Source organism: Homalodisca vitripennis, chromosome 1 (genome assembly GCF_021130785.1).
Source record: "Homalodisca vitripennis isolate AUS2020 chromosome 1, UT_GWSS_2.1, whole genome shotgun sequence".
NCBI classification, from domain to species: Eukaryota; Metazoa; Arthropoda; class Insecta; order Hemiptera; family Cicadellidae; genus Homalodisca; species Homalodisca vitripennis.
In genome coordinates, this window is record NC_060207.1 from 15,797,250 (window position 1) to 16,085,607 (window position 288,358).

The following is a 288,358-nucleotide window of genomic DNA, read 5'->3' on the forward strand; positions in this document are numbered from 1 at the left end:
TTCTTTGTTATACGATTTTTTAAAATTAATTGTTTGATTTTAAATGATTTCAAGTCAGCAGGCGCCATTCTGTAAATACTAAGGTGAATAACACAATAATTTCTTCTAGTTTTCCTCTCATCTTTTGAAATCTACGTGCCGAACTTAGTTTTTATAGCTTAACTAGTTTTAGAGATTTTTTAATGAGACACAAACATCCTCATGCACACACCATACACATTAAGTAAAATGTAAAATGATAACATCATGTTCATTTGGCCAAAAAGGGACCGTTTTTATTTGTCTAAGAAAATTGCTTACTCCTAAAGGATCAGAACAAATACCATATTATCTCCGATAAGTAACAGTTTGCATTCAATACACGAAAATATATTATAATATAATACAATACAATAATAGATTATCTGAATTCGAAATTTAAAGTATTTAATTTAAAGTCAAGACCTTTTTGAACTATTAACAGAACCAATAAGCGTTTCCAATGTTTCTACACACTTAATATACTAAGCGACAACAATGATTTAGAATATAACATTCTATTAATCTGTAACACTTTCATTTTCATTGGTTTATATTTCCATGAAAGGCAAATATATGAGATTTCCTATACGTTAACCTTTTGTGTTACATCAGTACGGCCTAATATTTCAGAACACAATAATTCCATGCAGTTTATTAAAAGTTACAATTTTAATTACCGAACTTTAACAATAAATAATATTTGTCTCCTTCACAGATTAAAATCAACAAAGGTCGCTTCTTATACCCCCACAAGAAGTAAGAACATTTTCACACTCAAATTCATTGTCAAATAACGTAAATTTTCGTTGTTTACAAGAAACCAAAGAACAGAAATTGCGTTTACCTTTACATTAAATTTATATTGCTAGGTTATGAACAGATTTTTTTTAATTCAACGTATTTTATAACAACAAGATAAACTAATGTTTATGTAGAATTTTATTATATACAGTAGAAGAAACAACAAACGTAAATTATTTAACAAACCACCTAAACGGGTATTATTCAAAACATTGATTCAGTCATCCTAAACACAACCAGCAGGTATTCTTACTTAATTAATTATCTAACAACACAACATTAGGATTACGGCCTACCAGGTACGTAACTCAACATCCTTAATTGAACAGTTATAAATTGCTTTGCTTTCTATGTTGCCATTTATGGGTACTCCTAAAACATATCCGTAGAAATAACCACGTTAAATTGTATGGTGTGGAAATAAATTTAAACGATATACAATAACAGCTTAATAAATTGCATGACAAATTATTATTTTATTTTAACAACAAAGATTAATAAAACATGTTTAATCTGCAACAACAAACAATCAGATAAATATAAAGGAATCAGCCAAATAATATCGATAGTAAAATATAAAAAAGAAAACGTAGGACAATATAACTAGATCTGATCTACCTATTTTGTAAATAAATATTGCAATAGAAATCAAGAGTTGCACAAAACAGTGTATCACACAAGTTCTGTTTTGTGCCTTTGGATATTTTAGGTTTTACTTTTTTTCTAAACTGGAAAAACGGAAATTAAAATAAGAAACGTAATCGCACGAGTACTTTTTGCTATTTCTCTATGTAATAGTTTTAGCTATCGTTGTACTCTCGGGCTGGTGAGAAGACAACGAGAGCTCTCATTTTTTCATAATAAATAAATAATACAAAGTTCGAGACATGTAATTTTTAATCTGACAACCGGCAAGACAACTTTTATCTACTACACATGCCATCGAACAGATTACCCAGATTACCCTCTCTAATTTCCCAGAAATGAACAGATTAAATATTTATAAAACTCTTGAATCCATTCACACAAATATAAAAATGACCAAGGTTGATAAAAATGATCACATGTACAGTGTGTACGGACAGAATAAAACGTGAAAAGACACACACGCTTCGCAAGTACCATTCACTTGTAAAAATATTTTATACAAATTTTCAACATATGAACTACATTTTTATGTGCACTGTGACAGAAATTATTCATATTTTGCTGTTGGGTAAATTTAATGTGATTTAATAATTTTTCCGTTGGTAAGTTTATAAATACTCGTATATAAGTAGAAAACTTTGATTTTGAAATGTAAAACGGTATTACAACCTAACCTCGGAATGACAGTGTTTATACAACTTGCATATAAGTAAGATCTTTTCTAATGACTTTAAAAGGAATGCAAAATGATTCCGATTCGATTTTATTCAGTTCTCCATATAGCCAAGGGTTGTTTGATTGAGTACGGCATTATGGAGATCAGTAAAAGCAATATTCTTATTTAAAGTTTAACATTTTGTATCTCTGTAAAAGTGTAGTGTTCTGTTTCCGATTACTTGTTAAAATTTGCCGAAAAAAAAAACGAGCAAATTGAATGATCTCTGTCCGACACATTTCCTTAGTTTGCTTTATTGAACCAACTCAAGTCCCTCGTCAGTTCGGCCACACTACTCACGCTAGCCAATTAAAAAGAAAGTCTCCATCGTACGCACTGGACACTGTTAAAGGTACTCTACGATATCACACTTGATCGCAATGTTAGGACAGGAGGCGATCGCCGCCCCGCGTCTCTCGGTGAGCAGTTTTTGAAAGATCGGCAAGATCGCTAGGTCTAACAGTTCGCCCTCGGACACGGCCCCCGCCAACACGTTAGGGGTGCTCTGCACGTGGGGAGGGGTGGGCTTCTTCAGGGGGCGGTGGCAGCATTTGTCTCGCTCCCTGTTCCGCTCGGACACTGAGCGCTGGATCACCGACACCTCCTCGTCCGATACTGGAATCAGAACATTGCTCTTCAGATTACTCTCTAGAACTTGTATTTACTCTCACCAATGACCGAAATATTAGCAGTAATTATTCCTCAAAGTAAAAGCAAAAAACACAAAGATATATAAACCTTATGAGCTTTAAATATAGACAAATAAAGACTTGTCTATGACTTCCAGTGAAATTCAGGGAAGTCAGTAGATACGTTCCTAATTCAAATTCATTGTTATTAAAACATGTATAAATGTATAACGTTAAATGTAATTCTGCTTAGGGTGAAATTCAGAGAGGTCAGTCGAGACATTCCTAATTCAAATTAATTGTTAGCAACACATGTATAAATGTATAACGTTAAATGTAATTCTGCTTAGGGTGAAATTCAGGGAGGTCAGTCGAGACATTCCTAATTCAAATTAATTGTTAGCAACACATGTATAAATGTATAACGTTAAATGTAATTCTGCTTAGGGTGAAATTCAGGGAGGTCAGTCGAGACATTCCTAATTCAAATTAATTGTTAGCAACACATGTATAAATGTATAACGTTAAATGTAATTCTGCTTAGGGTGAAATTCAGGGAGGTCAGTCGAGACATTCCTAATTCAAATTAATTGTTAGCAACACATGTAGAAATGTATAACGTTAAATGTAATTCTGCTTATGGTGAAATTCAGGGTGGTTAGTAGAATCATTACTAATTCAAATAATCGTTAGAAACATATGGAGAAATGTATAACATTTAATGGGATTTTGCTAACAGTATTATTACTACACGTAATAATATCGCTTGAATTAAGAGCAGAGTTGTAGCTAAATACAGTTTAAGGGGTCGTCAAGTTGCATAGTAAATTTTAGTAAACTAAATTTTTCAACTTTCTTCAGGTTTTTTCTTAGTCTCATTCCCTACTTTATAAAAAGTTCCAATTCGCTACTATTAAAACTACTTTACAGCACTTGCATTACACATAACATATGTATATAGTGGGAAGGGTTGGTTCAATGTGAATGATGAGTTGAGCTTCAGTTCACATTCCTCGTAGTGCAACGTTTGGAATGTGACGCTGCTACAGACTTCCCTCTGGAGTCATGTTCGTCTGGAGGGATAATACAAGTTGCTAAACGAAGCAACATTTTGCTTTGAAACTTTTTGTGAGTTTTTTTGCTTTTTTTCTGTTGACGAAGGTGCTCAAAATGAATTCGTCACTTCGTTTCGAGATTAGAGTCACATATACAAAAAATATAGCGTAATATAGGTGAAAAATTATTCTCATTGTCTCGCGTAATATAGGTGAAAAATTATTCTCATTGTCTCATCAGGTGTCACAATTGAGTGCACTACGATGTAATACACACGATCTCTAAGCATAGGAGCAACCGAGTTTTCTCCACACATCTGATGTCGAAATGATGTAACGAGTTCATTTTGAGATTCTTTGTCACCGATTTTTTCAGGAGACAAGTCTGTAACAGCCCACCTGTCTGTAAGATCCCAGACGGTGCACTAAGAGGAAAGTGACCTGAAGCTCCACTTAACATTCACATTTGCATTACGGACTTTACATATAAGAAAGTAAATCAGTACATATACGACCTTTGCGTCGATTACTTTTCAGTTTATGAACTTTAGTATCACTCAAGACAGTTTAAGACAAAACAATGTTACAGTAAAAATTATACGTTATAAGTTATAAAAAAATCAAATTTTTAATCAAAGTATAATTTCTGTAATGTTTCAATATCTAAGAACCATCTGTTTTTTAAGGTCTCGAAGATGAAGAAAAGAAAGAGAACATGTTTAATAATGGCTGTAAAAATGTAAGAAGAAGTATATATAGACTCTGCGACCGTGCCAGGAAGCGGGATTAACCTGGACAAAGAATCTTTGTTAATAAGGGGCTTTAGTTCAGAGTGCAGAGTTGCAAATTCTGCAGAAAACCTTATTTGAGAATTTTACAATAATGTTGATAATATTGCTATTTTTTAGTTTTCTATGTAAGCTTTAATTATTTATGAACCTGATGAATTTCAATTTTGTAATTCGAAATTGTTATCCATAGCTATTACACTTGTATCGTATGCCACTTCCGTACCATTCAATGTTTATGTAACCTTAAATTTTACGTATATTATACTAGTAGAAGAAATTTCGTAAAACGTATTTAGTTGATAATCTATAATTATTATTTTGTAAAAGTATGAGCAAAAAATAACATAGAGATACTTTTTTCTCAAGTGTGCACCATTTTCCCGGTCTTCTTGTATTTCAAGTGTTTTTAATTATCAAACCTTTGACACCCAATAAGGAAACTAATATAGGTATAAGCCATAAGGAAAATTGTGAAAATGAACCAGACGTCAATAGATACTGATATCAAGACACAAAGCCATCTCGACAATGGCCACACAATAGGTCTTTGTTCACCTCACGACTTACTACGTAACGTTTTATAACGTCCCACTTAACTTCCATCGCCTATTGACTGGCTCTTTCATTAAAAACCGTTTAGCAACTACGAGCCGGACTTGCTATTGTTCCGTGTTTGTTGAAGACATCACGTGTTTCCTCCATTATTGCCTTAGATGCGCTTCTTAATGAGCGCTTATGGATGGAGGAAGAGATTTTAAGAGCAGTGAATAAGGTGACAGAGTTAGGATCGAAGTATCTTGGATTTTTACTTCGAGTAGTGAAAAGGACATGGGACTAGTCAGTACGTATTTGGAATGGTCAAAAGTAGAACTGAAATTAATAAACTTATTACTTATAAAAATTATTTAGATAGAGTGTACTGCCTAGATAGCATTTTTATCTCAAGTATTGTAAGTTCATTGTTTGCAATTTAGTTGGTTTAAAATAGAAGTCCGAATAATTTGTATTGATTTGATTTAAGGAATGTTCAAGGAGCATTAAAGTTGCTGCCATGTATTAATTGTCATAATTTATACTAGGTGGTGGAATTGGAAAATATGTTTTACTTTCAATCCAGAGCTATTTTAATACCTTCCGTAGGTTCCGAAAAAGTAAAACAAATTTTTCTTTCCTCGTTATTGTTAAAGTATAGGCATGTACAGTACGAAGGTCACAGGCATTTATATGTTAATAAGGCTGAGGTAAAATCGTCTGGATGGTAAAATGTAGCATTTTGTGAGTACGCAAATGAGCTTCAGAGATTGACGTTTTTATTATTTTATGACCTAAAGAAATGATCTTTACTTGGACATAATTACAAAATAATGGCCTACAAGGTCTTCCTTAAATGTATATAATTTTATGAAATATTTTCTAGGTTTAAGTATTAGGAAAAAGGTATCTTAAGTAGGTTTGAATTAAATATGACAAAATATTTTCCGAACCAAAATTGATCGCACCACCTTAAGGACGATGTTGATGACGTTTGGTGGGAAAAGACTATATTGCGTGATCGAGAGTGCTTATTGATCTATTCTACGATTACGTCATCCATTACGTGCATCAATGTTTTAAGCTGAAATGTATCGTTTTTCTTCTCAGTACACACAGTGCAAAGTTAAAAAACAATGTGTGATGCGGATAACCGTTAAAGGTTCTCATGTCTGGAACAAGTCAATGGCTGGTACAATGGTTATCGCAAGATAACCGGATCAAGCAACGTCGAGCGTGGCTGCTGCTTGGATGTAGGACCGCTGAGCGATCCTGTCCTTGCAAGCAGCCCGCCTGCCCGGAAATTACTTCTGAGCCGTTGGTCCCCAGGTTAAGTGTTAGAGAAGCTTATTAGCCCTAACTTCGCCTAGTAAATTAAGACGTCTTTACTGTTTTTACCTTCTGGGGGTGAGGCGTTATTGAGCAAACAGCGGGGTCTACAGTGTCTCTGCGTGAGCCACAGCTCGTCCTGGTGCACGAAGGTCGGGTGAGAGCGGCGACCTGGCACACTGGTGCGGCGAGGGGCCGGAGGTGTGTGGGCCGCAGGAGGTCGACTGGCACTGGACCTTCGCCTGAGAGCTGCCTGGCACATCACCGGAGTGCGGGGTTCACCCTCCCAAGAGACAGCCTTAGCGTTGGGCGGCGGTGACGGCATCCGCTCCCTCATCGTGCCACCCCCACCCTCAGAGATCACTGCCAGGCCCGGCGACGGCGGCACCGAATCCTCCACGGCTATCGATGGTATCTTCCCTCCGAATGAGGTCTTCTTCCTGGAAAAAATTCAATATAGAGTTATTTTGACCTAATCTTGACACGCCTGATGGCAGTTTCCATCTTGTTGAATGCCGGGGGTTGATGCGGCAATCTGCTACTAGGAAATATTTGCTTTATTTAAACAATCAACAAAAAGGTAAACAATAATAGACAGTTAAATATAAAACGAGCAACAGTAATAAATAATAATTGCTTTGACAATTCTTGAAGTAAAAATCTATAAACCTTCAATTAAAACAGAGTGACATCTTTTATTATTGGTTCTCGATGATTTATGAGCGATTCATACTTAATTAAATTGCATATGCGAGTACTGATACTTATAAGGTTACTGAGTTTTTGTTTCCGTTACTTACCGAATACCATATATACTCCAATCCTAACCTTCCTTCATTCCATTAGGTTAGTCTTTTATTGAAAATATAAGATTAGGAACGTATAAATTTCTATTATTGCAAAAATATGAACAACACTACTTAATCTACAAATATTTAATTACTTGGATCGTAAATACTTATTTATACTCTGTAAAAAAATTTCACTAACTTTTGAACTGCAGGAGCGTCAATGAGGTTGACATACTCCCCGTCCTGGGAGGAGTTGAGGGAGCAGAGCGAGCTGACATCCGTAGTCTCTGTTGCTGAGGGAGCGGAGACGTTCAGCCTCGCGTTGCTCACTTGCGTTGTAAACTCTTCTGGAACACGCACAACTCGTGATTATGGGTACAGTTAATCATATGGGTACAGAGCAATCAATCGTTTTAATTTTATGTATGTACAGTATAACTTCGCACAGCAATACTCTAGCAAGTAGAATTACAAAATTACATATAAAAGATACATATAACGGTACTTCGAATTTATACTGACCACACCATGACAGTAAACGCCTTATGAGTTTGTTAGCTGCTTTTTTTCTCTTAGCACAAGAAGCTTATACATTGCACTTAGTCCTGTACGAACCTTAGCGATGCTTCCGGAGCGACAGGATATTCAGGATGGGTAAGGTTAGAGGGGTAGGGTCCGCCTCATATAAAGATCCTTGAGGAAGAATTAGGTCACTAATCTTAAAGTCATGTCCCTCCTGAAGAAGGGGAGGCGGGTCTTTTTCGTTTAAGGGTCAGCACAAAAGACCCTAGCTTGCCTATTAAAAACTCAGACCACGCGATGCTTACCCGCTGCGCAGCGCTTCGCGCTGCTTGCTCTTTTAGAAAAAAAAATTATCTCGAGCTTGCAAAGTCCAAGCCCAGATCAACTCACCACGCTTTATTTTTGTACCTGGCAAAATCGAGTCTCTAATACAAAACTCCAATGTTGCAGCTATTCTGTCAGGTATTGCGTACAAGAAGCAATCTTGAGTCTCGCGACAAATATCACCAAAACCCACAGTTGTGGGTATACTCTCCCACTTGATGTTTGCGCCTGGAGAAACAGATTTCATCAATTTTACAGTATAACCCGGACCTTTTCATTACAGGCTAAAGATAAGCGGCGCGCGTTTATCACTGATAAGATAAGACGAGTTTATACTAGAAGTAACTTAGTACCTGGACTACTGCCCTACGAACTAATAACACAAAAAAACGATAAAATGCACTGTCAGTTAGGTATAGTATGTTTGTAAGATGCTGGCCCTTAAACGAAAAAGACCCGGGGAGGCCAGCTCTGAACCCTTGTTGAGGCTAGCAAGAACCTCTGATAGTTAGGGAACGAACTCCACCAAACTCCAACAGTCATAACCCGCAATAGAGTAGACCTATCGAACTGCCCTTGTACCCCTTGCGGTTAGTGATGTGCCGCTCCATCCATAGGGTTGCCCATATTTAAGTAACACATCGGTGTTTGCTGTGCCCAGTTGTAGGTTCAAGTGGAAGTTATAAACCAGCCAGAAATAATCCCTGATAGGTTTCTTTTTTTTAGCTGCTCACTAGAATAGTGTAGATCAATATTTAATCGATAAATATCAGGAATGACCTTATCGCTACCCCGCTTCCCTTCTATCTTGGTCAAGGTCAAAAGGTTAATTATTGTACAGTGCTGTTGGTACAAGCGTGTACTGGCCGTGTGTCGTTGTTATAATAGTGTGCTTCCATTCGCTGCGTTCTGTGCTGTTGAGGTTTTTGTTAATGATGAGAGTGATCTGAGCTTGAGGAAGTATCAATCAGAAATACCCTTGGCCATTATTCCGGGATTCGGTGGCGTACTTCTGGCAGTAAAAGAAAAACATCCTTCAGGACAGTAACTATTTCAACCTCAGATCACGTAATACAAGCTTTTAAATTAAAGTTGATACAGTAAATGTAGAGATTACCATTAAAGATAATTTCTGTCCACCCAATAGAGATGTGATGGTACAACACCAAGGTACCCACAACACAAAAGTTCCAGAGAAAGGACAGTTACCTTCCCTCCTGAGTTGTCCAACCTCCGCCTGAGGGGGCGCCAGTCGGTTGTCGTCTGTCCCTAGTCGTCTCAGCAACACTTGTAACTCCGCTTCTCTTTCGAGCAAGATCGTTCTACATCTTTGATTTTGGTTCTTGGCGTCTCTCAGTCTTTCCTCTAGCTCCGAAGAGTCTCTTCTTTTCTGTCCCATCGGTCTCAGAGTTGCCCTAATTCTTTTGTCAATGGCACCCTGAGGGTTCCGCTTCAGTTCTACCAACTGGAACATGACAAAAGCTCAATAATGCACTGCTATAAGTAGATAACATTAGGAAGTGCAAGGCCATTTACCCTACATATAAAATTATAAGAATTACTAACGTGTATTGCTAGATAATGCTTACACTTTAAAGCAACGTCTTATATGCCATGTTTTTTGGTATATTCAGAATATCCCATCCTATTTGAGTACTCAGATGATTTAATTAGTTAAGTTTCACAGATGATGGATGCTTTAATTATACGTGTATGCTTTACTATGCTTAGTTTTGGAATCATTTGTTCTATAGGGAATTCAGGAATTTTGGAATATATATTGTTTCTTAATTATGTTTAATTGAATAAACATATAATTCGGGATGAATGAAATTATCTGGCTTTTAGACAGTTTTGGTCCAATAGTTTTGCGTTTTAGATCATTGTATTCAAGAGATACTTAACATTAAACTGCGAGACACGGCTAGGTTGATAAAACATTATGTAAATGTAGCAAAGTGATTAGGTTCTAAAATTAATGTACTCGTATTTAAATTTTTTTAGTGTTTGGAAGTCTTTGAGTTTCATAATAAAATATTCTATACTCTGGATATATAGTAATTACAGAATGAAAAACTCAAAACCGCTGTGATATGATAAAGGTCATCTCTGAAACATACCAAGTTAAATTATGTTTCCTAAGTAGCCTAAAAGTTCAGTTATGCTGTTAAACTACCCTACTGTTTCAAACAGGTACATTGTTAATAATGTTGTTCAAACTTTTGTTGATTTAATAGTAAAAATATTTACAAAAATTATAAACAGTTTCTGTTTAAACACTTTTTGATTATATAAACGTTGCTTATATCAATATAAAGTAGATCAAATATAATCATCAGTATATAAATGGATATTGTAATTAAACTGTACATATATATCAAAATAATTTCCTTATAAAACAACGAAGTATTTTTTATGAAGAATCATAACCATATTTGACATAGTTGAATGAAATTAAGTTGAACGATTATACGATACATATTTATAAATACTACAATACTATATGCAACCCACCTTTGGCACAAAAACAAGGCAAAGGGTGGTGGTAGTGCAGAAAATAATGAAGATAGAGACCATGACGAAGGAGGCATCCTGTTGGTCAGACAGGACGAAGGATATAGCAGCGCCCATGATACACATGAGCACCACGTTGTAGACGCTCATACCTACGTACTTGGAGTCATTCAGGGCGGGTATGCTCACGTGTCGAGTTTCCCAAGCCAAGAACGCCCCAAAAATCTGAAAAAAACATCATCCATTTAATTTCGATGTGATAAAATATTTCAGCTGCAAAACACAACATATAGATATACATATTATTGTATATCGTTTTTGTGTATAGCTGCAAAACGATTCTTGCAGAGTAACACAGAATACACCACTATAAAACATATTTAATCTCCAGGATAGGACAGTTTATCTCGTACTCATACATGAATATATCTCTATTATAATATATATATATATATATATATATATATATATATATCAGAATAATATTAAAAATTCTAACAAATTTTTAAAACTTTCGAGATTTACTCAAACGCTTTTTGGAAGAAATAAAATTCCTATATAACTGTTATAGGTATTTATTGAAAATAAGTAACTAACGTATACTAAGCGTTATTTATATACTAATTGTTTCATTCACATCGCTTTATATATCCATATACGCTTTAAAACCAATAAAATCAATAAATTCCAAAATCCATACAATATTCGTTTTTTTCGCGAATTTGCCCACATTCTGTCGCAGTTTGTCTTTAGTCCTGTTCCAAAAATACATTTAAAAATTCTTTACGCTAAATGCGGTTTACCTTAGGTAAAAATTGGGCGTTGGATCGTTTGAATGCGTAGTTTTTTTATGGAATAATTACCTGTCTTTTAAACAATAATTCATGAACTATAGTTCTGTGCCCAGTAGTTCAGAAATTTCCTATGGTGTCATACAAATGTATGGTCAAGCACTAGTCATAAAACATTTAGACATATAGATATAAAGTAGTTTCTAAAACTTAAAGACCCAACAAAGGCAACCCTAATGTTTTCAAGCTTTACGAGCATATGCCACACTTTTTGGAATTCAAACGAGCCATTATACGAGTCATTTACTTTTATAAGTTGAACACTGTCATTATCTAGCTGTATTTACAGGCTTTCCACAATATCATTCCGATTAAGGGTAGGGGGTGGGTGGTATATCATATATATAATATGCCATCAACAGAGCTAGGGTAGGCTGCATTTTACTTAGGACCTAATTACATAAACCCCTGGGGATAATTTCCGATAAATATGGTCATGAGGTCACTCCATCTCATCCCTCTATCAAGGCAAATCTCCAAGAATTGTGCTCTGTACGTCCAGTATGGTGTCTGCCAACATCATACACCGCGCTAGACATCATAGACCAGAAGCCAATCAAATGAAATCAAATTTAAAGTTCAAGTAATTTGATTTTAACTTGTTTGTTTTAGAAAAAGCATTTTGAAAACTTCACACAATTGCTGAATATAATTTCGTCAGCGTACAGCACTAATCACGCGAGAAATAGTGATGTCCCAATATTACAGACATATATTGAAAACAGAACTGGAGTGAGAAATATTCCTCGGTAACTTTTACTGCATTGGTTTGGAAAGATGATTAGAGACGTTGACTTCTGAAGCTTAAGAATGATCAATACCACGTATGGATGCCATGGGATTCCAGTTTTCAAACATTGTTTTGTGGTCAAAAAATTTCTCTTTTTAAAGTTGGTTGTATTTGTTTCAAAAAGTAGCATTTGTACTAGAAACGTGTTTTATAAGCTTTTCTCAAAACTTGAAAAACGAAACGAGCGGTTAGTTGTTTTTGAAAAAGACCTCGTCTTGTTTTTTTTTTTCAAAATTTTATTACTTTAGTGGTTACTACGAGTGAAGGAAAGACTCCTTGCTTGTTGAAAAGATAAGAAATTTGATTTTGGGTGAAAAGCATACGTTGTATGCATTCATCTGAAAATATGCTAAGAGCATTGTTTATGAGCGACATCGATTTTTAAATTTATATTTTACTTTCTGACTTGGAGCCGACTGATCAGTCGATGGAACTCTTCTTCAATAGGTTCCAGTACTTGGGAAGTAACTAAACTTTGCCTTCTGGTGGAATTTAATTTAGACTGTAATAGTCGGGATTCAACTCTTAGGCCACAGCTGCGGGAAATTTGTTGAAGTCATTTACAACTTCCTGACCATCACATAAAAGTTCGGCTACAATATTGACTTTGATTTTTTTGCATTTTATATTGTCTGGCATGGTTTAGCAAGATTTAGAAATTGTTTTCATACTAAAGATTGATTTTGGAGACACACGATGTTTTCGCTACCTTGTTAATATTTTAGTATTTTGTGTGTGTGTGTGTGTGTGTGTGTGTGTGTGTGTGTGTGTGTGTGTGTCTTAAAAACAAAAATCTCATTTTGAGAGGTGTTTACGTAAATGAATGAAAGAAAAGTTAACTTTTCTTTAAATACCAATTTTATCTCTGGTAGGCATTATACAAATTGTAGTTACTTATTGTGTCATGTTCGAGGGTTTTATATTTGTCACTATAATCTGATATCTCAGTAATTTCTTTAGATTTATAAACAAAAACTATGCGTTCAAAACGTGTGCAAGTGTGCAGAGCATTGATAATTAAATCCTCGTGTTAAGATTGGAGATAAAAAGTAATTTCAAATAACAGTGTACCTTAGCCTACTTAATCAAGCCTACTAGTCATAACATAACATGTAGTATTTATCTAGAAAGTAATTTTAAAATCGACTAACTTAGTTACAAGTTGCAAAATAATTCATATTTGAATATCCGCATACCAATTCTAAAAGTAAACCGTTTCTTTTGGTTCCAGTTGGACCTTTGTGAGAATGCCGTGCTATACGCCAATAACGACATAAACAGAGAAACAAACATTCAGCGAAAATCCTTTGTCCTTTTTCTTCCCTCTTGTTACATTTATTTAAAATATGAAAGGTCACAGGTTATGCACTTACCATGAGCAGTCCTTTGTAAGCGTAAATGGATCCGACAAAGATTGTCATACGATTGCTCTGGCAGTATTCGTTCTCTGGAATTATTATTATATCTTCGCTGTGGGGGTGGGACTGAAACAAACATATAACAAAGAATTAAGAATGAATAACATTTATTTTAAATTGTTCAGTTCGACTACAAAAGATTTATATTTAAAGAAAATCTTTCTCTTTTATAACGTAGAATGATATATTAAGGCACAAGTTGATATTTATTTTTTAAACATTTTCACTTTCATGACATAATTTTATTTTGAAAAAAAAATATTATAATAATTATGATTACAAAATAATGTATAATCCGCTCTAAACGTATTCACCTTTCATTTAAATTCTAATAAGTTAAGGAATTTAATGTATTTAATTATTGCAACAAAAACACAAATACGCTCACATATATAAATTATTTTAAACAATTTATATATTAATCTGTTAATAGATAACTTGAAACTAATATTTAGATTATAATACTACTGTATTTTAGTTACTGGAATACACACTGTATTTATTGTAACGGAAAATATGCTTGAGTAATAGGAGATAACGCTTAAATAATTAAATACCGAACAATAATACTGAAATAATACATATAAATATTTTCAACATAGCATAAATGTTGCTAAGTTTTTACTAATTTAAATAAACTGTTTCAATACATAGCATTTAATTATTTACAACGAAATGTAAAAAATTATAAATTCAATTTATTTAATTTTTTGAATTAAATTTTCAATATTACTAAATAAATTTGTACTACATATAAAAAAAATTGCAAAATGAGTAATCTTAGTTGAGTAAGTCGTATTTTAGTTTCAATATTTTAAAGTATCCACTAACTTTGAATGGTAACAAATAAATACTTTTGTAAAGGCCTTTGAATATTGTTTGTAAAGACGCTCTGTCACGTGATAGGTAACAAGGGAAAATCAAGATCTCAATCAGTCTCAGTTCCAACCTCCATCTACCATTCTTATGACAAAATAACTTCTTTTGTTGCATTTACATTATTAAATACGTTTAAATAATGATTTGAGATAATGGGGTACTTATTCGTTTTTTCGTCATACCACGAATAAATGTAAACTTATAGAAAAAGAACACTGCATTTGAGAACTAGAATCTATTCTCTTATTTTATTCAGGTGTAAAAGGCATTAAAGCATAAGGTTAAGCATACATTACACATTACAATAATATTAGTTTATGGCGATTAATTTACCTGACTCGTAAAAAAACTTAAGCATGTTTACAAGGGTCTAGTATGATCAAAATTTAACTGCACAAAACAGGAGCACTCAACAACACACACCGCACACACTAGACCAGGTGAGAGACTGAGGGACATGTTCTTGCTCAACGTTCTAATTTATGGTTTTTACGCCGTGTTCTATTTATGTAGCATATAACGATGGCCAATATCACATATTCCCTTATCTCTTAAAATCATCTATCTTCTATTATATAGATTTATAAATAGGTTATAAATAGGCTTTTAACAAGGAATAGGCTTATTGGAATCTACTCACATATGGCTCCATCTGCTTTGTATCCCTGTAGAACGGGTCAGTCACTTGCCACGTGGTCATGATCCCCATGTCGATTACGAGGAGTACCCCAACCACCATAAACAGCTGATAGTCTTTTATAACCTGCAACGAATATAAGTAGTTAAATATAATATTTTACTAATGCAATAATAACAATAATTAACAGTTTCTGAAGAAACACGCACGAACAAAATAATTCTTGGATCTGTTCTTGGGAAATATTTTGAATGCTAAGTTTACGTTCTCACCGTCATCTCATCATGTTTATTATCTTATCATCCATAATCATGTTAAATTGTTTTACAGTATAACTATAGTTACAACCGTATCATCATCGAGATATACTTATCTTTCGAAGTTATCTAGATATACTTACCTTATTTTCATCATCAAATAATACTTACTCTCTGATATCATCCAGTTGCACTTACGACGTTATCATCAACGAGACATACTTATCTCCTAAAGTTATCGAGTTTATACTTACCTTCTTATCATCACCAAATAATACTTACTTTCTGATATCATCCAATTGCACTTACGACGTTATCATCAACGAGACATACTTATCTCCTAAAGTTATCCAGTTTATACTTACCTTCTTATCATCACCAAATAATACTTACTTTCTTATGTCGTCCAATTATACTTACCACCTCATCGTCACCGAGATATAACTGCATTCTTACCATAATCATTCAATAATATTCACCTTTTTATTGAGCTTGACGTCGGTGAAGATGGAATGGACGCGCCAAGTCTTGGAGAACATCGCCCCGAAAGCCAGGGAGAAACCCGCCATCAGGAGCCATGCTCGAGCCGTGCATATGTAGGGGAACGCGTGTTCGCTCGTCAGCCGCGAATCCATTCCCAAGAATATCACGCTGCTGTACGTCAGCATGCATCCCACGATTATTAGATTGTTCAAGTGCGGACTGGACATCTTGATATACCTGAAAGCAAAAATGAACAATTGATTTCCGAAATTGCCAACAATGGTTTTGGAACCCTACATATCCTAGTGTCCAACTTATAATTGCTAAAAACCTCTTCAAGGAATTCTTCCCATAAACAATAAAATAAAAAAAAGTTTTATCACTCCAAGAGGAATTCATACATCTCAAGCAGAAACTTAGTATTAAAAAAAGCATTTTTGTAACTAGTACTGAAATAAAATAATTTTATTGATATATAACTTATTATCATTCAATTCTCTTAAAACATTTCTTACCCTCCAGTCATCTTAAAACAAAATCATATCCTGATCTTCAGCTATTTCATATTGGGCCATATTATAAAATACTTCAAATTCTTTGAATTCCTCATTGAAAGATTAACGTATGTTTTTAATGATGCAGATCCTAAAGAGATATGTAAACTTGCTGACCTCTGGTTACGGTACTTGATGTTTATGACTAGGAAGACGGCGGCCATGATAATCCCACACGAAGCAGTAGCGGCTAGACTCGCGTATATGGCGAGGTTTACGTGGGAGTGCTCGAACTGCTGCAGGGTGCGATCCTTGGGTGGCCCACGACCTTCTGGCCAACAGATACCCTGACCCTTGCTCAGGTCAAGCTGCTGTGTCACTCCGTTGAACTCTCCCACCTTCACCTCTTCACCATCTGCAAAGATAAACATTATTAAGTTGTCATTAACACAACTTTCCAATAATTTAAAATTTCAATGCACGAGGCGTTTCATCATAAAATATGCCATTGTCAGGTCTAAAATGCCTAGTGGTGGCATATTTGATGTTTAAGGACCTCGCGTAATAAATTTAAAAATTGTTGAACAATTTTGTATTTCTTTAGTTTCAGCATTTATTTAGTTATTTTACGTGAATCATTCTCAATAAAGGTTTGTTACTATATTCTTTTACTATAAATACTCCACAGATGTTATTATTGTATACCAAATTTGATTAGTATATGATTTTATTTAAATTCATTTATATTTTGCATTCACATTGATGGTATAATGTAGTACCTTTGTTTATTCATTGTAAGCTAGTATTATTTCAGCAAAAATATTTGCGTAAAGCTATTTTTTATATTTCTAAAACATCAATATCTGTATCATCCCTAAAAACCAGCAGTTATCTTAATACTAGTATTATAGTAGGGTGTTATGGTATTCTTCTTAATGTTCACGTACCATCTGTGGAAAAAAATATATCCCCTTTAAATTTAGATAAATAGTAGTAGTATGAATATTATCAAGTGAATCTTTAAACTGAACGAACGGAAAAACAAACCTTTGACTAATAATATATCAATTTTATTTAAGTTACACAGTATTCATAAACTTCATAAAGAAAAATTGCGTTTTATTTATCTGAATATACGTGTCATAATGTACGTTATTCCACAAGGTAAGATTATTAGCTCTATTACCTTTATTACAATACATTAATAAAGACAAGGAACAGTGCACTATTTCACCTTTTCAGCCGGAAATTGTTTTAAGAAAATCCATGTAGGCTATGTCTAAAATTAATAAATCAAAATACATAAAATAAGTATTGAATTTGCGTTATTACATAAAAATATAACTTGAAACCTATGGATAAAGTACCGTACTATATTATGCGTTTGAGGAGTTAACTGTGTATAAAGTTTAAACAACAAATACTTATTTTGAAGCAGCAAAAATTTATTATTGCATTTATATTTAAGATACAGTAATTTCTTATTTTACATAAAGTTCAAATAAAAGTACTCTAATATGTAGTTAATTAAATATATTTAAAAAGAAATTAGTTCATTTTAGTGAAATTTCTAAAATTGAAACATTTAGTGGTTTTTTATTTATATAAAACACCTGCAAATTTGTGTATTTATTTAGAAGACACTTTAATTTATTGTGTTGTATAAAATTACTGGCAGTTACCCGCAGCTCCGCAGCTTTGCACAATTACGAGAACTTCTGGTTCGAGTGAATTATACACAGGTTTAGTGATTTCCCGACACAAATGTTGAGTTTGCCTTCATGCCATGAGCAATGCCAAGAAGTATATTTATGATCATTGTAATGCTGTTCAATAAACGTAAAACACACGCACATCTATACCAGTACATTTTTATATAATATTTTATACATATAACATGTATAACATACCTATTCCAACTTGGAGAAGTACAATTGATCTGTCTAGAATTTAGTCAATTATACCATTATTTGACATATTTTACAGTACTATTACTTGCAAATTAATATTTATAAATATTCTCATAAACGACTTCTAATAATTATCTATTTAACAAAATGTAAAAATCCGTGATTGTCATAAAACTCGTTTTTTGTTACTATTCTAAGTTAGTGGATGCTTTAAAATATTCATATTAAAGTTTGACTATAAAGAGCACTCATTTTGCAATGTTCTGGCTTATATTTAATGCAAATTTCATTTTTAACATTGTAGAATTTAATTTTACAAATGAAAGATATTAGTCACAAATTACACAGCCAAAGAACCTAAAATAAGTAAAAACTACTTTGAGAAAACGTGCAAAACAGTGTAATGCAATAGATGTAACAGAAAGTTTTGTACTTTATCAAATTATGATTGAAATACTTAAAATAAAATAAGATAAAAAGCATGCAATCGCAATATATCATGTAATAGAAGACATAAATATCTGAAAATGTTTGAGTACAAATAGCAGGAGTGGAATCAACTTTCGGTTAACTTACTTTGGAACTGTTTGAGCATGATGTTAGCCTTCCGCTCGTTGTCATAGAAACGCACTGGACCCTGCAACGACAGTAACTAGGTTACCTTGCTTTAGAGAGCAAACATGTCACAAATTTGGAACAAAAAAATCTACTTCAACAAAGAACTCTATATTTTACTGGCATTCATGAACACTTCATAGAGAATGGTGATAGTATGTCCGTTTCATTTAAGCCGTGAAATTAACCTAAATAAAGTACTAACTTATAATTCAGTACATTGTAGCAAATATAACGATATAATATTACCTAAAATATCTTCTTTGATGGATTGTTTCACATTCACCAAGAGATTTGAAAGGCTTTTCCGACTGACTGTAATGTTTTCTGTACAGATTTCATCAAATTTGCAAACATATTCCAGCACGAGACATTATAAATACCAAACTTCCCTGGTTATTTAAGTAACTCGGAAATAATGGCAGATGTATACAGTCACGAAGTATGCTGATCCCAAGATCAAGAATGAGTCTAAGATCAAGAATGATCCCAAGATCCCAAGATCAAAATGATCCTAAGTTAAGAATGATCCCAAAACCATGAATGATCCTAAGATCAAGAGTTGATCACATAATCCAAAGAAGCCTAAGCAATGGGACGACGGCAGCAGTATATCTAGTGACTGGTCTGCAATTTTTTTATTGGAAAGATTATATTGGTTGCAATGAGCGAAATTCTAGGATTCCTGCAATGAACAATGAAATTGCTCTGGACCCTTTGTTATTGGAAATATAGGACAGACATTTTGGCGTAGGTAATATACGGCTTACTCTAGGTATATGTTGAACAAGATTATAAAAAAAGAAGGTGGAGACTATGAAGATAAAAGTGTTTAATAACATTTTCCCAGAACAATGTTTTGTGTTTTTGTTAGAACAAGAAGTTGAGAAATCCCTCATTGCTCTTTGTTCTAAAAAGACCTTTGCGCTGCTTCCGGAGTGACAGAATATCACATAACCTCGATATTTGCGGTTACACATGTGCCGATATATGTATTCAGGATGGGTAAAATTGGGAGTAGAGGACATCTCCTTACGATATCGATGAAAAAGGATAGAGAGCAGATATTATATCTGTCACGTTATCTAAGAAGAGGAGACCAGCTCTATAGCAACTTCTCCAGTCAAAGCGGGCAGGGGTAGCCGTCGTTATGTTTATGCTTTTAACACTTAGAGAGCCCCTCCAACTCAAACGGCCGTTATCCTTAATAGACTAGACCTATCTGCAACTATTTCATCCCGAAACTTCGATATTTGCGGTCACACATGTGCCGCTCCTGGATATCCATTGGGTTGCCCAGATTTAAATGACACATCGGTTTTGGGTGTACCTAGTATAGATCCAACTGGATAAACTAGGATTAAAACTTCCACAAATGAGGAATGGGAAAATTTTTAACGATAGTCTTTGATAAGATTTGACATAAGTATTTTACGGGATCATTAAAGTGGTGGTTTATGATTTTTAACTAATTCTTCGTTCTGCTTATTATGTGATTCATAGAACCTACACTTTTATATAGAGCTTGCTACATGAATACCATGTTCAGAATATATTTACGATTAAAATATTTACTTTGTCGTAATTTTTGCTTTAGGAACAAAGGCCTGAATCTCTCTACAAACGCTGATTGAGTGTTTTGTCATCAGTGCCCGTAAAAAACAACGGACCACAAGAACTAATTTACCAGTGATTTTATTGTGACAGTGAGAAAATTACTGGCGAGAAAAGCCAATTCCCTCTGTGATTGTGTTATTTACCTGCCGATTCCCATTGTTTTACCTAACCTCTGGGGGTGGTTTAGCTTCAATAGGAGATTTCGAATACAATCTTGCCATTGTTTCGAATGTTCATCCCTTTCAAATATCCCCAATTATCATGCTATCGAATTTTTCTTCAATATACCATCTCAAATTTTTGATTCCGCAATACAAAGTATTTGAAGAATACATTAAAGTATAATTAAATCCATACAACGTGATCAATTTATTTGAAGAAAGGTCAATTTTTATCAGCTTTATCCTGCCCATCCTCATGGGTCAGGGGTAGAGCGAGGATCTTATCAAACAGAATAAAGGGGAGATTTGATACAGTACAAGGTCGACATTACTGATAAAGAGTGTAACAGACATAATTTAAAACTTACATGGTAACTAAGATGTACGACCGTGAGGCTATCGCTTTAGCCGAATATTAATATGTAGATGGGAATGGAAGTAAAAGCTATTAATAAATTTTGTTCACTTTTCATGTTTACGTGCTAATACTACATAGGATATACGTATATCTTAATTGTTATTTGTAGCTCAGGGCATTAAAAAGACACCCCTGTGTGTATAAATCCAAACAATGCTAATAATATACACATTTTTATAAACAAAATGTATTAAGTGTAAATTTTTATAATAGTACACACATGAAATAGAGAGATATTACATGTTCAGAAAAGATTATGGATATATGAAGAATTAAAACTGATTTAGATTAAAATTGGATCTGAAACCAATTTGTGACTGGATACTACTGTATGACCTTCCTATGAAGAAACGATTGAGAAGATTTACTCCAATAATTCATGGGAAGGAAATCAGGAATTTAACTCTGATTTCTACCAGACACGATTGCTGTAGGCTATGTTATTGTTTTCGTCTGTTTTTCTCTAAGCCAGGGTTCTCGACCTGCGGGTCGCGAAAGGCCACATGGCCAGGGGCCAAGGAAGCGTCGCGAAGGAAAAAATGGTTCTGTTCAAGAAAGTTTAGTAAATCGGATCTTGTGTCCATGATGTTTGGTTTCCTGATGACGAAACATTTTCGATGGTGTCAGTCATTCAGCATACAGTGTTTCACCACACACGACACACTTCGCTTATTTCTCAGGAACGTGATCCTAAACTTCAAATTAGACTTGTTGTATTTCCTGTATTTTAGGTTTCAGTTTGGTCTACCTAGATATTCACGGAATCACTTATCCATTACAAAGTTTAACGAAAAACAGAAGAATAAACACATAAAGATTAGGAAATTACAAGCTAGATCAGCTAGACATAAGACTAAGTTATCGGCACACTGGTTTAGTTCATAAAATATCTCACGCACCGCAGCACATGCTGATCGCGCTCGTCCACAGGCTTTATAAAGCCATCAAACAATGTAATTTGATTTCTTTGTCACGTTACGAATTATCGATTTTAATGTCGTACTTTTATTAGTGGAAGAATAAATTTAGTTTTTTATCAAGTGTTTAATGAGGGAATACCTTAGAACCCCTTAAAACAGCATTATCAAAGATAGGCCATTTTATTCAATTGAACGCCTTGCCTCCTCTCGCCCTTTTATAATTTCAGACTTTTAAAAAGGTTGACATCTCCCCTAAGCTCTAAGGTAACCCACGCCCCTTTCCAAAAGCATAACCATTTGGCTGGCTCAATTTCTGGTACTAAATGTAACGCAATAAAATTTGAAATACTATACACTACGATCTATTAACAATTTTATTTATTTGTTTTTTTTCCACAATAGCGAAATTTATTCCACCGACAATGTAAAGTAGATGAGTCTGGCTGGCTTATTTGAAATATTAAACGAGCCATTCCATTCAGAATTTTCCAACCATATTAAGGTTGAAATCTGAATAACTGTGGCCTCTGATTTTGAACATACCGTACTAGGTGCGAACTGTGAGTTTGAAGCATGTTGGAATACGGAGTTTACGTTTAAAAGATTCTCAATATAATATGATAATATAAGTGTTGGAAACTGTCATTATATACTTATCAATTCTTATTTGTACTTTTCACATTTATGTATTCTCAATAACAGAAACCATTCTTGAAATAAATAAATATTTTTGACAAATTCATTTCTTCTTAAAGTATTACTTTGTTTGATGAAAGGCGGTTCGAACAATTAAAGAGTTAGAGGTGGAAATTAAGAGATTTTGATTTGATTGAGAAATGCCTTTTAAGAAACTCTTAAGAAGAGTAACCAAGAGACCAAAAAGAAACTGACAGGAATGACATGGAAAATAAGGCGTCACTTATTTAAATTCGGAACCTCTTGAGGGTAGAAAATTTTAAACTTTCATTGACTAACACCAAAATAAGGAAATTACTGTTTCTGTTTGCTGGGACACAACTTATTGACGAACACATTACACTCTGAGTAGATGGTGACTTACCGTCACGCCTTCAAAGCTAGTGTTCCTAAGAGCCTCGAGGAAGAGCTGCTCCCAGAGGGGGTCTCTGTACTGGAAGTCCACGACGGTTTGGTTTTTCCGGAAGTGCCGTATCCTGTGCGCTACGTGCTGTATGGCCAGTGCCGTCGCCCAGATGCCGTCGTACGTGTAGCCGTGGAACCGCGAGTACTCTTGTCCTCTTCTCGAGTCGTACTCTTGCCTGTACTCGTCCGCCGTCTGAGTTTACAACATAAAAGCAAACTTAGATAATCTATGTGAGTACTGAATAATTACTTCTAAAAATGTTAACAGATTAACTTGCTTACTTGTCTATATGTAAACTAGTTATTTTAAATTCTTACAATACACATTTACCATTACTCATTTCTAGTTACAAATTTAGTTTTATTCGTATATTCTTACTCAACTTATGTTAGTCCGTTCAATTTAATGTAATATTAGCTATAAATTGAGTAGAGAGCAAGAGTATCTCTAAAATTTTATTTCATTGTGTGAATCGTAAATTCATTTGTCGCTTTTTCAGTATGTATCTGAATATTTTTTAATTAATGAATATGTTCTAAATGTTTCCATCGAAATAATAATCAAGTATTTTGGAATCAAAACCGAACTTTAAAATAATCAGTAAAATACATATTTATTAGCATATGCAAACTAACGTATTATTTATGTACAACTAACTTCCCGTAAAAATATTTTCTATTCTTCATTACCAAAGTCACTACTTTCAATTCAACAGTAAAATTAAAAAAATAATAAAACACCAAGCGGAATCTGATTAACTCTGTCCGACACAGCAAATATTAGAAAAAATACCCTCAATTTAGAATTGGTATGGTACAAGACGTAAATTGACTGATAAATTGCATCTGAAACAATGAAATCTAACAAAATATTCATGTATCAATCACTTTATAACAAAATTGCAGAGGTAAAACATTACAGTTATTGATTACATTATACAACCTGCTGATTTCTTTTATACTGAAGAAATTATAATTTGTAATTTTGTTTTGCATTAAGTAATGCATGTTAGGTAATTATATTAAACAGAGTATTAAAAATTAATATTAATTTGTGTACCGCCTATTATTACATTTTTTACTATAACTATTTATCATTATTCACTTCTGGGTTTAAATTTTATAATGATATAATGATAAACAAAATGTAAGAAAAATTTACACTAAACTTCTTTTAACTTTTGAACGATTGAAAAGTTTTTCTAGATATCGGTTTTTAATGTTTTTTTTTTTATTATGAGTATTACCAATCCCGCAAATACTCCCTCATATTTTTTTGTTGAGTGCGTAATTGTGAGTGAAATCTATATTTAAGAGAATCGGAAATGTACTGAGCTGTACATAAATTTACATAGTTTACGTGATTCATTTTAAAGATTGAGTGCCAAAGATGGTAGGTAAAATACTAGATATGACCAAAATTACCTGGACTCTGCTCCGCCCCACTAATATCTAATGTTGAAGAAATCTCCATAAAAATGCATTGTGAATAAATAAGTCTAAATTCTGTTCAAAGTGTACTTTGTATCACTATCAGCTGTTTTAATATACCAGCTGTTTTAATATACCAGCTGATGTAAACAACAGCTGATGTGAACCTAACACGTAACATAATTTCCAAATTCTTTACGTGGAAAAGCTAAGGTATTTTTTAAATAATTATGGTCTGGTATAAAACTTCAAAAATGAATGAAAATCTAATGATTATATTAATGTTTACTTAAAAAAATGAGTTTAGTTCATGTTAAACAAACGTTACTCTATTAACAAACGTCATTTAGGAACGGGTTTGCGCTACTACCCGTATCACACACTATTAAGAGAACATTAAAAAAGCGGGAAGTTCACAAACGGGCGGCTTAGAGACGGTTCCCCGCCAAATGGCCGGTCTGTGTTCTGATAACATGCTAATGAATATTTACGCGGGCTACCGACCTATTAGCCAACTGTAAGCGGGTCGTAGGTAAACTTCCGTGCACGTCTACTCTCGAAACAAATGGTTGTTTTGATTGTTAGTTCGTTAGCATTGCAAAAATTTCGTGTTTAGGTTTGAGGCATGCAGATTTAAAGTTACATTTTGTTGTTGCGTTTATATTTCATTAACTAAAATGTTTGTTTAAAATGCAACTTATCAACGATATTCTATTTTTAAGATAATCAAAACACAATTACTTAAGTGTTTAAGAGGCATAAATTATTAAAAAGCAACCTTTTACAAATCAGCAAATATTGCTATTTGTAATAGCTATATGTAATAATAGGTTTTCAAAATTGTGAAATACAATTAATGTAAATCGTATTTTCGCGTATGGACACAACCATTTTTATGAATCAATCCAGGACGTAATAATGGTTTTAATTTTGTTTTCGTTTTTTTACCAAAGTATACAAAAATACAAAGGTTATTTGACCGTTTCATTACTATAACTATTAAAGTTATTACATGCAGAATTTGATTTTTTTTTTCATTTCAGTTACTAAACTTTGTAACTAAGCTCTATCTATTTCTGGACTCAATATTTTGTACAAATAATTTCTATCTAACTTTAATACAGACAGATTATTTATTGATCAAAGATAAGTTATTTAGCACCATACATTTATTTACAAAGTGTATAGTAAATAAACTTATTTCCATGGTAAATGAGTACCACACATTTTAATGAAACCCTACCCACCCTAGAGCCATCTTGTACCGGCAGATTACACTTGAAAAATTACCTATTTGTAGCACTACAAATACTCTGGTACTGAAAATATACTACAATTGTATGAACAGGATGCTATTTTTGATAAAATATTATTGTATGTTTTTATTATGCGCATGGTTTAATAATAAAAATGATGTAGTATGTTAGTCATTGTTATTTAAAAGACGTTTTTTATTTCCTAGTTTTCATTGGTTAAAATCCGATTTAAGATCTAAGCTTGGTTTTAATGTTATTTCTGTCAAAACCACAATGTCTTGAATAATATTATTATATCAATTATAAGCTAACGCAAACTTATTTGGGAAACAAGCTATTCCGTCAAATATGAAATCATACCAACATTACATATGTTTTAAGTTTTAAATGTTGCTAGTATAAATGTTGAAAATGTCGAATAGAAAGCTAGTTAATTTTGAACGATCCTGAATCTAGATTATTTTTAATACTCGCATTAAAGCGATTCCGTAAATAAAGCTCAATCAAAACAACATAAAAGTTAAATGAAGTGAGATAAGAAAAGAGGAAGTCGCGTTTATTCCAAACAAAATCGTGACTTGAAAACGAATGCAGATCTTACTGAATATTCGCGTGTATATTGTTTATTAAACTCGCAAACACCCAAAAACACTAAAATAAAATGCATATAAAATTTACATAACATCCCTTTTACGAAATACATAATTATATAGGCCTATATTAAGTTCTATGTCATTTCAACAATAACAATACCAATTCAATTTCAGATTTATATCCCACTAAGAGGGAAAGTCTTTCACGAAGTTAATTATTCCCCCCTAACAGACTTTAATATTAAAACATAATTTATTTCATACAGTTTCACACATAAAGTTTATCAAAAAGACAATTAAAAATGAATATTGGATAAATTAAGCTAAAAACTTGTTGCCACAAACAATGTATGTATACACGCTTTTAAAGCTGGAAATTATATTTATTACACAAGTTTTATTTTTTACACATTGTGTACCATGGATTGGAACGGACTACTCAATTGACTTTTAAAATATGTAGAGTATTTAAAAACGGGTAGTTATTATATTTCCATGGTTGTTCTATTGGCCTATTTTCCCCCAATACTTTTAAAATGACTCACATCTTGATCAATACTTACAACAAAGAGTTTCACTGACTCGTAAGAAGGTCGTTGGAAGATTACGTTGGAAGGTCGTAAGAAGGTCGTTAATGGTACATAACAATAGTTTGCTATGTTTTTTATATCTGTAGCAGCACAAACCTTCTGTCTTATTGTAAGTATACCAATTACATGGTATACTTTAGATAAAAATAAAAAATTAATAAATAAAATTTTATTTTAGAATTGTAAATGGATAGGGAATAAAAAATAGTAAATTTATATTGTAATCCAGCGGCAGGCACGACGCGCTTGGAATCTGGTCTAGACCTGACTTGATGGCAGTGAATGCTAAACAATAGTTTACAGTGGACTCTTTGGTTAGGCGGCGAACCTGCGTTGAGAGAGTTAAACAGGCCTGCAGGAACAGGAGCGTAGTCGGGCAGGCCGAGAAACCACGCTCTGCTTCCATTCCGATTTGAGAATCGATAGAGTAAAGTCTTTAATGCGAGTTTAAAAAGTAGTGTCGGGCGTAGGATCCGTCGGTATAAATTATTTTAATACCGAACTCCAAGACCTTCACGACTAAAGAGCTAAGTACTTTTGACTGAATTATTGAAATTTTCTAAATTTGAAATTTGCAAAATTAAGAAGTGAATTAAATTGAAATTGGAGTTGAAAATTTGAAATTAACGATCAAATTCTGTTGAGTGAGGACTATATTATATATAAAATGTAAAGGAGTAATTTATTTAAAGTCTAAACTAAAATTACATTGAAATTATAGGTATTGTAGTAAAAAATTAAGAGCTGCAGGTGCTGCACCATATCCTGTAGGAACTTGTGAAAAATTCCTGTTGAGAACTGTTTAGTTTTGTTTGAGAATTTTATTTGAAAGAAGTTTATAATTATTATTTTATTAGTTTTGAGAAGAAGCCTATTTAATTTATTTCATTCAAATCTATTCAAGATTATTATTTTATTTTTATATTTTATACACAAGTATTTAGAGGACAGTGTGCCATATTAAATCGAAAGTGCCTTGCCAAAGGAAGTAGTAATTTTTAACATATTGTTCAAAACATTGTTTTGGTGGAATACAAGGTTAATAATTGACATTTGAATTGATTTAATAAACCTGAATATTTCTAAAAAAGGCGCAGTTTTAATTTCCACCAGTATCTACTTAAATCTTATGAGTTCGAGACTATTTAGGGTCATCATAATAAAAACAAAAAATTTTGTATATTAACATTCAGTATAGTAAGCAAGTTAGAAAAAAATGAGCATTACAATTAGAAAAATGCATTGATAAGTTTTAGTCTTGTTGTCTGTTTAAGCAAACAAGCAAATAGTCAACAAGAATTCTGAATATATTTCCCGTTTATTTAGTGGGGGAAATTTCTATAGGTAAGTTTACAGATATATCTTGCTCCCGAGGTTTTCTTCTTGGCATCGCTCATCTTTGTTTATTTATTTACACAATTGTCACATACGCCTTACAAGCACAGTTCTTTGGTAAAGACTCATCAATTATTACAAATGGAATAATAAACTAATTAAAATAAATTTGTAATACACCAATACACCACAAATTGTACAATTATTGTTTTTCTTATAGCAAGTTGGATGCCTCAAAATCCTGACGGAGAAGCCAAGTTCTCAGCTGCTCTGTAGAAACAGTGAGGAAGTAGATAGTCTTTTGAAAGTATTTTGAATCTAGGAAGCAATTTTTCTTTCCTTATTGAAAGTGGCATATGATTGTGAATTCTTATACAAGTATAAAGCAGTGACCTTTCCAGAAAGCTTGTATTGTGAATAGGATACTGGAGCAATTGACTTTCTTGTGAAATGAGAGTGGTGATGATTGTTATTAAAAAAAACTTTCCTTGGTTCGCTTTGACGCAGAGAAGACTCTGAAGAATGAAAAGAGAAGGTAGAGGAAGTATTTGCAAATCTGTAAAGTGTTTCCTGCATGGGTCACAAAAAGGAGCCGAGTTGATCAGCCTTACAATTTCCTTTTGGATAAAAAACACTTTTTCAAAGATAGGGGAATTTCCTCAGAAGATAGTTCCATACCATAGATGAGAATGAGAATAGACCAAATAAAAGTGTTTGAGAGTGTGTTTGTCAACAACAGATGAAAGAGTGAGAAGGGCAAAAACCCTTGAATACGTTTTTTTTTTTTCAGTAACTCATTAATTAATGTGGTGGTGCCAAGTTAGACATGAGTCTATTTTGATTCCTAGAAAAGTTTGTTGCTGGTACTAATTTGAAATCTGGGAAAAAAGAGGAATCACTATGGGAAGAAATTCAGTAATTAATATGGAAATAGAGAAATGGGGTTTTTCTGGGTTAAGCTTTAACTCATTTGCTGAAAACCATTCATTCATTAAATTCAAGTTCTCCACCAATGTCTCAACTAATTGGTCTTTGTTTTACCTGTGGCAACTACTGATGTATCATCAGCGTATTGGACCGACATCAGACGTATGTTATTGACAACATCAGACAGATCATTTCAATAGACTAAAAAGAGGAGGGGACCAAGTATCGAGCCTTGTGGCACACCAACAGTCACTTTCCGGAACCCAATTCTCGTCTCAGAATTCGATACTACACACTGTATTGAATTTAATACTGCACAGAATCAATACTTTGACCTATATTGTTTAGGACTCACAATGCCCGAGACGGTGATCTCCCCACTGGTCGCCAAGGGCAGGAGGTCGGTGAGGATACAGCCCTCTAGGGCGGCCTGTAGCTGCTCCGTGGAGCAAGGCGCAGTCTCGTCCTGCCACCACTTCTCGCCGTAGGTACCCATGATCAGCCACTGGTACTTCCTCCCCACCATCCCGACCCTGCAATACCAAATTTACACTTAAAGAGAAATGCTTCATTGAGCAAATTAGAACCCTATAAACCCTATTACAACCACGTATTAATGAAGAAGCCGTGTTTATAAAAGGACTTTGAAGGGTTTAGGGTTTATTGCGTTAGCTCCTCTTCAGTTATCTCCGTAAACTTTTACGGCAAAATAAGTGGAAGCAGAGCCTTCGTTACGCTTCGTTACTTCGTACACGTAATGATCTCGACTTAGCTAAGTATCAAACTTTTAATGGTCAATCCATATGGTTCTCTTACAGCATTTAATCGAGCGTGGAGAATTTTATATTTTATTGAAATTTAAAAAAATATATCAACCTATTTCATAAACAGAGTTAATAAAGAGATTTATGTTAGTTTACTTTTATTTTTAAGTAGTAAGTATATTTATTACAATTACAAAAAAATATTTTCATCATGGATAATAATGCCTTCATATTTTACAAGCCAGTGCAGTATTTCTACATTGTGTTTGGTAGGGTTTCCGTTTGAATATGATATAGTTTATAGTTAATAAATCATATATTTTCACCGAATGACCATGTTTTGTTCGTTTGACCACACCAAAACATGCAATTTTATAACGAATCCAGGATTCCACAAATATACAGTATCAATACAGTTTATACTTATACTTATTTTAAACTTCAATGTGCTTAGAAACATTTCGGTCAAACCTTTTTGCACTTAATTTAGTAAACATTCACTAAAATAAGTAAAACTGAAAATTTTTGACCGCATATTAACCATATCTTTAAAATAAGACACAATCACATAAGTGCATGACCATAAATGTCAGCCTAAAAGTGTTTTAAAATTAATATTGTTCTAAAGGAATGAAATTCAGATAGTCTCACAATAGACGGCTCGTAAACTAGCATTCTACTTACATTATTCTTTGACCTAATACATACCGTATATGTTTATTGAAAATATGTTCAACAAAAACCTATGTACAGTTTTCCAAAACAGAGTCGAATGATTTTCATTTCTAAAAACACACCGCGAATTTCTGCATTTTACAACAAAACGGCCGCCATTTTGAAACAGATTGAGATAAGTGTATTCTGTTTTCGCTAATGAGTTCCTTCCTTTTAACAAGATCTTTATAATTATGTATGATTTGTCCTATACTTACAAGTTTTTGATTCGAACACACGACTTTTAATTTTTGGAACACCATGCATATAGATTTTGATGGACATATTTTCAACGGACTCTATGGGCGATTTACGGGGAAAGCACTTTTGTTTTATGTCAGTACACTAAACCGCTCTCCCGCTATATACACTGTACGGATGGGCCGCCTCTGTCGATATATTATACACACCAGTTTTACAATATACTGTATTTTTTTAACATATTATAAAAAAATACTTTAGTAACAAGTTACAGAATGAACCAAGGTATAGAACTTACCTGTAAGCCTCACAAAATATCGATCTAGCCCAACTCTCGTTGAAGTTTCCCAGGATGATACGGATATCCTTCTCTTGGAGTTTAAGGATCGCATTGGCCACCTCATTGGCGAAGCTCTGCGTCTCGGCCACCGTGAAGTTCATCTGGTCGAGTTCGGCGACCAAGCGGTTGTGAGCCTGTTGACAGAAAAAAACCGTACAATACGGCCTGGTAAATATACTTTACAGGTAAATATCTCCCATTGTATTGTATAGCTTATTCATTGACTATATGTTTCCCAAACTATTGCTTATCTGAGGAATTTGGTTTCTATAAAACATTTTTCGTACTGCCAGGAAATGTCTTCGAAAGCGCGGGTAACAGCTAGTACTCTAAATGCATGGGAATTATTTCCTGCAACGAAAGAGCTACTGAACTGTGAGTCTAGATATTTAAGAACAAATCATTATAATGCAGCCAAAGAAGTTGTAAGTTAAAATAAAATATTTTTCATATATCAGTAACATGTATAGTGTACTTGGGTATAAAATAGGCTTCATATTTAAAATTACTCCATTGGACTAAGATAGTTCTTAAAATAAATGGTTTATAGAATGTTCATAAAATATTTTAACTAAGAAAGTTATAAGAATTGCATGTGTTTAAGACAAATTTTGTACCCCTGAGGATTTTCCTTTAATTAAATTGTTTCATTAATCAAAACATTCCTGTTTAAATTAAGGTATTCCATTAAATATTCACACACGTTCAACTTCTCTAATCGATTTAATATACTTAGGACGTTCATATTAGTTGTGTTGAATACTGCCCTAGTGCTTAAAAAATATTCTATGACTGGTGGTTAAAACATGAATATATAAAAATTTGTCATTTGTCGAATAAGATTGTTCTACATTAGTGCTAGCAGTTATTCGTTTTTATAATAGCTTTATCATCCTGTAGAATGAAGACATTTCTGTTCTGATAATAATATTACGTTCATAGCGATTGCGTAAAAGTGTGCTATTGACGTAATATTACGTTCAAGCGATTGCGTAAACGTGTGCTACTGACGTAATATTACGTTCATAGCGATTGCGTAAAAGTGTGCTACTGACGTAATATTACGTTCATACCGATTGCGTAAACGTGTACTACTGACGTAATGTTACGTTCATAGCGATTGCGTAAAAGTGTGCTACTAACGTAATATTACGTTCATAGCGATTGCGTAAAAGTGTGCTACTAACGTAATATTACGCATCACTGAATTGTTCCTGTTTTATTCTGTCGTTTGCCGTAATATTGCGCAAAAATATTTCTATGATGAACGCACGTCACTCAAGTAGTTCTGGCGTTTTCTACTAGGTGTCAGCCCTTCCTTGATTCTATACTATGAGTGTTTGGACCTTGAAAGGTTCGCTGTAGTCACACACCGCAGACATCTACCTATGGTTTAATTTCTGGCGTTTATTTTACTATGGAATTATACGACGCACAGACGATTGGCTTTATTGTGGGATGCAATGAACACGAATAGTGAAAATGGCTTAATGAACAATACATCTTAGAAATAAAAAGTTGCAAAAAAAGTATTATACAAATGACCTTTTCGTTAAAAAAATATATCCAAACAGTACAATCCTGTATCTTTGAAAAAGCTAAGATATTCAGTAAAACATAGTTTAAGGTATAATAAAACCCGTCAAGGGGTTAAACTACTTACTACTTACCCCGTCAAGGGGTTAAACTACTTACCAGAGAGTACCTGGGCTCGTTCTGATATATAGTGCCGACTCTGTTCCAGTTGAAGTGTTGCATCATTTTTAACCTGGGCAAGTTGAAGGCGTTTTCGCTAGGCACCACACGGAAGAAATTAGGAAAATGAAGGCTAGTAAACATCGGGTGTGTGTCAGCATACGACAGCTGGAATAGAAAAAGTAGGTCATGTTAAAGCAGGAAATATATCTGGTTATTACATCACTATATTTTTATATCTTCATTCCATCACTAAAATAATTTCTTAGAGTCATTCATAACAAATCAGGATTTAAACTAATTGGACATACACACCATAATATATAAACTGTATAATAGTAGGCTTTTATGCTCTGAGTGAAAAAATAAAAATTTATACTTATGTCACATAGTTGCAGGACATGATCGTTTGGCATTATTTACAGCTATTATTTATTGAACTGCAACAAAGTTTGAGGTTAGCGCACTGTAACAATTGTAAAACAGTTGACTCCTGTTAAAATTTTACGTCATTACAAGGACCAAATTAATGATTGAAAAAAGTTTTTATTTTTGAAGTAAGTAACTCTTTTGGTAGATTGATTGTTTTCTTGATAACTACATAAAGATATTAAAATGAACAGATTACCTGTTTTTAAACAATAATAGCACAATTGTTTGTGTGACACAAGTCTTAATTAATCACTTTTCACAGATCAATTCTAGAAATGTTCACGGCCGAAACTAAAAACTTCAAATCATGGAATTTACTAGCAAATCCTATAGACCCAACTATTAACCTGTAAGAAACACCAGGGTTCTATTCTCTTTACTTAAAAAAAAACATTCATTCTTCTAGTCATGACATATAAGAGGAAATGCGTTACATACAAAGCTGAACAGTTATATTTTTCGCGTTACACACTGACTTTAAAATGTCTGAACTTGAACAATAGCCACACTATTATAATAGCGACAGTAATTTTAGAGAGGATGCAAGTATAAAAATTGTAGGGCAAAAATGTTTTTTTAACAAGTTTTCTATTTTAGTTTTTTATACATATTCGTTTTGTTGAAATGCTTGTAGGTACATATTTGTGAACAGTCTATTTTAAAAATGTATACTGATTTGTTAAGTAAACAATTTTTAGTCACGTATGATCAAGGGATTTATAGTTTTACCCGCAGTGTACGAAAAAGAGATAATATACGTAATGTATATAATGACTTTTGAAAACTAAAAATTACGAACACATTTGTATTTATCATGTTATTACATTTACATGATTCCTAAAAATTGTAATTTTCCTGTAATTTTCATTGCTCCGAACTCTATACAAAAATAATAAGTGTATATATGTAGTGTACATCCTTAATTTTCCAAAACTAATATTTAACAATAGTTCCTTTTTTAATCAAGTTAATTATTTACTTGTATCCGATATCCGACACAAAGTACGAAGCCACAAGTTGGTTGAAACTATACCGACCACGAATATGCACTGATTGCATGGACGTACACCACAGCGTTGATTGATCCAAGTTTGGCTCCGGACCGCTGTAGAAACATGGCCGAAGTTTAACCAAATACTACGAGGCCATTTGCTGTTTCTGTATTCCGAAAGGGTCGTAATGTGAATTCATCGAATCAAGCACAATATCCGAAGTTTTAACAAGCAGTTATGAACTTTTATAACCGTACTTGACTCTTGTAACACGTTAGGTAGTGTCGCCGGTAAATAAAATATTAGTTTTCCTTTCATTCCGTCGGACTGTAAGAACCTTTCTGACGTTGTAATTAATTCACGTTTTTAATTGTAATTAAAAGTCATTATTTATTTATCAAATAAATGTGTGAACACTTAAACATTTTCGTTTAACAATCTTCTCATTTTTGATGAAATACAATAAATAACTTGTAGTATAAAAGTGTACATAAAAATATAAGTAAGTAATTTAATAAAATACCATAAAAACTAAAATAAAGACTTTTCATAGTAAATATTATGATGTAAGAAACAATAAGAATTTAGTACTGATTGTTTACTATACAAAATCTGTATAACCCTCCGATCTGATATAGGCATTGCATGTTTGTCTGAATGAGGCACTTTTTCTATGTATGATTGTGTGTGAATCAGTAGATAGGCTAATGACTGATGCTATACAATATTGTATGTTGTTCAAAGGTAATAAAGACTGATTTGATTTGATTTGAGTAATATAAATTTTAGTAAACATTACATTGCATTTCGTAATTCTTCCTTCAAATATAATTCATTATTGGGCGTGTATATTGTGCTTAATAGATAATTTATATATTTTAATACGCTTTGCAATCATATATTTCATAGGAATTTTATACTTTGTGGCAGAAAATTCAGTGACATTTTTATTTATACTGATAAAAAAATTCTGTAAAGACGAAAGGTTTGATTTAATTGTACATCCTTAAAATTACAAATTGTTAGAACTTGCTCTTGTATTGCATTGTACCTATTGTAAGATGTTTAAGATCAAGAAAAATCAACTGTTTTTAAAAAGCCTTACATAATTTTTATATAATTTCAGTCGGAGACAAATCTGGAAACTCATGAAAAACTATATATATATATATGTATGTATTTTTATATTTTCAAATTTTAACTGTTTAGCAAAAAACGAGAAGCTCAAACACTAAATTTAATGTGATTTTAACGTTTAGGTGTACCTTACAAAAGTGAGTCTAAATTTGTTAACTATAATATGGGATATTTGAAGCGTTCAAGTACTCTTAAATCAAACTTTTCGGATATTGGGTGTATTTAACTGGTTAACACAGCTGTAGTGGATACGGGTACGATGTTGAGTGAAGAATCACCTGAGTGAGGTGCCAGTGCTTGGAGGCCTTGGCGATGGGGTCGGTGACTTGTGTGCAGGCAGCGCCGAAGAGCATGACTTTATGGGGACCGTCATGCATCATGTCGAAGAACGCCTTCACACCCACTGCGGCGTTGCACTGCAATTCAGAAATACTTACAGACCGTGAGTGCGGTAAATAAAACTGGAAATGAGCATACTTTGAGAGGAAGATCCTTATTGCACATTTCACCATAACCACTAGTAAATAATAGAATAGGCATTCAAGACCATTCCGTACTGTACGTGGATGTAAGGTTGCCGGTATATAAACTACGCGCAAATTCAAAATTTAGTGAAAAAATTACAAAATAAACAAAAACAATTTTTTACTACATATTTTTATTTGACATTTTAAAGAGAAAAAAAATTAAAATAATTATTTTCAAGCTAGATGTTTTTAAAACGCCGTTTTGTTTCTTTTTGAATTTAAAATCTTTTACATTAATAAACTTTTTTTGCACATTATATATAATACTTATACATATTTCCTCATACATGTTTGTTAATTCCGATTTTATTAGTTTTTTACGGAATGGGAAACCTTGAAGCAGCGAGCCGAGCAATAACCTACATTGCAATCACTGCACTGGTAACTTGATTCTCGGCGCAAGTTATGCATCGACACACTACACATCTCAATGTTAGCCAATCAGCATGCCCAACCGTCTAGCGCCAAAACAATGAACTAGGTACTGTTATTTATTTCGCAGTTTCCCCGCTAGTTGAATCGCCACCCGTCACATATTAAAATTATACGGACTACTGTTGCACGACGGTTTAACTCGCCAGCGCCCCTTTTTTACGTTATTGAATTTGTTATTGAATTGTGCTTCCACATTTTGTGTAAATATTTATTTCCGAGTAAACCATTTAATTGGGTCTGGTATTTGACTCTGTAGGTAAGGTAACAACTACAAGTAGTCCTAGTAAACAGGATTTTCCGACCATTTGCCATCGGTCAGTGATACAAAAAATCAGTAACACTACGTTTCGAGATCTGCAATCATCTCTTCTTCAGGTAAAAAACTAACCTAACACATAATTACAAACTAGGTTAAAATAAACAAATCATGACAAATCGTTGTGACACGTATAAACAGGAATCACAACCACCATGTTGTGTGTCAACTTCACTAACTCTAAAACATGCACTTAAGAAAAAGACAAAACACAACACTAATTATTTTAATAGATCGAAAATAGAGAACATCAAGCCCACGTTCATTTAACTAGGAAAACCCTCAAAACGTTAAAAATACTGCAATACTGTTTAGAAACAATAAAGTATAAGCAAAATAATTAATTTTGTTAAAATTAAAGCGTACAGATCGCCGTGTAAGAAAAATAGTTAGTCAGACCAAGATGGCATACTATCCAGGATCGATTGGCTCAATAGCATTAATAGTGATATGACCTCTTTTAATATTTACATCTCTTTTTTTCAAGAAACTCATTACTCATTATCCTCGGTTCGTGGCTTCGCTGAAGGAGCACTATCTGGGGCGGATGGTTGGGGCGGGGTCGGCATAGGTCTCTTCGCTGCGGTTGCACTGGCATGAATAGAGTGTATGAGAATCGTGTGTTTCTTATATTCCTTATATACAAGTACATGTTATTATTTTGCGTGTGAATATGTGTTTGTAAATATGTTTATATACCTTTTTATAGTTACACATTTTTTTATTTTATATTCTTAAATAAAGTTGTACTTTTTGTTGTTCATATTAAAAATGTTTAGAATAAAATATTTAGTTTTATTATTATTTTTTTAATACGAATATTTTGTTATAGTTTCTTTATGAGGCCAAATGTAAGAAAGGGCCATGAGGCCGTAATTTCGCCTCAAATAAATAAGTATTTCATTAAAGAATAATAAGGTAGCACTTAACTCCAGCTTAGCAAATGTAAGTAATAACTCGTAATGAGCCTTTCGTATATTGTAACAATACCAACATTGTTGTTTGTAATCCCTATATTGCACATTAAGAGACTAACCGGAAATGTTTTTGGAATGTCTTATACATATTTTATAGCATGCATATTAACTGCTTCATGCTTTGACTATGTATTGGCATTTTCTCATATACATATGTAGTGCGATAGCTTAACTACGATAAAATCGTACATGTTATGCACGTGTTATAATATAGCAATTTACGATGAAACTAAATAATACAAAACCTCATGCGGTTTTATTCAACAACTAAAAATATGATTATTCGTACCGGAGAGAGATACAAGGGTTATAATACTTTTTATTATTTTTATACACCACCGTCACTTACTTTTTCCACATTTTCAGATACCTCCTGATACAATAGCCCACATCATTGTCAAAATACCTCATTTTGATTAAGTTCACACTTATAATGTCTTCTTAAATAAAAAATAGGTAAAAATATTTTCGATGAAATAAAGTAACTCTTAAAGGTAGGTACCTTATTTATAGGTAGGAAGAAGTGTCTCAAAAGCTTGTAATGGTCACTGTGTACATGTCAGAACAGGTGTAAAACCGAGAAGCGAATTACATAAATATCTGCTGGGTCTGGAGTGGCAGCAATGTTGCATGATCAATGGATATTGGCAGGATAAGATATTCCTGGCTGGGCGGCCGGGGAGCCAGGCAGAGTCAGTCTGCAGACATGACAGTGGCTCCATGTCTCCGTACAATAACTTCGGGCCAGGAAACATCACTCACGGCCCAACGGCCCAACCTTCTACCATTCATCCCATATTGCACTTTTTGGATCATTATAGTTCGAAGAATACGAAAAATGCAACTGGAACGGTGCAAAAATTGGTCTTATTCACGGTTCTTTGAAAAATATTTTTGTCTTCCTCAATCTAAGTAAAAAGGACAGTTTTGTGGTAAAACACAACAATATAGTAATAAAACAATACAATGCTTTATTGTGGAATATTATTTCACCATAAACAAATAAATGTAGGCTACTTTCATATTTATACACTTTAATACAAACAACTACATAAAGTACAACATAACATAAGTACAATGTTAAACTTAAAACCCTTTTACCCCTTAATTTGTAACTGAAAAAATATGGAAGGTGTCTCATTTTCAAGATTTTTATTATTAATACGCATCCTATATTTATCAAATTATTGTTATTGTGGGTATACTCTTCATATTTGAGCGATGAAGTACAGAATACTTAAAAAATTCTAGTTCCTAAATAATTAATTTAAAAAAATCTAAAACACTAAAAATTGATGTACGTGATGTACAAAAAATATCTAATGACATTATTTACATTCGTTATGAATTATTTTGAAAAATGTATTTTATAACAAATGTTTATACAGACATTGTTTTTTATTAAAGTTAAAATTGAAATTTCTTGATACATCGTAAACAAACATACAAAATAAAAAACGTTTAGAAAATTTTAAATTACAAAAATTGCAATAATTATTATTTTTCTCATTCCACTACAATAAGACACTATATAGTCTACTAAACATTATCATATTTATTATAATATAACCTCCACTAAGTAGATACTAAAATATGGTAACTGACTAACATTTATAAAACATATCAAACTAACATTGAGATAATGATATAAAGAATAACAGAAAAATATATATTCACATTTGGATAAAAAAGACCATATAAGCAAGATATTTTTTCCTTTATGAAGGAAACGGGATTGTTTCGGACATTTGCCGTTTAGTGTAAAAAAACTACTACGTTTCGAGATCTGGAATCTGATCTCTTCTTCAGGTAAATAACTAACCTAAAACATAATTACAAAACAGGTTAAAATCCTAGTTAGTTTACTTAAAAAAATAAAATAAAATAATGTCCGGAAAAAACCTATTTCCTTTACAATCATTCCAACGTCAAATCTAAAATTTAAACAAAGAATCTTCATTTATATGTAGACATGTTTTGATCTTGACGTCTTGACGGTCTCTGAGTCTCTGGAAGTAGATAAAGTGAAGCACTACAAGACGGAAAGGAGTTGGACGGATTTCGTCACCTCACAATCCGCCGCAACTGCCTTCCCGACCCGAAGTGTCCAACATACCGTGAAGGCGAGCCTGACTGTGAAGGAGATTCTAGCCACGACTGGCTAAGCAACTTCCATTAAAAGCTTAGCATCAGTTGACGGGCTGTGAAGATTTTAAATACATCATACGTTCAAACAAACTTACATCATACAGTGAACTTATTTATAGTACATATTGTCATAAAAAAGGATTCAAATGTGGCTTGCCACGAACATTATATATACCAATTGACGTGTGGACTGTTTTGCTTGTTAACTCTGTTTTCCAAAAATAATCAACGTTATTTGTATTTTATGGTAATGTATATTCGATTACATAGCTTTAGTTGATTGCCACTAAAGCTATGTATTCAAAGCGTACTTTGGCATCGTTGGTCGTCATGACTATACCGCGTACTTAGAACCCTAACCAATAACTACGATGAATGTTATTATTAGAATTACGTTGTGACGTCCAGCGTACTTAATTGTGGTACCTGTTGTGCTGACCACAAGTTTGTATTTTAGAATTTCAACGAGCTCGCTCGATACGATGACGGCTACTAGCCTAGTTTAGTTTTTGAAATTGTAATAAAATAACTCTCTCTTTGGTTGACCGACATAGAATATTATATTTTAAAGTATGTAACAAGTTAAAATTACTTTACAAATAAATAATTCCAGAATATGTATATATTTCATTAATACACGCGGAAACTCAACGCGTTCAAAATCCCGACACGATTGCGCCAAATAATGGCCGTTGCCTCTCCTTCAAATAGCTTACTCCCCTCCGAATGGAACAGTCCAAGTGGACTCCCCTCAAAGTGGTATCGTCCCAGACACTAGCTAAGCAGATCTCGGCAAATTCCTGACTGTTTCTACGTCTTAACTGTGCACATGGAAAATTTCCAGGCTAGCTGGAGACGCAACTGGGCTTATAATTCCTATGCTATACTAAATTATACATCTTCTGCTACTGCATTAATAATCGAATATGACTGACTGGACTAATAGATTATTACAATTAAACCATTACAGAAATGTTACGTTTATTTAAAATTAAATATATCATTGATAATAATGTTCTAAAATTAGCTGATTGAGACTGTATACGATGTTAACGCTCGGCCTTGAAACTATATGTTCAGGGTCATCACACAACCATAGTTAATCTTAGTAAATGAATCGTTTTTTTTATTTGGTCCAGAATCCCAACTAAATAGATATGAAAATAGTTATGAAGATTCCCAATAAAATATACTATAGGGCTAAATATACTTTTTGCAGCAACCCTTGGAGAAACCTGGGGAATCTTTTAATGGCACGGTTGGTGGTGATGGCAGTAAAACCAGTCTTCATAGTAAACTTATTACAATTTTATTGCATGAATAAATTATTGCATAGCATGATGGAAAGGCCATGCAGGCGATACGTAAACGTGTAGTTGTTGTCTGTTATTAATAAACACGCAGTGTTAATGCACAAACAAAAATACGGAGTCTTTCCACGCTCTTATTCACATTTTCAGCGGAGATCTTCACTATTTTATATCGTAGGTATAGCACAATTTATTAAGGCAATGCAAGGGAAGTACAGTGTTCATAGATTTGGAATACCATTTAAAATAAAGATAAATTATAGTTTTATTTGATGTTAAAAATACTACTTCTAGTAACATCAACTAAAAGAATACGTGATAATATTTACCACTGAATAAGAAAAATGTCTAAACATTAAGAATTAAGTCTGTATTACCGATTTATTTGGAAATCTACAACTTTGTGAGTTGATACATATGTTGCAACCATGGCATGGTACCTTAAAACTGAAAAAAAGATTAAAGCCGAAAAGAAACAATAGAAAGGATTTCCAGTAAAGGTATTCAAAATCTAAAAAGACTTCTTTGTTGTGGAAGCCTCTGTACACAAGGGTCCTTGTCCTGCCAACACACCAGCGAACTCTGGTGAAGATCATTATCTGCTTGAGTGGCCTGTACACATCGACTTCACTAAGTGTCTTTCAAACACCCCCTTCAAGAGGGGAGATAACCGAATTACGGTGGTTCTTTATGAGTAAAGAGTTTTTAAAGTCCAGAATGTAGACTTACATTTTACAGGTCATAATATATAACAATGAGTTTGTAATAAGTTAATTAGATTAACCTATACACACCTGCTACCATTTATATCGGGGACTCAAGGCTGTGATACTATACTATTAGTATTGCAGTATGTCAATTGTTTCTGATGTTGATTTCTGGTACGTATATGTAAATACAAGAAATTTGTATATAAGACACGAAAAAGGTTGAAAGTATCAAGAGCAATGTTAAGAAACTATAAACGGCAAAAAAACGTCAGTATGAAAACCTGTCAAAATCTTCATATTTCTTCAATTACAGAATTGCAACTGTACTATGCATATTAGGAAAACTGTCATTTTTTAATCAATTAATTTCATTAAAATTGTAATAAATCTTTATTATATTTCACGAAATTTTGATATAGTTTGATTTTTGCATCCTTATATCAGTTAGTTTCCGAATAACTAATTAATAATATATCATAAAGGATTTAACTTATGCTAGTGTAGTAGTTCTAACTAAATATTAAGGAAAAGACAGACACATTATTTGGTTCGTAATTAAACATTCGCAATGATTGTTGTTCTCGGAAAGTCTTGTTTTTCAAACCATTTAAACAGAATGTAAATAAATATTGTTAAGCCATTCATATGAAAACAAAATGTATCTCCCGTGGGTGAAATATTTAGTTTCAATACAGATGTTTTTTAAATAGATTTAATTCCCTTAAATGGTAATCTTTTCAGAACGAATGCTTTTAACTTTTAACTTTCGTCGAATCTACAATAAAATTGTGTGTACTATATATATTATTAGGATCCCTCACAGTAATAAATGTTTATTTTTTAGTAATGATTGTATTAAAAAAGGAGTATGGATCTTCCAGATATGTACCTAAGGGATCTCTGAATAAGTGCTAACGTAACCTTAAGGTAGCTTAATATCAAAAGTGATGAGCATATTGTGGACAGCGAGTGTGGCAGGCAAGCACTTAATCTTACTGCCATTACCCAGCGGAGTGGCACGGACACCCATGAGGGATACAAACCAGCACAGACACGACAAGGTGATTTAGTATCCCTCAGGACTGCCCTGTCCCTACCCTCCCTGCAGTCTAGCTACTAACTACCTAATGTACACCTCCCACACTGTTGTCTGATACTGCTCTTACATCACAACGTTATATCAGGGTAGCTTAATAGTGGTGAACATATGTGGAGAGCGAGGGTGGCAGGCAAGCACTTAATCTTACTGCCATTACCCAGCGGAGTGGCACGGACACCCATGAGGGATACAAACCAGCACAGACACGACAAAGTGATTTAGTATCCCTCAGGACTGCCCTGTCCCTACCCTCCCTGCAGTCTAGCTACTAACTACCTAATGTACACCTCCCACACTGTTGTCTGATACTGCTCTTACATCACAACGTTATATCAGGGTAGCTTAATAGTGGTGAACATATGTGGAGAGCGAGGGTGGCAGGCAAGCACTTAATCTTACTGCCATTACCCAGCGGAGTGGCACGTACACCCATGAGGGATACAAACCAGCACAGACACGACAAGGTGATTTAGTATCCCTCAGGACTGCCCTGTCCCTACCCTCCCTGCAGTCTAGCTACTAACTACCTAATGTACACCTCCCACCCTGTTGTCAGATACTGCTCTTACATCACAACGTTATATCAGGGTAGCTTAATAGTGGTGAACATATGTGGAGAGCGAGTGTGGCAGGCAAGCACTTAATCTTACTGCCATTACCCAGCGGAGTGGCACGGACACCCATGAGGGATACAAACCAGCACAGACACGACAAAGTGATTTAGTATCCCTCAGGACTGCCCTGTCCCTACCCTCCCTGCAGTCTAGCTACTAACTACCTAATGTACACCTCCCACACTGTTGTCTGATACTGCTCTTACATCACAACGTTATATCAGGGTAGCTTAATAGTGGTGAACATATGTGGAGAGCGAGGGTGGCAGGCAAGCACTTAATCTTACTGCCATTACCCAGCGGAGTGGCACGTACACCCATGAGGGATACAAACCAGCACAGACACGACAAGGTGATTTAGTATCCCTCAGGACTGCCCTGTCCCTACCCTCCCTGCAGTCTAGCTACTAACTACCTAATGTACACCTCCCACCCTGTTGTCTGATACTGCTCTTACATCACAACGTTATATCAGGGTAGCTTAATAGTGGTGAACATATGTGGAGAGCGAGTGTGGCAGGCAAGCACTTAATCTTACTGCCATTACCCAGCGGAGTGGCACGGACACCCATGAGGGATACAAACCAGCACAGACACGACAAGGTGATTTAGTATCCCTTAGGACTGCCCTGTCCCTACCCTCCCTGCAGTCTAGCTACTAACTACCTAATGTACACCTCCCACACTGTTGTCTGATACTGCTCTTACATCACAACGTTATATCAGGGTAGCTTAATAGTGGTGAACATATGTGGAGAGCGAGTGTGGCAGGCAAGCACTTAATCTTACTGCCATTACCCAGCGGAGTGGCACGGACACCCATGAGGGATACAAACCAGCACAGACACGACAAGGTGATTTAGTATCCCTCAGGACTGCCCTGTCCCTACCCTCCCTGCAGTCTAGCTACTAACTACCTAATGTACACCTCTCACACTGTTGTCTGAAACTGCTCTTTACCACGTAACTGTAACATATCGTATATATCACGTGAAGATCTAGTAAAGATTTAATTTTTACGATATAAATATCGTTTTGAAAGAAGAATAAGGATATCACTTTTAAGGATAGGCTGATATTTCTTATTTTTATTCTCCCCATTTATGCTCTTAGGTCACTGGCCTGTGCGAGTATCTTATGAAATGGCATAAGAGAAGGAGTATGACAATATATGTGTGTCAGTTTCATGTAGAGAACAAACCGTCGCAGACAGGATTCGAACCTGTGTTGTCTCTACGTCTGACTCAAAGCCCAATAAATTAGTGTGGGAGTATTATAATTTATGATAGTGATTTAATGTTACATCTTGATTACGTCTGAATGAAAAAATAATGTGAAAATCTTTCATTTGTGTGTATTTTAGTATATGGTAATACAGGGTGACCGCCGGGAACCGGACGTTTTTGGAATTGCTAGTACACGCTCAGCCAAGATGGGAGAGGGGGGAGAGTGTGGTGAATGACCTCGCTATACAATGCCATTTCAGTAGCCATGGAGCAGTGGACAGTGGAGCATCGCATGTTTGCGTATGACGCAAAAAAAGTATGTGCAAAATGGCGAGTCTGTTACAACGGTACAACAGCTTTTTCGCACTCATTTCAATCTTGGACGCCATGGTACGGTTCCTACCCGCAATACGACAGGAGTTATTTTAAAGAAAAAATCTCCTGGCCCAAGGAAGACCGTAAGGACGCCGGAAAACGTCGAGAGGGTGAGAGTAGCCCTCATTCGGAGTCCAAGTCGTTCAGCAAGAAGACATGCAAGTGAACTAAGGTTAAAGCATGAATCAGTGCGGAAAAGTTTGCAGTGATTTAAAATTTCATCCCTATAAAATGGGTGTTGTTCAGAAGCTAAAGGATGCAATCAACACCGAAGTGGCAGTAATTGATCAAGAGCTTCTCGACGTGTACATGCGGATTTTCTTAAAAGGTTAGAAACCTGCATTCAAGAAAATGAACACCATCTATTTTACGTTATATTCCATAAGTAACATTGTTCTTAAATGGCATGTAAGCATAAACATTTCTATGTAATAAAATAAGTTTTATGTTAAAAAATAAGTGGTTTATGTTTATTTAAAAAACGTCCGGTTCCCGGTGGTCACCCTGTATATAAAGTCCCGATACACTGTGCAACTACGTGGTGGCAATATATTTTATCATTTATTTATTTTCCAGTATAAAGGTGAAATAAATAACTAGAAATATTCATACAAACCTGATTAAAGGAGCAATGAATAAAGGGCATTTTTCACGTAGAAAAAAGTATTTATAACTATAGGTTTTTTCATGATCTTTTCGATTAGGTATATTTAGTATTATTCAATAATTAGTAGATTTATTTCAGATTTTCTGACTCGAAATTAAAAGAAATTCTTGGAAGGTATCCATATTGATAGCTTTTGTATTTTATTAACGGTCAAGTTCGGATATATAATTTCTATTCCGAATTTCAAAGTTGTCTAAATTGTACATGTCGAACTTTTATAAATACTTACATTTACAAAAGAAAATACCTTTATAAATACTTACATGGTATAAGAGGTGTAGCATTAAATTGGTTCTCAAGTTTTCTCACGGATCGCACCCAACAAGTTCGAATAAGTAATCATTTAAGTTTACCCCAGGTTTTTAAGGCCGGAGTGCCCCAGGGCTCTGTTTTGGCTGCAAATCTATTCATTATTTTCATAAATGATCTACTGAATCAAGATTTTAAAGGCAACATATTTGCTTTTGCAGATGATATTGATTTTGTATACTCTGATAAAATTAAAGACAACCTCTACTCTCATATATCTCACGACCTTAATATTATTAAACAATGGTGTGAAGTAGATAAAATAATGTTGAGTACAAACAAAACAAAATATATAAATTTTGATCACAACACTTTTGATTTCCGTTTTCCAATAAGGTACCATAATGATAGCTGTAATAATATGTTGAAATGTAACTGTGCAATCATTGAAAAAGTAAACTCTTTTAAATAGGTACCTAGGTATAAATGATGATGAAAATCTAACATGGAAAGGACAAGGAAACCTTTTGCATAATCAGATAAAATATAACTTCCGTAATTTTAATTTTTTTAGAAACTTTTGTGACGTAGTCTCACTGCGTAGTTTGTATTTTGGACTAATACACTCTAGACTGCAGTATGGCATTGTCTGTTGGGCAGGTGGGTCAAAGACAGTAATTGACAAGTTGAGAAGAACAAGAATATATTTCTAAGCATTATTCTTAAAAAATTCACATTAGAATCTTCATTTCCTCTTTAACAAAACCTTAACATCCTCCCTATACAACATTTGTTCACTTTTAAAACATTACGACTTTTTTATTGCAGAAGTGGCAACAGAGGGTTCTCAAGGAGCCACTATAATATGCGTAGAAATAAACTGAGATTATTCATGTTACCAAAAGTAAACAAGTTTATAGTAAAATAATCATTCTTATATCTGGGACCGAAGTATTTTAACAAGTTGCCTACTGAAATTAAATAAATAGAAAATGTAAACTTTTTTTGTAAAAAACTGAAAATATGGCTTTTAGATAAAAAAGAACTTACTTGTTTACAAGAAAATATTTATTAAAATTATACGTATGATTAATTAAGTATCATTATATCTGGTTGCCTTTGTATTTGTATTAAATATTAGCCTAAACTGTGTACTTGTATATATGAAATCAAATAATTTTGTAACTGTGTACTTGTATATATGAAATCAAATAATTTTGTAATCGTAGTGTAGTTTTAAACGGTGTATCCATTGCAAACAAGCTAAGTCTAGGTTCATTGTAAAACATTTTAACTGTCTTATCTTATATTATCTACTGTTCGCCTCCCCCACATCAAGACACGCCACAAACACTGCAAAGCTGCACGTCAACCTTACTGAACTAAACTCAAATCTATTATATTTATAATGTATTGTAAATTTGTTAACTAGCCACAATTACTGGTAACAGTGGTTAGTAATATTCCATTATTGCCATCTCTTGTAAATTTGAATTACTGTGGAATAAACTTCATTATTCATTTAGTACTCTCCTCGAAACATTAAAACAAGGTGGCAGTAAACAAGTTATAATTGCTTTTTTAGATTCAATACTTGATAGCGTTCAATGCATCGAATTGAGGCTGTAATGTCTGTAGTTCACAGATCACATATTGTTTAGATAAAAGTACTCCTACATGTAGGCTACAGGAACGGTGGTGAAGTACGAGTGACTGACCTCAGTATCGTTCCACCACATGTGCAGGCGGTAGTTGCGGAGGACCTGGGGGCTCTCATTGATGTGGTCCACGGCTAGTTTGACGGCGGGCATGACTCCACGACCCACACTACTCTCGGGCACGTGACGGCCGAACGGGAAGAAGCCGGCGATGTAGACGTCGTGACGCTTGTTGATACCCGTGGGACGCTGGGAGCCGGCGCCTGACGCTAGACTGACCACCAGTAAGGCCACGACGCCGTTCCAGCATCCTGTCATGTCCGCCTCAACCGCACTGCAACAACCGACATTCGGAACTGGAAGTTGACCAGAAGAGTATTGAGAAACACATTATCGAATGATTACAAATACCACTATAACACATACAGTATGTCTCTAGAATAAAAAAGGTGGAAGAATTTAGAGACGAAATAAAATTTTTTGCTAAAACTACAACAAAAGGAAGTAAGGAACTTTTCACTAGCACCCCACATTCCGTTCAGTCAATACCGAAGTTAGCTGGAAATATTGTTAGGCACTATGATTAAGGGAAAGCAATCAAATAGATATTTCAGTATAAACAAACATATATTTTGATATGATAACAAACAAGATAACATATTTACTGCTTATGACAAAATAATTATTGTATTTTTAATATGGGAATTAGATAAATTATTTTCCCTATGTGATATAATAATGAGTCATAAACTGAAAAGTATTCTTTTAGCATATTTTGTTCAAAAAGATTGTCGATCCTATTAAGTACGGGAATCACCACCCTAAGATTAGATAATATTTAGTCTGAAAGCATTGGATTATTGCATAGCGATAAGATAAGGCAGTTGTTTACCCCCATCACTACTGAATAGATAAAAATACATAACACTGCGTTGCGGTACCGAATAAAAAAGAAAGGTCCAGGAAGGTTGCTTCTATTTGTACTTTTACCAGGAGAAACTTAATTTTGTCTTACCTTACTTCCACATATAAGAACTTTATTATTTAAATATTTTAAAGTAATGGTTTTAGAATCACGTTTCAAGATCTAAGGTAGCCTAGCCTAAAATAGAATGTTGGGGTGAAAAAAAACGCTGACTCAAGGAGACAAATCATTTTCATATAGTGTTACTTAGTAAGATTCGTGTGCCAGAACAATCTTGCTTTTATTTTTCCAAGCTTATTTGATGATGTAACAACATACTTAACCTCCTTTATTCTTAGATATTCTTAGAAAACTCATGGTTAATTTCAATTACTGAACAATATAACCATCCCATTAATATAAGAAAGGACCTAATGGTCCTAACTTCACACGTAATAATAAAGAGCTTAATCAATCAACCGGTAGTTTGCAAATTAAACTTGAATTTGGAGAGCTTTAGAAATAGCAATGCTTTTAGAGGTCATTGCGGATCAGCCAGACTAGATGATGCTTGACCTGAAATTCTCTTCGAATGACTGGGGGCAAAATAATGAGTACTGAACTGTAATAAACGAAGTAAATAATACGTCATTAATAATAGATTACACTATTTAGAATATTTAATTGTTTAAGGGTACAGTACTCGATTGGTTTAGTGTATCTAGCACTAGAGCAAGTTCTTTTTTAAAGAGTATTTTAATTGCAAAATAGATCTATTCGTGTAAGTTTTGAATTGAAAAAAAAAAACAAAAAATATGTAGAGGGATCTTTCATAACGACGGTATGTTGACATTACCATCTCTGTATATATTTTCGATTTGCACATTGTAGTTGTATATCTTGGTCCCAAAAATATTAGCCTACTGCCCTTCCAGAAAATATACAAAATTGTCATTCACACCAATATTTTAAAAGAAATCTTTTTGATTTCTTCATAGATAAAAGTTTATATTTCATTTACGAGTTTTTCAATGACGCGCCTTAAAATTAGCAGGAAATTAAGGTTTTTGAACTGTCTAGTTACATATACGATATTATCAATTTGGGGAGGTTTAAATGTTATTTCCATGCACATTATGTACTTTTAAATTGACTTTTACACTTACATTATACATTTTAATGACTATGTTGGAAGCACATATTATAAATGCATAATAAAGATTAGTATTCTTTTAACTATTAAGGATCAGCGATAGTGTTATATGAACTAGTAAGTCTGAATTCTTGTAATAAACATCTCTCACAGAAGGTTTTCAAGACATTGACCATTTCTAAAGTAACTGACACAAAAGCATTTGACGTTTAAATTGTTAGTCAGAGCTTTAAATTGTTGTATTATAAATGTTTATTCCTGATACTTAATGAATGCGACGTAAGTATGGTCTGGGTATCTTGCGGAAAGCTCAGATTCAAGGTAACAATATTCAATTAGTTGTTAAGTGAAACACAAGCGCTGCTGTCTCCCCCCCCCTCTTGAGGGTGCGACTCACCCTTAACTTGCTCTTGACACGCAAACTAAGGGAAATACAATGTTCGCGGCCAAACACTTGACCCAGTTCTTAACCCCCGAGCCTGAGGTCCCCCACCTGTACCTTACTTAATTGTTAAATTGGTCTCACTGTGTGAAAGAAAAAGTGAAAAGTTACTGCGTCTGCAATAAACTTGTTTGAGTGTTATATTGTGTGCTGTAAAAGTAAAGGTAGTGAAGATCGTAATGAATAATGGAATTAAGTCTCTGATTTTGTATTTGTTTGGTTATACTTTTTGTCATATCTCTCCATATGTGTTAGATAAGGTCCGATATAAAAAGCGATAAAATGTTCCTCTGAAAGGCATAAAAATACACGAGCCTACCCATTAATCACATTGAAAATATCTCGATCATTAGAATTGTTGTTTGTATGCAAATTAAATAAAAAGGTAAAAAGAATTCTTATTTCAACAACCGATGTCAGGGCCAAGAATCCCTATCCGACGCCTGGGAGGTAACATTAGAACCTCCAACGGCCGGGCAGGCGGACCGCTTGCAAGGACAGGATCGCTCAACGGGCACCCATCCAAGCAGCAGCCACGCTCGACGTCGCAATACGTATATAAGGTATACACCAATAACAGATTTATTGGCCTTTATTGTGTTTGTAGCTGTTAGTTGTTATCAAACGGACGAAGGTAGTCATCTAATTCCAACCTTATGAATGTGTTCAATGAATTCATAAATCATGAATACTAATAAATCGATTACAATATTGATGAACATCCTGAGATGACAACAAACGGTGAATGTGTTAAATTCCCATATTGACCATTTCTCATTACGTTCATATAAACATCTTTCTAGATCATCCAGTCCATAATGTATAATGTGTCGGCGAGTGTCGATAGCCCAGCGGTCAAGACGTTGGACCCCTTATTCTGTTCGATAAGATCTTCGCACAAGCCAATGGCCACAAGGACGGGCTTTTGCGTTCCCCACGAAGAATTTTTGGCAACCCTACGATACCATCTGGTCCTATAAAGTTGACTTGATTACTATTCATGATGATCAATTTATTCAATGCTTTCCAATTGGTGGTAACTTAACTCTTCTACTATCAAACTTTTAATACTCTCAGCGTTTTATTACCTATTTCATACAAATACTACGGGATTATTGTACGATAACGTTGTAAACTATTTGCAATAAACCAGTTTTGAAGTTTCTACAATAATCGCTGAAATCATTGTTGAAGTTCTCACCTCACCTTTAGTTAAACTGAGCAGCTGCAGGTTTCAGGTCTCAGCTGTTCAATAATGCAGCACCTCTCCACCTTCCTTTTGTCAAAGCTTTTACTACAGACTGCTGCTAACGACTTCTAAATGGTTTAGTTCATGTTTTCGTAAGCAAGCGCTTTTCACTGAATAGCAGTTTTATCCTGTTTATCTGCGAAAGTACGTAGATACAAACGGTGTTTTCAGTTTCAATAACGTAGGCAACAATAACCTAGGAAAATTATAAACTTCTGCTCCGTTGTGTAGGTAAATTATGGCCTGCTCAGAATTTAGTGTTTTCTTTCCACACGATTGCATTATTCTGGCTTGGGGTGGTGGATATTTATCTATACTTAATCTTGATTGAATTAAGATTATTACAAGACAAGTATTTGTTACTGCAACAAAACAATGCAGTTTTATCCCAAAATAACACTGCTATTTAAGACAATATTATTGATATAATTGCCAATTAAAAATGATCCAACTGAAGTGTTGTGTTACGAATAACAATTCGCTATTGCACGGATCTCATAAATCAGCCTGCACTTTACGATGAGCAACCTGAGTTTTAAGGGTTTCCTAGAATTCTGGTTCTCTGCTTAGAAATTCTCAGCAGTGCATATGACCACTAATGAACTAAGGACGGTAAATATCTTAAATTATCATAAGTTTTTTAATAGCCCCATTATTTCGATTGTTCACTTTGGGCTTCTGTCGTTCCTATACATTTTGAGTAAGTTTGGGCTTGACCAACAAATTTATTGCCATAGGTTTGGTCAACAACAACTATGCAACACACCTGGTCTAATATACGCAAGAAAGTTAGTTTTAATATTCAAATGTCAATTATGAATTTAGTGAACCGAAAGGTACTCTACTTCTTTTGCAGGCTACCTGATTCTCAGCGGTGTCCATCATCATTGTCGAGGAACTATTTTTGTACCAGCAAGGCATAAAACTGTCACAACTGTGTCACACAAAACGTAGTAAACGATCACAGATCGATTAGTATCAACGTAGTTTTACCACATGAGGAGGAGGAGTTTCAAACATATCGAACTGCACGCAACTAGCCGTTTATAGCCAGTGAATGTTCGGGAGCTGCCCATCATCAACCACAATTGTCGAGATATTTGGATAAAGAGATAATAGATCTACTTTACTACGGAGGATCATTGTTGGGTTGGGTAGAGATACCTTATTGATAAAAAGTGTATCAGGCCTAGACATAAGGGAAGCGCCTATTAGTTATTTCTTATTTCGAAAAACTTGCTTTCAAGGACTTCATAGTTTTAAATCCATTAGAATATATGGTAGTTTTTCTTTATAAAGTACATTCATTGTAACTAGTATACGTCTAAAATATACTTTATTGAATTCAGTGATTACTTTCAGATTTGGGCATCAAAACACTTGCTTCTTTCTGAACCAAGTCTTAAAACTTAAGAATGCTAATGGTGGTTTAGTCGGGAAACTCTAGTAACCATCAATATTTTAACAACCATATTTTAGGTTAAAGATTGCTGTCGTGAAAAATCTCATTCTCCGTATTATTCAATTATGACAAAAAGATATGTCCTTCAATAAAGGTATCATATGGAACTTGAACGCCTGTTTCGTCAGTTCAGTGATGGTAAAACTTTTCATCCCCAAACTTCTTCAAGTTGTGCTGCACCATAAGTAGTTTTGTAAAGCAGCCTACTGGGAATGATGGCCCAAGCTACGCCTGCCCAAGCGGCAGAGTATCAACAACCATCAATGCAGTTAGTGGTAGTTTTTAGACGATTGTTATCTCCGACCTTGTCCTCCTCTCGTTGGATTCGCTGCACGAGATTTCTGAAATATGCGCTATTCGGTTGTAGCGTCATTATTCATTACGGAAACATAGCCATGAGCTCAAAAAATCCTTAAATTACTAGAAAATTCCAATCAAAACATGTACAATCATGTTCACTACATCCTATATACTCTTTGTAAGCAGCACCATAAGTGTTTCTTAATTGGTGAATTATTGGTGGTCAACATTTTCACACCCGAACTTCAAGTTGAACTGCACCAAAACGACTTTGTAAAGTACTGGGAATGTATTTTTACTAGAGCACTCTACCTACTACCTATCAAATACCAGAAACCAACAATGCAATTAGTTAGCGGTGGTAATCAATTTTGTATAATTTTCTATATAATAATGTACGTACCACTATAAGTTTTTGTTTTATTTTCATAGTGGCCAATAAATTGAAAAGTATGAAATCTGAAACATAACTCTTAAACGAAATTTATTTGTATTTTATAGGAATTTCGTAAGATATATTATCTACATTATTTGCTTATCACATTACCAAAAGACATCGTTAAACTTTCCCTTTAATTGCTGTGTGTATAAAAAATATAATTTTTATACATTTTGCATTCATAAACTTTTCATTATAAATAACTAATCATATATTATGGGAATATTTAACTAATTTGCATAAAAAGATAAGGTTTTACTGGTTGAATTTAATTTAATTTTAATGGATTTGTGTATAAAAGAACTCAAAACAAAACTACATACTATTTACAGGGAACAAAAAAGATATGAGTCTTATACTCCTTTCACAGTCTACACAAACGCTCAATGCCTAGCTTCAAAGTTTTTTGATTATATTTCCACCTAACATTTTCCATAAATACAAAACTACTGAATTAACGGAAATAGACATTTATTAAGAATAATTATTCTTAGGTTTGTATAAATTGCCGTAAAGAATTAGTTTCTTATACAATGTAGGTGTTGTTAATAAATTATTAGTGTATATTATATGTGCAAACTATAAAATATGTGTATTATATAAGGTGAATAAAATGCAACTTACATTCAAGCATAAGTACAGACGTTATTGTTCGACATGTGATAACTCACTCAAGTCCAATCACGTAAGCAGTTTTATTGATTTTCGCCATACCTGTAACAGGATACATGTACGTAAATTCTTTGACATAATAAGTACTTGGTATTGACAATAAATCGATTCATAAGTTTTTAATCTCCAGCTACAAACAGCTACATATTTCCTTCTGTTAACCACAAAGTCTATCTTTTAAAATGTTTTAAAAATGAAGGAAACAGGATTTTTTTCCGGATACTTGCCATCGTTAAGTGATAAAATACAAACATTACGTTACACTACGTTTCGATATCTGCAATCTGATCCCTTCCTCCGGTGAATGACAAACCTAATTAGAATGAATAAACAATAATTGGTGTTTAGTTTTTATGTAGTGCATGTTTTAGTGTTAGTGCGCATGGAATAGACACAATATCATGGCTGTTGTTGGTTCCTGATTTTGCGTGTCACAGCGCTCTGGTTTGTTTTCTTTATTTTAACCCAGATTGTAATTATGTGTTAGGTTAGTCATTCACCTGAGGAAGTGATCAGATTGCAGATCTCGAAACGTTGTGTTAATGATTGTATTGTATCACTGAACGATGGCAAATGTCTGAAAATACCCTGTTTCCTTCACAATTTTTCCACCATCTAAAACACAATTAAAACTAAGAATATTATTAAATTGTCAAAATGACTTAAGAAAGTCTAGAAGGTCTTTATAATGGAAGTATTGCTTTATCATTAGTAAGCAATAATAATAAATTTAGATGAAAGTTCTGAAATTTTTGAATATTATATTTTTGGGAATATGTAAGGAAAGATTACTTTATAAACTGGCTATTTATAAATAACATAAATGAATATAAATATAAATAAATACTTATTTATTTATTGCTAATTCAAAAAGCCGTAGCCTTCCTAAGGAACCGAAAAATTAACAAATTCATATGTATCCAAATGTGTGTATCAAAATATGTATCACAGATTAATTTATTAATGTTCCGTTAGAAATTTACAATAGTTTCCTTACATCTGTTGTATAACAACGCCTGTATTTACGTATAATAACATCGATAATCACAAACCCATTTTAATACAATCAAACTGAAATATTATAAGTATCGGTGAAACGCGGGCGTATATTCAGACAAGGATGATTGCCTTGGTTGATTTGACACCTGTTGTGACCCAATAACTGAATAACAGATTTCAATTGAGGCCGACTTTTATCGATATGCGTGTCCAATATTCGTTTAACTCGAATGAAAGTATTTTTACAAATGCGTTACCAACTTAACAAGAAATAATTTTCGTGTTCAGTATTGTCATTTAGATTAGATCTTTTATAGGTCTAATACAGAAATACAGTAAGTGGAATATTCTCTACGGTGAAGCATAAAGTGAACCTGAATATAAATGGGACACCCTGAAAAAGATACGAGAATGAGGAAGGCTCGTGCGGCTAGACCTAATATTGGATGCAGGGGAAGCCTTGCTAAATTATTGAAGGGACATCCGAAAGGCGGCCTCCACTATAGATATCGAGCGTACCGATCGATGGCTTAAGTAATGCGTGCAAAGTCTGCACGTAGGCTCGATAAATAAATAAAAGGACAATCCGGTCCCTCATTCGTTCTATGTTTAATTGAGGTTGCTCGTTTGTACTTGATTGGACCTCGTTTTTTACCGAGTGTGCAATTCTTTTTTTATTCACTGCAAAATAGTTTTTACACTCGATGTATATTGATACATTAGTCATGCCATGTTATTTTTTTCATTACCACTTTCGTAGAGTATGTATCATTAATTTATCATATTCACTATAAATATAGTAATATAGTTTCTTTTAATGAAGTAATCTTTTGTTTATTTGATCCTTTCTTTATCATAAAATGGTTTTGTTCATAAATTTTAAACACAAGATCAATGTATAAAATTAAGGATATGCTATTGTTTACAGTTCAAAATAACATTTTATTTCTTAATATGGTACTCAATAATAACATTCTTGTTGGTTTACACATTTTGTTTTAACCTAATTTCCTATTTAAAATAATTTAAAATGTAAATTGCGATTTTTTCACTATTAAATCGAAAACAAAGCAAAATATAATATAAACAAGCTGTATGATTTATTTTTAATTTTTAAGTCATTATACGAAAGTTAAGAAGAGAGTTCAAAGTATTTTTGATATATATATATATATATAAGTTTTTTTGTAATTACACATGTTTTTTAAAAGCGGTCTGTTAAGACCCCTCCGTAGTAGTTATGGGAAAAAAACGTCCGTAGTAGTCAAGAGTTAAATGTGGTACTAAAAAAATTTGAAAGAATGTTTTTACGAACTGATTGTTTATGTTTCAAAACAACATTTAGATGAATTTAAATGAATGTTGAATATACGGGTAGATCCAGTTCACCTCTCCTCTTAGTGTAGCGTCTAGAATACGAAGCTGTCACAGACTTGACCTCTGGAATCTGGAGTCATGTTCGTCTGAAGTGATCCTGACTGAATAAAAGTCGGCGACGAAGAAGCTCAGAATGAACTTTTTACGTGGTTTTACAACAGATACGCCTAGACTATAAAATAATAATGTAATTTTGGTTAAGAGGTATTCTCATTGTCTCATCAGGTGCATAAGTAAGTGCACTAAGATGTTTCAGACATAGATATCTAAGCACGATTATATAAATATTTAGTAATTACTTGTTGTATTTCCATTACTCCGACACACTCTACAATATGTTGGACATTATTGCTGTAACTTTATGTTTCTGAGGAGATGAATCATAAACATCTCACTCAAGAAATAAGTGATATTGAAAACTAAAAGCAATTCTAGAATATTCTATGGCATTATAATATGACCGATATTGTAAACAACAAAAGAATATATTATATCAAAGTCAAAACCTGTTACTTCCCCTCTACTCTTAAACTATTTCTGTAACCCCAAATACTGGACAACGATGATTAATCAGGCATTTGTGATCAACCCTCTAGGATTGGATTCTGTTATAAGATAGATACTAGAAAAAGGTCTCTCAAGGAATGTTTTTTGTTCGTTCCCGTCAGTAGTCGGAGGCATCACTTTCAGAACTTTCGAAAACTAATGTGGTTTATAATCTTGTTCAAGCAATCATCAAGACTGAGTCATTGGTTTCATTACTATTTCAGTAGTTTTAGACCTGACACTAATTCTTTCGGTCACAAACTAAAAACATCTCTCGTGAACCAATGTTTGAAATTGTTTAATCGTTAAACAGCTGTATTGAAAAGTATTTAGAGTTGAGAGCATACAAAATATTTTTACCAACAATATCTTTCTTTGATTGTACTGTATTGCTAATACTGGAAAACCTTTAAATTAAGAAACCTTTTAAAGGGCTTTAACATATTTGTTTTCTTAACCTTGATTCCATCAACTTTTAAGAGTTACAATCGTATTTTCCGTATGCTGCATTAGCCACATACTTTTCTTGAGCTCAATGATTTGTCAGGCTGTAAATATCGAATAGAGAAAGATAACGTTTTTTCAAATTACACGGGTATTGTTCTTTATGACTACAAGAGACGGATATCAGCTTAAACTTACGTTTCCCTCGGGGAATGACCCTGTTTCGGTCTTGCAATTCCCTTCTGCGTTGCCTTCTTCGTGATTCCTCATGAATAACAAGTGAGCACTGAGCAACCAAAAATTACATTTGCATTTTAGAGGCTTTGTCCAATACTCTTACTTTCCCGCACAAACGGTGTCAATAGGCCGGTCCATATAACTAGTTCCTTTATATGGTATTAGAAGGGTTAATAATTGTAGTATTTCCACTTCTGTAGTTCAGCAAAGCATACAATGGTTGATTTGAAGGCTGCAGTATAATAAGCGGCCACCACAACAATCGAATAGTGATTATCGGATTATCGATGTTCATGAGTATAAAATCCTCGATATTCATGACTATCTAAAAATACTGAAACAAAAAGTCGAACTAAATTACGTAATAGATGTTTCAAATAACAATATAGGTGGTTTTAAATCTTAAACATTAGTATATAAACGATAAATGAAAAAACTACATATGTTTATAAAATATCACAAAGAACGCACTTACATCGTCATTGTACTTGCTGCCATTAGTTCAATACGTACAAACACATATTTACTTTGAACTAATTTTAAAACAATAATGTTGAACTGATTTACGCTTTAGGCTTTTAAAATTGTATTTGTTACTTATACTTTTATATGTAAATGTAAAAGAAATGTATTTGTTTCAGATTATATAAAATAACTACCTTTATTTAAACTATGTTTGAGCAGTGTAATACTTACGATTACTTTAGCCACTTTTTGTTCACCTTTGTGTACCTTTAACTGTAGTTTGGATCTTTTCAATACAAACTGAAGCAATTTAAAACATTGTTCAATATTTGAAAATACATTTTAAGACAATAATTACATGTTCATCGACATTGTTCTTGCCGATGTTACTAGCCAACTCAGTACGTAAACAAAATTAAAACTGCTTGCAATGATTAATTATGACTATCTATAGGTCAAATATTTTATTCGATAGTTTCGATAACTATGATTCGATTGTTGTGGTGGCCGCTTATTATACTGCAGCAAAGCAGTTGACCTAAATTTCCTTTACAAACATTAATACTGCTTTGAAACTTTCTTTCAAAGTAGCGGTATATATAAGTTGTAGCAAAAAGAATTCTTAATGAAACATGATGTGCGCCCAGGTCATCTCTGTTATAGTGGAGTTTACTAGGTGATATTATAGTGTACATATATCATGTACAACCGTACATTGATGTGATGCCTGACATGCCAATAGATTTTCTGTTTAAATTCCCGATGTAGATCCACATTTTCTTCGGACTCATACATCGTTCATAATGAGAACCATATTCTTTATTATTTACTACGGTATCAACTAAGTTCTCAGAAAAATAGAATTATATTTGTTCTTTTGGTATGGGTAATACTAGTGTCCCATTTAATCTTGAAGGAGTAGAACGATTACAGGGAGAAGGAGTGTTTAGAACACAACAAGCCGAAAGTACCTTTTTAGAAGGAAATACGTAATTGTTTTCCCTTGTCTCACGGTATTTCCATGTTAGACGAATTATCTCCATATTAAATTGTAAGCTGTTGCATAATAATCGTGATTTCCTGCAGTAAAACAGGTGAATTATGGTACTCTTTTGTAACGGCTTCGTAAGAATTTATGAGATTAATGGTAGTAGTTATTCGAATGTTTCCGCATCTCTGAAATTATTCTCGAAAAAGTAAATTTCTTTGCAAAATTGCATAACCTTCAATTGAATAGATCCTAAGACCACTGTAATAACCACTAAAACATTTAGGGCGGAGCCCGAAAGCTGGATACGGGAAGCGTTTCTTAATGAGAAACACTGTCATCATAAAAAAACATCTAATTATTGCGATTTCAGCAACGGCAACGTATTTTATAAACAAGTTTCGAGGGTGTCACATCATTTGTCGCGTAACAGACTTCTCTGAGTTGGTATGCACAATTTTGTCTATAAACACATATCGTACGTTACTATGATACATGTTAAAACCCATAATGGTACCCGTTAAACCAATGTAAGAATGTTAGTGAACGCTCAAATCCGATGAAGTGATATACATCGTTATTGAATTCTATTTTGTCTATAAACACATATCGTACGTTACTATGATACATGTTAAAAACCCATAATGGTACCCGTTAAACCAATGTAAGAATGTTAGTGAACGCTCAAATCCGATGAAGTGATATACATCGTTATTGAATTCTATTTTGTCTATAAACACATATCGTACGTTACTATGATACATGTTAAAACCCATAATGGTACCCATTAAACCAATGTAAGAATGTTAGTGAACGCTCAAATCCGATGAAGTGATATACATCGTTATTGAATTCTATTTTGTCTATAAACACATATCGTACGTTACTATGATACATGTTAAAACCCATAATGGTACCCGTTAAACCAATGTAAGAATGTTAGTGAACGCTCAAATCCGATGAAGTGATATACATCGTTATTGAATTCTATTTTGTCTATAAACACATATCGTACGTTACTATGATACATGTTAAAACCCATAATGGTACCCGTTAAACCAATGTAAGAATGTTAGTGAACGCTCAAATCCGATGAAGTGATATACATCGTTATTGAATTCTATTTTGTCTATAAACACATATCGTACGTTACTATGATACATGTTAAAACCCATAATGGTACCCATTAAACCAATGTAAGAATGTTAGTGAACGCTCAAATCCGATGAAGTGATATACATCGTTATTGAATTCTATTTTGTCTATAAACACATATCGTACGTTACTATGATACATGTTAAAACCCATAATGGTACCCGTTAAACCAATGTAAGAATGTTAGTGAACGCTCAAATCCGATGAAGTGATATACATCGTTATTGAATTCTATTTGGTCTATAAACACATATCGTACGTTACTATGATACATGTTAAAACCCATAATGGTACCCATTAAACCAATGTAAGAATGTTAGTGAACGCTCAAATCCGATGAAGTGATATACATCGTTATTGAATTCTATTTTGTCTATAAACACATATCGTACGTTACTATGATACATGTTAAAACCCATAATGGTACCCGTTAAACCAATGTAAGAATGTTAGTGAACGCTCAAATCCGATGAAGTGATATACATCGTTATTGAATTCTATTTTGTCTATAAACACATATCGTACGTTACTATGATACATGTTAAAACCCATAATGGTACCCATTAAACCAATGTAAGAATGTTAGTGAACGCTCAAATCCGATGAAGTGATATACATCGTTATTGAATTCTATTTTGTCTATAAACACATATCGTACGTTACTATGATACATGTTAAAACCCATAATGGTACCCGTTAAACCAATGTAAGAATGTTAGTGAACGCTCAAATCCGATGAAGTGATATACATCGTTATTGAATTCTATTTTGTCTATAAACACATATCGTACGTTACTATGATACATGTTAAAACCCATAATGGTACCCATTAAACCAATGTAAGAATGTTAGTGAACGCTCAAATCCGATGAAGTGATATACATCGTTATTGAATTCTATTTTGTCTATAAACACATATCGTACGTTACTATGATACATGTTAAAACCCATAATGGTACCCATTAAACCAATGTAAGAATGATAGTGAACGCTCAAATCCGATGAAGTGATATACATCGTTATTGAATTCTATTTTGTCTATAAACACATATCGTACGTTACTATGATACATGTTAAAACCCATAATGGTACCCGTTAAACCAATGTAAGAATGTTAGTGAACGCTCAAATCCGATGAAGTGATATACATCGTTGTTGAATTCTATTTTGTCTATATAGAATAGAAGTTTCAAGTAAAATTATGTAGATCAGTTTGTTTTCGAAGTAAAGTGCGGACAAGCAGATATATAGACAAAGTTTTTCCAGCCGGATAAGTGATAGGCATCGCTGACGCTCAACTAACAAATGTAAATGTAAATGTACTATTATTGATGTAGGTCTACCATCTTTATTCATGATAAAACAATTCTTCATTAAAAGGGCATATGTAGTTGTTCAGAGTTTACTGTCCATTTTAAAATTTTTTTATAGTTAGTTATGAAAATGCATTTATGTACACAGGTTGCCAGCCTGTATTGTAGGACTCTAAAAAAGACGTGAAATACCCACTAAAAACCTCATCTACACTTCAAGATCCTAACCCGGAAACCGTTTATCACATTACTTCAGGTTGCTTAGTTCTGATTGTAACCTGAGTCCTTAGGGCTCACGCCAATCTGACCTTCGAATAACTAATGTCTAGACCGCGTGACGATCCAGATCAGCCGTCTTTGTGCAGAGGATGTCCTGGTCAAAGTGCGTCAAAGAGGCTAAGAGTTCTTAACCCTCCATCCGTTTTTGCAAGTGCATCTGTTTGTGGAAGAACCTACTTACATACAGTATATCCGGTTACCGGTAAGGCGAAAACCAATAAAACTTTTTTCAGGCATGTATGCCTGAATGTAAATAGTATTTTATTAATTTTTGATACTGCACGTCTGCTATAACGTGCAAATATACAAGTACATTAGGATTATTATACACTAATAATTATTTGATTCATAATAGGATTGTATTTATTAAACTGCTAAAAATTGTACAGGAAACCAACCTGACCCTGAACTGTGTTATAGACCATAAAAAACGTTTTTTTAAGAATTAACTAAATTTTTGTCTTTCGAAAGTAATGCGCACACACACACACACATATTTATATATACTTTTGAGTTCTTGAATACACAAACCCTGAAAGGTTTTGCAAAAGAGTAAACATTTTCTAACGCTCAACCAATTAAAGGTGTTTTTATATGTCGTCATGCCATAATATCTCATGAGTAAAATCCAATACTTGTGTAAAAATAATGTTGTGTACACTCTAGGATACAGTAAATGTTCAGAAACAAAACTGTAGAGACCTAGCACCTACAGTTGGTTCTCTGCAACAGTCCAGATATTGCAAGGATTGTAAGGGATAAGTAAGGAAACACTAGAAGAGGTTTGCAATTTCCTGAGTTTGTAAAAAGTGTTAGGAGGCGATGGGCATGGCACGGAATAATCCCAGACACCTGTAGCCTTCAGGAAACATAACCTGCGCTCAATAAGCTTGCGTGTTGGAAGTCATTTAAAGAAAGTTTCTTGATAAGACCCGGTGTCGAGTCGTTCCTTTTCCCCTCTTGTGTCAATCATTCATATGAAAAACAAGCATTTTCTACTCATAAAGTATATACGGTAAGTTTATTTATTAATTTACAATATAAAGTTCAATCATAAATAAATGCATTTAAATGGAAAAATCTAAAACTAGTTTTAAAGAGGCTCGTACAAGTTAACTTTACTTTGACGCTAATTATTACACGTTTTACAACATGAACTTGTCTAAAAATTGCTTACTACGTTTTAATTTACTATAGTATTTACTATATTTTGGATCGAAAACTATATAGCCTTGGAGCCAAGAACTAACTTGCACTGTATAAGCAAGCATACAATCTCGTTCTCTTTATATTTACAGAGGAAATATTCCTAAGAAAGAAATCGATGGTCAGGTATTCTAACTTTGGGGCAGGTCAAAATGTGAGGGTGTCGAAAACGTAAAAATTACGAAATTTAAGTTTTTTCCAAATTATATTTTTCCTAGCTTGATACATTTAAAATCGACGATGAAGCACATAAATAATAGCTGTGCTTTTAAACTGTAAATTAGCTCTCGGCTCCTCGAATATTAAAGCCTATTTACTGGGGAAATTATACTATAGGAGCAGATTTTCATTCATGTGATGTAGCCACCATCATAAAAATGAAATTATTAATTTAAGTTTAATGTAATCCCATCAGATAATTTAAATCTTAGATCTTGAAACCTCGCCAGTGAAAGCAGACAGTAGATGGCACGCCCTTAAGTATAGACTAGCAACAGCCCATGCTTTCTTCTAATCAATAATTAAGTATTGCTTACTTGTGTGGGGCAACTCTTCAAGAATTATAGACATTTTAAAATTTCAAAAAAAGTCGTTACAATAATTGATGGTTCAACTCCATCTGATCATTGTAAGCCTATTTTTAAAATATTAGAAATAAATACAGTAATTAACCTTTACATATTTGAACTGGCTGTCTATTCCTTAAAAAGTCATAAATGAAAATATACACTCATACAATACCCGCAATAAAGATAAAATTAGTTTTCAGCACTGTCGTTTAAGTAAGTTTTTAAAAAGTCATATAATGTGTAAGAAAGTGCATAATAAATTAGTTTCCAATATAAATAAATACCCGCAACAAGTATTCCAAAAAAAAAATAATTATTGGATTTTAAAAATCCCTTCTATAGTTTTAATGAATTCCTAGAGCTTTCTGACACAACTTTTTAATGTAATTTTTTGTCCTGTTATTGTTACCCTTCGATTTTAACCATATGTTTATATTTTTGTTATTATATATGTTATTGTAAATAGTTTGTTGATAATTTAATAGTTTATTAACAATATTGATCCAACTGGAAGGCATCATTTGTAATTTGTAACTGGTTCAGTATATTTTAAGTTAACTCAAACAATGATTTGTTTCTAAATATTGTGACAAAGAGTAGTATTTCGGCTTATTGACAATGTCTATGCATGTACAATGTCTACGACAATAAAGAATTTGATTTGATTTGATTGAACACGTAGGGAGCCCCACTAGTTCAAACAGTAGACTAGACCCATCGGTCCACCACAATATTTCAAAATTTGCGGTTACTGCTTTGCCACTCCTGGACTCCTGTAGGTTTGCACAGATTTAAGTGACAAATACCGTTTTGCCGTACCCAGTTTAGGTTGAGCTGGAAGGTATAAACCAGCCAGAAGTGAACCCTCCAAGACTAGATGCTGGGTTAAAATAAGAAATTCTACTCGTACTTCAGTCATTTTAGCTGTAGTGTGGCTTATGTTTAGTTTTAATGTTTGTTTTTCAGTTTCTGGTTATAATTATTATACAGTACCTATTTTTGTTTATGGCTGTATATTCATACATAATTGTGAAAACCATTCTATCCTCAAAAACTTTAACTGTTGTTTACACACCACTAAGTTAAAGAGCGCAAGCTGAAACACCAGGACCAAAGAAAATAACAATTAAATAAACGGGTACGTTTTTAGCCTCCTCACCCACAAAATGGCATAAAACGTGGGTAAAATATGTAACTTCTTGGTCCTATCGACAAAGATCCCATGTATATTCTAAATAAAAATGTTTTAACTAAATATAAGGTCTGCATACTTTGTGCTAAAGGGTGAATAATGTAAAACTATTATATTTATGTCATAATACACCAGTATCTGTTTTAGTTCAAGTAATCGCTACATTTTATGTCATACTCGTACATAAGACACCACTAAGACTGGATGAGCTCTTGCCATATTAATGTAATGAAAACACAGATCAATCAATAATCCAAACTAATTAATTTGTCTAAAGGCAACTTGGCAACATCACTTTCTAGCGGACGAGGATTGGAAACTTTGCACCGACGCCGTCGCCATCTGACATACGTGAATTCCTGCTAATGTACAGTAAAATTATGACAAATATTTTATTTTAAATCATTAGTGGTAGATTTTACTTTCACCGTAAATTCAACTATCTATTGTTGGAGTTTAAAAAAAGATGTTAATATTTTTTTACTTTGTTATCTTTAATTTGACTTCAAGGTTCCTAACCTCATAACATCCATCTCGCTCCATCACATAATGGCTTTGCTGAGGTTGCATACAAACTCTTCACGTCTATAAGTCTTTTTACAAGTCTACATGGGTTCTTATGTACGTTAAAATGCCCATATGATTGTACTCATTTTTGTTACAAATTTATTTATCCTGCGATTCTCTTGTTGTCATGACGTTTGGCGGTAAGAAAAATTAAAAGTTTAAACACTCAACCAAATAATATGGTGATATGCGCCATTATCGAAATAAGTGGTAATTATACAGTAAAAAGGCTTCGTGAAAATTTTAAGGTTTACAAGTCTGTCCGTTCTTGAGATTTAGTGCTGACAGACAAACCAACAGAAGAACGGAACGAAAGAAAGACATTTGTTCTGCTCCTCGAGTGCACCCCTCCCTTGATTTAGCAATATAACAAATTGTAAAATAATGTTGCTAAAAAGTAGGTATTTTTCAAAATTAGTCTAAAGTAGTTTTAGTAAATCGTACCAAATATTCAACGTTTAATGTATAAAAAAACGATCACTTTTACAACCAAAAATAAAATTTCTACAAAATCTAGAATTTTTTACACCTAAAAATGAATTTTATATTTTGTTAAATAAAAGTACTTTTTACAAATATATAAAGTAAGTCTTTAGAGGCAACTGTTTGAAATGAACAGACACTGAATCACATAAGACAACTGAGTTATTTACACAGCTGATTAATATTATTTCTCTAAGGAGGAAGCGATTAAAGTTATTAATATAGTTTCATGGCATACTCTCATCTCATTCATCTCCGATTCATACTCATCTAACAATAGAAAGCAAGTGATGAATTACCAATGTTTGGAATATTATTATTACACAAAGATAAATGTTTCGTCGGTTTCTCAAACACTCACTTCCGCAATACTCGATTCATTCTATTATAAATAATGTCGATTTTGAAAATGGTGTCACGGTCTTTAAATCTTTGAATGTCTAAGTTAATGTGAACTTCAAATAACGAAAAAGCGTAGATTTTCTATAATAATGAAACTGAAACAATACCATTATGTTTATCAAAAATAATGTAGCTGTTTGTATACGGTTTCCGCTTCAATTTAGCAGGAGCAAGTATGGCTGAACAAAATGTGATGATCAGCAAGGGACCAATTACCTGCGAGCACACATGGACTCAGCAACAGCTGTGAATGCTGAGCGAACAGCCGGCGCAGCGTCAGCACAATCATCTCTGCTGAGCCATCCAACGCTCTGTCCAACCTTCGTTAAAAACTTTTAAACCGGGATTGTTTTCCGGTCATGCCTTGAAATTAGTTATGATCAATAGTAAATTAAGCTCATTTTAGTCTTTAATACGCTCTTTCGTATTATAATTTGCATAACCCTTCCAATGGTAAATAATAATTTCCATGTAAACTAAATTTCTAATAGAATCTGTCATACTACTAGGTCACCGATATATTTTTGATTTATATACTATTTTATATTTATATAAACACTTCACCCCTTTAGTGCCAAATCATGTCGTATTCATGAAGTATAACTAAACTCTCTGTAAGGAGTGTAATTCCCTTCTAGTTGCCATGGAAACGATTAGCCTTAGATACATAGTGTTATCTGTACTTGAACAACTTGTATGAATCATGTTTTTCAAAAATATAAGAAAAACCGAGAATTTGGTAAATATTTATGAAATAGTTAATACAGCTCTTAGGTAGTTCGTGATTTCTTAAGTATTGAAGTATGTGTTCAGTAGTGCAAAAATGTTGTGCATGCTTTTGCGTTTAAACATATTATTAAAGGTGTAATTCACATAGTAAAAGCACCTTCACTACTTCATTGTTGAACCGAAAACATTGTTTTGAGACTTTCTCTGTAACAATTCAAATTATAAAAATCCGTAATCTAACTAATGTTGGTTATAATTTCAAATTTTTGTTTTAGTTCTTTTACTTCTAAACTAGGCAGTTTATTTTACTAAAAACTTTGGGCGTTAACATTTTGGCAGCCTCAATTATAAAACTTATCACAACACTTAACAACAAAATTGTGGCATTTTTTAGGGATGCCAATATTTTTTACATTAAATGAAATTGTTTATCGTAATGTTGACACGAGTAACGTAATTATTTGCCTTGTAAGGACACAATGATAGTCTCGCTAGCTGAACACGCAGCTGCCCCACTGTCGCGCGGACTGTAACATCCGCAGTAAACTGTTATAGGTCGTAAACTGTCCGTTACGCGAGAGACTTTACACCGTCTGCTGTGATTTTGTACTGTAAGGACACAATGATAGTCTCGCTAGCTGAACACGCAGCTGCCCCACTGTCGCGCGGACTGTAACATCCGCAGTAAACTGTTATAGGTCGTAAACTGTCCGTTACGCGAGAGACTTTACACCGTCTGCTGTGATTTTGTACTGTAAGGACACAATGATAGTCTCGCTAGCTGAACACGCAGCTGCCCCACTGTCGCGCGGACTGTAACATCCGCAGTAAACTGTTATAGGTCGTAAACTGTCCGTTACGCGAGAGACTTTACACCGTCTGCTGTGATTTTGTACTGTAAGGACACAATGATAGTCTCGCTAGCTGAACACGCAGCTGCCCCACTGTCGCGCGGACTGTAACATCCGCAGTAAACTGTTATAGGTCGTAAACTGTCCGTTACGCGAGAGACTTTACACCGTCTGCTGTGATTTTGTACTGTAAGGACACAATGATAGTCTCGCTAGCTGAACACGCAGCTGCCCCACTGTCGCGCGGACTGTAACATCCGCAGTAAACTGTTATAGGTCGTAAACTGTCCGTTACGCGAGAGACTTTACACCGTCTGCTGTGATTTTGTACTGTAAGGACACAATGATAGTCTCGCTAACTGAACACGCAGCTGCCCCACTGTCGCGCGGACTGTAACATCCGCAGTAAACTGTTATAGGTCGTAAACTGTCCGTTACGCGAGAGACTTTACACCGTCTGCTGTGATTTTGTACTGTAAGGACACAATGATAGTCTCGCTAGCTGAACACGCAGCTGCCCCACTGTCGCGCGGACTGTAACATCCGCAGTAAACTGTTATAGGTCGTAAACTGTCCGTTACGCGAGAGACTTTACACCGTCTGCTGTGATTTGTACTGCTACACAAAACAGCTCCCACTTTATGTCACACTTTTTCACGGCTGTTTTCAAGCCCTCTAAAAATATTTCACCGTACGATTTCAACACTCGGTGGCCTAAATTACTTTTCATGGCTCTTTTCTGTTGAAAAATCGTGCATTATTTAAGCTGATTCTTGTTTACTTTATCTTTAGAGATTGTATTGTTTAACAATTACGGATCCAACATTGTTTTAACCACCATTATTTGCTTCATTTCCCGATAAGAATAATTTACACACTGAGCAAGGCATGCAGTTACGTTTAACATTACCTAAGGTGTCCAACCGCATTGAGTTCGAAACAGATATAATAAAATAAGAAACGTGACATATGGTTAAATTTACAGGCTTTTTTGGTGAAGCTGCGTGTAAAAATTCAATTATACAGCGCATATTATTCGCTACATGTATTACTATGTCACATCCATGTGATTATACTCGCTTTGTTTAGTAGTCATCATGGTTACGCATAAGACCAAAGAGTGTTCGCTAACGCTCTGCCAAATAAAATGGAGTAACATATACCATCCTCGAACTCAATGTTGCTTATATATAAATGAAGTTTTATGCAAAACGTTCTATACGTTAGTCTTTCTCGAGATATCATGCGGACAGATGATAGACAGACAAATATTATTTTTCCAGCCTTTCGTTAATGGAGTTCGCTGACGCTCAGAATATTAATTTAACCATAACTACCTAATTATAGGAATAATATTTAATTACTAATTTGTTGAAAATAGTACTTTACAGTTAATGTAAACATAAAGTTTTGTTTTAAAGTTAACGTAAGTGCAAATTCTTGCCAAAACTCAAATATTCATGGAAAGGGATTGATTTTCTTTTCAGGCTTTGATATCTATTAAAATAAATAATATTCTTTCTTAGTATTTCGTAAAGAGACTGATTTACTAATATATTAAGTTTTAACACAGTGAATTATGCAGAACAAATTAACATTGTGTATATTTAGCTTAATTTCTTTTACAAATGAATGATATATTAATAACAGTGATATTTCAAGCAGTTATTCGACGCGTAGACACATCAATGCTACAGTAAAGGGCAGGTTGAGCATCTCAGCTCTTACCGGGAATGAAGATTTAATGAGCCGCCGAGCAGTGAATCTCAATCAGCGAGCAGCGGGGTTTTTCAACAATCTCTTCGCAATGGATTGTTTCTTTCTCTTAGTTTATGAAGCTGTGAAATTGCACTTAGAACTAAGAGGATCTTTGCGCTGCTTCCGTAGTGACGGATATTCTGCATGTGTAAGTTGTGGGTAGGGGCCGCCTTCTTTCAAGATCCACGAGGAAGGACTTCGAGCATTAATCTCAGTTATGTATCCTTGGAAAAAGGATGAGCCAGCTCTGTACCAGCCTTTCCAGTTAAGGCAGGCGGGGACTAGCATGCCCTTAGGTCTAGGGTAGTAACAACCCTTCACACTTATGGAGCCCCACAAACTCCAACAGTCATCTCCCGCAGTAGACTAAACCTATTTAACAACCCTTGCACCCAAATTTCCTAACATTTGCAGTTAGTTATATGCCACTCCTGGACATCCATAAGGTTGCCCAAATTTAAGTGACACATCGGATTTTGCTGCACCCACTGTAGGTTTAACTGGAAGGTACAAACCAACAAGAAGTGAACTCTCCTGGAGAATCGCCATGTTGTTATTTTAAGAAGAAAATTATAGTCATTCTTAGAGACAAGTGTCTCAATATTATTCTCTCTAGATCTCTTACACTACTCTGCTCCTTCTTTCATGTATTCGATATGATTTTTAATAATTTTCTCTACAAGATTTAAGGAAAATGCCAATATATTTTTGGTTTAAACCCATTAATAACAAAAATACTTTAAACAGTGTTATTTTATCATGATTGTAGACGTCCTGTTTTTATTCGAATTATTTCTTAGCGTATTAAATCATATATCGATCATGAATCGTTTCGTCGTAGATTTAAACGATTCTCTTTAGACTGGGTAAAACAATTCAGTTTGTGAAACACACACCATACATACATTCGTAAAGTTTCCCATTTTCGAGTTGGGAACTAGGAATTAAAAGGTTAACTTATTTCTGGAATTATTGTACATTTTCCTACTTATAATGCAGTCGGTTAAAATATGTTGAGATGAACGAAGAGTTTGGCCAGCAATACAAAAAGTGTATAACGTTTTAAATGTTTTTGTATCATTATACTTTCATCTCTTATTTAGTTTGACTATACAATGATTTGAGTTGTTCTGTAAAAAAGTAAATATGCTTGAACACGTTTGAAAATAAAGGCATTTTATGTATTTATTGATGTACTTTTTATGAGAACTGTACTCCTTTGAAACAAAACAAGAATATAAGTATCAAATTTCAATGGTCATTAAAGTACTTATAAAATAACGCTAATAATATAGTTAGCTATATTTTCTTCATAACTGAGCAGTTGATTTGAACTTTGGATGTGGAGTTTGTAGAACAAAGAATTTGATACATCCGATTTCTTGTGGAGTTCGGTACTAGTTCCAGTAGTAAAACTTTTACAGCCAGTAGCAACAAAACGTTGTCTTTGTTTGTTGCGCCTCGCCAAGTCCAATTGTAAACTGGGTAAAGTTGTTGTAACAGTATATTTTCCAGTATTTGTTACACACTTGAGGCCAATAATTCTTCTATTCCCCTTGAGATGTGTCCTCCATTCGTTTTAAAGTGACATCCAAACGATTGGTTTAATAGCTGAATGCGCCATATTTAAGGAAAATTTACTTTAGTAGTACATTTTAGGTGGGAATTATACAATTTTACCTTTCTTCTACTGTGACATGCAGCTTATTTACTGTTCCAGTTTAACACCTTTGACTGACGATGGCTGTCAAAATCGAAACCAAAATATTTAAGGAATTGAATGGTGCAACCAGTGTTTGACAAGGTGTGAACCAAAAAACGTTAAGGTTACTTGTAAAAGTCGACATTCCCGGTCATCATCGCAGTAATTCACTCCAGGTCAGGGAGGTGGCGATCTCTGAGTTGGAAAAGTGAAATGCTGGAGTAATCTACAATATTGCAGATCCCTGAAATGCTGGAGTAATCTACAATATTGCAGATCTTATTTAACTAAGGAAGATTCCAAGGTCAACTGCGTGGGTGGACGCTTTTCTCCAAAATCATAAATCGTAGCAGAATGTTGGGATTATGTTGCTTAGTTCACATTTGAATCAACTAAAAGTTCTTCCGTATTCTGTTTGACAAGATCTTCGCAGTGGCCCACAAGGACGGTTTAAAAAAGGATCCAACTCTACTACCAAGTGTTGTAAGGTATCAAACTCTTGGGCTGAGTGAGGTATAGGTTCAAAGATCCAGATCAGGTGCAAATCATGTCGATGACCGTCAAATATTTATCTGTAATGTAGAACTTTTAACCTAAAGGCCCATTTCTTTATTCTGTTTGATAAGACCATTGCACAGGCCAATATCCCATCATGGTGGGCAGAATAAGATCAAAAAGAGGTTCAGCTTCTCCTATTTACTTAAAATAAAATAATAAGAACTGTCAGAAAACAAGATCGCACGTAAAAATGGAGTGGCGATAACGTGAGTTTGCTAAATATTGGTAATGTGGGATGTGAAGGAAACAGGATTCTTCTAGTATCCGGTTCCCTCCGGTCTGGTCCATCGTTCGGTCCGTTTTGTATAACTGAACGTAAAAATCCTGTTTCCATCACAATCCTTCCATGATCAAAAACAAACTTCTAACTAGTATGAGATTTTTCGATATGAGATGTGCACGGATACAGGATACATTGTGTAGTGGGTACAATTTTTCCAAAGATATTATCATTTGTTTTTGTAGTTTCATGTTAATAATTTGATTAGAAATTAATGATACTATATTTTAATTGTACATTAGTTTTCAGATTGGCTAAATAAAACATCTAGACTTGATGTTTAAAGATAATAGTCCCCAAACTCACCTATTACTATATTTGTTAGCACTTTTTCTACAGAAAGCACTGCGTGCTAAATAACCGAAATAGTTTCACTACAATTTAGCTCAACAACTATTTAAACAACGTGAAAATGGAGAACAACATTGTCTAAATACCTGTTTACTGAGGAGGCAAGGAGTTTAGTGACAAGAGGCTGAAGGTTTACCTCAGCAGTGGTGGCAAGGCTATCGTATTACCTCTGAACCGAGGTGGAAAAGCTTTTAGAGGTAACGTAGATTTAACGAGGGAGCCAAACAACGGAACTCACTTAGCGCCTCGGGTTACCGCAGTTCCTTGAACTAGGCGTCGGTGCATTGGTTGTAGGCGTGCAACACTACGATATTAGTGTAAACAGCAGAGGTTACCAACATCGTAGTTTTATATTTATAGACACTAATACTTCATACAATAATAACTAGATTATAGTACCGGTTTAAGGTACAATGTTTCCAACCAAAATATTTATCTCTTAAAACATTTTACGTAAACAATTTCAAACATAATTTATGAATTCTTGTATCATTGTACACCTGTAAATTATTTAATTTACCATGTGTTAAGTGATGGTTTTAAATGGGATACAACTCATGAAAATAATTGAAATATGCACACTAATATGGACTAAAAATAAATTATTCTCTGTTTTAGATTTTGAACCGCTCCATGATCATGATAAACAGGTTTTCAAAAATGGCAAGGTCGTTTATTTCAAAATTCATTTCAAAATAGTAACTGATTCCCAAAACTCACTCTGCTTGAGACCCCAACTTTACTACTGGTAATTATTTTCAGATAAAACATTACAACCATTTAGTAACACATTAAAAACTAACAATTTTGTATATTTCCTTGGCAATGACAAGCTAGCTTGTTCAAGCCCGACAATATTATTCAAGTTTTATTCTTATGAAGTCAGTTTTAAATTTAATTTTTCTGCCAAGTAAGAAAACGTTTATTAGTACGGTAGTACAAACGGTACAATTACCGTTTGACGATTACACATGGGGGTGGTGACTTCTGAGGTCATAGTAATAAATACTCGAATTGCAAAGTTTACTTATAAGTATATTTTAATTTGTAAAACTTATAAGGACCACTTTTGGATGGTAAATTAAATATATGCCTTGCCATTTTACGGTACAAGATATGCGATTATTAGGTCTCATTTAAATGTATTTCTTCTAGTTGATTTCAACCCAGCTAAAACAATCGCCAGACAACATCACGAATAGCTTATCTGGGTTGTGTCATCTATGGTAATTGTTTCCTTTCCATAATCTGCCACTTCTTTAGTTGTCAATACTTTGTTTCATATTTTAAATCGGAGAATATTTTTAAATTAGGGATTTACAACCAAACAGAAATACATATCGAAGCGTACATGGAGAGGTTAAATATTACCAAATATCTCAACGCCTATGTTGTTTGCGTGGCTGGTAAGGAAGAGTCCGTGAACACTCATGCACTCAAGTATCGTTTTTTTGTGAGCGGTAGCGAATATAATTGTTGTCAGTCTGTCTTTCCGCACAATATCTCGAGAACAAACTACCTGTAGACTTAAAATTTTGCAGCTTCGAGTCCGTAGATGGTGCATGTCACTCCATGGGATTTAGGTGAACAGTTCTACTTTGCTGTTATAGGTAACCATAATGCAAGTAAAAATTGAAGAGTAATTACATTTTCAAACAAATTTCATACAGTCTTATGACATTTTAACATGTGAATCAGTAACATGTATCAGGGTGTAAATGAACTTCAAATTTCCCTCAGTAAAACCTGTTATGCAACACATTTTGTAGTGTACCTTGCAATCTACTTGCACATTGATATTAATTCTTGACTCCTCCGAAATGATTGTTCTATCTCACTCACTTTGATGGAACAGATAAGCAAGTAACATAAAATCGATTAGTAAATTAAAATCAAATTATAATTATTTACCTTCCAAAGATCCAAATAATGAACTGTTATAAAAAATATAATTGTCAGTATGTGGTATTGTGACATGAGTTTACCATTGAACATAGTGAGGGTGGCTATTCTACACTGCTAAGGGACCACATAAATTCAACATTGTCAGCAACAATAGACTCGAGTGTTACTGACACCCTCGTATAGAGTCTGGGTTGAATGGTTTCCGCGTCATCAAAGTACAACTAATCATTTGATTATCTCTGTACCGGAAGTCCAGTCTCTAACAACATTATCATCCCATCATGTAGGATCACTTAGCGTGGATAATAAACCAATATTGCCTGCAAAAAAATTAGTAGAATGCTACCAACATCTCGTATCGAGTCTGGGTTGAATGGTTTCCGCGTCATCAAAGTACAACTAATCATTTGATTATCTCTTTGCCGGAAGTCCAGTCTCTAACAAAATTATCTTCCCATCATGTAGGATCACTTAGCGTGGATAATAAACCAATATTGCCTGCAAAAAATTAGTAGAATGCTACCAACATCTCGTATCGAGTCTGGGTTGAATGGTTTCCGCGTCATCAAAGTACAACTAATCATTTGATTATCTCTGTACCGGAAGTCCAGTATCTAACAATATTATCTTCCCATCATGTAGGATCACTTAGCGTGGATAATAAACCAATATTGCCTGCAAAAAATTAGTAGAATGCTACCAACATCTCGTATCGAGTCTGGGTTGAATGGTTTCCGCGTCACCAAAGTACAACTAATCATTTGATTATCTCTGTGCCGGAAGTGCATTCGCTAACAACATCGTCATTTGAACGCTCTCACAGACTTGATTCCTAGAATCTGGAGTCAGGTTCTTCTGAAGAGCTCCAAAAAAGTCGGTAACAAAGATACCCAAAATTAACTATGCATATCGTTTTGACATCAGACTCCTAGACTACAAAATATAGTGTAATGTAAGTGAAGATGTATTCTCATTGCCTCATCAGGTTCAGAATTTTATAGTATCGAAACATAATGGACGGATCTTTAACATATAATTCTCTTTATAACTGTTTATTTATATTATCAGAACAGCACTTCAATAACACTGCAACATTAATTTTTGCGTGATAATTGTCAGATACATTAAAACATGGTATTACTCTTGAACTAATGTCTGAAAAAGATAGAATAAAGTTGTGGACCAAATAGTCAGGGATACCAAGGATAGTAATCAATAGAACTAGAATATCACTAAAAAAACTGATAAACACTAAAAATAACATTAATTACAACCAATAGAACTAATGTAGTGGAAAACACTGTTTCTTTTGGATAAACGGAACCTGATTACTACACAATAATATCTAACCTGATATGTCTAAAAACGCACGATATTTATATCAGAGCAAAGTATGTATGTAAAATATGTTTTATTATAATTCTTTTATACTTTGAATTTGAGGTTTTGTTAACTTTCAGCCACTTATTTAAATTTTATTTTAAATTGCTGTATGTAATCACAGAAGTTTTAGCGGAAAAAATATAATATTTATAACATAAATTTATATAAATAAATAAATAATATCCAATCTTGTGATTGTGAGACCTGTGCTCTCGAATTTAGATTCTTTTTACAAAGAGGAAAAGTTGGGGTGAGGAAAATACCGATTACGATGGGGTACAATATGAGAACGGAACTGGCAGAATATAAAGCCGGTTCACATTTTTCTGTTTCCGTTTACATCGCTTCCAACACTGACTGCTTACACAGTTAAATTCTTCAAATATGTTAACCTCCATGTGGAAGGCCATTTACAGTCAACAGCTGTTCAAAAACCGGAAACCTTACATTATAATATTCAAAACTGAACAAATAAATACAGAAATTAAAGGGTGGTTGTAGAAGCATTGAAAAGAATTTTTATACTTTTTAAAAATGTTCAGTGAGGGTCCAACACACAGAGCTAATGGTAATTCAAGACTCTTCATATATTGGCAGAGCTGTTGGCTATGTTTGGCAGAACCCTACGTTGAACTGGCTATGTTTTAAAAGTGCCAGATTTTTATCTGGTTGGACAAGAAGAGAAGCTATTAGAACGAAACCCAACTATTCAAATCCAACTGAGGCGAAAAATACGGCTGCAAATATTGTAAAGTCAAGAGCAATAGAGAGAAGGTATTGTCTTATCAACGAGAGGGATGATTTTGCAGATTAACGTCATAATGTAGGATGAAGAAATGCCCAGAGAAAAGACTGTCAAAGAGACAAAATGATGGTGCAGACTATAAGATATAATAAAAAGGTTGAAATTCGGCGAAATAATTTAGAAAGAAACAAAGGGAAACATGAAGATTGAAGAACATTTAATCCTTATCACTGAGGACGTAGGGGTGAGGTGAAGAGATTGTTTAAGGAAAGATACAAATGTACGAGAGAAGATAATACTGGATGAAAAGAATAATGTATTAGAAAGAAGCCTGGCGAGAAATTCTATAACTTGTATAGGGGGTGGCGTTGGGATACTATGTTTTATTTTGTAGTATCTCTACATTGTACTACAAAAGATTGTAACACGATTTCTTATCCATATCCTGATAAAGATGTTATCATACTTTTTTTAGATCGCTTTATTCGTCTCTAACTCCTCCAACAGCATCGTAGACAATTTCTTCTTGGCAACAGTCCATAATTAATAAACTTTGATGATATGATTTTGTTTTCAAATTAGATTTTAATATATACTAACCAGCCGAATTCTACGTGGTACAGGGTGTGGTTAACTTTTACTCCGATCTAGTAAATAATACGAGAATCAGTAATAAATTAGACGCAGTCGATTAATCGACTGCAGGCATTGTCACTTACAATAGAGAATAACTCGTTTAATCCATAATTTTAAGAGCATCTCACACTCAACAATAACATAATAATATATTTGTCTTTGCGACCAGGACAATGGGTAACAGAGCTCTTAAATCGGCCATTACTTTGCAAAATACGTTTGACGAGGGCTCTTAAAGTGGGCAGTAAAAAGCAACTTGTCCAGTGCAGCTCCGCTATGACGTCACACAGACAGTAAACAGTTTATGACGCATCGTTTACGTGCAGAATATAAACGCAAAACTTTTTATCCAGGTCCCAACCGTTGCAGGCCCAAATTCCAAAAACATCTTGAGGTGTTCAAGGCTTAATTTTATACTTTGAACCCTACACATAGCTTAATCGTATATTCAGTGATTTCAAAGGTGAAAATTTAACGTTGTTATTGATCTTATAAAAGTAAGAGTAGACTAATCAAAATAACATATTTATCAATAGTAAATTATTAATTTTGTTTTGGACGTTAGATACGTTAAATGTTTAATTAATTATATATGCTTATATAAAATGTTGTCTTTAATACCAGGAAATTAAATTACTAAAATATTTTTAAAATAAATTTTATCCCTAGTGTGATTTAAAACCATTATAGAAAAAACCTTTAACAGCTTTCAATGATAAACCTACACTACAATAAGTGTTTTACATAAAGCCTTGACTATATTTTTAGTTGGCGGCAAAGGCACCAAAGAAAAAATGTAAATGAATATGTTGTGAAGTAGCTGAAGTACTTCTGACACGGTACCTTGAAATACAGATGTTTTACACCATAAAAAATTGAACTAAAATTCCTATTTTTATGTAAATTATTTCAATACTTAATTATCTTTTACACTCCATTACCTTTACTATCGCCAAAAAGAAAAACAAAGCTATCTTTATAATATCATTATTTCCCTCTGATTTGTATAGTTACGTAAATCATAAGTAAATTTATTTTAAGATATGATCACGATTATGATTTTATTAATTCCAAAGTATACTTATATTATTAATTATTTTTTAGCCAATAATATTTACTTTTTAAACATTACAACAACCAGTATTTAAAATCACAACCAAAACAAAAAGTAACTTGGAGAAAACTTAAAAGTCCAAAAATACTGAAGGGCTTATAAAATTTATTACTTATATCCTTGATTATCTTTCATTAACCATCAGGAAGCTGCATAATCACGAGTTATATATCAAATACAATAAACTACAATAAAAATTCTTTGGACAAACAAACAGAAAACTACACACAACATTTATAGAATATTGCTCCCACATAAATTTAACAAAGAAGACAAATTTGCAGCTGCACCATTGTACTAACATTGGACACACTATATGAAAAGTCAAATTAAAATTACTTATGTTACGCACCGAGATAGTTTTAGTGCATAGGAATCATATTATATCGATCAAGTAATTACAAAAGATTGATTAAATCAATAGTATGAACCAATATAAAAATCTACCTTCTTCCACGACAATTAATTACAAAAATATAATTTAAAATGTATTTAAATTGTACAATTCCAAATCATTATTTGCTTTTATTTTACCAAATAAACCACACACGACAAACTAATAATACAATTCTACCTAACTATTACTAAAAATTAACAGAAAGACTTTTACTATTGACTTATGTGAAGTGCCTGATGAAAAAATAATCTCTGTCTATAAACCTCACCATAAAAAGTTTTCAATATTTGTTGATGTGATTTTGAAATACAATGGTTACAGAAGAATACCAATATAATCTCCATCTCCTATATCATTATAGTCATCAGGTAAGACAGTGGTGACGTCAACGCTCGTAGCTATTACGCAAACAGCACTTTAATATAGTGACATATACACAAAATAAATACGTTTTTAATATAATATAAGTTTTAAGTGCAGAAAAATATTTGCTTGTTCAAGTAGATTCTAACGGTCAAGGCAAAAGTATTCAACAGAAAAAAATGATATTATTATCAATGTGGAATTTACAACTCTCAAGATATAAAAATCTAGAACCGATATTTTAAATATATTATGTTTAGCATTTTATTTTAGTAGTAATGCAACAGTTTTAAAATCAATAGCAAGCAATTTTATACCTAATTGACGCTCTGAACTGTTGTATTAGCAGTCAATATCGGAACCCAATCCATTTCAGCCAGTCCCATGTGTGCTCCCACAACAACAATCGGGACTTACTTGATTCGAGATCACTCAATTGATTTTTGTCATTCAACCAGTTGTGAGTGAAATTAACTCTTTCCCGACACAGAGTATCAGATATTCGAATTTTCAGATTTTTTATCGTTGATAAAAGTGTTAACTCACATTATTCTTCAAGATGTTTATTTGATGAAATCTAATACTGCTTTTTCAATGTGTATAAACGATTTGGCGTTAATTAAGTAATTTTATGATATACTTTAAACGGTAATTTCCCCGCCTACACGTCTTAATATGCATTAAGAGACTGATGTAATGCACGCCCTTTACTATAAATATTTTGCAATAAAATAATTATATATATATATATATATATATATATAGAGATAGAGAGAGAGAGAGAGGGAGAGAGAGAGGGAGAGAGAGAGTGAGTGAGTGAATGAGTAAGTGAGTGAGTGGTTGAGTGAGTGAGTGAGTGAGTGAGAGAGAGGGAGGGGGGAGGGAGAAGGAGAGAGGGAGGGAGGGAGGGAGGGAGGGAGAGAGAGAGTGAGTGAGTGAATGAGTAAGTGAGTGAGTGGTTGAGTGAGTGAGTGAGTGAGTGAGAGAGAGAGGGAGGGGGGAGGGAGAGAAGGAGAGAGGGAGGGAGGGAGGGAGGGAGAGAGAGAGTGAGTGAGTGAATGAGTAAGTGAGTGAGTGGTTGAGTGAGTGAGTGATTGAGTGAGAGAGAGAGGGAGGGAGAGAGAGAGAGAGAGAGATTGTTATAAAAAACAAAATATTAGACGCTCGGTCAGCGATTTGACCCACAAGACCCCACCTTTAGGGTCAAACGAGGTCAATAAACCTCCTTGCCTCAAATATGGTCTGCTAAGCATCTGTACTAATTCATATTCAGTTTCACAAGTTCATTAAATGTGTGTGGTTGTAAGGAAACCTATTTATCACCAGATTTTCTAAACGTATTCAACTAAATTGAAAATAAATAAAAACCTTGCAGCTACGTGTACAGAGGATTTTTGTACCAAAAGGTTTTTACTCCTGCGGTACGAGGGTAACAATTAAATCGCTTTGTCACCTACCAGTCGAACATTCATGCCAACTTTTATAAACATCCTGTCAAAAATGCGGAGGTAATTTTGATTAAATAAATTTGCAATATCTAGTTTAGGATTCCAACAAAGGAATTGGAAAAAAAAAACTCTTTAATAAAACTGAGTTCATTTCAGAGAAACAAGTTGTTCAAGTCACTTTTTCCCGTCATTCCAAGTGCGCAGTTTGTATAATTACATCTTAATTGTAACTGTCAAACGTTTTAATGGAGCAGCATGCCTCAATCACCTAAAGGATAAGTCATGTTATTGACAGAATGAGGTCAAGGTGGCGGGGAAATAAAGAGGTTATGATTGGCGGAGTAGGTCAGGCCAGTGGCCATGCCGCACGCAATCACCACATTTCAACATCTGTAATCACCATTGTATTGTAGGATTATAATGGGTAAGCATGCCAAGATATTGTTACAATCGTATTCTAGATTTTCACATCAGACTTATTCATTGTAAATATCAGCGTTTAAAAGCCATTTCATTAAGAAAGATCGAAAGGTCATTTGTAAGAGTGGAATATGAGGCCAAAGATTCTCCTGACGTCAGTAGTATTTGTGACGCGAAGAGAGGAAATATCGACTGACAGAGATATTGTGTTTCTAGAGCGTATCAAATGACTCCACTTTGATGTCAAGTATTGTTACGGATGAGATGGTACCATTTCCTTCATAAAGCTCCCTCACTACCTTTAGTGTGCGATGTTTAATTTAACCCTTTCTTAATGCACTGTCCCCATTTCAAAACAGTCTCTGATTTGTCTGAGCTTTATTTGCTCAAACTGGATTTATTTATTTACCAGCAGTTACCCGCGGCTTCGCTCGCAATTTTACAGGTTTAGCACCTGTTTGAGCACCTCTGGTTCGAGTAAAGTACAATTTCCAACGCTATTGTTCAGTTTACCTTCTTCCCTCGATGGTCATTTTAATTTATTCGGGTATTAGTATTTTTTAATCAAAGCTAATTATGCCTCTCTCCCGATAAAGAATATATATATATATATATATATATATATATATATATATATCTTATATATATAAAAATCTTGAGTCACGATGTATGTTGCCAATAAACTCCAAAACGACTGAACCAATTTCAATCAAATTTCACATGTATCCGTAATTTAGTCTAACTTAGAAGATAGGATAATTATTATCTGAATTATTCGCTTATGTCGTGAATATAAACGAATAAAATGAAGAAAAGTTTTCAAAGCGCCTGCACATTATAACCTGCAATTACGAGATAGATACGTATATTAAACAGTGAAACACAATTTGAAGGCGCTAAGTTATGATGTATAATTGTCTAAACTAAATTTTTGGTTGAACTTAAAGGTTGAGTGGTAGACCACTTTGTAATAAAATACATTATGCATGTACAATACATTTTTGACATATTTTCTTGATCGTGACATCAAGGTAAAATCTACATCGGGGTTGGAAATATAATTTACTTCAACCAGAAATGCTCATACGCGGGCAAAACTTACGAAAAGCGTGCGAAGCCGCGGGAAACAGCTAGTATATATATATATATATATATACTCAGATCTGAAAAACCTACTTTTATAAAAGATAACATATATAGGTTTCATAACAACCTTTAAATATATAGTAAAAGTTAGACTACATTGTCTCATATATCTGCACTGCTAGCAGTTACCCGCTTCTTAAAATGCAATTTAGTAAGCATTGCACGTCTATGACCACTGCTGGTTCGAGTGAAGTATATTTCCGTCGCCAATTTTGAGTTTGCCTTATTGTCGCAATCAATTAAAATACGTCAAAATGTTTATAATTATGGCCATTGCCATATTTTTACTTCGTTCTTAGTATGTTTAGTTCCATAGTTGATTCTGTTTCGTTTCTCGATAAAGAAAAGTTACGGGATATTTACAATTCAGTCAATGATTTTGAAATTTTTATTGCAGAAATTAGTAAACACTAATTTATTTATCGTCTGTTTATAATTTGCATAAGCCATCTTTCACATAACTTGAAATTAAGTTTCTTTTCTCATAGGATTTCATGAAATGCTACATAAAAGTTTTTAAATGCCACCTAATGAAATTTACGCTCCATAGCTTAAATTGTTTCTGAGTTATCATTTATGTTAATTGAAAATATGGACAGACGAATGCTAAACGAAACAAAATAGACTAGTGGTATAGGACCTATATTTTGTATTTCCGTCTATTTTACCATATCCCAAAATATCTCCTCATCTTTTGTGAACCCTGCATAAAACACAGTCGGAGAAATACTTTGTTCGTAGGTCTTTTCTAGTTTCAGATTCGTAGACTTTAGTGTGTTAAATGAATTAATAACATTGACTTTTTAAAGAATACCAAGAATAACCGTTAGGTGAAAGATTAAAATTTGGACCTATCTAACCTCTTTTGGAGGTTTCACATTCTATTTAACCATAAAATCCCATATACAAGTTGTTTTTATAAAGGGAAGTATTTTAAACTATAAAAATAACATCAACATTAAATAGAGAATCCTCCATTATTTTTGATACATTAAAGAGTTTATAATGGCAACCATTTTCAAATACGAACTTAAAATTTTCCATCAAGAAATTCTCACAATTTAATACCTTTTACATAAGACATACAGTTTAATATGGTTTTTAGTATTATTAACCATAATTAATTAAACTCGACATTATGGCTCTGGCTAATATCAATAAAATAATTAAACGTAACGAGTTATTTCGTTACGGTAATAATTGTGGAACATTTCATTTAGTAATTGTATTGATTACCATAGTACTGATACAAAATTATTCCGTTTTAATTGTGAACTTTTACAGTTTTAGATATTTAAGAAAATATTCATAAATAATTACGTCTCCTTATAGTGATTACTTATAATATTTTTGGAACAGATAAATTGATAATCAAAGTTTTCATGGGCGATTTTCTATGAATTTTCTGAACGGTCCGGGAATATAGGGATAACAGTACAAGTGGGTGATGAAAAATTCAACTTCTCATCCAAATATACGTCCAGGTGTCCATGTACTGGATGAAGTTGTATTTTAGTAGAATATCCTCGGGTTTTTTGCATTTTTAATACGAAATGTTATAATTTGGCGACTTTTGAGATTGAAAACCACTTTGACAGCCATTAATCAAGGGCTCAAAATTAGCTGTCTGAATTATCAAGTCTAAAGTTTTTAAAATGTTAGTAATAATATTGTGATAGCTGTTCTATATTATAAGTACGACTTCATGACTGGGCAATAGTTCAAGCGGGTGGTCAAAGCATTGAACATTTCCTCTAAGAATCAATTCATAAGGTTCCAATGGTTTTTTTTTCTAGAATTTCCCAGAGTCATCTATATTTTTTTATTAAATATTCTGTTTTTTTTTTAATATCAGAGAGAGCTTCTGTTTTCAACTACAATCAGATACTCCTTTTCTAATGTTCGAAGATTATATGAATCACAGTCAGGATATGAATCCGAAGTTTGTTAAGTGATAACAATACCGATAACATTGCTAAGTCTAGGCGTAATTCTAGTTCAAGGAGATTTTAGTAGATCGAAGGAGCGGATTTTTATTGCTCGGTGTAATTCTAAACATCTGTTAAAATCTGCAAGAATATAACAAATATTTTATTGGTGAATGAGTACTATAAAAAATCTAATTTTTAATGAGTTACATATGTACGTTAGGCCTATTTTTGCAGGTATTTTATTTACATTAGATATATTTGCGTACTGATAATAGAATTCAAGTTTATTAATAAGTTTATTAACAGATAAACCGTCATAGTTTCTAACAAAAAAAATAGATAAATTACCTGCCCGTCAAGGAAATAAATTATTATTTGGCACAATCAGTACTTTATACAAACTTTAAAAACCATCGATTTTTATTTTACTTCACCTGGTGAAATAGAAACTCTTGAAATATTTACGTACTAAAAACTAATTCCCAAACCTTTTATTTATGATTATAACTATCTAAAAGTTAACCTCTTATGCTAATTTTCATTCTTAAACTCTCCTCAGAAAGAAGATTTTAATCGTCGAATTGTACTTGACTAGTCGAAGAAAAAAGTTTTAAAATTGACTGATGTAAGTATATAATACATTTATTTATCGCTGTAAAACAACTAAAATGTTGCGTAACATGCACCATTTTAATTCTAGTTCTAAGTTAATTGTTAATGTTGTAACACAACATTAAGACATTTATGTATAACGTGACACATTAAGTTTAAACAAACAGTAAAAGTTACATCAATCAACAGCTTTCTATGAGTATAATTAAAACAATCGAAATCTTTAAAACTGTTATAATATTTCAAATATAAACTTAAAATTTAAAAACAAGTAAAGACTTTCAAATATCAGTCCCTTTAACACTCTAGCTCACGGTCCGTGAACTAAACATTTGGCTATGGGGTAAATCTTCATAACCTCGGAGCATATGGTGCGCTGTCCTTAAGACATACCTCCCCCTAGTGATATACCCAAGTACGTCCCTGCCACGTGTGGTTTTACATTTGTACGGACAGTACAAGACATTTAGAGGGATAGGATTGTCAGAAATTCGAACCTTCTAAAGGTACTCCCACATCACTCTTTGAAACCGAGTTTTGCGATTATTCTGATTGTAATCTTTTGCACCACAAAATGTCAGGACAAAGAATAATGCCATAATACATGTATGGGTATATATAAGGTTATAATATGCCAATTTAATGTACCCTCGTCACAAAATGCTGCTATGTTTTTTAAAACAAAAATGGCTGAGGATATGTCCCCACAGACAACATAGACACGAGTATCCCAAGTAAGCATTCTATCAATATACATTTCCAAGAATTTTGGTTCTTCAAACTCATTGATTATTATTTCATTTAATATATAACGGCTGGTACATATCAGTCAAGCGTCTCTGCGGCTTTTGAATGCCTCCATTCTAGAGACGTATTATCTATTATTCTGATTGTATGTGAAGATGATGTGCGTATTCAGTCAGACAATACCTTCTTGGCGCTTCTTCCTACTTAGAAGAAGCTGCACAAACACACCCACTCACACACTGCCATGTTTGAATGAAGCCTTTGTTTAGAAACGCCCTCTGTACTTCACCTGCCTCTCAATATGTTCATTTAGAAAAGGGGATGATATGAAATGATTCACATCGTTTTCTACCACGAAAACTAACACTAATTTTACATGTAAAATTGTAAAACTGTAAAAGTAATCACCTGCTAATTATATACAGTTTTTGTTTAGTATACGTAACTTGTGAAGACAAATCGAATCTGTCTTCTGTTACAGGTTTGCTATACTAAGAGGCACTCTATATATATAATCTAAAAAATACAATTTTTGACTATATTATCTTCAATTAAGCTTCATCTGTACGGCTTCTTGATATATTAAAAACGATGCTTTACATCATATTATGTACAGTGTAAAGTATGTTAATATTTGGAACAGGACATGTAAATTCTTGTTGTTATTTTACTTAACGGTAAAGAAAACACATTTAAAACTTATTCTGGACGATAATGTATGCGTGAATGCTTATAAATCAATTTCCTTAAGCAAGGGCTGGAAATTAGTCAAATTATTGGCATTTTAACAAGGAAATACCGTGGTTTACTGTGTTATTTTTATATTAAGAGTTACAGACCTTTAAAATTAATAAAAAGTGAGAAAAATAAGAAAAAATCTTTTTACTCAACCTCAAAGAACCGTAGCTATTTAAAGTTGCGACTTTTAAATCTGGTCCGAAGAAATCTCGCAAAAGTTATCAAGTTTTTCACAGTATGTACTGTATATGAATTACGTACAAGGGAGCGACATGAACTTCGTTAATTCATATATTACATCAGGCTTATAGGATTTAATGAAGTTATGTTATTAATATTTATTATGGCTTTAATAGTTTACTTTTGAGAAACTAAAATTACGACGGGTGATGATATAAATACAATTTTTGTTTTATTATTACCCTAAAAGGTAACTCATTGTAGTAAGTATTGTAGGTAAATACCAAGTTCTCATAAAAAATAAATTATGGTCATCATATATTAAATATTATAATGCTCTCATAAGTAGGATATGAATGTATCTTAAAATAAGAATAATCTTTACAAGTATTTATTAAAACAAATGCAAATATAAAACCTTCAGAATAAACGTTGAATAACATGACAGTTTAAACGTCTATCGAGGAATATTTCTCTAGGTGTAAGATGCGACAATATCACTTTACAGCAGGGAAGGAAGTGTTTAGCCCGATACGAGGGGAGGGGGAGGTATGTTTAAAAAAGCGGAGGGAGAAATGTGGGGTTGGTGTTTAAACGCTTTGACAACATACGCCCTTCTCGCCGCCAATGCAATTATTTGCAGAAGCACAAAAATTAGAGGTGAGAAAATTAGAGAACAAGGGTTATGAAAAAAGAATTTTTTATACCGTATGATATTTTTCTATAAAACATTGTATGGATAAATGTATTTTAATACTTTTATTTGCTAGTATTTTAATTTGATTGAGTTTAAATAGATACTAAAACAATGATTTAGGAATGTTTTTAACAAGTATACATATTTATAACATATGGTAATGGTGCATGGTAATTATGAGCAGTTTTTAACTGGAATAACTACTGTATATGGTGCAAGCCATGCGTTATTCTTATTAACCACTTTAGTGTAGACCATTCTGTATAGTATACGCACGATAATGAAATACATCCTACACTACAACACATATCTCTTAAGTCTGACCGTTTAGTGTTATTATTTGTTATAAATTTTAAGAGGTATAAGTTTTGAATTTTAATATTTGTGTTATTGTAAGAAACTGAGCTTCAATACTCACACACAGTTTTATACGATATATCTCAAGTCTAAAATACTTTAAACGACACTTTGTTGCTACAACTCAGTATTGCAATATGTCATTGCAAAGGTTATTTTACAGTATTTTAGAATCATGTAGCCTTAAAATACATATAAAAACACGCAGCCATTAAATTTACCACCCTGCTTATGTAATTACATTTTGAACTGTAACCACACTTAGCGTTATTAATCAAGAGATTCACAGTGAAGATAAGAAGTTGTAATTGTGGCTTTGACAATGTAAGAGAGAAGTTTAACCTCCACACAAGCCGTGTTGCAGTGTGACCTCATGTATGATCTAATTGTTACCTCAGAGCTCGCCTTAAAGCATTCCGGACTGATCCATATTCATGCTCCTGCGGCACTCCGGCACGGCTAATCGAATTAGAGCAGACTTGTGGAATTTTCATCGTTTGCATTTGTTTGGCTTAATTGTCAAAGTTGGGCTGATTATGCCGGATGAACCGTGTCCAATAAAGGAAATTTATGAAGGTAAAGTTAACTCATAACATCGTAAACCACCAATGCAAGAATATAAACCGTAGTTTAATGCTACTCTATAAACCCGTTTGCAGTTTGAGGTATTTATAGCCGTTGTAATTTATGCATTTAATCTATGATCAGTAGTGCAACGCAAAATAACAGTGCAGACTTAATGAAAAAGTTTACAACACTTTCGGATATTTAAATTAAAATTTTGTATTTGTAAAACGTTAAATTGCCGTCCTGAATTGATTTGTCCAACCGATTCATCAAATTCCAACTATTCAAGTAACTGTAACAGGATAACAGTCGAAGGTATTTTATGTTTCTTTCCTTTTCAAGAAATAATACATTAATATTCACAGGAAAATATTAAAAAAAATAGAATTCCTCCAGTTTCATAATATTTCACGTTGCTTTAAAAATTGTTAGGGTTCATGTTACCCAATTCACTTTGAATAAAAATCATACTATCCAACCTCCATATTCAAACAAATAACCAATAACAATAACAATTTTATATACCTATAACACGATGTATGGTGTTAAAATACAATTTTAGAATAGTGATATATAAAAATTTTCTTCAGCATATAGACAATTATTTTGTTCTTATAATATTGATTCAATACAAATACCGAGATTACCTCACTGTTGCCTTCCACTTAGTGCAGCATCTAAAATCTAGATTACACCGGATAGCTGCTGGGTAACCAGACTGATCTCCTTTGTAGCCTAGGTGTCTCTGATGTCGAAACAATGCAAAGAGTTCGTTTTGAACATCTAAGTCGCCAACATTTTATAGATCTCTTGAGACAGACATTGTACAGATTCCAGGAGGCAATCTGTACCATTTTCAGATTTTAAACTCTGCACTAAGTGGAAGGTGAAATGAGGTGACTTCAATATTCGAAAACTCTTGGCAATGTCTTTTAGTTATAGACATTTTCACATTCCTTGAGACTCGTAAGACATCGGTTGATGTCTGGAACTTAGATCGAGACTACAAGAATATGATTACAAAAGACTGTGCTGGACGATTTTGATACGTTCACCCAGGTCATTTAGAGAAGTAGGTAGTAAAAATTCCGCTAAACCTAGAACTTTAACATATCAAAACAATATTTCAAAACCACGATACAAGTTAAATTGTTTAATTCTGTCAGGATAGATTGTTGATTTCTGTGCAAATCATTTCGTTGGGTCATATCCATTGTAACAACATAATGCTATACGAGAAATCTTTGAAAATAGAAGCCACTCACTAGTAATGAGGCAACGGTGCATTCAGATATTTAAAAGAATAATAGACTCTCGAACATTTGCCATCGTATTATTTGTTACAAAAAGAATAACAATACGATTCGAGGATTTTTTATATCCTCTTCTACAGGTATCAGAATACACTTACATACATATACAACGGTTATTCAAAAAGATGTTTAAAAAATAAAGTATTATTTAGAGTTGAATAATGTGTTATACGACGAAAAACCCTTGAAACAAAGTTATCCTCAGAAATGACTTCTTGAAACTCAAAACTGAAAATTTTTTATAACTATCACTTTTGAAACGATAACTCAACATTTTTAAGTTACAGTTTTTATTTTACTTAGCAAAGCAGCACCACCAACAGATAATCTAAGATATAATACAAATTTAACAATACATTTAAATATTTTAGAATGTATCTTAGAGTGAGACACGGTTTGTTTGTTATGTACTGAGGCCCAACTCAGATAATGTTTTGCAACAAGTTTATTGCTACGCAACTGAGTAGTGGACGGTTCGCTTTTCCTACATGGCAGGTGCGATGAAGTTATATTTCATCCAAAATCGTTGTTCATCCATCAGCCTTGGGTATTGACGCGAGCATTCTGCAATAACTCATTTTTCATATTCAGTAACAAAGTGTAGGATAATCTAGTGACGTTTAAAAAAGTACTGAGTAATATGCAAAAATGTTTGTTAGATGTAAAACTGCATTTTAGAGTTCGAGTAATACTAGGAGTCGAAATTGTAAGCTATTTTATTTGTAATTGCATTATTGCCTCTGTTCCACAACATACAATAATAACAGTTGTGTAGCATCCAGTCGTTAGGGGATAAGCTGAGTTAATCACAAATAATTGTAATGTATTTTTGGACCACTGTTACATAATCTCATTAATGTCCGAGTTTTAAATTAGTCCGGATAATTTTTTTATCAAATGAGACTCAACCCAATTACATTAATTCTATAAATTCATAACGAGATAATCCGAGGGTTTACATCAATATTTAATATATAATTACGAACTAGAGTGTTTGTAATTGTTATCGTATCTCTTGCTTGATATAATAATACCCACAAATATATTAGAACTATAATTGTAAGTATAACTAAATAATATTAATAAAAGTAAAAACACTTGGTACGTCATTACTGGACCTATAAATCTACTTTTTGAAGTAACTACCGTTTTTGTCATGTCAAAGGGGATGGCCCGCAAGAAGTCAGAACGAAATCTTAAATGAGGTCCTAGGAACAGTGGTACACAAAAATTAAAGGTCCTTATTAGTAGAGTGCATTGTCACAAATTCGTCCTCGAAAAGTTCACTCTTTAAAATAATACGCTGGTTTTAAGTTTGAATAATTTACAACTCAGGTCTTGTTTTAGGTGGTTTAATATTTTTGTCTTGGCTCAATTGCGAAAGTTAAACTTAGTAAATTAATGCGGGACTCAAGAAATAGTTATTGACGTAGATAGTGACTCTTCACATCCATTGGAGGATGGTGTTGAGTTCGATAAAGAAATTTAATTTAAACATGGCTCATGATGTATATATTGATAAAGGGGTTGTTTAGCAGATATGAATGATAAGGGGAAAACCTGGTATCAGTTTGTATAACAAAAAGTGTAATTACATTAGATTTAAAACGGTGTAAATGTACTTGAGCTATACTTACTTTAAATTGCTATGTATATAAATTGACTCATAAAAATATTTGTTCTGCTTCGACTGTAACCAGGGCCTCTCTTACCAGGTAGGAAAAGTAAATTTATATTTCGGAAATTTTGTTCTTACTATTCTTAAATAACATAATATTTAGACCAAGAATACAATTCTTCATAAAAGGCACTATTAAAAACATTTTTCTTTTTATAATTCCAAATTTGTTATGGCAACAAATGCACTGAAAGTCTTTTTTATTTATAGAAACTTTTCAGTTATGAAAGAAATTATTATTTAAGAATGTTAAGGAAATGTTATATATAGGGACTTTTAATGTCGTAAGTTCGTGCTGAGCCCATAAAAATAGCTATAATCTCGCCAATTTTATTGCTATACTTATCCAAAACCATGCCTTTCTAATTCCATTTGAACATGATTTTTATTGGAATGTGAGGAAGAATTATTATAATTTGCGAAAAGAATTATATACCGGAAACTAAATAGTACACCATGACATTCTATTAAATTAAAAATTGAAATTTTCATTTATAAATTTATATTAAGTGTAATCACATAGTACTATTGTTGTATTTCATACTTTTAAAGGTCTGTCAAATTTTTAAAAATAATACAATTTAATGTTTGCTAATACATCAACAATATTATTTTTGGTGAATCTAATAATATAAATTAAGGAAACAAACCGAATGAAGCCTATTTAAATGTGACCGCCTAAAAGTGATTTATCATAATCATTTAGCGGGAGGCCTAAAGTGCTTGTCGCCTTTCGCATATCAGTTCCACCTTTCCCTCTCCAGTTAATCAGTTCTCTATTTTCCATGGTCTATTTATCCCTTTGCCAGAACGTGGAAAGTTGTCTCTCTTCAATTCTTTCTTTACAATTTCTCAGGCTCTTACTCAAGTTCTTAAGCCCTTAATTCTTTTCTAAAGTTTTATATCAGACATTATCGTCCTAGTTAACCCATCCAGTGCTTCAACTTAATTTAAATTGTTTTTACAACAGAATTTGATTTTTAAGGCTAGAGCGTATTATCAAGAGCATACTTTCCACTATCCCGAAAATTCCTTGGACATGTAATGCGGATGGGATAGATATTTTTATTCTTATAACGATATATATAATAATATACATATATGAATAGTAGTATTATAATTCTAGTAAAATTTATGAAAATATCGCTTTCGTATCAATATAACTTTTCAAACGCAATGAATAACTAACTTGTATTATTACTAAACGAGCAAAAAATCTATTATAACACAAATAATAATTTGAAGAGAATTAATCCAACGTTTCTTAAGATTTCAACAGTATATTGTATTTATACGTCAAACTCTACCTTGTTTGTCTGAAAAAGAAATCTAGATACCAAATCCATTTTATGTGAAAAAAATTTAGTAAATATTTGAAAAACTCGACGTTTCCTGTCGGATTATTTATTTATTCACGGTGAACAGCTGGAGTCCTAGATATTCCGTAAGAGATCTGAGTGTGTATTTCAATGTTTTAGATCGCAAACCATATCTCATGAACCGAGACGCTATCTTCAAATAACTTTTCGAGATGGCTCATATTAAGCTAGTAACATAGCTAACAACTTAGCTAGTAATAAAAGCTAATCAAATGTGAATGTATGGTGTTGTGAGACGCCTTCCATCGGTATACTTCACACTTTGTATACAACTTTATTTATACATAGACCAAAAATTAGTACTAAAATAGTGCATGTCCAACCACTTAAAGGCCTGGAAAATATAATTTCTGGCTGTTTTCACGATATCTTGAACAAACATAACTATAAACTAGAAATTTACATGAAGAAAAATTGTATATAAACAAAATTGAGTTCGATTTTAGTATTACAATTCCGTGCGATTCGGAGCTTAACTTTAAACAGGCGAACATTTTTACACTGGTCGTGTTGGTAACCATGATGGCAACGAGAAAATAGCTGAATAAATAAATTTGTAAAGAAACTGAGTAAAATCAAATGAGATTTTTACGTGCGATGCAGAAATACATGAAGCACTAACCATGAATTTGGTGCTTAGACTTTTTTTATTTAAACGCTGCTGTGAAAACCAACATAAAAGAGTTTTAATTTATCATGTTGCAAAACAGCTTTCATCTGTATAATTCATATTTTGCATAAAACTTCATTTATATATAGACATAGTTCTAAGTTGGTGCATGTAAAACCATGGAATTTTACTATATATGCCACTGAAGTCCATCACATAGTGGGTTGACTCAATTTTAGTTTTGTTCTCCGAGGGGATGTAAAACTTTCTTTATGATTTGTCTATCTGTTCGCAGGATATCTTAAGAAAAAATTAAGATATAGACTATTTTACATGCGACCTCTGTGATGCGACACCTGGTGTGGCGTACTCTTACTATGTATTTTTTGTCAGTATTATTTAACAAGTGGGCAACCCACGAAATCTACAAGGAACCTTAGCCAGTATACAATATTGCCTGAACAATTCATCTCGAAGCTAATTTAACAGTATAATGTAACAAAACGACTCCCTCTAAGTAGAAAATGGCTTTACAAAGGTCTTGATTACCTGAACAGTTACTTTGACATGGCATTCAATAATCATAAATTGACTAGATTGCTACAGTAATATATTCATTAGACCTATGGCACGCTAACCTTTTCTCACGCAAAAAGGTAATTATTAACTACATGTGACTAATGGTAATCAGGATTGAATTTTTTTCTCCTTCATAAATATGCTCGGTCAGATGTTTACAGCTCCGATGTCACTATTCAATCTGCTTATGAAAAATACAGTGCATTGCAATACTTTAATATAATGTATTGTGCAAGTGTCAATCTTTATACTAGATTTACAATAAAATACAATACTACTGAAATCTACCGCAACTACTACAGTCTGTATTCTACAGCTAAATACTGAATATTGCATTAGTATGAAACGGTAATTTTTAGAACTTAATGACAATATTATAATCTGTTCTAACTAGATAACCACTAAAGTGATTTGCCAGAACAGTTACAGACACCAAACTCTGTTAAGACAGTTACGCCTCAGGTGTTAATGGAATTACAACACCCGGACAGCTGATTAACGTTAGAGGCCAGAGGGTATTGGATACTCCTTAGAGGTTGTGCTTGTTAGCGTAACGGAATCCTGTTATATCCAGCTCATACTCAGTACATCACATAGTTTCCTCGTGCCTACAGAAGTGTCTTTCAGCTAGAACTCTACATGTTGGTTCTTGAAACAGTATGTGGTTGACACTTATCAGTATGGACAATGGCGTTGCCTCCTTTAAAGTGAGGAGAAAATATGTGTTTTATAACATTACAAGGGATTTATATACTGTAATCGCTACCCATACTATACTACATATATTGATTGTCAATATACCTTAATTTAATCAAACCTTAATTCAGTTATATCGTTTAATCTCTTAGAACAATTGAAACCTTATCATGTGTCTATTGAAATGCTTATAATTATTCCTCAAACTATCGCACAATTGACTTGAAAGTATGGAATGCACTAACGTCTAATGGTATCTTATGGGACCAGCAGTTGATTACAATCGTAGAACGACTATTGGTTAGATATATTGTAATCGCTACCCATAGTATATCACAGATATATTGATTATCAATATACCTTAATCAAACCTTAATTCTTCAATTATATTGTTAAATCTCATAGAAAACTTAAATCTATAATGTGTCTATTTAAATGTTTATACTTATTTCTCAAATTATCACATAACTGACTTGAAAGTATGAAATGCACTAACTTCAAATAGTATCTTATGTGGGACATAAAACGAAAGAAACTAATAACAATCGTAGAACCACTAGTGGTTAACTCCGTTGTTTAAAAACTTGAAAGCAAATTAAACAAAAAAAAGGTTAAGCGAATTAAAACTTTATGAATTAACATATCTACAATTTCTGATGAAACATTTGACAATTTATCAAAAATTTTGCATCAAACGGCAAGCCAAAATTTAGCAGTTATATTTTTACCTCATTCAAACATGAGAATTCAATATCTTGGCAGTTAATGTTGATTAAATTACATTAAAATACAAAACCAATATTTAATACATTTTATTGTGAGGCCTTTCGATATCCAAGATACCTTCATCAGACACATCACAAAATAAATACAAAAAATAAATACACTTTTTGTATTTATTTTGTGATGTGTCTGATGAAGGTATCTTGGATATCGAAAGGCCTCACAATAAAATGTATTAAATATTGGTTTTGTATTTTAATGTAATTTAACAGTGACCAATACAAGCTCCATCTACAGCAATGTTGATTAACTTAATCGTTTGAACATAGTTCATTGTTTGTTTCTTTAATACCTAGCTGAATAGAATAAATAGACGGAAGAATGTACCTGTACCGTTCTTTCTTTCCTTGATCTCCCATCTTGTACTTATTTTTAGTAAAAAATTAAAGAGAAAACCCTCTCAGACATTTCCTTGTGCAGCAGCAGTTTTCTTAACGCTACCCTACTAAACAGAGAAACGATGGTAAAACATGAAATTTCCTACATTTAATTTTAAAATTTTGGTTATAATTATTGAACGCAAAGGTTGTAACATCACTGGTAAATAAATAAAATATTCCAATATTTATTTATTTACTGCAAGGCGTTTCGGAATCAATTATCCATCATCAGATACTTCACAAAATATTGGAAAATTTGTATTTATTTACCAGTTATATTTTCCAGTTGAAATATTTTTCCAATGTTCCAAGATGCTCCAATTCACACAATGGTTGTAATAAATAGTGGGAATACTCCTAGTGAGTTCTATCAACAGCAAAAAAATGACTGAACCACCAAAAAGCGATAAAAATATTGCAATATTTCCAAACACATCCTTACTATCTGATCATACCACGAAATTCTTATCGAGGCAACTCCTTATTCAACTCCATTTTACGGAACGAACTGGGATACTATTCCTCAGAATAAAGGTAAAACGTATGGATTAGTAAATTTGAACTTTGATGACCGGTTTGTAGAACTTGGTCCAATTGGAAGTGAAAACCTATTCTAATAATAATAACTCAACCAAATTCTGAGTTGTGTAAAACCATATTTTGATTTTTACAGACTAGCATACCTCCTTCAGCCACCCACTCAATATGAAGGTTTATATTATAGGTTAGGGCTTCAAGAAACATGTATAAAAAGACAAAACAGATTCGGTGGCATAGAATTTTACTTGTGATATGCCATCAATATCTCACCTTTTATTAAGCACTTATATTACGGTATTACACCTACAAGGCTACATTTCCTATGAAATCCATAATGAAACTATGAACACAGCCATATCATTATAGGTATCTAAAATGTTTAAGAACATTACTAGAAAGTTTATTACTGCAACATATCTGGCATATTTAACAAGGTAATACTTGAAAATGTTGCAATTTTTAAATATTGTAAAAGAATAACTTAGATTTTGGAAGCAAAGCTAATTCAAATTGATTACTTTCACTATGTTAAAAAGGTGCAGGCCCAAGATGATATGGAGATGCTTGACTTAATGTTTAATATTTTATACCATCTTAAGAACAAATGTCATCATTTACCTCATCTGATAGTACCTTTCTAGTACACACATCCTGAGATAGGTGTACAAGTTCCTTGATGGTTCATTCCAAGAAGACTCATCAAAAACCGTTAATACCGAGGATATTAACAGGGTCAGTTCTAGAAAAGTGAAAAATGTTCCCAATGCACTAAAAAGTTCAAACTATGATTCGTTATATCTAAAAAAAATAAATAAAAAATGGGAGACAAGGGGGTTTATGAAAATGGGTTGGCGAAATCAAACTTTTACAACTCAGCAGTCTACATTGCATTCAGCACACAGAGTTAAACGAGTTCATCCGTTTAATTTCAGATCATCACCAACTAGACGGTGCACATCTAGATGTGCACACAGACTTAGTGCTAGATGCGGCAGGGCCACAAATGGGTGGTGGTAAGACTGGTTTAGTGCTGCTATTATCATCTTTAGAAAATATTTGTATGCTGAAATTAATAAAAAATTCAACACCGACGATATGCTGAACGGTGGGAATCGCATTTTATCCCATAGGCCTAAACCACTTCCTGGTATTTTCTAAACTTAAAACTCGGCCCAATTGCAGTTTAGGCCCTGTAATTTCTTCATAAAACATCTCAAAACTGTTATTTTTTAATTTTAATTGCTCTAAAAATATTCAGAATGGCTGACGAAGCTGGATAATGGTAAATCCAAATTTCATAACTCAAATCCACCTATAAAACTGTTTAAAAGAATTTAATTTTCTTAAATAAAAGATTACTTTTCTGTAAAGACATAAAGCGCCCTGAAAGTCAAAATATTTTTGTATCCATATAAATAAACTTAGAATACGGTGCAATTTTACTCCTTGATGAAACTAATCTCCAAATTCAACCAATGAAGAATTCGGTATTATTCAAGAATTTGGCTATCACTCCACTGGGCGTAGTCCCCCAAAATCCGAGGTAAGTCGATCTGTATACATTGACAAATTATTATTCTATTATAGTGAGTACTCGAGCAGTAAAAAACTATTTGTTTTGTCATATTGTTAACGAAAATTTATTTATTACATGAATTGTTTATTTATTTATAATGACTATTTATTTATTGAACATGAATATTTTTAATTTTTGTACGTGAGATATTAAAACAAATATATAATAGATTAAAGCATTACATTAAATATTTTCAATTCAGTGAAGTGCCACTTCATATACAATTTATAGTGTACTTTAAATGCTGCACGTTGACACTAGTATAAGTCACGTTGTCACGTTAATGAGGAGTATGTGTTTACGTGGTGTACCACATGTGCCAATTTACATACATCCATCAGCCCACCGCACCGCCTGCTGCTCCGTGCTGAATACCTAACCTGATTGAGTCCCACTTTGAACTGTGTACATCCTGTCGCTCGTGCAAGCCTCTGTGTTCGTATAGTGCACTCTGGGTAATCAGCGTGAACACCGCTGAGTGTGTGCTGCCGCTCTTGGCGTATTTGCACCTTTTGTCTTCCGGCGAGCTCTCTTAAGTGGTGTTTACCACAAAGATTCTTGATTTCCATAAGTGACTTACCACTATAGTTGTTTTACATATACATTTAGTAGGGTCTGCAAAATTTGATCTTTCTAAATTTCAACACCTTACTTTAATTTGTACGAAGTATATAACTTTGGGCCGTGTTTGGTTTTTACATAAATTGTGTTAACGTATATATTATTGTATATGTGTGATATAACACTACATAAAAAGTATAATTTTGTACAGTTTAATATTATTTGAACTTTCCTGAGTAATCAGGCTAAAGTGGTTTAACGTAAAACATTTAGGACATTCTTTGATGCAAGGTTGTTACTCTCGATGGATGATTTGAAAGGATATCAGGATTTCGTACATTTGCCATCGTTATTTTTTTACTAGAGGTATAACACTACGTGTTCGATGATTAAATTACCCTCTCGTTCAGGTGTTGAAAACCCTAATACGTAAACCTTATAAATTAAAATTTGCGGCAATATACTGTCACTCAAAGATATGATACCTCACTGGTACATGAAGTCCAGACTGGAGAGAATGAACCCAAGCGATGACACTGCACAGGATATAAGAGCACAAACAGGTTACATATGAACTAGCGAAGGAGGAAAACTGACGAGAAACTCAATTTCGGTATATCTGTCCATATAAAAGTTTAAATAAATTGAAAAAAGCATTTTGCCAGACAGTTTCTCAGTAGTGATAATGTTTACTGTTTTATGTTCATTGTAAAACCTTAGGAAATTGTGTCAATTAAACGTTTTCAGAGTTTACTTGTCAAACAATATCCTAAACAAACAAAGTTGTTTTAGTGATTGCAAGGGAATAATGGGTTTTTCAAAAGTTACACGCCCTTGTATAATAGCTAAATTGATAAAATATTGTATACTGTGTTTAAATGCATATTTGAGGTAGTCAAGGTTACATATTTTTGATGTTTTCAAACCTCTAAGGATTGGAATTTAAAAAAACTTCGTATCAAACTTTTTATTAATAATTTTTCATATCAGTTTATTTTTGAAATTGTATTAAATTTTGTTCAATATCATAGTGTTCATAATTCATACTTTTAAAACTGAAATTTGAGAGGACTTTAATGGAGCTATACGGCTAGTCTTTCTCGCTTTTAGCTCTTAAGCAGATTAGGGCGGTGGACTTATCTGAATGAAGAGATAACCCATTATTCATACAGTATTCACTAGAATATATCAATATGAATGTCTCTCTGGTATATCCTAACCTAATGGTCAATAAACACGATAAGGATATTTTTTTCGAATGGGTAAAATATTTTGATAATTATTATGGAACAATTGATAACATTTCCCTAATATTTTATTAAAGAAAATTAATTCTCTTTATGCTATTATTACTATAAAATAATGTTTTATAACAATTATGTGTGACATTTTGAGTGTGTAGTAGAACCCAATTCGTTTTCCTGCACTAAATTATTGAGATTCAATTTAATTGAACCCCATGGATGTTCATGAGACGCTCCATATGTGTGTACTTTCTCCCATGCTTATTACATTGCCAAAAACTGTTTCTGGGAGAAGTGGCAACGCTTTCCTACCACTGAAGCCTAGAGTTTATGAAAGGAAGGACCACTATTACAACAGCTTCGCCATTACACTAGCCGCAATACCTACCCTACAGCATCGGGGATTCATCGATTGGCCAACAAAGCTGTCTCAGACCAGTATTGACATTGGTGATAAACTGCTAAATGCTTTAACCCTCCCAGTTCCAACCCTATCTGTCACTGCACATTTGAAAATTTTTTACTGGTAATTCTCAAGTCCATTAAAGTCAGTCCATTTTGTAAGCTAAGGAATTATTACTAAAAATTTCTAATCCGGATATTATAATCTTAAGTATATATTTTTTAAAATTTAAAATAACAGAAATATCGTAATTTAATTGAAATAAATAAGCAAAAATGATTCTAAACAGTTTCTGCAGTCCCGCGCGGTGTAACTGCTAGATCTGCTGACTGACGTCAACTCGCCGTCAGTGTCTCCGTCTAAATGCACAAATGCACATCCTTGTTTCCTTACGCCATGTTTTTTCGATGTAAAATGGTAATACAAGTTACTGAAAATCCTATTTTTTCATATTTTAATTCGGCATTTAATGTATTCTAAATGTGGAACATTAAATATGTATAAAATTTATGGAAAGAAAAATGACTATTAAGACAATAAATAATATTTGTTTAGAGTAAACAAATAAATGCAAGCGTAATATAACATATACTCTACATAAATATGTTAATTGCTATTAATAAACGATATTTCGGCCATGAGTATGTTTTAAATGTGAAAAATCAAATAATAATCCTTTGTTAATCAGTAGAAAACATATAGTTTTTTACAATATAAATTATAATTATTTTGGTGTAAAATAAAAAGGTATTTAAAGGACTAAAGGATATTAAAAGTATTAACTCGTTCTTTAGAACGATTTATACTTAATTATTTAATATTTTTAAACAAATACTTATAGTGTAATAATATTTAGGTAATAAAGGTCTCAAACCCCTACGTAAACTGTTCAGCCGGTTGATAACCGATGACTTTGTACGATGAAGAATTATAATACTAGTAGAAATTTGTCTGCAAAAAACATATTCACAGAGTTCTATACGCATTTTTGTAAAGCAAAAACAACCGTCAAAATGGCTTATCATCAGATTTATTATAATTTTAATTAAATAATTATTTATTCAAAAGTGAGGGGAATGAAAGTGTTTGAAAGCTACATGTTACGTGTTTGAATGTTACATGCAATACCTTTTAAAGTGACGAATGAATGACGCTCTTAAGAACAAAATAGTGTAATTAATGCATCCCATTAGCAAGTTGTCAGTTCCATTCATGAAAATAACGCTTCTGTACATGTAAGCGTTACTACATTTAACTCGATGTATTATTCAACCCCGACACATTAAGTGTGTAACTCAAATTGTACGCAACTGCAAACAGAATAAACCCTTCTTAGACGGTTTTACCTTTTTATAACTTTGCTTTGAAAAGTAATACAAAATAATATTGCAATGCAGTTTTTCTATGCTGAGATTATTTGTGTTAAATATATATTTATTGGGCTTCAGGTACTGAAATTGAATTAGTTCATAGATTACGTAGTGTTATGCTTTATTCTATATTAAATAACATTTCAGAGAAACATTCTTTCTTATTAATGGTAGTGCAGTATAACAAGTAAGGATGACGTCACACTTCGTGTTGTGTAACAAGCTTCGCTGCGATGTCATGGCAAATTTAGGATAGAAAAGAGATTTTACCTCCCCAACGCAGACGATAAAATATGACAGCCTACTTAGTGATTTCATTTCCTAAAGATAGACATGCATCATAGTAGAACGGATGTTTGTCTATGTGGAAATGGAGATTCATGTATAATCTAAAGATTACCTGCAGATAGGTTTCACTACGTAAAGACTCAGCTATATCCCATGGATAGACATGCATCATAGTCGAACGGATGTTTGTCTATGTGGAAATGGAGATTCATGTATAATCTAAAGATTACCTGCAGATAGTTTCACTACGTAAAGACTCAGCTATATCCCATGGATAGACATGCATCATAGTCGAACGGATGTTTGTCTATGTGGAAATGGAGATTCATGTATAATCTAAAGATTACCTGCAGATAGTTTCACTATGTAATAATGCCGTGTAAAGGCTCATCTAAATCTCATGGAGCGACATGCATTATTATTTAACTCTACTTTACCTCTTAAAAAATAATACAGAGGAGATCCTATTGAATGTAATTCTTACAAAGCAGTCCACCAGATTATCATATCAGTGTAATCAGGGCTGTTAATCTTCTTCTTTAATTTTCTTGTTGTTACCTATAGGACCTATTTAAGGATTTTTGCTAACGCTCAGCTAAATCCCAAAAATTATAATCATCATGATCGAACACCATATGAAAATTAATTAAGCTTCATGTAACATTTAAAATCTATAGATTATTTCCTTCTCGAGTTTTCATGGAGACAGATAGCAATGATATTTTCAGCCCCTCGAGAGATAGGCTTCAATAATGCTCGGCCAACTAATGTGTATGTTAGACGAGTTGCTTATAGTAATGTAAAAAAAATATTCACTCTCAGTACGAATTTTATACAGGACTGATGAATGTATGTAAGGTTGTAGGATAAGTGCTTTTATAAATGCACGATACGTTTAGCTAAAATGACTATAAAACACAACCCATTAAACAGTTGGTGTGCTATTGCTTGTTTATTCGTTCAACCATTCACTAAAGCCATTCGTTTACTTACGTCGTCACGAACAGCACATTATTCCAACACGCGTTCAGACGAAGTGGGTTCGTGACACATGCATAGCCTCACAGTGACTAAAATAATATTGTCGATTAAGGTTCTAACAGTCCCAAGGGTGACATTACAAAATTTATTGACAGTTCACACTGCATTGTTACCATGTTTTTATGTCTTTAGGTTATATACAGAACCAGCGTCAGTTTCTGATGAGCTCGTCAATGTTTAAAAACGCCCATAAATTTAATGGCGTTACACACCAAAATAACAAATCGAACCTAATCTATTTGCAATACGTTTCCACAGTATATCTTATATGTATTACGGCTGAGCGTTAGCGAAGCTAATGACTCGAGGGACTGAAAATTGTATGGTTGCTATTTGCATTGTAAATCTTTATTAGATCACCCCATTGAGATCAGTTAGGAGTGTTTAATTATTGTTAGGGAAATTTGGTATTTTATTACATGAAAGTGGTACACATTATTGGCATTCCAAATTTGTGATTTTGCTATAAGAAAGAAAATAAGTGTATTTCATTATATACTTGTTTCTAGCTTATTGCAGTCATTGTAGATCGTTTGGAAATTTAAATACATTTGGAAATAAAATGTGATTTATAATGATTTTCAAAAATATTTTATCCTTGAAATAATAATTGCAAAATAATAGACACATTCAGAATTGTGGGAAAATATTATTCCAAAAAATTATTATGTTATTCTAAATTAACAAAACCGCAGATTAAACTTATCGATAAAACATTCCGATACTACAATTAGTTTTGAGTATTAAACTTAAACCTTAGAAAATGTACTATGCTTTAAGAAAATGGTTGCTCATTATTGTACATATAAATGCATTTTTGTTTCTTTATTGTATTTAAATAACTAAAGAAATACTATTTCGACTATACGACTATAAGTTAGTACGTAAAAGCCGGCTATGAAAAAGTGTTATCATGTTTAGTGTAAAATATTAACAATACCATATAAAAAGCGTTGAAAAATTATGTTGAAAGAGCCTCTTTTCTTTATCACTTTAGGTGTGACCATAAGATTAAACTTCTTAATCATTCATTCATGTAGAATGACTGTTGGGGTTTCTTAGCAACCGGTGTTGAACCCTTGTTGGCACTGAACTCTCTTTGTCTCAAAGACTCTTTTGAAATTTCCAGTGGATTGTTCGAAAAGAAAAACGCTGTTGAGCCTCAAGTTAAATTAAACACTCCGCCACAGCTTTCGAATTAAGACTCCTCAGAATTTATTCAATCTGCTTATTAAAATACTAACATGCTGAAGCTAAACGCACATCAGCATGTTGGATACCAATTGTACCCAAACAGCTTTGCTTAACTGTAATCAATTGTATAACCTATTGTCTCATGGGTAACTATAACGGCAAAAAGAACTTTAAAAAAATACTTACATTTTTTTATAACTTATACAATCATATAACATTTTAACATGTTACGTACTTGTATCCTAATAAATGAACTATCGGGTTGTAATTTGAGGTTGCATCACCAAAGCTTGTTATGACATTCTACGAACAACAGTGTATATTAAAGAAACTTTAAATAATTCAATTAACTATAAACCAATATCTTCGAATATGTTTACCATCTGTATTTATACATTGATTGTAAAATATAACTGTAATATAGCATTCAGTAGTAAAATTACTTCGATAGTCAGAGCCAGTGTCCACAAATATATACAGTGGTAATGACCCTATTTGACTGTATGGTATGCTAATTTACCAATAAGTACAGTATTTATGGACGGGATGATAATTATTGAACTTACATATTGTTATTACGATGACAAGAGGAAACAATGCCACTCCTAACTAATAAACTTCTCAACAAAGCGGAACAATAGGAGAGTTCAGTGTAGATGATAATTACTAGAGAACTATGCAACAGCAGTGGATTGTTATGGGATGATGAAAGCTGGTGGTGCAAATAATACAGTTACACATTTGATATGTTTAGTACTGTCAATATTAATTCAATTCCTCTTTCAATACTATATACACGTACATGTGTATGTGGTGTATTTAATTTTACTGTTTCCGTTTTATCCAAAATTTCGTTTATCCGGATCGTTTATGGTCTCAATTTAGCCGGATAAACGAGGTTGTACTGTACAGATTGTCATATTATACATAGTCACAAAGATTCATTGGAACTATTCGACTGGTTCTGCGATGAAAGATAAGTTTACCTCATGAATAATTTCATCTAATAATTTTACACCCCCTTATGGGAACGAAGAGTTATGACCAAACTGAATAAAAAACTCCACACGTTGTATTTTGGATCAGGATTCAGTTATGCGTTAGAAATTGACATTTGGAAAAGTAAAGTCGAGGATTGAACTTCTTGCGACGCAGGATCTGGCTAAGCCGGCTCTACTTGGCAAGCTAGAGCCTGGCAGATTTGCGGTCCTTGCAAGGTCAGTTGTAAGTCATCTGTTCAACATTTAGTTTGGATGAATATATTTCAATTATATGAGATAATTATTTTTCAATGAAATATTTTATACTTAAATGCACTTTATCCATGTGACACTAGGCAATGAGAATTTTGCAGACATACTTAGTTTATTGTAAAGCAATACTTTGTAATTAAATATCGGCTTCCCGAACATCTAAGGAACTAAATACACAACGATAATGTAATAATGTAATAATTAATGCAGTCCGCAAATGGATTTCATTAGTTAAATTAGAAAATTCTGTAGACACGTAAAAAATTTGTCTGATGTTAAAGAATAATTGCCATTTGTGGTAAGATGTAGGAAATTTTATATTTCTCATAAATACACACGTTATGTTAGATTTATTAAAAATTTTGTCTCTTACATTAAGATTTAGAACAACTTCATATATATAATGAAAGAAGCACTATAAAAAACTGAAATAAACTATATTACTATATATATATACAGGGTGATTCAAAACTAAACGGCAATCTCTCGAGAGCTTATTCTATAGCTAAAAACAAGTAAAAAAGTTCATATAACCATATGCCCGGAAACGCTTCGTTAGCGAGTTACGCCTAGCGAAAGATTTCGCCGGATTTCAGAACCCTTGGTGAAGTCAGGCCGTATAAAAATGGTTAAAGGTAGTTACAAAGATACAAATACGATTGTTTTTTATGTTTTTATATCTGAAAAATTTATTAAAATTCGTCCCAGAGCTGTAAATGCAATACTTTCAGAGATATCTTACGTAAAACACAAGAATTGGTGCAAAGAAATAACACATTTTTGTGTTTAACGTAAGATTACTTCCATAAATGTTAAATAAAGGTCATTGTTTTCTTAAACAAATTTGTAGAACATTTAATTCTGAAAAGATTCATGTGAATTACTTAGGAAAAAAATTAATAATAGGTATTGAAATTTAGCTTTATTTAAAAAATAAAACAGACGCACAAAAATGCATATTCTTATCTGCATAAAATATTAACTAATGTTTAGGTTGTGAGTAACAGCTGATCATTTATTCAACACTTTTTTTATCGTCATATTTTCTTTGCAAAGGTTGGCAATATCAGCTGATCAACAATTAAGTTCATGAAGTAATATTTGAATAACCTTTATGGAGGTTTTTGTATTGTGGCGTGTGAAGATTGTATTTTGTGAGATCCTGTCATTATTTGGAAATATTTTTATACAAGTGTATAAAAATATTTTATTAAATATTTATTTTTTAAAAATATTTTATTAAATATTTTTTATAAAAGTGTATGTAATTATCGTAGTAAATAATGGCAGATAATGTAAATGGTATGTAATCGTTTGAAGAGTATACGGACATGATACTGATTTACGGCAAAGTTAACAAGAATGGTTTAGCTGCCAGTTCAGGAATATCGTGATACTTTTCCACATCGAAGAACACCTGATCGCAAAACATTTGAAGCTGTGGAGAGACGACTTAGAGAAACTGGTAGCTTTAAACCGAAGCGAATAGATACTGGTCGTCAACGTAGCGCAAGGAAACTATAATAATGAACAAGCAATAATAAATGCTGTAGAGAATGATCACCAACCACAAGCACCAGACGATTATCACGTCAGTTAAATATTTGCCAGTCAAGCGTTATGGCGGACACTTCATGAAGCACAGTTGTACCCATTCTATATAACACGTGTTCAAGACTTATTACCGCAAGATCTTAATAAAAGGAAGATGTTCTGCCGCTGGTTAAGAAGAAATTGTTTACATCAGTATTTTCTTCGGGCGTATTCTCGTTACTGATGAATCCTGTTTTACTAGAAATAGAATTTTAAATTTTCGTAATACCCATACTTGGGCGTACGACAACCCACATGAAACGCGACGAGGCATTTTCAACATACATTTTCAGTCAATGTATGGCTTGGTGTTCTGGGTGATAATTTGATTGGTCCATTTTTCCTCCCTAATCGACTTAATGGAGTAGCGTACTTAAATTTTTTAAGAACAAAACCTGCCTACCCTCTTGGAAGATATTCCTGTTCAAAACAGAATAAATGCATGGTTTATGCACGACGGAGCACCTCCACATTTTTCTAATGATGTGAAAAACTATTTAAATGATACATTACGGTAGACAATGGATTGGTCGAAATGGACCAGTAAAATGGCCACCACGTTCTCCTGACCTCACGCCAGCAGACTTTTTTCTTATGGGGTTGGATGAAGTAAATTGTTTATTCAAAAACGGATTAACACCATAGAGGAGTTACGTAATCGCATTACAGAGGCGGCAGAAGAAACTATCAAGAATGCTCCAAACGTTATGAAACGCGCTAGAAAAAGAGTGGATTCGTCGTGCGAAAAACGTGCATTGCTAACAACGGAGGACACTTTGAGCAACTATTATAGGTGATTATTACAGCATTATAAAGGTAAATACATTTTATGTTAATGTTCAGTCTAGAATAAATGATCAGCTGTTACTCACAACCTAAACATTAGTTAATATTTTATGCAGATAAGAATATGCATTTTTGCGTCTGTTTTATTTTTAAATAAAGCTAAATTTCAATACCTATTATAAATTTTTTTCCTAAGTAATTCACATGAATCTTTTCAGAATTAAATGTTCTACAAATCTGTTTAAGAAAAAAATGACCTTTATTTAACATTTATGGAAGTAATCTTACGTTAAACACAAAAATGTGTTATTTCTTTGCACCAATTCTTGTGTTTGACGTAAGATATCTCTGAAAGTATTTTATTTACAGCTCTGGGACGAATTTTAATAAATTTTTCAGATATAAAAACATAAAAAACAATCGTTATTTGTATCTTTGTAACTACCTTTACCATTTTTATACGGCCTGACTTCACCAAAGGGTTCTGAAATCCGGGCGAAATCTTTCGCTAGGCGTAACTCGCTAACGAAGCGTTTCCCGGGGCATATGGTTATATGAACTTTTTTACTTGTTTTTAGCTATAGAATAAGCTCCCGAGAGATTGCCGTTTAGTTTTGAATCACCCTGTATATATAGTATATAACTATTTCGCTTCAAAATTTCATTATTAAAATTGTTCAAAAATGTATTATTTTTTGCAGCGTCTCGAAATTATTATTCTTAACAATAATGACAAGTTTAACAATATCTCAGTTGTTTAAATCTCTGAAAATCATAGAGTTTTAAGTTATTGGTTTAGCATTAAAGGCAGCTGTTTTCAAATAAAAATATCCATAGGACAAATATTTTTCACAATCACTTAAAATTTAAAAATTTTACATCTTTTTATTTGTTAAATTTGATTTAATGTCCCTTAAGTTTCAAATTATTTGCAGTTACCATTTTTACACTAACCGAAGTGATATAGACACTAAATGAGGGACACGATATTAAATGATCTTTTACGCTTGTTTTTGCGCCTACTATCAAAAACCGAAGTTATGACATCTAGCGAAATACCTTATATAGACGAAGTATAGCGGGTACAGTGGTTATCGCAAGATAACCAAAGAAGTAGCTTCGAGCGGGGCTTCTGCTTGGATGGATGACTGCTGAGAGATCCTGTCCTTGTAAGCAGCTCGCCTGCCCGACCTTTGGTCAGTAGTCCCCTTTAAGCCGATGGTTTCCGGGTTAGGTGTTAGAAATGGATTCTTAGCCCTAACTTCCCTGGTAATATAAGACACACTTTACCTATTTTTACTACTTTAAAGTAAACGTGTGAAATTTCTAAACGTTCTGCTATAGTTTTGAGCAGCGCTCTATACTATAAGCCCATGTTCAATTCACACAACACAACATTGTACTGTAATAGTACTGGACCGTTCGTTCAACCCAAATATTCAATGTGTTGTGTAATATTTTAGGATGGATATAAATATTTAATGTCAGTTACGTAATACGTTTTCACTACTAGTCTGAGAGACGAAAAATGATTTGCATTGTACGAAGTAAACAACCTTGTTTCTCTTGAAATCGGTACAGGAATTTCTCCTGTAAAGACATTGATCGTAGGTGGCTCTAGTCTGTGTTGAGGTACAAGTGATATTCTATGTAATGGGTTTAAAATACCAAGTAATTGGTCATTTATAGGTTAGATACGTAAATAAAAGTTACATCCATCAAATAAAGAAGTAAAGTCGTCATTTTCAGCACAATCATCTGCATCTATCTTAATAGCTGACAAAGATTTAACTTTCCAGTAAATTTTAAATTTCGTGTCTGGGGTACATCTTTGCTAGTCCAGCAAAACGAAATTCGTCGTTGGATATTTTAGATCCTGTTAATATATTCCTACTTCGGTACCTATCAAATATAGCACTGGTCGATTTATTCCTTAGAGAGGAATCCTATATAGATATTTTCAAAACAACTCTGTTCTGTATGTCGATATGTGCGATGACGTCTGGGCAAAATATTCGTATCAAACCAGAGGTAGAGGATACTACCGAGCTGGGAAACACAGAACGGTAGTTTAGGACATATGCCCTTACAGGCAGGTATGTGTTCACTTCAACAAGCTGCCCAAAGGGATAGAGAATACCGCAGCACGCAATGTGCTAGAAACCAGTTTGAAACACTTTTTAGCGACACAAGCACTTTTAATGTTTCCGAAATTTTGGCATTTGACTGGTAGATCACCCAATCAGGAGGTTTAATTCGGTGCAGACAGATGAAGAAGTATCCATGAATGTTAAATTGTATGTTTGTGAGTGTGATCTTGTGATGAGATTGTACAAAGTTTTAACTCTGAACTCCCAATTTTGACGTTTGCTACATATGTAAATCAAATATTCGCAATAATCAATGATTGATTCATTGACTGATTAAAATTTGAAAAGCTACTTGTGTGCTTAAACTATGCGCAATGTCTCCTGACTCAGAAACTATACATGCTTGAACATAGTTGCCTTTTTAGACAATGAGTTTATTTTTTTAAACATAGGAAAAGGCAAAGTTAAGCACGTTTTGGGTGTACGATGGATTAAATCTATTTTATTCTGGTGTTATAAGCATCTTCCACAAGGCAGGGTGATACAAGGAGAGGAAATAATAAGGTTAAAAAGAGACTTCAGCTTTCTTAATTAAGGATGAGGTATGGCTATTAAGAGAACACTCCTCTCCTATTATTTCAAAGAATACTTAATTATAATGTCAACATCTCATTAGTGCACTATGTTGTCCAAGTAAGTGCGGTTGCACCAAGGTCGACTACTACCGGATCCGTATTGAGGCGGTTAACAGAGAAGATAAACAATTTATAACAGCTCCTTTCAGGAACTGCAGATTAGACAGGAACCGAAGTAAGTGAGGTAAGGGTCAACCTCAAAAGGCACTCAATTACTGTATAGTTTATTCATGTAAACGTCTGCCTAATGTAGGACCAGGCAGATCCGCTCATTAAAATACTGTTCAAAGAGAGGCCCCGCTTTGTGGTCTGCTACGGGTAGAAGTTGGCACGAGTGTTTCACCACCTCTACTTCATTATAACTCCTTAATTAATTATGCACAGCCCAGTATCGTGTGAAGGTGAGAAGTTTCCAGTAATTAAATAGAATGTTTAAATTTTCTCTAATATTTAAAGTGAGTTAAGTGATGGTTTACCAAATAACAAAAGTTGCTCGTAAAATGAAATTATTGTACTCCGTTATATTGAAAATTGGAACAAATGAATTATAAACTATTAAAAGATATAAATGACATTAGAATGTACCAAAAATCAAGGTACTTAGGCCTAGATATATACCTTAAATCCCATCAACTTTGACTATAAGAAACAAAAATATATTAACTCCTATTAAATTGGAAGATATAAACTCTGTTTTAAAGTTCTTAGTCAGTCCCTCAAGGATTCGTCATCTAAAAATATTAATCAAGGACTTATATTCATCTCTTTTGTACGATAAGCAAAAATAAAATATTACATACAACATTGGAATTCAATTCGGTAATGGATTATCTAATATTGGGTTTTAAGATTTTTAGCCTCTTGAACACATTTATGCTACAATATATTGTTGGAAAATTGAATCATTGTTGCCAATTGTTACATTTCAGAGTATGAGCGCTTTATTGTTATGAATAAGCTATTTTACAACGATTTTCATCTTAATTTACGAGACTTTGACTTCATCTTGGAATGCTTCGATCGCTGAGTAAACACACCTTGTGTACCTGAGCTTAGAAACTTCTACATATCGAACTCATTGTGTTCGGTGCTTTAGTGCATAAATGATCAATGGAATTTTATGATTGTGTAGATCTGCCTCTTAGCTGCATTGTTGCTAAGAGTCTATTCCAAGGAGTCATTGTGAATATTTGCTTCACGTTCTGCCACATATCAAAGAATCTCCACATTAAAAGCCTACCTGGCCTTAGAAGGTAAAGGTTTCAACATCCTCTAGGCCATATTAGTCCTTATGAGCTTTTAGTCAACTCCATGTATTGTTTATTGCTGACCATAGGACCACTTCCTTATCAGGAAACTCTATCTAGGAGCTTATGGTATATATATACAGAGAAGCTCTATACATGCCTTCAGTTTTTTCAACCATCTAGTCATTAGTAATTTTCTGACTACAGACTTTTAAGCTTTGTAAGACCTCTCTGACTTGTGGTTTATGAGTGCCTAACAACTTGAGACGACCGATCTCTGAATAGTTCATCTGCCTCTTTGAACATCCGACTGGATTCATCTGACCACTTAAAGGTAAATAAAAACACTAAACCCTTCAGTTTCTGTTACTAAATTCTCTAGAGACATGAAGGACTAATGTTAAAGTCTTCAAGGTCTGCAACTTCCTGTCGTCTAGGAGCTGTACCGGTCTCTCTCTTGGACTATCCATCTTGTCCACGTATTCTCGTTATCAGACCATTTAATCTGTCATATTCTCGGCCTTTGAAGGATCTTGGTATCCGAGTGTGTCCAGGCTATCAGAGTCTTCAGTCTAAGGAAACAAAATGTCCATAATACCTCTCTAATTACTCACAGGGTTAAAGGTCTATGAGCCATCAAGAGTCTAGGAAGGAGTTAATAACATCTGACAATGTTTAGTTCACATATCACTGAATTCGCTTAATATTTACCAATTCAAGTATTCAAATCAAAACCAATGTAAATGCATTTGTTTTGTAGCGTTTTTCTGATAAATCAGTTTTTTTTTTTAGAACAAGTATTGTTATAAATTCTTCACACAACATTGTATTATCATAATTTGGAATTCAATGCATTAACATTTTTTAAACCTTAAATTTAAAGTTACAGTATGACAATGTTATGTTTGTTGATGGCAACAGGGAGCTCGTTGTAGAGTTTAGGGCCGAAGTATGGATAACTCTTCCTCCCCAGTTTTACGCTTACTGTAGGAAATTGAAGCCTCTCACCATGCGAGACCGGCGCTGACCATCTCGTACGGGAAGAGAGCCTCTTGTAAAGGTAGTCTGTCTCGCTATTACCATGCGCAAGGAAGCCGTAATAAAATATAAAGGATCAGTGAGTGCACTAAATGAAGTTTAGCGGTCTCTGGAAGCAAATTTCTAACCTATACAGACCTCTAAGACTCCCCAACGCACCCTGGGAGGCATGTGTGACATGTTCAGTGAAGGTGACTCCACGGTCGATCACGACACCGAGAGTAATCAGCCTTGTCACAGACAGCCAGACTTCTGCCTTCGACTGAGACACTAGACAATTCCATTATTAGACAATTATATTTCCATTATTAGAAAGTTACAGTTCAATTATTAGACAACGGATTCTGTAGTGTGCCAAGATTTTAGCGAAAGTATATATAAATATTACATTTTTCATGAATACTACAAACGAATTTGAAATATTTGTAAGAGTAAGCTTATCCCGATGGATTCTTCGATAACATTAAAGTCAAATTTATTCCAATTTCACACTTGTAAATGTATCATTTTAGCTAGCGGCTCTTATCAACTAAATCCTTTTAAAGAAGCATTAAATTAAGCAAATAGAACCCTGCATCAACAATATTGTATGATCCTACAGCGTACATTTAGTACTACATACATTCAACCCTTTAATATATTTTGAGTAACTCATTACTATGTTGCATTACTACTAGCTTCAATTCAGCAGAGATTTGGTCCAAATCTCCTTAGATTTAAACTAAACTAAGTTCGTCACTTTAACCGGCTTGTAAGTCCTCCTCGGCCCTTGATATCTCTGACTGACACCCTCCAACTACAATTTGCAATTTGCGCCTTGAAATTATTTCAAATCCTCACAAATGTGAACGTGATTTTAAACTTATGGAAATAAAACATATTGCTTATTTATAACATTACTTTAGACTGGATGTGTGTGTGTGTGTGTGTGTGTGTGTGTGTGTGTGTGTGTGTGTGTGTGTGTGTGTGTGTGTGTGTGTGTGTGTGTGTTGTGTGTGTGTGTGCGCGCGCGCGCGCGCGCGCGTGTGGTCACATGCCCGCCAATATATGTATATATTTAAATACATAAAAGGTTGTTACTCTTTCTTATTAGCTAGCAATCTCCCAATTAATCAAGTACTATTGAGATTATTGAGATTCCCACTATAGTAACCTGTTGCAATGAACTTCGGCCAGATTTAAATAGTAGAAAATATGGATTTTTATTTAGAATATTGTACTTTTATTTTATATCGAAATTTTCTTCAAATTGATTAAACAGATTCCTTACAGAATTCCATGGTTAAGTTGATCACTAGGCACAAGTACAGGTGAAATGATATTTGGAGGGATTTACTTAAAATGTAGTTTATTGGGTTATAGTTTGTTTCGTAAATAATCTTTTTTTACTTACGAATTGTAACAGAACGTATACAAAGCTTCGGAAATAAATTACTAGCTTTATAACTTATTAACATTTGTGAATGTTGAGTTTAACTCCAATTCACATTCCCCTTAGTGTAGTGCCTGGAATCTGCTGCTGTTGCATACTTGACTCCTGAAATCTGGAGTCGATACAATGAGATTACCTCTTCACCTAGATTACACTACATTTTGTAGTCTATGTGTCTCTGATTTCGAAACAACTTAAAGTGTTCATTTTGAGATTTTGTCGCCGACATCTTTCTATCTCTTCGGATGAACTTTGACCCAGATTGTAGTCAAGAGTCTGACAGTACTTGACGCTGAAATAAGAATAATGTGGACTTGAGCTAAATTCAGCATTCACATTGAATCAACCCTTCCCACCATAGCTACCTTACGTTATCAACATATAATTTAAATTCATTCATGTGTTTTATATTGGCCGCTCACGTAATTTACGCAATTGTGGCCGTAACGCATAGGTTACAGTGAATTACCATTATCTCTCGTTAATGCTTTGTAAGCCTCCAATAAACGGTGGTAAACTAACGTAATAGTTTGGATATTAAGAAGCATGCATGCATTACTACAAGTTGCAGGAACTTAAACAAGAGGAATGAGAAGAAACATTTTCTCGCTTACCTAATATAATTAGTCATACTAAAATAATGGAAAATAAACATATACTACGTTAAGGGTATTCTTAAATTTTTGTTTTCAATTTTATATTCTGGTTAAACTAACAAATTTTTATATTAACCAGACATTCAATAAATCAATACTAGTTCAATTAACAGTATTAAAATTAAAAAATTTGAGGTTGAAATATTTTGTAGTTATTATAAACTTTAAGACATTCAAAACAATTAGGAGAGCAACATAGCAAATATCACTGAAAAGCACTCAATTTGTTTTAAGACAATACATATTTAGAGTAATATGCTCTACAATTCCGTCAAGCATACATGCCATTTCATTTTAAAGTTCTCAGTACATCGAGTTGATCAAAAGTGAGTTAAATTTCAAAATCATATCTCTAATAATAAAGCATCCAGCTAAGCAATGCCAAAAATTATTGAAATTCCCTGAACCAATTTCAGTTGTTTAGGTAAAATTCATCTCACTTCCTTTCTGCATAAATTACTCATATATTTTTCAGTTATCTCGAAATGTTTAAAACGTATACAGTGGTAATTAGTATTAAGAACCTAACTCGTCCGCATAGTAAGATAAACAAACAAAACAGATCTCTTTCCTTAAATAAATACAATTAAGCTATGTGAATCACATAATAGGCTGTTCGAAGATCAAAGGCTACGTAACCTTTGGTCAAAGCTGTTTAAATCGACACATTGTCAAACGTGCCTTAGGATCTACAGACGTACAACATGTTTAGTCAAAACCCATTTGTTAGTAAGATATATTAAAATATTTTAAGGAATTTGTCACCATAAAAATTACCCCTTTTTATTAAAATGCTTTCAGTGTCAATAATGAGTTAATATATAAGCCGTTTAATGTCTGTTACAAGTTTGAACAAAACTGTATAACAAAAGGGACTAAGAACTATAGCATTGTTGTTTGATTATATTCTAGGGACACTTTTTCTTTGGTTACATTTTAAGATTTAATTTTCATTGGTTGAAGTTTGGTATTTTCGGTGGTTATATTGTAGGGATTTATTTTCTAGATTATAGGTTTTCTTTATTTTCGGTTAGATACTAGATACTAGGGCTTCTTTGATGCCACTATTTTAAAATCACTATGTTAAATCTAACAATAGCTCTCTAACATTGTTCTCATTACAATGCTGTCTAAAACTGTTTTCACTCTGAGGCCCTTTCCCCTAGTTTTCAAACGTTTAGTATTAATTTTGAGTAAAGCATTAATTATAGAATACCCGTACAAAAATTTGATAAGAGTCATCTGTCAAGATCATTTATTTGGTGTACAGGGTCATGTCTCTCTTGAACTGCAATAAGAAGTTTGTCCATTGAGCTAAGACCTTGTGTCTAGTGGTCTGAATCCGACTCCGTGGAAAATAATAAAATATGGGTTCAGGGGAAAATATAACACACACAATTATGCTGAAGATCAAATAAAAAAAATATTTGAAGTAAAATGGTGCTTTTCCTGTCTTTGTGTGATATAATTTTATTTCTACCTTACCACCACCTCTTTAAAATCATAGTTGTGAATAATGCAAGACGTGTGTTGATCATTATAGAGTCCGTGTGATTGCAATGGTAATTATTATATTTACCATTGCAAAGACAATCAATTCATTGAACCGTTTGCCAAATCAAAATCTTAAGGTGACTGATTTTTTAATATTGCAAAGCAAGAGAAAAGCTTGTCCTAGAAACATCTACAGTTTATTACCTCAGTGAGGTTATACTACACTGTGCTGACATAAGTATTCAATATTGTTGATCTGTTCTTTAATATTGATAAATATAAAATCATGAAACCTTTTTTATGTTTACTTTTAAAACACGCTTTTTATATTAACAAACAGTACAATTAGGAAATAAAATATGTCAGGAGGTAATTAATTCGAACATAGTTTACATGTAAAGTCGAGCCAGGATCGATGAATAGTTCCAGTTTAAATGCTGAAATTGAGTTGTTCGGTGAGCGCTGTAACTTTAGTTGCGGAGCGGAAGCAATAACAAACCCAGACCGAAACAGGTGGAACAAGGCAACTACGAGACCTGTGGGTGGCGCAGAGGGACAAGAACTGCAACTCCTACCTCACGAGTGGGAATTAGGTGTGATGTATAGAACATGCGGAGGATACCACATCCCTTTCTGTTACTCTGTCTCTGTTCTTTCGATTTATACCACGGTTTTAAACTTTCTTGTACGTTTTAATGTCTTTTTATTTACTGAGCAACTTTTTTTACATCTATTTCGTTTAATTTTGTTCTTAAAAAATTTAAAATATATTTAACGAGAGATTGTTTAGAGATTATATTAATCATTCACGTTCGGCACACCCTAAGCGTTTACGTTTTGCCGATTTTATTTATTTGTACTGTTATTTAGTTGTATTTTATATAATACATATTTTCGCAACCCTGTTACTCGTTACTGGTTAATATAAGCTACATCCGATATTCTTGGAATTAAATTCTGGTCGGATTAATAAACTAGTTGGCACGCGTATTAACTTTTTATCTCGTGAACTTTGTAGCTGACCATCTTCCTGCCAAGTAATATCTCGCGCGCCATGTCCGTAAGTAAAATTTATATTTTAGTATTATAGATTAGTCCTTCCATTTGATACATCTAGTTTTTATTGTAATACAAAGTAACGTTGTAAATAGTAAAGTAACTTACCTTGGTTGATGTTTTATTTGGCAGATTAATATTGATAATAGTGTGGTGATGTCCTTCTGACGAGACCACGTTATCATGAATCTTAAGTTGTCTCTATATGGCTAATAGCGTCGTGATTTTTTGTAGGCGAGTTCAACCGAGTCTCTGATTTAACTTCGAGTCTCTTATTTCCACGTCGCTTTTCAGACTTCTAATCTACTAATGTTCACTTTTTCCGACTACAGCTGCAATGTCGAGCCAAGATACTGACGCCCGCGCTTGTGCGTTGACATCTATGAGAAGGGAAGTAAAAAATTTTAAATAATTATTAAGTTCGTATTTAAAATTCCCATAGAACATTGGAACCAATAGGCCCACTTCCATGATATAATTTAGTTATTTATCACTCTATTGGGCAGCAACGTGACAGTACATTATTTTATTTTTAACATCTAAAAGTGGTGCTTTTATGTTTAGTTGCCACAATTAGACATATAAGTAAACTTTGCAAATAGAGTATTCATTATTTCGACCTCAGCGGTATCCAATCCCATGTGTTTCGTCCATTCGGTGCACATTTGTAATTATGAGTGTCTGACTCATTGACAAAACTGTTGGTTTTCACGTGTTGTGTGAAAGCAAACTTTAAACTGCTCAATTTGACGTGATGGCACAGCCGCAGTACCGGCAGGGGTTGCTTATTCATGCAGATAGCACCACCTGCCAGCAGTCTGCATAATCAGCGGGGTTCACCCCGCAAAGCTTACTGGATCAGCGCAGTAATTTAGATATGGATAATAAAATACATTACTCGGCAGATTATAGCTATAGTATTAAAAGTTTCTTACCATAACATTTCCTAAGGAATTAGTAAAAGAAATTTTCGGGAATATGAACAATTTGTACTGTGGCGATATTTGTTTTAAGAACATAAGAGCAAACAGGTTTATAATTTCAATATTTAAAATGTTCACACTAACAAGAAATGTAGGAAAGGTTTAAAATTAAACATTACAAAAGTATCAAAGATATTCATTGTACAAATTTACACAAGTGAAGCTATCAGAGCCTTTTAGTTGAAAGGACATAGTAGACAATTATAATATTTTTACGCAAGTATTCTACCATTATTTTTACAAATATTATACTAGTATATTCTAGACGTCCGGAATATACCTACCAGAATCGTTATAAATATTTTATGGAGCAATTGATAGCCGTGAACATGTACTAAACTCTTGATATATTCATGTTTTTATTCGCCAGTGTAATGGATCATCAAGAACATTATAAAAAAAAACATTATGTATTCCTTTGTGTAGATAGTTGAATATTAAAATATCACACACATATTTGATATATGATTGTACCAAGGATTATCTATTTTTAAATGCGTGGATTTAACCAAATGGCTTAAACTATTCTACGGAACAACATTGTAGACGTCTAGTGATGAATGTTGGTGTATAAACAATATTAAATAAAACACTAGGACATCTTACGGTTTTATCGTAGATGACCAAACTTTTTACATTTATAATTAATATTCTGAACTTGTATTCGGAAAGTTTTCATCGATCACAACCTTACAGAGTCAGTAAAAGCTGGAAACTCCCAGATGCCAGATGTGCCCACAGACCACAAGCTAAACCCTTAAGAATAAAGCTTCAAATGACAAAATACCTCCAAAGCTAAGAATTTCCAGAATCCCTCACAGTATAAATATCTCTAGACGTCGAGTCACCGTCTTGCAAAGACTAGGTTAGTGGGAATGAAAAATCTCAGAGTTGTTCTCTCTGAATATCAGCTACTCCAAAAGCAGAGTGTTCTTTTAACTCAGATAGCTTCTTAATTCTGACTTACCAGGAAGCCTAAAGACAATTTGAGATCGTCTAAACCACAACTATAGCTAACTCAAGACTCGAAGAGTTTTCAGTGTTAGAAAGTTCCAAGAGATTATGTACTATATGCTAAGAATTCTCTTAGATATCAAGGACTCTCAAGAGATTGGGAGCTTTTGGACCGCAATAACCACGAGAAGGGTGGGTCCTATAGCATACAGACTCTCGTGGACGAGGATGGTTAAGATGGAAGAAACTCTGGAGGGAAACTCTTTGGACGATCAGTGAACATAAAGAAGAGAGCTTCAAAACCCAGATTATGACCAAGGATGCCAATAACCGTACTAGTAAAAGTTGGAGTAATATCAAACATTAGGCGGTACTTAAGGATAGAATCTACTATGTATTTTTTACACAGAGGACGGTGATTGCGGAGAGCTAAGGCTTTCAGATATTCCGACGTTTCCATTAGTAGTTCTTGGAATTTTTCATGAAACAATATGCAGGTTTGCTACAGAGACAGAGGAAGTTATTGAGATATTATTAGCTCCATATACAGGGTGGAGCGCGGTAATTTGCTTTTTTGCACTGCAGGCTGTGGCGTCACTGTTGGTCGAAGAGAAGGGAGAGTGGGCGTGGCTTATAGTGGCTGACGGGAGATTTGTATTCCTTTGCGTTCCAATTGCCATCATGCAGTGGACACGAGAGGAGAGGTCGTTTGTGTGGAAGCGTATTTTTCAAATGCCTACTCGATCATTGCAGTGCAGCGTGCTTTTCGTTTACGATTCGCTGTTCCCCCACGCGGATGTATTCCTGGTCGGAAATCAATTGTAAATTGGGTAACTTCATTCATAACAGCAGGGAATGTGTCATGTGTACGAAGGGGACCTCAGAGAAGGATTACAACACCGCAAAACATCAATAGAGTTAGAGCAGCAGTACTGCAATCTCGAAAACGCTCTGCTCGGAAGCAATCACTTGCTCTTGGCATTTCAAGACGTTCTCTCTCCACCGGATTCTTCATTATGAACTGAGATTTCACCCGTATAAAATGTGCGTGGTCCATCAATTGTCAGCACGGGACTATTTGGCATGGCGTACTTATTGTGAAGACATGCTTGCAACTATACCGCGTGACGCAATTGTGTTCTTTTCTGATAAGGCACATTTTCACCTCAGTGGGCGTGTCAGCAAGCAAAACATGCGCTACTGGAGTGAAACAAACCCCAGAGAATTCCACCAGAGACCTCTTCATTCGGACCGCGTCACTGTGTGGTGCGCCATATCACGAGTAGGCATCATTGGCTCTTACTTTTTTCAGGTTAACTGTCGTGTCATAACTGTGAACTCCGAACGGTACTTGACTATGATACAGGATTTTTTCAGCCGGCTCTTGAGGCAATGCAATTAGAGAATAGATGGTTCCAACAGGATGGTGCTACTGCACACACAGCGAGGGTTACCATGAATTGTTTGAGGCAAATGTTTCCTGGACGGCTTATCTCTTTGAGGGGTGATGTGAACTGCCCGGCACGCTCACCAGACTTAGCCCCATGCGATTTTTTCCTTTGGGGTTACCTGAAGTCGAAGGTGTATATCAACCGTCCCAACACCTTGGAAGACCTAAGGAACAATATTGAGGCTTTTAGCAGAACCATTAGCTAACTGAACAATTAGCAGATTACCAGTCGACATGCTTGTTAGAGTTAATGACAATTTCAGAAAACGTATGCAGCAGTGTGTGGATGCCGAAGGTCGACATTTGCCAGATACATTATTTAAAACCATGTAATTTAAAAATTCCCTTACTGTTTAATATAATTAAAATAAAAAAATAATGTTTTCTAAGGTTCATAATTTTTTTATTTCATTTCCAAATCGGCAAATTACCGCGCTCCACCCTGTACAAAACACCAATCTAGATACCAGTAGAGCTAGATGCTGGAGGTTTTGGAAGGATAGGTATACATAGTCCTGTTACGGCTACTATAAAAGCAATTCATAGCTATCATCCTATCCTATCATAATATGTTAAATTTACTTTACTTCAGATATGGTGCAGACTAGTTGGTTTAAGTCTTAGGAAGAGAGCACAAGATTTAAAAAAATCCAACTAGCAAATGAACTGTAGTAAAAATAGACTTATAATCAGTGAACCAAATGTTCTTATTTCAATTTTTCATGCCTTTAACCACAACCAAAATAAGACTTAATGAGTCCTTAGAAACTATAAACAATTTATTATATTAAATATGAACATTTAAATTTGTAGAATTCAAAATAGTATCATCCAAAAACTTGTAATTTTTAAATCGTGCACTTCTGGGCGTAACTCTTTTAGACACGTCCTGTCGAATAACTTCGATTGGATACGACATATTATTGCACACCAGAGATCCATAAGGCCCAGAACGATCTCACCACGGGGACTGTTTCCAGTCGTATAGCTCCAACTTTTCCATCCCAATTTCTTTTAATAACACTCTATTTCCGCACATAACTCGATTCTCAATATTGGTGATCTAACACATCACAAAACTTTTTTATGTTAAATATCTTTTAGTTTTATATATTAATATATGAAAGATTGTGATTGTGAATTCTCAAAACCTGTGATTTCATGCCATATACTTACTACAATTTATAAGGCGTGTATTTGCACGCTTTTTCATGGTTTTGACAGGTTTCTGTATTTAATAGATTTTATATTAAAATCCTTTTTATCTTTTAAATCATCCAAGAGACAATAATTTTGATTTTTTTGTTTCTAGTCCTATCTGTTCATTTGATTTTCATTTGTATAAAATTTAAAAGTGGGAATTCAGTTCTTGGACTATTTTATTCCTATACTTTTTACCGTTTAAATTCTAGTTCTAATTTAACTTTGTGTCCTACATTTGTTTATTGTACACAGCCACATATAATATATTAAATGTACTACTTACTTTATGTAGATTTTTCATCTGTTCGTATTAATTTTATTTTCCGCTGTATCTACTATCTATGTTTGTATTTGTAAATTGGCTGCTGCCGTTGGAAAATAAATAATAAATAATAATAATAATAATAATAATAAATATTTATTTGAATCCATTGGTTTCAATATTATTGCGACTTATGGAAGACAAATATATGTTAATAATCACACAAAATGCGAAATACACTTACATGCTCGTCGGTTTGAGGCCGTACACTTCTAGGGTTATCAGTACCATCTAAAAATGTGTAACAGATGGTAACAATATAGTATATTGGTATGTAGTTTGATGTACCGAGGTGATGTACAGACATCTGAGTACGATTGTACAGCGAATCCCACTCCATCTCATTAACACCTGTGTGCTTGCTATTTATGATCGTAAACACTGTATCCACCTATTAGGTACGTATAATGGCAGCATGCAGACATGAATGCTCGAGTGTCCAGACACTCAATCATGGAGTCATTTGTAGCTGATGTAGCTCATTATTTTTATCTACTTTCTGATACCGTATTGCTCGTATATAAAATTCCCGAAATACGAAAATTCTCGTACATCTAAAATATTGGTTTGCACACGAACAGTTATTTTAATTTTACTGTACTAGATATTAAAAAATGTTAAATTAATTTTTGTTGCTTCATTAAAATGTACAGATTTTACAGTAACAAAATAGCCACACATAAATAATATTTTTAAGGCCTTCTAATAATTAGAGACACCATCGATCACCCTTAGTACATTAATTCATACATTTTCTTGCATAATATCTGTCTAGTAAGCAATTTTTTTCTACATCAAATACAAGAAGTAAAGAATGGACATAATTTCGTTTCTTGATGTGTGATTAAAACTTACTGAAATGTTAATGTGATCTATTTTATACTTATAGCATACCAACTTCAAATTGTTTTCAAAATATCTTTTAGTCCTTTTAAACTTTGGACGGCCGCCATATTGAAAAAATGGCATGCGACGCCGATCAAATATCTAGAATATAAAATAACTATATAACAGAAGTTTAAGTGAAATTAAGGTTTCGATTTGTTTCAACATGAGATGAAATTGTGTGCATTTTAAATCTCAAAGAAGTTTATATCCCACGATTACACTTCACTCAATCCAGGCACATTTGTTGCTCTTCTACAATTAAATCGAAATACCACGCTTAAAATATTGATTATGTTTAACGTATTCATTTAGTTTGACTAAATATAATCAGAACTCCTATTGTTTCTTATGCATTTGTAAAATATGTTAAAACTTTGGCGTGTTATTTTATGACTATTTTTTTAATCTACAGCAGGAACAAACCTCTTTAAACTTCTAAGTAGCTTAACGAGAGGTAAGGTACAGTGATGTTGATTGATAATAAAAAAAACACTTCCAATTCGTAACTCGACTAACTATTACTATAAAAACACAATAAACCAAGAATTAAGTCTGTTTTAGTATGCTAATAAGCGATACTTTTTAAAGCAAATCGATAATTTGATTGTCTGTGAATGTTTAGTTTAGCTCCAGTCACATTCCTTTTAGTGCAATGTCTGGACTCTTTAGCGCTATCACAGACTTGATTCCTTGAATTTGGAGTCGGCAACGAAGAAGCACCAAATGAATTCTTTACATCGTTTTGACACTAGAGACACCTATACTACAAAATATAGTGCAATGTATGTGAGAAGAGATATTCTCTTTGTTTCGTCAGGTGCACAATTGAGTGCACTACGATATTATAGACACGATGTCTAAGCACGGTGGAGCAACCGAGTTTTTTTATATATAATGTAACTGTGGTGGGAAGGGTTGATTCAATGTGAATGTCAATTAGTCTGTGACAGAGTCAGGTTTCAGATGCTGCACTTAGTGCAAGGTGAACTTGAGCTAAACTGAACATTAACCACCATTATCAAGCCAACCAAGACCCTTACAAAAAATGTTTAACTATTAACTACGGTGGGCCTATTGAAGAAAAAAAGGTTTGCTAGATCCCTAAAGAAACATAAAACATATTTTTGCAACAGTATCCATTTTTTCCAGTCGGTGTTTATTTACAGGGAATATTTCTGTAAAACCTTACAAACGACTAGTTCAGAAATAGATTCAGTATAGTTTATGTACATGGATTGTAATTATTTTACATAATTATGTACTTTTCTGTTTTTTTAGAAGTAACTAAAACAATTTGTACTGACCTTCGGTAGTGTTGATAGCTCAAAATTTAATAACAAATCAATTTTTTTTGCATTTTGAATAATAACAATCAATAGAACGAATTATAAGAATTCTTAAGTTTTAAACGGAAATTGAATTAAATTTTTAGGTAAGTAAAGCCGTATATAACCAAAATTCGTTATTTTTGTATATTATTAAGAACATTCTTGAAGAACTGCCTCATATTTACTGTAGATATTTGATTTTGATAGATATTTATAGACGGTTGGTCTACTTACATCTTAATCTCTCATCTTCTGGTTCATGATAACGTGGCCAATGGAACAAGGAGATTATAAAAATTAAAATGTACTTGTAGATAAAGAGGTTACTTCATATAAATCTCGTTCTTCTTCGTTTATACATAATAATCTAAATTAAATTAAATATATAACATTATTTAATAGCGTAAGTTATAGGCAAAGAGATGATTTTTGTGATATCGCAACTATAGTGACACATACGTGGTGTTATATATCTCTGTAGTATATTCTTGACGAAAAGTAAAGTTATATAACATTACGTACTACATGATACAATATCCCATTATGTGATATCATATTACAGTAATTACACTTCCGGTGAATAATTCTATATTCATGTTAATTGACGTCTAATCCCACAGATCAGCAACTGGATTATGGGATTGAAGTATTAACACTGTATACTCTAAGTGAACAAATGTTGTTATATATCAAATTGTATGATACAGGTAAATATGTGATATCACATAATCTAAAACTTGTAGCGTCCAAATAAATATGCCTCACTGTTAATCAGTAATCAGCAAGGTAGCACTGGAAAGATTAGTGTCTACTTGAAAACAATCTGAAGAGGTGATAGTATATAATATGCAATAACCATATTGGTCAACAACGTGTCCAAGATCGTATTTTTAGACGACTAGGACTGGAAAAAGGGTGGTGATTATTGGGGGGGGGGGGGAAGTATTGGGAGTCCTGCTTTGATTAGACTGAGTGCTGCAAAAATGCTATATGTAATAGCAAATTCTAATACTCCACCGCCCAAGGTGATCTGGGCTGTGTGGCAAGGTCACGTTAGGCGAGAGAAGTTTGTGTTGACATTAGATGATAAAGGAAACCCAATTCCCATACACCCTGACATAAAATCATGATCATGTTAGACCCCTAGTGGCTATTCAGTGGTAGTCGAACTGCTTAAGGGGGAGCTCTACAGTCGAGCCACTTTGCCATTCCGTGTTTATTTTCTTTCCCTTTAAACTCCCTAATTGATACTACCTCTAAATACTTACTTTAAACATCCTAATAACAGAACTAATGTAACGTGATACTATTCAATCGTGATTTATTATTTTATACTTAGCATATATCTATAATGATTTTGGAGGCCGGACAAAAATTAATAATATCAGTGACTAAGGCTTTCCTTAATATTTTCTTAAGACACCTTAGTGTATAATTCATAATATAAAAAAATATACTAGGAGTACATTTATTCTTCCTGAAACAGGCTGAGCGAATACATTACTGATAATACGGTATTAATATATCTACAACACCACATACTGTCCCAAAAGTTAGTGAGCAAAGTTAAAACATTTCATATCTTTACATTCTATCTTATCTTCCTGCTTCTGCATGGGATTCACTGCATATCCAATGGATATCCATCCACGTAGAAGAAAACTGAAGTACAAGTTTCGAGAATAATATAGCAGGAATTGTATTTGTGTCAATCAGAACAAAAGATATAATTTTTCTCAGTTTATGGAACGCTCTGTAATTTACTTACATTAAACTTTTCAAAATGATATTTTTAAAACGAAAAGGATTTTTAACAGAAATTAAAGCGGTTTTTTGGTTTTTATTCTTTTATACATATTACTCTACATATTACATATATACTCCATGTGAGTATATAGATCCTGAAGAAGATTTCTGAAGGTGGGTTTAATATTAAATTACGAATCATAGCTATAGCAGTGGGATATGTTTGTTCCTCTTTAACACACGCACACACACGCGCGTGCGCACGCACGAAAATTAAATAGCCCCCAGGGAGCTTAGGTGTGTCCACGGAACATTTTTGGTCCTCCAAACGTCAGTGTGTATCCTGGTCAATGTCTCTCAATGACTGTCGTTACAAACACACACCACGTTTGTACTCGTAAAAAGTTTTTTTGTAGACTTCGTTCCACTGAGTCAACCAAAGGGATAAGGTTTATTGGGGACACGCCATTCGAGTACCAGGGAAATATTAAAGTTCATTATACAATAAATTAAAAAATTATTAACAAAATTACTTATTAAAAAAAACGTCTTAGGTATACGGATGGCCATTGTTCCATAGTATAGCCCTTGAGAAATGTTATGCACCGAACATTAGTAAAACTTTTGATTTGAACTAATTATCATTTACACACATTAATAACCTACTAGAATGCCGTTGAGGTTTATATTCGTACATTATGGCCAGTATGTTACTGTACAGCAGTAAAAGTGATTTATAACCACAACCTAAAAAGTGATTGACTAGTATAAAACAAGTGAAGGCCACAAGTACATATTTTGACAGACGTGCCGATGATAAATAGAGTGTGATCGGAGAGTGTGATCTGTGAGCGAGATGAACAGCGACACAAGTTCGAGTTGACGAGAGGAAAGTGGCAGTGCCAGTGTACAGCAGCAGCAACATGTGAGGAAGGTAGGCTAGCGGCCGGTGTCTGACGGAGGGGCTGCGGGGGGTTGTTAGCGCCCTTGTTACCGGTCAAGTAGGCACGTCTCCCTTCTTGTTTTGTCCTACGCGTTTTGAACAAATGCATGTAGATTTCATGGCCATTATTTTCTGTTATACCGTAACAATGGCACTCCTTCAAGGAAACAAATGGTTCACAGGTGTTTTATAACACGTTACACGTTAAATATATTTAACAGTGGGTGCAAATAAAATATTTCACACATATTAGAGCTTTTAAAGCAAATGATAATTTTTTATTCTTTACCTATGGGATGAGTCCTGGCTATTCGTGCAGTCTTTATCGACAAACAAGTAAGACACCATAAGATTCGGAAACTTTGATGTGCTTGTTCAATATTTTTGATCGTTTTATCCTCGCTTAGACCATATCTCAATATTGGTTTTACGCTGTCCTCAGTTGATGCATTGGTTTGGATGCACTGTACTCTGTGATCTTGTATAATTTTTTGTTAAATTTGGTTTTGGAAATAAGACTTTAACGGCCTTTCAGTATATAAGACCGATATCAAGTAATTGATATAAACCTAAATAACATGTTTGTTATCTGAATTTACTTCTGCAAATAAATAACTTACGATTTACGATCCATTAAGTTCGGAAAACAACTATATTCTCCCCTCCTCAGAACTAAAAGCTAGAAACAAACAAAAAACAGATAAAACTTTAGTAAAAGTTACAGTGTGGTGAGAAATCTACCCGCCCACACGATTTCTGACACCGCATATCGCTCCGTCTCAGGGTATTGATATAGAGTTGTGGGTACAGTTTAGAAACTGTGTGTTAAAAACTCGATAGTGTGCTCAAATAAATTATTACGTTTAGGCCTACATCATTTATAATTTTTTTTATAGTTTTTATCTATTATCTATTTTATCTAGTACGTATCTATTATAAAGTGTAGAAAAGATTCTATATAAACAGCATAAGTGTTTTTATCTTAACAACGTATTGTTTAGCGGAAGCTGTACTTTTATTGAGATACTTTTTGTAAATATACCAAACGTTCTTTTATTTTTAGCTCTATATCATGTACAATATGAGCGCCTCTGTTCCTTACGTTCTTACAAGACTTTCGTAGCTTTTTAGGTGTAAAGTGCTCAACGATTGATCAGAATCACTCTTTTGACATCAAAAAGTTTTACAATAAATTTCCCTTCCCTTCATTTTGAGGCTCACGGTGCTCTTGTTAAAAGTATGATATAACACACGTCAAGTGCTGTCTTTACAACAGAAGATTAAATACTGCTTAGAGTTGTGGTGATTGTTCAGGAAGGTGTATAAAACTTTTCTAAGGCATATTGATAATCAAAGTTATAAGAATTCGAGCAGGTAGAATCAGAGCACAACAGTAACCCCTTGTCTACCTGGAATACCACACAGATACTTAATATTGACATGTTACAAGGCAGGATTACACCAGACTACTTGTCGCGTAACAGTCTTCGCTGGTGTTGCACGCAAAACACAAGTCTGTAGCTATATTTTACTATTTGTTAAAATGTCATATGATTCTAACAAGTTTGTTTACAACTTTTTTTTAATTTTCTTGTTGCTATTATGGTGGTGACCCATAAAACCAATTTAAATGTTCAGTTACGCTCAGCCAAACCAAAAGGAATGACATTCAACATCGTCAAACTCAATGTTGCTCATAAAGAAATAAAGCATCATGAAAAATTTGGAGCCTATTATAGTACTTTGTTCTCGAGATATCGGGCGGACAGACAGACAGAAAGAAATGAATTTTTCTAGCTCCTCTAATAACAGGCTTTAACTCAACTCAATTCACTTATTGTCAAAAACATATAATGCATGAACAATCGTCAAAATATATGTATATACGATGTGATATATTAAAGTAATAAACCAACACAGAATTAGCCATATAACTTAAAATAGATTAACTTATTATGGAGGTTACATTTCTTTCTTTTCTAGGTATTCTCGAACACTGTAGTATTGTTTTAAAATAAGGAATTATTTAAGCTTATTCAGGAATTCCCTGTCATCAGCAACACTTTTCAAGTAGAGACAAAGAGATAAAAAGACGAATACAAGCATAAAAATTCCGATTATCAAATAATTTTGTTTTGTGACAAGGTAAGATAAGATAATTTATAATTCTTACATGGTAATTATGATCAACATTTTTGTTGACAGTGAAAGTTTGTGGACACTTTTTGTGAAAGGAAAGACATTTAAAGATGTAAATAGACGGGAAGGTCAAAATATTGTTTTGGCGAAAGACAATTTTACAAGACGGCACACGACTTGATTTGAAAATGATCCTTATAGCTCTTTTTTGCTGGCGGAAGATGTATTGAGTTTTTGTACTCTCAGTTCCCCATATAGACAATCCATAGTTAAAAAAGGATAAAAACAACCTTAATAGGTGAGTAAAAGATTTTCTCACTAGCAAAATGAGACAATCTGTTTAACAGGCAGCTGCTTAACTGTTTTGAAACTGACAATAAGATCAAAAAAGTTTAGTTTATGATCAGGTACAATTTCCAGATAATTCGCGTTTTGGGAAGAAAAGACTTTTGTTAACGCTCAGCCAATAAATGAAGTAAGCAAAGTGCATAAAGTGTTAAAATGTGGATACTCACTACCAGGAGGAACCTTACTAAATATGATCGCGTATATGGTTCAATAACGTACACTTGTTTAAAAATTAGTGTCTTGAAACGCTTAAAACTGACAGTTGGTACAGAATAGGTGAACAAGTGTGACTAATGTTTATCAAGGAATTAACGGATTAACGGGACCATGTACACCAATAACCAACTATGTTGTGAACCAACTTTAATCTAAGTAGCTTGATGAGGACAACAATGTTGGGTGTAAAGAGCGAATATTAAAGTAAGGGTCGGAACACACCCATTACGTTTACGGCTATTTCGGTGTAGTGTAAGGGTCTAAGTAAACTATTCACTTACAGCACAAGCTGGTAAATTTACTATATGCCAGGATGCTTTATATAAACCGACAGTGTATTTATATTGTTATTACTACAACAACCACAACCAAAACAATTGCAAGATATCTGCTTAGTGGACTACAGCAATGTAATGAACACAATGGCTTGGATATTAAATTATTATTGCTTATTATTCTGCTCGTACGGACAATGATTGGCTAAGCGTTAGCAATGCCTACCACTTAAAGTACTTGAAATTTTTCATGGTGCTTAATATATCTATATAGGCAACATAAAGTTCAATGAGGGCAGACCATTCTATGGAATTAGACTGAGCGTTAACGAAGTGATTAACATTGGTTTTTTAAGAATAATGATGGTGACTGGAAAAAAGAAAGTTAAACAAATTTGTTAACAAACTAAAGTAAAGTTTTTTATTTGCTTTTTAAAATATGATATTGTAATACGTGTGTTAAGGTTACTTTCTTCGTTTGCTTTATGAATTTCGAAATGTGCCTTAACGAAGTAAACCGCCTTATTGAAGTATTATTGTTTATACTGATTGATAAATATTATTGTCTTACTTTAATTTACAAATTTAGTAGTGAAATTTAAAGTTGGCTACTTAAGAATGAAAAAAACAATAAAACATCTTATTGCTTGAATCGTACAATAAAATACAATTAAGAAATTATGGTATATGCACACATACTTTTTACTTGGGGTTTGCACAGATTGCGAATACAGCGGACTCGCTAGCATATTTCGCTGGCCACTCGACTCAGGTCGATGACAACTTAGGCTACAACTAAACTTTTTCTTATAACCACTTTTTGTTCAAAACTTAACTAACATTTAATTAAAAATAAGGATATTAAAGTGGAGTTCTATATATCCCAAATGTCTAATTATATTTTTATTGGATTAGTAATGACAGGGATGAGGCAATGAGAACACCACAATTTTATTATGCTGTCTTGTAATAAATATTGCAACAGGAATCATCTGATGTGTTTATAATCTAAAGTGAACGGTGCCGTTTTAGTAAACATGTCATTTTTGATACCTGAACACTGAATTTTTGCTGTAGAAAGGTCTTTTTAAGAACAGCGATTCTTATGTAAATACTCACAAGATTGTTTACAACTCACTTCAACATCGATCGAAATGCCGCTTTTCCCGATCTTAAACAATTAAAAACTGAGTAAGTTTATTTAGAAATACGAGCTCTACCCAAAAGACATTTGGGGGAAGTCTAAAAACTGTTCGCACACTAAACAATGTGGAAAGAGTGAAAGTTGCAGTTCAAAGCGGTTATCCATGAAGCAAGCGTTGGCATTAGGGCTTTGAAACAGATTCCTTTCCAGGACTTTGCACCAGGACCTTTATTTTCATCCTTACAAAATTCAAATTGTGCAATATCTTAAAGAGCTAGATTGTACCATAAGGGTTTTGTTCTGTGATGAATTATTGTCATTAAAAAATGAGTTGCCTAATTTTTGTGACCTGTTGATTATGTCTGATTAAGCAACTTTTGATCTCTTTGTCCATGTTAACGAACATAAAATGTGTTACTGGAGTACTCATAGCCCCTGAGAGCTGCAACCCAATCCTTCACAAAGTCCCAAAGTGCATGGTATGTAGTTACGACAGAGCGTTTTTAGGACCTTACTTCTTTTTTTTTGTTATATTACTAGAGAAGTTGGATATTGATAGTGATACTCTGTACTCTCAGCAAGACGGAGATACTGCGCATTCAGTGACCTATCCAAGACCACTCTCAGAATAGTTTTATCTCACGATTTGGTGACATACACTGACAAGCTCGATCACCAGATTTATCTGTTTGTAGTATTTCAAACAGTGTGATGTGTGATTGTGTTTCTCGTACTCGTCTGCAGTGACAATTCCTGGACTAGACTCCAAGCAGCTTTTGGGTATGTTTGGACCATTTTTCTCCTTCTTTTCTTCTTTCTGTTCTTTATTTTTGTATGTACTAATACCACCTTTACCTCACGAAGAGGATAGATTTAAATCGTTATAACAATGTGTTATACCTGTTATAGCCATTTAAAATGTCCGAAATCCTGTTCTCCTGTCAAACCTTCATCGTAAAAAACAAACTTAAAACAAAGAATTTTCAAACTGTTATAAGGTTTTTTTCAAACTCGTCCGAGAAATTTTTATGAATTGAAGCAAAGTATTACAGAGGAAGCTCAGGTAGTTCCTGAAAAAAATGCTGGAATAACTGTTCGGCTATTTCAACCGTCTTGACGAATGTCAGTGAGTTCAAGGTCATCATTTAAAGGATATAGTTTTCAAAAAATAAGGATTTGTAGTCAACAAAGACAATACTTTAAAACTGACCCATTCGATGTATTTAACATGTTTATTATAATTAAAGCGTAACTAATCTTAAATTATTATAAACATAACAAATTATAAATTTTAGAAAGAAAAATTTATTTCCAAAGCTTCCTTACAATGTGCACCTTCAATAAAACAGAGAGATACTAGCCATTGCGGTGCAGTGTTTCCGATACCAATAACCCACGAGTAATATGGCAAATGGAAAACACTTAACGGCAGATGAATTTAGAAACAATCGACTCCTGAGAACTCCAACATTAGCCTAGTTATTAGCAAATATTGGCGGCCACCCCTTCTGAGTTCATGAGCAATCTTTAAGTCACTACGTTCGCCTCCCCTTCGTCCTAACATCGTCACAAATTGAGATACTAGGTATATATTTTATAAACATAACAATTATACTTTTAATTAGTATGAACACATGAAAGAATACAATGTGATTTCATCCCTAGAGAGTTGAGTCACTCCTAATGTAACTCAACTATTGTAACGAAAGACTCGAACGTGTTGTGTGGAAGGAGCTCCATGCACAAATAGTGCCAAAGCAGTTTATAAATAAAATTTTTATTTATAATGTCGAAATTGATTCCCCTATTTTTGTTTTATCTAATAATATATTGTATAAAAAATTCATGAATACCTGATAACAACAATTAATTCGAATATACGGCATTCAAACTTGAAAATTAATACTCCAAAATCCCTAAGCTAATGCCTCGTTAGTTAAACAATGCACGTTTCACTAATGTCCAAACAGTGTTATGTAGAATGGAAAAGAATAGGTAAATGTGGCTAATTCCATTAGGGGAGGGAACTTTTAAACAAAACAGGCGACGTTTATGTAACCCTCCAAATTGTTTTTCCAATAGCACAACTTGCTAAAAGGTCAACCGCACTTTACATTATTGCAAACCTCTTGGAACTACAACCATAACTAGGTATTTAGGATATTACTTTAAATCTTAGATAATACTTACTTAATAATATATCATAATATTTGGCTACCTTGTATTATATAATAGGCTACTACTGTTTTGTGTAGAACATTTGCAACAATGTTCACTCGTTTACAACAATTCACGTATACAACAAGCGTTATTTGTGCACATATCCTTTAGTTTTTCATATTATACTTTATAACTGACATAATTGATGTCCACCTCTCATACAGGCGAGTCCTCTATAAGATGTTCTAAATGTATGATGTAACAACTACAGGTGATTAAATGTAAAAGAAATGATTGCAAAGTCATATTTTAAAAGGAAGTTTCCTTAAAATAGATTATGCGACTCCATATTTATGTATGATCGTATTCGCAAACTACTACAACAGTTAAGGCTTCAAAACATCGGGTACGGTTTAAAACTTTGCAAAAAACTTGTATTAAAGTGTTAATTTGATCATTCAATGTATATTAATATATTAGTGAGTACTGCTTGTTTTAGTTTGATGTTGATTATTTTTATCGTGAATATGTACAGAGACAAATAAGATGTAAAGTATTTATGTTAAAAACTTAGTTAATTGTTTGAGGTCTATAATTATTACTTATATCACAAAATTAGCCATTTTTTTCTTTTAGAGTACAACCTACTAGTCTGCTATGTTTTTATATATTTGTTTTGTTCTCTATTTCAAGACTTACAGTTCAATAATATTTGATGAAGCGTAATGTAAAACAACTAAATTATTCAATTTAGAGACAGAAGTGAACGTGACTTAAATGTAAATCTTGCATAACTTTACCTTTTCGTTTGTGAGAGTTTTCATACACTCCGAATTCATATATCGTTGTTACGCTCCTAATAATACTCAAAACAATGAAAATCTACATTGATATTCATAAGTAAGTAGCTCCCACCAAGTTCGTCGTTGAGGATAGACGAGCAAAGATAATTTTACGAACTACTATTTTATGTGTCTGGTTCTTAAATAAGTGTTAACAAAATTGATAAGGAAAATAGCATGAGGCCTGTTTTAACAGACTAAAGTTATTGTTCTTCCGGTGACAAGGAGTGAAGGTCTAGGGCATACATTGTCTCATTTACAATCACCCCTGATTGTATTACTTCATTTACCTCAAACATAGTTTGCCTCAAACTTCATGGAAAACATGTTAACCCTGTATATATGGTATAGAGAGGGTCCACTGCGTGAATCCTCAACGCCTGTAAAATTGAAAGAATTCATATGGGAGAGGCGGTTGCGGAGCGGTGTAAGGCGTCGGATTTAGATATAGTGCAGGTTCGAATTTGTGACCAATGCACTTATCTTATTAGATGTCGAATTTGTTCTATACAGACTCTCCTTCAGGTTCTGTTTAGTAAAATCCTCGTTCAGAATAAGGCTGAAAATGGGATCTGCCCCATTTCAATTTTTAATTTCTTAAAAAGTCACATTTGTATGGTTTTCTGCACTAAAGTCACCCAAGGTACATAAGCGCCTAAGAGGAATAATTTATCGAGAGAGTGCCGTGGCCAGATTCCAGTAGTCTAGAAATTGTCGTTTCTAGAAATTTGGTGGTCACCCAGATTAGTCGTTTCTAGAAATTTGGTGGTCGCCCAAATCAGGCGTTCCAGTTATATCTGAAAGCCGATATCTTTCAGTGGCCGAATGTCATGACAATATAAAACTACGAGAAATCAGGTTATTTTTAGATGCTAGATCAATTTAGGCCATTAGAAGTCATACGATATTCAAATTTTATAGTAGATAATCTTTAACACTATGTAAGTTTAAATATGGAGTAATATTGTAACGGTATAATTTGAGCACACTAAGTTTGAAGGGGTACAACAGAGACTTTAAATCTCATGGGAGCGCACCAGTTATTGAGAGTTTCCATCACATGGAGGAATTAGAATTTTAAATCATATTAATTATTCAAGGAGTCAATAATTCGATTGATCCCAGTGAACGGAGTGACCCAGTTTATATAATTACACGGAGGATTGTGTTTTAGCAACATCGCTTTCATCATTCTCACAAGACTATAATATTTGACACAACATACAAATACAGCTGATGAATTATACACTTTTTTCATTTCGGATATTTATAAAATTCTTCTGGAATGTATTAAAACTCTCTAATTGTTTGTAGTTAATACCATTACATTGCAATGTCTTAATGAGTATGATCAAAATGACAATTATTTTTTGACACCAAAGATCTTGATTTTTTTAGCATTTCTGCCAATGTGAATGTTATGTTATCTCCAGTTCACCTTACTCATAGTGCAGCATCTGGAACCTGACGCTGTGCTACCGATATAGGTCGGCGAAGAACAAAATCAGTAATGTCTTTTAGACATCACATTTAATGTGATCTAAGTGCAGATGTATTCTCATTTTAACATCAGGTATACAATTGCAGATTTCAGGATCCAAGTCTACGACAGCGCCAGATTCTGCAGACGATTCTGAGACGCTGCACTAAGAGGAAGGTGAACTGGAGTTAAACTGAACATTCAAATTTTGAACATTCAAATTGAATCAACCCTTCCCGCCATAGGTACGATTTCCGCTTCAAAAAACGTGTTGTATTCTTCAATTGTACTTAAATATAATTTGTTGAGATATCTCCATAAATATAAATGGTTTCGTTTGCTTTGTCAGTTATAGACGTTATAGAATATTTTAGACCTAAGATAAAGTCAGTGAGTTTGCTCGTACCACTATGTGTAATATTTTATTCCTTTGGATAATAGAAAAACTACCATCAAATTCCTTAAGCGTATTACAACGCCTTAGTAACAACAAGTAGGCTAAAGACATAGAAACGTTGAGTAGTACAGCAGCGACAGCTTAAAACACAATGCCTTCGTTACATACGAACTGTTCTCCCGTACCCTCAGCAATGATCGGCTTACATCTTCACTAAGCCTGCTGTTGCGACCTATTTCCACATGTACACCTTACAACATTACCTATTATGGTATTATATCCAGTTTCACTGTTTGAGCTGCAGAGTGAAATGATGAAAGAGCGAATAAAAGTACTGCCTCTTTGAAGGCCGTAACTACACCTAGAGTATTTAACATGAATATCGATGAATAACTATGACTATAGTAACCTGCGAGAAAATAGTCCAATGACATTTGAGGCGTTGTTGCCATACCGCTTCTTTTTACTAGTTTTGTTGCTCCACGAGGTTATATTCACGTACAGTCTACTTGTTTGGTGACTGCAAAATAGAAGAATGAAAATGATTTACGTATATTTGTTAACGGTAACAGCTGATGATTTTTGTTGCAAAAGATGTTTTTTCATGCACGTAAAACTAGCTAAAGTGTTGGCTGAGGAGCATCACCTATCGGAATACTTTTGTATGGACTGCTCTAGTACTGCTGGGATCAAAATACGTGTTAAGTGTTGTACTATAGATAAACCGCTCGGAAAGAAACCTGCGCAGAAGCAAATATCTGAGCAGTCACGCGCAGGAGGGGCCCCCTCCAGTAGTGGGGAGTGGCACAAGCATCTCCTCGACTCTGTTTTATCAGCTGTGTGGATCGTGTCTCGCTCACGCCATTTTGTTTACACTGCAGTTACTTACCTATTCTAAAAGTATATTGCATTTTTGAGTGTAGGCTTGTGCAAGCGTAAAATATTAATTAAACAGACTAATGTAGCCATACCCAGGGAGTTTGAATTATGGTGTGAGGTTAGCCGCTAAGTGGCAGTGGGCAGGTCAGGGGATAGAGCAAGCGGGTGAGTGCTAAGCAGTGGTGGAGATACTGAGAGAGGGTAGCAACACAGCGGCGGAGGGGTATTTACCCCACCCTACGTGAACTAAAATCGTATTTTTGTAAGCGGTTTACTTATAGTGATATTACTATGTCTGTTATTCCTTAACATCTTCTTTTTAATATAATCACAGTTTTAAGTACATAGACTGTTGCCAACTGCAAATGAGGAGAAACTTCTTGAAGAAATTCCAAATTAGCATGTTTTTAAATTCAAAAGCATATTAAAAACGTATAGCTTATCGTAATAGACAAAACTTTTATGAAGTATATTGTTATATAAATGATAAAATCTTCCCACAACTGACGCCTATATATGGAGCCGTTACACGTTAGAAAATGTTCATTCCTCTAGTTTTAACAATAAAATTAATTATTGAAATCAGTCTTTTTCAGTGGGTTAATACTGTTGTTAGGTGTAAATTACTCATTTGTTCACTAAAATTTACTGATTTTTGATCGTGATAATTATCAAAAAATTTTTAGTACGTAAATGATTGGAGTTTCCAGACTTCCTCTTCAAAAGTTTTAAGATAGTTTGTGGTCAAACTATAATAATTAAGCTGCACATTCAGTATGCTACGAATTTAAACTAAACGTCCACAAGACGAATTTTTATATTAGTACTGACTGAAAACCCTATATTTATCCACCGTAGATTGTAAGAAAGATTTAATTAGTTTTGCAGAACGCCATGTACAGTATTATCACATTACTGGTGGTCAGCTTAAGTTACCGGCATGATGTAATTATGTAGGCGGACGCTCCTAGCAGGTAGCGGTGATGTAGACAGCTACGGGGGGTTGTTAGTGTCCTTGCTACCGACAAGTGGTGTTTGTCTGTCATCCTTCCTGCACAGATCTTTAAAGCTCATCTACCTGAACTGTGCTCATAGTTCCTCGTATTTTTACTGAAACTTTCGACAATGTGCAATGTTAAACTGCCAATCATGCACTGTTCCAACAGCAACAATATTAAATTAAGTAATGTTAATGTATATAACTTTTACTTATAATTAATTTATTGAACCCCATTGACAGGATTTAACATCTTGGCGAGGCCAATTTTAGACTTTTTTATTCAAATAAATACATATAAAATTCTATATCCAAAAATGTTAGCATTGAGTTTTAAAAGTGTATCAAAATAGATTTATTATATTATATTTTTGAATTACATAAATAAATTGTTTTTAATCGATATACTCAGTTAATTGATTCCTTAACGATATACTAGGCTCCTTGAATACTCTTCTGCGTATCTGTTTATACACTGTAATATAAAGTACAATTACATATTTTTTGCTGTAACTTTAATTGTTCTCGGTGTATTCTGTTTAAAAAGCTACAGTGAGAACAATGAGTTTCGAAATAAATTTCTCTCACACAATGCTTCATTTCTGCCTGATATTACAGGTAAAGGCGAAGAAAAGAAGAGGCCTGAGGTAATACGGCCAGAAACAGCATTACCGAGGAATAGCAAAGTAGCCATGTTGAGTTACCGCAGACTGTAAACTTGTTTCCTGACTCTGGGCTCTGGGGCTCTCTCCCCCCCCTATCGTAATGTGGCAGTGGCCTACTGTTGTAGCGACATGAATTCTTTACTTCCCTACCGACACTGAGAGTACAATGGCGATTCTGTTACTACACACTTACTCAGTGTATGGGTGTAATATGACTACAATCAATTACGTGTATTAATATAAATAATTAACACATAGTGTCCAAGTTACCTACACAATATAAAGTGAGGGCAGATGTGTGCCGAACATAGGTTCGAGAGCACGTTTTGGTCGTTTTTGAAAATTCTGTGTATTTTACATACAAGACGTACCATACCCAAACTACGTCCAATCGGTCCTAATGGAACATGCTCCTTCAAGGAGCAACTTGTAATTTGTATTGTTCACTTAGGAAAATATGCTCACTTAGTTATAAAAGAACCTAAGCGTTTGCTTCCAGAGTGACAGGATATTCAGGATGGGTAAGTTTGGGGATCGTGGCGGTCTCCGGTCGAGATCCCATGAGGAGCGATCATGGGCTAGATCATGTCTTGTTGGAAGAAGAGGAGGTTAGCACTGTTCCAGACTCTTCAAGTCAAAGGGGGTAAAGGATAGTACATATTTACGCTAGCAACAGCATTTAACGCTAATGGATCTCCAACCACTGTAACATCCACTCTCCGCAGTTAGTTAAACATATTGATTCACATTTTTACACCAATATCTAGACATTTGCGGTTAGTGATGTGCCGCTCCTGGACACATTGTAAGTTCAACTGGAAGTCAAAATCAGCCAGAAGTGAACATTTCTTCGAGGTTCTTCGAAGCAATATATGGAATTACCCAATTTACTTATACCTACAAAATACCACCAGTTAAAAAATTATAAATATTGTTTTAAACGTCTATGCCAAGAATACTAACTCTGTAGTCACAATATGAAGAAACCTAGTTAGCAAACAAATACCAGTGGCCTTTAAGTCCACCCTCCTCCCTATTAACTTTCTTATGATTAGAGATGGAATGATTTGCTTTGGGGATGTTTATATGTCCAACTGAGGAGTTTTTGATGTATGAAAATATTTGGCCTTCTCTCTCCCTCCTCCTCCCACAAATGGGGATATTTTGGGGGTAAATCCAAATTTTTAAATAGGAACACCTAGCAAGTGACACAATCCAGTTACTGTGTCACAGTGGCCTGAATGTGTCTCACATACTAACTGGTAACCAATAAGAGATGACATGGCAAAACCAGCTATTGATATTCCCAGGGCTTCCTAATGGGCTTCGGTCAGACAAAAGAAAACCTAATAAACGATAAGTTAATTATGTTTTTTTATTCTTGTAATAACTTGTTTTATGATTTCGTGTCGTAAGTTTTCAAAATAACTAGTGAATAAGAGTTTTATCTGCCTTAAAATACCTATAACTATAACTTAAACTGTTTTATAAAACAATCAAACTTTAATTTGCCACCAATTTGAAAAAGTAACATTAGAGACCTCTAGTTAGCGCATAGCTTCTTCTTTTTATAATACCGTTAAAATGAGGTGTCACTTGCTATGAGTTCTATTTAAGAATTTTGATTTACCGCCAAAATATTGCGAGGATGTCAAAAATGTTCAAACATCTAAAACTCCTTAGTTGGTCATATAAAAATCCCTTAAAGTATATCACTATATTTCTATTCCTAAGAACGTTAATAGAGGGGGGGGAGGATTTTAATACATCCGGTATACGGATCCTGATTACGCTCGAAACGCCTTGGGCGGTTCCGGATTATAGAGCCCACGCTTATATTCTAGAATGTAGAGAAATTATATGAATATAAACCTGAGAGAGAAATTTTATGATAAAATATATATTTGAAATAATTTTAAGCGTATAAAACATATTCGTCAATCGTATTAAAAATCTGTTCACATTATTTTAGCAATAATTTGTCTATTACTTTCATAATTTTAAAACACATAGGATAAGAAGGTTCCATTTACTTTCCAGACGGGGTCTAACACCGACTTCACTGTTACTTATTTGACGCTGTACATTATACCGCTGAGTAAATCATGGTGGCCAACGTTACAGAGGGAGTAGTTAATTTATTGAAGACAAACTGTAATGAAAACAGCCACAATGAGGATTACAATAAACCGGTAGACAGGAGTACAATGGCGGCATTGTGTGGGTAAGCGGGCGGGGTATAAAGGTTCAACTCGTATAACAGAAAGCATGGTATCCACCTCTCGTACAACAATGCTATGTTTGCACAGCCTCAATAGTCATTCCCCACAGTCACTCAAGTACAGTGCCAGTCATGCAACCAAACCACAGGAGATTGAAAGGGCTGTGCTCTACTCATCGTCCTGTAAGTTCCAATGGTTAGTCATATACGTAGTGTTTTTCGTGTGGTTGCTATCCAGAATAATGTATAGGGCTAAGGATGGTTACATTTCCACAAGCTTTATTTAAAACAGATCAATTACTCCTAATATTATATTTTCAGAGAGAAATACATTGTTACTAATTATGAGAAATGCATTTTAGATACATCCTTAAACGAGTTTTTTTATTTCGTCTTTGGCCTTCAAGGATCAAGTATTTTGAATGTCAGAGTAACCTAGTTTTGAATAGATTTAAGACCTTTACCATCGTTATATGTTACAATAGATATAATACAATGTTTTCAGGATTGGAATCTATTCTCTTCGTCAAGTGGTGGGAGTTATTAATACATACAAAAATAAAGAACAAAAAGCAGGAAACAAGGGAAAGAAAAGGTTCAAACATACCGGAAAGCTGCTTAGCGTCGAGGGACAACGCCTGAACTGGGCTCGAAGCAGCTTTAGGGTATGTTTGACCCTTTTCTTTCCGTCCTTTTCTGATCTCTGGCCTATATTTGTTATGTATAATTAACTCCCACCACGTGACGAAGAGGATAGATTATAATCATCGAAACGTTGCGTTATACATTTTGTAACACATGAAAATGGAGAATATTTCGAAATCGTGTTATCCTTTCGAACATTTCATCATCAATAACAAACTTTAAACAAAGAAGTCTGGTGCTTTGTAATTTGAACACATTATTAGTGCATTTTAATAAAAATTGCTCTAAAGGCTATAAAGCTATTAGTACCCTTTTTATGGATTAACCGGATAGGTTTACACCAGTGGAAGTTAATGGTCTATCATGTGATTAGACCTTGATTTGCAACAATGAGGTAATAACTCAAAACACTCTGTGAAGATGTAATCACGATTTCCTACAACTAAATTAGAAACTCGACTGTTTGATGTGGTCGGACTGAGAGGATGGCAAATATACCGGACTGGTTTAATATTTTATGCCTGCTTTCTTGACTAGTAAGCAGTTGGGCATTTCTGATTTTATATGGAGAAGAGCCAAAAATCAAAAGAGCAAAAAAAGTGAACATATGAATCGAATACCTTTTTCCAAAGCCATCGTCTTCTCTCGCCGTTTTAGCATTTATTTCTACCATGTAGGGGGTCCCAAAATTATCTCCCTCCTCCCTTATGCTTGTGTTCTGACAATTTGACTTTAAATTGTACAAAATTAGGCGTCACCTTGTGTGGCACACTCCTATCATTCCTTGACTATAATAGGACCGAATTATAAAATAGAGGCTTGGATAATATCCTGGGATACCACCCCCTCCCTACAGCCATATGCGCCATCTTCTCCATCCATGAAGACAAATAACTTCATGACCATATTCAACATGTTTTTAGCTCCAACTAGGAAACCAGCTACTTTTTTGTACCATTTAAGCATTACTATTATTATTCAAGTTATTGTTTAAACAACCATTTTCTAAAGTTGTTGTATAGTAACATTATTTTGTAATCATATTAGTATGTAAGAACATGTAGCCATGATTGTATGTATTATTTAATGTGTACCAATAACTAGAATAGTGTTAGCGTGAGAAGAGTAGACGTTAGATAAGTAATAGATATACAACATTATCATTAACAAATTGTCACTGCTCACACAACAATCTACAGATCATTAGCACTTTGGACAATGATATGTACAGAGCGATAATCGCTCTTAATGGGTTGTGTTATTTAAGCCCTGCGAGGCGCAGCAGTAGTCATCAGTCTCCGCAGACTGCACAGTGAGGAACTGTCACGGTGTTGGGATCAGTCTCCGCAGACTGCACAGCGAGGAACCGGTCGCGGTAGTAGGCAGAATAGTTAGATGTTGGAATTGTGAAACATAAGTACCACAAAGTATGGTGTTAATAGTTTATTCTCAGTAGTAATTTTATACAGGTGTTTTCATTTTACATGTTGTGAACAGAGTTGTGCCAAGTGACTATTTTCAATAAACTTATTTTTAACCCGATGTACCGAGTCATCTCTTGAGTTCCTACTCTTCAAGGTGAACATTGTTACGGGTTATCTTGCCACTCGGGTAGCCCGCTAACCGTCCCCGCAACAAAGTGTAGAGTTATTTAGTAATACACGAATGGAAAATAATATCAAATTAAATGTTATTTCGATCTTTTTCTAAGATAGAGAGATTTTTAATTTTAGACCTATATTATCTTCGATCTTCTTGGGGCCTCTAACTGAACTTCCCAATAACTGAAGCTCTTTGATTCGGTTACATCGAGCCTAATGACGTATTGCATTAATGTCGAGCAACTATTTTTGTTCATAATACAATTAAGAGTAATAAAAATATTGGTTCTTTCGCGTTGCACGTAGCACCCAAGTCTCCGTTTACAATGTTTAAGAATTATGCAACCAGATTCAACTTCCTTTTGTCTCACATACTTATGAGGCAGTTGATTCAATCGCGAATAATTTGACATTAAAGGTTTTGTTATTTCTAAGTTTCATATAAACAGATAACATATTAACATGTTTGTTGGCTCCTGTGAATATCACAAATAATTTCAATAATAATATACGGTAACTTTATATAGTACCAGTATTTTTCTATTTATACACAAAGAAATGTCGCAAAGTTATGAACAAAGCTTAACAGAGTTCACAAGCAAAATGCGATGGATTTTGAAATTTAAAAATAATACCGTTAGAGACGACATTATAGTATGCTGAACTAACGAGCAGTATGTGTATAATATGTAAATAAAATTCAGTTAAAAATATTCTGCTTGTTAGTAACATCACTGGCTCTGCTGACGTCACGGTAGAGGTTGTTAGCAACGGTTCTGTAGGTCAAGAGGCTATTATTTCCTCTCGCTCTTTCAGTCGCTCTTTTACTTTTTAAGCCAGTGACTTTTAGTCTATTACATCAAAGCACAACCACTTTCTATGTCGTCGAATATTGATATATGACCAAACGTATTTTAATACAAACATGTACTTTTAGCAAAGTGTGATACAGAGGTAAAATACATTATTAAAGTAGAATCAATATTTCATTCGACATGAAGTATACGATGCAACACAGTACTCCTATAGATTTATTCTAATGTTGATATTTTTATTGTAATACTTACAAAACAGTTGTCTGAATATTGATCCTTACAAACAATAACGCTATTACAACAATAGTATGTCGCTTTTTTATTTTTTAAATTATTACGCTACTCAAAATTTTATTGAAGGTTTATTTTAAAAAATAGACTATATACAGAAATATTGGTCCAATGAAATATATAGCTGTTCCATATTGAATCAATAATTTTCGTTCCAAACTTTCTATTCGCCTAATACAAATTACTCATATAACTGATATGGTAAAAAATTATATTTAATCTTAAGAGTTAAAATAAAAGGAAAAGAGGTTGTCTTAATGTCGCTAGACAAGTCGTGGTGATTAAGCTGTACAATTTCTCTTGTTCCTTGAGGGAGATTGTTTGTTTACCCGTTCTGACCCGGACTCCATCTCTGGAATGGATGCAAAATGTTGCCATTACAAATATTCTTTGTCGAAAGGCAACTCTTTTGAGTCTATTGGCTTCAGTAAATTCAGAATTGAAATGCCCACACACATTTCAAAAGAGTTAAGGATGAAAGTTTTTGCGATTGTATTCATGAACTAGATTTTAAAATGGTACCTAATTCTATTTTGGTATTTAAACTGAATTTGATCGAACATTTTTACATTGATCTTATGGCTAACCATGATGATGATGATTTCCGAAAACATCGGAATAGATTTTAACATGAAACATATAAACGCATGTACCCTAACTATCTCAACACATACGAGTTCATCTTTTAGCGACTTGATGTGCATCTGTATCACTGAACAAATGCTAAGAAACAAAAATAATTAACAAAAATATGAACGTGTCATGTTGAAAAACATCTCTAGAAAGACTTCATTTGTAGACTTAAAATTTGGCATGAAATTTTATGTGTACATAGACAAGAATGATGGTGGGTGTTCAACCATGGAATTTAGCTGAACTCATTGAAGCCTAACACTCAGTAGGCTGACACTTGGTCTGTGAGAGGGATGTATATTTACAATATGATTGTCTGTCTGCCTCTCTGCCGCAGGACATCACAAAAATGAAGTGAAATTTCGCATCCAACCTCAGCGAATCCATAACGCGATAAGTTATGTACTCTACTCGTACCTTTTTTTATTTTTTTAATCACCAATGTAATAAATTTTATTTAATACTAAAATTAAGTATGAATGTATAAATACATAAAATAATGAATGTTATCACTTTAACAACAATTTCTTTCAAAATTGAGGAATTAAAGTGATATCTTAGCTGTGCTACTTGAATCGTTCAATAATACCCAGCTTTGTATTATAATAGTTAAATGAAATCTTTATGCATAATCATGACGGAGGAACCTCCCTTAATACAGAACGTGACTTGGGTGCGGGGCGGAGTGGTATGTATGATATTGAATCCTAAAAACGGATACGTCCTGCCAATCCCCTCTCCTTCCGGTTCCTATTCCGTCGGGCCTGAAGGGGTTTGAAGGCGTTTATCTCTCTGTCACAACCTTCCTGGTTTCTCCTGTTAAAGGCATAATTCCTTCGTAACACTTTACTGAATTTTAGTTCTTTTGACGAACTGTTAGAATATAATGATTTATTCAACAAATATTTACATTTATGCACGCATAACATAAATCCTAAGGAATAATCAGTATAAAAAATGTAAATAAAATATAAATGAGGATAAGAAATTCAAAAAACATTAGTGCATCAAAACTTCGAAAAAACAAATTTCACTATAGTTTTTCTTTTATAGCTCTAAGGACATTTATTTCCCAACTTGGTCAAAAATAGTAGGAAAATAACTTACACATATTTTCTAAAAGTTTTAAAGTATGGTTGATAGGACAAGATGATATTGAATATACGTTTAAGATAATAATTTAGTGTAGGGTTGGTATAGTCTGCTACATGTTATGTAATTTTTAAATAATATTACATAATATTAACACTATAGATGAAATCATTGTTTATAATATCTAAGGTCACATGTTTAAGCCTAACATTTTTATTGTAAATTATACACACATTCCTTAATTTAATAAATTACAATAATTACATTACATTCAAACTCTGAAACGTAATGTTAACAGTACAATATTTACTGCTTAGGCTATAGCAACTCATTTATATTATATTATTTAATTATTGCTCGTTTACGCTATTTTTATTTTTACTATTTGTGTATGCAGTTTCCTCAAAACAGGTTCGGTCTTATAGTACCTACAGTTTCCCTTATTGTGTAAAATTGGCCTAATTATTAGTATTACTGAATGAAAGAAACATCTAGAGGGATTTGACCTTACGTATATATTGTGTTACTGCAAGGCACACCTACCTATTAGAAGTAAATTTAGTACAATATTTTTTTATTTTTATTATTTGTGTTTTGCAGTTATTATAAATAAGTAAATATATGTTATAGTGTTACTTAATTTAAGCAGTTAACAAAACACCTCTACGCCGTTTCTAGCAAAACTTATGGGCAAATGACGCAAAAATAATAATCTGCATCACATTATGCATGCAAGCTATCTTTTAGTAAAACTTTGAGGGGTCCATATTCTTCCTTTACGTTGCATCTAATGTTTCTGGTATGAATAGTTTTGGAAAGAGATTGCAGTCTGTTTCTAGTTTGCATAACAATGTAAGGGATTATTTGCCCATAAATTTTGCTAGGCTCGTCATAGAGATGTTTTGCTCATCCCATTGTGTTTCCGTTGAATAGACCTTTAAAATGATATGTCACAAGATAGGGGTTGTAATTTGAAAATTTAAGGTTCTTACTTCTTAGGTATCAGGACTTAGTGTAAGTGGTTATTTGTCCCTAACTTTTACTAGGATCGTCGTAGAGATGTTTTGTTGATATCATTATGTTTCTTTTGCATTTACATTTCAAATGGCATGACACAAAATAGGGGTTGCATTTTGAACATTTAAAGTGACCCCCCTACCCCCTTTGAAAAGGGGTGAAAATATTTGTATCCTTCATTCTTAAAAGTTCATAATAGTATTTTATTATGTATGGTGAAGAGTTTACATCGATGTCCCAATCCGTTTGGAATACATCCCGGTGTATCAGGACTTAATTTACATCCTATATATAAATTGTTAAATATTTTTTTATTACAAAGTGTTTACCATCTTTTCCTATTTTCACTGATGTTAATTTATAGTTATATCAATCTCTCACTGTGGTAACTATCAACTGTGTTTATGAACTTCATTCATTAATACTTTGCCACTCAAGTGTTTTTTATTTATAAAGTCTATCATATATTCATCTTTCATTACTCACCCATACGTTAGAGAAGGTTCTTTTCACAAGCATCAAACATCAAAGAAACTGCTTGACTGTCTTATTTGGTAACGTACCTGAAACAATTATAAAATCATTTTAACATACGTGAACGATTTTCAATAGTCTAGTGTCAATAATTCAATAACTCTAATAACCTTATATTAAAAAACAATGACTAATTAAATAAAAGGGGAAATGTTTATTGCATTTACGTTAGACCGATAAGAAGATTTATTTGCAATAAACCCACGTAGTCTTTGGTTATAGCAGTATTTTAACACAAAGTTACAAAGTAATCCTTTATTTAGCCCCGAATGTTTGTCATCCTGTAATATCAGTATTTCAACGGCGAAGTATCAAAGCCCGCTCTTCGCTGTTTGCAATAACACTGACAATATGAAACTTGCGCAATATTACTTTTTCATGTTTTATAAATTTTTGGTTCAAAGACTTTGGAAGACTTTATCGCGTTTGCATTGCTTTCGGTATTACTCGTACTTTCAGAATTTGCATAACAGTTTTAATATGCCTTTAGAAATATCTTTTCATCTCAAAGACCTGACCTTCATCATAACTTAGTGCGAATTCCACTAGAAATGTTTCTAAAAGTTATTCTCACAGACTGTTAAAATTTAGGAACCGATTTAAGTTTTAAAATTTAAAAATATATTACATTATCTTTTTATGAAGGTAGGAGTAGGCGACAGCCTTTGCAGAGGCAGCATGCTTAATTTAAAATCTATAGCTCATTTCATACCGAAGATCAAAAAAATCAAAATAATTTATTTCTCATTGACATTAACATGTATCGAGAATGGTCAATATGTATAAATAACTAAATACTAAAAATATTCTTATCAAAGTTATTCTTATATCTGGTAAAACTACAAATTAAGAAATATATTGAAAAACAGTACTACTGATATTTTTACTTGTTGGGTGGGGCGCAAAAATTCAGAGAGTGAGTAAAAACAGTTTTTTACAAGAAAGTCTTTTAGCTTGTTTTTGAAAGATGCAAGTGAAGTGCTGGCTTTTAAATAATCTGGCAATCTATTATAAATTGTAGGTCCTAAATATTCTATTGATTTGCGGAACATATTATTACTATGGTGGGGTACTGTTAAACTATTTTTATTTCTGGTGGGATATATATGATTCTGGGTAGGAAAATCGGTAATGTGTTTAAAAGTGTAAATTGAAACGGAATAAATAAAAATGGAGGGGAGGGTTTTGAAACGGAATAAATAAAAATGGAGGAACAAAAACAACCAAAAGAGAAACACATCCGTCAGACAGACAAAAAAGAAATTGTGTCAGCCTACTGAGTGAGACATAGGCTTCAATGGCACTCAACCAAATTCTATTATGAGTTATTTATGAATTATTTTGAACTATGCGTATATCGTCTATGAAACTCATTCTTGTCTATATACAATGAAATGTCATGTAAAATTTAAAGATAGAATCTTTTTCAAGATGTCTTTCCATGATACATGATTCATTGACATTTATTAACTTAGGCTACATAGCAGTGTTCAGCCAACAAAAGTTCCGCTGAGCTTCTGAGGGTACTAAAATGAAAAATTGCACTAAAATCAAAACTTTTAACACTAATTTCCCACTCTATTAGTTTTCTATATTTGTAATGTATGAATAAAAAAATAAATTTAAATTCCAAATAATTGTACTCAGTTTGTTTACAAACTTATTTATTTTTCTATTTCCTCGTTGCTATCATGATTACCCATAACACCAATTTTAAAATATTCGCTAACGCTCAGCCTAATTCCATTGAGTGGCATGTACCATCATAAAACTCAGTGGTTTTTATTGAAATGAAACATTTCTTTTACTGCAGCGTCTGGTATCTGACGCTGTCTCAGACTTGATTCCCGGAATCTGGAGTCATGTTCGTCTGAAGAGATCCAAAAGAATTCGACGACGAGGAGGTTGAAGACAAATCTTTACATTGTCTCATCAGGTGCACAATTGAGTGCACTTCCAACCATAGCTACGTTATGTGTGTAAAAATGAAACCTCATGCAAAATTTCTGCAAAAAGTCTGTTGGGCAATTCGGTTTCCAGATATTGTGCATAGATACCGACAGATAGAGAGACATCCAGGCAGACAGAAATTTTTTCAGCCCCTCAAGTGATTACCAATTAGACGCCCTTTACTAATGAAAGGATCGATTTATTTGATGTTCTCAGAAAATCATCGTACCGTCAAAAGGACCCTTCAATCTCATGATACAACTAACATACATATTAAATTCACTGCAAGTAATTTTACATTAAGAAGGCCAAGAACAACATCCATCAAATTAATTATTATTTCTTTTACTTTTACCAACAATGTGTTAGGGTTGTATACTTTGATTATAGTTTTAAAACTGACAATCTTCGAATAGAATGGTCTATAGCAAACAAGTATTTGTTTATACATTGTAAACCACATACTGATGTTATTTATTTTATATTAGAGCATATATTAATGCAGTTAGTTAATATGAAGCAGTTTATAATTAGGTCTGTATGTTAATTGTTAAATATGTGGACTTTTTCATTGATAACACTTTCACAACTTTTATTTTAAACCATGCTTGTTAAATTAAAAAAAAAAACAATACTTTATTTGACATACTATAGCAATCAAAACTAAATCTTTATAGTAGTTCCTTTATTGCCTAATCACTGGCCATTCAGAATCAGTATTTAGTGGTTTTTTGTTAGACCCATTTATTGCTACTTAATTGTGTTACATAATTATTACCTCCAATACATCCTTATAATACTGTTGCTGTTATATTTATATGTTATGGGAACAAACAGTAACTACATACTCCCTACATATCACATAAAACAGTTAATATATACTATCTGTACTATGAATTATAGTAACAACGCCATTCAGTGTACATTAATAAGAAATAGCTTACTTAAAACGTGAAATGATAAAATCATTAATTTAATTGACTATCCAACTAAAACCATTCCAAATATAGAAATACAATACAGCCCTTACAAGAAGGAGAACTGAATGGACAAATCCACGTTAATGATTGGAGGAAACGTCTACGCATTTACAAAAGGTCGCCCGAGGGAGCAGTCTTCCACTTAACTTCTCTGTCGTCTCCAAAATGAACCTGAGCTTTACTTGAGCGTAAAACCGATGTTGGCGGCTCAAAATATGAAGTAAACAGCCTTTTCAGTCTGTTTCCACGTTTGACGTCAAGGTTAAATCGTGTAACGAGCAGTTAAATATCTTATATTAACTTATGTTTGTACTGAATGGAAGTTGTTATGTTAAATTTGAGTTGTTAGGCAGAACTCACCAAAATATTAATAAATTTTGTAAAAAATAAATCTGTAAGGGTTTAATAAAATTTTTGTGTATAACTGTAACAAATTTTGTATAATATTTTAATTATATTATAATGACTATACTTTAATATGTACACCCTTAAAATTGTGATTTAGGTCTCTTAAATGAATTGTCTGACGGTGACACAACTATTATCTATGAGTATAATGGTTAGGTTTAAGTGTATAAGGATAAAAAATCAAATCTGGGGAAAAATCATCTTTTATACCCTCCCATTTAGACCTCCACTAAAATTGGTGTCTCTGACAATAAATTCCGTTTTTAGGCAGTATTCTTCTAAACATTTAATAAAACAAGCTTTTATGTTTTACAGTGCAAATAGCCTGGCCGCTCTTAGAATATTTTCGTTGGAATAATGTTTTAATTTGTTTAAACTAACAAGATATGCTGTTTTTTATTGCGCGTATTCAATCTGTAAATACGATTATATAATGGAGTAGCCTATCTACATAGCACGTAAGTGAAAATATTCATACGTGAATGTATCCCACGATCAATCATGTGATGAAGGCAAATGATAGTCCATCAATCACCCGCTTTGAAAGCAAGCTTCTTCGGTTTCAAATTGTCTTCATGTTTACCAAAATATCCATAGAAATTTGTTTAAATTCTTACATAAAATAATGTGATATTAAGTAACTTATTATTTTCAATGAAAACGGAAGTTTTTAATGCATTAATCTGAAGAACCACGCCAAGTTTATTCAAAGTTAAAAGTTTCTTTACTTCATTTTTTTATTTATATTGTGTACTAGCTGTTACCCGCGGCTTTGAATTTTCAGAATTTAAGTCCTTAGTCTCCTTACTAAAGCGATATGCCTTTTTAATAGGCATATATCAGGTGCATGTTAGGCAGTGTTCACAATAAAGAGGATCACGGCTTATGCTAAAATCCGACTGACTCTAATGAAAGATTTTGAACGTGTATAAGCATCTCAGGTTCCAAATAATGATATTTCTGACACCACATCTTAGTTAGCATTGATGAAGAAAGTATAGGTTGTAAATACGTAGGCTGGGAAACTTACTTGAGTAAAAAGGTGTCAATTTTTGTCGCTTGTAATTTACTTTCGGTATAAGCTATTTCCTAGTGTTTCGAGTGTTTATGCACAGACATTGGACAGAAGCCAACTATTACAAAAATCTTGTACCGGTACTTTCGGTCCAGTGATATATTTATCAAACCTTTCAAACGTAATAGAAGACTTGTTATTTTTCAGAGTGTATTTTGGAAAAGAATAGCTCGTTGACATGTGATGCTATTAGTTTCTCTGTTTTTTCCTTAAGCTACTGTAAAAATGCTGTATAACAAAGTCAAGGAAGCCAACCAGTTTAAATCTTCAAATTCGTCATTGGAGGAGTCTATGATAAACGTCAGTAGCTCTGTCGTTTCTCTGACTACACTACTGATAAAGCACTGTATATTTAATTTTATCTCAACTGTAAAAACACACCTTGTGACTTAAATGCAAAATTTACGGCTTTATCAACAGCTGTTTAGTGTGAGTACATTTTTTATTATGTTTCATAAATTGTACCATTATTTTCAAATTTTAAATACCAGATTTTTTTATTCAAAAATCAATTCAAAAAGTCAAATTGAACGTTTTTTAGATTTAGGGAATCCATATGTCTTAGAATCATGACCAGTCACTTATAAATAATCGAAGATTGACAAAAGACTGTGGCAAATTTGCCCATAGAAAAGTTCAAATGTATTTTTCTTTGTTTGAAGTTTGTTTTTGACGATGGAAGGATTGTGAAGGAAACAACATTTCTCCGGACATTTACCATAGTTCATGTCGAAGTTATGTGTTAGGTTAGTTATTTACCTGAGGAAGAGATCAGATTGCAAATCTAAAAACGTAGTGTTACTGATTTTTTTGTACCACTCAACAATGGCAAAATTTCGAAAAAAATTCTGCTTCGTTCACATTGTGAACATTGAAATACATAATATTTATTCAATGTACATGGTGAATAAATATTGAATAACAATTCAACAAAGCCTTTGTTGTGTACTTTTTTCTATACACAAGTACATTATATTTTTTCTCTATGTATGTTCATTTTTATATAAAATGCGCTCTTGTGTTTAATTGTTCTTTTCTTGTTTTCCCCTAATCATTTTCTTCACTGAATGTTTCATGACAATCACTCTGAATATGGAAGTACTCGTACGTTTATTGTGATGGGAAATGGTTATAGCAACAACTCACACACTCATCATGCGACTCTGAGCACGATAAACTCTACGGCCTTTTGAAGGTTTGCATTATTAATATGCATATCGCAAAGAACTTATATTTTATGTAAAACCCGTTTGGAACGGGTTTGATGAGCTGTTACTGCTTTAAGTGCTCCTGTGTCGTCTACCGTTTTATTTTTGAAGAATAAATCCCATGGGTAGTCCCTGTTATACAACAAAATTTAAAAACATTTATAGCAGTTATTAATTATTCCACTTTTTATCTCAAGCTAATTCCCTGACTCAAATCAATCAAAACTTTTTTTCGAGAGAAAATTCATATTTTTGTTGAAACCTTTATTTGCATTTTAACAACATTGAACTAACTAAGCAATTGCTGATTTACAACAATTCATTTCACTTCTTCTATAACAGGGTTTCAATTCATCAAGCAACTTTTAATTTTAGTATTAAAAACAAAAAAATATTTTGGAGGGTTGATATTCGAATAACACTTCTTGAACAACTATCAAAAAATATTAATAGACATAATGTTTAAAAATCTAATGTTAAACACCTCTTAAGAGTTACATAAAGTCAATTTATCAATTTGTATTTCTATGTGCATCACGCTGTGAAAAGCTTTCATTAGTCAAGCCACGTTGATTTTATACATAAACATTTACTTCTGAAAAGATGTTTTTCGAATTATAAATTTAAGTTGGAGCTGAGATTTTAATCTAAATTTAGTCTAACTTATAGTCTACTGTTTGACAAAAATAATAAATAAAATCCTCGTATCAAGAAAACTCCCTAAAAGTTGAGATAGAAATATCTTATGTATATATAATCAGTCATGTTGAAAGCCATTCACCGAATTGGCAATGCTAAATGGTTTGAAAGTATAAAGATTTGATTAATAAAAACATTTCTTTTGCGCCTCTCCCAAGAATTACCTAAATTTTCACGTCACTGAGTCAGGGTATTTTCCTTTCACCTTGGAATTCTGCTATTCTCTACCTTCTCAACAGGACTTGGTGACTTTTAATACCGTTTGTCTGTTTAAACTACATCCTGATATTGGTAAAATTGACAATATTTTTTTAGAAAATGTCCTGCAGTGCTACCTTTCTGGTAGAAGACAGAATGGGTGGGTACGTCACATAAAATCCGACTGTGTTAGTGTTGGGTGTGGTGTTCCTCAGGGTTCCATACTTCGTCCTATGTTGGTTTTGTTGTAGGTTAATAACCTAAGATCGTTACTGTTCCACACGTATGTTGATGACTTCCGGATATATATCCACTTTAATACACCTGATCGATGATGAGATTACCAAGGTCATTAATGTCTAGTTCACAAGTACACATGAAATTAAACTAAATTACGAAAAAACTAAACCGATTGTGATATCTCATTACCACTCTCTACCTTTGATCGATTTTACAGATATATGTAAGGTTACAGCACGTAAGTGTACTGTAGGAACTGTGATACTATATTATGATAAGTAAAAAATTCGGATTGGCAATGTATTGCATTCTAAGCTGGACTGATGCAGTGACAGAGACTTGTTAGAAAGTTGGCATCAATATATTCACTGAAAAACTGCGGAGGTTTTGCAGCTTCACATAAAAGCTATTGTTGGTCGAAGTACTCATACTGCCTCGTTTGTCTTACTGTAACATCGTGATGAACGACAAACTTCAGAGAACGGAAAATTATTTTATAATATTCGTTGGTCTCAGGCGAGATTAACATTATTATATTAATTAAATATTTTGAAAGTAACTCACGTTAGATCAATATAAAATATACCATTGGTCCGTTAATTTTTAAATTTTGCTTTTCCAAATTATTTCTTGAAAAATTTCCCATTTTGTATCTCAAAGTGGAGTGGATAGAACTTGCTCTAGTTTGCTTTGCTCCGCACTCCAAGTTGCGGAACTGCTGTATAAGTCTGTGTGATAACGGCATGTTGTCTATGGAAATCTCTTTCTCGGAGCATAATATCTTTAGATAATCGTCCACGGTTCGTGGCATCGCTGAAGGAGCACTACCTAAGTTAGATTGTTGAGACGGGGTCGTCATATATCTGTCTCTTCGTGGAGTTGAACTGGTATGAGTAGAGAGAATGTTTCTCATATGAAATTATATACGAGTACATTATTATTATTTTATGTTTAAGTAGGTGTTTACGAATGTGTTTATATACTTCTCTTATCATAAGATTTGCTTAGTTTATATCACTCAATAAAGTACTGTTAGTTGTTAATTCAAATTCAAAATATTCATTTCTTATAAGAAAAGCATTGATTACATTGCAGTATAGGTATAACTATATCTAACCCTCTAACATTGCTAATCGAGGAAGAAAATTTGATAAAAAACGTTTTTTGAATATATTAAATAATGATACTTTATACGCATATTGTTTTACAATAATGCACCTACATTAATGTTAATTACATTAATTCAGCAATGAATAATTCTTATATTAATAAACAAGTTAACATTTTATAGATATTAAAAATATTTCTTCTTACAATAAATAATACAGAAAATCTTTTTGTTTTAATTGATATATTCCCACAGTAAACTATTTAGTTTTATTATTATTTTAAAGTAAGACTGTTTTGTTTTAGTCTCTTACGGGGTTAAATAAAAGAAGAGACTAATTTCTTAATGAGACTCAGGCCCTAATTTCTCCTGATATATAGAAATACTTCCTTTCTATTCAGAAGGCATGACACTAATAACAATAAATACCAATAGCAAAGATTTGTGGTATGACCATACAGGAATAATTTTTAACATTAAAGAAGGATTGAAGTGAGTTCTATTATATCATTTAAACAGCATGGAGTTTAAAAACCGAATCCACCGGGGGGGGGGGGGGGGGATGTGGTATGTAAGTCCTCCGCTGCTACAATGTATGGATCCATTCACAGCTCTGGTCCCATGCCAACTTTATACACAACTATGCCGGGCATCGGACAATAGCGTGGGTGACATGCATTATAGCAGCTGGATTCTACTTAAGCATTTAGAGACATTGACAAACTGTCCGTCCTGATAAATGTTCTCGGTCGTGGACCTAACATTGGTTTATTGCATTTTTTATTACATTGCTTTCATTCCACTGCCCAGGTTAAAGCTGAGAGATCTAATTATTTGCCACTGAAAAATACACTAGGTTAGATTACCTTATGTTATGTTAAGTTATGTTAGGTTAGGTATAACTATTAAGTTCATACTCTTTCAATGGGATTATTATGGTTTCTATTTAGTAATAATTAGATGGTATGTTTTATAACGTATGGACAACACTATGATGGTGCAAATGATTCTTTGGAAGGCATATTTTTTAAATTTTGAACAATATACAAATTTACCTTTCCACCATGAATAGTAAGTGCAAAAAATAACTAGTTTTGGTTATTTTTTCACTACGCCTTAATAGAATTTAAGTCGCATAGAATACATAGAAATTTTGAATAAAAAGAAAGAAATGTATTTAACGGATTAAGACTTAAGAAAGTTAAACTATTTCACACACATAAAATGCATAATTTCTTTTAGTTATATTTCATTCACATACTGTAAAATGTCATATCACTATTGCCAATAGTTTTTTCCGGAGCATTATTATAGTAAGTTCATAAAATTCTTATGGACTTATACAAAAGGTTTTTTCCCTATATTTAAGGATATTACCTTAAATAGCTATGACTACGAAATTAAAACATAAAATTAACCCTCCTAAAACTTAATTAATATTCTTTCATCATTTTTTTCGTTTCTTTGGTATCCTGTTCATTTTATGTATTATTGATGTTGGATTGGAAATGAGTTTAACTGAATTGGAAAAAAATTTGTTTACCACGCAAAAATGTAATTATTATTTAGTTTTTAACAGAAGAAAGTGGTGTATATATTATGTGTATACAAAATAAATCCAGACTTTGTGACCTTTAGAGAAATCCTACATTCAAATTTCATACGCTTCCAAAAGCCCAAAAGGTCAGAAAGGTGACCACACATAATAATAAAGGAAGATAAGAGGACTTATCTTCCTTTACTTTTTATTCTCGTATCATCCCGGTTTTTCTAGTTATTTCAAATGCTTGGTTTTTTTCGAACACTACAATGTTTGAAAATAATTAACATTCAAAGTCCCTAGGATGGTTATGAAAGGTTCTCGTGGTACTATTACAATACGTTATGTATTTTTATGTCATTGTGATAATTTCTGATATACAGGTATGTACTGTTAGTATGACTAAATGAAGTTAAATCAATCAGTGCACCTTTTAAAACTGCAATAATTCCTATTATTTTACAACATTCATTTTCAAAATCTTTCCAAAAATATTACGCTCAAAATTATCCTAATTCTTAAGGAAACAATAATAACAACAATTAATTAAATTTCATGCCACATACAAAATTATAGCCTTAAGTAATATTTGTACAAAACAATATACACTTTACTCCTTTGAATTACTTTCATTTTTCGATTCATATGTCAATTTAAATTCAATGTTAGTGTTTTGTTATTTACATTAATGCTCAAATATTAATGTATAGTACGTGGCCTTTAATAGTTTATAAGTACATGGTTTCGCAAATTTTATAAGAATATTTAATAATATCCTTCTTTGTGAGGCAATGAACTCCATTTCCGTGACCAAAAGTCCTCTTTTTGTAAATTTTTGTCTGGTCACCCTGGTCACGACCTAGTCTAACAGGGACTCTACAACATTCAAGGATAACTGAACTAAACTAATATTATGGATGAATAAACAGGAATTCATTTAAAAATGATGACTAACTAAAAGGATTTTTTTTTAATTTAAATGACATAAAACAGATTCTTATAAAGTTTATACTACAATAGAATAGATCTTCATCATAAATGAAGATTATGTTTGTTTTTTTGAGAAGGAACTAAATGATTATTTAAACAAGAAACAGTTTTAGAAGGTTTAGAAGCTTAAGATGTGTTAAATAGTGATATTTGCTTTTGTATCTACATAAATGTAATTAAATAAACATATTGTAGACAATTACAGTGCATAACACGATTATAATCATTGCTGTATTATTTACATTGTTAATATTATGAGTTAATATTTATAGCGGCAAATATTTCTTCACTAGAGAAAATAATAAATTAACTGCCCATCTTAGCAACTGTTCCTAAAAGTTCTAATATTAGAATCTTATGATTAAGATGGTGAGATTAGTTAAAAAACTCAATACATCGTGTATATACATACAAGTTTAATTCATTATGCAATTTTATAATTGTTTAATGAAACATGTATGAAAATAATAATAAAAATGTTGGATTGTGGTTGGAATGTGTATGGACAGTTGGAGATATTTCTGAAAGCTGAAGCAAGGCCATCTGTTCAAAACCACCCCGGGATACCGGTGATTGTCGGTGAAATAGAACCGTGCTATTGTAGTCCAACGGCAACTGTTCAGGTAGTTTACGGTCTTAATTGTACTCCACCTCCCTGACCTGAACCTGTCACAGTCAAACAGTTAATCCTTTGTCACCGCTCCTACTTTATTGGAATCATAAAATTATTTATAATGCTTTTTAGTGACAGTGGCTTAAAATAAAGGAAGCAATTAGTACAAAAAACGATACGCAAAACATTGAACGCCAACTAAAAATTAAATTGTTTCGCGATGAATATATGTTTTATGAGAACGAAAATAACGAATAATTTCAAAAGTATGTTACATTTCGAGAATTGAGAATCCGAAAGAAATGATTCAATGTCATTAGTGAATCGATGATACTATACATTTTAAAGCTAATAAAGTGAGAGACCTTTACAAAACATATGGAAAAACGATTCCAAATTGTTGCTGAAGCGGAAAACACAAAGTTCAATGTTGAGTTGAATCTTACTTGTTGAAAGTCAATATATATTCGCAACTAACTTTGTTACATGTTACAATAGGAGTGTCTAAACAGGAGATTCGTTCGTTTCTCAATCGTTCTAAAGACCACTTAATAATAATAATAATGTTGTCTTTATTTTCATCAAGCGTTTCTCAGTTACATACAGAACAACTGCTTTTCAGAACAACTATCGTCACATACAACATATAAATGAAAATGAAATACAAATAAATAAAGAAAATCTATACATTAAGCAAATTCTGCCTCATCTTATTCTTAAATGTAGCTATCGAACATTGTTTCACGTTTGGTGGGAGGTCGTTGTACAATTTCGGGCCGAAGTAAGAGAAGCTCCTCCTTCCCAACTCCAGCCTAACTTTGGGAAAGTGAAGAAGATTCCCATGGCGGGTTCTGCGCTGAGAGACCTCATCCCGAAATGAGAGTTTCTCACTAAGGTACTGAGGCTCCTGATTAACAAGAGCTTTGTGGACCATACAGCACGTCATGACCCTGCAGACGGTCTCTACCGACATCATCCCAGCGGCATCTCTGTAAGGAGAGACATGCTCAAATCGTTTCAAATTTAAAATGAAACGGATTGCAGAGTTTTGCAACTTTTGAATAGTTGCACTTCTGACGAGATTCTGGACCTTCATATCAAGAGCCCTGTTCAAATGTTTAGGCTAGCAATAACCTTTCACGCCAAGAGAGCTCCAACCAGTCCAACATGATCCTCGACACTAGTATAATGCTATCGATTCATCCTTTCATCCCAATATCTCGACATTTGCTGTCAGTGATGTGCCATGCTTTAGATTCCCCGGACGTACAGGCATAGCCTTTAGCTGTACGCAGTTTAGGTTCACTTGAAGGTATAAACCAACCAGAAGTGAACCTTCCTGGGAATGAGAAATTACGTACAGTGGTTGTTACAAACGTTTATTGCACAACCTGTTGTTTTAAATTTGACGTGATATAATTGTTTAAAACCTAGCATTTTATTGTATGCTAGGACAACAATCTTACGATATCACGACTATAACCATGATGTATGAAGTAAAACAATGTTAATTTGAGTTAACGTTTACGATGTTCAGCAGAGTCACAGGGAGTGATAAGATCGCTGATGAAAGTCTCTGATGCCAACCGGCACGGAGCCAGCAAGTCGGCTAACTCGGAGGATCAGCGGCTTTGACAAGTTCCTTCGACACGATCCTTACTAAGCAGGACATTGTAATCATAAGCGTAAGCGCTTACATTTGTAAGCGTATCATGTAATCAGAATTTCACACAAAAAAGTACGTAGTCTGTTTATTACCAGCTTTTATTTCTTTATTTCCAAAGGACATCATCCAATTTGCAACGTGTACATAATATGGCAGACTTAAAAGATAGACGAAAATAAACGTCTGTATAAACACAATAGTAAGTAATCAGAGTATGACACCGTAATAAGGATAATGATAGCTTATATAGGTATACAACAACAAACTAACAACGTAGGGAATAAATAATACAACTATATACAAAGTTAACAATACAATAAACAATACATGACGCAATAACAGAAAAAACAACAAGAGAATCGTAAAACCAACAGCAATAGAAATAACGTGTATAAAAATAACAATGACTAATAATCTCAACAACAATCCAACCTGCATAAAATAACAATATCAATCACAAGAATCAATGACAAAATGAAAAAAGCAATAACAAATAAGCAATAGCAAATAACAAGCAATAACACAATGTTATTATAAAAATAGATAACACATGCTGACAACAAACAAAAAGTTACTAGATCTTTGTACATTAAAAATAAGCAATCATCCTCTTCACATTACACTTAATTTTAAAGAAATTAAAACGTTTTAATCAAATCGTCGTAGTTATAAACTGACTATTGACTAGACCCCATGCGGAGAGTCAGGGGACTCTATCTCAGTCGTGTCACCTTGAAAGAGGTGGAGGCTCTGCACCAGCCTATTCCAGTCTAAGGGGATATCAGACAGCACTTCCTCATGCTTGGGCTACTAAAAGCCCTTTACACTAAGGGAGATTCCCCCACTCCAACAGTCGTCCTTCGCTGGTAGCTAACTAAACCTATCGATAACTCTTTTACCCCAATATCTCGACTTTGAGGTTAGTGATGTGAATCAATGTAAGTACGCCTCGGTTTTTTACGTGCCCAGTGTAGGTTCAATGAAGCAGCCAGAAGGAAGCCTCCTGGTGGAAAGAGATCAACTACAGTACTCTTTACAAACATTTACTGTATGACCTGCAGTTTTACATTATTTATACTATAATTTCTTACACGTAGCATTTATTTGTAAGTTAGGACACTAATTGTACTATAAAGATGTACAGTTGTGGGAAATAAAATGTTAATTTTAATTCACATATACTCAGCAGGCCGCCGGGGGTTGCTGATGAAAGGTTGACGCCAATCGGTACCGAGCCAGCAAGTCTGAAAACACGAAGGATCAGCGCAGCTTTGACCAGCTTCTTTGACACGATCCTGACTAAGCAGGACATTGTGTAGTGTATTACGTGGTCAAAACAGCATTTTAAAAAGTACGCGGTCTATAGATGAAATGTAAATAATCATGCTCTCCAGCTTAAGCTTTATTTTAAAGTATTCAATGATTTTATTGATAACCTTTGTTTCAGTTGCAGACTTAGTATTTACAAGTATTGATTTCCGATAAGGGTTAAACATATTTACTAAACATTATAAACATTACAAAAATATGTTTTACATTTCATCTCAAAGTTTCTTAAGACTTTGACGATGGGGTATTTAAATCTAATAATAGATTTAGTGAAGTCATAAGCCAACAGTAAGGGGTCTGTGGTATACTGACAACACACTCACCCGGCAAATGAAAGACTCGCGTTCGAGTCTCGGAGGGGCAGGCCCTTACTTCTTACGAGTCAATTATTTTGTAATTGGCCGTTTCTTTCAAATACGTGTAAAAAATCAAATTAACATATGAACGAAAAATACTTGATAAACTACTTTTAACATTCATTAAAATTGTATAAACGATAATAACCTTATTTAATTTTAATAAAGATTTAATTACAATAGGTACTTGCTCTGCCGGGATAAAAGACCGCTATCTTTGAGATGTCGGATGATTGGTAGGACGCAAACTACATCACAGAGAACTAACTACTTACGACTCAATTATTATGTATTTGACCATTTCTGTCAAATATATATAAAAACACAAATTAACATATGATTGAAAAATTATATACCTGACAAACAACTTTTAACATTCATTAAAATTGTATAAATGGCAATAGCCTTATTTAATTTCAATAAAGATTGAATCACAAAAGGTACTGCTCCACCGGGACAAGAGCCCAGATCTCTCATTTGCCAGCGGAACAAGTACTTTTTGTGATTTAATCTTTATTGAAATTAAATTAAGCTAATGCTGTGTATACAAATTTTATAATTTATATGTATGTAATTATATAATTCCTACAGTATCTTATTACTTCGTTATTTTCAAGTAAATAAACAAAGATTAAAGGTGTTTAAATATCGTGACTTCGTGCTCAATAACAGCCTATTTTGGGGTATTTATTATGATACCATTTTAATACGAGCCATAAACTCGGGTTCCTAATTGGCACGCAGGTTCATTTCGTGACTCGGGCAATCTGATACATTCATTAAACAAACCTGTCGATACAGAAGCGGGTTTAGGATTATGCTCTATAAAATAACGAGTTAAGTTTGTTTTATTTCTACTGTTGAGTTATTCTCGTCTGTATATACTGAGTGCATCTTTAGCCAAATCTATAAAAGTAGATGACGTCTATTATTACACATACGTCCACTACTATATCCTTACGGTATATTGCGAAGACTACGTCCATTGCAAAAATTATTGGACATATTATTAACGTCATAATATATATAATTTTTTTGGTATATCGACATAATTATCAGTAAAAATAAAGAAACAAATTTAAATTTGATTTAAAATACGCAGCTTAAGAGACAGCTATAGTGGCAGCCATCTTGGTTTTAACCATATAAGGACAATTTTTAAACTCGTCCACTATTACGGCCTTATTCTTAGTCGTTATGGAAGATGCCTCACTTTTCAAGAGAAATTAAAAGATATTTGGTAACGTATGTGTATGATATTCAACATAAAATATCTCGCAGAAGGCTATAATTTTAAATAAGGGGTTAAAAAAATGCATTTGATTCAAAGTCATTCTTATGGGGAAAACCTCAAGGTCGCTTCATTAAAGCCGTATCTTAAGTTAAGCTCGAAAATTAGAAAACTTAATTCTGAACACTAAGTGATATTCCCTACTCACTAAATAAGTGAATTACTATCACAAGTTCAGGTAAAAATGTGCTGTCTTTACACAATAGCTGTTAAGCACATTGGGTAAAGTCAAAGTTAATTTACTGAACTCACAACTGAGATACACAAGCCTATTTGACATTTGGTCAATACAGTTCTTATATCTCCTTATATATTTATATCTCCTATATCTTTTATCTCCTCATATAACAAATAAATATACACATGTGTGTGTGTGTGTGTGCGTGCGTGCGTGCGTGCGTGCGCGTGCGTGCGTGCGTGCGTGCGTGCGTGCGTGCGTGCGTGCGTGCGTGCGTGTGTGTGTGTGTGTGTGAATTATCACTAAAATAGCTAAGTTGTACTTCACCATATTTTACATCAAACATTTTCACTAAATATAGTGTAAACCTAAATGTTTTCTGTGTACAATTTTATCAGTTTATTTTAGCTAACCATTTGTTGAAGTCCAAATTGTATATATTTACGTTTCGTAGAACTTTAACATAGCGCAAACATCTATTCTGGATTTTACCGTTGCAACCATAACAGTTGGAAGTTCAACTTGGAGTATACTGCACTTAGTCCAATATATAATGTACTGTATGTAGAGCAAAAGCACTAAATGTAAAGTTCTGATACAATTTAATGTACAAATTTAAAATTCAAATTACATTTGTTTATTTAGTTTAACGTAATGGTATATAATTTCAGGTATAACATTTATTATGACATAAGAAATTATTTACCGTATTATGATACAATTTACAATATAATGCAGGATGGATTTAATTTGACTATGTAGAAGTATGGAGGTGAGTTGATGCTGGGAGCAAATATGCTGTGCAATTTATATCTCATATGACGTGTAGGTTTGCCACTCCATACTCTTTGTTTACAAAACACTGGCGTTTTGAATGTACATATTGAAATATATATGCGGAAGAAATTTCGCAGTGTAATATAAGCGCATGTTTGACAATTTTACATGTTTAACATTATACATTTTCCTGTTTTATAATAGGGTTGCTACTTTAATTATTATAGCTTAGTGCCAAATAAGTACAACATATTACAGAAGCTGTGATTTTATCAAACTGTTTCCTCTCGTTCGCATATAATCCATATTACTTTCGTGACTACCGGCACTTTACCAACTTTACTGACAACAGAGTTTTCTCTTTCAGCTGTGTTTTCGACAGTTGAACTCTGTTTGTACTAGGAGTTTGGTTGCAAAATCGTATAATCAACACGGAAGTTTAATATGTAATTTTACTACTTTATTTCGATTATACTTGTGTAAAATCTTAACACCTAGATATGAATGTAGGAAAGATTTGGACTAAATACGCAAAGAAGGAATAACAGCGTTACAAATGAAAAGCAATAATCAAACATAAAAATTTAAAAGTTATGTGTTTTAATAATAAAATAAAATTACAATTAAATTAGAATATAAGTTTATATAAGTTTCACAGTAGTAGCTACTTACAGTAATTTGTTTTGCAAAATCAGCGTTCACTTAGGTGGTTTAAGTTTAAGCGGATTCACTACACAATTGATAACCTCAAAATAATAAATAAATTTCAGCAAATTAGTATGTATATATTTTGTTGATCTGGAAACACCACAATTGAAAGTTAATTACAATGATCGGAGGTAGTCGCTTTTTTAGCGAAGTAGACATTTTAGACTAACGTATTATAATATACGTTATAATATATAAATATATATTTCTTTAGTGAGAGCAACAATTCAAAGGTAACTGTAGATTATAATGGCCGAAAGTAGATAATTTTTAAGTAAGTAGGCTCAAACCGAGGCAAATAAGTCACGAGACAGACCTTTCTTTCGACTTTGTTGGAAGAAATATATAATTCAATTTTCAATGTGATTTTGTTTCCAATTAACGTATGCGTGCAGTATAAAATTTAAAAGTATGATTTTATAAACTATGGCTATTTCAAAATTTCTAATTTGAACCCGTAAAAAAGTTTTATTACATTATATGAAAAACCTTCATGTAATATCTATAAGAGTTCTCGTCTAATGTTGGATATAACCCAGCAGATGTCTGAAGTTGAGAGGGCCGTTGGGCCATGCTACATCGCCCGACACGTCCTACAGAGGGACGTGCTCTGTTTTAATCAGTACTACGTTATACTGTTATCAGTAAGTGAGTACTGCAGTGTGTCCTTTTCATTTCATGGAATTCACGAACTGGAAATTCCAAAGATATCAATTTTATCAGATACCGGTTTTTTATTGAAAACTCGTTGAACTGAAATATTGGCCTAATGAATTCCTTAACGAACAAAAATGCTATTATTATATTATAAATATAAATATATATATATATATATATATATATATATATATATATAATATATTATTATAATATATGAATTGAATTGAATTATATTTATTCACATATGTGTAAGTGACAACCAGTTGACAAAATATATATTTACAGTGAAAAGTCCCCTCAAGGACCATATGATCTGTGAGTGGGGGGATCAGTCCGATGATATCTTAATTATCCATGAATAACTAATTGTACAGTAATATTACACAAATAACAACTTAAATCTATTACAAACTTATTTGGCCATTTGATTTAACGGTAGTCGATGTGAATGGATTATTACATTATATAACTTTCTAATTGTTTAGAGTATTCAGCTTCTTTATAATTGTCATAATTGTGGTTGGTTTATTCCATAGTACTAAATCAAATTATAAACTAACTATTTAACGATTTTTATTTTTATTGACTGTTTTCTCTAGTTAAATAACTAATTATTTATACTAATAAATTGATTATATATATATTATATTATTATATTAAATGGTTTCTTTGAAATAATTTAAAATAAATGCTTATCTATCAATTTAGTTTATATAAGAATAAATGTTTAATTTCAGAGAATTCAACTCAACGATAATTTTATTATTGCTCTCGATCTATAATTGTTATTAAAGAACCCTACATTACTATCAAACCATATAATAACCAAGAAATTCAACCAGAATTCCTTTTAGAATTGGTAAGTATAATATTTAGTATCAATTGGGTAAAATTGTAATATAAAAATTTAATATCGTTGTTATAATTTTAAATACCGATTATTAATAACATATTACGATCAGGGAATGTTATTTAGGTCACCTTCTAAGAACTACGGGAAGGTAAAATAATGAGAACAAACTCTATACTCTTGAACACAATTTTAATGATTTAGAATTCTGTAATAAATTATTAAATGGGTTAAAAGAAACAAAAATGTACTTTCGTCGTATATCTTATCTCACTTTATTTATCTTCTACGTCCTTGTTAATGTTTTTATTGAACAATGCATAAAGCTACTCAGTTTACCACTTTACAATTTACAATTTTTACTTATTATAATATATGACGAAAACTATATATTTCCGGATTTTCGGACGTTTGCGATCGTTCAGTGATGCAGGACATCAGTACCACTATGGTTCAAGATCTGCAATCTTATCTCTTTCTTAAGTGGATAACTAAACTAACACATAACCAAAATCTATGTTAAAATAAATAATCATAACAGAGCTTGGCGACTTTTATTCCTTAGTTAGCCTATATTTGAACAATTAGTATTGTGTTATTATTTAATACGTGTTTTAGAGTTGTGTACATGGAGTTTGCAGACAACACAGTTGTTGTGATTCCCGCCTTATGCGTGTCACAACGATCTGTATGATTTGTTTATTTCTAACCTAGATTGTAGTTGTGTTAATATTCGCCTGAGAAAGAGGTCAGATTGCAGATCTCGAAACGCAGTGCTGATTTCTTATGTTATCGAACGATGGCAAAGTCTCCGATTAAAATCCTGTTACCTTGACAATTCCTCTATTGAAAAAAATAGTAAACATGATACACATTTATTAAGTAAAACATATTAATTTCAAAATTGTAGCCGTTTTGCCAAAGTGTTCATGCCGAATATGATAAAAATCCAAATAAAGACGATTTTTTTATACATAAAAAGTTTTAAATTATGTTTAATTTGAAGTATCGAACGGTAAATTACCTGGATAAAGTTGTTTTTACGGTACCAAAATAAACTGCACTTGAATAAGGTTTGTGTCCAGTTCCTCGGGAGAATTTGTGCTCTCGGCGCGGTAGCTCCTCATGTGGGCAAACTTCTCTCTCAGGGCGACAAAATGACACCTGTCCTGTTCATACTGCACTATCAGGTACTCAGTATTTGCCACTGACGAGGTAGTTTAAATAGACCTAAGTGTGCATGAATGTTTGTTCTTCCAAAAACCACCGAATCCATAAAGTTAGTCAAACATTATAATACCAAATAGTTCTATTTCCTTTTTGAAATTAAAAAAAAGAACTGCACCCTAAGGGAATGCACATGTTCTATTTCAGAAAAAAAATTATTTAAAAATAATTAAACACATATAAATATTCACACATATAATTTCAGAAGTAACAGCGAAGCCTGCCTGCTGTTGAGTTTACGTTTTTAGTTTACAATTTATAATAACTTTCAATGTTTATGCTTGACCTTTTTCAGGGTTTTACACGTGAATAGGGGATCATATACTGGACTTCCAAAACGTCGTATTTAACATAACGGCAAATGTTTCATTTTTAGCATCCTATTATTATTGCATGTTTTATTTGAACTACACTTTCTATTTTTATAACAGGGTTTATTTTAATAATAAATAATTTAATAACATATGCATTTTAATACCTAATTTAGAAAATATTAATAAATACAGAGGTTGATAAGTATGTTAGTGCAAATATAATATCGCAACAATTAAAAGGAATACTACAAAATTCCAGTGGCTAATTCCATAGTATTATTCAATATATATTTATGTAAACACTGTTATAAAGTACAACTTAATAAACTTTCAATTTCGAAATAGTGCTTGAGAAATTTTGCACGGAATGTATTTGGAATTGGGTCATTCTCTCCAAGTCTAAAACCCGATCTCAGCTTAAATTTGTCGTTTAAAAAATACATGCCAAGTGGTATAAAATAAAAGTGCAATGTTATGGGGTCAAGAAAACCATCGGGTATGAGATTTCCTGTGGCAGTAACGAGGGATATGGTCTATTAATTAAGGGAATTGAGGAATGATTAAAGGAAACTCTGAAAACGCTAAGAAGGCAAGGGCATACAGGAGGCCACTGAGAAAGCAAAGGCACACAGGAGGCCACTGAGAAACCAATGGCACACAGGAGGCCACTGAGAAAGCAAGGGCACACAGGAGGCCACTGAGAAACCAATGGCACACAGGAGGCCACTGAGAAACCAATGGCACACAGGAGGCCACTGAGAAACCAATGGCACACAGGAGGCCACTGAGAAACCAATGGCACACAGGAGGCCACTGAGAAAGCAATGGCACACAGGAGGCCACTGAGAAAGCAAAGGCACACAGGAGGCCACTGAGAAACCAATGGCACACAGGAGGCCACTGAGAAAGCAAGGGCACACAGGAGGCCACTGAGAAACCAATGGCACACAGGAGGCCACTGAGAAAGCAAGGGCACACAGGAGGCCACTGAGAAACCAATGGCACACAGGAGGCCACTGAGAAACCAATGGCACACAGGAGGCCACTGAGAAACCAATGGCACACAGGAGGCCACTGAGAAAGCAAGGGCATACAAGAGGCCACTGAGAAAGCAAGGGCATACAAGAGGCCACTGAGAAAGCAAAGGCACACAGGAGGCCACTGAGAAAGCAAGGGCACAAAGGAGGCCACTGAGAAACCAATGGCACACAGGAGGCCACTGAGAAACCAATGGCACACAGGAGGCCACTGAGAAAGCAAGGGCATACAAGAGGCCACTGAGAAAGCAAGGGCATACAAGAGGCCACTGAGAAAGCAAAGGCACACAGGAGGCCACTGAGAAAGCAAGGGCATACAAGAGGCCACTGAGAAACCAATGGCACACAGGAGGCCACTGAGAAAGCAAGGGCATACAAGAGGCCACTGAGAAACCAATGGCACACAGGAGGCCACTGAGAAAGCAAGGGCACAAAGGAGGCCACTGAGAAACCAATGGCACACAGGGGGCCACTGAGAAACCAATGGCACACAGGAGGCCACTGAGAAAGCAAAGGCACACAGGAGGCCACTGAGAAAGCAAGGGCTCACAGGAGGCCACAGAGAAAGGAAGGGCACACAAGAGGCCGCTGAGAAAGCAAGGGAATACAGGAGGCCACTGAGAAACCAATGGCACACAGGAGGCCACTGAGAAAGCAAGGGCATACAAGAGGCCACTGAGAAAGCAAGGGCATACAAGAGGCCACTGAGAAAGCAAAGGCACACAGGAGGCCACTGAGAAAGCAAGGGCACAAAGGAGGCCACTGAGAAACCAATGGCACACAGGAGGCCACTGAGAAACCAATGGCACACAGGAGGCCACTGAGAAAGCAAGGGCATACAAGAGGCCACTGAGAAAGCAAGGGCATACAAGAGGCCACTGAGAAAGCAAAGGCACACAGGAGGCCACTGAGAAAGCAAGGGCACAAAGGAGGCCACTGAGAAACCAATGGCACACAGGAGGCCACTGAGAAAGCAAGGGCACACAGGAGGCCACTGAGAAACCAATGGCACACAGGAGGCCACTGAGAAACCAATGGCACACAGGAGGCCACTGAGAAAGCAAGGGCATACAAGAGGCCACTGAGAAAGCAAGGGCATACAAGAGGCCACTGAGAAAGCAAAGGCACACAGGAGGCCACTGAGAAAGCAAGGGCACACAGGAGGCCACTGAGAAAGCAAGGGCATACAAGAGGCCACTGAGAAAGCAAAGGCACACAGGAGGCCACTGAGAAAGCAAGGGCACACAGGAGGCCACTGAGAAAGCAAGGGCACACAGGAGGCCACTGAGAAAGCAAGGGCATACAAGAGGCCACTGAGAAAGCAAAGGCACACAGGAGGCCACTGAGAAAGCAAGGGCATACAAGAGGCCACTGAGAAAGCAAAGGCACACAGGAGGCCACTGAGAAACCAATGGCACACAGGAGGCCACTGAGAAAGCAAGGGCATACAGGAGGCCACTGAGAAAGCAAGGGCACACAGGAGGCCACTGAGAAAGCAAGGGCATACAAGAGGCCACTGAGAAAGCAAGGGCATACAGGAGGCCACTGAGAAAGCAAGGACACACAGGAGGCCACTGAGAAAGCAAGGGCTCACAGGAGGCCACAGAGAAAGGAAGGGCACACAAGAGGCCGCTGAGAAAGCAAGGGAATACAGGAGGCCACTGAAAAAGCAAGGGCATACAGGAGGCCACTGAGAAAGCAAGGACACACAGGAGGAGGCCACTGAGAAAGCAAGGGCTCACAGGAGGCCACAGAGAAAGGAAGGGCACACAAGAGGCCGCTGAGAAAGCAAGGGAATACAGGAGGCCACTGAAAAAGCAAGGGCATTCAGGAGGTCACTCAGAAAGACTTATAAACTCCAACTCGGGATTCCACCATACTCTGAATAATTAAATAACAACTGGTAGCTATCCAGCCAGGTAGTATTGAATTTTGAATGTACGAGTAAGTTTGATCAATACAACATCTCAATCTCGGATGTCATGGCTTCGAAATTTTGCCCTTTAAACTACAATATAGTTATTAGTTAGAATTGTGAGATAAGAATGGCTGCAATGGTCACGACCTATCTCTGGAAGGCTTTCTATATCATTTAAAAATAATACACCTATGACGCTTCTGTTATATTGTGTTCGAAGTCACGTGTAACAGTTAATACATACGTATTTTACATAAATTTATAATTTAGATTTTTGTATAAGCAACATTTAGTTAAAAATATCATTGTCATCTATTACTGTAACGAGATGTAGACTTTGGTAAAATGTACCTAGTAAAAAAGCATTATCTGTCATGTCACCGATAAATGGAGCAAACCAGAAAGATATAGCATTCGTTCCTTCCCCTGATATTGTTGTCCCTCAAGCCAGAAACGGAGGAGTTCTTTTGTTACCTCTGACATCTCTAACGGAGATGGTAGAACGCGCCACCCATCAAAACAAAAACAATCCATTTACAAGGCGCCGTGGGGTTGGCGGGGAGGGGTATTGCTTTTATCCTCTATTAAGCCGTACTGAACATGTATATAACCTTATCTTTGCTTTTTACCTCCTTTCGCTCGTTAAGTGGTTTACAATGCCTGCGTAAATTTTCAACATTACCGTTCAATATTTGCGTACAGAAATATTCGGAACTTAACTATTGGCACGATACTTCTTCCATTTCTTGTGTATTACTACAAGAAAAATCAAACTAGCGTTATGATACTAGTAATACGTCATCAGCTGACACTTAGTGAGTTATGCACGCCACCCCCTGCCACCGGCCCAGCCTATCCAGAGTATGTTGTCGGTTCTCAGAGCAAGGTGGCCAGACGCCCGGCTCCAAGAGGAGTTGTCTTTCATTTTAATGCTTGTTCTTTTGTCGTACACTTAAATGTTTGGAAAAAGTAACATCAGATTAAAAAATGCTTCCACCTCCAAAGTCCGTAAGACGGCCTTGAAAAGTATCGCGACACACGCGTAATGCCGTGGCATGTGAACCGTGTTAGTGTTGTCTACAGTGTCACTGACTCACTCTAGCGACAATCCGCTCAGCTGCTTTGTCAATGCTGCCTCTTGATTTTATAATTATGTATTACAATAGGTTAATTGTTTTAAAATACTTTATGTATTATTATGTTGTTGTGATAATTTCTTATATATGTATTGTTAATATATCTAAGTAATAACGTAATAAATTAATGCAACCTGTATATTTTCAACTCCTATCATTTCACATTTAGCAATAGTTTTTAACGTCTTTCAAATAATGTTACGATAAAAGTGATTCAAATTTTTAAGGGGAATTAAGTTAAATCTCATGTCACTTACAAAATTATAAGCTCAAATAAATGTTGTATTCAGTAATATACACTTATATAATTTGAACCCACACTTTTTGCGATTCATGTGTCAAACCAAATCCATCATTATTGTTTTGTTTAATTGCTCAAATAATAAGGCATAATATGTGGTTTTTAATCATTTATAAATACATGGTTTTCACAAAGTTTATAAGAATATTTAATAATGTCCTGCCCTTTGCATCAATTTCCTCCATTTCCGTACCTAAAAGTTCTCCTTTTACATATTTGCTTCTGGCCACTCTGTTTCAGGGCTACTGTGCCAGTCGCGTGTAGGCCAAGTTCGCCTTGCCTAAAAACAGACCTAGTCATATCCGGCCCTGCGATATCCGGCCACTCCGATATCCGGGCAGTTTACAAACAACTAAACCATAAGGTAACTGTTTGATTTTTGTAAGCATTTACAAACAAGGAATGCCACTCACGCAAGTCCGATCAACTTCTCTCTAACGTCGATGGGAGGTGCGTATTTCTTTCCCCTTAGTATCTTTGGCCGTCCCACTTTTAAACCTACATAATCTTGGAGAAACACACCAGTGATATTAACACTGCAGTTATACCTGTTTATTGTGTTCTTTTGCAAATTCGAAAAAAAAACAAAAAATCTCCAGCGCATTCATTTAGTTTTAAATTTTCATATAAATAAACATTTCTTGTATAAAAAGATAGTAAAATTATATTGGAAACAGTTCCAGCTTAGTATTTAATGATTTCATAATTACTTAGGGACTAATGAGAGTAAACCACAACAGTGGTATTACAATGGCTTTAAGTAACTTACGTTGTTTAAATCGTATTACAATTTCTTATCCGACTTTAACGATATCCGGCCTACTCATTCGCAAAGTTAGGCCGTTATGACAGTTTCACTATAATTTACTACGTCTGATGACAGTCCTCCGAAACGTAGCAATTTTGCCGCCGATCTTTCCGAGTAAACATACCGACTCGACTCGAACACTTAGAAGTTAAGAACATTTCAAGAGACTACGGCAACAGGTTTTTTGCGTATTCAGTATATCCATACGAATAAAATTTTTCTGTCTAGAAACAATATCCTTAAATCAAATATTTGGAAGGAAACTATTCTAGAGAAGTTGTTACGTGGGATACTTAAGTTTAATTCTTATCAGTTTTATTTTATTTCTTTTGTATTATTTCACGAAAATGTCTAGCTCTTTTTTTGTTGTTCCGTATTGGTAATTTTTGCAATAAATTCATAAAATGGTTACCTAATTAATATTACATTTTGACAAATACTTTTAGGTGATTCTCACAAATTCTAGGTATTTACTTATATACTTATATATATATATATATATATAGGTATTAAAATATATACTCTCCAAATAGTTAAACGTTAACAATAAAACTTTACATAACAGACGTTTTATATCCTTTTCTACACAACCGCATATAGATTGGATTTTTTCAGTACTCATTATTCCAATCTGATAAAAAATCTAATTAATTAAAAATGTTTTAATAAACTCTATGTAAAATGTAACTAGGCACTCTCCTTCATTATTTATTTATTGGGTTGCAAATAGTGAAACTTAAATGAAACTTTAAAATTAATAAAATATAATAAAATTTTATAAACAATTTTTAGATATTCTCTTGTGAAACTCTTAGCAGATAATAAAGTAGTTTACGTATAGTAGGGGGTATTTCAAAGACTACCTTTTCGTAGTTTTATATTGACAGATATATGAATTGGAGCGTATCAAGACTTAATTGTTTTGACCCACGGTTCATAAAAGATCGGTGGTTTTCTCCAGACAAGTGATATAATTGCCACTGCTGGCCAAACAAACGCACGCCATAGCAACCCTGACGTGCTGTCATTTCAAGTATTACAAGACAAATAGTTCGCGCCACACCCTTCAGTTTGGAGGCCGCTGCAGATTTATTGGCAGGTAGGCTGGACGTCAATATTCATAAACATTACTTACCGGCTCTTTCCATTCGTTTACACACCGCGGTAGCTGGTTTATCTATGTAGTTTATACTTAGTTTTAGATGATGAAGCAGAAGATGATTCATATTTGTCAAATTAAACACGGTGTACTCTTTGATGGTCAGTCTGCATTACTAATATACTACTTGCAAGTATGGATTGATCTTTTTTATTGAAAATTAATATAATAACACAATTGCATATAATATTTTCCTAATTAATCTTTTGCGCATTGTTAGTAAAGTAAACGGAATCAAACTGGGAAAACAATGAAATGAAGAACCAAACTAAAAATTGGAAAATCTTTTGGAAGCAGAATCGCTGGAAGCACTCAGGTCTGACGTCATCTTGATCTAACTGAAAAAAAATGGTCAGGCTGTATCGAAGATCCTCGGGTTCATTTCGATCAACTAGATTTCTAAGCACTGTACATGTACAGTATGTCTTCACTGTGCACTGTGCTTTTCTTTAAGAATCTGTTGATTATAGTTATGACTAATTGAACGTACACTGGTAAATTATTTATGCCTGTATGTAGGCTTGAAATTTTGGAATAAACTTCATTTATATTTACATATATGCACAATCAAATTCGATAACGATGTATATCTCTGAACTTTTTGGACATTAGCGAAGCCTCTCACTCAAGGGTCTGTCAAAACCCTTTTCTCATCTGCCTGCCTGTCTGAAAGATTTTCCGAGAGCGGATTTAACTGTATGTTCAGAGTTTTGCCCTGAAAATTTACTTCTACAGGAAAGTTCGAGTTCGGCATTGGAGCATGTTCTTCCATTTGATGTACTTTCATTTAATCCTTACAGAAGTATATTATGCCACATGGGATCTGGCTCACCAAAATTTGTCTAAGAGTACCTGTCTTATCATTACTGATCACGATCCGTACTTTAACACTGTACTTGGCATTCAATACATCTATCACAGCCACATATTTTGGAACACATATATAATACAATGTAAAATAAACTCATGCCAAAAATGTATGGTTCTGGTCTCATTTCTCGACAGGAGAGCGTCCCCTGTTTGCACCAGTTTTTTTATAGCTTCAGTCTTATTCAGTCTCTTTCTAAAATTAATGTTTAGTATTTAAAATGAGATTGTTTCCTGTCCTTGTAACCTGTTTCTAATAATTACAATAATGCATCATCTAAATAGTGTCTCTTATATGAATATTTTGTTCTCCATATTTATGTGTTAAGTTTTTGCATATAGGCTTAGTTAATTATTTTATGTATAGTTAAGATTTTTGTATTAATTTAGTAGAGTTTTCAACAACTTCACTCAGACTTAAAATAAATAGGTTTTATTTGTTTTATAGTTTTAAGCTAAAAATATTACTGTATTTTTTGTAATGCTGTTAGTTTCCTGTTAATTTGATGATATTTATAACTCCAAACTGGCTTTGCCTTGGATTTTTTTTTTCTTTATTACTCATAGTGATGTATAGTGTAATAGTAGTTGTAGTTGGATATGTATGTATTGTTTACGTGTAAGTACATGTAATGTATTTTTGATCAGTCTGTACAATATTATAAAAATTGTATCTGTCATTTTTATTTGTGAGAAATAAGGTTTCTTTCTTTCTTTCCTTTTTTCTTATTTGTTTACCCCTAGGGTGATCCTAAGAGTGACTGATGACTTACTTTATGTATTTTTAGAAACTTAATGATTTTAGAAAATGTTTTTATCTTATTTTTCTTACTACCTATGTAATGTGATTTAATTTTCTTTCTCGTCCTAACTCCGTTTTATATAAAACTGTTTCCATTTATTCCATTCCATTTGATATACGAAAGCCAGGATGATATGAGTAATGGAAGAGAAATGTTTGCAAACCAGCACTGACCGCCAGGAATGTTTAAGTATTCTTTTTTAACATTTTTTAACTTTTTTAAAGTTAAGTTAAACTATGAAATAGTTTCATAATTTAACTTAACCTTCAGGTACCTGAAGATTAATTCCCAGAATTCGAAATGTACATTGTGCAAAAATAAAAAAGTTTAAAAAAAATGTTAAAAAGGTTTATTATTATATACATATTTATCAAACACTTTTCGAGGCTACATCTTTAATATAAGTATTCCTTGATGTCCAGATAATCGTGTCTGATGACAACACTGATTGATGTCATCTCGTGATGCCTCTGGTACAGAAGACGGTATGTGTTGCGGTAATTGAATTCCTCTACATTATAATAACCTAAATAATCTCATGACCATTTGTCGTACATGTCAATGCATACTGTATAGAAAATCGATTGCTCCTTTTTACAGATCGTTAATGGATTTTCTGTTCAAAATTCAAATTATAAATAAATAACAAATTATTTGTAAAAGTGCATGGTGTAGGTTTTGGACGACATTTATTTGGTAGGCTCAGATACTTTATACACAATGTATTTGAGGAATTGTAGAAAAATATTAAAATGTTGTACGGTTTAGCTAGCTAATCTTAAGCTGAGTTAGACTTAGTAAACGGATATTTTCTTTGAATATTTATTTCATGAATATATTTTGCTGACTTTTAAGGTCTGTTATAATCTTCTACATTCATTTGTATAAAAACTTTTGAAATTGATTTTAAAATGTAAAAATGTGTGACACGATACAAGAAAAATGTAACAGAATATTTAAACTCAAAAAGAATTTACTCTTTATGTACAAAATAATTCCGACATCGACGTTGACTTCTTGAATTCTTTCCCAAATACGTTCTTGAATATAATCAAACATCTCCAAATCTCATGCAGCATGATATCCTTGCGGTCTTCATACTCATACGGTAGTTGCAAGGATGAGGATTCTTTCCATCGCTAACATCAGTGCTGCTTTACATGGGAGAAGTTTGGATGACGTCCTAACTAGACATAAGGAGGTAAGTAACCAATGTATAACGAGAAAACGGACAGAATAGTTATCGAACTTTCCAATCTAAGAATGTGTTCTGTAAAGTTTGTGTGTAAGGTTACTTACTTACAAACTGGTTGAGCGAACTTTACAGTTTACAATCAAGGTGACTTATAACAAAGTGATAGGGAACTAAAATGGCAAAAAAATATTTATTCCAATATAATTGTAAAAGCTAGTTTTATGTTACTGTGTGATGTGTTTTTCACATTGTACACACTGATATCTCTCAACTGTAACATGTTTGGCGCTCCCGACTTGTGCAAGCGTATTTTTAAAGTAAGTTAGTCGTGCTCGGTTATGCGTTGACGGATTTCGTTTAAAAAAGTACCGTTGGAACTTCTATAAAGATTGCAAAATAGTTAGTATCTTGCGTATCAAAAGACAAAATGTTTGCTGCTCTCGGCTTGTGCAAACGTTACTTTCAAGTGGTCGTACTCGCTTACGCATATCCAGATTTTGTTGAAACAAGTATTGTTGTAATTGTTAAAGTTTTAAAATAGTTGGTGTCTAATAAATGTTTTATAACTATAATGGTTTTTGTATTTACCTTTAAAAGTTTTAAACACGCCGTTTTGTTAATATTAAGTAAAGTAACAAAATAGTTGTTCTGTTGTCTATTCAAATCTATTTGCCAAATTTGGTTTCTTTAGCTTTACTAGTTTTAGAAATAATAAGTTTTACATAAAACATACGAAATGGTGGCTAGTTGCTAAACGAGACATTTCTCAACCTATAATTGAAATGATGAATACCCACAGAAGTTTGTGACACCCTTTGTGAACACCCTGTATATATTCTTGATCGAGTCAACAAAGCAAACTTAATTGGGGTGTCAGAAATACAATAATTAATTCGAACCACATGTGCTTCCTCAAACATGATGTAAGAGCGATTCGTAATTTCTCTTAATCTCTGATCCTGTTAAAATAAACTCTGAAATAATATGACCATGATAAATTAGGCCACAATCATATTTTTCACTATTAATAGTGTATGCATTCAAGACGATGCCAACAGTAGAAAGTGTGTCGTACTTTAATCAAAGTCCGAAAGTATTTCATTACAGTGTAAAATGAAAAATAAAACTTTTATCCAAAAATAAATAACAAGAGTAGTTGGCGATTTCCATTCGTGTTATACATGATAATTTGCAGTGTATAAGATTTTAATGTTTAACAATGCACATTTAGAAATGACGTGCAATTTATTCCTTAATTCCAAATTTTAATATTTTTTAAGCTACATATACAGTAATATCTTTATAAATAAGTAAATGTTCAACATTTTTAATGAAACACTGAACATTGAAAGAGTACTTAAAAGTACTTTGACACTTAAAATTACTTGGCTAATTTGAATTTCACTGCACCAAGTAAGGGAACATTTCAGACGGCCTGGTGATGTATTACAGGATAGACGCTCTACAGACTTACTTTAATCCAACACTCGTGAACCGGCATTAATCAAAGGCATTTAAACTTGTCAGTTCCACTTCCCTTTGGCAGCGGTGCTACCGATTTCGTGCCAAAGAAAATTTTAAAAGAGTGGAATATTTATTTGAGCACGTTGATATTGCATACACGATCAGTTTGTGGTAAAACGTCAAAAAAGTAATTGGAAAAGTATTAGATAGCTACATTTTTTTTTACCCGTATAAATATTTTCATTCTGTCAGATACTAAATTTCTAATCTATATTATATGTTTAAATCTGTAATATATATGTAAATACGAAACTAAATAGTTAGCGTATATTGCTTTATGTATATTACTTTTGTAAAATTATTGTTAATAGTTGAAGGTTTTACATTTATCCATCTATCGTCCTTACCAACTTTATCTCTTGGAGCTAACTATTTGAAGTTGTGTACAGAGTTAAAACTTTGGGTAAATTAGATACTATGCAGGATGTAAAAAATCCTCAACTAACTTTTACAAATGAACTATCCTTGGAAAGGAAAATTCATTTAAAAGCTTTTTGTGCTTTATACAATTATGATAAAAACAGTAGTTTATTAGATATTTCATAGACATACACAAAAATTAAATGGCAACCGTTTTGTATATATTACAACTAATTAAACATATTTTTTCAGACATATCATTCACACATGAACCCATTTAACAAGTTTTGTAAAAATCTGAAAGATAACAACAAATATAATATATTTTTAATCAAAATAAAAAATTTCGTATAGCTGCTAAATAAAGTGAAAATTGGAAAACAACTCTTCTTCAATTTTAGCTTAGAATAACACACATAATCTAAAAATGCATAGTCAGTCTAACCTTTTTGTTATTCCCTGTATATGTTTAAATCTCTCCAAGATTTTACTACCAATCTAAAGTGACTATTACAAATTTCGTTTCGTACCTTTTTGTTGATGTGTACGTAGTAAATACGAAATGTTATGGCAAAGACACAAACACCGCTTAATGCAGCGTCAGACACTGCCGCACTACGCATTGAATCAGCCCTTCCTACGGCTATTATATACTGTAGACACAAAATATCAAATACAAATTTAAGTTCATATTGCAACATCATTTTTAATGTTATCCGCAATCAGAATATATCTCAATAGGTGGACCTACTGCCAGATCTGATAATCCCGAGTGCAGTGCGAGGATGGGGATTATGTACACAGTCGTCTAACTTTTCTTCTTAGTTTGCTTTGGTGTCGTGTAAATGTAGATCTTCATATTTTTAATGCATCTCTGTGAAATCTGAAATTTTTCTTATGTCGTATTGTACAAAAACGATATTACTCGGCAGATTCTATTTTATTCTGTAGTATAATGAAGAAGCGTTATACCCATGTAACTGTAAATTATAATACCTACCGGTTGTCTTTATATTCGACGGAATAAACGATTTTTATTAATTCCCGCTAGATCGGTCCGTACCAAAATAGTCGTCTCCCCCACCCCCGCCACACTTCACACCGCACCCACATTGTTGTCAGTTTAACGTGTATGAAGAATTACTGGCCAGTCTCATAATCTGTTACAATAAACAATCGTCATCAGTTGTTACCGGAAACAAAGATGTGTACAACTGTTATACAGGCAACTTATATATCAAACAGACAGTAGTAACCACGCCATAGCGGAAACAGCTGCTAGTCAGCAGCGATATGGCAACAACGCCTCAGATGTCATCGGACTATTTTGGTGCGGCCTACTCTAATAAAACCAATCATATTCTATTAAGAAATCGAAAATTAAATCTGAATCAAGAACATTACCTTTACTGGACATACGTTAAACAAATTAAATACTTATTACTAATACATATGTATATAACAAGAAACGGTCAACCATTGGCACGATTCATAGTAAACTTATCCTTTCAACATTTATAGTAACGGGAGGAATTTGAAGGTAACCGTGTACTTTTAAACATAACTTTAGATTCATTCTAAACCGGCAACAATCTGGTGTGATGCAACCTTAATAGTTTTCCTATAGTTTGCCAGCCCAGAAATACCCTACAACAACACAGTTTTGTTTCAATTTCATATACGTTTTGACTCCTGTAGGAAATCAAAGAGTATTGCAGAACGTTTTTGTTTTTCATTACTAATAATTGCTGTCTTTCTTCCAGAATATATATTTGGACAGACATAAAATATTTGTATCTCTTGATGGAAAGTAACGTAAATTTTTAAATAAGTGCAACCATAGTAGAATAAGTATTATTAATCCTACTAATTGTAAAATAAAAATGTTATGCAGACAACAGTAAAATAGGATTTTTCCTAAACAGATGTATCAAAATAATATGCCTTTATAGGTCAATTACTGTTAGTACCATCATAAAATACAGAAATTATAATTTACGATGCGTAAAGTCGTTTTAATCTTTAAGTTGCGAATTCTGGAATTATACTGTACACTTTATTTTAGATGTTGAATTAAAGATAAATGTTTACATATGCTTATCTCATTTTGTGTTCCACGGATATTCAAAACAAATGCAATAAATCTGATAAAGCTCACCTGTATATAATCAAATCTGAATGTGCATAAATAATTGAAATAGTCAGATGATGCAAAATCTCTTTAATGAGGTTTTATTAACAGAAACATCATTCACTGTTACCTCGTGAAATATGCAGGTCGGAAATGCAGATTAGCTTTTGTGAATTTGCTTCTAAGATGAAAGTTATTAAAGGCTTTCATCTGTTGAAACCCACGAACTCCAGAAATTCCCTCATTTTACTGATATCAAATAAATCAAGCGCATTGAAATATACCGAATTGAGCCGATTTAATTTCAAGTATTTTACTGCAAAGACTAATCTGAGCGGTGAACATTCATTGAATTGATAAGGTCAGAGGTTACTCGATATTCAGTAATGAAGGAGATATAAAGGAGGTCGGCGGATGAACGGTCTCGTTGTGATGGTTAGTTTCAAACCAATAAAGCTCGTTTTAAGAACATTAGGTGCAGTATTGTGCTCCCGCGACTTTCTGCATTTTTATATTTAGAGCAGTTTAATTCTGTTCCTGATTGAATAACTGTGTACCTACATGTTTAATTAATGACAAAATATTGATGTTAATTACGTTTTCCTTGCTGTGGTTTTCTTGACATCCTTTGCCGGTGTTCCGTCTTTGAGGTAAGCGTTGCAATATATTATATACTTATTAGCTTTGTTCCCACCAATTAACACTGTTTTTAATCAAAACTGACTATGCTATAAGATTGATTGCTACAATGTTTTGGAGTTTGTTTCATGACAAAATATAATAACCTGAAGCCAACTCTATTGGTTACAATAGTATAAACGTAAAATATGGGACTCAAATAGTATACAAGAAAGTTATCAAAGAAAACCTAAAAACACACGCACGCACGCACGCACGCACACACACAAATATTTATGTTTTCTAAATTGTTAGATATACATCAAGTAGGTAAGGTACATTCGTAGATTTGTTAAACTCAAAGCACAATAATATGTTATTCCTCCCAAAACGAAAATTATAAAGGCAAAATCTTATAGCTATTAATATATCTAAGTGAAGTTTTATACCTATCAAGAAGTAAATGATGAGTTATCTAATTATAATTATTTTACATATCATGTTTTATAATGAGTTTCACAAACAGTCAAATACATAAATATGACAATTATTCGCAACCGTAGCTCCATATTAAAAATTGGTCTATACCGTACTAATAATGACTATTAAGTGAAAAGCCAATAGGGTTTTGGACAATTTCCCTCGTTATATGTTACAATAGGTATATCACTACCCTCTTCCTCTACAGTCTTTAAGGTTATGTTTATGTATTAAGTTTTATAAAAATAAGGAAAAGGTAGATTTAAATCCTCGGAACGTAGTAATATACATATTGTAACATATAACGAAGGCAAATGTCTCTAATCCTCTTAAACATTAAAGCCATTTGTCGTCAATAACAAACTTGAAACAGAGGACTATTCACTCTTCGATGGAATTTCTTGAATCTTACAAAAGCTCCTATTCAAATTTTGTTTGAATAAACAAATATTTAGTGTAAATATTTTACACGTAAAAACTTACAGAACCATTAATATAACTAAAATACTTTAAAGTATTAAAAGTGAAATTTGTTCAGAAATAATAATTGGTCAATTTATTTGTACATAACAAAGATTATACCTCTAACCATTCAACGTTGAAAGATCCAATTTAACGTACCCTTCAATATTGTTTTATGCTCTGGACAGTAAAATGAATAATAATCCGTCTATAATGATTTTGACCTTTATATTTTAAATTCAGAGGGAGGGAGTATTAAACTCTAAGTTGAAGGGGATCGAAAAGGCGCCTGTAACGGGAAAATATTTTAATATTCTGTTATAATAACATTTGAGAGCAAATAAAATCTGGAGCTTATTTGAGTTGAATTATAAGAAATTGTTATTCCTGGTCGTCTTGTGAGATTTATTATAAGATAATGAGATTTATCACGTTTACGGTGTACTTCTTAAAACAGTGTACTCTTAAAATCAATGGAACAAAATTTCAATAATTATAAATTTAGGACTGAGATGCTTACAGCACCAATCTAACTGAAGGCAATCTCACGAATTTCGACTAATCTATTAAAGTAACTTATTGAAAGCTCTATCAATATTTTAATAAATAAATAAATAAGGACTTTATTTTGGAGCGATTTTCAACAATAATTGCTGGTTTACAAAACGACTCATGTCTTATTATAGTTCTTAAAAAATTAAAAGCTTACTTTATAGTTATTAATAAATAAAACATAATATTAGACATACAGTCATGTATGGCTATATCACCTTGTATTGTACATTAAATACTTGTATATATTTTCTTTGTATGTCGTTTCAGATACACCCTGGCCTGTTACGCTGGAGGACAGTTCATTATATAATTAGGGAGCAAAGTACGCAAATCGCTTTCTTTCAAATTCACGGCGAACGCGAGGCATCTCCAACACTTGATCCTGTCTAGTACTGCGAGATCGGACTTGAGACCTGCTTTTTAGTTTTTCTCTCAGATATCCCGGCCTGCCAGTGGTCAGGATTCTGTAAACCAGGCATTTTGGCCGTCTACGAATTTTAACTTTTTTACATAGAACAGATTCAGTTTAATGATGGTATATGTGCCCTTGTGGAACTTGGCTGAGAGTCCATTGGAAGTCTCATTCAGGGGACTGATAAATAGTCTCTTCTTTACTTATGAAACCTGAAAGATTCCTTTTTATCTGCCTGTATGTCCTCACACAAACATAATAATTAATAACATAATATGAATAAACTTTTAACACTTTTAAACTTTTATTTTTCTTACACGATGTACATTTCGGAATCATTGATTCCATCTTCAGGTACAAAATAAGGTTAAGTTAATTGTAAAAATAAATAATTAAAATCAATTTTTCATGTGTTTTTTACTACCTTGGTGGCTAAATTTGTTGTATTTCAATTTTATGTGAGATCATTGTATATTGTTTAAAAGTCTATCGAATAATAAATTGTTTGTTAGAAAGTCTTTGTCATTTAATAATATATTATGATTAATTTTGGCACTTTTGTAAATTTCAAAATGTTCTAAAGTAGATAATAAGCGACTTTTTTTTGCTTGTGTGTAAAATTTCAAGATTTTTTTCGATGTTAGTGTATGTATGGCCGGTGTTATTTAAACGGTCTGCATATTTTGAATTTGATGATGTTTTCAATGCTTTTATGTGTTCATTAAATCTAATTTTGAATGATCGGCCGGTTTGTCCAATATAGTGGGATTGACAATCGTTGCAATTTAATTTGTATACTCCACTATTGTTGAATTTTAATATTAGTTCTATGATGGTACATATTCAACCATGGAAGTTCGCTTATCGTCAATGAAGCCTACTTACAGTAGTAGGCTGACACAGTTTCTTATTTATCTTTCGGTGAGACGTAAAAACTGCATTTTATTGCTTATATTGATATAATAGTTTTTAATAACCCCCTCATATTGCTTTAGGTTACAATGTCAGTATGTTTGTATTTTAGTATTTAAATTGTACTACCATGTTCAAAATGAGTAATGCCCTTATAGATTGATCTTTCAAATATATGTAGTTGTTATCCTGTGTTATTGTTGTCTTTCTTATTATTCATTACATTAAATTAAATTGAACTGTTATCTTAAGCCTATGAGAATTTTTTATAAATGTTTCGTAGATATAGCGAATTAACCTAAAAATGTATATTTTATTCATAGTCGTTATTTTGTCATTCCTATACAACAGATAGTAGCCTAACCGATAAAACATTCGTGGAGCGTGTACCGCAACCAGTGAAATTCAACGAAAACATATTATCTAGAACAAAGAAAGTTATTATTAATATTTAACTAATATTAGTGGTAATCGCTTAAATGTACTAACTAAGAACAAGGTAGGAGTTCGTCACATTACGTAACACGTAACAGGTCTTGCTAAGGTTGCACACAAAAGTGCAAGTCTTATTCTCGAATTGTCCTGTAAACAAAAAGACAGTGAGGTAGGGAGTGTGCATTGCAAGAGAAGTATTGCAAATCAGATCTTGTCACCGACTTTTAACATTGAGTATCTCTCTATTATTTATTTTTCTTACCGTATGAATAATCTTCATATTTTAATATGTTACAAGTTAACATCCAATTTGACTTTACTCAGCTTGTTTACAAAATTATGTATTCTATAAATTTTCTCATTGCTTATGCATTATGGTTATCCATAAGAACAATGTAAAAATATTTTCACCGCAAATCAAATACCATGGAGTGACATGAAGCTACACGTGAAATTTCAAGTCTTTGGGTCGATCCGTTGTTGGGATATCGTGCGGACAGAGGGACAGAGAGAAAGACATAAATTAATTTTTTCCAGCCTTACGAGTGATAGGCTTCATTAACGCTCAGCCAATTACCTAGTCATGAAAATTAAAACAAACTGGATCATGGTAAATCCTGCTGTTAGAGAAACAGAGACCCAGTAATTTTAGAAGTTACTTATCTAATATGTAGATAAAATCATCGATTAATCTATTTATCACCATGAGCTTTGTGGGTAGATGATGAAATAGGGTAAACAAATTTCTCCTTATTTTTACAACAATACAAAAAATAACTTCAATTAAAGTCAGCACCAATATTATTAGTTTATCAATTCAATTATAAGACGTAAGCTTTGCAGTACTACGATAAAACAGAGATAACTGTGATACTATGTGTGATACGTTATGACCACCCGTATCTTCGTCAAAGAATAAATGACGAGTTTTTTTTTTTTTAATTTGATGCAAGGTTACAAATAAAAACAGCAATCTACTACTGAAACACAAAACAGGTAACATATTCTCTGGTTAGTAAATAAAACTCGAGTGACACCTATAATTTCATTAAAAAAATAACGATCATGTCTTTTAATGATCATATCTAAGAATCAACTGACTTTAATACAATTTAGTTGTATTCCATATCCACCATATAAAGTTGTTTTATTTGCTTGCAACATAATACAGTAATAAACTGTTAAAAAGCAATATAAATGACTCTCTTAAAATATAAATGTTGTGTTCAAAAACAATATTTTTAAGTCATGTATTTTCATAATAAAAGTATGTTTATCAATAAAACTGAAATTAAGGTCCCTCGGGAAAGCACTGTGAGAAAATCTCAGTCCAAATTTGCTGTTGACACAGCGGATGTTTTCTCTGCCAATAAAAGTAACGTTTCTTATAAGTTCCTTTAGAAATAAGTTATTGGCAGGAGAGCTGTGTTCGCGCTATTCACAGATTGTTATGTGGGAAGCCAATTCGCTATTTATATGTAAACAAGAAGTGTTGGCTCATCCTGGCTCAGTAATGGAGGGAGCTCTGCCGCAGCACCCTTTATAGCTTTCCGATAGTTTACAGACTCCCTGTAACTGCGGCTCTATATCGTCTGAATTTATTTGAGTACACTTTCTTTCAGCTCTAATATATCATAAACTTTCTGTGCCTCTGATTTAAATTTTGTGTGAAGGATTGTGTTCGCATTTCTGTCAGTTTGAAAACCCAGTGTGTCTTCGTTTCAATCTAAATGTTTAGATTTACAATACAATATGCGCAAATTTTCTTCCTTTTTGTAATGTGCTTCTTTCCTCACCAGAGGAATTTTAACCAGTTACCTGCACTTAAGGTTTTTAAAGGAACCCAGTCCTAAATTCATAAGTAACCTTTGTTGATCTCTTACTTAGATAATTACAGGGCGATGATTTGGACACTTGTCAAGATCTAAACATTTAAAAGAAACCAAAGTTAACCAAAAGTAAAACATTTGAGTAACGTGTAGATTGACATTCGGATAGAAATAATCGTATAACTATTCGTGTAACGTAGCTACGATATGTGTAAAAAATTCGGTAACTTCACCGTGCTTTGGTATCGTATCTCAAACATCGTAGTTTACTCAATAGTGCTCCTGTTCCGGCAATGAAAACACCTCTTCATCTAGATTAATATTGGTTTAGTAGTCTAGGTGGAACAACGTAGCCAGGAAAAAATTTGGGGGGTCCAGGCAACTGATATTTTCCCATAGTGGACCGAGATTAAGGCCCAATTTCCTTAAAAGTTTTTGACCTGTTTCTTTCTCGAGAACACTCTTTCAGCAGTACATGTCAACAATACTAAATTATTTAAATAATAGTAATCGTTAACAAAACAGGTTATGGACAAATTTAAAAATCAGGGGGGGCGTCCGGACCCTTTGGACTCCCTCGCTGGCTACGTCCTTGTCTAGGTGTGTATGATGTCGAAACGATGCAAAGAGTACGTGTTGAACTTCTTTGGCACCGACTTTATTTTGGATTCCTTCAGACGGTCGTGGACTAAGCCTGTGACAACGCCTGATTTCAGTCGGTGAATTAAGCGGAAGTTGATATGGTTAACCCAAAATTCCTATTCGTATAAATATCGCATCAGCTTTTCACCTGGTATGGCGCGAATAACCCCGTTACGTATAGTAAACCTACATCGGACAGCCCTTGAACCTCAGGTAGGGTTCAAATCTTATGTCAAACTACTTGACTTATTGGCTTGTGCTTTATTAATCCCATGTATTAAGCCTTTTTTAGATGAAATATCGGATATGTTACACATAATGTTGGAAAAAGTCCGAAATCATCTTTTCATTTCAAACTAAATATTTCCATTGCCAATTTTCGAACAAAGAATCGTTAACTATTGACGTACAATTAATTCACTAAAATCAATACGATATTGCTTAAACTAACCGACGACTAACCATCGTATTGGAAAGCTTGATCAACGTTGTCTATAGCTGGATATTGCATTGTGTTGTACCACAATAATTGTTTGGTTAGTGGTAGCTGCGCACCATGGTCAGTCTCATGAGACCATTCACCAATTAATTAGTACTGCTGTTTAATTAATTTGATTGCAAGAAACTGGCCCCCAAATCGAAATTGGTAACCAAATGCTGTGGTGTAAACTGGTATGGTAAATATGAATAATCAATTTCCTGATGCTTTGTGAAATTAGAGTCTTACTAGCACAATGTTAACTTGTTTGTGGCAGTTAAAAATAGTCTAAAATCTTCGTGTTACAAGGTCAAAAATGATTAGTTCCCAGTACTGTTCCAGTTAGAGACAAATTTAAAACGTTTAAATTAGCCCAATGAAAGCGTTTAAATGCAAAGCCCATGACTCGTTAAGATTGAATAATTTCGATAATTTCTGTCCCTTTTTGTTTTGTCCACACGATATCACAAAAACTAACTGAGCTGCAGAATTTATATTTTGCAAGAAGCTTCATTATTTATATTTTACATATATTAAATTGCATATATAACACCGAATTCGATGAGGGTGCATGCCACTTCATGTGATTTGGCTTAGAGTTAGAAGATATTTTTACATTAGTCTTTTAGGTAACCATAATAGCAACAATAAAATAGCAGATTAAATAAATTTGTAACTAAAGTGTGTAAAAGCATATGAGATTTTATCATGTAAGAGTGGAAAATAAATGCTCGAAGACGGTGACAAAATTCGATTTCAGAGCACTCTTGCGTTGTAATATTTTTACACCTAGCCCACCAGAATTTTTATTAATTATTAGAACACTGTTATGAAAGCGATATACATGAATAAAAATGTTGTGAATGTGTCTAAATATTTCGAGAAATATTTCATATGCAGGCTTTAAATGTGCATGAAACTTTTATTCCCACATAGTCAAGATCGAGTTTATATGATAGTGCATGTTCAACCATGGAGTTTGGTGTTTTTTTTTTGTGTTATAGAAAAATTTATTATCTGCATAAATAATCTATTAGTATTTCTGTTCACAGGATATCTCAAAAATAAAATGAGCTGTAGACTTCAAATTTTGCAATCGATCTCAATGAAGCTTGTTACGCAACACGTTGTGGGGCGTACTCCTGCCTTTTAATGAATCAAAAGTGTTTTCGATTATATACCTGTATCAGGTAAGGATTCTGAAAAGTGGTAGTGTCCAAAGTGTCTTGAAAAATTGATCGAATTACAATATTTGTTCGCTCAACCAGAATTGCCAGTCTCACTCAAATATGAGTCTGTCTACCTTCAAGAAGGTGATGCCTTCCCGAGTTGATGTCCAAGTAGTAATTTAGGTTGACGCAGATATATACAGTGAAAAATCACCCTTACGTAGGAATCACAACAAGATCACATTATTATTGTAAAATGATTAAAATCTGAGATCCCGTCTTACGAAGATTGCATTCCTCAACCGATTATTTCTAGTCCCATTAGTTTCTGATAATGAGTTACACTTAATGAAGTGCCGGAACACCATCAGAGCCTTTGATCATTGATATCCAAACGAAGTAATACCAGATAATACCAGATTTCTGCTCATGAAGGTCCTAAGATTGTAGAGACTCAAAGTGGTGCGGACATCTGATAACGAGGAAGGCTACGATTGCCACAAAAGAAGGTATTCCATTTTATAATTTCGATAATCAATGCATATTTCTTAGGCGTACTCATGATTAGGCGGCTTGCTGCTGATTATGCAGTACAAGTGAAGATAGGTAAGCAAAGTAAACACCTGGTTAGGATAATTAGTGTGGCAGGTGTCACACATGAGCTACTAATTTATCACCTCCCTTATCGTTCAATGACTTTAGAAGCTCTCCACCGATGCAAACATCCCTGAAATGTACTGCAAAAAATATTATGATCTGATTCACCACTGTGTCATGTATGGAGCTCTAGACAAAATCCATGCATAATCAAAATGATACACACTATGGATACCAGTTGTTAATGTTAACATTATTTGTAACAGATATTCTTTCTTGGTGAGAGGAGCGTGTAAGAAATGATTCAATGCGTTTATTCTTTTTATTCTGAATATGGTCATGACGGCCGGTGCAATATTGTAAAATTCACTCAATAGTGTCATAAGAAGTGTTAGATACATTTTAAATACGGACAAGAGTGTCCAAATAGTGTATAAAAGTTTTTAACAGAGTATGCGTGAGGTTCTTCGTTGTCTGAATAAAATCAAGACAATTCCTATACAAAATTAATATAAACATTTTGACTAAGTACTCACGCTGTCCCAGCAGGCTTGCCTGTTCCATTTCGTTGTTTGGGTGACTTTAGAGAGATTCTAACAGTAGAGTCTGTTAATCGTCTGCTCTTTGCTTCATGGTGTTACTTTAGGCATGTTTTTTTTAACTCGGTGGAAAAATTGATTGTAGTCAATTTATTTTATCTCGCATTGGCTCTGGAGACATTCCTAAAAATATATTTGCGTTGCTAATCTGATCACATAACAGGATTTCTTATAATTTCACTTCTTTTTTTCTTCTGATATCGTTGTTGCCTTGTGATTAACAGCATTGAGTGTAGTTGAAATCGCGTCAACTTCCGAGTTTCTTTACCCTACTAATATTTGTGATTCCTAATGGGTGTTAACATACACAAGGGGATCTATGAGTGGAGTTATATACTACCTAGCCGGTTATTCAATGCGTATTCCTCTAGTAACGGTAAGTCGGGAGGTTTAGACCTGGAACGTGGCGTAAGACATGGCAATCCGCTGTTGTCAATTTGTCTTGATGACAATGTTATTTGTACGCCATACGATGAGAATTAGGGTCCAAGGTCTACGCGTTGGTACTTGTTGCAAATACTTTGTTTCATGACGAGGAGAATTACTGATGCGTTATTTATGCAAGTAGGAATGTTGAGCTCAGCTCCATTTCACCTTACGCTGAATGAAGCATCTGAAATCTGGCGCTGTCACGGATTTAGTCCGCTCATCTGGGGTCCACGTCTATCTGAAGAGATCCCAAAAAAGTCAGTGACAAAGAAGCTCACAAATAACTCTGGATTGTTTCGAAATCATAGACATCTAACCTACTAAATAAAGACTGATCTAGACGAAGAGGTGTTCTTATTATCTCAATGAGAAATCATGTGCACAATTGAGTTCACTATGATGTTTTAGACACATATCCAAAGCAACATAGTCTCAAACAAATAACGTAACTTCGTTAAATGAATAGTTATGCTGTATTTTATTTAAACTCGAATGGCAATTTGGGCTCTACTCGAGTTGCAATATTGGTTAAGCTTGAATTTAAAGTGTTCAAATCTAGACGTTTGTTCAAATCTTCACCCTGCGGCTCTTTGAGAGATATCGCGGGTTCGTTTCTTGCAATATTAAAAAAATTACAAATGAATTTTGGACAGGTTTTTCTTAACAAAAATAGTTGGTCTCAAGATAAAGTTGCCTCAGTTAAAATATACAGTGTTTGAGTGCATAGACTTGTTTTAAATTCACAAAGGTACAGTGTTTTTATACTCAGTGCACTCAAATTAAAAGATTGGATTGGGGGAACCAGTACCCAAAAAGTAATTAATATTGCACTAGGTAAAACGCTACACACTTTATATTTTCTAACTCTCACGCTAACAAAATCATGGAGCTGATTATAAAAATATCAACATTAGATTTTTTACATTGATTCTCACGGTCAGTACCCGTTTCTCATCTGTCTGAAAGGTTACATTATTACAAAACTACTACTATCAGATGTGACAGTGAAATAGTTAACGATTCAATGTCCATAGTAACCCTTACGCTGTCAAAGGCCCTACTACTGCCGGTAACACAACTAAATGTGACATGGAAAAGGTAAGGAATACATTGCATCTGCTTTATTTCCTATTAAAATTTTATATTTTTAATATATAAGTAAAATAAATTATACAAGATTCCATTCGCCTTACAGAGGTCTTATGCAACTTTAACTTCGTGACGTAATATGCTGACATTTTAGCTTTCACGTACAATGGGCAATGGCGTAGTGTAGCGGGTTAAAACGGTTATCGCAAGATAACCGGATCTAGCAACGTCGAGAGTGGTTGCTGCTTGGATGGGTGACTGCTGAGCGATGCTGTCCTTGCAAGCAGCCCGCCTGCCCGGCTATTGGTGGTGGTTCGGAAGTCGCCTTTAAGCCTTTCTTTCTCAAGTTAAGTGTTAGAGCGAGCTTGTTAGCTCTAGCTTCGCCAGGTAAAATAAGACATCTTTACTTTACTTTTTTTACAACTTTGGATCTCGCAAGTGTTTTCCTAAAATAAATGACAACCAGTTGGGATCTGGACATCCGAGTGTAATACCTTTCTTTTCTCACGCGTTTATTGGGAGTCAGCTTATTTATATTTAATAAATAATAATAGCTCTTAGCGTTTAAAACGCTGCAAAGTACCAAAGCTCACAATTGTCTATACTTTGTAAATTATTGTTCTCTAATGTTCAAACAAGAACCATACATAATGCAATTCCATGCAACAGTCTAAGAGAACAATTTTATATAAGATCGAACGGGTATTATTCAAATTTATTAATTTAAAAGAAAACGCTGTATTTTTAAAACTTTTTTAATGAGTTTCATAATAAATTTCAAAAATATAAATACTCGATGGTTTTTGTGATTTAAAAAGCCACTCCAACTCATTTAAATATGAAGTTTGAATGTCTGTTTTCATGATCTGGCCTAAAGCCCACGATATAATTACGAAATACCTCTCGTCAGTCCAAAAAATTAGTAAATTAAAAACTACATTAAAATGTTTCAGGATACTCAAATCATATAGAATTAAATACAGGAGAGAACGAATCATCAGTGTATAATTTAATAATAAAGAAGTGTGAAATTCATTTGCGATGTATCACTTGCCCAGCATTTTTAATTCACCAGCTGAACTGTTTCACCGTGCTACTCGTTATTACTAATACACAAACTACCAATTAGCAATCATTCCATGCTCGTTACTACTACAGCGTGTCAATAGAGCCGGTTATTCAATACCTATTCACTAGTAACGGTAATCAATCAGGGTTTGATTTAGTCCATCAAGTAATATTTATTTTAGGGTTGAACCCTGTAAATATCCTTAAGGTGGAAATGTTGAAGATTGAGCTTGTATTGGCTTTTCTTATTCAATCATTACATTGAAGCAAATCACCGACCAATACTGATAACCTTTTATTTTTTGAGGCCTTTCGATAGCAAGGCTATCTCATCGGACACATCACAAAAGTAAAATTTAAGTAAAATAACTCTCTTCACTATACTTTTGTGATGAGTCTGAAGAAGATAAACTTGCTATCGAAAGACCTCACAATATAAATAGTTATCAGGGGTAGGGTACGATAAGCGGACCCGGTTTTTTATATCGAAATTGGCAAACGATACTACTTAATCATAACCACCGATATAATCTATCGATACTGATTAATTATTTTGAAAAAATAACTTAAATAATCTATATCAACAGCTGTAAACACTTTCAAATAATACACGTAAGGTAATTTTCAATTTTACATATAAGTAACATTTGATTATTAAAAATGGCAGTCAATTTTAGAAAACTACTCGACATTGCTTTGAAAGATGATAAAACATGTTTTACGTGGCTTCAACGTGTTGGATTCATACTGAAAAATCCATTATGTGAAATTTGTGGGAAAGAAACAACTGTAACTGCGAGAGGAACAAATATGGTCGTCTTCAATTTTCCTAATTTTGCTTATAATAATTTGTTTCATCACTGTAATATTAAATCCATATTTTAATTTAAAACATATGATTGTTATTGAGGACTATAGATACTTTTATATCGATTGATAGTCTAGGATTTGAAGTGCGAATATTAGGCATCGATGATTACATTCTTCGATATAAAAAACCGGGTCCGCTTATCGTACCCTACCCGTTATCAGTATTGGTTGATGATTTTTTTCAGAATAGTGATGGAATTTAAGGTGATGTTCAACTTAATACTATTCTAACTCTACATTTTTGGACAGTATTCAACTAACTGAACATTCACTAGATTAGAATCCAGATTAATAACCATATTAGTGATTACTGCTTAGTCCTTTAGCTTAGTATAAATAACTAAGTCTTCACTAATTATTACTAATACTAATAAGAATGTGGGAGCCTTCATAAGTATCAAAGTCATACAATCAGAGAAAAACTCCCACGCAATAACAACATAGTTCATCTCTAACATTCAAACTCATATTTCAATTACATTCAGTATACAACCCTACCGTTATGAAGAAATATCATAATTGTCTGAGCGTTAGCTAAGTAAGGCTGGAGAAATTTCTGGTCTGTCTTTCCTCACAATATCTCAAAAACTGCCTTATAAACTTAAAACTGTGCATGAAGCTTTATTTCTATAAGAGAAAATCTGAGTTACATTATGGTGCATTATACTCCATGGCATTTGGTTGAGTTTTAGCGAATATTTTTACATTTTTCTTATGGGTAACAACGATATCAACGAAAAAATTGCAGAATAACTACATTTTTAAACACACTCAATACAGTTATAAGAGATTCAAACATGTGATATATAATTAACACTTGTAGCCTAACACATACATAAATTTGTAATGGCTTTTTATGTATACGTATATTATTTAAACTCTGACGAGAAACACATTTAATTAACAAATTTGAATGTGTAGTGTGGCAATGTGGCAACCGAGAGAGATTTCATATGTAGATTTTAAATTTTTCATGACACTTCTTTAGAAAAAGAATGGATTCTATGGTGCATAATTTTTTTATTTATGAAACTAGATATAACTTAGAGATGTTGCATGAAACCTAAGCTAAGCCTGTTAAGACACGTGACGTGGCGTAGCTCGATTGTTTTCACTAAATATGTGTTATATCAAGTGTACTACAACATCTAAAAGTGTGATAAGTGTATGGCTTACGATTAAGTTTTTAACGTATAGAGTAAAATAAATATACTGTTTATCTAGATCTGTACAACATTCTAATCATGTTTTAAATTAACATTCTACTATCGATGTTTAAACCAAGGAATAGCTTTTAAATGCAAAATTATTGAGGTATGAAATTCAACAACATGCAATAGACAATGTTAGAGTGTAATACCAACGTGTTTTTATGTTTAAATAATCTCTAGTAATAACTTACTAACTGATAATCGGCTTAATAATACTTGCGGTTTCAGTTTGGAACTATAATTTGTTTCACAACTCTTACAATCCGCTGAAGAATAGTATTGAACCAAACTCCTCTAAATTTTAGTCAATTGAGGTATTGATTTAAAATTTATAAAATGCCTAGTACGCCTAAATCTACAGTCTATTTCTTAGTCATACGGGGTATCGATAAGGAATTATACATTTTTTGGAATTTTATGGAATTTCGGTTCTTGTAACTTATCTATCTTTTGTAAAAGATTTCAGCTCAGGATAGTTAAATTTAACCCAAAATTGAATAAAATATTACACCGTATTTAATGATGCAATAATCCAGTTCGGTCGCCTTGATCACTAGCAAATGGATATATAATTCAATCAATAATTTATTCCCGAATTTAATCCCTGGAACCATCATCTTTGCCACTAAATCACTGCATTACAATCTCGATATAAACTACGCAAGCAAAGAGGGATAAAATTCAATCAATAACATATCCCAGAAGTCAATCCCAGGAACCATCATCTTTGCTTCTAAATTACTACATCACACACTCCATATAAACTGCGCAAGCAAAGAGGGATATAAAATTCAATCAATAACCCATCCCAGAAGTCAAACCCAGGAACCATCATCATCTTTGCCTCTAAATCACTGCATCACACACTCCATATAAACTGCGCAAGCAAAGAGGGATAAAATTCAATCAATAAACTATCCCAGAAGTCAATCCCAGGAACCATCATCTTTGCTTCTAAATTACTACATCACACACTCCATATAAACTGCGCAAGCAAAGAGGGATAAAATTCAATCAATAAACTATCCCAGAAGTCAATCCCAGGAACCATCATCTTTGCCTCTAAATCACTGCATCACACACTCCATATAAACTGCGCAAGCAAAGAGGGATAAAATTCAATCAATAACCCATCCCAGAAGTCAAACCCAGGAACCATCATCATCTTTGCCTCTAAATCACTGCATCACACACTCCATATAAACTGCGCAAGCAAAGAGGGATAAAATTCAATCAATAACCTATCCCAAAAGTCAATCCCAGGAACCATCATCTTTGCCTCTAAATCACTGCATCACACACTCGATATAACCTGCACACGCCGAATCGCATTTATAAAGGGAGAATGGTAAGAGAAACATTTATTTAATAACATTCAATAACATCCTTTTCTTATAAAGGAAAACTGCAAATAATTTATACAAAACTAGCAAGACTCACATAATGGCATTTGCTGGTATTATTCTTTTTTAAATTTGCTTCTGTTTTCCCTCTTTTCATCCTACATTTATAAATATACGAGTATATTTCAGTTAACAGCGGAAGAAGCTGATGCGTTCATTAAAGATTTCCCAGTATAACACTTTTATTAGAATTCAGAGCTTGAAACTTTTAATTAGATTCTGAGAAAGTCTGATTTAGGAAAAATTATAGAAAAAAAACCATTTCTGGTTTAGACTCATTTCCAAAATCTATTTAGAGACTATATTTTTTTATTGAGATACCATAAGCTTCTTGCAACTGAATCTTACCTTTGACCAAGAAACGTTCTTTTTAAAGTACCGTTTTTTAATGTCATTAAAGGCCAACATTTGATTGCTAGATATTCTTCTAGAAATTTAAATCTTTAAACACCTTTCGAATCGGAATGATTCAACACTTTAGTAACGACACTTTGAAAATTAAGAAAACATTTTCTGATTTTAAGTGTAAAAATACACAATTTTATCATTTACAACAGCTAAATGAAATTCTGGATATCAACGTAGGGTTTAAAAGTACGTTTTTGTCCATTCACCTTCTCAGACGCGAAGATTTAGAAGTCGGAAAATCCTCAATCCGTAGCATAAAATTCAAATGTAACATACTAAATTCGGCAGAAAAAGATTAAAAATATGTTTCGACAACCCAAAACAAAATTACTGTTATTTCAAGTTTTTGATATTTCAAATCATGTATTTTAATTTTATAAATAAGGTTTAAATAATAATTTTATTTACATAGATCAATTTGAGGGAAAAGTAAGTTACTAAAATGCTGCAATTTGTGGTATTTTTAGTAGCATTTTTGTTCTGATTTTACTAAATAATTTTGTGTGTATATATATATATATATATATATATATATATATATATATTTTAGACCTATTGTATTCAATCGTACGGCCATTTAAACAGCTATACATAAACTTAAAAAATATATAAAAAAATGTAAAGTTAATTGTTTGCATTTCATAGAGAACACTCCAATGAAATTGAAATTTGAAATGTTTCACTCCTAGTCGTGGGAGGTATTTATAAAAAACATAATATTCACTACTAAAGTAAAACTTTAGTAAGACTTTTAAAACACTGGGTTGAGTATTTTCATTCATCTATGACTCAACTAATGTGGCAGTCAAAGCATTTTTCAAAGTGTCACGATATTCCTCTACACAGCGGACTTTTAATATGTGACAGCTGAGGGTTTCAATACACACCGCACTTCACCTTCGACCTTTTCTCTCACTTCTACCCGCTGCATACATTTCGCATTATTCAACGTTTGGATTCATTTACTGAACGTCTTGTTAAACTGTAAATATAAATGAATATTCAGTTGCATTTTTGTGTTCGTGTTTAATTCATAATTGTTACAAATTCAGATGAGCTCAATACAAAGTTAAGGATGAAATGTTTAATATGTTATCAAGAACGTTATTTTATAAAAACATGGCCTACCAATAAAAAAATGAATGCTATTTGTTTTACTATTTTTAGTCAACAGTAGTACAATAAATCTATGAGACTAATAATAATACTGATTAAACATGTATTCAGTTGCATTTTTGTGTTCGTGTTTAATTCATAATTGTTACAAATTCAAATGAGCTCAATACGAAGTTAAGGATGAAATGTTTAATATGTCTATCAAGAACGTTATTTTATAAAAACATGGCCTACCAATAAAAAAATGAATGCTATTTGTTTTACTATTTTTAGTCAACAGTAGTACAATAAATCTATGAGACTAATAATAATACTGATTAAACATGTATTCAGTTGCAATTTTTGTGTTCGTGTTTAATTCATAATTGTTACAAATTCAAATGAGCTCAATACAAAGTTAAGGATGAAATGTTTAATATTCTATCAAGAACGTTATTTTATAAAAACATGGCCTACCAATAAAAAAATGAATGCTATTTGTTTTACTATTTTTAGTCAACAGTAGTACAATAAATCTATGAGACTAATAATAATACTGATTAAACATGTATTCAGTTGCATTTTTGTGTTCGTGTTTAATTCATAATTGTTACAAATTCAGATGAGCTCAATACGAAGTTAAAGATGAAATGTTTAATATGTCTACCAAGAACATTATTTTATACAAACACTAGCTGTTTCCCACGGCTTCGCACGCGTCTCTTAAGCTTTGCCCGTATATTTCTTTTCAAATAGTGTTTGGATATTTTAATATACGTAACTACTGTGTTGTAATTGCAGTTTATAATGTGCAGGCGCTTTGATAATTTTATATCTTGCAGTACAGCCTGGTGGTTAGTTACATCAATGGGCATTGCGTATAAACCTTCTACATAGAAAAATACAAATTTTCATAGTGATCGGTCCAATAGTTTCTGAGTCTATATAGGACAAACACACAAACATTCATTTTATATATTATGATTGCAGAAACAGTTTAAACAAAATTTGTCGTTTCTCTTAAGCTTACTCTATGCTTTAAAACTATAAGTGTAAAGAAATTTATATATAAATATATTTTTTGTCGCATTATATATGTTTACAAAGAACAGCTGATTAAAAAATTTGAAAAGACTCTTTCACTTAATAACATATGTTTGCTGCAATGCATTTCTTACGGGTATTTCTGTAACCAGTGGGGCGGAATCCTGAATCGGGAAAGGGATAAAAAGTATCCTATAACCTTCTACAGATCAAGACGAACAAATTAAAAAAAAAATTAGGCGAATCCGTCCAGCCGTTTGTGAGTGATGCTGTTACACACGAACAGTTTCATTTTTATATATATAGATGGCCTACCAATAAAAAAATGAATGCTATTTGTTTTACTATTTTTACAACAGTAGTACAATAAATCTATGAGACTAATAATAATACTGATTAAACATGTATACAGGTGCATTTTTAAATGTAGCCGTAATATATTACGAAAAGGTTGTTGTTTACTTAGATAAAATTGGTTACTTGATGATAGGAAAGAATCTTTGCAGTCATAAAACGACATGATGTTTCTTAGATCAAAACAATGTCAACAATAATAACCATATGTAAAAAATGAACAATTCAACATTAAAGACTGTTTGATTTTCACCCGTTCTTATTCTTTATAGAATACTGATTTAGTTTTTTTACAGTAGTATATGGTAATTTTAATAGTAAATATAGTGTGTGTATAGATAGGGCGTACAAGTACTACATAGCGTAATCAGCCAAGCGCCTGCGCAAACTTATTTTACTATTATTACTTTTTAATTATTTTTTATTAAGGCTTAACTGTATTAAACTTAACTTTATTAATGTGAAACAAGAGAAAAGTCAATGCATTGATGAATTCTTTTTAATTGTAGGCCTATAAGGATTTTTCAAAGTGAAGTGTGTTTTTTTTTTTTTTGCTTTATTCTATTTTAAGAAAATAAATAAATAAATGTGATATTTTATTTTTAAGTTATGGTGTGGGTGGGTGGGTGGAGGGGTACCCACCTGGTCCCCGGCTACATGGAAGTCAGGGGACGGAGCCCCTTCTCCCGGGCGGCACGGCGACCCACATATCTCACTGGCACTCCCGAGTCACGGTCACGGCTCACGGCAGGTCGGAACAGCTCGGCACGCACGTCACGACCGGCACGGACCTGCCCGGTGCAGAGCTTCCAGTGGACTGGCTGGGACCGGCCGGGAGCTGCGCGCGCAACTCACTTCTCCCTACACGCCCCCAATCATGATCAATATTACCTTAGCCCGCCAAACCTTTTCCTCTTATGTGTCTGTTTTCGAACTCGCTAATTATGCTAATTTAAGAGCCGAAGAGTATTTTTAACTTTTCTTTTCACTTTCCCCGCGACCTCTGGAGGTTGGTAGGTCACCCTCGACGTTTTCACCGCCCTTAACTCTCCACTATGCGGAAACACTTTGCACTCCCGGGTAGCTCGAGTTTCCGCTGTCAGTGGTTTGAACAAACTTAGATAATTAATCGTACTGCATTTCTAGAGGTTTTGTGCGGGTGTAGTCTCTACTTCCCTTCTCTGGAAATAAAATTGTATAAGTAGATTCCTTTCTAAATAAAGATTTTTATATACAAGATCTTCCGTGATTATTTTCTTTTTTCATAATTTAGTATCATATTTTTCCCATATTTATATTTTAAATAAACATTGAAGTGATCTTAATTGTTAGTTATTTGTTTGAAGTTTATTTTTGATGATGGAAGGATTATGAAGGAAACAGGTTATTCCGGAAATTTGTCACGTAGTGTTACTGACTGTTTGTATCGTTGAACGTTTGTAAATGTCCGGAAAAGTCCTGTTTCATTAATTGTTATATTTTTAAAATGAATCGTGTCCACTGTAGTTTGTAATTATGTAAATATGGAATATGAAATTTAGTTATGGTGAAACAGATCTAACCCTAAACGTGCAACATGTATTTACCAGATACAGCTCACAATACAAAATAGTACATGTGAGTGTTATTAAAACACATAGTAAGGACATGTGCCTTAAGGATGTGTCCCTAATTTATTGCGTCTTAACTAATGTGGACATTAAAATTAATTAAATGATAGCCTTCATATATTTTTTTTTAACTTTTACTGACATATTTTAAAATATGCGTTAGCCCATTCTAATAAATAATTCATATTTATAGTGAACTAAAAATATGTGACTTCAATGTCACGTGTTTTTGTTTTCATGCTTATATGTTTTCTACTGGAACGACTTTAGAATGAATATTCTATATAAGACTAATAAACGAATCGCTGAAATAGTGCACAGTTTATAAATTCCTTTGATTCATTTAACCCTTTATTACAAAAAGCAGTGCTATATTCAAATTAAAGATAATTTTCAAGTAACGTTCTTTACTGTATGGATTAAAACCAAAACCCTATAACTTTAACCACATTAGTCATCATCATATTTATGCTTTCTTTGGATTTCATAGCACCTACTTACTCGAGGATAGGGTGAAAACAGATGGAGAGACAATATCGAAGATCTGCTGTAGTTTTAAGTTTGGCAAATATCACATCAGAATCAGATGCCAAATTATTGTCATTCATCATGCCTTATCCGTTCACAAAGAACACCCTTTGTATCACTTTTGTCAAACACCTAAAAATATATAATCTCTGATTATTATTGGAAGAGTAGACTACAAATTCATTTGTAGGAAAAGAGCGAATCGTATTTCCACCACTTTGCTAATTCAGTAACTGAAAATTTCTAGCACGGTCAGATGAGCAATATTTACTATACATTACTTCAAAATTGATATATATATTTTAATATTTAAAATTCACCGAGAGGAATACTTTACAATTTATTTACCATTCGTAACACCGTGTGTAATAAATTTAGTTCTGTTTGAAACCTAGTCTATCTCCTTTTACACGCAACCAGCCCCAGCGCGATTCTCGCTCATGTGGACCGTGTCTTAGCAAGTGCGTAGAAGGCGATTCAGTTGGTACAGATCGCCGATGCAACCAGCCCCAGTGCGATTCTCGCTCATGTGGACCGTGTCTTAGCAAGTGCGTAGAAGGCGATTCAGTTGGTACAGATCGCCGATGCAACCAGCCCCAGCGCGATTCTCGCTCATGTGGATGTCTTAGCGCAGTTGGTACAGATCGCCGATGCAACCAGCCCCAGTGCGATTCTCTCATGTGGTGTCTTAGCAAGTGCGTAGAAGGCGATTCAGTTGGTACATATCGCTGTGCTTAGATAACACATGCTCATTATAAGAACAACACGGCCGGTTTGTCTTAGTCCTACAATAGTTAGGATATTGTATTGCAATAAGGTATTGTAGTTAAACACTGAAGAACGACGTGAGCCAGATGTAGTTCATGCATTGTAATATTACTGGGTTATATTTATGAAGGAAAAGGTAAACGATATAAAGTACCTGTAGTTAAATATGGTTTTATTTCATAATTGAGAAATTTTTTGAAGTTTTGGAGGTGTCAAAGTTAATTACTAATTAAATTCACTTTTCGAAATATGTACTTGAGAATTCTCACAAAAATTGATGATATAGATTTAATACACTGTCTCTAAAAAAACTGATGAGTTACGTATGAGTTTTGGCAGCTAAATCGTAATAATGATCTAAAGCGTGATAATGAGTATTGGGGGTTGGAAATAGTCTGGCAAGTGAACTTGTTTTGAAAATTTTTAATCTGGAGAGTAAAAGTTATAGGAGCTGAGATCCAATTTAAAATAAATTATATTTGGCAAAACTTAGGTTTACTTCAAATTGGTAGGAAACTTTGAACTATAAGAAATATTTAAGTTTTCTAAAAGGGCGTTGATTAACAGCCACAATAGTGGTGGAGGTCTAAATAGGAGGGTATGATAAAGGTTATTATATAACTATGTTTTTCATATATGTTTCTAGTTTGTACTCATAATACCAACCTTTTGACATATTATATTACTGTAAGACAACTAGGTAAAAGACATTTAAAACTGCTACCTAAAGCGTCTGAATTAAAAAGTGCAAGAAAACATACTATTCAAAATACTACCATATTTCCTTTGTAAGACGTTTTTTTGCTCCAAATATTTCGTTTCATTTAGTTTTGTGTGGGGATAAGTTTTATGACATTAACTTTGAGAGGGACTAATATTAATAATTTGCTCAAATTTATAAGCAGAAAAAGAATGAACCAAAATCGTTTATCAGTGTGTTATTTAAAATTGTATGTTCATCCATTATTACAGTCAAAACCCATGATTTTAGTCGATTGCCGAGTTTTAAATTTGTGTTCTGTGTACCTCATTTCAAGGAGACGTGCACAGCATAGTTCTGTGAATGGTAATTTTCAGAAAAAGAACTGGTGAATATTTGAAGCTAACCCAAGAGTTCTCAAGCTGGGAATTTGATAGGCAAATTCAAACGTGCCAGGGGCCTTAATGTTGTTGTCCAGACTGTTTTACATGGATACCAAGCAGCTTGTTTTCTTATCTTTTCTCGTTGCTCTTTCCTCTCTAATGTATCGAAAAAATGTCTTCATAACGGTTTTTAATTACCAGGTTTTTGATTATTTTGAATTATTTCTGCTATGTTATTGGCTGAGCGACAGCGAAGGTTATCTTCAGAGAGGCTGGAGTATTTCATCATTTTATTTCTGTCTACTTATCTGTCTGTCACGATATCTGGAAACTGAATTTACCCATATACTTTGAATTTTGCACAAATCTTCACTTTCATATATTTAACATTGAGTTCCATGATGATGCGTGTCACTGAATGAGATTTGGCTGAGCGTAAGCAAACATCTTTACCCTGGTCTTATGTGTAGCCATTATGACAACGTGACAATTATTTTGTAAAGACTAACTATCCTCAAGGTATCTTGAGAAATATGAAGGAAAATAGGATTCGCCATTTAATATTGGTCTGTGGTTAGTTCTATGTGGTTGGTTGGTGAGTGCAGACTTATTGTGACCTTTATTCTGTAGTTCAGTAATAATTAGTGTTGTATTCTGTTTTTATTGTGCATGTTTTAGGGTCAGTGAGCATGGAGCTGGCACACAAAATGGTGGTTGTGAATCCTGAATCCATGCGCGTCACAACGTTATTGTAGACTATTATTTTATGTTTTAACCTAGTTTCTAGTCACGTGTAAGGTTAGTTATCCACCTGAGGAAGAGATGAGATACCATATCTCGAAAAATAGTACTATTGAATATATTTGTGTCACTGAAAGATTGCCAATGTCTGGGAAAATTCTGATCCTTCACAGTCCTTTCAATTTAAAAAACAAACATCAAACAAAGAATTGAGGAATCACTTGTAGCCTTTAAATTTTGCATCGTCTTTGAAGTCTACCACTCAGTAGATTGACACAATTTCTCTCTAGTCTGCCTGGAGAATGTAAAGGTTTCTTTATGTACAATTGTATGTCAAAGATGAAATAAGCTCTAGACTTTGATTGCAGCCTCAGCTGCTACGCTAGATGTAATGTAGCGTAATCCTACATATTTCCCAAGTACGTGTGGAAAATATCAGTTCAATCACCAAGTCCACGAAGCCGATATTGATCAAAAATAACGTTAAATTTGAACTCCTATAGAAAATATAAAACAATTGTTACAATGATGTAAAAAGCAGTCCGTGAACTAATATGCAATTGAATTGACGAAATAAATTGAATACTTTCAAGATAACCCGTGAGAGTGTAAAAATTTGATTGAGAGCTTCAGTAGGGTAGCTAAATTATGTTACAGTATTAGTCCTCCTCCGTAGACTAGTGGTTATAGTCTCGGCTCTCTAACCGAGAGATCACGGGTTCGAATCCCGGGGAGGTCACAAAAACCAGTGCACTTCGAAGCCGGCATAGCTGGTGAAGCTTAAATGAGATTAAATTAAAAAAATGTTAGTGTGAATGGTACGTATACCTTTACCACTTGGATGATGTGTTGCAAGTATTTGACAGTATTTGGGTAAAAATACAACAGTGGATAAAATACAATGTATATTACAGCAGTGAACTATATTACATATCAAATTTATGTATTAATTAGGAACAGATATGAGTTAAGTTTAAACTCGTGTTAAAATGTAAAGTAGCAGGAAATGTGAAAATAAAAATAATTGGCCTATTACTCTATATCAAACAGCATTAGTACATTCCTACATCCAAAAATTTATTATATTGTATGATTACTAGTTGTTGGATATATTTAATTTATATATAAAACAGTTATCATCTGTATTATCATGCAACATTGATTAAAAATATATAAAGATAAATTAAAGTATGAAGTAAGATATTAAAAGTTCGACCTAATGCTTTGTCCGCGAACAAAACTTGAAAAACTGTCATTTATAGCGATAGCTTTAGTTCTCATTATATTCCTATTGTACAATACTTCTTAAAGGTATTCCATAATCACAAACAACCAAGTAGTGAAATAAGGTTCCTAAAATGGAAGTATAACAACGGGAAATATCCGATTGTAACAAATATTTATATTTGGAATTATTAATGGATAAATATATCGCGTTGTAACCGTACGCAGATGTTCCATGTATAGGGTTTGCCAAAATATAGAATACTTCTTTTTTATTTTTCACATTTTATATAATTTAAACAATAGATAATTCGATCAAATGGTTAAAAGCTTACTTTTTGCCTCGAAACCGCGTTCAGGGTCCTTGACAATTTTTTGCACCATACAACAATGGGTATCCTGGCTTCAAGCACTTTTAGATTACACAGCTCTTGTAGGAAGGGTTAATACAATAAGGATGCTCAGCTCCAATTCACCTTCCACTCAGGGCTGAGTGTAAAATCTGAAACTGTCACTGAATTGACCCATGGAATCTCGAGTCCACGTCCGTCCGAAGAAATAAAAAAGCCGTCGACGGAGATGTTTAAACAAACTCTTTCATCATTTCGACATCAGAGACACCTAGTCTACATAAAAGCACTTTCTGGTTTACCCAAAAATCATCCAGTGTAATCCAGATATGTTCTCATTGTCTCTCTCAGTGTAAGAGATGTTCTCATTGTCTCGTCAGGTGGACAATGTTTTGACACGATTAAAAACACCCACATTGTTATCTCTTCAGACGGACATGGACTACAGAGTTCAGGAGTCAAGTCTGTGATAGTGCCAGGTGTACAACGGTGGATTGAGCGCAAGGTGAAATGGAGTTGAATTCAACATTCTCAAGTTCAGATTGGGTTAAATTTGATACCGTATTATGCAAGAAATAAGTGTTCTTTAACGGTACTCTTATTCTACAAAGAACAAATCCGTTAAGAGAAAGTGTAAGTGTAAAGAAATCCTGAAACTATAAAGTATACACTCCAGAGCTGTATTCCGAGAGCTGTTGTATTGCCGCTGTATGGCAGTAGAGAGGCGGTTGTTCTGAACATGGTCAAATATCAGTAGTCAAAGAATGTGCCGAGGGTCCGTTCACTTTGTCGAGTAAACTTAGTTATGAACAAGATCGTCCGCCCATTAACGAGAACCACACAGTACAAAGTTACATATTGATTTTGCAACTTAATATTAACTTTCAAACAACTAACCGACCATATTGATACCAACTTTAGGAGGTTTTGTATACTCAACGGATTTTACCAACTATGCAAGAGATGTTTTCAAAAGCGTACTTATTGGCAAATAAACTGTTTGCTAATAGATAAACAATTAATTATAAGTATAACATATCCATAGTGATACGGAGAGTATTGAAAGCTTTATATACGAGAGGATTTTGACAAACATGCAAGAGATGTTTTCAAAAGCGTACTTATAGGCAAATAAACTGTTTGCTAATAGATAAACAATTAATTATAAGTATAACATATCCATAGTGATACGGAGTATTGAAGGCTTTATATACGAGAGGATTTTGACAAACATGCAAGAGATGTTTTCAAAAGCATACTTATTGGCAAATAAACTGTTTGCTAATAGATAAACAATTAATTATAAGTATAAACATATCCATAGTGATACGGAGTATTGAAGGCTTTATATACGAGAGGATTTTGACAAACATGCAAGAGATGTTTTCAAAAGCATACTTATTGGCAAATAAACTGTTTGCTAATAGATAAACAATTAATTATAAGTATAACATATCCACAGTGATACGGAGTATTGAAGGCTTTATATACGAGAGGATTTTGACAAACATGCAAAGAGATGTTTTCAAAAAGCATACTTATTGGCAAATAAACTGTTTGCTAATAGATAAACAATTAATTATAAGTATAACATATCCATAGTGATACGGAGTATTGAAGGCTTTATATACGAGAGGATTTTGGACAAAACATGCAAGAGATGTTTTTAAAAGCATACTTATTGGCAAATAAACTGTTTGCTAATAGATAAACAATTAATTATAAGTATAACATATCGATAGTGATACGGAGTGTTGAAGGCTTTATATACGAGAGGATTTTGACAAACATGCAAGAGATGTTTTCAAAAGCATACTTATTGGCAAATAAACTGTTTGCTAATAGATAAACAATTAATTATAAGTATAACATATCCATAGTGATACGGAGTATTGAAGGCTTTATATACGAGAGGATTTTGACAAACATGCAAGAAATGTTTTCAAAATCATACTTATAGGCAAATAAAACTGTTTGCTAATAGATAAACAATTAATTATAAGTATAACATATCCATAGTGATACGGAGTATTGAAGGCTTTATATACGAGAGGATTTTGACAAACATGCAAGAGATGTTTTCAAAAGCATACTTATTGGCAAATAAACTGTTTGCTAATAGATAAACAATTAATTATAAGTATAACATATCCATAGTGATACGGGAGTATTGAAAAGCTTTATATACGAGAGGATTTTGACAAACATGCAAGAGATGTTTTCAAAAGCATACTTATTGGCAATAACTGTTTGCTAATAGATAAACAATTAATTATAAGTTATAACATATCCATAGTGATACGGAGTATTGAAGGCTTTATATACGAGAGGATTTTGACAAACATGCAAGAAATGTTTTCAAAATCATACTTATAGGCAAATAAACTGTTTGCTAATAGATAAAACAATTAATTATAAGTATTAACATATCCATAGTGATACGGAGTATTGAAGGCTTTATATACGAGAGGATTTTGACAAACATGCAAGAGATGTTTTCAAAAGCATACTTATTGGCAAATAAACTGTTTGCTAATAGATAAACAATTAATTATAAGTATAACATATCCATAGTGATACGGAGTATTGAAAGCTTTATATACGAGAGGATTTTGACAAACATGCAAGAGATGTTTTCAAAAGCATACTTATTGGCAAATAAACTGTTTGCTAATAGATAAACAATTAAATTATAAGTATAACATATCCATAGTGATACGGAGTATTGAAGGCTTTATATACGAGAGGATTTTGACAAACATGCAAGAGATGTTTTCAAAAGCATACTTATAGGCAAATAAACTGTTTGCTAATAGATAAACAATTAATTATAAGTATAACATATCCATAGTGATACGGAGTATTGAAGGCTTTATATACGAGAGGATTTTGACAAACATGCAAGAGATGTTTTCAAAAGCATACTTATAGGCAAATAAACTGTTTGCTAATAGATAAACAATTAATTATAAGTATAACATATCCATAGTGATACGGAGTATTGAAGGCTTTATATACGAGAGGATTTTGACAAACATGCAAGAGATGTTCAGAAGCATGCACATCGGCAAAAGAAACTGTTTCAGTATAGAAAAATAATGGGCACAATTAATTAATTAATTAATAATAAATTAATTTCATCTTATTACCATATGAGTACTTAAGTACACACTTAAGTACTAGCTCACCGTAATGTTTTGACCGTAGATTTTGTTAAGTCAATAATTAGCATTTATATTCAGCAATAACCATTTTATGTTTTAAATGGCACTCCATCTCGCCTGTGTAACATTAACTATAACTTATTTCATTACTTTCGCAAATGAGTCTTTTTATGTTGATTAAAATTAGTACAATAATAATAATTTTAATGTAAGAATTTTTAATTAAAACTCCACCAAATATTGTATGTACTCCTTAAAAACGTGAGCGTCTTTCTTACAAAAAGTATAAATTATTACAAATAAACTTATTAAGTGCTGATAAAAAATTATAAAATCGGATCTTACATATTTTGTTTTAACTAGTATTAATACTCTCTTTAAACAGATGCTAATTATTTTTCACAGCTGATCCTAAATCAGCTGATTCCCCTTAATACATGAATGTATTGTTGAGCAAATCAATAGTAATTCAGGCCTTATTAATGTATTGTTTACACATTTCTATTGTGTTCCACTTTTGTATTAATTAAGACATTTTTGAAATTATTTATTTATTATTTGGGTTTTTGAAAATGGCAGGAAACTATAGTGTCAATTCATGCAGTAATTTTCAAACAACCAGTATTACACAGGGTAGGAGTACCCCAAATCACTTTTCCGCTGCCGAATGTCTAGTTTATATCTACATGTATCATCATAAGACCAATATAAAATGTTCACTAACGCTCTTGTTATCAGTGACTACCGTCTGTTATCAGTGACCTCTGTTATCAGTGTCCTTTTGTTATCAGTGACATCTGTTATTAGTGACTATCGACCGTTATCAGTGACCTCTTTTATCAGTGACCTTTTGTTATCAGTGACTATCGACCGTTATCAGTAACCTCTGTTATCAGTGATCTTTTGTTATCAGTGATAAACACTCATCGAGTAACATATACCATCATCAAAAAGTATATGGCAGATGCTTATCTATAAATAAAGCTTCATGTAAAGTTTCATATCTGTATGTTAGTACGTTCTCGAGATATCGTGTGAACACGCATACAATTCTACAGAGAGACAAAAAAGTTTTCCAAATTCCCAAGTTATAGGCTTCGCTGATGCTCAGCTTTGCAGGTTTGTCAAAACAATTATGAACATTTCTACAAAGAGGTTTCCTTCAACTGAATAAGCCAACTACAGTACAATAATGAAACTGAAAGGTTTATGGTACAAATAACAAATCAAGTATGTGGATTGTAATGTAATTTAATACAATGAGGATGTGTTATCGTTGTTTTAAAACTGTAATTAAAATCTTATTTTTATAAATATTATTTGTACTTAATCATTACTATTCTTTTAATTGATATCTATATTTCACTCGTCTGTATTCATTGACGATTGAATTCGGAGAGTGACAACACAATATATTTTACAAATTATTTTGGCTCTCACGATACATCTTTTAGAATTTCAGGTGACAAGTAAACCAGCAATACATGTCTATACCTAGTCCATGACAGGCTTGCCCTTGCTGTCTTGTTTGTCTTTACTGCTTCAGGGCATGGTAATCTAATTTCACTCCCTGGACCCAGTCAGACGTAAAGATTACTGGAGTAGATGGGTAATGGCTGATGTGAAAGTGTGCGATAATTCATTCCTCATTTTCCTAGAAAGGTTTAAATTACTTTGGGTTTTCAATAGTGATAGTTTTTTATTCATAAGCTAGTAAAGCTTTCTGGGTGTTAACAAACACGTCAGCACAATGGTATTATTCCATTTATCCTTTTTACACATATTACCACCTTTTAATTACTTACCCTCCAGCTTCACGTGTGGAAACATTATTATAATGCTTGGCAAGTTCTGCTTTATTTAAAGGGAAAACGTGCACGTAAATTGTATTGGATTTTATTGACACTTAGTAAGTACCGATTATGTTTACTGTGATACAGATTGCGATATTATACGACATCCATCACTGAGGGAAGTCACGACGTTGTAATAATGGCGAGGATCGTTGTAAGCTGACTGAATAAACATAAGTTACAAAATGTATAACACAACGTTTCAAGGTTTGGAATCTATCCTCTTTGTCAGTTGGAGGGTTAATACATACAAAACATACAGAACATAAAGAGGAAAATAAGTAAAAGAAAAGGGTTTAAAGGTACTCGAAAGCTTGATGCTTTGTCACTGCAAGTCCCGAACACAAATCACGAGTACAAGAATCACAATCACACGTCACTCCAGCACAGGCGAAAGTACTAACGCAATTCTCTACAAGTTGTGTTAACATATAACGATAACAAATGTCCGAAATCCTGTTATCCTTTCAAACCTTCCATCGCCATAACAAACTTGAAACGTACGGTAGAGTAATCGTGTGGGTGGATTCTGTAAGAGTGTGATCACTGCTAATTCGTCCAGGAAAAGTTCAGCAGCAAGCAGGTAATTTGATAAACTTTTAACGTCACCTTATCACTGAAGGAAACAGTTTTCGTGGTAGGACTCTAAGCATACCACCAGGTTTCTAAATCAATAGAGACATGTCTTCTAAGAAAGTCATCTGTCTTCAACCACAGTCGTTCTGGTACAGGTCACAATAAGAGCATTGAAAAGGCAAAAAATATACAACTATAATGTTAATCTATGATTTTTTTGTTTTAGTTTAACACACTTAAAAATTATTATTAGACACATAAAGAGTAGTTATAACTCATTTAGACAAATAGATAAGGAGTGTGTAAGTGGCCACTTCCCTCCAAATTGTATGTCTGTTTACAGTTGGTTTTGAATGTGTCAAGCTAAGAAACATGTGTGAAATATTTATCGATTTTATATTTTAACCCTTTAGATACACTCCCCTTTCTAGAGCCCAGGTCTACAGCAGCTGACGATTGATTACTTTATTAGGAGGAAATCCTCCACAAGTTCTAGAAAATCCAGGTCGTGTGTTTATAGGCTACTATGCAAATTGGCTGTCGGCTCCTGGACTTTTATAAAGCGTTATAGGAATTTACATTATATTAGGAAAGTAATTTTTGTATGGAACCATAAGAGTATACAGGAAAACAATTAGTATTATTACATTACGTTAAAACGTTTAAAAACAAAGTCCCTGTTTGAGTAAGAGAGATGGAAAACAAGTCCTGTGTGTTTTCAGATTTTACTGAAAGCTTTTTAAAGCGCAGAGTACACCAGCTGAATGCTCACATTTGATGTAGATGACATTTTATCTGCATATAAAAATGTATGCGTGTAGGTATGCGTTATACTTTTTTCAAAATTTCTGGAGCTTTGCCTAAACAGAGGTTTTATCACTTAAATGGCCTCATTTAATATGCTTTATCCAGACTTATTCAATCATTACTTCTTTGATTTAACTGGCCAATTACTAAAATTATCCAAAGAAGGCTATTTTTGACATTGTGTCCTCATGTAGGGTCTGATAGATACCTGTAAATAGCGCACTCTGACAGTACTTTGAATCGAGACAAGAATACACCGCTCGCTCATAAGCTAAATCCGCTGTCAAACTTAACTAACCTTCGAACAAAGGCACGCAAATACCTGCACTATTTTTATCGTTTACTTTCGAGTTAACGTTACTCAGTCTGTATACAGAAACTATGCATAAACTATTGCACTTTATAACACAATCGGAAATTCCGCAAACCGTTTTATATTCTGTACTAAACATAAGGGCAGTTTTAAAAAATCAACTCATAGGGAAAGTGTGACAACATTTATTTGTATGATTTAAAATAAACTTTTTACGAACTAAAATGTAAAAAATCTTATTTTTTTAATTAAAAAGACGATATTAAACTGCATGCACATTTTATGACATACGAAAAAATGTATATCTTTTCCCAAATTCCAAGCACCACTCTAGAATGTAGAGACCTAAGTTAGGAAAAGTATGAGTTAAGATTAAAATTCCCTTTATACTTATTTCTAGATAAAATGCAAAAATTTTAACCAGTTAATTTTATGTGTAATATCTCCGAATTGAGTATAATTTTTTATAATTTTGGAAAATGTCACCTTTGACCATATAAATAAATGAATACATGGACATTTTAAAGAATAAATTCAAAATGCATGTTTTTATTTTATAAACAATACATATTTATTTAAAAAAATGAAGTATACATTAATTAATTTCATAACAGATTATGTTAAGTAATAATTTATTAACTCATTTATAAATTGTTATAATTTATTAAGTTTTTAATTGAAAAGAAACAATTTAGTTTATTGTCACAAATAATAAAAAATGTATTATTAATATTAATATTCATTTTTACTTCTGCTTCTTTTTTGTAAATATCAAATACAAACACGTCATATCTTACAAATGAGACAATCGTGACACGATGTACAGTAAATCCAATCTTATCTCTCAGAGCAAACCAGCGTAATATAAATCAGTTCACAATATCAGATAATTTGTTGTCTTCAATAGAGAGAACTTTTTTGTTATTTTCCTGTTAACATGACATATTTTTCTAACGTCTGCGATACATTATTATTCAAGCAGCTTTTATGCTGCTCAATTCTTTTTTCCTCAACATTTTTATAGCTTCTTTCTTTCATCTGTTATTCAATTTCTTACGAGAATCCGTCTGGAAACGTAGCCTAGAACTCATAATGCCGCTCTTTTTGAATTTTGAGCCCCTAAAACTAGACATAAAGTCTCCTCAAATTAGGATAAAACAGCGTTGCATCATTCTAACCTAAAAACCAGGTTATAAAAAGAGACCAAAAAAACGACATAAGAAAACCTCTAGTTTATCTGTTTCAAATACTCAAAGCATATACTCAAATAGCAAATGTTCTACCTGTTTTCTATCTAAATACGCTTTATAAATAAAACGCAACAAATCTTCAAATCAGCGAAGTTGTTTTAGTCGAGTATAAAGACACTGTGACAGGTCAGATTGTAGTTCCGACTTGCTCCGATAGGTTTCAGCACAGTCTTATCACAGTCCCAAATCCCCAGATAAGGATTAGATTATATTCGCAAATCTGCCAAACTTATCCTACAAGTATTGTATTGTTTTTACAAACACGTCCTTTCACCCGCATGCCAGACCATCCATCTCTGGGCGAGTGATAACAAATGGCTTTAACATAACTCCACATCCAGCCCTCTTACGGTGCACTGATTGTAATCTTAAACGTATGTAAAACGTGTTCATCTATTTTCGTTCTATACTACTTGAAGTTCTATAATAGTTACAATTCTGACTTGTTAGTTGCAAAGTAGTATTTGTTAGTATCATGGAGTATTATCTTAGTACTGCATGTACTGTTTATTTTATCTCTGATTTCTCAACTTAGAAACACTAAAAAGTATTAAGCGTTTAAAATATAATATAAATGAGAATTGAAAATTTAAAGTTATCAATATGAAGTTATTGCTATATCCGAAGTTTTAAAAACATTTTGAGTAGTTAAATATTGCGTTTTGCGCCCAAATGACAACTGGATTAGTGGCAATATATGTAAATATCTCACTGTAAACATTACTTTACTCTTTTCTACATACTAGTAATCCTTAACTCTCAATGCTTTTGAAACCATTGTTGGACGAGAGATTAAGGGTAAACTTAGTTTTATCTTGAACACAAGTAACTCTAAATAAAAGGTTCGTCTTAAAACCTACTAATATAATGAATTTCCAAAAAGTACTCAGGAATCGTTAGCTCCTAAATTAATTAATCTGATAATAAATCAATAAAATTTTTCAGACAATGGTGTTGATTACAATGTAAATATTATTCATAATTAATAATTAAAAACTAAAATTTGAATAATAGGTTTTTAAAATAATAACAGCTGTTTAGTTTAATTATCAGGTTGAAATACGAAACAGTGCATCAGTTTAGTAAGACTGTTTATAATTAGATTATCTAAAACTGCCTTTAAAATATAAAAATAATACACTCTACTTTACTAGCGAACAAATTCAGTTATTAAAATTACCTTGCTTGCGATGGCATTCACGTTTCGCCAATCTTTATTAAATTTAGTTTGTAAGGAACATTATTGAAGTAATGGTTCAGATAGGAGGTACTCTCCTAAACCTCGTCATCCATAAAGCATTTCATTATTAAGTTATGCATGAAAGAGTTTTACTACTTACACAACATCATCTCAGTCAAAGCTCTCAGCACATAGCTTACGCTGCATTACTCCCTAAATAGCTTGGAAAGGAGTAATAGGCGGAAAAGTACTCCTGCACGAGTCCAATTGCAATTTAGATTTAATACTCATGTTCAGCGAAATAAATTTGAGTTTTTCAACCAGATACTTTATAGGGTTGCTTATTATTAAATAACTGTAGTTAATTACCGTACCATAACGTCCCTTACGTAACTAGATTGAGTTTACAACGAAGTGCAGACATACTAACAAACAAGATTGGATGTTTAAAAATGGGATTTATGATTAGAAAAAGATTATGAAGAAAAGTACATAAATTCTGTAGTTTGATTTTGTGTTCCATGACTAATGACTTAATACTGTTAGTATTACGGAATATTCACAATTTAAAATTTACTAAATATGGTTTATTATCAATATATCATTAAAGTGTTAAAACATAGATTCCAATTAATTCACTTACGGTCTAATAAGTGTTAAGTTTCCTACACATAACGTGGTAAAGTTTGATTTAATGAGAATGTCGAGTTTAGCTCCAGTTCACCTTCCCCTTAATGCAGCGTCTGGAACCTGTTCCATACTTGACTCCTATAATCTTGGCTCCTTATTTCAGGATTAAATTCTATAACAGCATCTTATTCCAGACGCTGCACTAAGAGGCAGGTACTTAATTCATTAATATTTCAAAGATTTAAAGATTGTAAAGCTACTAAATTTTATAAAATAACGTATCCGATTACCAGCTATTAAAGAGTCATCATGTAATAAACATATTAGCGACAAAAGTTATTAATAGTTGTCCAAGAAAGTGAGAAACGAACTTAATTTTTTTCTTAATAATAACATGATTGTTACCTTATCCAATTTTACTGCCTTACTTTTCATCGTATAGTAGGTATCTCCTTTTGAGAGTAATTATTATTAAATGCATCTTATTATTAATTATTTTTTCTTGATTCTTAGGTTTCTAGTTTTTTTTGTTATTTAAACGATGAAGTACAATCATGTTTCTATAAAAACACACTAAAATAAAATAATAATAATAATAGTAAAATACCAATAACACTACGTTTCGAGATCCACAATTTGATGTCTTCTTCAGGTAAATAACTAAACTAACACATAATTACAAACTAGTTTACATGAACAAATCATACCAGAGCGTTGTAACACGAGCAAGTCTTGAATCTCAACACCCTGTTGTGTGTCAACTTCACTAACTCTAAAACATGCACAATAAAAAAAACTAAACACAGTCGTAGGTGGTTGGTCAGCGAATGCAGACCTATTGTGACCTGTGTTCTGTATTTCAGTTTTAATAGTTATTGCTGTGTTTGTTTTTTAGTGTTATTTACCTGAAGAAGAGATCGGATTGCCGTTCTCGAAACGTAGTGCTACTGATATTTTTCTATCACTGAACGATGGCAAATGTCCGGGAAAACCCTGTTTCCTTCGCAATCCTTCCATCATCAAAAACAATATTCAAACAAAGGAGTAAAATACCGTTCAGTATGCGTATTAATTATATTTTTTAAATGAGATATCTCCTATATTTCACTCAAAATAATTTCGTAGAAGTGCATGAGATACAATACTCTTATAATGGCTCTAAATCAAGATCGCCGCCATCACAGCCGGCTCTACCCCCCGGTGAAGATGACAGCACAACTTTAATAAGACTGTTCCGGAAGAAATATTAAACATTGTGTATGCGACATAATCAGTACGTAATAAATAATACTATCTATGCAATATAAAAAATTGTATTCCTGGATTAGATTGTTCTGGCATTCACAGCTGACAACTATCATGTACTTTAACACTCTGACTGACATTTTGTTCTGACCCTTGTCTGGCACGAATCACTGACTGACGTTGCTTGCTTGCGTACCTTAAAAGGTTTATACTAGGTCCTGAACACTTCCTTTATATCAACATAAATTTCCCAAATAAATTTCTTGGTTAAAATACTTAACTTTATATACTTAACTTGACGACCACAAAGTTTGGCTTTTAAAAGTAAGGATACTTGATCACGAAAAGATGACATGAAATACTGAATTTTAATCTAATTAAAACAACCCCATACAAATTAGCTTTATGCGAAGGCATTATTAAAAAAATAAATAAAAAGTGCTTCTCTAGATTAAGCACGTGCAACTTCGTTATTGACTTTAATCCTCAAAAATAAATAGGTAAAAACTCTATTATTTTTATCGTTTACTTTGTACAATTCATTCATATTAATATTTACAAAAAGTTATCGGTATAATAACTATTATATAACACAAAATTAATACTTACGAATATAGGTGCCGTGATTTAGCATCATGACATGGCTAAGACATAGCAATATCTTTCGGACACCACCACACTTGTGCCAGAAGTGGGCACTTTACTGAAATGTAAAAAATTGAAATGCAAAGTTGTAATCGTTTACCTTAATGTACTACATTTCGTTACACTCATATGTTTGTACTTATAACACAGAGTCATATATGTGTGTGTGTGTGTGTGTGTGTGTGTGTGTGTGTGTGTGTGTGTGTGTGTGTGTGTGTGTGTGTGTGTGTGTGTGTGTGTGTGTGTGTGTGTTACAGGCCTGCATAGAGCCGAAATAACACCACATTGGCTTCAAGGTTTGCAAATAAATTGGTGTAAAGGGAGATAAATTTTATTTTTATTCTTCCTGACATTTTTTTTACCCATAGTATTGTAAGTTAAACCTCTTTTTACCATCTACTTACGATCTATGTTATCAAACATACTTTACAAAGTTTGCATAACAACTTGTCTTGAAGTACTGACATTTTTTTCTCTCACCAGCCCAAGCTTGGGGGGGAAAACATAAAGGATCTTTCCATATGTAATTCTAAAACACAACTTATTATATCAGGCAAACCAACACACACGATCCGAATGCGACTACAATATCAGACCAATATCACTACTGACCCTCAGGGTACCACCCTTACTCCTGTCTCTGACTTTTGTGATTGAAATCTAACTTACTTCTGCCTTTCAATAGAAGATGATTAACAAGCAGCAACCATTCACTGTTTATTACTTTGGAAAACTAAAGGCTATGACGTGCTTAGCAAATAATAACAGCATTTTTAAATTCTTCAGTTAATTTTTAGATCTCTTATGCTTTAAATGCGTTTTATAAAAAAGACTAATGATAAGATAACATGGCGAATTTAATTTACTAACTCAATTACTGAATAAGTTACATCATCATGCTTTGTTTATTGTCTGAGCCGTCACATGTAATGTTAATTTCAAAGTGTGAACTAATAAGAAAACTTATACATAATAAATGGTTTGAAACTTCTCACTGATTCTTTCGGATAGACAGACAAACAGAAATGAATTTTTTCCAGCTCCTCTGGTGGTCGTCTTAGCGAATAATAAAAGATTCTAAAAGTTAGGCAATGTGATCTTACTATAGCCTAAATAGACTAACTGTGTCGAATATCGAGGAACAATAATGCACTCTATAGTATAGAAATTAGCATCCCTGTTTGTCCAGGGATGTTATTTGCCAAGATAATATTACTATGGCTGCTGCAACAATTATTCTGGGCATTTGTGAGTATATAAGGCTGGAATTAATACAAATTATTATTTTACTGTTAATTTAATTGTTAAATAGTTACATTCTCCATTTCGAGGCTCAGTAAAAAGATAGCATCTCTATCCCGAACTAAAACTGTGTACACTTCTTCCACCCTTGTAAGCAACGCGGCTACTTGTGTAGAAATATTGTTTTTTTTATACTTCTACCGGATATCCAATACAATCGTTAATAATATATGTCATATTAATGTTTCCTACAGCAAATTTGAACAACCTTCACATTGAACATTAAGAAATATTAGGATAAATAAAACAAAAAGTAAAATTTAAGAGAGCAAAACTGTATGGGTTCTCCTACTAAAACGATTTCACGAAAATAGGTTAACATCTGAACATAATGCAAAACCCACAGCATTTCCCTCAATATATTAATTTTGAGTGAGGCTTTGACGTCACAGAACTCAATCTGCCAACTTTGGACCTTACCATTAATCAGCTACATAGGCATTCCACTTCGAGATGTAACTTTGTTGTAAATTAAATCAAAATATCTCGTTCAGTTTTGGCTGAAACAATTCTACTCGGCAAGTACTCAACTGGAACTAAAGAGAAATCGAGTTTAGATGTCTTTGAAGTTTATCCCCCCGTAGTAAATTTTGTAAACTATTTTGACGATTGATATTTCTGAGGCGTATACTAGAACCTATCGTAACTATAAATCAGTGTTAACTTAGTAACAATTTAATTAAAACACTACTAACAGTACTCTCATGTGATACATGTGGTATTTTTATTTTTTGTCATTTTAGGATTGTAAGCTATGAATATGATCAGTAATGCTCGAAATAAGCACACATCCCTATTTAATTATTATATTTATCAAATATACAGAAGATATAAGGTGTTCACAAAGCAATTTTCAAGTGGTGTATGACAGAACTTGATCATTCTGTTGTGGACACAAGTGTTTCATTTAGCTCAATGTATCATTAGTAAATTCCTCAGGTAGTTCTAGTGAAAATTATAAATTCGATTGTTAGATATCCAGACTAATCAAATAAAGGGATACTAGTTCTCCGAATGTTTACATTACTCATGTTGTTAATAAAATTCTCAACAAAAATAGAATATTGGCTGAGAACAAACGATACTAGGCCTCGGTGAACGAAAGCATGTTATATGGTGTGTTGTTTGATATCCGGACTAAATGAGTGAAAGGTATTAGTATTCCGAATGTTTACATTACTCATGTTGTTAATAAAGTCCCAACAAACAGAAGGTTGGCTATGAACAAACGATACTAGGCCTCAGGGGACGTCAGCATATTATATGTTGTGTTGTTTGATATCCGGACTAAATGAGTGAAAGGTATTAGTATTCCGAATGTTTACATTACTCATGTTGTTAATAAAGTCCCAACAAACAGAAGGTTGGCTATGAACTAACGATACTAGGCCTCAGGGGACGTCAGCATATTATATGTTGTGTTGTTAGATATCCGGACTAAACGAGTGAAAGGTATTAGTATTCCGAATGTTTACATTACTCATGTTGTTAATAAAAGTCCCAACAAACAGAAGGTTGGCTATGAACTAACGATACTAGGCCTCAGGGGACGTCAGCATATTATATGTTGTGTTGTTAGATATCCGGACTAAACGAGTGAAAGGTATTAGTATTCCGAATGTTTACATTACTCATGTTGTTAATAAAGTCCCAACAAACAGAAGGTTGGCTATGAACAAACGATACTAGGCCTCAGGGGACGTCAGCATATTATATGTTGTGTTGTTTGATATCCGGACTAAACGAGTGAAAGGTATTAGTATTCCGAATGTTTACATTACTCATGTTGTTAATAAAGTCCCAACAAACAGAAGGTTGGCTATGAACAAACGATACTAGGCCTCAGGGGACGTCAGCATATTATATGTTGTGTTGTTTGATATCCGGACTAAACGAGTGAAAGGTATTAGTATTCCGAATGTTTACATTACTCATGTTGTTAATAAAGTCCCAACAAACAGAAGGTTGGCTATGAACAAACGATACTAGGCCTCAGGGGACGTCAGCATATTATATGTTGTGTTGTTTGATATCCGGACTAAACGAGTAAAAGGTATTAGTATTCCGAGTGTTTACATTACTCATGTTGTTAATAAAGTCCCAACAAACAGAAGGTTGGCTATGAACAAACGATACTAGGCCTCAGGGGACGTCAGCATATTATATGTTGTGTTGTTAGATATCCGGACTAAACGAGTGAAAGGTATTAGTATTCCGAATGTTTACATTACTCATGTTGTTAATAAAGTCCCAACAAACAGAAGGTTGGCTATGAACAAACGATACTAGGCCTCAGGGGACGTCAGCATATTATATGTTGTGTTGTTTGATATCCGGACTAAACGAGTGAAAGGTATTAGTATTCCGAATGTTTACATTACTCATGTTGTTAATAAAGTCCCAACAAACAGAAGGTTGGCTATGAACAAACGATACTAGGCCTCAGGGGACGTCAGCATATTATATGTTGTGTTGTTAGATATCCGGACTAAACGAGTGAAAGGTATTAGTATTCCGAATGTTTACATTACTCATGTTGTTAATAAAGTCCCAACAAACAGAAGGTTGGCTAGGAACAAACGATACTAGGCCTCAGGGGACGTCAGCATATTATATGTTGTGTTGTTAGATATCCGGACTAAACGAGTGAAAGGTATTAGTATTCCGAATGTTTACATTACTCATGTTGTTAATAAAGTCCCAACAAACAGAAGGTTGGCTATGAACAAACGATACTAGGCCTCAGGGGACGTCAGCATATTATATGTTGTGTTGTTAGATATCCGGACTAAACGAGTGAAAGGTATTAGTATTCCGAATGTTTACATTACTCATGTTGTTAATAAAGTCCCAACAAACAGAAGGTTGGCTATGAACAAACGATACTAGGCCTCAGGGGACGTCAGCATATTATATGTTGTGTTGTTAGATATCCGGACTAAACGAGTGAAAGGTATTAGTATTCCGAATGTTTACATTACTCATGTTGTTAATAAAGTCCCAACAAACAGAAGGTTGGCTAGGAACAAACGATACTAGGCCTCAGGGGACGTCAGCATATTATATGTTGTGTTGTTAGATATCCGGACTAAACGAGTGAAAGGTATTAGTATTCCGAATGTTTACATTACTCATGTTGTTAATAAAGTCCCAACAAACAGAAGGTTGGCTAGGAACAAACGATACTAGGCCTCAGGGACGTCATCATATTATATGTTGTGTTGTTAGATATACGGACTAAACGAGTGAAAGGTATTAGTATTCCGAATGTTTACATTACTCATGTTGTTAATAAAGTCCCAACAAACAGAAGGTTGGCTAGGAACAAACGATACTAGGCCTCAGGGGACGTCAGCATATTATATGTTGTGTTGTTAGATATACGGACTAAATGAGTGAAAGGTATTAGTATTCCGAATGTTTACATTACTCATGTTGTTAATAAAGTCCCAACAAACAGAAGGTTGGCTAGGAACAAACGATACTAGGCCTCAGGGGACGTCAGCATATTATATGTTGTGTTGTTAGATATCCGGACTAAACGAGTGAAAGGTATTAGTATTCCGAATGTTTACATTACTCATGTTGTTAATAAAGTCCCAACAAACAGAAGGTTGGCTAGGAACAAACGATACTAGGCCTCAGGGGACGTCAGCATATTATATGTTGTGTTGTTAGATATCCGGACTAAACGAGTGAAAGGTATTAGTATTCCGAATGTTTACATTACTCATGTTGTTAATAAAATCCCAACAAACAGAAGGTTGGCTATGAACAAACGATACTAGGCCTCAGGGGACGTCATCATATTATATGTTGTGTTGTTAGATATCCGGACTAAACGAGTGAAAGGTATTAGTATTCCGAATGTTTACATTACTCATGTTGTTAATAAAGTCCCAACAAACAGAAGGTTGGCTATGAACAAACGATACTAGGCCTCAGGGGACGTCAGCATATTATATGTTGTGTGTTGTTAGATATCCGGACTAAACGAGTGAAAGGTATTAGTATTCCGAATGTTTACATTACTCATGTTGTTAATAAAGTCCCAACAAACAGAAGGTTGGCTATGAACAAACGATACTAGGCCTCAGGGGACGTCAGCATATTATATGTTGTGTTGTTTGATATCCGGACTAAACGAGTGAAAGGTATTAGTATTCCGAATGTTTACATTACTCATGTTGTTAATAAAGTCCCAACAAACAGAAGGTTGGCTATGAACAAACGATACTAGGCCTCAGGGGACGTCAGCATATTATATGTTGTGTTGTTAGATATACGGACTAAACGAGTGAAAGGTATTAGTATTCCGAGTGTTTACATTACTCATGTTGTTAATAAAATCCCAACAAACAGAAGGTTGGCTATGAACAAACGAAACAAGGCCTGAGGGGACTACAGTATTACCGGCGTAAACTCATAATCCAGTTTCATAATTTTTCAGATTCGCTGCAAATAAAATATGTGACGCTTCATTTTACTTGGCGGTAAACTTTAATCCTTTGTTTTCAGTTCATTCTATCTCCGTAAAGTTACGTTCTGTGTATTCTTTTGGAACTTCAAAAACATAAATTCAATGTGGATGACCATTATAAAATAATAATTGTTAAATAAAGTTAGACAAATTAATAAAATGAGGAAAATCATAGATCTAACTATTCATATTGATTTTCTTTCGATACTGTGTCAATATTGAACATTTTCTTTAATTTCCTGTAAAAAAAGGAATGGAATAAATTTATTCCCTGAAATTTTTCAAATTTCTCTTCCTCCATAAAAATCAACCATTAATTTATACCCTATACTTCCACAGTTACAGAGATGTAAATCATAAAACTAACATGTTAAACATAGTTTACACTTTATATCGTTTATAAAACTGTCTAATACGTAACAGTTACTACATACTAACTAAATTGCTAACAATATGTACAAAGGTTCGTACGTTTGTCACAAATTTGCCTTTCTTTTTATGAATGTTCAGTGCTTCAGATGCTTTTAAAATATTACAAAAAAATAAATACACAAATATATTTCCTATTCCTGAATATCTATACTATTATATAAAGACCTAATGGTGTACGTCTGTGTGTTTGCATGTGGTACCTACTCAATAAAATAATTGAACCGATTGTAATGACACTTTACATGGAGACAGAGTTTGCTAACCTATTGACCTATTCTCATTTCTCCGGACAGCACCTCACTGGTCTATACAGTAGCATTAAGGCAAACAAACATTATTAATTGAAGGAGCCTGTTAAGTGTAATCAACTGTTAATGTAAACATTTTTATGAAATCACAACCAAATGTTTAATTAAGTCATCCAATAATTTGAATTTGTTTACATTTATAATCACGGAAGCATTGAGTAAACTTGATAGTAATAACACTTCTTATCTGCAACCGCTTTTGAGAACAGAGTAAAAAGAAATCGAAATAAGAAAATTATTACTTTTACTAAAAATATACTTTTAACTGTACATTTTAGCAATGATTAAGTAAACATTACTTTATCAGAAACAGTGCAGACATCAAATATCAAATTAATATTTAAATTTAATCATTATTACAAATCCATCTAGTTGTTCTTTTTACATAAGTAGACTTTTCAAAACTACTTATGTATTTTCTTCATCGAGGAAACTGAGCAAAGGCAAAATGAACCGTAACACAATATAAGTAAGACCGGAGTAAATTAAAATTACCATAAATATACGTGTTATCTAACTCTGCATTGGAACTTATTATACTTATTATTATATACTATATTATACTTATACGTGCAATGCCTACGAAGTTGCGTGCAAAACCGCATTTATCTCGAAGAATCTCGAAGCGTGAATAAGGTCATGGCGACTTCCCACCACTGACACCTTTTTAACTAAAACATTGGTTTCAAATGTATCATTAAATTACAATTAAAGTTGTACTTTTAAATAATAGTTTTTCTTTATTTTGTTATGACAACAAAGTAGAAGTTTTTTTATCATAAAATAGGTTGAGTTTGAGTTGAAAAAATTCAGTTGATGTATTTATTACTCCGTCAATTCTATTTAGGTGTTTTATAGGCCTGTTTCCCTGTTTTTAGTGATCTTCTTTTAAAATGTTATATTATATTTTAATTTGTCTGCCATATGGTGTGAATAAAGTTCACTTAAAGTTTAGATTTTATGTACAACCATAGTATCAAAATGCAAATAAACGGGCGTGGTGCGTGGCACAAAGAGCTAATTTTATGATAGGAGAAGAATGACCACGGCCAGTCCCGCCTGGTGACACTTTCCGCTTGTGAAAATTCCACTTGATTAATCGTTCCTGGGCTGCATTGCCGTAACCATGGAAACCTCCACTGCTGCAACACGTTGACAATCAAACACGTCCCATTTAATGAGAGGATCAGTTGGATAATTAAATTAACATAGAGTACTATAATCATATAGATGCTTAACTCTATATATTGAGTACTATAACTAGATGTTTTAACAACATAAAGTGCACACCTGATGTACCAAAGTACCTGAGAAGTACTAAGGCACTTCATTATTTGCAAATGCTAACAATGATCTGTGGTTGACCTCGAAGTAAAAAGCAATAGCTTATTGGTTGAAGTTGAAATATAATTGACTGTCCTAAGGAAACTCAGGTTTTGCAAACACTCAGGTAAACTCTACGGAGGTACATACACCACCATTAAAATGTTTGCTCTCATACAGCAAAATATTTCCTTCCGAATTAGTTCAATTGGAACATACTCGTGGCAGATACGTTGTACAATAGACTAGTGGCACGAATATGTACCGGGTGGTATCATTAAAAACGACCAGTGATACAAAGCTGCGCCCCTGACCTACCTCAACTGTGTATTTATAAAGTTATTTTGGTCTGGTATATAATTAACATTTGACACTTTATGTCTGATATATATAGACCATTAAGCTTTACTGACATCTAGCTATATTCCAAACAGCTAGAACTAGAATTTTTCTAGCCTCCTTTGCAAACGCTCACATAATTCCCATGGAGGGACATCCACAGTATTAAAAACCATGTTATCTGTATAGAAATAAAGTTTTATGCGAGGTTTAAAGTCTATAGCTCTATTCATACTTCTGAAATGATTCATACTTCTGGATAGATGAACAGACAGAAATGTCCAAACTCATCCAATTTTGAGAGGAAGACCGAGATAAAACACTCTAACTCCGTCTCAAAAATAAGATGTTATTAATTTCGTTTGTTTATTTCATTCCTTAGTAGTGAAAATATTGCATTCCATGTGTATTGTATAACATACCTAAAATATCTTCATGTCGTAATATTCAGAGTATACACATGAAATACAATACAGTGATTTTAAATTGGTATTTCCTGATTATAGTTTTCTTACTCGTGCAATAACAAGCCATGATTGTAAGTAATCGACAAAAATTGATAACAACCCATACCCTTTAAAAAACTCAAATCTTTTTACTCACTTCTCTGCGGCCACAAACTGTGCAAAAGTGACCGATAACTGTGGTGACGTCACCAGTCCTGTTTTACTTTGAGCGCTGACGTCATCAGCTTTCTTGATCATCGCAATCAATTTCTCTACTTGTTTAAGGCATTAAACACATTTTTTTGTTGCAGTTAAACATTCCTCCGGTAAAATGAACAATTAGTACATACATGTTTCATATATTAGACATCAAATAACATTGAAGTTGTTTAGACTAAGAATAAATGTAAACAGACCTTTTTGGACTATTCTCTGATGTAAATTTTATAGTTTACATTCAAGATGATGTAGTAGTTTTGTAATATTCTAGCTTTCAATATTCTCCATGCCCATTAGTGTGTTAGAAATTAATTTTTTAAATTAATCACTATATCTGTGACTTTATATTTCGATATAACAACCACACGACAAGTCTGCTTTTCCTAACATTGCTCCGGAAGGTTTATTTATATCTCATGAGTTTTAAGGGTGTATGATTATTAAAAAACCCCAAAGATGTATGAACAACAGTATGAATAAATGTACGAGTCATGATATGTTGAAGAGTAAAATAAAACTTTAGAATACGTTTTGAGTAATGAAGCAAAGACAGAAGTTGTAATAATATGTAGATGATGCGTAAAGATTGTATATGGATACGAAGAATATACGATTCTTAACCATATTGTAAAGTTGACAAGAAACTTCTAAATACTAAAATTTGTAATTTTGTTACATCATGTTCAAGGAATCTATACCAAAAATACAATATATATCACGTATAAATATCAAGTCAATTAATTAGTTAATTGTTTCTATGAGTATAGCACTTTATTCCCTCTTAGTGATAAGGTATGTCTTGTGTCTCTCAATTTGTAATGTAAGACCTAGGCACGACTGATATATCTAGGTATTATCATAGGTTTTGTAAGTATAATGAAATGTAACCATACTTCTCAAGATTATCCCAGACATTCTGAAGGGATGCGGTAAGCGAGAAGGGGTGAGAGATGACGGACATCAATCCCTCATTCAACACCTGATCGACCTACTTCTCTCACTCTTCCTTTCAGTCATACACCTGTGTGAGGGTTCAGTACAATCACTGATCCAACCTCATAAAATCGTGGAATACAATCAGTGGATGGACTCTTTGTCATAATCAACAGTTTTCCAGGCTGACTTGAGGTTTTTCATTATACTTATGGTCCAGGAGAGGAGAGCCAATTAGCCCACAAAGGAGTTTTTTCTTGTGAAGACGGTAAGGCAATTTGTTTACATAAGAAATGCTAGGTTTTGGAGAGAGTTGAAGGTTTTTAAAATATTAAACTGTTTTTTCGTGATATTTTATAGACTGACATAGTTATAATTAAAAATCGAATTGTAAATAATAGTTATATCACCTTTATGAAACAAAGAAAAGACATTTGACATTTTCAGACAAAGTTCGATGTTGATTTGGTCAACTAACGCTAATCGATTTGTCATGTCTAAGGTTTTTAATTATGTAAAGCTCAAATAAATATGTTATAAACAAAAATTTAATTTATATTTTAAAATTAAACCCTCAAAATATGACCTTCATTTATATTACCGAAGGTGACGATGGATTTCATTCTTCAATGCTAATGTCTTCTCGGGCGTTTAGTCTATTAGTATGATTGAAAATTGTGTATTGCCCACATAAAAAAATTCATATATCTCATTATCTGATAAATCTTGATGTCATAATCATGACTCCAGATACTTTCAATTTTTATTCAAAAAATATAATTTTACCAAGTAAACTTCACTTACTTTCTTCAAAATATTTTTACGTATTGTTCAATTCGTTGTGACGGTGAAATTAACTTTTAAAATGACTGGCATACCTACTATAATCTTCATTTGTATGATTTTAAGGTAGTTAAACCACTTTTGGGCGGGATGGAATATCGTTTTACGTTTCACCATCAATAAATATTTTTATTACACGAATATATATATATATATATATATATATATATATTTGTAATTTCAAATAAGAAGTTATTTCAAACCACAATGTTAAGTATACAACTAAAACCCTATGTATATTTGTAGATAAATAATTCTCGTCACTACTGTATGAACACCCTACTCTTAGATTATCAATCTTCTATGTCAAAATCTACTTTTTATAAATATTTTTTTTAGTTGATGTCCAAAACTACCATGGCTTGCTTTGCATATCCAGTCATGAGGTTATGTTTATATATATAGCTAAATAAAAGTTATTATAAAATGAAAGGTTGAATCGGGATGAATTAAGATAAAATTAAAAAGGAAATATGCGTCGGATATCGCAACCAAATCAAGCAACGTCGAGCGTGGCTGCTGCTTGGATGGGTGACCGCTGACCGATCCTGTCCTTTCAAGTAATCCGCCTGCCTGGCCGTTGGTGTAGTTCGGAAATCACCTTTAAGCCGTTCGTCTCCTTAAGTGTAGAGAGGGCAGCTTAGCCCTAACTTCACCTGGTAAAATAAGATATCTTTACTTAACAATACATTGTTTAAAACTATTATGCTTCATATATCTTGTTGAATCAGTTTCCCTTGTGACTATACAATAATATAAGTTAAAAATACATTAATATCCTTCACCCAAACCATCCCACCAATAGACAATAATATGGATGAGAAGAGAGTGGAATCTGATTTATAGTGTCGAGAACTTTTCTATGAATCAAAGATTACCTTCGGTGCAATCCAAGTCGCCGCAAAGATTGAATATTTCACTGTATATCTTCTCAATAGAAAAAGAGGACGATCTATAACTGTAGCAGAACTTCTATACGGAGCAATAAAATAATCTTCTGCTCAAATTGCCATCGCATTTGTTATCATTTCATCCGTCTACTATAATAATATTGTATCACCGGAATGTCCTCTTTAGTTGAAATCCATAAACTCTAGATTTAGATTACATTCTTGTTAACTTAAGTTCCAATTTTATGTATTGGATTTAAGCATTATACTGTATATAGCTTGTGGTAAATAGGAAATGAAAATAATAAATCAATAATATATAATAAATATATTTTAAAAAATAAGACAAATAATGTTTTACCTTTTAAAATGACTTTTATATAGAATTCATTTAATATTAAACTTAATAACAGAGTAGAGGTGCTCCACACTCAGAGACGTGTGAATGAAACGTTTCTAATACATACAGCTTATTTTATTTGGATACATGTCACATGTTAAAATGTCAAATAACTGTACTAAGTTTGTTTACAAATTAATTTGTTCTGCGACTCTTGTTGTTTTTCCCATTGTTACCTACCCACAAAACCAATGTAAAAAGTTTCTCCTAATGCTCAGCCAAATCATACTGGCTGACCTGCATCATCACCTGACTCGATGTTATTTGTATAGATTTCCATGCAAAAGTTCAAGTCTATAATGTTTGTTCTCCAGATAACATGCGGGTAGACACACAGATAAACAGCCAGAGAGAAATTAAATTTCTACAGCCTTTCGAGTTTTGCTAACATTCAGTCAATGAATATGTGCATAATCATGCAATATACTCTAAACAGCTAATTAGGAAGTACAATACTCCTGTACATACAATATAGTTTTTTTCATTAGGAGAAGGTCAGATATTTATTTTCATGGTGCACACATTTTTGTTCGTACCTGTTCTGATATCAGAAGTGGCAGTACAAGTGGGAGAGGCTGTGTTGAGTGGGGACTCTATTGCTCTTGGTGGTTTCTGCTTTAGCCATGGGGGCAATCAGCAAGCAGCTGATTCGACATCTAGCTTCCATTTTTCCCACTGTCTACTTTGATCACAGACACTTCAAGCAAGGTTCGACTAGAAATGGTGAAAGTTTGTTCTTTTTTCTTTTCTTCCAAAAAGGAGAGGCTGATCTCCTTTTAAGAAGTCTGCCAGTCATCATGGCCCACTGGCCTGTGCGAAAATCCTATCAAACAGAACAATGAGGTGAGTGTACAATATGCTTTATATCGATCGAACTGATACGGTTATAGGCAGTATTTAAACCCATGATTTCTCAGATCCAAAGTCCCCCATCACAGCACTTAACAACATGGAGCCAACGTATAAATTTTCTTTGTTATGTAGTTAAAGTATTCCATAAAATGTTCAGTATTTTCTATGCATGTAATTTTATATTAATACTGCCTGAAGATTTTACAGTTACCTTCCCTTTAGCAAATCTTCTCATGGTAATCATGATCTGCCAAGAGTTTCTTGTCTACAAATCGCATTGTCTATCTTATTTCAGTAGTATTGAATTCGTCAACTTTTCTTTTCAAGTGTTTGTTGTTTTCTATTCAACGATATCCGTTTAATACACGACTCCATATAGAACATAAAATAATTCATGTTTAATTTTTTTTAAGTATAGTTTAATACCATAAAAATAGCATTGCCTTCCAAAATTTGTTTAATCAAAGTCCAGTAAAACTGATGTTTTGCATATTGTTCATAACATTTATTTCTTTAGTTCAAATAATGAGTGAATATCAAGCCAATATTATAGAAATACTATTGTTATAGCGAGAATCTAGTAATTTCGAATACTGCGTAACAGAATTTTGCACAAATACCTTATCTAAAATTTTATAGCAATGTATACTACACTACGCAACTGTAGTTTTAACGGAACTATCAGATAATAGAGCAAGATAATTAATGTTAAGCATATTACGTAAAACCGTTTCAAAAGTCTGAATAAGGGAGTTGGAAAAACAAGTCCTGTATGTTTTCAGATTTCTCTGAAAGCTTTTTACAGCGCAGAGTACACCTGCTGAATATTCACAGGTGACATCGATTACATTTTATCTGCAGGATAGAAATATAACGTGTTTACGTATATGTTACAGTTTTTTCAAAATCTCAGAAAAATTTATTGTCTCACAGGAAATTTTGTAACCTTAGGCGGCCAGATTTAATGTCCTTTATCGGTGATTCAGCCAGATAGTTTTAATTTAATGGCTAGTCACTGGAAAATCTAAAAATACTTTTCATATATAGCTTTTTCAAGTCGGATAGAGGTACCCCCACCTATATTTGATGGGATAATCACTTTTAAATCAACAAAGTGTTTTTGCATAGCGTTTCCATATATAATTTATTTAAAATTTACAGTTACGTTATTTAAAGTTAGGGCGTGGGTAGAGTAGAGCTGAAAATAGCGTACTTTTATATGACTTTGATCCAAGACAAGAATACCGCATGATCAGCTACCAACCTACGCACACAAAGCATGCAAATGCGTAAATTACTTTTACCGTTTACTTAAAGGTATTATTTTTACACTACATTTACATTTCATTTCACTAACTCCACGTATAATTTACGTACATGTATGAAATGCTTAGATTTAAAATTATAAAATAACGGAATACCAATTACTAGTATAAACGTTTCTCATTAAGTTACATGGACTGGTAAATATGGAAAAGCTTGATGTTCGTAATGGCAATTTCCTGTTAACATTTGAGTAGTTGTGTTTCAAAGCAAAACCATAATCAAACATAAAACCATTCCTTTTGGCCTGGCCAATAACAGCCTGAGGTAGATTTCGATTTGCTACTGGCATTCTATTAACTCTGTTTATACGAAATTCCCATATTAGTGATTATGTATTATGCCTTTCATAATGTAAAACCTTACAAGTCTCCGACAGTTTGTGATGTAAAAAGTAATTAATGAAGATTGAAGTGCTCATTAAAACTTTCCAAGGGCATTCCACTTGTAATTATTCTGAACATGTTTATTTAATAACACTTCTACTAGCACCCCGTCTCTGAAATGTTGTACAATCCAAATTGTCGAAAGAGCACATTTAAATTTTAGGTATCAACCACTGCATGCAAAAACCTTAAAGGGTTTTAGAATTCCCAGGTAATTGAAAATATAATTTGTCTTTGGAATTAACTTGTTCTACCGTAAATGTACAAAACAAAGGTTTTGGAATAATACCATAATATATCAGCGATATGAGTGTTATCTTTATAAATAAAAGTTATACATGATTTTCAACAATAATAGGCTTACTTATATTTAATAAGTACGGAAGTACTCATTACGTACTAATTGATATTCGTACTATTAAAATTTGAAATATCACATCCATATAAGTAATGTATTTTTCTTTGCTAAAATATTAATTATTAATTTCAATGATCTAAAGAGTAAAATTTGTTTAAGGTATGACTTCTTTCAAAACAAAAATGAAGTATTTGAAGATAAAAGATTTTTAGAACCACTTCTACTACCAATATTTTACATATTAACTGTCGAAATTATGCATATTATTTTTTTAAATAACATTAATACACAAAATCTACCTTTATTTCGACTATCAGGAAATGGTATGTTAAGCTTTGTATGCACATCCTAACCACTAAGCAATACATAGGAGTACAGTAATTAGACAATAAAACAAAAAAAGCTGCGATTGTTTTATTTTACTGTTGTACGTACGTGTCTTGATTCTATTATTTTGCTATAAGAAAATCTTGAGAACAATAATCTGGAAATAAAAATTACTACTGATTTACAATATCAGCTAGCAAGAATGTCTTTGCACCCCATCAAGTCAGGAAAAATATAAAAAAGTACGTTCTGTAGTCAAAGTACGTATAAAAAAGAATTTATGATGCTACTGTTAGGTTATCACAGCAATAATACCACAAGATTTAAACGTTAAAAGCAATTTATAAAGTGTGTGGCAGGTGTGTAATAAATCGCAATACAATACGCTTAACCTCAATTGTTCTTTAATCTGAGATCCGATCGCCGTTTAGTCAATATCGAATTCTGATTTCATCTGAGTAAAAACAAAATGCCAGTCTCGCTGCTGGATTCTAATTTCTTTGATTAATTGTAAGATCCAAAGTTAGCAGATTGAGTTCTGTAACTTTAAAGTCAGGATCTTGTTTGAAATGCTGTTGTATTTGTAATACACTCTTAATGTGTTACTTGACTAATGGTATTATTGTAGTTGGGCAATAACATCTTTCCTTCTGGTTTTAAACTTTCTTTAATTGCATGTGTTACTTAAAGTGGGTAAATGGGATTTACGAAGGGAACAGTTATATTTGTAGTATTTTATGTATTGCATAGCATAATTGAAAAGAGTTATTGAACAACAATGTTTTAACAGAACTAGTATTTAACACACAAACCAATCATCTAGCTAAAGTATTATTACTGGTGTTGTCGACCTAGAGTTGAGGGCAAACAATTTTGCTTTAGGGAAGAAACTAGATCGCTCGAAATGGACCGTCTATCTATCTTGTATAATGTCCTACCTCAAGTGACCTGTTAAGTATTAATCTGGAATAATAAATTCTTTCTGCTGTAAATCTCAACAATAGACTCCTCAAAGGTGACGATATTGAACTTAGTAAACTCATCACAACAATTAATGATAGTCAACTCTCTTTGCAATTAACTTCTCTAGTTCCCAAGTATTGTGCATACTCTTTTCTCTCAATATCCAACGTAAAAGTTTCTGTAAAGAGATTGAGATCACCAAATTATCAATCTTGAAGTATCTCACATTCTTGAGAGATGCTCACGGTCAATAAAAACATACTAGAAACTAGTTTTTTTGCTGAAATATTTTCGGTTAAAATTCGTTTGTAAAATTTGTATTGTTCAATTCAGAGCTCTTTAAGATAACCTCTCTAAATACAGAAAAGTTTGAAAAACGTATTTGACCTCACCAGGTGAAATTACCGACATAAAAGTTTCTTTCTCCTGAAAAAATTAAAGTATGTGTAATTTTTTTCACAAAATATTTAACTAAGGAATATTATTCCTAAAGTCATAAATTAATAAAGAAATCCCCATTTCTGAAGCTGTAACTTATTTTACATATTTTTATCATCAGATGTTTTTATTTAGGTCTGATTACAAAATTAGGCAATTTTCTAATTCAAGTGCATATGATTTCATGCACAGTGAACAAATCTTATTTTTGATCCTTTGGAAGTTTACCTTTAAATGCTAAGATTTTAATACAAACACTTTCCAAATCTAAAATCGATTAAATCACACGTGACGTATATGTTAAATTTCTGTTTAAATTTTAATAAACTTCGACTCTTAAATACTCTGACCGTTTTTAAAATTCCATCCCACCAGATTTGAATAAAGTATAATGGATCATCCCATATGCAGTTCTAAAACTCAAATTGATTATACTCGATCAGGAAAACAAACCCACGCCATCCGAATGTAACTACAATATCTGCCCAATATCACAACTGCCCCTCAGGGTACCACATTCCCCTACTGTCTGACTTTTGTGATTGAAATCTAACTCAATTCACCCCTTCAATATCAAGTGAGCAAGAGAAAAAAGATTTTCTTAGAAAGAAAGTTATTAATAATGAATATTTGTAACTCTATAAGCATTGTTTGATGTAGTTTTGAAGCAATACTAAATTAAATAATAACTAGACTAATTTAATTTTTGCACACTCGTAAAGCTGCCTATGAGTATGCGTCCAGCACCAGAGATTATATTATTCGTGTTTTAATCCCTTTTTTATGTAAATTGTAACTATGTGTTATGTTGTTTATCCACTTTTGAAAGAATTCAGATTGCAGATCTCAAAACGTACTGTTACTGGTATTATTTTTCTTCACGAAGGCAAATAATGAAAGAATCCTGATATCCTGGTAAAGTAAGAGTCTTATTTTGCTAGACGAAGTTAGAGTTAAGAAGCCCTCTCTAATACTTAACCTAGGGACCAACTGCTTAAAAGTGACTTCCGAACCACCACCAACAGCCGGGCAGGCGGGCTGCTTGCAAGGACACGATCACTCAGCGGTCACTTATCCAAACAACAGCCACGCTCGACGTTGCTTGACTTGGTTATCTTGCGATAACCGCTGCGCCAATGTAGACAAAGTAAAATATAAGATTTTTTATCATAAAGTGGTTAGTCAGTTACTAAGTTTGTGAATATCGTCTGTGTTGGAAGTGAGTTGTGAAAATAGAATTTTAAAATGGATGAATTCTTAATTTAATAGATATTTTTGACTAGATTTAAAAGTGGAGCTGAATTCTTTGCTTATAACTTCAATAGATCCATAAGAACAAGAGGTAAAGATTAACAGTTTTCTTATTAGAAGAATGAAATCCTACACAAGTTTTGTCCTCTATAAACTCGATCAATCCAAAATGAATAATATATACTTTATACTTATATACTTAATAATATTATATAAATAATAATATATACTTTATTTGAAATATCAAATTCTTAAGCAATACTAAGCAAATGGCTATTAACCTTGACTATGGCTTACAGAGTAGGTAGATATATTACAAGTATTTTTAAATCATAAATATAATAGCCGCAACTCTAGGTAAAATATGTCACACGGCACCTAAAACGAATAGACGGAATTCTGATGATTATTCAGGTTCAGTAATTGTTGAAATTGGTCGTACCTATTGTAGAGAGATGCGCAAGTTTCACAAAATCCCTTTACATAATTAATTGTTTGATTAGTTACATAACTGCACTTAATCATCTATTTAAAATTAATTAATTATATTCGATAGGGTAAATAGACAGGAGAATACTTTCTCAAATAGCTTTAAACCCTGTTTATTAACGAGCAGTTCATTAACTTGGACTTAAAATAACAATCCTTGTACTTGTTACAGATGTATAGTTTAATTCCCAAAAGCTTATACAATCACTTTTGTTGTAAAAATGGTTCTCAAGGAAAGGTTTTCTTCGTTCAAATCAAATAAACTAAAAAGATAATTTCTTGTTTCAAAAATAAAATCAAACTATAAGTTCAACTTTCTTATAAAACTCAAACAAAATAAAATGTATAATTTAATTCAAAATAAAATGTACTTTTCTCTATTATAACCGAGGCTAAATAAAACTTAACTAAAAACTTCCTGAGAAATACTTAGTGCCACTTATGTCTCAACCTGTCGCTGCTGTTGGTTCAGTCTCAAAGTTCAAACTGTAATTTAACTATAATTCACCCAAAAAATTTGTTACAAGCTTTATGTCTTGATATATAAAATTATTATGACTGTTGAATACTTAAACGATTATTACTAGTAACTTTTAAATAATATAAAAATGAAAACTACTCTGTAACGACATGTGCTCTCTTGAAAACTTGCGTTAATTATTAAGTGAATTCAAATCTTCTTGTTTCTCTTTTGTATAAAAATGTATACAATATCCCTGTAAAAGAAAGCTACCATTAGTAAACAGCAAAACTCTCATATGCAAATCGTAATTCGACTATAAAAGAGCTACTTGGTGTTTCGTAGCTATTTATGTCTCGCCTTCCAGTAAACCAGCTAACTAAAAACCAAGTCATTTATTGGCCTCCAACCATCCAATCACAAGGTCAGAGAGAACAATCTTCAAACAATCTTTATTGCAATCACGTTTACAAACTAGTCAACCCGGAAAAAATGCTACCTCTGTTTATCATCCTACATTTAATTCACCTATACGTTGATATCACTAAATAAATTCTAAAATATTTTCACATACATTTTCTCTCATAAGTATTTTATAAATACATTTTAAAATTGCTTATGAAGTAAATGCTACTCCTATTAAGCTTCTTTACGTTCTTGGTTGAAAGATTCATGTTTATAAAAAAGACAAAAGAGGCAATAGACCCTAAACCACTAACGGTAACGGTAATCTTCTAATGTACTGTATCTTTCAAAAATGAGTATTATTTTATTAGACAGTTACTACATTTTGTACTCTATTTCGATGTTAAAATATGAGAATGTAAATAGTTTACGATATAAAAGGAAATTTTTATGTAGTAAAGCGTTTTTATTTTTTGTACTTGAGCACTACACTGACTATAACTCGATTAAGGGAAAAGAAAGTGTTTTATATATATACACATAAAAAACGGTGATTATTTACATTTACTGTGCCAGCTTGAATTTTTGAGCGGTTTTTAATTCGCCAGAAGCCTGCACTGATGGCTGATGCGTTTCTAAACTGTACTTTCAGATGGCTCAACATTAGCAAACACTTCTATAGTACAGGAACAGCAGCAACAAGGAAGTACATTATCGCAACAGCGATGCACAGTTAAGACACTGTTTCTGTACTGTACAGTAATTGACCGCTCGACCTTGACCTAGAATTGATGTGAGATTAGAAGATTTGTGATAAGACAATTCCTGATATTTATCAAGTAAATATTGCTTTTCACTTTTTTAGTGAGCATATCAACAAAACGCTCACAAGGCGTTTACTGTCAGGACGTGGTCGTTTTTACACCAAAATAACGTATTTTGTTATTTGGCTTATAAAATGTTTCTATCTAAAACGGGAAAAGAGCAGCCCATTCGTATTCCGACGCTCCTCTGCGACAAATGAGCCACACAGAGAAGATCTGACGACCTCGACTGCTATGCTAATGTTGACTTTCTATCAGCTATGTTTCTTTTCTCTCACGATTTGCCCTTTGTAGAAACAAGAGTATTACTTATTTTTTGTAAGCGAAAGTTGATTAGGCAATCCTCTAACTTTATCGGTTAATAATCCAATTATATGTGATACCATTTAAAACAAGTCGCAGATAGGTTCACGATGAATATGGTAACATAAATATTTTGGCAAATAAGATACCTTCAATTTCAAAATGAGTTACATTCCACTTTGCAGATTTGACAATATACGTTATAACTATAACTAAAACAACTTGAATCAGTCAATGGGTAAATTTCCTGAATCTTTTAGTCATATGGATTAACCTTTAAGCGTAGAAGAATAACGAACTGATGAAAGTTTTCTGTCATCACTAGATCTTATTTACACAAAATTATGAACACTGGATTCTTTATAATTAAGCATTTTAACATTGACAGAATATGTAGTTTTTAGGATTCTAAATACAAATTTTTGTATAATATATACAAAATCATACTGCTTTGTCGCCTAACACGATAAAAGGCAACATTTTTGAAACTTAATTCAGTAAAATTGCTTGTACCTAAAGTTTTTAAAAGGACAGTACAAGTTTCTGAACTATTTAAGCAATGAAAAACTTGGGTGAATATATAATTAACATCCAAAATTGCTAAAGTACCATCACTTAAAAAATTATGAATACTCCAACAAAATTTTTTAAAGTGGTTTTAATATGTTAAAACCTTAGTCTAAAGATAATTTTTCTAATAGTAGTATTAGGCATAACAATATGCTGGGACAGGCATAAAACTAGTACTCGTAATCGAATTATTTTTCATTTCTCACGGCGCGGCTTACGATCGATTTCTTTAGGGAAGTTTGTCTATCGAGTTCAAGCAACCCAGGTTATTTGTTTAAACAATACTAATTGGCACTTAGCTCCTAAACTATTATTGTTCAACTGTTTGTTTAAATAGCTGTATTGCCCATTATATACGTTTTCCTTATTTATAGCAAGCTATTTCATCATGAAATCATTCAAACTTTTAGTAATTCTAATGAAACTTACACATTCCGTTGTTATATATCCGAATACAACTATTACAAGTAGAAGGTGTAAAAATTCAATGTTTTATGCTATTCATATTTCTGTAACAAAATAAACAGAAGCTGGCTATGAGGTGTAGTCCACGGGGGACGACAGTTATGTTGGTGTAACTCATAATCCAGTTTCATCATTTTTGAGATCCGCTGCAGATAAAATAAGTTACGCTTTGTTTTATTAAGCAGTAAACGTAATGCTGTGTTCCACAGATTTTTTTAAAAGCGGTATATAACACGATATTTTGTTTCTAATATTTAATATTACAGGGTAAATGCGTTCGATTTATTTAATATATATATATATATATATATATATTTTTTTTTTTTTTTAAGGAGAGACCGATCCCCTTTCAAGCCTTATTCTGTGCGCCCTCATGGGTCACTGGCCTGTGCGAGAATCTTATCAAACAGAATAAGGGGGAGAGTCGATACAGTACAAGGTCGATGGTACTGATAAAAGTGCAATGGTCACAGACAGGATTTGAACCTGCGTTATCTCTAACTCAGGACCCAAAGTCCAACGACTTAGACCGCTCGGCCATCGGCACTCCCAAATAATAATAAAAAATAAAATAAATAAATATGGAAACCCCCATATATGGGGATTTTTTTATTAATATGGAATGTTAATTATAAAAAAGTGTAACAAAATTATTAAAAAACGTGGAAAATATATTACTTTCAGATATCTAATTCTCAGAACTACTTGTCCACTATTGTACATATTCTCTAGTCGACGAAAATAGGTAAATTCGTGGAATTATGTATAATCTCAGGACTCCCACAATTTTATCGTAAAATCATGTGTGTCCTTTAAAGAACGCCCGATTAAATAAAACTACACCCTCGAAATTTTGCAGTATTGGATTTCAATAAAAACTAAAATCTTAGTTTGTATTAATGTTGTATACAACATATCCGTGGAAAATCTTATAAAAGTCATTTTCCACATATGGCCATGAGGTTTCAACATGGTAATCGCGAGAAAAATTATTTATTAAAACACGCTGAGTACGGGAATAAATTAACACATTCATTAATCGCATGTCAACGATATGTTCAGTTAAAATGGTGCTATATTCGTTTCTGGAAAATTTTTACAGCACAATTTGAAAAATAGAGAAATTAAATATTATATATAATAAGTAATTTATAAAACTCCCATACTAACGTTGTTTTACTACTAAATGGTACGTTAAAGCAAGATGGCCATAAAGTCAAGATACTCAGTACAAATAAGTTTTACTCACTATATATTAAAAAATATAATCTGCATAAATATATATTAGCAATAGGCACAAAAGTTATACAGTGCACTAGCAAATACTACTTCATAAATGTTTAATTCACCGAGTGCTCAATTATTTAAATTATACCTATTTATTGTTTGCTTGCGTTTAAAAAATAGACCACTTTGTAGTAATTTTTTAGTAAGACAGTCCAACACGCAACAAACAATAAACAATAAGTTAAAGTAATAAAAGTACTGCACGTCAAAACAACAAAATTATCAGTTCGAACTACATAAATTGATTTTTACATGAATACTCATAGTATATATATACTGCAGTGACAAAACATATGTTCACTATAACTGTGGAATCACTGCAAATCAATGACTATATCACGGGTCACACAAGTAAGTAGGATTGGTTTTCAAAGTTCACTTGCAAGAACAAGCCATCCCATCACTACCAGATACCTAACCTGGAAGAAATAGATATCTCAGTTTAAAATTGCCCCTTGTTGACTGCAAGTTTCATGACTATAAACAGACAATCCTAGAATCATCAAAACGTTCTTTTAAATATTTTAAATGTAGATTGTATGTTTGTAGACACTCTTAATATGAATTTTATTTTCTGTAGAACCTCGATTATCCTGGTTATTTGGTCCAGACACTATCCGGATAAAAGAAATTTTGTTACTATTCTAACAATTTATTATTCGTTTTAAAGAGATTAATCATAAAGAAGACAAAATATCAAATAAAGGACACGTACTTACTGTTTTGTGAAAAACATTACAATATAGCATTTCAATTTACATTACTTTGGTAAACTCATTCTGGAAAATACGATCATTATTTCCGCGCCCGAAGTATCGATTGTCGCTCAAATCAAGCCATCAACCAGTTTATGGTATCGATGTACGCCATAATATTACCCTTTACCATCAGATTCAGTCATGACATTTTCCGGATCAATCTCACTGTCGAATGTTACACTTGAAGAACAAGCCGCTTATATAATTTTGACGTGGGTTATTGCATAGATGCTATTTTCGGTCTGAAGTCAATCATTTACTTCTTCCAAATTTACAATTATCAACATCTGGAAGGGCTACTACAACATTGCAAATCTGTTTTAATGCTTTAAGCATACTTAGTATGTACGCCAAACGTGTCAATGGGAAAACAGATTCCGCTGTTAGATCAATAAAAACAGGTCATTCTTCATGGAATTGGACGTGTTCTGGATTAATGAGGCCGGATAAACGAGGTTCTATTGTGTAGTGTATATATTAATAATTCAAGATTAACAATCATGCCTTAGAATTGATAACAAATAAGTAGGGTGGAAAGATAATTCCGTTTCTTTTAACTTGTAGTATTAATATTTATGAATTTAAAAAATAATACAACCTATGTCTTATAGAGTATGTATCGGTCATGGTTGTCATTTCACCTCCGCAGGAAACAAATAAGCGGTTACACTGCGTAGCACAAAGAGCTAATTTTATGATAGGAGAAGAATGACCACGACCAGGCCCGCCTGGTGACACTTTCCGCTTGTGAAAATTCCACTTGATTAATCGTTCCTGGGCTGCATTGCCGTAACCATGGAAACCTCCACTGCTGCAACACGTTGCCAATCAAACACGTTCCATTTAATGAGAGGATCAGTTGGATAGTTAAATTAACATAGATACTATATAGTGTATTGATTTCTGCAGACATTACATTATTAGCAAGTTCCCACAATTAACTGGAAATGTTGTTCTCGTGAGAAAACCAAACAGCACTTTGTATGATTAAGGAAGAAATGTGGGCCTATCTTAGCTTTTATATATATATATATATATATATATATATATATATATATATATATATATATATATATATATATATATATAGGATTATCTTTGAATAATTTAAAGAATGAATAGATAGTATATAGTATGTCATCTTTATGAGCTACAGCCACGTATCGTTGACTTACTCATTGTGGTGGAGTGCTTTGCAAGTATCAATTTTTATCTTCCGTTCTAAGATTTTACTCCTGAAGAAGAGCAGATTCCAGCACTTGAAACGTTGTGTTACTGTTATCGTGATACGTAATGATATCAAATGTCCGCTATGGTCTAAGCGTGGTAAAAATTACCTCTGTCATTGTTTTTTTTTTATTTTTAAAGAAGAATATGCAAAGAAAGTGATTGTTATGTCCTGTCTCCTTGGACTCGAAGGTTCGTAAAAAATAAATTTCAGCTAAATGACTGTAAATATTGTTCAAAATCTGAAACAAGTACAAGAATTTAGTAGACGTGGTCCATGGATTACATTACATTACAAACATTCTCTCTGTTGTTTCACAATAAACAAAAAATGAGGAGCCAATATGGCTTAATAGCTTACGGCTGCTCATGTTCGGGGGTTCTGTCCAATCACAACAGTACTTCCGAGTAGTGGCATTATTTATTTACAATAGTAAAACCTGACTGTGGTCATTAGTTGTACATGTAGTAGTTATTCTTATTTTGGAAACTGTTTTGATTTTAATCATTACAGCTAAGAAAGTGATTGTTGTGTGCTGTCTACGTGGACTCGAAAGTAGGCCAGGCAGAATGCAGCGCGGAATATCTCCTGATAAGATAAGGCCACGCGATATCGCTTGTTTAATGAATACGATGAGAGTACCCAGTCTTGAAATAAAGAAATGAACAATGATTTTGGGTCTAATATTGAAAAATACTCTCTGACGGTGCAAAAGTTTAAATCAAAGTGTATTATTAGAACAGTCGTCCATAGAAAACGTTGTTGAGACACATGACACTCAAGTCAACTGCTGTAGGATACACAACATATTTATGGTAGGATGGGTTGATTAAACTTAAATATTGAGTTAAGCTCCATTTCACCCTCCGTTAAGTGGAAAGTCAGAAACCTGACACTGTTACCGTTACAGAAAATCGCTTCTCTGACGGTGCAAAAGTTTATTATTAGAACAGTCGTCCATAGAAAATGTTGTTGAGACACATGACATTCAAGTCAACTGCTGTAGGATACACAACATATTTATGGTAGGATGGGTTGATTAAACTTGAATATTGAGTTAAACTCCATTTCACCCTCCGCTAAGTGGAACGTAATAAATATAAAACTATTTTAAGAACAATACATGTTAATTGTAGACTCTTGGAGCAATTGGAAAATTCTCCATGTTAAGTTAGAGAATTTTCAGTACAATAGAGAGGGAGTTTTTTTCATTTGTGGATGATGTATTTGACTTAGTAGTATTATCTCCAAACTTTTCTGAAGCCGTTGTTATAATTTAATCCATATCTTGTTGATAATTATGATTTAATACGTACTGCAGGGAAGGGCAAGAAGGGGGAGGCCTTGCTATTTATTTAAGGGAATGTTTTATTCATAATACTGAATCGACCTCTCAGGCAATAGTATATGGAACCTGAGTTTATTATTTTAGGGAATTCTTGTAGCAATAATTGAACATTATTATTGTGCGCTATTTATAAAGCGGGTAAATTAGGTTACATTTCGGTCTTTTTTTTAAATAGTAGTTAATTTGCTGCCTGTCCATAACATAACTTGTTTTACCTATACGATACTTTAATGTTGATTTATGGTCTGATCATATTTTTTTCGAGAAAAGCTATTTGTTTAATACTGTTATAAATTTAAATCTCTCAATTTAACCGTTGAACCCAAATTATCATCGCCCTGATTCTGAATCCTGAATGGATAATATTGTAACAAATAATGTAAGAAGAGTACATAATCATGATAAATTACAAGTATCGGGATGTACTTTAAAGTATTTTGTATATTTAGAGTTAAATTTGAAAACTAAGTTTAATTAAAAAAATATTGTTATAATAAAAGATTTAAAGAATGTAAGCCTAGATAAAACTTGGGAAGGGTGTATTGTGTTGCCCTGGTATAGTTTGCATTCTTTTGATTCTATGGATTAGAAAGTCAAGTTTTTAGTAGATTATTTGTTATTTGTTTAATAAGTATATTTCTGAAAGGAAAGTATGTAGCAAGAGATATTTATACCCCTCGGAAAATGAAGATATTAAAATATTGATTGTGAATAGGGATACATTTTATAAAAGCTACGTTAGATGTGGTCATATAGTGTAGGAAGAATATAGAATGATGCGAAACATTTTCATAGGATACGAAAAAATTGGAAATGTTTTAAGTGTAGATACGTCGTGTAAAATTAAGTGGAAGGTAATTAAACACAGGTAGTTTGTAGGAAAACTAAGCAGTTTTGTGACCCAGTAGTTCAATTGGACGGCTTTAATGATTATTTCCGTGGAATACAGAATTAAATAGATGAAAATTTAATTGATTACTGCAATAATAAGAGATCTTTAGGATTTAATTATTTTAATTTTACGGACGGTGATATTAAATAATGTTTATAAAGCAATAATGGATATATCATTTAATGCAGTACGAAATGACGGAATCCATATAAAGCTTATGAGATTGATCTTTAATGCGGTGAAGGAACTTTATGACATGTTTTAACTTTTCATTAAGTAATGATATCCATCCATGGTAAGTGGAACTGTTCTTTAATTTTACCTGTGTAAAACATGAACGGTCCTTTAGTTCTTAATGATAATAGGACCATAAATATATAGATGGTTTAAGGATAAATAATGAACACGTTAGTTTATCAACGATTAAGTAAATATTATAATAAGTACATAAGTATTTATCAGGGTGTACATCTTGTTATATTTGTCTAACGGTGTTGATAAAGATTAATGGCACAATATTTTCAATGAATAAGTTATTTCATTTGACTTTACTCAAGCCGCATATTGCGTATATTTCTATGATAAGTTACAAGAGGTACAGCATGCTTTTCTGATGGATATTTTAACCAGAAATTTTATAACCTTGTAACTGAATATTATAAAGAATTAATTAATGATTAGAGAAAGATTACAATATTACCTTAGAATATTATTTTGCTACCTATGATGTTTGCCAGTCATGCCTCCTTATTGTACGAGTATTGCGTCGTATATTACTATTTACTCTCTGCCCTGTTAGCTCCTAAAAAAAAATTTTCTACATCTTGTCCATATTTATTTGTTGTGATTTCTGCATAAAATTGGCGTTTACCGTTTAAATAAATAAATTATGAAATATGTTGCTTATTGCTTATCAATGTTGTTTAAGATAACGAATATGAGAGACCAGCTTATCTGTTTGAATGTTCTATCAGAATAAATAGCTAGAACCTGGTTTTACATATATAAAGAGATATTAAATGAAATTATTAAGTCACGCTCCATTTCACCTTCTGCTTTGTGCAGGGTCTGAAATCTGACGCTGTTACAGATTGACTCCTGAAATCTGGAGTCCACGTCTGTCTGAAGAGATCCACACAGACGTTCAAAAGGTACCATATTCATAGTTTTGACATTAGAGATATCTAGACTACAAAGGAGCTCGGTCTGATTACCCAGCGGCTATCCAGTGCAGTCTAGATGAAAAGGTGTTCTTATTGTCTCATCTGGTGGACAACTGAGTGTTTTACGGTGTTTTAGACACGATCTTAGTGCATAGCGTAGAAAGCGATTTTCTGTAACGGTAACAGTGTCAGGTTTCTGACTTTCCACTTAACGGAGGGTGAAATGGAGCTTAACTCAATATTTAAGTTTAATCAACCCATCCTACCATAAATATGTTGTGTATCCTACAGCAGTTGACTTGAGTGTCATGTGTCTCAACAACGTTTTCTATGGACGACTGTTCTAATAATACACTTTGATTTAAACTTTTGCACCGTCAGAGAGTATTTTTCAATATTAGACCCAAAATCATTGTTCATTTCTTTATTTCAAGACTGGGTACTCTCATCGTATTCATTAAACAAGCGATATCGCGTGGCCTTATCTTATCAGGAGATATTCCGCGCTGCATTCTGCCTGGCCTACTTTCGAGTCCACGTAGACAGCACACAACAATCACTTTCTTAGCTGTAATGATTAAAATCAAAACAGTTTCCAAAATAAGAATAACTACTACATGTACAACTAATGACCACAGTCAGGTTTTACTATTGTAAATAAATAATGCCACTACTCGGAAGTACTGTTGTGATTGGACAGAACCCCCGAACATGAGCAGCCGTAAGCTATTAAGCCATATTGGCTCCTCATTTTTTGTTTATTGTGAAACAACAGAGAGAATGTTTGTAATGTAATGTAATCCATGGACCACGTCTACTAAATTCTTGTACTTGTTTCAGATTTTGAACAATATTTACAGTCATTTAGCTGAAATTTATTTTTTACGAACCTTCGAGTCCAAGGAGACAGGACATAACAATCACTTTCTTTGCATATTCTTCTTTAAAAATAAAAAAAACAATGACAGAGGTAATTTTTACCACGCTTAGACCATAGCTCTCTGTGAGTAGTAAGAAAATGCATTAATACACTTTTCACGAGTAATATTTTTTTATACAGCCAATTTCAGAGAGACCGCTAGAATCTGAATCAGTTTCCGATTTCAATCGGTTTTTAAATAACTGGAGATTTTTCACTTAGCAGTATCACTAGATTACTGTCATCTCGAATTATCTTTTCCCAATCACATTTAGGACACTTACAGTATAACTGAATATACACAATATACTGATCATCGTCAACCATCACAACCAAAACGGTAAACAGACTGTAGGTCCACGTCAAAAAACTGTCGGAAGGATTTCTTACCTACTTCTTAAGGGGTGGACAGTGGGCCCACGGCCCGACTCACGGGTTTCTTTTGACGAGGGGTTGACAAGGGATCGTCGTACTCACACTGCAGCACTTGAATAGATGTTTCGAGATCTAAACTCTATATCTGCTAAATAGTTTTCAGTACAATACATAAGACAGCTGCAAAAAGAATGAAACAACATTATATACATAAAATAAAGTCAGGTTAGTTACGCCATTTCTAACTTAAGAATATCTGTAACGATTATAGTGGTCTTTGCTTTATTGAATATGTTTTCGCTCCGACTAGGCGAACAACGATTAAAATATCGTAAGGATGCACAGAAAAATCAGGTAAAGAGAACAAGACATTTATATAATAGTATAAGAGCCTGTTAACTTAAGTCAATTGTTCTATTTAAACATTGTTTTATAGTAGCACAATCATAAATTACCTTACATTTAGTCATGAAAGCATAGAGTAAGCTTGATAATAACAACACTTCTTATACATTTTACCAGCTTCTTCTTATTGGAAACTAAATGCTTAATATATAATCAAACACTCCAATAAATGAATTTATTCATTTATTGGAGTGTTTGATTATATATTAAGCAACACTTCTTATTTCAAACTTTTTTGCGACCACTGTTGAGCACAAGTAAGACAAATATTTAGATAAATAAACTAAAAGTTTTATTAAAAGTCTACTGTTAACTGTACACTTTAGTAAATATTGAATATGCATGATGAGTACTGTATGCAGACATCAAAGAAATGTACTATATAACTTTTATATAGTTATAAAACGCATAGTTTATTTGACTTTTGACAGAAGTAGACTTCTCAGAAGTTTGTATGTACCTTGTTCGAGAAAACAAAGCCATATTAACTAGGGCTTTTTTATTAACTAAACACCAAATTTTAAAACTTTTAACGGTTAACGGTTTATTTTAAAGGGGAATAAAACTAATAGGGTTAAAGAATAAATTTAAGAATTAGGAGCGTTCGAGGTCCTTATAACTGCTAGTGATTAAACATGTTATCTCCTGTCGTTCCGGGATCACTATTTGAAATAACGTTAATTTTTTTCGCAGCAAGATATAGCGATGAATAGCAATTGGAAGTTTGAATGAAACTAGACAAATTTTTTAGCCGTTCATCGAATTTCTGTTTCAGTGATATTTACAACGTATCGTTAGCGGCATAAGGTCACTATTATGTAAGTTAGTATGTCTGTGTAGGCAGATGTTTTGTTTACTGTTTGGATTATATGCCAAGAGCCACTATTTAAGGTAATAAAATATTTTTTCTTCGTATCTTCTTAACTTGATTTAGTACAACTTTAAAAATGATATATTAGATATGAACAAATGGTTATTTTAACTATTACCAAGGTTAATAAAACAATAAACCATCCATTTCAATTAACGTGTACAACGAGTAATGTGTCTACTGGTATATACAGTATTATACAAACGATGGTCCAATATAAGGCATAACTAATACAAACTTACTGTAGATGTTTATGATTCGTTAGGACAATGCCAAATTAATCAGAAAGTAATATAATGCTATATGGAATTCGTTAAGATCCCTATTAGTAATCCACTTCATATGTGATAGCTTGAGTAAACAGTTGTTAATATTTACTGCTTTAGCAGTATGCTGTGCGAATGTAGTGGAAGCATCACTGACCAGAATAAAGAATAAGTGCAGGTAGAAAAACTAATGCACGGCCAGGTCAGTTTTGAAAAGAAGGACAGTTAGTCCACAGGTGTCGGCGTGGACTAACTGTCCTACCCTGCAGAAAAGTGACGTCAGCCACCCTCGTCAAAACTAGGCGTGGACCTACAGTCCTACAATCAACCAAAACACTCAATGTGTATTCACTACGTATACAATAAAAACTTTTACTATTTTTGTTAATAACATTTTTTACTTGAAGTCCTTTATAATAGACTAGGAAACAAAAATATATTGTAAATGTAGCAAATGTAGACTGTTAACAAAACCAAAACATATTAGGATCATAACTTACAATTTTAGAGTTAACTGAAGTATTAGGTATCATGTAGTACCGTTGGCAATCATGTTATGATACTATAGTATGATATTATATAATACTATATATATATATATATATATATATATATATATATATATATATATATATATATATATATATTTATAGTATTATAAAAATTACACTAGATATGGCCATTATTTTATGATAACATGCTCTGATACGCTGTATCAACCTACATGATATTAATACTTGGAATGAACAATATTTTTACGCAAAATAATATATACCTATTACTAAACACAAATCTGTTTAATCACCAATCTCTGGCTACAGTCCCACAGTGCCATAAACTGTGTAAGGGAGACTGACCTATGGGGCAGTATTAACGAATAAAAATTAATGGTAGGCAAAACAACCCTTACCTATTCCCAAACACAAATCTGTTTAATCACCAATCTCTGGCTACAGTCCCACAGTGCCATAAACTGTGTAAGGGAGACTGACCTATGGGGCAGTATTAACGAATAAAAAGTAATGGTAGGCAAAACAACCCTTACCTATTCCCAAACACAAATCTGTTTAATCACCAATCTCTGGCTACAGTGCCATAAACTGTGCAAGTGAGACTGACCAATGTGGTGACGTCACCAGTCCCGATTTACACTGATCGCTGACGTCATCAGTCTATTTGACCACAGTAATGTTGTAGTGCACATATAAAATGACTCTACCTTCATTAGTTAAACAATGTGAATAAAATAATGCATTCTCTATTTTGTTATCTTAGTTAAAATAACATTTCAATTCGAAATCATAAAATACATAACGTATTTCATACCAAATTTACTTGTTAAGTGCAATTTTTCTTAAATATGTTCCTAATGATTACATCATACAGATGATAAAAACAATACAGTATTTTTAATCGTAAACCAAGTAGCTATATAGAAGAGTATTGAATTTTTGTTTCTGTTTTTGTGTATACTTTAAAGTACTTAGGAGAGTATATATATATACTCTTATATACCTTATATAAGGTATATTTATACCTTATATATATATATATATATATATATATATATATATATATATATATATATATATATATATTCACACTGATGTCTGATCACCTCTTCTATTTCTTCTCTTCATTTTTTATTTTAATGACTCCTGCGGGCAATGATAACTTTAATGCCTTTCCCTCTTAAAACATAAAAAAGACTCTTCTTTATTTTTTTTCACACGTAACTTTGGAGTCACATAAGTCAAAGTAAAAAGGAAAGTTAGTTTAATTTCAGTATAGTATATTAAAATTAAATCAATATGTCAATAATAATTTAAGGTTAAGATTATATTTTAACTTACATAATGTTGTTAACAAATTGTTATTATACAAATGTGACAGATAAATTTTTAATATATTTAGCCCTGTAAATAATTACCATATAAATAAACCGTATAAATAATTTGGTTCCAGATTGTGACAACAATTTTCGTTGTAATTTAAAATATAGTACATAATTACAATTCATGTATCACCGCATTAAACAACTAATCAATGCCTCGTATTGCTTACAAAAATATTTGCAAAAATTGGTTGTTCACTTTTGCAACACTAGTGATTTTAAAATAACAGGAAAAGTAAGATTCGCTGTTGCAGGCCATCGGAATTTCGTCTCCAAACTAATTGAAACGTAACCTTGAGGACACAAACAACCTCAGGATACAATTACATCATACAGAACGCGTTCTTCTGGAACCACTCTATTTGATAAACTGTCGGAGCTGCATCATGTAGTGCTTATTGCGAGTGGAACAGTAAATAAAAGATGAGAATGGCTGAAGGATTTTAAGCTGTAGAGCTCTTGCGTCAGATGGAGCTGTGTTTCTTTGCAACGATCTGATGAAAATAGTAACGATATAAGACATTATTATTAACCTTTAAAGGAAGTGGAAATTAAAAATAATAAAATTATTATTTTTATTTATTTATGTTGATATGTCTTCAAAGTAGAGTTTCTATTCAATTACAATACGTTTTCTTTATATTTTAACATTAATTTAAATAAGTTGAAAAATTTTAATGAAAAAGACTTTTTTTATACTTCCACATTAAATTTATTTAAAAAGCGCTTTCGCCGGTTAAATTGTGGAAATTAGGGTAAAAGAACATATTTATAATTATAAAAAAAGAAAACATTGAAAAATCTAAATTATTTGAACATGCAGTAAAGGAAAATCATCATATAAATTTTGAATCGTCTAGTGTAGTGTTTAAAGAATCTTCCTGGACTAAAAGAAATAAAATTGAAAGTGCGTGTATAACAGTTTTAAAAGATAATTGTATTTCCCATCCTTCCGTAAATTTCAGTGATATTTTTATACAATTAGTGAAAAAAGAAATCCATTCCAAAATTATGAATTGCAAACCATATTTTTCTACATAATTCTTTTATAATGTATTAGTTTTTGGTCTTTACAGTTAGTTTTAAATTTTATTCTATTTTATCATATGTTTATTCTATTTTACACATGTTTTTTCTGTAAACAATATCAAACTGATGATGCCTTAACCGGCGAAAGCTCTTTTTAAATAAATTTAATGTAGAAGTATAAAAAATGTCTTTTCCATTAAAACCTACTCACTTCAATACAAAGCAGAAAAAGTTGAAAAATTTCGAAATATTTTTTAAAATATTATCGGTCATAAGATCTATTTAATCTTATTTTATTCACATGTTTACTTATATATACGTCTAGGGTACGTATCTAAGTCATCTTCATGCATAAGCCAAATAGATCGGATATATAAGTTTTCTATGAAAGAGATTCATATCACTTTCATAGGGGTCCGTCCTAGGGGTCTGTGGGTGTGGTGCTGGCATTGTGTGTGAGGAGTGTGAGTGAGTCAAAGCTGCATATATATTATTTATTTCAAAAATATTCTTATTATATATTTATAAATTATTGTTATTAAGTATTAATTATAGTTTTTGGTTCATATTAAAAATGGAAGTTGTAATATTATTTTGTGTTATGATTGTATAATTATATTTTTATTTATTTATATTTAGAAGTATCATATTTATAATTTTTTAGTGTTTTGTTTAATTTAATGTATTTAGTAAGGTAGATTAGTGTTGGTATTAATTTGGTTAATATTTGTGAATAATTATTGATCAGACAGGTTAAGTGTAAGAAAGGGCCATGAGGCCCTAACTTTGCCTGTTGAAATAAAGGAATTTTCATTTCATTTCATCACTTATAACTTGATATACTGTAAAGTAAAATTATTTTTTGGACTACTTAGAAAACATAATAACTGTAAAAATGAACCTCTTATTAGTAGATTGTATAAACGCATCCTATAATATCCAGTCGAATTTGTAAACAACTTTAACTCAATTTGTTCTACATCAGAAACAAAAAATTATACGTTTCTAAATGACTTGTATAATTGTACCGAACATATTTTAGTATATCTTAAGGCTTAACGACCCCATTGGTTCAAGTATCCTAAAAGAGAATATATATGTGGAAACTGGTAGAAAAAGGGTCAAAGTGACAGAAGTTCATTTCAGATATTTAAAGACACTCTTGAATATTCAGAGGGTATTAAATGCTCTTTATTAAGAATGTAGTATTTGTAGGACTTTTCGTTTATTTATATGTAAATTAATGCATTTAATTATTTAAATATTTATTTATTTCTTCACACCTCATGTCGTATAATAGGTTCATTGAGGTCTGCATGTAAGATTGCAACTCGATGTCGAATATAAAAATGTCATATGATTGTACTCTGGTTGTATAAACATTTTGTAATTTTCTCATCCCACCATGGTCACCCATAAGATCAATGTAACAATGTCCGCTAACGCTCAGCAAAATCCCAGTAATTACATGAACCTTGGAGATAGAATAGGAATGAAACATGATAGAAAACTTAAAGTTTATACACACTATAGAGAGAGACAGAAATAAACATTTTCCAACTCCTAAAATAGGCTATACTAATGCGCTGCCAAAACTCACATTAATAATTGATGAACTTCTTATTTTTACTTGAACGATGAACAACCCCGTGTCAGTTATTTGAAATGGAATCAATTCGGTAAAGCATAAATTTAACAAAATACAATTCAGTAAAGTCACTGATTTATCGGGGATTAAAATATGACCAAAAATACTAATCAAACATTCCTATAACATCTGAAAAACAAAGAAAGAAATCTGATCAAGATGTGACTTTAAATGTATTTTACAGTCGTTTTTTGCGTAAAGTCTTTCAGACTGCCAAAACAAAGACTGTCGATTGCTTCTAGGACAGGCATATATTTAGGTCTCGTTACCAGATGATTTGGAAAATACATTTTATTCATTTTATCTCCGATTTTTTACTTCACAAGATTATAGTAGGCACTAAAAAGTGTTGCAGTAAGAGGTTAGGAGTGAGAGATGTGTCATAAGTATAAACAATAGTTTGTAATGCTTCCATTTCTCGTTAAATTTTAACTTATTTTAAGAGGTTCACGATTATTTATTTTCTACCTTCAGAGGATAGAGAATCATGCACTAAAAGGTTTTTATTTTTATTGTTGTATAATTGTTTTTATGGTGCTCTCTTTGTTTATTTGCTTGTGTGCTGAATTCTTCTCATATTCTAAAATTGACAATATATTTTATTTAAAAATGTAGTCTTCACGTCACTGAAAGTGAAATGGTAGCCGCAATATCGGAATGCAAGTGACAGAGTTTGATGAATGGAAAGGACAAACGGTGAGATGTAATCCCATCTATGTGACATGGAGTCATTGATTTGGTCTGTCACTGTCCACCTACTATACGGCATAGGAGTTAGGCAGTCAGTAGTGTGTAACAGATGACGGTGAGTTTTAATCCCATACAAGTGACATGAAGTCTTTGTTTGCTCTGTCACTGTCCACCTACTATACGGTATAGGAGTTAGGCAGTCAGTAGTGTGTAACAGATGACGGTGAGTTTTAATCCCATACAAGTGACATGAAGTCTTTGTTTGCTTTGTCACTGTCCACCTACTATACGGTATAGGAGTTAGGCAGTCAGTAGTGTGTTACAGATGACGGTGAGTTTTAATCCCATACAAGTGACATGAAGTCTTTGTTTGCTTTGTCACTGTCCATGTACTATACGGCATAGGAGTTAGGCAGTCAGTAGTGTGTAACAGATGACGGTGAGTTTTAATCCCATACAAGTGACATGAAGTCTTTGTTTGCTTTGTCACTGTCCACCTACTATACGGTATAGGAGTTAGGCAGTCAGTAGTGTGTAACAGATGACGGTGAGTTTTAATCCCATACAAGTGACATGAAGTCTTTGTTTGCTCTGTCACTGTCCACCTACTATACGGCATAGGAGTTAGGCAGTCAGTAGTGTGTAACAGATGACGGTGAGTTTTAATCCCATACAAGTGACATGAAGTCTTTGTTTGCTTTGTCACTGTCCACCTACTATACGGTATAGGAGTTAGGCAGTCAGTAGTGTGTTACAGATGAGTTGTAATCCAACACGTTAATGAATTTCGTTAGTGATAAAATTAATTGTAATATTTCACTAATAGATTTCAATTTATAGTTTTGTTTCATTCAAATCTTAAGGCAACTAATAATGTTCAGATATTTCAGAATGGATACAATTTTCTGATATCTATTGTGAGATCTATTTTGTGAAGATTAAGTCAAAAGAGAAATAATAAATATTTACCAGCTTAGTTTATTATCAAACTATAGAAATAATTTAGTTATATCGTAAGAACAAACTAGGATGGGTTCTAAGAAGTGGTTTTTAAGGGCATTAAAAGTAAAATGGTTAGTGAAAGTGCTATCTACCTTCCAAGTAACCTCTAGTTAACTGCTGTGGTAACTTAGGCAGTTAGTGTAGGTAGAGAATGGCTATTACAGCCGAGACGAATGACTTTAATTTTCAACTTGTCGAGTATTTAGGACAGTCCGAACACAACTTCTGACACTGACTGTTGGTCTGATTGTTAAAAGGATGAATTACAGGTTGTCAAAAGGTGGCACTTGACAGGAAATTTAGTAGTAAATTGTCACTGAAGTGTTTTATCTGTAAAATTTGCACGTTTTAAAGCTTCATAGAACAGTAGTGGTAGGGACACTGTTTTAGCGTTTGCTTGGTTACTATGAGCTAAAAAAAACCAAAAAAAGTTGGAAAATTAAATAGCGTCTTAAATAGAACTGTACATCTTTATGAAATTTTTATATCCTAATAATATTATAAATTCTGAAGTGACTTTGCTTGTTTATTTTGCTTTCACAGGTAAACTAGTCAATCAAGTGTACTCAAATTTAAATTAAAATTCTTAGGATCGCTGATATGAGTATATATATCTTTTCTTATTCCGAACATCCCTCCAGGCTACGCCCCACTGGTATTTAAAGTAGTGAAAAATGCCATTTGAGTCTCTAAAGTTGTGTAATAAACTGATCTGTTCTTATACTAGCACAACATATTTAATTAATTTAACCAATATTTTCAATTTGATTACATTTCTAGAGTAACTAAATTAAAACCAGAGTAAACTTAATAGTAAAAAAACTTCTTATTTCAACTATTTCTGCAACCGTAATTGAGCATAAAATAAGTTTTAGTAAAAATATACTTTAAAAATTTACGTTTGTGGCAAATAATTAGCAATTATATATAAAAGAGAAGTTACTATTTAACTTTTACTATAAATTTAAAAACTGTTATAAAACCAATCCTAGTTGTCTTTTGCCAGAAGTAAGCCTCTAAAACTTACGAGTACATAATTCTTGATTAGGAAAAAAGGCAAAAATCATCAATGTAAAAAAAAATACCAAGAACAGAGTACATCAACAAAACCATAAGTATACACTTTTTAACAAGTTTTCTGGATCGTAGGAATAACGCAAACTCAAATTTGGCGTCGGAAATATGATTCACTCGAACCAGAAGTACCTTCACACGTGCAAGCATGCGAAATTATTTTATTTATCGATGTGGGCATTAATAATGTGGAGTAGCTTTTACAGATAAACAATGGTTGACTCACTCCCCCCCTTTTAGGATCTTTTTACACACCATTTCAAGATAATGCATCTGCGATTAATCTCATTCTGTGCCTGAATAACAGCAATTCCACATTATGTGTCTGCTACTTTCTTAATTTTCAGCACACTTCTACATAGACAGGAAATCTGATGGAAGTTGAACAATGGCTACCGTCAGCTCTCTTCTAGATTACTCCTCATCTTACTAATGATTTAGCACGATTTTGGGTTTCCATGCAAGTTCGGCAATGACTCTCAGTCTTTGTTACTGTACGTTTCAGACTTATACAAGATATTCTGAAAATTTACATTACAATAAAGAATTTTGTCAACTCACAGTTAGGTCCTTTCCGATTGAAGGGTGCCCACTTATTCAGCGCACGCTATGTCTTTTGTATTTAGGCACAACCACTGTAAATACTGTTGAATATGCTTTAACTTTACTTTATAGATAGTTATCTACACCGGGAAAGTTATTTATGGCCAGCAGTGCTGCGCAGCGTCCCTTACCGAATGGCTCAAAGCCAAGATCATTAGCGGTGGTGAAGGTGACAAAATATGGCACAAAATCCAAGCTGTCCGTGTAGTATTCGTGATCAGACTCTGTAGATGTTTTATATTTTACTGTTTTGTTCTATCACAAGGAATGTATCTGGGTGCTGCCCCGCGCTGAGGACCAGAAGCATTTATGCCAGCACGTTCAACTACTATTTCTTTTACGAGTTTTCTTTTTTCAGACTTTTTTCAATTTTTTTTAGAATAAATATATTCTATTCTATATATTCTATTCTATTCTAAGTATTGAGGTTAAAGAGTTGGTAGATATATCTAGTTTACAGGAGGATGACTGTTGGGATGGGATAGAGGTTTCTGGATAGTGTAATATTTACTGGTTTCTGCAAGCTGCGTCATCCCTGCTCGCTGTCACGTGTACGTATCATCCACGAGTGCAGTCTTGTACAATATATAAAACGATCATCATCTTATCGTGTTCTATGCAATGTAATGTATTTTATAAGCAAAGTGTAACACATTTAATGTTGTAAAATTGTGATCTTCGATTCTGATTATATAGTAGCATTTAGCATTTAACCATTTCGAACTGAATTGTTTTTATTTTTGAGAAGGTGTAAACTGATATCATCCAACACCACCTTATTAACGGGAAGTTTTGGATTTTCTCAAAGCTTTCTATTCCATAAGTTTGACTACAGTAGTATATTATAAATAGTATTTTTATTTTTCCTTTATATAAACTTTTTATGTTTAATTCGGGTATTGTTTGTTAGGATTTTTAACGATTGCTTTAACTTTATTGTTAATCTTTCAATTCAAAACGCTTGGTTCGTAGTTTTAATATTACATATAGGGAAATAACATAAAATAATTTCATCTGTATAACTAGACTGCTCACTAAATGACGTCGTATATGAAAGATGATGACTAATGTCTAGTCTAATCCAAGCCCAAATGTGCTCTGGAAATGTTCAACTAAAATATGCAAAGTCAATAATCACTCATTGTTCTTCCACAGAGAACTGCAGACACAAATGACCACTTATAGTTTGATGGTAATAACTGGAAGCATTAAATCAAACAAATAATGTTGTTTAAAGTTGCCATGTGAAATAACTAACAACCCAATATTTCAGTTTCAATTAACGACGACGTCATAACAATAATAACTACTGTAATCATTAACTATTGCTATCATAAAGCTGTCTACCACGATATTTAATTTCCAAGTCTTATAGAGTTTCCGTAAATGCTTATATGACTTACTGGACTTTCCGAATTGATAATCAGTCACATTTTTATTTCACAACTTACAGTATTACGTAATTTAAATACTTATTTGATTTCAATTTCGAATCCATTAAATATACATTTGTTCACTGTTCAATCATTATAATATACGTAATTAATAAAATTTGTTAATCTTTTTCTATAGTATATATTATATAATATAAAAGGCTTTATATTATATAATATATATTCACTGATTAGTTGTTTAAATAAGTACAGTGTCAATGAATCGGTGGCTAAATCTCTAATTATTTTATTAAAATAATAGTGCAAAAATATTAAAGTTTATAGTATTTATATTCAAAATAAGTTTTGTAGATATAACTATTAGTATGAGTCCTCCAATAGTTTAGACCCTGCGAAATCTTGCGTTCAATAGAACACTGACTTCGTCATCTGCATGTGATGATGATGTCTCCCAGAAATCACAAGAATCATTCTCCCTCGTTCAAACAGTTAAATCAAAACAGCATCCATAATGTATTTTGTGCGATTAACACCTGCACTACGAATATAAGTAATTTCTTGAGAAGATAACACCCGAAAACACTAGTTTAGCACAAACAGGGTGTTCTAAATTAAGACAAAGGTGTTTGTTGGAAATAAGATTCTTTTTACAAATTCAATTTCAAAATTATCATTCACGAAAGAACAAAAGTTTATTTCAGGTGTTAAATTAACTAGCTCTTTCCACCTACTACGCGTACACATTGTTTGGGGTCCTGGAATAGATGTTCTAAAACACGTGTTCGTTTTAATTACCTTTGTCTAATAACAAATATACTTAACATGACTTCGAACGGCCGCCATTTTTAAACTTTAAAATATATCAGATTTTTTTAAGCTGCTTAGTTGCATGACATTTTTTAAAATTTCAGTATGTCATGTTACTTTTAGTCTATGTTAAGAAATGTTTAAACATTTTGGTGCCATTTTGAAACTTTTTTGAGATTAGCTAACGATCTTGTTAAAATTAGTTGTAATCGATATTATATTTTCGAATTATATTAAGAAGATTCAAACTTGAGATAAATCAATTTTATATGTTCACTAAAAGAGAAAACAAATTAACTTATCTTAGTTTTTGCTTAAATATATACAGGTAAAATGTGATTTGTTATTTTTACAAAATTAGTTTTTTATAATTTTTTGATGTATTCTAAATTAATTACAAAGGTTTTTTCGTCCTCATTCGTAAACATGTAATTTACAACTCATCGTTAATTTTTAATATGAAGTATTTGATATGAATTTAGTTATATTGAATGTATGATCCAACGAGCTAGCTCCACTTCCATTAACTCGATGTATAGGGTTGGGCCTCGTTAATTAAACATTGAATATTAATTAAACGTCATTTATTAGGCATCATGGCTGGAGTACGGTATAAACGTCATTGTGAAACCACAATTAAAATATTTAACTCATTATTGGGAATTGTACCTTTTGTCTGGAAGATGCTCACCCTGGGAAGACTAAATATTAGCGATAAGTGATAGGCAATGTGGCATATATGTATGTTTACTGCACATATTCTCGCCGAAGTATGTTCCGAATCTTATAGTCTCCAATGAACGTAATTAGACTTTGGTAACACATGTTATATTGACACGCTTAAAAAACCATCATACACGTCAATAAACGTTGAATCATCGTTAACTAATCATATCCGGATCCTTAAAGTGTCAATTTTCAGTCTAATCTAGTTGTCTGACGATGATATAACTTTTATTTATGACTGACGATAGATTTCTTTCCTAGATAACAGTTCTCTATAGGTTTCAATAAGTCCGGGCTTATACTGTATCCTTATACAGTCCAGAGACATTACAAATTGTGTCATTTATAAGATCCTCAGCATCAATTGCAACAGTGTATTGATCACTTAAGTGCCCCGCTTATTTTCTAAATACAGTAAGCTCGTACGTTAAATGTACCGAATATATTAGATGGCAATAGCTTAGTTAATATTAAAATGGAGCAAATGTCAACAGTCTCAGCACAGAAACATTGGAGCTGTGGATGACAGTTTGTTATCCTGGCAGTTCTCTTGCAAGTGACTTGTTTTATTGCACTTCACCGGCCCGCGACCCTCTCTTCTTCAAGCCATGTCTTTCTCGTATTACTTTGGCCATGGAAAACTACACCTTGACAATTCTACAGCTAGGATTTCATTTTACTTAGCTTCTTTGTAGAATCGGAGGAGGGGGCACTGGAAGAGGACTAAATATATCGAGAAGGCTAAGGCTTTGTTATCGGTTTGAAAAATCATATGTAAAGACCATTCCATGCAGAACAGATGAAGAAAGGCAGGAATTTCTTAACGACTTATTTCAGGAGTGATAGGGATTCTGGTCTGTTCACGTTAGACCAGCTGTCTCTCCTCTAGGAAACGTAAAGAAGAGCTAAGAAATGGAATATTTTGCACGTACAAGGTTTTTTCTAGTGGTCATCATATGGAGAAGCAGCTGTGTATTTCGATGCTATCTTTATTTTCCATGTGGTCTTAGCAAACATCAGGACTTTGGATCAAGTGGTGAAATTTAAATAAATGTCTTTCAGGCAACGAGTGTTTGCTAATAAGGATGTGTTAATAAACAAAATAAAAAAGTGTGATATCAAATGTATACTATTCTAATGGGTATATAGATAAATTTTCAAAAATATATCTCTAATATATCTTTATATCTTAAAAATCATGCGATACCAGAAACAGTTTAGAAAATATGAATTCATATTCAACCTCAACTAAACGATTTGCTGTTCGTAAATTTTCTCAACGAATGTTATTATTATGAGGCCGTAGTAAAGGAGTTTAAAATATAGATCCGTAAACATAATCTTTTAAATTTTGTTTTCTGTCAAATCATCGTTTTAATTCATTTTAGTCACAGCTCAGACTGTGCCAAAAGTTAATTGTGAGATGGGATCGCATCTTTGTAACAATGACAGTTCAGTTCACTGTATCCATAACGACATTAATGCATTGTATTTTCATTTAACAATAAATAATGCACTGTACTGATGTGAATTAAAATGAGATGTAATTTAAAAGAGGTACGAAGTGACTGCCGGAGGTGTACCAATTTTGTGAACAAGCCAAATAAAGCTGGCACTTTCATGAAGCCCAGAAACGCATTGCATCATAAATAACATATCAGCTCTAGAGTCTCATACTCCACGTAATGTACTCTATACACTGCAGCCAGACATATAGCCTTTTTAACACAATGTTGTTAGTCTATAACAGTTTTCTGGCTCTCGTAATGGTATATAAGAAAAGTTATATAATTCTAAATCATATATTACAATGTAGGAGTACGCCACACCATGTATCGCGTAAAAGGTTTCACTGAGGTTCACTGTAAAAGTTCAAGTCGGCTCAGTTCATTATTAAAAGATCGAACGATAGACAATAAAACTAAAAAATTAATTTCTACATCCACCGGCAACCAATAAATTGTAACAGCCTACTGAGCTTCAATAACGCTCACCTAAATTCCATGCTTTGACATGCAACATCATAGAAACCATTCTTATCTATTTATAAATTAAGTTACATTAAAAATTTCAAGTCTACAGATGAAATCTTACTCGAGACATCATGTCACATGCTACACTCAGATGTTTTATCATTGAGTTGAGTTTGAGTTTGATATTAATGTATAGTACATTTCTACATACCACCAAGTCACCATAAAATGATCTTGGATGTGTTGGGAGAGTTAGGCTACATGTTTTAATATGTCACATGTTAAAATACCTTTCAATCAGACGTTTGTTTACAAATGTATTTAATCTGCTCTATTTTCGTTACCATCGTGGTTACACTTAAGACCAATGTAAAGATTTTCGCTAACATTTATACAAATTCCATGGAGTGACAACACCATAATCTTACTCAGTATTCCTCGAATAAATATGAAGCTTTATAAAAAATTAGGTCACAGGAATTTTCCGGACATTTGCCATCGTTCAGTGTTGACAGTTGACTGTTGTTTGACAAACAACACGGTGGTTGTGATTCCTGACTTAAGCGTGCCACAATTCTTTTGTATGATTTGTTTATTTTAACCCAGTTTGTAATTATGTATTAGGCTAGTTATACCTGAAGAAGAGATCAGATTGAAGATCTCGAAACGTAGTGCTACTGATTTTTTGTTTCACTGAACTATGGCAAATGTCCGGAATAATCCTGTTTCCTTCACAATCCTTCCATTGTCAAAAATAACCTTGAAACAAAGAAATTAGGCCAGTTCGTCTTGTAAATGTCTTTCGACAGACAGTTACGTTTTCAGGCAGATAGAAGTGAAATTTTGTCAAGCCCTACGAGTTATAGACTTCGCTTATGCTCAGCCAATGAATGATCTGTTATTAAAAGCTTGAAATCCTGATAATTTAAACTTCAACAATTAATCAAAGCGATCAGCAATAAATTAATGTCAATCGTATTGTATTTTTGCCCACGTGTATGACACATCACGATAAATAGTATACTTATACAATATGAGTATTTTAAGCCCAAATACTTATGTTGTATACACTATATCATCCAGGAATTGTTCATGTCTATGAGCCATAAATCAAAGCTGTTGTTTCAGTTCGGTTTCTTATCGAACAGGAAATAAAAGTAAAACAGTGGCTCGGTACAATCTCTTTATATTTCTGTTATACTTGTATTTTTGTTTTTTCACGAATTGCGTTAAAATGTTGTGAGCGCTTTGTAAATATAGATGATACTGCAGTACGTACTGAATATCTTCCACATATATGTCAATTTGACGAAGTATTGTGATCGAATTTAAATTTAAATAATTTAAAACAAGCTTTCTGTCCTTAACTGTGGCTTTCCAACTTTTCGTCCACGAAAAAATAAACCAACCTGATATCTCTTTGATGTCTTCTTATTATTAGTTCCATTATTAGAAGTAATACAGATAATTCTAATCGATCAAGTCGTAGCGCCGAGTGTGAGAAGAGATAGAGAGATCCAGACAACTGATTACGTCAGTGATTACAACCAAGCGGTGAATGTGACGTCATTATAGTGTTCGTCCCTTGTAGGGATAACCGTGACGCTGTGGGCGGCTTTGATTAACAAACGTGGAGGTTAACCAGCTTTAATGAAACGCCACTCTTGCTCATTATCCCTACGGATCAATCTCTTGAATTTATTTAATAATTTGCTATCTAAATTTCCTACAAAAATATCATAGGTGCCGCGAATTTTAAGAAATGTATTTCCTAGATTACAACTAAAATTGCCTTTATATAGGGTATCCTGTAACTCTCTGGGCATAGGTATACCACGTATTGCTCAGGTCAGGGCAAACATATTTCACCATATGAACACGGATCTCTGATGCTTAGTTTGCCATCTGTCTGTTTGTATATGTTTCTTAGACAAAAATTAATAAGATTAATTATACCAAATTTGGTTCAAACGTGTATGATAACAAGGCTAATTACCGAAAACATTATTAAGAAATTAGCTTTAGTATTTTCAATACGGCGGCGATTATAAATTTTAAACTTTGATTATCTTAAAAACCAACAGTTTTCTCAAAAGAATTACATGAATAACAGTTTATAGAAGATACTATCACAAATCTTATGACTTTAACAATATTTAAATCGAATAATAAATAACCGATTTAGAGGAAATTTACTGTGACAATACATGGCCCACATTGAGCTTCTCAACGAATAACCAACAATACAAAAACTGAATAATCGGCGGCTCTACCAAGTTTGGTGACATGATGTTATACCTATTTAACTAACTATTATAGTCTATTACTTATATATATATATATATATATATATATATATATATATATATATATATATATAATAAATATATATATATATATATAACATTATATATATATATATATATATATATATATATTACGGATTATAAGTTTACATTAAAGTTTTTGAATATAGCGTTTTTGGATTTTGGGGATCATAAGATATTCGGTATACGTCTCTGAAATTCTGCCATGAAGCCAAAGGGTTGCAAAATGTAAATTTCATGATTAGAGTTTTTGAGTCAACAGTTTTATAAACCTACGATTATAGACAATACACTGGATAGCGTGTTAGTTCATTGACAACATTTACAGATGGGTCAAGGGTCGAAAATGTCAGTGAACTTGGGCAAACCGCAGACGGGCGGTCAGTTGCGTGTTAACTATTTCACCGCAGGCCTGTGACATGTCAATATACTGACCATGCTACGAGTGCCGAACATGCATAGATTGAGCAAGGGGTTGTACGGCACAAGCAGGACTGCCATGCTACCCCTATCACATTACTGCATTTATCTCTAATCATTGTCCTCCGATACGTAATTATTATTCTTTATTGATTAAACTTAAAGCTCTCGCTCACGCTATCATCAGAGCGAATCTACCTTGAAGTAACACCTGATCGTCCCCAGGAGGGTTCACTTCTGGATTGTTTATACCTTCCAGTTGAACCCAAACTGGGTTATGCAAATATTGGTACGTCACTTAAACATCGGCGACTACATAGACATCCAAGAACAATATATCACATGTACATATCAAGATATTGAGGTATAAAGGTCTAGTATACTACGGAGGGTGATTGTTATAGTGGGTGGAATAAGAGTCACGAGAAGACCTTTGAAGTTTAAAACTCCATCTAATTTACTACGTGTAGTACTACTAGTAATCTCGTCGAACTCATTAGGTAATATCCAAGGCATAGTTTACAGCAACTCCAGAATAAATAAATTTAAAAACTGTTTTACTTCCATAGATAACTTGGTGATTGTATTTCGAAACGTCACAATTTATTTTTATTTTTAAATTCAAATTTAATTAACATTAAAATTCTAACCAGTCTAAGTAACAGTTAAATTTAAGTGTAAATAATTATTAATACTAGTCCCATTGGGAGGTGATCAAAAAGTTTTCGGTTAATATAAAGATTATATCGTAACAAGTTCTTTAACTTAGTTTTAAAAGAATTTACACTGGTGCAGTCATGGAGGTTATTAAATATTTTAAGGCCTAATAATTTACTTTTAAAAATTTACTTTATTTATGTTGTGGAAGTACAAGACTTGAACTTGGAAAGGTTCAATATTTCTTTGAGTACATACTGGTTTAAAATAAATCTAAATATATGGTAAATTTTATAACTTCTTGTAGGCAAAAACCTCCCTGCAGCCCTCCTCCCCACTACAGCCACAAATCAAAAGAACACCCTTCTTCTGCATTGCAAAAACTCGGTTTCTTGGTGTCAGTGATGCAGTCACCCCCAATATTATAATAGTATATATTAAAAAGAAAGTATCCGTAGCAAACAAGCGGGTCAATATTTAACATTTCAGATACATGTCGCAAATAATACAAACACTTTCTGATTTCAGAAGAAATTATGTTAAAGTGATTAGAACATATAAGGGAAGAATCTATATCTATAAGAAGTACAGGAAAGAAAAAGCTCTTTCAAGAACGGCAACATCGTCAGTTATAGCAATAATTTTAGACTGAGTGAACGAAAATGGACGCAGACGTCATTGAAATCGGTGGACATTCAAATCGAGACTGTTGGGTGAAAACCATGGTTAAGATTTTATAAACTAGACTTTAGCACATTATTAAGAGTTATAATAAAATCCGAAAAACAACGGCCACCGTAGTGTCATCCGTATATTGAATTACAAATACAGGCACAGGTGTAGATTAAGATAGTTGCCATATAAAATGAACAACAAGGGGCCAAGAATAGATCCTTGATGTACGCCTTTCATTATTGGAAGGAAATCTGAATTTGTTGCACCTGACTCATTAGTTACTTGCACACACCGAAAACTTTACGTGAGATATGATCTGAACCACAGTTATGCGATGCATCTAATAACAACAATCTTCTACTCAAAAAAGAACTTCACGGTTGACATTATCAAAACCTTTACAGAGATCACAGAAAATCCAAGCTGCGTATCGTCGATTTTCGAGAACCGGATGGATAATTTTTAGTGTAATGGCACCAGAGGTGGATTTATTTTTCATGAATCCAGATTGCGTTTTAGATAAAAACACTATGAATGGATAAAACCTCTACCACACTATTATGAACTAAATTCTCAGAAGTGTTTCGCATTCTTGAAATTGTTAAAATTTGACCGTATTTATGAAGACAAAGTTTATCTCCCTTCTTTAAAACTGGAAGAATTAAAAAAAATTAATACAGGACAGAAATGTACATCGAGAAATAGATTTAATTATTCTTTTATTTTTATAATTTATATTTATTATTATTTTATTTTTATTTGTTTTATAGAAAGTTCAGCAATTTCTTAATGACTGGAATTGACAGCAAAAATATCAGTAGCTGTGCTGGACTTCATGTTTGAAATAGTGTTGAAAACTTTATGATATTGTGCAGTAGAAAAGAAGAAGCTAAAAAAATTTGGGATTAAGTTACGAATGAAACTAGAAGAAGTACTGCTATCAATGTCCTGACTAAGTGCTCTTGGTGAAAATTCTATTGAGATTATTTGCAAATGATAAGGTTTCTGTCTGTATAATCTGTAAACCTCCAAAACATGTATTATCCCCTGATTTTTTTATCAAATTTTATGAAATTATCTCCAATTTGTGAGATTTTTCTTATAAAAGCACAATTTCACAGAGCATTAAAAGTACCTGAGTAATTTTAAAAACTTTTAAAATTGAAGGATGTATCTATTCTGATTAAAAGCAATTATTATTATATTTGTATGATTATGCACAGTTGAAATTATTTAATCAACGCTAAAGGTTGATCCGTAGGGATAACGATCGAGAGTTGGTTAACCTCCACGTATTAGTCAAAGCCGCCCACAGCGTCGCAGCTATCCCTACAAGGGGGCGACCACTATAATGACGTCACATTCACCGCTTGGTTGTAATCGGTGACGTAATCAGTTGACTGGATCTCTCTATCTCGTCTCACACAAGGCGCTACGACTTGATCGATTAGAATTATCTGTATTACTTCTAATAATGGAACTAATAATAAGAAGACATCAAAGTATTCGATTAGAAATATCTGTATTACTTCTAAAAATTTGAACTAATAATAAAACAACATCACAGAGCTATCAGGTTTATTTATTTCATTTTCGACGAAAAGAGGATAACCACAGTTAAGAACAAAAAACTTTTATTTTAAGTTATTGAAATTGAAACTTGTCCAAAATACCTACAGTCATCCATAGTTACAAAGCGCATATTGTATTTCCTATAAGTTTCGTATTTCCTTTCGGTATTTCCTGTTGTGATGAATTGCTATTTTTTAAATTCTAGTTGTTAAACGTCTAGTGTTAGAAATGACAGTGGTTTTCTATATTTTTCTTGTTTAAAACTTACTGGTGTACGTACCGTATTCTATAATCTATAAATAAAAAAATCATCACTTTTTTGTAAAGCTTTTAATTAAAGTATTTTATTAATTTTAAAATTGTATACATTTTGTTACATATGTTTGGAAGTTATATTAGTTTTACGAAACATTAAAATTTTCATCTAATAAAGCAGTGCAACCGAAGGACCTAATAGAAGGGAACGGAACAGTTATAACACAAACGGATAGACAAAAGAACGAACTGATATTTTACCTTGCGACATCGAAGTGTTATAATGAAGTATTCTATTTTCTTCATTGTAACAATGGAACAAAACCAAACTTGGACCAAGTATGTCCTACTACCAATGGACATATGTACCAAGTTTGAAGTCTTTAGGACCTTGAACCTTGACCCGGACGAATGCACTGCCCTTTTACATTTTCATACTAAAAGTCAATACAGTTTTCCTTGGACCGAGGGGAACCCAAATCTCTAAGACTTTTCTGTCAAGAATCATCACTCAGATGGATGGGCACGAATACGATTTTAATAAGAAATCGTATTTTCAATTCTTTAAAAGCGTAGAGGAACAAGTTATGTTTCGTTGCAGTCTACATTACGTGGAGTATGAGACTCTAGAGCTGATATGTTATTTATGAGTCAATGCGTCTCTGGGCTTCATGAAACTGCCGGCTTTATTGGATTGTTCATAATATTGGTACACGCCCGGCAGTTTCTTTGTACCGTTTTATATTTCATCACGTTGTACTTACAGCAGTATCGTGTTGTTAATTATTTATTGGTAGAATGGAATACTACACCGTATTTGTGAGTTTTTATGAACCATATTCCCATATATATGAATTTACACTAAATCACTAAGTGTATTGCCTGAACTACTAAAATTGGATGCTTAATTTCCAACCAGATGCTTCTACTGTATTTGTAAAATACCCCTTACAGAAACATTAAGATTATACTTTTAGGTGTATCAATGTCATTAAGCTGCTTATTATTATACATTGTGTTAAAAAGACAGATTTGGATCTAATAGTCTAGGATTCGAGAGTCAATTTGCACTGTATAAGCATACAGACTGGCTTTTCTTGAAAAGAAAAATGAAAAACTGTTTATAAAACTAAATTGAAAAGGAAGGAATCTTTATGCATACTACTGGCTAGGGGAAAAACTTAAGAATCCGCCGCCTTGTCTCAAAAGGCACTGAATAATCATTTTTGGTAAACCTTTAATTATCTATAACATTCGTGTCAATTTTTCTTAAAGTACATGAAACTGCAAGTGGTCTGTAGTAGTTGTGCGTAAAACGGTTTTGGTCTGGGAGCTCCGCCTCCTTGGTTACAAAGCCGGTTAAAGCTAACCTTGGTTATGACTCGTCCTATTGAACATTTATTTAACAGTAATTATATATAAAATCGTTTTAAGCCCACGGCTCCATCCCCTTGTCTCATAAAAGTACCGAAGCTCTATTTAGGGTAAATATTGATCACATACAACGTCCATTTCAATTTGATTAAAACCCATTCTACCACGATGTGTGTATGGTAGTTGCGTAAAAACGGTTTTAATCCTGGGACTCCACACCCTTCGTCCGATTTGCTCATAAAATTACCCCCCCACCCCACCTATCACTTGGAGAACGTTGATATTAAATTGAGTACAGATGCATAAAGTATTGCGACAGTAATCGTGATCGTATACTGTACATAGATAGAGTGTGTTTATATTTACACACTACAATAGGTAAATTACAAATGTATCTAAAAGTTTACATGTTATATCTACAAGGAACTATGAAACTGAAAGTAACCACTCGTAGCGTATATGATGAGTGCAGACTCTATATCTGCTTCTTAATCACATAAGTATTTAATTGTTCCATATGAATAACTTTTACAACTGTAAATATTTTGAAATATCTACTTTTATCACCATTGCGAAATATCAACGAAGTAGACAAAGGGGAAGGGGGTATTTACTCAGCGTTACCATGTCAATTGAACCCTCCTGTGGGCAGTAGACCCTAGCCTCAGCCTGTTCGTTTATGTAACGATTAGTGTGGGATCTATCTCTAAAATATATCTCCTGAAGTCAAATAAATTTTTTTTGAATATATAAACCGATATAAAAAAACTGCAATAGCAGAATATATTAGTTTTCCCTGTTTATAAAATAAAACCATATTTAATACTGTTTAATAATTTTAATTCATTCATAGCAAGTAACTAAAAAATTGAAAGAATGCTCAATCAAGTTGTACGTAAATATATTTTATAAATATCTAGGTTAATTTAATTAGCAATTTTTTTAAACGTTAACAAAATTAACAACTTCGTTTTTTATTAATGTAGAAAAAAATATGTTCTGGAATGCTTATATCATGTCAAACATTTTTTATATAAGTTTTGTCGTATCTCAAACGGTTTTTGAGATAACCATTACGTGTAAATTCTACAAGCATTTTTCTATAATCAAGTTATCGTGATACAAACGTTAAAACAAGTTCGAACATTTAATCTTATGTAGCCTATATTGCGACTAAGTTCAATGACCAGCTTGGAATTTCATCTCGTTTCAATATTTCAGTCATTTAATCTTAAAATAAATTCATAACTCTGTTATTTATAAAACTTTGGAATGCTCATAACTTTCTCTAAACATCCATAAATATCACAGTTTTTGTATCACGAACAGTTTTGAGATATTATTCGTAATTCGATGACAATTTAATAAATAATATTTCAATTGTCGCAAAATCTACGTACTTCTTCCGATTTAGCAGGAAGGACTTTTATTAATTGTAACTGATATTTCCAATGTTTTATTATTTCTAAAAACATTAATCTGGAGCAACATTATTAGCCAGTAGCTGTTTCTTCAGTCACGCTATTAAAACAGAGTCCCGGAGACTATATTATATATATAGTCTCTTAGACCAGTTTCAAAAGAAAACTACAATTTTTTAATGTACAATATTTTGTTGTAATTAACAAATTTATCAAGTACACTTTTAAAACATACACAGAATAAAATAAACAAACAAAAGAAGAAACACCTGATTATAAACATTCTAAATGTTATTACAATTTTGACATGTAAACAAGTTTCGATTAGTAGTTAAAAGGGCAGTCTGACCGAAGAAATTTTTTTTGTGTGATTTTTAGTTTATAACACTTTATTTTTCTTTGGAATCTCCTCTTTCTAACGATATACAACATATATGGTACAGAAAATTCTAAATAAGTGAAAAAAATTATTTAAAATAACCTTGCACACCAAAAAGTCGATCCAGCCCCGCTACTATAGTCAGACTCATAAAAGCAACCCGTGAAAATGATACCTATGACCACACCAAGCACTTCCATTTGCCTGAGGTGATACTTCAAGAGATCAAACCTATATTCAGGGATCTTGCCAAGCCAGAACTGTTGCAAAAATGTTTCAGAGGTAAATCCCAAAACCCCAATGAATCTTTGAACAATGTTATCTGGAGTAAAATACCTAAAAGAACATTTGTAAATCTTGAAACCCTGAAATTTGGTGTATTTGAAGCTGTTTTGACATTCAACAGTGGACACTTAGCTAAAGTAAAATTAATGGAACACTTAAGCCTACAAATTGGAAGGAATTTACTTCAAACTGCAAGACGTCTCGATTTCGACCGTGTTTCAAAAGCTGAAAAAGCCGTTTCTGATATGGAAAAAAATTAGACAGTCAAGAAATGTTGCCAAAAGGAAGTTAGAGTACTTGTATGAGGCAGAAGATGATCCAGACAATCCTAGTTACTGTGCTCGACATTATTAAAAGTAAGAAAATTTATTTATTACATATTTTTTCTTTTATACTGTTTACCGAAACTTAAATTTTTTTAAACTGTAGCTGTATAAAACCTACACCGATTGAGATATCTTAATGAAATTTTTAACGCACATTCCTTGGCTCAAAAATACTAGTGCCCTAGGAGAGGGTTTTGGGATATATTTATCCTAATTTGATTTAAAAATATTTATATATTAAAATTTTAAATTTTTAAACACAAAAATTTTAAAAATTCATAATTTATTTATTAAAAGAAAAAAATTAAAAACCTCTCCTAGGGCGCTAGAAAAATACATGATCTTCAAAATAAAACCAAACACAGTAAGCTATCTTAAATAGTTTTCAAGTTATGCAACATATAGTTTACATTGCGTTCTTATGGGAGTCGGACTCCCCTTATTTTAACAATAATAACATAATATAATATAATATAATTTTTAATTTAGGTAAATTTGTATATCAGAATCTAATTATTCAAGTGGGAAACAATAATTTAGCGAATGTTAAGTCCATATGGTTGTTTCGATTTTAATATAAGTTGGTGTCCCAATTCTTTTTTTCTTTAAATTTAAATCATTTCGAGAGCTGTTTTCACAAGGTGTAATTTTGCTTATGGCTTTGAGTTTATAACAAATTCAAAGCTCTTGTTATGGTGAATAGCGTGTAAGGCTACTAGTTTTTTTGTCGTCTTTGTAATTGATAAAAAACCGACAATATATATATATATATATATATATATATATATATATATATATATATATATATATATATATATATATATATCAGCTTTTCAAACAGCTATTTAGACACATTTTTTATCTTATGTATCTAAACATTTTCAGCTGGCATTTGGTTCATGATTTACTCCTCAGTCAAATCAATGATTACTGTAAATTATTATTGTTAGATTGATTTTGGTTCAAACCTAGAATGATGAGGCAAACCTGTATTTAAAACTTAAAACAAGTTATTTTTTACCAGCTAACTATTAATAACTAACACATTGCACTTACAAATTATTCAAGTATAAATCTTGTTTAAATTCTGATTTTTTATTTTCGTAACTTCTATTTTAACATTTTGAAAGAATTATATTCAAGGCGCTAATCTATCAATATAAATATTGAAATCCCATCAAGGATTAAAAAAGGATCGGTGTTTTGTTTTTCTGTTGGTATCTCAGCGGATAATATTCTCAAAAGAATTGAAAGACAAGCAGTTCTATGTGTGTCTCGTAAACCGGGCCATCTGATGTAACAGCGAGCTATAAACTTAACTGTCTGTGTAAGGCTGAATTTGGCTCTTTTGCTGGTTTCTTTGAGATTTCTTTTATTTAGCAGTTTACATTGTTTACATCTACGAGTTTACAACTCATCCAGTGGATATTACTAACTTCCATATAATAAATAAATCTATTATGCATGAAGTATTTCCAAAGTGTATTTCCAACTATTAAAACCTTTGATAAAAGTTACCAGAGCATGGGAGCCTATTAATACATAGTATTGTCCACAGTCTTTACTTAAATTTCTGTTCATTTCCTTTAAAGCCATTACTGGTCATTATCCCCAACAAATAGTGAGAATTTAAATCCCCAAATAAGTGTATCATGAAATAGACTGGTTTCAATAATAAATTTTATTTCCACTACATTTACTTCATTTTTATAAATTTCTTGAAGAATAATTCCATCTACAGTGTATTTTAATTTATTGAGGAAGCCCTTATACATTTATTGTACAAGATATTGACGATAATCGATAATTGACAATATATTATGTCGATAAGATAAATTTATGCGTGTATTCTTTCTGTGCACATAGAACTATTGAACCCAAAAGTAGGGGTAGAATTTTGCTCAGAAGCACTAACCCCAGTGATTATTATTTAATATACCCTAAATATTTTCCTGAATAATATACCCTATATATTTAATGAAGAAGATATTTTTGAAAATCTCGAAGGAATTGCTCTAGTTAATAAATTTACCAATTTACCTTAATGAGACGTTTTGGATCTAAACTTGAACGTATTTTTATTTTTGAATGTGACACTTTCGAGATGCAATTATATCTATACTGAATATATACACCCAAATTCTATAAAATCAACAAGATGTGTATAAGTATTAAACAATTATTATACTTATGATTTATTAAAAAAACAGTAATCATAAACATAGCTTTATTCCAACTTCCAACTACATTAGTTATTTCAATGGCATTTGAAAAAGTTTGGTAAGTTAAATTTATGAATTTTATTTATGAATGGAAATATAATATAATTTGAACCATAGTCTAATCTTGATATAAAAACATATGTTTCAAACCAGTACCGATTAATTAATACTTACCACAACATTCATTTCAATAATTTAAATCGGAATCATATTAAATTAAACCACCACACACCATAAACCTGTCTAAACCAAGCCTGCATATAAATAAATTTCCCTACAATGCTTGAATATTGTTTTAGATAGTCCTTCTATCTAAGATTCATGATAGTGTATTCCCTTTTTTCAGTTATTGAGCTGTTCCTTTTTTCTAAAATTGCCTAGATATTTACTATTACCCTCATAATATTTTCAAAAGATTACTTACTTCTAAAGTATAAATTTATAGTTCAACAAATTCACAACAAATGTCTTGTTTTCAATGGAAACTTCCATGAACATCTCGATTGCTTGATTATGATATCCACCTCCCTGTTGAGGTGAAGTATGATTTGATCTTTATCACGATGGACCCTCGTAACGGCTGACAGTTAGTAGAAACGAGGGTTAGAGGTGATGTCCTCACACCATGGGTAGTACAGGTTGGGAATCAATGTTGTCACAGCGGTCACATCTAAAGGCATAGCGTCACTACAACACAGCATTGCACTACGAAATACCTTAAATCCCATGGCGTAGACCTTAGCCTTAAAAGATAACAGGAACCAAACCAGGAATCATACCAGGAACATTTTGAGATGAAAAACGCAGAACTCGGACAAAAACGCTCAAACAGACGTTTATAAACTAACTTGTTTCGATAGTCTTAGTTTTACATCGCACTGACAGGTACGTCAAAGAGCATTGACAGAATCCTAAAGTACAAAAGCAGATTTCATCGTTCGCTCAACATTTTATCGATGTAATCCATACTGTAAACGATAGTTTGAAAGTTTTACATCAAAGTTGCAAAGGCAGCAAATTAATTACGCTTGAAGAATACGAAATTTATAAGCATTTTAAAAGGAATATTTTAGGCGAATTCGTGTTAAATGAGAGGCTACAATTCAGCTCCCAACAACACAATAATTCATCGTGACAGCGCCTCGGCAACCGACCGATCAACTGATAACTTCTATGCACCCGGAAGAGGAATCACCCAGTGTCAGTTGTCCTGTCTTCTGCCGGCCGCAGTCGATGTTGTACAGTATCTTGTTAATATTCGTGTGTGATAGGCCTATCAAATGTTGTGAGTTTCAATATTTACCTATTTATTCATGGTTTTTGGTGTTGTGTTTGTAAATACGGCTCCATATGAATAAACCTTGCTTTTAATACTTATTTGACGCCAGAATATGACTTACTAAAAGTTGAAACTAAAGTAGCGTTATTACACATTTTTGAATTGTTTGCGAAGGTCTGCATAATTGGTTATTTTGAACAGTGAAGTTTTACTTATTTTAAAATAAACTAACTCCCAATGGTAAATCAAAATATGTTACTTCTTGCCTCTGTTGTAGCCCTTGTTATATATGTGTAATTGAACAATTATTGGAATTATACTAGCATAAGATAAAAAAAAACTATCGTTAGTCTAAAAAAACCAAAGAAATTAACTATTAGTTTATTTAAAATTTGTACAAACAACACTTACAATAATTATAATTTTCCAAGTTTCCAACTTGGATTCATTAACAAACTGATAAAAGGCGTTCATAAATTAAAAATCTTTGGTGTTTCATCCATAGTGGTTACCAAGTGTGTATTGATCTTGTCATTTTGATATTCAGTTACCTGTTAAGTGAGGACGTTGCAAGGATGCAGGTTAGAATTCATAAAAAATGTTATTATTTTGGATCGTTTTAGATTAATTTTGCACGTAGTTCTGTTACTGACCAACTTGTGCCGCTACTTAAACCTGGATTAATTAATTACATTCGGATTGGTTTCAGATAATTATAATTGTAATTAATATAATTACTGGTACTAAAGTTTTATCTCTTTTAATGTTGGATCCTGGATAGTGAATTACATAATAGATGTTTATTGTATTTATGGTAAAAATGCTTATCTTATTAAATCTTACTTTACGTAATTATTATTTAGTGATAATACACGTATAAATTATTATATAATGGCATTGTTTTTCTAATATTAATTCCTAAAAGCACTTAAGCATTTCCAAAAACATCGATGAATCCCATTGTGCAAACAACGATAAGGTATAGGCAATTAGTTTCATTTTATAACAATTATTACATTGCTATTATTCATGTGAGAGGGCGTAGCGCTGCATCTGTAACCATTTAAATTGGTTGGCTAAAGTAAGGGATGTTTATTTTCTCTTTCATTTTTCGTTGCCATTATAATAATTTTTACGTTACTCATCAGATCAGCTCAAACAGTTTCGATAACGCTCGGCCAAATCCCACTGAGTGAAATGCACCATCATTCTAAATGCATTTAATTGATCTATGGCACGAGCAAATTTCCGTAATTACCATAAAATATGCTTTAAACACTGTAATTGTAAGATCTAATAGTGAATCAACATACTAAGCTACACTACTTCTCTAGACCTTTAGTAAAGATCTCAAACCTCGATAACAAATTATGGATGTGGGAAAACAAACTTGGAATAGAGAATATTTGACATTTTTATGTATTACTTTACATGTAATAATTATAGTCATATTCCACTCGGAGTAAAGTCTTTAAAAATAAATTAAATATTAATTGTTATTAAAGGTCCATCTAAGGCGATGAATAATTAAGATTAAAAGATACAATTAATTCAAATCATTAACTAATAATTACAATTAAATTAAGATTACAAAATATTAATAAAAAATATAAACATATTCTCAACCAATTAATGCCATTCTGAAAGAACTATTTTAGTCAAATCGATTGTAATTTTTTTAATAAAACAATACGTTAGCTAGTGTATGTGTCGTGTGTGTATTAGTGTGAGTGGGGCGACCTCCTACCGAACTGACCGCATCACCCTGTAACATCAAAAAATATAACATATCAAATCTTTAATGTTTTATGAAGCTAATCGTTAAGTTCCCAAAACCACTGTATTTAAATAACTATTCTTTAAAACCGGAGATATTTCAAAAAGTTTCGGTAAAAATTGTTTAATTCAATAACGATACATTTTAAACCCAATATAATAACAAAAAGCTGCTATACCTGAATGTGTTGTGTAGTGGAGAATAAGTGTTAGAGTTATATGTAGTTCTACACTCACGCACACTTTCACTTTCTTTCATTCAATCAACATTCATACTTTGTGTGTTTTGCAACACACGTGGAAAATTGTTAATGGTAGTGTCACAGAGGGTAACTTCAGGCCAACGCAAGAACGCAGCCGCCTGAAAACAATCAGAACAATACTCTCGAATCACAAATACGACAACAATCAGTTAGGTGTCTAATTACTAATGACATGAAAGAGAATATTTTGTTTATTCGATTACTAATAACTTTTAGTAGTATATTAAAACAAATTATAATATTTTACTAAAACAGTAGTTTCAGAATATGGCAATCAAACTTACACTTCATACGTCCCAAATACTTACGTTGCGGGCTCTTCTAATATTTAGGATAAATAATATTGCAGACTGAAACATAATTCCAAGTTAATAATCATAACATAATAAGTAAAGTATTTGCTGATAAAAATATGTTGCAATAATGAAAATAAAATATATGTGATATTTAAAACAAAGTCAATTAAGTAATTAATTCTTGGAAATATAAACATTAAGTACAGCACTTCCAGCACGGTCTAGTTGCATAAGATAGTACAGTTACAATGCAAGATGACCTACGCTTGTTTATATAAAGGTTATCAGTGACATCTAATCAATCTGAGTGTCCTAGTTGACGTGGAAGGAATCTATCATCTATCACGCTACTTTTGGCCGAAATCAAAATTGGGCAGTATCAGAAGGGTAAATAATATCAAACTATAATCTTTTCTCGGATTTCCTCTGGCTTGTTTTACTTATACCGATTTTAAAACAATTAGATAATAACAACTTCACTGCCAGAAAATTAGATAAGACGCAAAGTTGTCACGGTCTGTATATGATTTAGAACATATTTAATTGTCTGGCAATGGTGTTTAAAGCTAAATCAATATGATTTGAGAATAGCACTTTGTTTCGTATTTTTGACCACATTGATAGCCTCTCATTTTGACCTCAACCAAAACTGGCAAAACTGACCATAAATTTCTTTCCTAAGATAAACTTCCCTATCAATTTCAAGAACCAAGTTGTGTACTTGAACAATACAAATAGGGACTGGACTCCCGGTCGTACACCACTTAAGACAATAACCGAGTGAAAAGATACTTGGGATTGTAAATTGTCATACGGGAGAAATTTTAGGACAGGTTCTGGCGCTAAACCATTGTAGAGACAATTTGGCAATTAACTGTATGTTTTTTTTTTTTTTTTTTTTTTTTTTTTTTGTAGCGTTGCAAGCTCGCAACGTTTTATTTCCCTTTCTGTTTGTTTACTTTACTATACACACTTTAACAAAGTCAAAATTAATTACTTGTGAAAAAATACATGTAATTTTGAATTGTAAACCATACAACACAATAAGGCATATAACTCTATCGAAAGCTGTCAAGAGTGAATTTATATGTTTATAATTTATTAAACTATTTTATTAACTGTACTATCTCAGCCGTAATGCTAACAGACGAGCAAGTAAGTAGGGGCTTGAGTCCGTACAGTAATTACGTGCAGTTACGTGTACAGCAACGATCTAAGCTCGAGGAATAATTGTGTAACACCAATATTCAGACAACATCTACAACCATACATGTAAGACTTACTTGGAAAATGTGTTGTTTTGGTTTACTTATTTGAAGGATATTGCAGACAAAACGACAGAGGCCTAAGCCGTGGTTACAGGGTCACAAATCTAAAGAAGAGCGATCGAGAACACTGCTAAATTCGTCCGTATTAAATTGTGGCTAAATTAATCAGTATGCCATTTTATTGAAACATTTTAAAAAGTAATATGTTTTGAAATGGTGTTTTCATGGTAACGATATATACATTATTGTCAGTTAGGAAATAGAGTAATATTTTTTGGTTTTTATGACTAAGTATTCCATTTAATTATGTTAAATGCAAAAAAGGCTTGTGTCTCACACACCGTTACATTCTTATATCGAAGTATAGATTATTGACATGTAATTAGGTCTATAAATAATGATTTATTAGATCTTTGCATAGACGACACAAAGACAAACACCCACTCACAAAAATGACATTTCCTTGTATCTAATAATGTTTAACAATTATTGTAATCAATCTCATGTAAAACTACTGTTATCTAATGGAATACATTTTAAGAGATTTGTCATATTTTACAACGTAGTAGGTATCGTTAACTTTAAGTAAAATACGCGGATAAACTTAGATCGACTATCAGTATAGAGGTTTTATCATAGGACATAAATTTCAAGAGCAATGTGGCAGAGACAGGAAATTATAAGTCGACTTCAATATCCTACTGCTGCTGATATTGTTTATCGATATCGATCCGCCCCAACACTGGCTAGGCATAAACTGCTCAGATATGGGCGTTTCTGTCTGCAAGCTGAAGTAAATGGTAAAGGTCTACCTTTTCCGTTTACAATATTACAATAATAATTTGAAACTCGTTATATTATTAAATATGAATATAAAATCCAAATTAGCATATTCTGAAAATCTTGCTTCATCCTGAAAATAATGTTTAGTTATAGAAATATACTACTCCATTTCCCCCACTACACATACTTGGTGTAATAAATAACATTTTCTTATTCGTTCGAGCGTTTCCTTAATACACTGGTTTTAGACTAACGCATGCCACGTTTAAGTATTACAAATTCTACATTTAATTAAACTATAACAATAATTCTTTTTTAATCTAAACAAATAATGATGAAAGTAGTAGTCATTTCGATACGGATGTAAACCTGATCCTTGAACATAATTTATCCAACACAATCAAAGAAATAATGGTGACCAACTGATGATGGTTCAAACTCATCAGTTAGCGAAATTATAATTGCATGTGTGAACTGACGGTCTGTAACTGCCTAATTCAATGCGTTGTGTCAATGTAACAATAGAACAATTAATGTAACACATGTAAGTTATTTCTGTTAGATAGCTTCGGTTGGAATAACTTTTTTACAGGCTCAAGTCGAAAGTTAAATGGAGTAAAATTGTATTAAACTACCCTTTAGATTACCCTTCCTAATAAAATCTGTAGGCTATGTCCAACCTATGTATAGGTGTAACAAAACATTTGACGTTGTCCATACATAGGAGTCAGTGCAGTGTTACACAAGAGAACGTTTGATATGTTACACAACAGCCATCACTTACACGCTTATATATTTATTAGATGAGATCGTCCATGTTCATAACAAATATATCTCAAACAGCATGGTCCATTTATAACATAACGATAATACTGCATATGGTGAGAATGGCACATGAATGAGATGCCGCGTTGTACTGTCAATCAATCACTATCGGCATCTCCCATTTACAATACAAGAATAATAAACCATTAATCAAAGAACTAATTAAATTTGTATAATATTTCATTTTTAATCCAATTTTGGCGTACACTCATAAAACTACTTCTATGTACATTCAAATAAACTATACATGGGTGTGTGTCAAATATACTTATTGGGTATTTGTGTTTTTAAGTAAGCCAAGCTGAAAATTATGCCACTAAATAACATTTTAGCCCTTTTGAACTTCTCCATTTTAAACCTAGCATATCTAATGATCGATTTCTTTTTTAGAGTAAATTCCTCTATTGCTGTTCCAAAAATCTTGTATGAGTTCTTATACAATTCAAATTGGCTTTTTAGGCTCGTGGATTATAAGCTGCTTGTTTAATAGCAGCAGATCAAAATTATTGAGAAGCAACTCTATGCGGAGTTCGAAGTATAGAAATTCTGGAATAAGGTAATGAGCAGGCTGATGAAAACCAGTAATGTTGAAATGCCACATTCCAGCTTTTTATTTTCATTTAATTTAATTCACTTTTTTATTTACCAAGGACAAAGATGTCTTCTCAATAATTTGTATTATATTCGAAGTTCGTCATAAAAAGGCATATTTTAATTCATTCAAGAATTAAGGTGCACTAAGAAGAACTTGATGTAGCTTTAATACCATCTAAACATTTTTCGAATTGCACGTTATAATCTCAAATATAGTTTGAATAAATTAATATATTTCGAGCTTTCACGAGCAATTTCATTGATTTTATTTGTACTACACTAAGTTGTACACCACACTTTCTGTAAAAATTACCTTTGGAATATGTCACTAACATTTTACTTTGGCTCAATTTGCATTAGAAATATATTATTAATTTACATATTACATCAAATACAATTATACATTCTAGCCAAATAACTATGCAATACGCTTTGAAAGAGTGCGACTAACTACAAGGAATCTGCAGAGCAGAAAGTTAGGCCTGGGTTCTTAAAAAATAACCTTAATAATAAGTTAGGGTTGTACTGTATTTAAAGGATTTAAATAACTTCAGGGATCAATCATTTTACATACCTCCAAAATTAATGATTATTATTATGTTAGCCGTGGCGTGAAATTACTACTTTAAGGATGTTAATGAATTAATAACCATAAGCACAGGCCTATTATGGATAGAAATGGGCTGCATAGTGATAGACGAAGTCAAATCTATTTTATTAAATTTGTTTTCATTTTTATTTATATATAATTCGTTCTCCAAATTGTAAAATTATAAGTTTATAACGCTAAGAACATAATTCATATGTATGAATGCATTTCATTTCTAAAACACTATTATAAACCGTGATAGAACAAATACCGCAGCCTAGATTATTTTATTGGGCAGCTTAATTTACTGGTTGAAGAAATTAGAAAATTTGTTTTTACAATCCAACTACAGGTGACTTCGAGCGTGTATGAGCAATTGACAACAGTTAGTGTCTGTCCCAAACAATGTTTTATCTCAGCGGCATTCTTGTTTATGGTTTCCGAACATAATAATAGCAACAATAGTCGTACTGTGGGCTGACAAGGAAACATAATAATAGCAACAATAGTCCTACTCTACGGTGAGAATTATTAATCACTTGACCTTTCTAAAACATCGTGGAGCAAGGTAAATATTTACCAAATACTTCAATACAAATTTTGTATGTATTTAACATATTTTCCACTACAAGTAACTCTTAAAATCAGAAATATTGGCTGACATTTTAGACTCGCATTAAGATTTAACTTACAATATCACAGAACTACTTTGCAGATTGTTTTAAATTTTGAAGTTTTGCCATCATTGAAATTGTTTTAATACAAGTGATTTTTATACATTTGTATCACATGAGATACAATTAATTCAGATAATATAAATTGTGGTATTACCTTACAAATTTCACATTGTATCTCGTTTTTTTTTCCGTCTCTTTATATTTTAATGGGTTTAAAAATGGAATCTGAACAGTGCATCTAGTTTTATGTTTACAACAAGTGTGCTGTCCTGAGTAATTATTATCTAGAAAAATGTTCTAGTATTATCCTAAAACCATTTACCAAGATTTTGACATTGTATAGATTGAAAACATTGTTGTAGTGAATTTTGCACTGTTCTTACAGTCACACACGGTGCAATGTTGTGCAATACTTTTGGGGTTTACAGGAATGCAGAAAGGACATTATAATCAATACACAAACTCTACTTAATTTAATTTTGATACAAGTTATGACCAGTGCGTTGAAGTGTTTTAAATGATTCAGTTTTAAAATTAAACTAGGCCTTTTATAATTATATAACGATGATTTATTTTATTACATCAATACTAACATAAAACATAACATTTCCAAAGTGAGATTACTAAATTTCTGTTGTATATTTTTATCAAGCGATTTAATCACCACTCCGTTTATATGACTGCTCTTACACATAAAGTAAGTATTTATCTAAGAGTCAGGAGCGCTTGTAAATATCCCAGCAGTATGATAGAACCAGGAAATTGTACTCTAACTTTAATATCCTTAACGATACAGATACTGCACGCCTGTAGTAATTTCCTTGTTTGTTGATTATGGCTGCAATAATTCATGAACTTTCCCCATATGTGCAAAGTGTATCTTAGATTTAGACAATAATTTCAGTTTAAGATCTACCTTTTGTTTTTTAATTAAGAAAGAGATATGGGATAAAAATGCCAAAGCATTAATACATCGTCTTATTAGTTCGTTCGTAAAAAGTAATCGATATTCTAAATTAAATTTATAGTATACATCTTGTTTAGTCAATAGTTCAAAAAATATAAATACTATTGTTGATATTGTTCACTACAAAATTTACTTGTTAGAAGAAAACCAGTGACGCATCAATAAATAGACTTTTACTCTAATTACCGCTTCTAGCACTAGCATAAGCAAATTATATTAAACTCAAATTATATTAAAATTAAAGATTTTTAAATTGTTTCGTTATGTTGCAATTATAAAGATACTTACTAAATTTTCTTATTTTGTAATGAATGATCAAACATTATTTTGAATTCCTTTATTTGTCTTCAATTATGTCCTTCAACCTAATTATTTTTAAGGAAAAAAGAAGTGTAAGGGATCTTTAAGGGCAATGTATTTCTTAAAAGACTTCATTAGAATATGTCGCATGAATCCTACATTCTACATAAACAATAATGAGTTCTATGATGGTGCATGTCCATCCATGTGATTTGGCTGAGCTTCATTAACGCCTTGTGAAGCCTAGTGTCAGATTCGGTAGTCTGATATAGGTCATCTCGAGAATAAAATGACCTATAGATTTTAAAACGTCACATGCGACTGTTGCGCGATACGTGACACAGTAACCATGTTTTACGTAATGTTTTTTTATGTACTCAAATAAATCTATTTTATTATACAGATTAATATTAGTTTTATTGATCAATTGTGTATGAATAATAATAAATATCCCTTTAGAATTACATTTATTCACCTATCAATCAATTTTTAACTGCCTGAACTTATAGGAAAACAAACTAAATCATTAGCATTTAACCACCATATTATTATTAAATTTCTTTGTTTTTGAACTAAAAGACAGTCTCTACAACAAATATCCTAAGTGCTGAAGCTTATAGATTGGGATAGAATTTATAATAAAATTATTATGTAAAGAATCTTTTCAAATCTAATTTGAACCTATTAGTTATTATTAGAACAGCTGATGACAACGAATATGCCTTTACTAGCCAATGGCGCAATGAAGCGGGTACGGCGGTTATCGCAAGGCGGGAATCAAGCAACGTCGAGCGTGGCTGCTGCTTGGATGGATGACCGCTGAGTGATCCTGCGCAGCCTGCTCGGCCATTGGCGGTGGTTCGGAAGTCACCTTTAAGCCGTTCGTCCCCAGGTTGTGTAAGGTAGGCCTCGTTAGGCCTATTTCACCTGGTAACATAAGACATTCTTAGACTTTAACTTTAACACCTTATGATTATGACGGTTCCTGATAGTTGTCAAAGTTGTGCAAAAAAACAAAAGTAATTTACAGTTAATTAAACCTATCAGTTCAAATATTAGGCTGTAACTATTAATAATATCCTTCGAAAAGATTGAATGTTTAATAAAAGTTATCATAAAAATGGCATTTGATGTTCTGTTTTCGAATTAATTTATAATTCTAACTATATTTCTAAGCTGTATATGAACATTTTTAATATTAAGTTAAAAAACAACATTAAATAAATGAAGAATCCTGAACTAGCAAAGATTTCTTTCCTCGTAATATCAGAATGGGAGTAAATGTAGTAGGGGTGGTGGAAGGAGGGTTGAGTGAAGAGGGTTGATTGATCTGTAAGCCTCTCAATCCTTGGCCCTCTGTCCATCTTTCGTCTTTGACCATTTCAAAGCTTCCCTTCTTCTCAGGTTCTCTCACGATTTTCACAATTCAATTTTATGTAGATTTTCTCGTATAGAAATATAAACGAAAACCTTTTTCTATCTCACTATTTGGATATTAAATAATTTTTACCAGACTTCTTTTTGGTATGACTGCTTCTTACAGTTTATGGTTTATGTTGTTTTTTGTAAATATATGAACCATATTTGTATTTCTGGCTGGTTTCCATTTGAACCTACAGTTGGTATTGCAAAAAGCCTACTCGTCACTTAAATGTGGGCATCCCTATGATTGGCACATCCAGGATTGGCACATCACTAACCACAAATATGGAGATTCTGAGGTGCAAGGATGGATTGATAGTCCAGTCTACTGTAGGATGGACTGATAGTCCAGTCTACTGTAGGATATGACTGATGGTGAGGAACTCCAATTGTTAAAGGCTGATGTTGTCCTAAACATAAGGGTGTGTCACCTCCTGCCCGATTTGACTGGAGAGGCTGGTACAGAGCTGGCCTCCCCTTCTTCATGACTGACATTAATATCCAAAATCCTTCCTCATGGATCTCGACAGAAGGCCGCCCCTACGCCTAACCTTACCCATCCAAAATATCCTGTCATCCCGGAAATAGTGCTAAGGTCCTTTAGTACTATGTGCCATTTTCAAGCTTCCGTTCCAAAAATAAATATTTTTTCAACAGTCTACAATACTAGATTTACAATAATTGGACTTATTTAATATTAGTTTTAAAGCTGATGCGGCCGGTTTCTTTCTTTCTAAATGTCTTATTTACTCCGCAACACAATGCTAAATACACTCATTTTCAAGCAACTCGACCTTATTGTGGAGTGTCCTTTTAAAACAAGAGATAAAGTGACACTACAATACACAAATATTCGATCTCGGTGTTAACAGGAAAATCGCTCAAGATGTGACGAATAATTTGCTAATGTTGACCAATGCTAACAATACTGTTATAATATACAATCGCGCTTTCTTATAAAGCAAGACTTATAGATGAATAAGGTCATTTTAATAATAAGAATACAGTAAATTGGACGTTTTCTAGTAATTTGGCAATTAATTAATAGAGTAAACACTAGTTTTAATAGTATACTTCTTAAAGTTGTTATATTAAATATCAATGTTAAATCTCGTGAAATATTATCAGGTTAAACTGCTCGATAGGAATACTCAACGATTAATTGAGGGATGAAGGGCTGTAGTCAAGCATGTGAGATAACGACTGATTGCCTCCAAACCCTTAATCCCACACCCTCAAAAAAGCTTCACCTCCTGCTACCACCCTATAAGTGAGTTTAATTGATAATGTATCAAAGCAAGTAAATTATTGTGAGAAATTATTGTTTAATTAAACACAGACTCGGCTTAATTAAAGATTAAAAAATTGTACCGTTTTACTGGCACATGAGGGGTTAGCTTTCAAATTTAATTTTTTGTGAAGGAAAACGAAAATCTTCTGAAACAAATAAAGTTCAAACTAAAATAAAACTTCTTCTTGAAAGTAATTACTGGATTTAAAATTAAAATAAAAACTTCTTGATGACTTTTAAATTCAAACTTGTAATATATTCGTCACTCCGAAAATGTACAAAGTTCTTACAGCTTGTCTTTTATTCAATTTTCAAAATTCAAAACTTTCACACTCTAATTTGATTCTTCACTTTAATTTATCTTCAAAATTCAATTTTATTTTGTTACTAATTTTCTTTACTTTACTTTAAATATTACTTCTTTTCAGTGTTAGAATTTTATATTGCTGAAAGCATCCGCAGGTTCGATGGCGATTAGCAAAAAGTTAACTCTAAGCACTTTCAAAGACTACTCATTACTATTACTTCCGATCAACTGAGACAGGGGGTACGGCATGTCTACCTCACCTCACCTCTCAATTTCGTTATCAAACACTGCCATCTGCGAAGCGCGCCTCGCTGATAGCAGCCTCTTTTGTACAGTCCAGTCCTTATCATTCTTCTGGGCCTACTCCTTCCACCGGGAATCCGGTTACCCCAGAATTACAATTTAATACAATCGGTACACAATGTTGGGTTGAAAATTATGTGATTTACTTTGGCTATTCCGAGCACGCGCTGAACATGAGGACACTATGATAGTCTGTATGTACGTTTGTAAACAGCTGACGTAGATTCTACTCGATCTGCAATAAATTGTAAAAAACGTTTCTCTCGTAAATACAAGATACTTTATAAGGCTTAATTGTACTCAGCCGAGGGAGCAGAGCCGATTACAGTGATCTTCAGTAATTATGACATGAACCTGGTTATTGCAGGAATTTCAGGAACTTGATATATTGATTTTATGAGCAAATTATAAGGCCAAAGTCTAACTTAAACAAATATGAAAAGCGGTATAGTCCAGTATAGATGCAATGGATCAAACTACTAATCTGGGACTGTAATTATTGATATGTACTGAATGGTTTATATATTAACCCATTATTGATTGTGGAAACGTTTGAAGCTATGATAGCAGAACCCCCAGGGGGCTTAAAATGTTCGACAACACTGTTTTAGAACCTTCACAACTGAAAGTTATAAACTTAGTTATTTTAGAAATTATTACAAAGGTAAATATTAAGATGAATGAAAGCATTCTGCTTATTATAAAAGTTTCATTAACATTTCTGATTGTTTGATGTAATATACTAGCTGTTACCCGCGGTTTGGCACGCACTTTTAAAAATCGAAATGTTTATATTGCTTATTAAAAGCACTTATTATTTAATACGATGGTGTCGTGTGAAAGTTTTGAAATTTAAGTAGGCATACATCAGTTAGCTATAATTTAATTATACACCGTTAAGAGTTTTAGAGCTTAAATGACTCTTACATGATTGTTTGCACGTTCAGGAGCATTTATGCTTTAAATTAATTATATTTCGATGTTACAGCTGAGTCTATCTTATTACTTCGATCAAGACAGTAGAAATACAAAGGTCTCGAAAACCTACTTCAGTCAAAAAGCATTTACTTCTAGCCATTGTCATATAAGTATATCTTATGGTTTTAGATATTTTCGTAGTATAGTTTTCCTTCTTGTCCCGATGAAGGAAGAAATAAATATACTTACATAGGACTGAGGAGCCTACATCGGTTAAATGACGCTTCTTTCGGTTGTTGAAGTTTACTCACGGTGCCACCGTTTATTGCCGCTATTAAAAAGCTATATACGCATGTAGCTCTCGGAAATCTACTTCGGTGAAAAAGCGTTTCGGATTTTGTAATCTAATAACAGTCTAAAATATTTCCAGTACCATAGTTAAGTTTGCCTTGGTGTCCCAATGAAGAAAGTATACTTATATACGTAGGAATGATAAGTCTATTATCTTACCTACTTTTTATCTACTTCCGATATAAGGGAATTCCTTTTTAAGTTTATGCAACATTCTAAAATAATCGTTTATACGGTTTTGCATTACGGAGGTGTTTTTGTTTTTAAGACTGTAGCCTGGGAAAGAATGGATCGTTGAGACATGTTAGTGTTCATTTCTCTCTTTCTTTCTAAGTGACTGTTAAAATGTCATATCACAATCTCATGGAAGCCCACCAGTTTGGAGTCCCTTATCTGAAAATATTCACAGCTTTTTTTCATTAACGTTGGTTTTGTTAAAGTGTATTTACAATGTAATGTAGTCGATGTTTTAAATTAATCACTGGCGCAATCTGGAGTAAAATTTAGATATTATATATTTATTTGCTATCTGCATTACACTATTGATCAAGTACTGTATATTTAATATTAAAAATAAATAAATGTAAACAGATAATTCAGTCAATTTGTCTAACTTAAGCTGAAAGCGTCGATAGCTGTTTGGAGTCAATTAAAGATGGATTATGAAATGTAAGTACAAAAATTGTTTCTAAATTCAAAAATATTCTTTCCTTAGATTTCAATGAGCATTTAACAAAGAGGATTAGCCGAATTGCTCCAGCCCTTCTCAAGATTAACGAGTATCGCTTATTCGTTTTTATCTATAAGATAACGAGCCATGATAAACATACCACGATAATGGCATGAAATACAGGTATACTAAATATCAGTAATGCCCAGGTATTGAGTCAGACGGGAGTATCATTTCCTGTCAATGCCATTTCACACAGCGCCTCTTTATCACTGCACGGTTTCACGTTATGTATGCGCGACCGGTTACTGGAACAGTCGATTTAATGCTTATACCGTCACCTTGAATATATTGTGTATTTTAGCATAATATTTCACTCTGCAATAAGTCCTAACCACTACGTAGTTGAACTGTTTAATGTATGTTATTTCATAGTATATCATATATTGATTGGATAAATAGCTTTTAAAAAATCATTTATAGTATTAATTATTACTATTAATTAATAGTTTTTTTTTCATATTATGTATTATTGAGATAAAAAATCCGGATCAAACTTTTTGTAATCAGGCAAGGTCAAAGAACATTAATTATACAGATAAATAATGGGTGTTTATACCGTATTGCACAGAGT

General features: G+C 33.0%; 1 protein-coding gene across 3 annotated transcripts; it reads right to left on the reverse strand.

Moving 5' to 3' along the window:
* Positions 1–249: 249 nt before the first annotated feature.
* On the reverse strand, positions 250–200,086 carry LOC124357542 (gamma-aminobutyric acid type B receptor subunit 2). 3 transcript variants are annotated; one of them, XM_046809462.1, is made up of 17 exons: positions 199,927–200,086; positions 48,001–48,274; positions 35,908–36,045; positions 33,069–33,236; positions 31,332–31,507; positions 29,710–29,887; positions 23,182–23,415; positions 18,967–19,027; positions 16,658–16,895; positions 15,983–16,223; positions 15,250–15,372; positions 13,686–13,796; positions 10,672–10,896; positions 9,367–9,622; positions 7,511–7,655; positions 6,590–6,960; positions 250–2,800 (listed from the first exon to the last, which is right to left on the reverse strand). In XM_046809462.1, exons 2-17 carry the CDS (start codon positions 48,256–48,258, stop codon positions 2,532–2,534), a joined length of 3,192 nt encoding a protein of 1,063 aa, XP_046665418.1. In that variant the 5' UTR covers positions 48,259–48,274; positions 199,927–200,086; the 3' UTR covers positions 250–2,531. The 3 variants fall into 3 exon arrangements, with proteins under 3 accessions (XP_046665418.1, XP_046665400.1, XP_046665410.1); XM_046809444.1 differs by having other exon boundaries at positions 7,511–7,658; XM_046809454.1 differs by lacking the exon at positions 199,927–200,086 and adding an exon at positions 54,514–54,606 and having other exon boundaries at positions 7,511–7,658.
* Positions 200,087–288,358: the final 88,272 nt, after the last annotated feature.

What these genes read in the sequence shown, in the direction of transcription:
- LOC124357542 (XM_046809444.1), bottom strand. Translation starts at nt 48,258, where the DNA reads ATGACAGGATGCTGGAACGGCGTCGTGGCCTTACTGGTGGTCAGTCTA. An exon ending in CAAAGCAGATGGAGCCATAT is followed by an intron (nt 13,797 to 15,249) that starts GTGAGTAGATTC and finishes TGTTTGTTTCAG; the next exon opens with TCCCACCCCCACAGCGAAGA. An exon ending in GCCTTGTTTTTGTGCCAAAG is followed by an intron (nt 9,623 to 10,671) that starts GTGGGTTGCATA and finishes GTCATGTTCCAG; the next exon opens with TTGGTAGAACTGAAGCGGAA.